This window comes from Lissotriton helveticus, chromosome 5_1 (genome assembly GCF_964261635.1).
Source record: "Lissotriton helveticus chromosome 5_1, aLisHel1.1, whole genome shotgun sequence".
Lineage (NCBI taxonomy): Eukaryota > Metazoa > Chordata > Amphibia > Caudata > Salamandridae > Lissotriton > Lissotriton helveticus.
In genome coordinates, this window is record NC_136065.1 from 1,061,757,758 (window position 1) to 1,062,046,115 (window position 288,358).

The following is a 288,358-nucleotide window of genomic DNA, read 5'->3' on the forward strand; positions in this document are numbered from 1 at the left end:
GGGAGGTCCTTCTGATGGAATTCCCAAGCCTTCACCGCATCCTGCCTGTAGAACACCAAATGGCTCTTCCAGGATTGGGAATTGGGGATAGGCAATAGCAGGTGAGTTAGCCGACAGACTTCAAACAGGAGAACAGCAGCAATCTTTGGGAAAAATGGAAGGCATAGATTATACAGTGAACAGTATTGCAGATCCAACACAGAGTTTAGGAACAGGGCTCACGTGCAAATGACATATGAAAGGACCAGAGCAACATATGTCTTCCGCATGATTGCCCCATGATTTGTCATATATCAGTAACATCCAACGAGTTTCCTTACCAGGAAAAGGTGAAGTCGAGCTACTAAACAATCATTATACTGTCCCAAAACATGAAAGGAGAAGAGAGAATATTATTGGAGAAAGAGCAGAGGAGCTTATGGTGAATGGAAAAGCAGCCTGAAGTACTCAGACTTAACTGAAACCCTAGGTAAGAAAACAAAAAAGTTGAGGGATGCCTAACCGGTACAAACTCGAACAAGCATCACCCAACCTACCTTTGCATATGTGATTCCCCAGGCTCCAAGTACTAACCGTCCAACTGCACCAGTGCACATACATAACAGTGTGACTATAAGCACAGTCACAATGTCCTTGTCCAACAGGAATAGTTTGGGTAAGAAAGGCAATACACCACATTGTTTGCCTCAGCAGGGGCAACAGCGACACACAAGAGCTGGACCCTTGGCTGTGACAAAAGCTGCCACAACAGAGGGGTCCACAACAGCAAACGTGGCTGCAAGAAGAGTAGGGATAGAAAAAGCAACTGCCTCAAAGGCTGATCCAACAGACACCACCACAGACATAACAATAACTGCAAGTGCAACAGGGAGAACTGTAGGGTGTTATAACACGACAAATAGTTCTAAATAGTGTCCTCCCAAAATATCAACTCACAGTTGAATGCCACTATATTGTTAAGCTCTGCTTAAACAAGTATAGGGGACATTATTTTTATTTGCTGAAGCGCATAGCTGGGTCGCGCTTACCCTTGGCTGGACACTGCGTGGACTGCGCGGACTTTCCTCACACCTCGCCGCACCCGCTCCACGGGTGCCGCTTCGTCAGGTCACCGAGAGGAGGAGCAGACTGGGAGACCTTCGAGAGACCGAATCAACCTCGGCGGAGGGCTGCAGGGCTGCGAGCGTGCCAGGGACTCCAATTCCCAGGAGTCCCTGATAGACCGTCGACAACTTCCGGTCCGCTCTCCCTGCCGGCCCGCCCCCCGCCCACCGGAGGGCTTTTTAAACCCCTTGCTGCTTAGCCCTCATTGGGACATTATTTTTATTTGCTGAAGCGCATAGCTGGGTCGCGCTTACCCTTGGCTGGACACTGCGTGGACTGCGCGGACTTTCCTCACACCTCGCCGCACCCGCTCCGCGGGTGCCGCTTCGTCAGGTCACCGAGAGGAGGAGCAGACTGGGAGACCTTCGAGAGACCGAATCAACCTCGGCGGAGGGCTGCAGGGCTGCGAGCGTGCCAGGGACTCCAATTCCCAGGAGTCCCTGATAGACCGTCGACAACTTCCGGTCCGCTCTCCCTGCCGGCCTGCCCACCGCCCTCTAACCTTCCTATAACTGGGGTTACTTCTCCCGCAGCGCGGGACGCAGCCCGGAGCAAAGACCGGGCTAAGAGCGGGCCGTTTGAGGCCGTTCGAGGACGGCCCCGGCCCATAACCCCTACACCAGTTGACGATACATCGAAGGTAGGCAGACTATTTAACCCCATCCTATCTATCTCGCAGCACAGAGTGCTTGGACACAAGAAACTTTTTATTGACTGCGAGGGCCACCACATCTTTGTAACATTCTGTGTGAATAACGTGCATAGTTGTCATAACCACTGCTGGTGCCATTTAGAAATCATGCCTTTAAGATCAGGCAAAACTCGCATAGTCCAAGTCCAAACACCTAAAGGTGTGGTATCAGGGCCATTGGATGCTTTTATCACACGCGCCACGGGAATACTGGAAAAAGAAATTGCTATGGTAGAAAAACGTCTTTCCATTGACTTAGTCAGTGGAAAACGCTCTTCACTGGGTAGACTGGCCACGATCCCTAGCCCCGTGGCACAAGTACATGCAGCTTTTAATTGTATTCACTCAGATACCACTGAGGCCATAGTCCATATGGATAGCGAGGGGGCTGATTTCCTTGCACATACACCAGCCCATATTGATCACCACTTAGATGACCTTGAGGCAAGCGGGGAAACCACATCACAGGCTAGCTTAGTGTCCGAATACACTTCAGAAACCTCCCACTCATCTCCTGACTCTCCCCAGAATGTGCCACATAGGTTGACCGACATAGACTCCATAGGCACCGATATAGTAACAAGGAAGAGAAAGCAAGATTTGAGCCATATGGGGGGGAGAGAACGCAAAATGCCTAAATTAAAATTAAAAGACACCATTGGCAACCCCATACCATCAGCAATGGGCCACCATAGTGAAAAACAACGTCCCAGTGCTTCCCCAAATGTCTTATGCCCCTCCCTCACCTCCTTAGGATCCTCGGACCCATGCCCAACTTGTCAAAACAGTGATGAATCGCTGTTGGTAAAAATTGAGGTTCTGATGAAAAATCTCTTACTACCTGTTTTGGAGCGGACGAGGTTAATGACCTTAAAATTAGATACCCTGGAGACAGTAGTAAACACGAATCAGCCCTGTTACTATCTCTAACCGGCACGAGTCATGGGGGGGTTAAATCCATACAACCAGCCCCAAAGACAACAAATATTTCCACCACTCTTAATCTCAAACCCCCAGGGATAGCAAATAATAGACCAGTGAGGGGTGGTGATTCTAAGACTACTTTAAGTAAAGCTTCCGAGGTCTCTTCTCAACATATGCATAAGACAAAGCCCACGGACAAACCGGACAGCTCAAACTCTGTTAGGCCCCTCCCAACCAAACCACTCTCTCTGGCCAAATCTAGTCTAAATCCCTCCCGGCATCCCCCCCATGGGCCTTTAGTTAACCATCGTAACACCACAAAACCCTTGGCAGAAAAACATCCCAGGTATACCACTCCGCGGGCTGACCTCCCAATCGAGGCTGCATCATACACAATAGTATTGACTGGCGTAGCCCCCCTTCAACCTGGCAAGAGGGAGACTTACGGCGACTTGCGCAATAAGGTGACCTATTGGTTGAATAAAAACCGTCCGTTACCTCCATCTTCGCCAACTGAAATTCTGTATGTAAGAAGAGTTGATTGGGTGGGCCATGGTACTAAAGACCTGGAGGGTGATTGCATTTTAATCTCGTTTAAGGACCCCTGGGTGGTGGATACGATTTGCAGAAAAGCCAGGTTTGCCAGACAGGGGGACGTTCAGACATTGGGCCTATCATACTTCTATCCACATAGGCAGAGTTCTACTCTAAAGGGCCCTAGACATGGTCAACCATCCATCAAGAGTTACCCAATAATAAGGACTCCCCAACCTCCGCATTTTTTGTCACTCTTCAATCATTTTGGCCCTCTATCTGATCTTGAGGCCAACGATTGACTCCAAACTTGGTCTTGCGTAGCCGAATCCTCAGAAAATTCTGGCCTTTTTGCAGCTAGGCCGAGCGAGGTGCTCCCGCAGCTTGCTACCACAGTGGAAGAGTGTATGGGGGCCTCAGCACCAACAGGAACTTCCATATCGCCACTGAGTGAAGTGGAAGTTCCCTTGAGGACTGGGGGAAACCAGAACACCCCTGGGCGTATTGAAAATGGGAGGGACGGTGAGATTGGACAGGGCACCCTTGCAGCTACAGATTTGCTGGTACCCTTTGTGGATCCCACCCCAGAAATACTTACCCTCGTGTCCTGGAATGTGGCCGGGGTTAAAGGTCGTATCCACTCTGACGACTGGCTGGAGTTTATGGATAAATACGATATTATCCTACTCCAGGAAACCTGGGCAACCGAACCAACATTCAGGCAGGGTTACATTAATTTCTTTAAACCAGCAATTAGAAGTGTTAAAGGGCGAGCCTCAGGGGGTTTATTGATCTGGGTGAAGCAATCCTTGGGATACTATCCCACAGAACTCAAAGTACTGGACCCTGATATCCTCATCATCAAGTTGAGCAAGACCGGCCATCGGGAATTGATCCTGATCAATATATATGCCCGAGGGTTGCCAGGAGGCCGCTCCCCTCCCCTGATGGAAGTATTGGACCCTATTTTGGCACGCTTAGATAGCGATCCTGTCACCCTTCTAGCAGGAGACCTAAACTGCACCTTCGAGCCATTACCTGACTCAGGGGACAGTTGGGGCTCCGCGGAGGATGCAGTATGGGGTATCCCCGATCTGTTGCCCTCTAAACCGGTAATCGCAACTGAGGCAGCGGTGAATTGGATGGCCCTTTGTCTAAATAGGGGTTTTCGGGCCTGTAATGGCCGTGCAAGATCAGACCAGGAAGCGAATTTCACTTTTGACAACGGGTTAAGAAAAAGCCGTATTGATTACATCCTGTTAAAACTCGGAGACTGGCCTCTGCTGGTGGATATGGCAGTATTATCCCGCCCAGAAAGTGACCACAACCCCCTGTCCTTGCAACTAAGGATACAAGGTCTTGTGAGATCCGAGAAACTCGGTACCTCACAGACTGGGGATGCTTTTTTAACCAACGACAGGAAGAGGTTAAAATGGTCTAAAATTGTGGAGGATGATACACTAAGGGATAATGTCAACACTATGGTTACCAATACATACAATGAGATGTTGGCATATGATCAGTCGGGCGACAACCCCGAAACGGCTAATAACATCATAAAACTCCATGACCGTTGCTTTGATGATCTTAAATCCCTGCTCTCACAACCATGTCACCAGGGAACCACTAAAATACCTACTTGCCCTAAGAAATGGTATAACAACAAATGTAGGGAAGCCCATACCCAACTTATTAAAGCAGTTAAGTCTCGGATTATGGGATCAGTGAAAGCGGCTAGATTAATCTATAGGAAAACGCAGTGGGAAGCTAAACGGGAGTGGGAGGATAAGTACTGGTCGGACCTATTGGAGGCCTCCATATCTAATAACCCCATCAAATTTTGGGAAATAGTCAAGTGGGGGAAGGACCCGGACGCATGCATCCCCGCAAACCATGTGCCCCCCTCTGATTGGGTGACATTTTACTCGGCCCAGTTCTGTGCTGAGAATCCCAATTTTCCAAGTTCTCTGGTGATGTCACCTCATTCACCCATGCAAATCGAGAACATTATCTTTTCAGAAAAAGAGGTTGAGCTGGCACTAAGCCTTACTACGCGAGGGAAAGCGCCGGGCATGGATCTTATACCAGCCGACCTGTTCAAAGCTAATCCCGCTCTGTGGATGCCCTATATCACTAAGGTGGCCAACTCTATTGCTGCTGGTGCAAGCATACCCAAATCCTGGAAGGGGGCGGAGATCTTACCCATCTACAAAAAGGGCAGTAGATCTAACCCAGGTAATTACCGCCCGATTAGTCTCATCGACTCAATACAAAAACTCATTGCACGTATGGTCCTGGGTAGGGTCCAAAGCTGGATCGAACTAGAGGACATAATATCTCCCATGCAGGCGGGCTTCAGATCAGGAACGAGCACCATCGACCAGGTGTTCAGATTTTGTCTGATCTACTGGAAGGTGGTTCAGCTTGGCGGTGGCACCATCTACGCAGCGTTTATTGATCTGAAGTCCGCGTTCGATCTAGTCCCGAGGGATAAACTGTGGGGAGTTTTGAGGAGTTTGGGAATGCCCGAGGAGTTACTTGTCCTAATAACCAAATTGCATGAGGACAATTTTGCAAGGGTGAGCTGGGGAGGTCAGGGCCAAGTGACGGAACATTTCCCAGTAACTCGAGGTGTCCGCCAGGGGTGTGTCCTGGCACCAACCCCTTTTTTGTTGTTTATTGACCAAGTGGTCAAATTTTTTAAGGATACTCCGACGGACGCCCCAATGCTTGCAGGCCAGCGATTCCCGATGCTCATCTTTGCCGATGACACCCTACTCCTCTCTCGAACACGTTGCGGTCTACAGCGGGCGTTGGACCGCTTTGAGGAGTTCTGTGTCATCGGCAACCTCAAGGTGAACGTTGGGAAAACCAAGTTTATGGTCCTAACAAAGAACCGCTTTGTCCGGAGCACAGTTAGTATGGGTGGTGTTAAACTGGACCAAGTGGAGAACATGTTATATCTGGGGGTCACTTTGGACAGCCGTCTGAGATGGAAAGCCCAAGTCGGTGCACAACATCTCAAGCTTGCCCGACTTACCGGCTGCCTACTAACTAAACAAAAAAAATCCATCACCAAGCGGGTTATCCCGGCGCTTAAAATCTATGATGCCAAAATTAACCCAGCTATTCTATATGGTGCAGAACTATGGGGCTACATGGACCTTACGGGACTGTTTAAAATACAATGCAAATTCTTAAGAAACTTGGTGGGCTTGCCACCGTCGTCCCCTTCCATCCCTCTCTGCTTGGACATGGGTTGTCCCGCGATCAACGAGATGGCCAGATTCAGATTGGTCGCCTTCTGGAGGCGCTTATGGACATCCCCCGACCTCACTTCATTTGCAAATGAGGTAGCAGAAGTCAGGTCAATTAGGGGCTCGGGGAAAATCCAGTGGTTCAAAATGGTAAAATCCACTTTGACGGATATGGGGCTAGAGCAGCTTTGGACATCTCCCACTACTAGTATCTTTCCATCTAAATTAGCACTTAAAGAACTGTACTGGGCTACGCTCCGCCAGTCCAGAGTTAACGCTTCAAGCTCCACCAACCTCACGGGTAGGTTCTTGTCTTTTAAGCTGGTCCCATCCCGTGAACAATATTGGGACACAGTCTCCAAATCTTTGGACAGGAAACTCTACCACCAGTTCCGGGTGGGAGCATTGCCACTGAACACATTTACGAAAAGTTGGTCAACCAGCACCACGGATCATTGTAGATGGTGCCCGGGCCATAAGGAAACAGTGGGTCATTTCTTGTTTGCCTGCCCTAGATACTCGGCACCGAGAGCCAAATGGTTAAAACCATTGTTCCAGCGTCTGCCCATTAGAAAATCCGATGAGGCCATTTGTTTATTAAAAACTAACACTTCAGAGGTTATTTCAGTGAGCCTGGCAAAATATCTGGGGTGGGCCTGGATAATAAGGTCAAAACACTAGTCTAATTACTGTGATTACTGTGATTTATTTCTGTTTGAATTTTTTTTGCTCTGCTTATTGACCATGTATATGTCCTCTTTTGACCCACTTAACATCACATAATTGGACTGTTCATTTCTGCTTCTGCCACTGAATATTGTTCGGAACTTATCTGTAAGCCTTCCCGCCCTAACCCTTTCTTTTTTTAATTTTAGTAATTTTCATTCGGGATTGTCTTTTATGTCATATAATACTAATTTTATGAATTTAATGAATATGTATTTATAATTAATCAATGTTTGTTATGATCTGTCTTTTATGATTTTTTTTAAAATCGAAATAAAGACTTTAAAACCTGAAACCTGAAGTATAGATTTATTTTTCTTAACTCTACTTCTACATCCTTTCACGCTGTATAATGTCAAGCTACTTTGATGTAGAATGAAAATTAGAAAACCTATACTTACATATGAACTTACATTCACAATATTTTGGTAGATGATGGAGTGGAGTTAATATTTTGGCAGTATGATATGTTGTCACTCAAACCTGTAATGGTGGTGACCACAGCTGTGATGACAGAAGACACCACAGCAAGAACCAAAGCTGCCACCATTGCTGGCAGCAGAGCTGTGAACGCAGATGCAAGTAGAGCGTTAATCAGAGCTTTTACCACAGCATCAACAGTAGCACTGACAATAGCTTGGTCAACAGCAGGGACCACAGCAGCAGCGATGCTGTGACCTAGCCACCAGCACAATAGCAACAGCAAATGCAGGAATACTTGCAAGCACAGAGCTGTAAAAACTGTGATGATAGTTTCACCACACCTGTAATTGTAGCAGTGTAGTACCACAACAACAATTACAAAGGCAAAAACCTGCCGTAATCACAGAAAAAACAGCAACTACCACCACAACAGGGACGACGGCAATAAAACAACTTTTAACACAGTAGGGACCACAGTGGGAACAACGAACCCCCAATAACATGCATCACTTTAGCACAAAGCTAGGGACCAAAGCAACCACCTCATTTGCCACCACAGCAGAGACAACAGCAGTAACAACAACTAACTTTCCACCACTGACTACAGCAGCCACAACTGCATTAGATTGGTGGTGGATTGGAGAGGGGTAAATTGTGATGGATTGGAGTAGAATAGATTGGGGTGGATTGGAGTGGGGTAGTTTGGAGTGGGGTAAAGTGGAATGGGGTAAATTGGAGTAGAGTGGAGTGTGGTAGATGGGGTAGGGTGGTGTGGGTATATTGAGGTGGAGTGGGGTTGAGTGAGATAGAGTGGACCAGATTGGGTTAGACTGGAGCAGAGCACATCGGGGTGTAATGGAGTAGATTGGAGTGGGGTAGATTTGAGTGGAGTGGGGTAGATTGGAGTTGAGTGAGATAGATTGTGGTAGTTTGGAGTGGGGTAGATTAGAGTTGAGTGGGGTAGATTGTGGTGGATTGGGGTGGAGTGCGGTACATCGGAGTGGGAGAGTGGGGTAGATTGGAGGATTGGGGTGTAGCTATATAGATTAGAGTTAAGTGGGATTGATTGTGTTAGATTGAAGTGGAAGGGGGTAGATTGAGGTACATTGGAGTCGTGTGGGATGAATTGGAGTAGATTGGAGTGCAGTGGAGTAGGATAGATTGCCGTAGATTGGAGTGGAGTGGGGAAGATTTGGGTAGTTTGGAGTGGAGTTGAGTGCAGTGAATTGGGGAGTACTGGAGTGGAGTAGGTTTGAGAAGAGTGGACTGCAGTGGGGTAGATTTGAATAGGGTGGAGTCGGTATATTGGAGTGGAGTGGAGTAGATTGGAGTACAGTGGAGTGGGGTAGATTGGAGTGGGGTAGATTGGGGTGGATTGGATTCAAGTGGGGTACATTGGAGAGGAGTAGAGTAGTATGGAGTGGAGTGGGGTAGATTGGGGTGGATTGGATCCAAGTGGGGTAGATTGGAGTGGGATAGATTGGAATAGAGAGGGTTAGGTTGGGGTAGATTAGAGTGGGGTAGAGTGAGGTGGGATAGATTGCGTGGGTTAGAGGTGGATTGGGTAGATTGGAGTAGGGTGGATTGGGGTGAAGTGGGGTTGTTTGATGTAGATTAGGGTAGCTTTGGGTGAAGTGGAGTGGGGTAGATTTGGATGCAGTGAGGTAGATTGGAGTGCAGTGGGGTAGATTGGAGTGGGGTAGATTGGGGTAGAGTGGAGTGGGTGGATTGGGGTAGATTGAGTGGAGTGGGGTAGATTGGGGAGAATTGGATTGGAGTAGAGTAAGGAAGATTGAAGTGAGTTAGATTTGAGTGGGGTGGGATAGATTGGGGAGGGGTTGGGCATACTGGAGTGGGGTGGGTTGGGTATATTGGAGTGGGGAAGATTGGAGCTAAGTGGGGTAGATTGGAGTACATTGAAGTGGAGTGTGGTAGATTGGGGTAGAGAGGAGTGGAGTAGGGTAGATTGGAGAGGGGTGGGGTTGAGTGGGGTAGGTTGGGACAGATTGGGGTGGATTGGAGTGGGCTAGATTAGGGTAGATTTGAGTGGGCTAGAGTAGGGCAGATTGGAGTGGAGTGGGGTAGATTGGAGTAGAGTGGAGTGGGGTATATTGGAGTAGGGTGGATTGGGGTGGAGTGGGGTTCTTTGATGTAGATTAGGGTAGATTGGGGTGAATTGGAGTGCAGTGGGGTAGATTTGAGTGAAGTGGGGTAGATTGGGGTAGAGTGGAGTGGGGTGGATTGGGGTAGATTGAATGGAGTGGGGTAGATAGCGGAAAAATGGATTGGAGTAGAGTCAGGAAGATTGGAGTGTTTTAGATTTGAGTGGGGTGGGATAGATTGGGGAGGGGTTGGGCATACTGGAGTGGGGTGGGTTGGGGTATATTGGAGTGGGGAAGATTGAAGCTAAATGGGGTAGATTGGAGTGGACTGGGGTAGATTGGAGAGGAGTGGGATAGATTGAAGTGGAGTGAGGTAGATTGGGATAGAGAGGAGTGGAGTATGGTAGATTGGAGTGGGGTGTGGTTGAGTGGGGTAGGTTGGGAAAATTGCGGTGGATTGGAGTGGGTTAGATTAGGGTAGATTGGAGTGGGCTAGAGGAGGGTAGATTGAGTGGAGTGGGGTAGATTGGAGTAGAGTGGGGTAGACTTCGGCGGAATGGATTGGGGTAGAATGGTGTAGATGGGGTAGAGTGGAGTGGCGTGGGATATATTGAAGTGGATGGGGTAGATTGGAGCAGAGTGGAGTGAGCTACATTGGGGTATATTGGAGTGGATGGGGTACATTTTGATACATTGAAGTGGACCCGAGTTAGCAGTTCGGAGTGGAGTGGAGTGAAGTGGAATGGAGCAGTGGCTGTTAGACTACATCTCTTGCACCTAAGTACATATTAGTATTGGGTGACTAAAACACTTTTGGTGGAATACATTTGAGAATGAGGACCAAGGCACAGGTTTTAAGGAGAAATTAAGTAGTTGCTGTCCTGCACAAAATTGAAGGGCTTTAAACAAACACATACTTTGGGGTCTATTCCGATGTCGGACGGACTCAGGTCCATCCGACATCGGTCAGGAGCAGTAACCCACCGACCTGCTGTCGTGGGTTACGGCCCTGCTAATGCGATGCGACCGAACAGGGTTCGGTCGCACTCGTATACTTCACAATGCAGGCATGCATTCCGTGCGCGATGCATGCCTGCATTGAGAAAAGCAGGGGTGCAGTTCATCCCTGCACCCTGTGGCCGGCACCCCAAGCTGCCTGCCACCATATGCAGGGATCCACAGAGGGGCACCATATGTGCCCCCAGGCTGCCATTCAGCACCCTTGCACCAATGGGGGCCCTGCTGGGGGCCACAAAAGACGTTTTCCGACTGCATTTTCGTGCCGGACAGACCGGCACGAAAAGGCAGTGATAAACTGCCATCGTACTCCCTCGGTCGTAGAGAGGCGACTGGGGGAGTACTTAAGGATTTCCGGATGGCAGACGGGCTCTCCGAGTCCATCGTAGGCCATCCGGAAATCCGAGTCGGATTCCATTCTGACCGAGCCCATCGGAATGGCTCGGTCAGAATGAAATCCGGCCGGCACTGACCGATTCGGTCGGAAGGGCTCCGAACATGGTTCAGAGCCCTTCCGACCCGAATCGGAATCGGCCCCTATGTATGCACAGAGAAGAGGTGGAATATATATGAGACTGAGGACACAGGTTTTAAGGAGAAATGGATTAACTGCAGGGCTGCCCAAAACTGAGGCTCTTTAAAAAGCCATATACTTTTTGTGTGAAAAGACACAGATGTGTCCCAAATGTTTATGTTGCTTAGTATCAGCCTGGCCTGAAGCATGTGAGTGGACTGGTCGTCTGGAAAGACTGTCAGAGTCCAGTTTCAGACTAGTGTAAGCTTTTTATTTCAACATGTTTTTATTAATTTTTATACGAGAACACATTAGCAATTCTGTTACAGGGTTTGCATCGATTAGTCCACTCGCTTTAGACCATATAACTCTTTGCAGGCCCTACATACCATAACGGCGAAGAAGAGAAAGAAAATCAGAAAGGAGCAGGAAAGCAAGGAGTGAGAGAAGAGATAGACTAGTGTAAGCTTCAAACAGAAACTTTGCATGCACTAGAAAAGAGCTGCAGCCTACAAACACATGCAGTCACATTACACATGCAGTCACATTGATTGCTTTAATATTCTGTGCTGCTTGGTGCTATAAAGGGAAACTCTGAACTGATGCTGTAAAAGGAAGTACTGAATTAAAAAAAACTATTTAAGGCAACAACAAACAACCCTGTAGGATTGTAGTTAACAGCAACCCAAAGGTGTAGCATGGAAGTGGAAAAGATGGACAATTTTCTTTTTTTTGTATGTATCCTGAATCACATTGTGAGCAGCGGAAGACAGCACAAGGGCACTAATCAAATTAAATCAATTAGCAGTTGGTCCATTCTCCAGAGAAATAAAAGGAAGTGATATGGGGCATATGGTGGCCAAGAAGGAGGTAGCTAACAATAATGACAATCAAGACAGCAAAAGGGAAGTAATAGGTAGGCTCCAAGCCCTTTACTGTATACAATACTTCTTGAAGCTAGAGCACATGCATGCCATTAGGCGAGACCTAAAAAGTGATGACTTAAATACTTGAATTGATCCTAACCCTTGATAATCACATTAGGTTGGATTGTGTTTTTTGACTGTGTCATTAAAGACACATATTAACATCTATAAATTAGCCTTGGTCCTTCTCCATAAAACAGGTTAGCTCAAACTCCTAAACTGTATCCCTTTGAACAGGAACACAACCAATCCCAGACTGTTTTTGGGTCATTGGGCTTCCGCATTCAAAAATTTGCAGCTCCGCAAACATTTTCTTAAATGCGTTGCCAAATACTAGCATTTGCTGAATACAAAGGCTATGTAGTCTTGATTCCACCTCATACTTCTTTCTTCCACGACCCTAAAATTCCTATTTCTTTATCTCACTTGTGTAAATTCTTTTTCATCCCTGCTTTCTCCTTTTGTCAGGGTTACCATTATCTTCTTCCTTCCTCTTTCTCTCTTTTTTGTCTTTTTGTTTCTTGCCCATGGCAGGGTCTGATTACGCAGAAGGTTACACTGTGGCCTAAAACATATAGAGTGGTTGTATTTCTACATATCTCTGCGTGCATGCATTAGAACAATAAAGCCACAACTTTTGGCTTTGTCACTACTTCTTTCATATTAAAGTGTTGGGATGCATATGTCCTTTGCATGGCAAACAGGTGTGCACCCTTGCCCTGAGTGTCTAACTGCTTATGAAACTGGTACCCTGGCATTTATTTTGGCGCTGATGACACAAGAATCTAGAGTGTGTGCAGGGGCCTAGGCCTAACCTTTGTAATGTGGAGGCCTGAACCTGTCCTGTGACCTGGAGGTGCTCACCAAGTGCTCTCTCATAGGGGGCATTGGACAACTGCCCATGCCTTGGGTGCATTACATAAAGTGGTGATGGCAGCGTACTATGTTTTGTGAATCTTTAATGTGACCAGGCCTTTTTCTCTGTGTCAACGAGAGGTGAGCCTACTGGGTCCTCTCACGTAGAGTTCCACTATCAAGTGAAATCCAGACTTTTGAGCTGACATTCAGTGTCCATGTCAAGTTGATGTATATACAGTGAGTATGTAGCACATGTATGGTAGTAGGACTGTTGTGAGAATATGAATACTATGACCAGTGGGATCCACTTTTGATGCCCCTGGTTCAGTATTACATAAGATGGAGGGGTATAGTCATAATATTGATGTTTAAATATCGATATGCCATAATATCGATGTTTAAATATCGATGTGACACAATATCAACCTGCAAGAATATTGTCGACCAGAATATCGACATGCAGGTAAGAAATATCATTTTTTGTTAATAGCGGAGTTAGTAATATCGTTAGTCAAAATATATTTGTTAATATTATCGAAATTTAATTTAGTGTTCTGTATTTTAGTATATGTGTTAAAAGTATAGTTTATTTCTCAAATGTATGTTAAGTAATATTTGTGTATTTTAGTTCTGTAGCAGATTGTGGGATTCTAGGGAATAGGGTGGGAAGTAATTTAATTATAATATATTTATTAACGTATAAACCCCCTGTACCACCCCCACACATATAAAGGTCCTGACAAAAGCCAGTTTAGTAAGAAGGCCTGGCTGAAACTAGTAGACCACACTGGAATTGGGAGACCATAAGTCCACCCCTACACGTCCTAAACCTTTGTTTTTAATTCTGCCTGGGGCCCACTAATAAAGTACACTTCTGGGACCTCTAGGACAGCATTTTAAAACCCCATCAACACACTAGCACTGCACACTCACGTTACAAAACCCGCTCCGCTGTAACCAGGCATCTCAGCACACCTGAGGCACACTCGGTGCCTCGGGTGGGGCCCGATGATGAAGCATGCCACCAACTAGGTTGGTGGGTGAGGGCTTTCATATTAAACCAATTGGTTTCCCCACGCAGACACATAGTACGCGTACACTGTCCCAGTAGCTAGTTCCTTTTGTTTTTTCCTTTTTTCACAATAGTAATTTTTACCCACTCGCTATTCAACAGTTTCCCTACTGTTGCACTCACTGGAGTGGAAATAGTAATTTTTACCCACCCGCTATCCAACACTTTCCCTACTGTTGCTTTTGCTGGAGTGGGAATAGTAATTTTTACCCACCCACTATCCAACACTTTCGCTAATGGTGCACTCACTGAAGTGGGAATAGTCATTTTTACCCTCCTGCTATCCAACACTTTCCCTACTGTTGCAATTACTGGAGTGGGAATAGTAATTTTAACCCCTATGCTATCCAACGCTTTCCCTACTGTTACCCTCTGTGGAGTCGGAATAGTAAATGATTCCCCTCTGCTATCCAGCCCTTTCCCTACTGTTGCACTTGCTGGAGTAGGAATAGTAAATTATTCCCCTCCGCTATCCAACACTTTCCCTACTGTTGCACTCACTGGAGTGGGAGTAGTAATTCTATCCCCCACACTATCCACTTTTTCCCTACTGTTATAGTGTAAAACAGTTTTTTACAATTAAACATTAATTTAAATATTTTAATTTTTTATATATATATATATATTTAATTTGAATATTTATAGTACAGGTATATATATATATATATATATATATATATATATATATATATAAACATCCACAAAGCGGGTCATTCCAGGAGCAAGCCCGTGGTCAGGTGGTGCGGTGAGCCGGTATTCCCAACTCGGCTATTCAATTCCACAACAGTTTCTTCAGATAAACGCAATAAAGAGTTTTCTTTGGAGCACCAGAAACTTTGAGAGTGCGTTTATCTGGAGAAATTGTTGTGAATATATATATATATATATATATATATATATATATATATATATATATATATATATATATATATATATTACCTACTGGCGGTCGCCAGTAGGTAGTTATAGTTAGGATCGTTTTCCATAGGAAATCCGCAACATTCTATTGGGAATAACTTTGGCGCCGAATGAGGGATCTGCCTGTAATTTTCCTTAACTTTGCCGCGCTGCGCTCCGCTCCTTCCCTGAAAGTTTCGGGGGGATCCGTCAAGCGGGGGCCGAGATAAAAGGGGGGTCCCAAAACGTGTTTTCCCCATGTTAATTTCCATAGGGCGGTTGGACTCACTTTTAGCCCGAACGGCTGAATGGATTTCCACCAAACTTGGCAAAATTGTAGGGACTGGTACCCCGATGTGCCTTTGCTATGTCTCAAGATATATGCTCCAGTGGTGTTTACGAAAATTAACTTTGAAAAAATATATATTGGGCTACATTGGGCTATATATATGTTAGAGCCCAAATGTAGCCCAATGTAGCCAATGTAGCCCAAAGATGGCCACCAGAGACAAAAAAAAACAAATGTAGCCCAAATATCAGCCAGATGTAGCCCAACTATAGCCCAATGACAGAATGTCCCAGAGTGTTCTAAAGAACAACTAGAGCGCTAACAGTCTTACTTATGACAAAAGTATGGCACACCTGAAGTCATCTTGATTGGAATAAAGTGTTAACACTTAAAACATTTAATTTGCAAAGGAACAAAATGAGGGGGTTCATTTTGCCATAGAAATTATGATTAGTGCTGAAGAAAGAAAAATTAGGGCACATTTTGAGTGACTTCTCAAATCCTCTTATATTTCATTAAAAAAATTCTGATATGCAGTCTCCCAAGATGGCCACCAGAGACAAAAGAGCCCAAATGTAGCCCAAATATCAGCCAGATGTAGCCCAACTATAGCCCAATGACAGAATGTCCCAGAGTGTTCTAAAGAACAACTAGAACGCTAACAGTCTTACTTATGACAAAAGTATGGCACACCTGAAGTCACTTGATTGGAATAAAGTGGTAACACTTAATACATTTAATTTGAAAAGGAACAAAATGAGGGGTTTCATTTTGCCATAGAAATGTTATATATATATATATATATATATATATATATTCACTGAAAAAACCATAGGTTTCACACCAGTTATAGTTAGGAATTAGCATTTAAAAAACCTATTAAATTCACTGAAAAAACGATAGGTTTCACACCAGTTATAGTTAGGTGGAAATTTTATTCGCATAAAACCATTGAAATTCCCACGTTAGTTAGTTGGACTCACTATAACTTGCGCGTGCAATGCACTGCTGATGACGTCACATATTACATCACTCAGGACATGGTCAGTGACATCACTCATTACATCACTGATGACATCTCAAATGACATCACTGATGACATCATCCAGTGAATGTGTATCTTTCTGAAAAATAAATATTTTTTATATATGTATATCTAAAGGTTGATGGAAGAATAAATGGGTAAATAAATGTCTAAATGGATTTTTTTGTGTAAAATTGATTGGTTAACTGACTTATTAAATGTATCTTAGTGAATACATATATTAGCGAGTAATGTTTAAATATTCAAATATCTGTATCTGTGTCTCACTTTGTGTATAAGTGGCTGCATGGGTTGGTGAGTAGCTACATCAGTGTGTATATGGGTTATTAGTTGTTTTTTTGAGTATCAGTATCAGTGTCTGTATGGTTCGGTGGGGGATATTACTTAGAGCACAGATGCATGAATGAGTGACTCACTATTTGTATGTATTTTGAAGACAGCATGTGTGCAAGACTGTATGGGTGGATGATTGTGTGTATGGGTGGGTTAGTGAGTATGTGTTTTTATAATTGATTGTTTAAGAGAGTACATATGTTTCCATTTCTGTAGAAGTATGTGTAGTGGTGTGTATATAGCAGTATAATCAAGTAAATGTTTTTTTGATAGTTTATTTGCATGTGTGAATTTGTGTGTGAGTAACTATATGGATGAGTATTAGTGTGTAACAGGATGTCTAGGTGTATGAGTACATATGATGAGTAAGTACATGCATGAGTGACTATATAGAACTGTTGGTGAATGAGTGGATGTGTATGTAGATCTTGGAATTACCTAATAAGTTGTTGTAATTGGTATTGTTTTCTTCTGTTTTAAGAAAATGTTAGTTTCTATTTTTGAATGTGTGTGTCAAAGGTTATTTTATGCTGATAGGAGGTCTGCCACTTTGTCACAAGGATGTTGTCATCAGTGATGTCATTTGAGACAGCAAGTGTAGTGGTGCCATTTAGCTCACCCAATTAATTTATTTAGTTTTTCTGCTCACCACGGTTCCTCATCATGGAGGAGTTTGGTGGTTTAGCATTTGATGAGGAGGATTTGAACACCATCCTCAACGACAACCCTAGCATATTAGATGATCTACCCTCTACCTCCAACCCCACGACCGAGGATGACTGGGTTAAACTGTTGAATCTCAAGAAAAATCACTCACGCATCTCTCTACACGGGGTGATTATGAATGAGTATCTACATGGCAAATGTGCACCGTCGGGTCTGATTGTCACCACGGCACCACGACTATTCCTCACTGACAAAGAGTTCCTGAAGAACTGGGCTTTGATTGCTTGGCGGTGTACCCGTGATTGGCTGATATTAATAATAAAAACAGCTAAAAAACAGCCGATGCACTATTGATAGAGATCCAAGTTCTGGAGGGGCAAATCAACGCAGCTATTCGACCTGTGATCTATAAAAAGAACTTGGATGAGGCCAACAAAACCAACAAGGAATATCGTGACAACATCCTACTTAATAAAGTAGAGAAGTTCAAAAAAGATCTGGCACGCTTTTCCATGGAACTGGCCTATCCCTATCTGAGCGACTCTTATGTAGCTCCATCCACTAACTCCAAAGGGAGAAGATACGGGTCAAACTACTCATCCTCGGGCTCAGATTCAGGTTCCAGCGATCAAGGAAATCCCAATGCAGGCCCCAACTCCGGCATGCGAGGCAGAGGTTTCCAGCGGAGAGCCAACAGAGGCCGAGGTGCTCAACAGTACCCTAATCCAGGACAATGGTGGCCTCCAGGTCCATGGAATTACCATCAAGGACCCATGGGTCCACCACCAATGGGCCATCCCATGCCCATGTATCCTCCTAATCCGTCATTTTACTATGACCAGTCTTTTTTATGGCAGGGCCGTGGCAGGAATCGCGGCAAAAGAAGAGGCCAACAAACCGTGAACTGGGCTCCGCAGACCAACAGCAAGACCGGCCCAACACCAGGAGCTGCGACTTAGTAGTGAACCTGAGTTCCAGGGCCATTACACCCACTGAGAATACTGTCTTGAACAAAGGGCTGAGTTTTGTCCCTACTAATGAAGGTGACCGTTTCAACATGAGGTGCGAACTGGAAAGCTTCTATAGGAAAATACGGCTGCACTTTTTCTTTAAAAGGTCTGACTTAACTACGGTAGCGGTCGACTCACTCGACCTAAGTGAACAGAACACTGGTCTTAAACCAAAGTCAACCTTCACACCTCTGAACCAACAAGTGCCAGCTAATGTCCTAGCCTTCGAGCAAGCAGTGACGCATGATGTCATGAATAACACCCAACAACGGAAGAACTTTGTCAACTTGTCTTCCTCGGAGAAACAAGCATTGTCCACTCTTGCCAGCGACAGTTCCCTTACCATCAAGCCCGCGGACAAGGGAGGTGCGATTGTGTTGCAAGACACTAACATCTACCATGGAGAATGTGAAAGACAACTGAACGACACCAGAGCTTATCGTCGTCTTCATGAAGATCCCACCCAGAGTGTCTCGAACGACATCAAGAGTCTTGTAGAAGAAGGATTATCAGAGGGTTGGATTACTCCCCAAGAAGCGAGATATCTAGTGACAACACATCCAGTAACTCCTTATTTCTACTGTCTCCCAAAGATACACAAGGCCCAGAGACCACCTCCTGGACGGCCCAATATTTCGGGGATAGGCTCGTTACTCGAGCCTTTATCTACCTTTGTAGACTTCTTTTTGAAACCGATAGTCAAGGAGACACCGACATACCTACAAGACACTGGGGATGTACTTAGACTACTTGCTGATGCAGAGTTCGACGTTGAGACAGACCTGTTGGTTAGTTTCGACGTCGAGTCTCTGTATACGTCAATCCCGCAACAGGAAACATTGGATTGTATCAGAACCATCCTAGAGGCCAGACATATAGATACGATAACACCAGTATCCTTCATTATGGAATGCGCAAGGCTCGCTATGATGGAAAACTTTTTCCAGTATCAGAATGAGCTCTACCTCCAGGTCTCAGGGACCTCAATGGGGAGTGTCTTTGCACCCAGCCTGGCCAATCTGTATATGCACCAATTCGAGCAAGATCATGTGTTGAACCACAGTAACCCCTTTTTCCACCAGGTGGTACTGTGGAAACGTTATATTGACGACATCCTTGTGATTTGGAGAGGGTCGTCCACTGAGGTGTCGTCGTTCCACGCATGGTTGAACTCAAAGAATCAGTTTCTCAAGTTCACCATGGAGAGCAGCAAAGACAGACTGGCGTACCTTGACCTCCATATTTTTCCAGCAGAGGGAGGCCTACAAAGTGAACTCTTCAAGAAACCCATGGCACGGAACTCGTTATTATCATTTCAGAGTTTCCATCCGCAATCATTGCGTGAGAATTTGCCTGTGGGCCAATTCCTCAGGGTCAGAAGGAATTGTTCTTCGAACAGTCTATACAATCACCATGCCGCAGAACTGTCATCCAATTTGAGAGATCGGCACTACCCAAACCATCTTGTACGCAGAGCTTATAAGAGAGCCTTCAATAATAACCGGGAGGCACTTCTACAACATAAGAGGCCTGACAGCACGAGAGACCGAATGACCATGGTACAAACCTTTACCACATCTTCCAATGTGGTGAAGAAAACCATACTCAAACATTGGAAGATCCTGAACACAGGGGCTGGCGCAATACCTCGACCCTTATTTGCATTTAAGAGAGGACCATCAATTCGGGACAGTTTGGTTCACACCAGACCACGGAGTGAACTGAAACAAATCCCCAACACCCTCTGGAACACCACCCCAGTACAAGGCCATTACCCATGTGGCAACTGTGCGGCCTGTCCTCAGACACGCAAGACCCTAACGGTTGACATCGGCACTACGAGACCTTGGAGGCTCACAAAGCACACGAACTGCAACTCAGATAAACTTATCTACTTGATCAATTGTCCGTGCAAGAAGCAATATGTGGGCCATACAACGAGAGCCATCAAGTCTCGCATCAGTGAACATAAAAGCACGATCCGCTGCAAGAAACAATCTACAGGCCTCACTAATCATTTCTTAGAGGCAAAACACAAAGCAGAGGATCTGGCATGGGTGGTACTTGAACAGCCTTACATTCCACCACACATCTCTGATGTCTCGCACTTTCTTTTTGTCAAGGAGCAGCGCTGGATTTTCAAATTAAAGTCTGACGTGATTGGGCTGAATGACAACATTCCGTGGCTCTCTATCTGAGTGCACCCTCCGTGCCATTCGACCTGGGTGCAACGTTTGCCATTGTGATACTCCTCTGATACTACAATGTTGGATGATCACGTACCTATAGCTACTTTGAACCTAGGGTTACTTAGATCTCCAATTTGGCAGCTGTAACATGCAGCCTTTATCACTGTTAGGGTGCTCCAACAGAGTAGGTAGTTCCACTCAATACTAAGGGGTACAAATTCTCACCTCCAAGGCATCATTATACTCTAATGTTATGCCGGGCACTACTTGAGGGCTGACCACCGTTTTTTTAGCAAAAGTACGTGTGCCGTGGAGTTGACAGAGGTAGTGTACCTGGCACCTTTTGTTCTACATAAGGCTCTTGTTCCTAAGGGCTGATCCGTCTTTTCAGACAGTCTGGTGGATCTCTGTACTGGGGCCCAGTTAGGCTCTACCACTATCTGATTTCTCTCTTTGATACTTAAACACTCGCCCAGGTAGGCTTCTGTAAAGCAATTTTTAGCCTCTGATAACTTACATCCTTGACTCTTTAGGGTGGTTTTAGCTGGCCCTTGTTGCCTTGATTCTACTCCTCAGAGCACGGATCCCTGGGGGACTTTATGGTTGTGAATGCCATACTTATCTTTAAAGGCACTGCGATGTTGTTATACGCGTGCATAACGATAGTGGCCAACAGAGCATGCGCATTCACATGAGTGTCATGTGTATGCTCATGCGCCCTACAACCACATTAGTTTTAGTCGGGCATGCGTGAGCTGTGCAATGGAGAGTGCCTGTAATTGCACCCATCGATCCCGTGTGGACCGAGTCTGCCGAATATCACAGGCTTTTGTAGGGTTGTTGTTTAGTCTTTCACACGCGCGATACATAAAACTGTTAAACTGAGGTTGCGCGTTATAGGCCGGCAAGTGCTCCCGGCACGCGCATGCGCCTTGTCAATACACACGCTTACAAGGCGAGCGTGATCATCCGAGTTGAGGACAACCCGCTTAGCGCATGCGCGCGAGCGTTTTGGTTACATTTGCGCATGCGCTGGACAGAGTCACAACAGCGCACATGCGCCGTTGCAGCGCTGCATTGACCAGCTGTAAACAATCACTCATTTAGCGCTAGTATAAAACTGGACCCAACCGGTCCGTCGGTGCCTCCCCTTCGGCTCGTGAACCCGCCGTGAGGTACCGACGGACAGGTTAGTTGGGATTGTAGAGGTTGGATTACCTTTAGCATGTAATTTTGGTCTGACCATAAAGAAACTGTCTTTATTTTGCCAGCTATGACCAGAGACATGCTTGCTAGGACGGGGTTATTACCCTCGTTTTTACATCAGGAATACTGCACAGTTGTTCAGTATAGACACAGAACTGAGCTACTTTACAGCAGGTAGCATTATTTTGTGATATGCATAGAGGTTGTACTATTTGTTAGTCGTCGAATGTTTACATCTAGCTCATCGTGGTGAGAGCCCAGGTGTGGGCAGTTTAGAAAATTATTGGGTTAGGTAGACAGTACATTGTACTAAATCCTTGACAGTGATCTAACCAAGGAACTGTCTTTATTCACATGTCTAGAGCGGGGCCTTATCCTTCCGAGCAGTTGCCGGGTGAGGTGAGGCTTACTTCCCACAGATTGATGGGTAAGTGCTATATTTAAGTTCTTGAAACAATGTACAGAATAACTTTTGGTGACGTCATATACGCACCTCTTGAATGATCATCATAATCTAGTGATGGATCTGTCTGAGTTCGCTTTAATGATCGCTGGTTTTGCACAGTAGTAACACGTGGTACTTTGGGTATACTTATGTTATAAAATGTTGTCCATGTCTTAACAAGTATCACGTGTTTACATTTTCTATATGGTTTTCCGCTTCTTTTGACTCCTACCACAGGGAAGACCAATCGCATCCACTGAGCAAATTAAGAAGATGCGGTAGGATGGTCGTGTTCGACCACTCTTATTCTACCTGTAATATGGTTTTTTGATTTAATTCTTTTTACTTTATTTCTACACATTTGTTAGTGTAATTGCAGTAGCATATGAGAGCTTGGCCCTGATGAATGCCAGTGAACTTACACAGTACGGCAGAAACATGTTGGCCTGATTTTTGTTTTCCACCAAGCAAGCTGGACAGTGATTATTTTACACTGTCATTACACTATTTTTAATCTGACGTCCAGGCAATCACTAATAAAGGTCTTTGTTTGCCTCGACAGCCATTTTAGTCACTTCACTTGATAAATTTTTTTGCACTGCACATATCAGTACCACCTCTTGTATTAACACTTGCGGTGTTCAGACCATGACCAAGTCATGCATTGCCAATATACACCTGGGCGTTTGCAGACTGACCATGGTTTGAGTGTCCTACATGATGAGGCTCCGCCAGTTGGGTGGTCTGATAGGACTCAAAACAGCAATTGTTGATAGTCAATGTAATTATTAGTCCTTGACCTATTTTGTTTTTTCTGTGCACTTTATCCAGCGTGAGTTTAAGCACCTCGGCGTCACTCGACTGACAGGTACTCTTGTTCTTTATGTCATCAGTGATGTCATGAGTGATGTCACTGACCATGTCATAAGTGATGTAATATGTGACATCAGCAGTGCATTGCACGCGCAAGTTATAGTGGGTCCAACTAACTATAACGTGGGAATTTCAATGGTTTTATGCGAGTAAAATTTCCACCTAACTATAACTGGTGATATGAAGTCGATATTCTGTTCTCGATATTCTTGTCCGTCGATATTCTGTCAGTGATCCATATGGAGGATGAGGACAGCCTCCTGTGGACAGTGGAAATGCATTGCTGTCATTCCTACGATTGAGGGTGTAGATCCACACACTGAATTGAGGGAAGATTGACACAGGTCTTCCCAAAATATTCTATGAGAATTTTGTAAGTAAAGGGTTGCTAAATAGTTCTTAATGAGCTCTGCTATTTGGAAGATGGTAAGGAAAAGAGATGGTACTCAATTTCAATTTCAATTTTATTGATTTAGCGCTCTTGCGAGAGCAACAACTAAACTAAATACATGATTCATACACTTTTTATTAAACTATTCTATGGAAATTTAAAACTGATTTAATGAATTTATAAAATTTATAACAAACATATTTATTTGGTGGGGATTTCAAAAAGGCGATCAGGTCGAAGGAGGACAAAAGGTTATATCTGAAAACAATGGGTTTTATAAAACGGTTTCTAACCTCAACTACCTCCTTATTGGAGCATATATATAAACATGTATTAGATCCTGGGCTCCGTTATGGCATTTGTTGCAAACCCTTCTATCTTTATCTTGGCCACTCCAACTTCCTGTATAAGCCTTTAAAGGTACTATATCTAATTGAAGCATGATGATACATCTATGGATACTATGTTCTAAAGTAAATCTCACGTACTGTTGGTGGGTCTTATACTCAAATGTAAGGCTGAGAGATTTATAATGGAATAGTTGAAGGTAGTGTGCCTTATCAAGCACATAGCTTAATCGGGGAGTCGTGTTTTTCAAAAAGTTTCAATTGTGCTAGAGACCAAGATTGGAGGATGCTTTGAGTGCATTGAAAGTCTTCTAAAGTGGTCCTAAGATTTATTTAAAAGTGTATTGTTTTTTTCCTGATTTGAAAGTTATGTGTTTCAATAAGGCCCTTAGAGAGCCTTCTTCAGCATGCAAGAGTTTAAAAGCACATCTGATTATGTTGGCTAGAGCAATTGAGAATGCAAGTTCTAAGCGAAGGATCTGTACCAGAAGGGCCTGCTCAACAGCATCATTTTACGGAATAATTTGCCTTCTCATATATTTAGTACATTCCATCTAGCTATGGTAATATACTCTATGTCATAGGTTATGATTGGAGGAATTTTTGCCCTATATATTTCTAAAGGAGCATGAAAGTGCTGCGTGCCAGAAGTGGAATAAAATTTCCTTAGGGCATTTAAAAGTGCTACTGCTTTTTTATTCATCTTTTGTAAGTGGGAATGTATATCAAGAGTTTGTGAAAAGACTCGCCCAAGATAGGTGTAGGTTTTTACCACCTCTATTTTTGTGCCACCTAATTTTTATTTATAATGGGTATGGTGTTGCCTTCCCCAAAATGGGACTTTCTTAGTCTTGGAGATTTTCACCTTTAGGTAGTTCTGAATATTTAGTAAGTGCATCTGTGTTTTGCTATAAAACCATTGGGGTAAGATCAATGGGGACCACATCATCTGCGCACATTAACACATATATATATATATATACTGATGCTACCTTGGGAGAGAAATTGTTTACATTTAGAAAAATTTCTGGTAAATCGCTTATATAAAGCTAAAATGGCACTGGAGCTAATAGGCAACCCTGCTTTGGGCCAGTCAGGGTGGAGATCTTTTGAGTCAGGCCTTTATCACTTCCCATCTGGACTTTGCACCATGTTAAAGTGTGAAGGACCACTATTAGCCTCGGAAGTGAATCCGGCATCCCCATTTTCTTTAGTTTCCTCCAAAGAGCTGGGCTGTCGACCCTGTCGTAGGCTGTGGAAAAATTGAACAAAAGACTGCTTGTGATTTGTCTAATACATACTTATCGATGATTGACTGTAGAATATCTATATTATCGATCACATTGTGATTGGGCCGAAATCATGCTCGATGCATCAGGACTATACCCCTGGAGGAAGCCCAGTACCTTAGATGGTACTCCAGTTTCTGTTGTTCTAGACAAGGACGTTTCTAGGGAGGGGCTGTTCTTAATTACTGTTTTGGAGAGACAGAGGACAGCCAGATGCAGTTATCTCACACTTCATTGTATATATTTTGGATTCTCCTGCTTGGAACCAGCCCTATCGCTACCGGTTGTGAGAGCCATCCCCATGCACAAAGGCTGAATCTGAGGAACAGTCAGAAAATGATACTTAAAAGAGAACCATCACAAACTAGTTCACAAATTGAAGACAGAAGACCCACATTCTCTGTCTGGAAAATGTGTATAAAAGTGAGGTTCAAACCACCCCATTGTGTTCCAATTCTGACTGCTTCATGGCCAAGGAAAGGACTGTTCTGCAGAGTACTCAAAGGGCTGGTCTCTGCATGACAGCTAGTTTCCCAGAAGAAAGTGGGCATTTCCTTAAGTCTGTACAACTTTACAACTGGCTGGATAAACTTAAAGTCTGTATAGTATGCAGTAGCCTGCCTGCCTGCTCAGAGTGGAAGGATAATGCCTAGTCCTGCAGGAGGAGAGACTATCCAAAAGGAGAAGCCGGCTGTTTTCTGGCATCAGGGGCACCCAGTTGTTGTTGACTTCCCTTGGAAACTAAGCCAGATCCAACCTCTGTCTTTTTGGATTACTCAGTCACCCATTGTGGTCCTCACAGTGCACTGCATATAAAAATCAAGCTAATATGTCATTGTGTGCTGCATGGTGCCCCTGTCGTGTCAGAATGCATGGTGCTTCTGCTACTCAACCCACAGTAAATTCTGTGAAGGGTTAGCTGATATACAACAAAGGGTTTTACGCTGTTCCTCTATCAAAAGTGCTGGTTGGAATCAGAAGTGAATTGGTCCCACTGAACTCTAGAGAGAGCATAGGTGGGGATCCATTTGTTGGATCATAATGCCCTCACGCACCCTTGCAGGTGTCATGCTTCATCATCTGGGCTGCTCCTCGTTGGTTCGGCAGTGCAATACCCAACGGGCTCCCTAAAAAGGGGCTCTTTGTCGGAGATCTTCTATCCAACTGCCGTTTGGTGAAGTGCGGGTGTAGGGCCTGGACTGTGTAGATGCTGTGTTGTGATCTAAAATAGGACTGGGAGTACCTAGAAGGACAAATTTAATTCTGGGGGTCTCCTGTCCTAATTAGAAAACAGTATACAAGGCACTAGCCCGAAGAGCTTCCGTGCGTGATCGTGTCCTTGTTTAAAATACGTGGGTCAACATGTTTCTCGCTACAGGTGTATTAACCCTGCAATTCTTCAGGACCTTACAAAAAGAAAGCTATCTACAGTTAATGGTAATTGGCATAAAGTATAACATATTCGGGTAAAGCTTTCACCCAACAGTTACCTTTAACCTGCCTGGATCTACCTGTTAAGGGAGAAAGAAAGCGTTAAGGGAAAAACCACGTGATATTGTATTTTGCACATATACCAACAGTATTTATAGTGACTCCAACGACTACTAATATTAAATGTGTGTGTGCGCCAAAGGCGTTTGAAGAACAGTTAAAAACAGGTACATAGTGAAAAACGATGTGGTGGTTGTAATCAGTGAGCTGTGGTGACTGTTGCCCCTGAAAAGTAACAAGAGAGTTTAAAAGAAAGGCAGAAAAACATTAGCAGGACAGACTCACCCACTAATTGTGGTCCCCAGGCTTCAACAGTGCCCTGTGGATCCACGTACAAGGCTTTGCTCCTGTATATGCTGGTATGTGGAAAGATAAAAACAAGGTATGTACAAACATAATCAAACGGCCCATTGTTTAGGCAATGGCCAGATATCACTAAACTCTCTCAAGATGTTAATGTTAGATTTCTAGTGCTCATTGGAATTAGTATTTAGGCAAACATAGAGGTTGTAGACGTTTGCTCATGGTCTATTTGAAGTTACAATGCACGACCTGTGCTGATTCAAAGTACACCTACAAGTATGGCACATGGTGTCCTTTAGAATGTTAACACTGTTGGTATGATGCAGTGGTGGGCTAATGCTGGGGGGTTAGTGTGTCAGATTTACTGTAGGCAGTGTTAAGTGTAGCTTTTGGGTTTAAGAAAGTCTTCAAAATATCGCTCTTAAAAGACGACTTCAATTGTGCAAAACATCCTGAAGGATGGTCTCACACGATTCGACTGAATGTAATTTTGTGGTTTCACTCAAATAGCATGTTTAGGGGAGGACGAGGTAGCTTGTTACGGAAGGCAGTGATGTGTAAGTGTTGCCTCTCTCCTTATATTCACTTAGGCCATCTGTGAACTGGAGGCCCAAGGTATTGTGTACGTCTAACTGGAAAATGGGGAATGCTACACTTTGAGGTTAAACCTCGGGTTGCGAGGTGGGTCGGGAGAACTAAGGTCCCAATCGTTTTCCAGTGTCTGTGACTTGTCAAATGTGCATATCCATGGTGGATAAAACCTGTGTCGGTAAGTTCTAGTTTGAGATGCCGTGTCTTCTCCTTTTCCCTAGATACGGTAACTCTCTGTTAGCGTGCAAGGTTGTAATTCAAATACAAGTTACCAGCATATCTGTTCAGTAACAGCTTTAGATGCTGTGTCATTACCCTTTACTTAGAGACGGTGAGACTCAGTGAGCATGTAAGGCGGTACTTCAACATAAAGTTATCTGCGCGTTTGTGAGCGAAGCAAGAGGGCGGCCACAACATGTAGTCTCAAAATAACATGTAGTCTAAAAATAAGCGGCGTAATGCCTCGCGCACTAAATTAAATAGGGGTGCCTAAATTAATCATACAGTTTAGGTGTTGTACTCATGGATGCCGCGTTGTTTGCTTGTTCTCTGACCTGTCCTCATCCACCGGGTCCGGGAGGTGCCAGAATAGCCGTCCACTGGAGTTTAAAACAGTGTTGAAGAGGTCACATGGTAGGTCACATAATGCAGTGAGGAGGTGAGAAGGGGTCGGTTTGCCGTGTCAAACTAGCGGCCATTTCTCAGTGGTAACTTACTGGGAACTAAGGCAGTCACCGGTGTAATATGGGATTGTGTGTTTAATAAACTGTTTCCCCCACTTCGTGGCTTTCTAGTCTAAATTAAGGTGAAAAAATAATGCGTTAATAACGCTGTTACCAGTTTCAGTTTGGTTAATCACGTAACCCGTACTGTCTCGTCCTAGTTTGCTCTCATGTCCTAACTGAACAATGGGATAGTATCTTGTGTGCGTTTAGGAGTGATGCGAGTGGCGGCTATTGCTTTGTATGGGCTGCTGTCTCCAAGGATATTTTTTTATATAAAAAGGGGACATCAGAATTTATATGTTTTGGCGGTGACCATTTTAACTTAGTTATATTGATGGTTATACGTGGCTCAATAGATATGGACAATGGGGATTTGGGGGGGTGGCCGACCAACGGGAGGCTCGCCCCCCCGGGGAAGTTTGGGGCACCGGGGGAGGGGGGGGGGAGAGGGGGAAGCTTGTCCCACGGGGATCGCCGTAGCGGCGTTTTTTGGGCTGGTTGGGCGGTTTGGGCTCCTTTTGGGCTGCGGCTGGGCTGGGGGGCTATATAGCCGGCCATTTTGTGTCACCGCGCACGTTTGTGGTGCGGTGACACAGCAGCCAGGTCACAGATTAATTTTGTGGCGTAGGCGTTGAGGCCCAGCGGACTGTGTGGCGGCGGTGCGCGGTTTTTCCGAGCCGTTTGTCACGCGTGGGCGTGTGGGGTGCTCGGTGGTGCGCGGAGCGGTGACCTGTGTCGGCGGTAGGGGGCGTGCAGGAAATCGATGGCGGCGACGGACCCGCGTGTGGTGGAGGCGCTGCGGCTCTTGGAGGAAGCGGGCCGCATGGACTTGATGCGGCCCGACTTCAAGGTGAGGCCGCCGCGGCGCGCTGCCATCGGCGCCGCGGCAGCTGTGGCGGCGTGCGACCCGCCGAGGTCGCGGGCTGTGCAGCGGGGGGGGAGGGGGGGCGGGGGGGCGAGAGGGGGCGGCCGGGCGGCGGGAAAGGCCCCTGCAAATGGAAAGGGGGGGGCGCGGAAGGTCCGGCAGGCGGGGCGGAAGAGGCCGCTAGTATTCGTGACAGGGGGGGAGGGGGTGGTGGGGGGAGGACGCGAGGAGGTGGGTGCGGTGATGGAGGCACGGCCGGGTGGCCTGGAGGGTGTGGGGAAGGGGAGTGGGGCCCGGATAGTTTTGGCTGGTGAGGGTGGGAGCACTGGCGGGGGGGGCGGGGGGATGAGAGTGCGGCGGGGGGGGAGGGTCCAAGTGGCAGTGGAGAGCGCGGGGAGCTGGTGGAGGTAGGGGGGGGGGCGGTTTCGCCGTTGCTCATTGAGGAGACAGATGTGGAGGAAGAAGGGGTGGGGGTGGGGAGGGGGGGAAGACACGGAGCTGGACTGGGGTGGGTCATCGGCGGAGGAGGGGGGGGTAGGGGCGAGGGGGCGGTCGTCGCCGAGGCAGGTGGGCCGGGGGGGGGAGAGGGGCCGGGGTGGAGGGCGGGGTGGGCCGGAGGCGCTGGGAGGCGTGAGGGGAGGCGGCGGCTCGAACAGCGAGGGGGGTGAGTCGGGGTGGGCCGGTGGGAGGGGCGGTTTTGAGGAGGGGGCCAGGAGCAGGGGTGGGGGTCCGGGCGGTCTGGTGGCGAGTTTTGGGGGGGGTGCGGGGGGCAGTGGCGGGGCCTGGGGGGAGGCGGGGGGAGGGGGGCGTGGAAGGGGGGTGGGGCCGAGTTGGGGTTTCGGGGGGTGGGGCGGGCCGGGGGGATGGGCGGGGGAAGGGGGTTGGGAGCTAGGAGGAGGGAGTGTCCAGTCGCGGCGCGGGGGTCATTCGGCGGGATGGGGGAGGGGTGCGGCGATGGGGTGGGGGTTTGGCGGAGGGGGCAGCGCGTGGGGGGGCGACGGGGGTTGTTTTTACCCTGGCATGCTGGACTCCACCTTTTTTCCTTGGCAGGAGCTGTTGGTAAGGCGCTCGGGGGAGCAGCATGCGGCTCCCACCCACCGAGTGGATGGGCCGGCTCTGTTTGGTGCGGACGGCCGAGCTCCAGCGAGGGACCTGGCTCAGGGACTTGGCGAATGGAGGCGAGACGCGTCTCCGCCGGCCCCTCCCCGATGGGTCTCTACGGCCGCCGGGGGTGGGGGAGTACGGATGGACACGACTATTTCTGAGTTGCCTGCGAGTGTGGTGCATAGGGGGGGGAGTGTGGACTTGATGGACTTAATGAGGGTGTGTCGTGAGAGAGCGGGTTTGAGCCGGGTGGAACTCCAGTTGGGGGGCCGGGGTGGTGTGGTGCCGGCGGATGGTGAGTCTGAGGAGGAGGGTGAGATTCGGGAGGATGGGGGGGCTGGTAATGGTGTTGGAAGTGTATTTCAGGTGCCGGCACGGCAGGAAGCACCCAGAGTAACGGCCCCCTCGGCTCCACTGGTTAGGCGGCGGGACCCAGCAAGGACGCCGACCTTGACGCCAGGTAAGACAGGTGACGGCGCGGGGAGCGCTAAGAGGCGTTGTGTGCAGGTGTCCGTGGGGTCTGGGGGCGATGGGGAGGATGGGTGGCGGCTGGTGCGGGGACGGTATGTACAGGACGCGGGAGTCGGTACGGACGGCGCGGTGTCGGGCGGGGCTGCGCCGGTCGCGGGAAGCGGGGTTGAGGCGGCAGGCGACAAGGTGTCGGGCGGATCGGAGGCGGCAGGGGGAAGTAAGGAGAGTTGTGTGATTCCGGTGCGGAAGCTGCCGTACATGGGGTTGACCAAGCCGCTAGGGGCACATCTTTCCGCGGCTACGAAGGAGAAGATTTGGAAGGGGGAGTACATCGATATTTTGAAGCTGCTGCATAGGGAGTTGACGTCGAAGGAAGGGTCGAAAGAGGAGGAGCAAGAGTTGGCTAGGCGCCCGAAGGTTCCCCTGGCGCTAGACAATTGGTCTGCGGCGTTCCTCATTTACGCGAGCGTGTATTGCGAGAAATTCCCGGACAGGAGCGTCGCGCTGTTTAAATACATGGACGTGGTCCGGAGGGCGCAGGTGACTTACGGCGGGTATGCTTGGTCGCACTACGATGAGGAGTTCCGGGCGCGCATGGCGGGGGACCCGGAGGCCCAGTGGGGGGAACTGGATTCCGACCTATACCAGCAGACGATGGGAGGGGCCAAGTTTGGCCGCACCATCTACACGGCCAGCGGTTTGCCGTTGGCGTCCCCCCCCTTTGCGGCGCGCCCCACCCGTGGGGGGGTGGGTCAGGGCGCCTCCGGCAGTCAGGCCGCAGTCGGGGCCTGTTGGGATTTCAATAGGGGTGCCTGCGGGCGGGCGGCGGGCCGTTTCCGGCATGAGTGCTCTTCGTGCGGACGGAACCATCCGGTGCTGCGGTGTTGGGGCACCGGGGGCCCCCCAGGCCAGCTGCCTCCGCAGGGAGGTGGATTTGCCAGAGGGGGTTCAGGCGGGGGGAGGGGTGGGGGTAGAGGGGGGGGAGCAGGGGCTCTGGGAAAAGGCTCGTACGCCGGTTAGAATCGAGCAGATGGAGCCCTGGTTGGCGGCGTATCCGCGGGCGGAGGATGCTGCAGTGCTGCGCCGGGGTTTTCGGGAGGGTTTTCGGTTGGGGTACGAGGGTCCCCGAATTGCTCGCTGGGCGGACAATTTGAAATCAGTGAACGCGCACAAGGGCATAGTGAGAGAGAAATTGTTCAAGGAGGTCAGAGAAGGGCGGATGGCGGGCCCCTTCACGGCGCCGCCTTTGCCGGGGTTGATCATTTCCCCCATCGGGGTGGTGCCTAAGAAGGAGGAAGGGCAGTTCCGTCTGATACAGCACTTGTCCTGGCCGGAGGGGGAGTCAGTCAATGCGTACATTTCGGCGGATTTGGCGTCTGTGACGTATTCGTCGGTGGACGTGGCGCGACGTCTGGTTGCGGCGGCGGGGCAGGGCGCGCTGTTGGCGAAATGCGACATCAAGTCGGCCTTCCGACTCCTTCCGGTGCACCCGGCGGATTACCAGTTGCTGGGGATCCAGTTTCAAGGTCACATCTTTGTGGATAAAGCGCTGCCGATGGGGTTTTCCATTTCATGCGCACTGTTTGAGCGGTTCAGCTCCTTCATTCAGTGGGTTTTTTCCAGGCGCACAGGCTCGGAGTCAGTGACGCACTATCTGGATGATTTCTTCCTGGTGGGGCAGCCCGGTGCGGCGGACTGTCAGCGGCTGCTGGATGGTTTGGCCGGGTTGATGGGGGACTTTGGGGTTCCCTTGGCGCCAGAGAAGACGTGCGGTCCCAGTACGGTGTTGTCCTTTCTCGGTATCGAGCTCGACTCGGTCGCCATGGAAGCACGCCTGCCGGAAGACAAACGGGTGGCGATGTTGGATTTGGTGGGTGGCATGTTGGCGAGGAGGAAGGTGACGGTGCGGGACGTGCAGGTGTTGTTGGGACATTTGAATTTTGCGTGCCGGGTGGTGCGGGCCGGACGGACGTTTTGCCGGCGTCTGGGGCTGGCGCTGTCGGGTTTGCCATTGCCACATCACCATGTGCGCCTCTCGGCAGGGATGAAGGAGGACCTGCGCATGTGGCGGGCTTTCTTGGAGCGTTTCAATGGGGTGCCGATGGCGCCGGCGGAGGACTGGGAGTGGGAGGTCACCATGTACTCGGATGCGGCGGGCGTCGGAGGTTTCGGGCTGTACTGGGAGGGTAAATGGTGTGCGGAGCAGTGGCCCGACCACTGGCAGGCGGGCGGGAGGAGCATTGCGTTCCTGGAGTTGTTCCCCTTGGTGGTGGCGGTCACGGTGTGGGCAGGGGCGTTGGCACACAAGAGGGTGCTTTTTCGTGTGGACAACATGGCCGTCGTGCAGGTGGTGAACAGGCAGTCGGCTCGGGATCCGCAGGTGCTGAAACTGATGCGGGTGTTTGTCTTGCGGTGCTTGGAAAATGACATTCTGTTTCAGGCGCGCCACGTTCCCGGTGTGGACAATGACATTGCTGATGCCTTGTCTCGTTCACAGTGGGAGAGGTTCCATGGGCTAGCCACGGCGGCGGAGGAAGTCAGGACGCCGGTGCCGGAAGAACTGTGGTCGGTAGGCGAGGCCGGGTCTTTCAGTTGGTGAAGACGTCGGTGGCTGTGTCTACGTGGAAGGCTTACGAGCTAGCATGGGAAGAATTCCTGCGGTCAGGTGCGGTGCGGTGTGGGGACAGGTGGCAGCGCGAGGAACAGGTGGTAAGATTCATGCTGGCGCTCATGGACAGGGGCTTGTCGCGGGTGTCGATTGCGGGAAAGTTGTCGGCGGTGGCTTTCATGGGGAAGATGTGGTGGGGTTACCCTCCGTCGGCAGGGGAGCTGGGAACCAGGCTGCTGGAGGGGTGGGCGAGGGAGAGTGGGGCGACGGTGCGGCTGCGCCGTCCCATCACGGCGGTTTTGCTGGCAGGAGTGATTGGCGCGCTACCAGAGGTGTGCAGGGATGTGGGCGAGACGGTGCGTTTCTCTACATTGATGTCATGGCTTTTCTTTGGGGCTTTTCGAGTGTCGGAGCTGCTGGGCGCGAGGGGGAGGCGGGGGGTGTTGTGGGGTGAGGTGGAGGTGCGGGCCCAGGAGGTGGCAGTGTGTTTGAGACGCTCGAAGACGGACCAGCGGGGGGCTGGTACTTGGGTGGTGCTGGGGCCGGGCGACAGGGAGGGGGTGTGCCCGGCGGGGTGGGGCAGGAGGTTGATGGCTGAAAGTGGCGTGACGGAGGGGGAGGTTTTTGGGCGGGGTGGGGGGGGGAGGAGTGACGGCGTCTCAAGCATTGTGGGTCTTGCGGCGGGCACTGCGGGTCCTGGGGGAGGATCCCTTGGCGTTCGGGACGCATTCTTTTCGGATCGGGGCGGCGACGGAGGCGGCACGGAGGGGTTGGGGTAAGGAAGAGATACAGAGGCTGGGTCGGTGGAAATCGGACTGTTACAGGACGTATGTGCGGTTGAGGGAGGCGGATGGTGAGGTGTCGCAATGAGTCCCGATTTTCATATATGTGTCTTTGCAGGTGCTGTGGCGGGGCCGGAGGTGGCTGTCCTGAATTTGTTTATTGTGGGACATTCGTTCGTCAAGCGGGCGGAACGAGCGGAGTGGGACAGGCATCAGGCGCTCAATTTGGGATTGGATCCGGGGTTGTATAGATGTCATTGGCGGGGGAAAGGGGGTAGGCGTTGGCATGAGTTATTGCCGTTGTTAAGCACGTTGGTGAAAGGGGGGGTGTGCCCGGATGTAGTGGTAATTCACCTGGGCGAGAACGACGTGGTGCAGTGCAAGGGTTTGGCGCTACTCAAGACAAATGAGACAGGACCTGCAGGAAATCAGGAGGCAATGGGCGGGCTGCCATGTTATATGGTCGGAGTTTATTCCCAGGCGGGTGTGGAGGGGAGCTGAGCGCCCAGGGGCCATAGACAGGGCTCGTAGGAAGATCAATCGTGAGATGCGCGCTTTCTGCGCCAGGGAGGGGGTGGGGAGGATGGAGCACCCGGAGTTGCGCTATGGTGCAAACTATTTCTTCTTGGAGGATGGGGTCCACCTGTCCAGGTACGGCATGGAGCTGTATATAGTGCAGCTAAAGGAGGCTTTAGATGGGGCCCTGGGGGTGGTCAGGTATCCCAGGAGACAGGAGTACTAAAGGGGGGGGTCGAAAGTCGTAAGCGATTTTCGAGTGGCGCTGTCCTAAGGAAATAGGGTGGTGTGGCTGGAGGCCTGGGACTGCATGGTAGCGGGGGTTGGGGTCATGGAGGTCATTAGGGGCATCTAGTAGAGGGGCAGGTTGATGAGCGTATGTTGTATTACTGTTGCAATGTTCGGGTTTACATTTAGGGGTGGGGGTGGGGGGCTGTTAGGCAGTTGTTAATTAGTGAGCAGTAGTTTTGTTCGGCACAGGCCAAGGGGGATGTTTTATATGTGCACCTGATTCCAATAAAAGCGGCCTTTTTCACACACTTCTGGTGTCAGTGTCTTTGCTTCCCCCCCCCCCCCCTCACCTACTGGTGTGCCCCAATGGGGATTTGGGGGGGTGGCCGACCAACGGGAGGCTCGCCCCCCCGGGGAAGTTTGGGCCACCGGGGGAGGGGGGGGGGGGGGAGGGGGAAGCTTGTCCCACGGGGATCGCCGTAGCGGCGTTTTTTGGGCTGGTTGGGCGGTTTGGGCTCCTTTTGGGCTGCGGCTGGGCTGGGGGGCTATATAGCCGGCCATTTTGTGTCACCGCGCACGTTTGTGGTGCGGTGACACAGCAGCCAGGTCACAGATTAATTTTGTCCCTCCCTCCCTCCCTGTTTCACGTTTTTTTCGGCATTTTTTAGCCCGAGGGTTGTTTCCCTTTGCGGGGGGGTCGGGGATATGGTCCTGAGGGGCTTTTCTGGTTGATGGTGCATTGTTTAGGTTTGAGGTTGTGTTTTTTGTCGCTGGAACAGGTGCGTTGTGGGGGCGCTGTCCTAAGGAAATAGGGTGGTGTGGCTGGAGGCCTGGGACTGCATGGTAGCGGGGGTTGGGGTCATGGAGGTCATTAGGGGCATCTAGTAGAGGGGCAGGTTGATGAGCGTATGTTGTATTACTGTTGCAATGTTCGGGTTTACATTTAGGGGTGGGGGTGGGGGGCTGTTAGGCAGTTGTTAATTAGTGAGCAGTAGTTTTGTTCGGCACAGGCCAAGGGGGATGTTTTATATGTGCACCTGATTCCAATAAAAGCGGCCTTTTTCACACACTTCTGGTGTCAGTGTCTTTGCTTCCCCCCCCCCCCCCTCACCTACTGGTGTGCCCCAAATATATATTAAGGGAAGATGTAGGTATTACAATCATGTGTGAGATCCATCTGATGTAAGCCTATATGTTTGAGCCCCTTATTGGACTCGAATTTCTGTGTAATTATTTGTGAAAGATTCACAAGCTGCCCCAGGGTATATCTTCGTTTAGACCTTGGTGGTGTGTTGATAGACGATGTATCCATCTCTGTTCTTTAAAGAAAAGGTTTTTCTTAGAGGTTTTGGGGAGGCTTCCAAAATGACCCATTTGAGGGAATCTGGTGTATGCTTTTTTTCCAAGTAGTGGGTACACATCTTGGTGTTTGTCTTGCGGCAGCGAAAATTGGTGCGATGCTCAGAGATACGTTGTTTGATGGGTCGTGTCGTCATCCTATATAGTAGAGGTCAAAGGGGCACGCAAGTAGATATATACAGTTTGCAGTGTTGCAATTTGTGAGGGTTCGCATTTCCCATTTAAAGTTGTTATTCAGTATGATTTATTGGGGACGGAGGGGAACACACATGCACTGCATGAGCCACAGGATAATGGCCCTGAACTGCGGGTAATTGCCATAATGTACCCTGTTTGTTAATGGCCTTAGTCTTAGGTCTGGTATTGATGAGTATGTCTTTTAGATTTTTTGAACGTTTAAATGCAAAACGTGGTTCCTCAGTTTGTAGTGACCCTGTATTTAGTATATTGCATTGCTTCCTCAACACTTTAGTCAGTTGATTCGACACCGGTGTGTAAGTCGTTACACATGTCAAGGTTTCTGTTTTGACTTTCTCTTTCTCTTCTGACAGACTTTCTCTATTATTGTTGCATGCTCTCTTTCTTGCAAGAGTGATGTTTCTCTGAGGATAGTTTCTATCAGAAAGATTGTATGCTAGGTTTGCTGAATCAGTCTTATAGTCAGCAACTGAACTACAATTCCTCCGTATACGGAGAATTTGCCCAAAAGGCAAGTTCTCCTTCAGCGCTTTTGGATGGTGGCTGCTGAAGAGCAAAAGGCTGTTGCAATCTGTGCTCTTTTTGTACATTGATGATGTTAGGAGCCCACCTTCTAATTTAATAGTCAAGTCCAAGAATGGTATTTCAGAAGGTGAGTCAGAGATAGTGAAGTTCAAGTAGGGATTCAGGTTGTTCGCCCATTTGAAGAAGTTGGTATAGCTTCCACTATCCCCATGCCAGAAAATCAGTATATCATCAATGAATCGTTTCCATAGCCGGATGTTGTCACGGTATGGAGTCAGATCATTGAGGATTTGGCGTGCCTCAAAGGAAGCCATACAAAGGCAGGCTACACTGGGCTCAAAGGTACTTCCCATGGAAGTACCCTGGGTCTGGTAGTACAGTTGGCCTTTGAACTCAAAGAAGTTTTCCGTTAATGCCAATGTGGCACACTCCATCATAAAGCTAGGAGGTGTAGGTGACTCCCGATTGGTCCTCATGAGGTCTTCCTCTATCACTTCTAGGGTGACTCTTTGTGGAATGTTGGTGTAAAGAGCTTCCACGTCTAGAGTGATGAGGAAGTCAATCTCTTCAGCTCGTGGGAACTGAGAGAGCAAGCTCAAGACATCGGTGGTGTCTTTGAGGTAAGAGGGTATTGATTTAACCAATGGTTGCAGGAAATTATCACAAAACTGTGATAATGGTTCCAGCACTGAGTCTATGCCGGAGACGATCGGTCTCCCTGGCACATGGTTTACTCCTTTGTGGATTTTGGGTAAGTTGTAGAAATAGGGGGTTCTTGGATCTTTTTTGATAAGGATAGAAGCCTCTCTCAATCTCAGCCACCCTTGGATTTCTGCCAAGTCCATTATGCCAGTGATGGTTTTTATCAGTCGTTCAGTGTTTTTTTTTTGATTGGGGTATAGTATTTACGGTCACCCAATTGTCTTAGGCACTCTGCTCGTAGTCTGAGGTTGCCATAATCACAGTTGCCCCGCCTTTATCGGCTTGTTTAATGGTGATAGTTGGGTCATTGGCTAGTGACTGCACTGCTAGTGTCTCTTGTTTGGAAAGGTTATTGAAGCCTCTAGAGGTGTGCCAAGATCGAACATCCTTGAGCACCGCCTGTTTGTAGGTTAGGACCTCATTAGGGATCATCCCATTGTGTGGGGTAAATGTGGAAGGATTGTGTAGTCCCGAATCGTCATTTTCCTAGTACTCTTTCCCATCGAAAAAGGCTTTCAATCTTATTTATCGAAAGAACTGGTGGAGTTCACACGTTTGTTTAAAATTGTCAAACTTGGGTGTGGGTACAAAACCCAACCCCTTCTGGAGGACCTCCTCTTCCAGATTGGTCAGGATTCTTGGCGAGAGGTTGACAACTAAGTTCTTTTTTTGGTGTTGGTTGTGTGGCTCCTGGTCTCGTACACTCGCTGTTGTGGTTGCTCCCATTGTACTCGCTTTTCTGGCTGATTCTCTCTTCTTCGCCCTCGCCCTCTGCCCCAACCTCTGCCTAAAAAAGGCTGGCTCATGCCTGGGGCTCCAAATTGTGGTGGGCCTGTGGGGAACATGGGGTATTGCCAGAAGGCGGGTCCCGGGTATTGGGGTGGCGGGTAGTTATTAAAGTTTTGTCTGCCTCCCCTTCCCCTCTATTGGTGGGGTTTCCAGTTTTCAGTACTGGAATCGCTGCTGCTAGCAGAGCCTCTCCTTGTTCGAACGAGAATATGATAGGTAACCCATCCTTGGCGGTACAAAATCCTCTTTGAGGTATGGGTATACCTTCTCCTTATCGAAGCGCTTGATGCCTTTTTGAAGTTTGACAATCTTTTGTTTCATTAGGAATTCTTGGTGTTCAGCGAGCTCATTGTTAATTTCAGTGAGTTTTGTTTTAAAGATTAGGCCTGGAGTTGCGTTTTTCAGGGCACTTTCGGCCATCTGAATGCGAGTCAACAGCTCGTCTGCCAATCTTTTGGATGTGTTGATTGATAATCAGGATCAACAGATCTCTGGTACACTTCTAGGAGATCTGTGACCATTCGATTTTAAACTGTCCATGTTCCCAGAAAATCCTCTGGAAGTTTTTTACTATTAGGCCACTCGGTGCAATTTTGGCTCTGAAGTACTCAGTCAGAAGGGCACTGTGTAAGGTGACCTTAATCCATTCTCTCTTTAAGGCCGTTAGTGACTGCCACTCCTCCGACTGGCTGCCTGTGGCACTGTCAATGTCGGCCAAGAGGATTGAGGGGGTCCTTAATATTTCTTCTGCCTGTTCTTCACCATAGCTTAATCCTAAGCCTTCCATGTTAATGTAGGTCAGGTATATGATGTAAATAAAAGGAAAGTCTCAGTGAGAGGTTACCACTCAGAAATAGTGGATGGATTTGTAGTAGGGGTATTGCAAAAGTATTACCTACCGAAGTAATCGTCCCTCGGGAGGACCCGTGCGAAATATCAAACAACAAAAAGAGAGACGGTTGGCCTGTTTCCCTCTCAGAGAAGAGTGGAGAGGTCCAGCGTAAATGAGGCCTCAAAGTACGTTATACAACAAAGGGTTTTACACTGTTCCTCTATCAAAAGTGCTGGTTGGAATCAATTTGTGTGGGTACCCATTTCCCATGTAAAGTTGTTATTCAGTATGATGTCTTTTTGAACGGAGGTGAACGCACATGCCGTGCATGAGCCACACGGATAATGGCCCTGTACTGCTGGTAATTGCCATAATGTACCCTGTTTGTTAATGGCCTTAGTCGTAGGTCTGGTATTGATGAGTATGTCTTTTGGATTTTTTGAATGTTTGAATGCAAAACATGGTTCCTCAATTTGTAGTGACCCTGTATTTAGTATATTCCAGTGCTTCCTCAACACTTTAGTCAGTTGATTCTATACCGGTGTGTAAGTCGTTACTGTTTTTTTAATTAGGACAGGAGACCCCCAGAATAAAATGTGTCCTTCTAGGTACTCCCAGTCCTATTTTAGATCACGACACAGTATCTACACAGTCCAGGGCCCACACCCGCACTTCACCAAACGGCAGTTGGTTAGAAGATCTCAGACAAAGAGACCCTTTTTAGGGAGCCCGTTGGGTATTGCACTGCCGACCCAACGAGGAGCAGCCCAGATGATGAAGCATGACACCTGCAAGGGTGCGTGAGGGCATTATGATCCAACAAATGGATCCCCACCTATGCTCTCTCTAGAGTACAGTGGCACCAATTCACTTGTGATTCCAACCAGCAGTTTTGATAGAGGAGCAGCGTAAAACCCTTTGTTGTATAAGGTACTTTGAGACCTCATTTATGCTGACCCTCCACACTCTTCTCTGAGTGGGAAACAGGCATACCGTCCCTCTTTTTGTTGTTTGAAGGGTGAGCTTATGTCACTGCCAATGCAGGAACCGATCCAGGCCTTGAGACCGCAATTGCACGAAGAAGCACAACTCCCATGTGAACCCAGTATAGAGGCCATAAATGCACTGCAAGCACCTGTTGGTTCTCAGCCAGAAGGTTACCTCTTCCAGTTCTTTTCTTCTTTCTCCCTCACCCTGGCTCCAGTTGTCCCAAGTTAAACCACCACTGCGGTCAAGTATCAGTGAAGAGCCCACTGAGATTGTCAGCCCAAGGAGCGCTCACCAGCGCCAGCTGATCACCACATCAGGAGCAGATAACAGGACCTTACATGAGAGACTAAAGCATATGCAAGGACCCAGTTCTTCAACTGGAAATGTGACTGTTGCCTAAATTATCCTTTTAATTTAGGTATGAACTCCAGGAACTGAACTGTGCTGGGTGAGGGGAGGCATAGTGAACTGCACCTGTGTCTGATCTGTTATTAGACTGGAGTCAAAGAACGATGTGCACTATACCAACTCCCCCAACAGGGAAAGGGTGCCATAGCAGGTGGGCATCTATACAAGACCTCGTTGTTGCAATTGGATTCTTGTACATGAGCCCTACATTGGATTGAGTGGTATTACATTTACCTGTGATAATAAAGCAGTTTCATTGTACTAAGATAATCACTGGTTTGGACAACAAACATATTGGGTCTATTGGTTGACTGTTGAATTTTGAGTCCATGCCCACCTCACTAACTCCCTGGGAAGCCTTTGACTGCTCAACCTTGCTACCCTGAGAGTCAAGCTCGGAAACTACCTAACCCATTTTACAGAGCCGTAGTAGGAAAGACCCCAGGGCACTGTGGCAAATGACATGAACCACCACAGTCGGAGACCAGTAGCATCTGTCTACCCTATTAGTACCCTGAATCGGGTTTGGTATAAAGGCATTGGAAATCTTATGGTAAGTGATCAACATGGATGGAGTGATGCTTAAAGAAACAGGAAAAGAAGGGAGGCAGGAAGGGGGAAAGGGCAGGAGAGGTGGTTGAGGAGGGAGAAGAGGAATGAATAGTTAGACTAAGAGCAGAGGAAGAAAGGAAGAAACAAGTAAAGAGGTTGAATGAATGAACAAACAAATGAAGGAAAGATGTAAGAGAAATGGGAAGGAAGGGGGTTAAAGAAAGAAGGGGAGACATATTGGAAGAAAAAGGTGAAGAAGGTGAAAGAAGTAGGGAAAACATGGCAAAGTGAAAGAAGGAAGAACGAGCTGAAATAAAATACTGGATGTGCAGGGAAGGAGGGAAGACAGAAAGAAGATAGGGATTTAAGGAAGAATTGAAGGACTCAAGGAAGGAGAAGTGCAAGGAAGGGGTGAGGCAATGGGGTAATGAAAGCAAGGAAAAAACGAGGGGAAGGAATCAAAATTAGGTAGAAAAGAAGGGGGCGCACATAAAGGATGAAAGGATCAGAATCAGTTAAAGGAGTAAAGTCAAAGATGATAGAAGAAGGGAAGGGAGAGAAAGAAGGACTGAAAAAATGATACAAAAAGAGAAAGAGGAAATTATACAAGGAAGAGTGAGGGAAGGAAAAAGGGAATGTAGAAAGAAAATGGGAATTGAAGAAATGAAAGAAGGAGAATGGAAAGAAGGACATAGGCATAGGAGGAGGGAATGAAGGGAGATGGAAGGAAAGAAAGTTGGAAACATTAAAAGAGAAAGAAACGAGTGGGCGGAAAGGAAGGAAAGTTTGTCTTCCGTAGTAGGCTCGGTGCGTTACATCCAGATATGCCTGCAATTAGTCAGTTTTATGAGTGGCTGGGGTGTCCTTCACAAACAACTCACGTAAAGCAAAAGAAGGAGTTTGTGGCGCGGTGACACACTCAGAGAAAGGACCTTGGCATGTTCCAGCATGAATGCATCTTTTCTATTACGTCTTTGATTGACAGCTTCGACAAGAGCTGTCCCCTTTCATCAGTTTTTCAATAAACGGGGTGTATGCATCTGCTCTTTTGTGCCTGCCCCGGAGGGCGCTTTTGCGGGAGGCTGCAGCGCCGAGCGCGAGCGCGCAGGGAGAGAGCTTATAAAAGCGCCTCCCTCCGCAGCAGATAACGAGCACTGGTAAGTTAGGGCCACCGGCTGCACTCCTGCCTCCACGTGCCTCAAAGCAGGACTACAACAGGAGCAGAGGGGAGACGGGCTCCTCGAGTCGAGTAAATCACAGCCTGCCGGCGCGGGAAGGCGAGCCTCTGCAGTGCTGACAGCCCGAGCTCGGAGGCATGGCGTTCATCCCACAAGCGGCCTGGGTTCGGATCAAGACCATGAAGGTGCTGCTGCCCCTGGGCGCCAGGCGGAAGGGCAAGCGTAAGTAGCGCCTACAAACCTCTCGCGTGGTTTCACAGCGGACCGAGACTGGGGTGTAAAGTTGGACTGCGTGTATGCTAACTGTTCATTCCCGGAACGCCGTTCCCGTGTGTCCACCACGCTTTCCAGCTTTGGCTGTACCTAATTCTATGCGAAAGTTCTATAGATAAAAAAAACTGGTCCATTCTGCCTTGTGCTTTGTTTCCACGTCTAGCAAGTAGAATATATTTTACGTTGCATTGAATATGTTTTTGGCCCTTATGGGCGTTTGTTCTGTCGTTGGGCAAAGCTGCAATGGTCAATTCATTCAGAAGATGCTTTTGTGTGAAAGCCCCAGTTCTGTAGTAAGTGTTTTCTGGGGTCAAATTGAGTTTTTTTTGTGTGTGGCCGCTTCGGCAACGTTTACACAACCACCTTTAAATGGCCAGAGGTATGCCTCCAAAGTTTGGAGCTCACCACCTTCGTTACACAGTGTTTGCCCACAGTGAGGGAGATTCTTCTCTCATATGCCAGTGAAGGGCAAGAGACACAGTGACGTGAACAAGCCACCACTCAAATATGAGTGGAGAAAGTGCACTTTGTGTTTGTGTTGTGTTTGATTACATTAGTCGCTCGTAGCGTCATTGCATGAGGTGCAAACCCAGAATGCTAGGGTGACTTCAGAAAAGAACATGTTCAAAACCTCGCACCACAGAATCGTGAAAGACCCACCAGCTAAACCTTTGTTCCCCTCCCCCAAACTGATCAATACTGTACCGAGACCCCACAAATTGCCTCCCTCATCAGGAATGCAATCTTTCCTTTCACCATCAATGCCACAGACCTTCAGCGTATTTTATCAATTTTAGATTTTTTTGTTGGTTTTTGTAAAACGCTAGTGCAAATTAGATTATTCAGACACCAGTTGTCCCGTGTCAGCAGATAATCCAGTGTTGTCTTTTTGTTACGTTCTGGTACCTAAACTTTTGGCTGAGACAAGTGAATACTTCTGTATTCAACTATCACTGCTAGAGCCGTGTCATCTCAAAGGTGGTGGCAAGCAGTGCTAACACATGCCCTGTTAACTAGCAGGTTACGGTGCTAGTCATAATGCTATGCGATTGTCAGTGTATTATTTGTTCACCAGTTCTTTCTTCAAATACATTTGTTTGAAAAATTGTCATGTAACCCTCTGGCTGATATTCTTTTAACTATATGGTGGAGAATCTTGTTTGCGTTTGAATCATGATCTAAAGACGTTTTGGCCAGATGAAGAAACATTTTACTAGGAAAAATCATCTAACACAGAGGGATGTATGACGTTACAACGCAGGCTATTACAACGCCTGCCTTTACAACGCGGTTTTTACATCGCATACCATGACAACGCATAGCGCTTTTGGGTGCTGGATAGTGAATAGTTTCATTTACTATTCCAACTCCAGTCCCCGTGGACACTAGGGAAGGTGTTGGATAGTAAATTAAACTTATTCCCTATCCTAGAGCGCCCCCCAGCGCAATGCGTTGTAATGGTTTGCGTTGTAATGACCACGTTGTAATGGTAGTGCATTGTAAAAGTTTCGTTGTAAGTGATGTTTACCAACACGGATGATTCTTTAAAGTCAAAAGTTTTGTACTAGGTCTGGGAACATAGAAATTTCCAGGGAGGGTCACATTGAGAGAGAGCTTGGGGGGGTGAGTGTCACTGGGAAGATAGTTAACACTCGCAAAATTGTTACTTTGTGAGTATTCATATGCTTTGTCAAGGCTTTTTTTTTTACCCCGTTTGAACATATTGGTTCCTCTAAATCTACAGAGGGTGTTAACATTAATCAATCATGCCCATTTTTTGTGGGAGTCCGGTGAAAGTGCAAGAAATTTGGTTTAATTTTGTAGTAAAAAAAAGAAATGGAAAAAATCCTTCGTGGTCAAGGCACATTTCCACCACAAACACTCCTGCGGACAGTCTGCACAATTAAATATAGCTAAGGAGAAGATTCCCAGCCCTATTCATGGAGAAGTTTGAGAATCCCCTTATAGTAGAATCTCTGCATACATTGTAGCATGACTCTACAGTAATGCTGCATATTTTTCTTTTTTCAGAAAACTTGTCATGGATCAGTCCTAGAGCAAATTGAACTCACCTATATAGCAACTAGGCTAAAAGCGGTGATAAAAAAGGACGGGTCCCAAATTCAGCTTTATTGAAACAACTCTGATCTTATCCATGGGAATTTATGGTTTTAAAAATACCCACTTAGAGCACTCCACAACAACTCGATCTAAATGCAGGTGGATCATCAAGAAGGTGCCTTCTCCACAGATTGACTTAGTTGGCATCTGGTGAGCTCCGCTTGAGTTATTTGGGCTCTGATTGTATCTTCCGGAATAATAGTCATTGAACAGGCTGAGAAATTGATTTACATATTGATTTCATCAGCATAAGCCAATATTCATCAATGTGACAGATGAGACAATTACTAAGTAGGGAGGGCTGTATTCCCTATGGCTTTGCTCAGACACTCATTCGCCCTGACTACTAAATGTATCTTTAATATATGCATTTCCCTGGTAATATTCGGTGTAAAACCCAGGCACCACTTCCAATGTCAGCAAACACTTTTTTGATGTTGTGCAGAGTAATAGTAAATTGTACGCCACTTGTCCTGTCTTCACTCTCACCGAGATCAGTGGCATAGATGGGCTCAGTTCCAAGGGAGAAGGTGCTGGCACTACCCTGGCATTTCTTGCTCTCTCCTTTATGCCACAAACACGTGTTCTCCTTCACTCTAAAATTGGTGGTGTTGTCTTTGTGGGTGGAGATCTACTACCTTTGTGCTGGGCACAGCGCACCCACTGGGTGTCTGGATGCATATGCCAACCTCGTTTCACCAGGTCAGTGCTCCAGGCTAGTGAAAAGAGGTTAACACTGTGCCAATTTTGATTTATGTGGGAACTATAGTCCACTAATTAACTAGTGCAGTTGCCGGATCACTGTGCACCAATGTGGTTCTGGGAAATAAGGGTATAGTAAAAGCTTCTGCCTGTATGTGAGCAAAATGTGTCTCTCTACATCTTGTTCTCGTTTTCCACTGAAGCTCCTGGTTCTTGTTAGTCCGCCAGGCCCCTGCCCCCACTTCATCCTTCACCCGCCCCCTTGTTACAACCTCTGGATTACATTCAGCAGTCCTCTCTTTCCATCAGCATTCATCTTAATTTACGAGTGAATGCCGCTGAGGGGTGTTGTGTCCACCAGTGTCTCGGGGGCGTGGAGAGTGTCAGTGCATTAGCGCTGTCTAGCGCCGAGAGGCGGGTTCATCCAGACACATAGATTGAGATTAACTGGTGTGGGCTACTGGAGAGCAGAGGAGCAGTAACAAGAATGCTAAAGGAGTCCATTTTGCACCAGTTGTATATCAGAATATTGTTAGCAAACATATCCTCTGACAGAAATATTAGGTTTAAATACAATTAGTATAATATTATCACTTTGAGTAAAGATTTCTGTCGCTGCTTCCAAAGGCGCGATATTTTTGTAACCTATATTTTTGGGATTTCCAGTGAATGTGCTTTTTTTATGCTGCTGATTAGCCCACCAGTTGCATTGGAAAATGTAGGGCAGGTTGCAAACCAGTCAGCCTGCAATATATAGATTGGTTTATGACCCGCTTATAATGTTTACAGCCTGCCCCAACCCAACAATACCTGGTCTACTAACCCTATGACAACTTATGCAGTCGACTCTCCCCTAATATATACTATTTGACCGAATGGCCATCTAGTAAATTCATATATACTTGGTGTCCTGGCCACACCAATCAGGTACGTTGAGCGTCCCCGCCCCCACACCCACCCGCCTTGCTTTAGCAGCTACAGCTGGGGTGGGGTTCTTTATGGGCCTGTTTTATCTGCAAGTTCACAGATAAAAGCTCATAATTAATGCCAAAAGGAAGAAAGAAAGATGGGTTGATAGAATAGGGAAAGAAGAATGGGCGAGTGGATGCATGAGTGGGTGAAAGGATGGATGGATGAAAGGATAGATGGTGTGTAGGTGAAAGAAAGTTGGATGAAAGGATGGATGGATGAATGAATGAAAGTGTGGGTAAAAAGATGGGTGAATGAGAGAGTTAACAGATTGATGGGCGAAAGGATGGGTGGGCGGGTAAAATGATGGCTGGGAAAAAGGATGCATTGGCAGGTGAAAGGATGGATGAGTGTGCGAAAGGATGGGTGGAAGAGTGGGTAAGAGGATTAATGGGTAACAGAATGGGTAAATGGGTGAATGAAAGGATAGTAGAGTAAATGGAAATTTAAGAGGAAGGAAGGAAGAAAATCTGAGAGAAATGATGGACGGGTGGAGAAAGGATGCACAGTAAATGAAAACCTGAGAGCAGGGGTGTTGTGAACACCCTGTTTTAGAAGCTGCAGCGGGGATTCTTTATGGGCCTCTTTTATCTGCAACATGGGGATGAGCTGCTAGAAAAGGGAATGAAGAATGGATATGCATGGGCGAGTGAATGGATGGATAGATGAATGGGTGAAGGGTTGGGTAGATGAAAGAATGAACGGATGAGAGGATGGATGGCAGAGTTAATGGAAATCTGAGCAGATAGATAACATAGTAAATGGAAATCGAGAGGATGGATGGCAAACTGGAAATCTGAGAGTATGGCTAGAGGAATCGATGAGCAAAAGGATGGATGGAGGCTTTATTGGCGGATGAGTAAGTCAAGTTATGGATGTATGGATATACAGATGTATAGAGGATGGATGTGTGAATAGATGACAGGATGGTTGAAATAACCAATGGATAGATGGAATGGTGAAAGGCTGAATGATGGATGGAAGAATGAATGGATAACAGAGTGTAAAAGTAAAATGGGCAGTATCAGGGGTGGATGGATGAGTAAAAGGATGAATATGTAGTTGAGTGACGATACCAGGGTGCTCACCTGCTTTGATTGTTTGGTGCCATAGGAGCTTCATTTCAAAGTTGGGGATTTTTTAATTTTATGGCTCCTCGGTTGTCTCAGAGGATGAATGGATGATAGGTAAATGGAAATCTGGGAAGATTGGTGAATGATAGGAGGGTGAAAGGGTATCAAAGTCAATGGAAATCTGAGAGGATGGATGGTGGACAAAAGGATCAGCTGATGAATGAGAGGCTTAATAAATGAATAGGTAAGTCAAATCATGGATGTATGGGTAGATGGTTGGATGGATGGATGCATGCATAGACAATGGCCGTGTGAATGGATGGATTGATAAAAGGGGCAGATGGATGGAATGGTGACAAATTCAATGGATGGAATGGTGAATGATTGAATGATAGATGAAAGAATAAAGGGATGGTAGAATGTAAATGTGAAGTAGTGGATATCAGAGGGTGAATTGAAGTGTGAAAGGATGAATGGAAAGATGTTTGGATGGAATGGACAAGGAGGCTCTTCTAAGAAGTTTTGGGCTCACGTGCTTCACTTGCTTGGTGCCATCAGACCTTTGGCTCAAATTGGGAGGTATTTACATTTACTGGCTACTCACTTGCCATCAATTCAACAAGAGATTGTTCCCTGTCAACGCTCTTCAAAGTAACCTGATCACATGTCCATTCCAAACATAGCCTGTGTCTTACGAGCTTGCAATCTGTGTATAGTTTGTGTCCTGAACCTACCACTACAAACCATAACTAATACACTTCTACATGAGAGAATGTGCGTAGGAAACTGCAAATCCTAATCTTATGAAGAAGAACCACTAATAAGTGCTTGCACAGGTTGCACTTGTGCCTGTGGTAAAGCTGTTTGGACTGTATATTTACCACAGATCCAAGTGTGGAGAGGATGTGGCCTAGCGACTAGAGCGGTCGACATCGAAGCTGGGGAACCAGGTTCGTGTCTCGGCAGGAACGCTCAACATCCTGTGAATCTGGGAGAATCACTAAATCTCCCCGCCTACCAAAAATGTATATGTCCAACTGTAACGTAACTGGGGGTCATGTAAAGCACTTTGATACCTTTGGTTCGAGTTCATGCTATATAAAACCCTAAATACAAAGTGTACAATGTGGCACTACAATAAATGTTCTCATTTGAGTACCACAGATGTAGTGAACAGCCACACACGTCTTATGCCTGTGGATAATCACAAACATTTGCCATTCCTATTCCAACACTCATTGTACAAGGAGGCATAAGTGGTGCAGTGACTGTGAGAAAGTGGACTAGTCAGCTCCATCTGTCCGGAGTGGGGGTGCAGTGGGGATGCAGTGGCAATGCAGTAGAAGGATTTCATCCCAAGTAGAAATATTGCCAATGTGAAGAAAATAAGGATGAACATTCAGCTGTGCAATTGTTGGCTTACCTAACCGTAAATCAAACACACAAAAGGTTATGGGAGCAATGCTTGCAATTTGTCTAATTACTGTCAATGACTCACCTTTAGGGTGCTTTGTCCACCCCATCCTCTTGGTTTCAAAATTGGGAATTTTACAGGGTTTTAACGAGACTTCTATATAAAAGACATATGAATATTTTTGTTTGGCCTCCAAAACGTTCATATTTTACTAGATTAACATCGATGGTTAGTGTGAGAACACAGTTCTGGAAAAGGAGGGTTTGTACAGATGTGGAACAAAAAAATGAATAAATATGCTGCTGCGCTGATATATCTGTCATTCTTCTGTGGGCAAAGGTGGTATGTAGGCATTTACGAAGCACAGGATGTAATGGCCATGTTTTGCCATACTTTAGCTTAGTAGGTAAGCTATTTATAAAGGTTCCTTATTTGTGCTCAACAGACTAGGACTAGGCACTCGCGACCCCCCTCCCACTCTCACTTTCCTATTTCATCATACTGAAAAAACTTGCCCGATACGCATGTCTGTGTGGCTTTTTAGGTCTCGCTATAGCCATTGCGTTAGCAATGCTTTGTGAGAGTATAGTAAGGGGCTCTCAAAAATGCTCCCAAAGTCTGCAGTCGGATCGGGCACAGTGCATGTGCGCCTGGCGTGCACACCATTTGTCCGCCTGCAGCCTTTGGGAGAACTTTTGCGGCCGCTTTGATGTTCTCAGTCACTTATTTATTTTATTTATTTATAAAGTTTTATATAGCGCGAACTTGATCCTGAAGGATATCAGAGCGCTTTACAATTATAGGGAAACGTAACAAATCAAAACATGAGTCTAACATGGGGAGTATAATAGGCATTGAATCAAATAATGCACACATAACAGCTCATTTCTAAAACCTAGTGATATAAGGGGGGTAAACGAAATGCTGTGGATTGACTATTTAGCATTATATTTTACCTTCTGGAATACAGCCCAAAGATGGAGAATAGCTAAGTAAATGTTTAAGCAGTGTTTGGCCTACAAATGTTCCTTTTCTTGTTTCTATACCTATACACTAGTGTTTAGGGAAAGTGTGTCATGTGCGCGCTCCGCCTCTGCTGCCGTATGGACATGCATTCAGATTACCATGCTTCAGCACACCCTCTCACCCCCATCCCCCTTATGCTCTGCCTCCCAGACACACACACAGCCGCACCCATGTTCTTCACAGCTTTTTACAACAGAATTGACTTTGTAACTTTTTTTTTACTCATTGTTAAAGCACCTACATCTCCACTCGACATATGCTCCCTCGCCAATGTCCCTCCCACCCTTCCTTTGATCTCCGCTTTTCTTTTAACTTTTGGCGCGAGTTCTCACAGGCTTCTCTCTGTCCCCTTCCTTTAATGGCCCTCCCCCACCCCCAGCACAGAGCGCGCATCGCTTGCTGTTTGTGTCACCAGCATCCTTTTCCCGTTCTTGTGGACTGCACTCATTTTAGGAGGCGTGTGGCGTGTACCTCTTTACTGAAGAATGCCTCCTGTTCCTCCGCCTGCAGCATGTTGTTTGCACCTCACTATCCTGTAGGTAATGTTCCCCCCTTTTCTCTTACATGTGTCCTAGCCCACTCTCCATACTATAGCCCAAGCCATCGTTGCTGCTTATTTATCTTATGCAACTAACAACCATTGACAAAGCCAATAGACCCAACTTATTGTCAGTATGCTGCTACTCGTTGTATCATATATCTGGATGCAATGACAGAAACAGCCAAAATACAAGTGGGGCAGCACACTAAGCTAAGCACGATTTTTTTTTTTTTGCACGTTATTTAAGCCACTCCCTTTATTACATTACCCACGCTGCTGGCGTTATACTTTCAATCCACTTTTTGCTGCTGTACTGTCGCTCACATTTTAGCAAATGAAGGCGTTATGTGGGGCTGTTGGGGCAGGACGATGGTAGGTGGTATTGCAAGTTATTTCACCCTTCACCCCCTCTCAACCCATTGTAACCTCCTTCAGTGCTGTGCACCCCTTCACACACTTGCACATAGCTGACCATCGCTGCGTGCTCTCTTCAGAGAGGTCAGGTATTGGATGGGCGTACATCAGCGGTGTGATGTGACTACAGGTCAGGTAATGTCCCCCAAGTGACTTGTGTTCCCACTATCTTTCCGCAGCTTGCACCTGTTTAGTCCTCCAATGCACCCAAATGTGCTGCATTATACCGCATAATTTGGCTTTTTTTTTTATACCCAACCCTGCAGCATACTATAGCCCAAGCCATCGTTGCTGCTTATTTATCTTATGCAACTAACAACCATTGACAAAGCCAATAGACCGGACTTATTGTCAGTATGCTGTTACTCGTTGTATCATATATCTGGATGCAATGAAAGAAACAAACAGCCAAAATACAAGTGGGGCAGCACACTAAGCTAAGCACGATTTTTTTTTTTTTGCACGTTATTTAAGCCACTCCCTTTATTACATTACCCACGCTGCTGGCGTTATCCTTTCAATCCACTTTTTTGCTGCTGTACTGTTCCTCACATTTTGGCAAATGAAGGCGTTATGTGGGGCTATTAGGGCAGGACTATTTTCTCACATTTCGGTCGTTTTTGTAAATACAGTTGGGTAATTTAGGTGGCTCCTGGACATGTCACAGCAGCTTCTTTTGGCGTCTCAGGTATGATCACCCCTGGATCTCAAGAGGCTAACTCTCAGGTCTCACCGGAGGGTCACTTAAATATCTCACGTGAAGGTAATTTGAGGATATAATGTGAGGGTCACTTTAAGAGCTAACATGAGGGATATTTTATTAAATGCTTTAGATTTCACAGGAGTGTCTCCATCAGCCGGCCGATTAATCAATGTACTGGTACACTGCTTCTTCCCAGTGGTGATAGATGCAAAGCGGAAGTGTGCCTGGGATTTACTGAGGCTTAACAGCAGTGCAAGGTATAACTCGGACCGACCGTCAAGGGGGAGCAGGGAGTCTGGAAACACATGCTTCAGAATATGAGCATAAACTGTGTGCTACTCAGAGCTGACAACATTACGCTTATCTGCCCCCTCACCCGCCCCACACACACACAGCCACACACACACACAATCACACACACACACACACAACCACACACACCCACACACAACCACACACACAACCACACACACACACACACAACCACACACAAACACACACACACACAACCACACACACACACACAACCACACACAACCACACACACCACCACACACATAACCACAAACACAACACACACAACCACAAACACAACACACACAACCACACACACAAACACAATACACACAACAACACACACACAGCCACACACACACACAACCACACACATAACCACACACACAACCACACATACAAACACACATACAACCACACATACAACCACACACACACAACCACACACAGAACCAACCGTCAGGGCACACTTTCACCAAGCACAGACACCATCAGTCATCAGTGCACGCTTTCACTGGGCACAAACACCACCAGCCATCAGTGCACGCTTTCACCGGACACAAACACCACCAGCCATTAGTGCACGCTCCCACCAGGCACACACCACCAGACGTCAGTGCACGTTTTCACCAGGCACACACACACCACCAGCCATCAGTGCACGCTTTCACCAGGCACACACACACACCACCAGCCGTCAGTGCATGCTTTCACCAGGCACACACCACCAGCCATCAGTGCACGCTTTCACCAGGCACACACACACCACCAGCCGTCAGTGCACGCTTTCACCAGGCACACACACACCACCAGCCGTCAGTGCACGCTTTCACCAAGCACACACACACACCACCAGTCGTCAGTGCATGCATTCATCAGACACACACCACCATCCGTCAGTGTACGCTTTCACCAGGCACACACACCATCAGTCGTCAGTGTACGCTTCCACCAAGCACACACACCACCAGCCGGCAGTGCACACTTCCACCAGGCACACAAACTACCAGCCATCAGTGCACAATTGCTACAGACACACACACCACCAGCCATCAGTGCACACATCAATTGTTAAAGCATCCACAATTAACTATTGTAACAATAGCAGTATGGCGCACTTTACTTTTAAACATATTCATTCAAAGCGCAGCATGCCGCCATTGCTACAAAATAAGTAAAACATTTTTTGGCCTCCAATTTATAGACTTTTGTTGCAATTGGTGTTGCAATTGGTGTTGCAATATTTAGCAATGCCAACAGCTCAAACTTAATTAATGCGAGACCTATTGCATTGTAAATGCTTATTTATTTGTTAACTGGGCATTACATGCCATCCTGTGCCTCCTCTCTCCTGCTTCTTCGACCTTCCCCCACATGTCTGCTCCTCGCTCTTTGTGTCTCATTTACAAGACAGACAGGCATTTATTGCGTGGTAAAAGCTCTTAAGAAATCAGATATTTGCCTCTAATTGTACAACAGGGAATGAATGCAATTTGCTAACGCTCATTAAAACTACCAGCAAATAACACAACATAAAATTTATTTTATTATGATTGGTATGCTCTATAATTTACACCTTATTTCTTCCTGAGTTCTATCAAACCAATGGGCCAGATGTTTCATTATACTGGTCGCAAAAACTGGTTGCAACTTGCAACTTGTATTTTTGCTATCAGCATTGAATTTTACGAACCAACCTATTAATAGGTCAGTTTGTAAAATTCGGAAATGGGGTCAGCTGTAATCTAACCTACCTAAATAATATTCATTAGGTAGGTTTTAAATTGGGACTCCCTCTGCATGGATATAATCACAGGAATAATGGCTTTCAAAGGACAGCATACCACCATGCATGTGGCTGCATTTAAATAAAGAAATATTAATTAAGCATCCTGATTTATTGAAGGAAATGGGGCTACTTTTTTATTGAAAAAAAAGTTTTCTTTTTTAAAAAGTTTCTCTGAGAGTTGGCAGTGATCCAGTGGACTGTACTGCTGAATATCGACATCAAAATATTGTGGTACAAGAATATCAAGGACAGAATATAGAGAGACAACATTTCCACAGGTGAGTGCATATAGGAGAGTATAGATGTATTATTCCTACCTCAACTCCCCATCTACATACCTTGAAATATATGTACCATAAATGTAAATATATGTAACGTTAGATATTGAAAATTTAGACTTACCTCCCTGACGATATTTTATTTTCAATGTTCTGCCCTCGATATTGTGTTCCATCAATATTGTGGTTTTGATATTCCGGGGCACACTATCCTGGGGACTACTGCCAATTCTCCCAGAAACTTTCCCCACAATTTACACACAGGAACAGGTCCCCTCTCTTTTTCGAATGAGTTACCACCCAAATTGAGGGTTGGTAACGTTTTAGTGGGTCTGTGACTGGAATTATGGTCACAAACCACTGACACATAGAGTACAGATTTGTTATTTGGAAGTCAAGTCCAAAACACACGCCTTCCAAATACCGAATTGGTATCCAGTCACAAAAAAATGGAGTAAAAAAAGTTGCCAAATCCTAAAATGGGACTGATATATAGGAAAACTCTTTTTGTTGCCGCAAACTCCGATTCTGATCTGTTTACGACTGTAAAAAATGTTAGGACACCTGGTACTGTATTTTGCTATTTTGCAAATGTAAATCATATTGACTCCCTTACCGGTTCATTGTTTTGTCTTTACAAAGAGGTAAAGATGGCACAGTGTGGTATGTCTCGACTCTCGCTACCGCCATGTGGCTTGAGCTGTGAGTTACATATCCAAACCCCGGGAATGGCCATCTCGGCCTTTTATAATTCCTGGTGTAATATGTTGACTACACTAAAATTGGTTCACAATAACAAAAATGCTTCAAAATAGCAAATCTGTGATCGAATATGCTGTAAAAAAAGTAAGTAGCATAATTGTGAAATAATACGAAAGTGGTAAAATATTGCTGAAAACTCTGTAATTAGCAGAAAGCTAGTCTTGCAAACATTTTGTCAATGAGAGGTTAGTTGTCTCTTTCAAGGAAGTATGGACAAATTTGAAGATTGCATTGGATCTGCAGGGTGCGAAAAGGCAGAAGCATATGGGCTGAGGGGGCTATTTCTGCCTGCCTGATTACCTCCTGTTTTTACTCATTGGTTTTAGATTGTTTTCCATTTTTCTGATAGGGGAGAGTTTGGGTTTGAGTTTGTTGGTTCTGTCGCTTTGCACTGTTTTGCTTGCATGTCAGGTGGTCGGCAACTTCTTATGAAAGCCACTGAGGCGGGTCCTGAGGAGACTGGCCGATCATTCTCCGTGTCAGGCGGCCTTCTTTGGATGGCGCCTTTGCGTTTACCGTTGTACAAACTAGGGACATTGACATTGGTATCATAGGTGCTTCCTCACTCAGAAAGCCAGGACAGCAAATGCCAGTTTTTGCAGTTATATCTTGCATGTCTTTCCTGAAAAGTTTATGATTCTATTCTAAAGTTCTCTGCATGGGTAATGCATTGTTTCTGCATGCACGATGAAATGTTCCAGACATTCGACTAGAAGTCAATGCAGTGTGCATCCCTCTGATGTCTGTGCTTAACCAAAACCCGCTCTTCCATTGTTCTTTCTATTGTTGCCTGTGGACAGATTCATATTCCACCATGTTGATTTTTCAGTCATTCCTCTCACTCTACCTCCCTCATTTCACTATCACGTGCTTCGTATTTTCTTCCTTAAAATTTTAATTTTTATTCTCATATTCCTTTTTTTAAATTTCTTTGAAGGTGAAAATGTATACATTTATTGGCCCGCTGCTTACCCTTCTTTCCACTTCAGGGACACGGGGTGACTTTCCTACAGAGCTGTATCTTTGAAAGGCCAGCAGTCAGTCAAGCAAAGTACTTTTCCGTCCAAGTTCTTTTGTGCCTAGGTGGTTAGAAAAATCTGGTTACCACACAAAGGGCTTAAAAGGGTGTCCTCAATTCCACGCCATAACTGCCAAGGCAGAAAGTGGTGCAAAGGCTGTAGCAGGACGCCAAGGTCATCGCCTCCGTGGCTACTAGCCACACACACATCAGCATGTTGGGGCCCGTGGTCCCCTGCAGACTCAATCCCACACTGACTTTAGTTAGTGAAACTGCAGGCAGCTGGGACCTGGCAAGCACAGACGAGCCTATGGGGAAAGTGCGAGATTGACAGATAGGAGGGTACCTCTTTATGGACAGTAGGGTGGGACAGAGTCAGAAGGTTCTACCTGAGTTTGCCCAGCCCCCAGGTTTTTCAGAGATGCTGCCCTGCCTGGAAATCTCCCAGGTTCCTTTCAGGACATCTCGCCTCTGGTGCTGGGTCTGACCAACATGGATGAGTCCAGGCTTCTGTCTTTGTGATTCTGGAGGCTGCATCAGATGTACTGTTCTACATCCACGTTTCACTGGCAGGCCCGCCCACGTTTTTTATTTACAGCTGATTAAAGAGTACATGTATATTTCATAGACAGAATTGTGACATTTGGAGCAACAGTCCACAAACACTGATCATCATAGGCCTATCAAAATGACAGCCCTTTCACTTCCGGTCCTCGTCCCACCCCAAGCCCGCCCTTCCACAAACTGTTTTCAGTACCTTCATGCACACTGGCAGTGTGATTGGTTTGCCAGGCTTCACGGGGAAGGCCGCTGATGGTTTGAGACAGAGGGATAAATTGGTAGCTTGGCTCGTGCCGCCCATCTCTAAATTGAAAATATTTCCTCCTACCCAAGTAATTCTGTTTTCAGGGAGACAATTGAATGAGGAGCAGGCGCGTGCGGCGGGCTGTCAGGGATGAGTGGACGGCGAAGGGCAGTCTGAAGGAGACTCCGCTGAGGCCCCGCCTTGGAACGACTCCGGGCACGCGCACTGCAAGGAGGCGGCAGAGAAGATGCTCGTAGTGAGGAAGACAATCCCTAAAAGTGATTAAACATGCAACACGTCGGCAAAAATTGCACTGTCGTGAGAAAATATGAGCAAACACATGAACTAGCTAATGCACAAACCTCTCGAGACGGCTGAGACCTTCAGATAATGAGCTAAACGTGCTGGGACTTGAACTTGAATTTTCCAAATATGTGTGAGTGCTAAATAATGCACGGAGCTTTTGGGGGAGATAAACAGCTTTGTGGGCAGTCACCCTCATGACATTGGGTACGTTGACAGTTTGGGCACAGAAGCGGTGTCACTCGCCATGCTACACAGCAAAAGTTAATTTCCCAGCTTTGTCCCTTTGAAGATAATAATTATTGCCAAATGATATCAGTTTTGTATTTGTAACATTCAGACAAGAACACTTCCTGAAGTTACCGTGTATTCACCCTTGGTACTGCACGTGGCCTTTTATCACCTGTGCAAGTATGTGAGAACGACATAGACATAGCTGTTTGCGCCCAATAGGTGCAAAGGTGCTCAACACTTCCACACAAGGAAAGTTCAGCAGGAGGGCGCCGATGCATCTAATGACGCCAGCAGGAAATGACATCTGTTTCCAGCTATATCCGATTCAAGCCTTGTGCTGGTCATTGATGCCAGGTCCTTAATGTTAGTTCCTGCTCCATCCAGTACGCTGGAGGCGCACATGAGTCAACTGATGCTATTCCATGGGGAGGCAGAATGCATCGTAATGCTATTTCTATTTGACTAAAAAGCATCACTTTGAAAAGAGAAATTCAAAGAAATAATAGAAATCAGTTGAGACAGCCGTTTATACAGAAAACGCAAAATAGGTACTTGTATGCCAGCATAAACCTTGCAAAAGATAGAGAAACTCTCGAAGGCTCCTTCAGAGAGGGAGCCCAGAGTGCTTCTTGCATCAAAGCCTTCTAGTCTATACAAGGGCCTTATTCTTATTCCGAATGAAGGCCTCACAAGTAGACTCCTGCCACTTGCGAACATTTCCCACTTTTATCTCCTTCGGAAAACTCAAGGGAAACTAGTTTTGTTTAGTTTTTGTGGTGTGCACCTGTCTTCCTTAATCCTCACAGATATACAGACCTCAGAGATGATCCTCATTGCGCAAATGCTCAGGCGTATGGTTTGGATTATTGTGAATATTAGATTGTCTCCTTTTTCCCCCTGCAACTCATGTGGAAAATAATTTAGCATTTATAGACCTACCTTCCTTTCTTGCACTTCCTCTCAAGATGAGGGCGGTGCATGCACTTTTCCTTCCTTACTGCACCACGTACACCTGGTGCATGGTGGAAAGTGCTGAACAGTGGGCGACAATATTTGTGAACATCCACAAAGGTACTCCTTTACTGTCTTCCACACTCTTTAAATAGCCAATTTCACGGTGCACACCTACCCCCCTACTCCAGGATACACAAGGCCATCAGAAAAACGTGCACACCTGGGGAATAGTCTTACAGCTGTGGAAGAACCTGCACATCTGGAGAAAGCCCGGTAGTCAGATGTGACAGGTCCCTACTTTATGAATTAGGAAAATTACTTTAGAAGCAGAGATGCAACTTCTTGTTTTAAATTGAGTGTTCAATCACTGTATATCCTAGTGTAGAGCAGCATCCTCTCCTACCTTCCAGGTATTACTCTAAGCGTGCACCTTTCCTCCTATATTCACATTGAACTCTATGTTTTGGACAAGATCTGGATAATGGTTTATTTCGGAGGCAGGGTATTGGCTTATGTAGTCATGTGGAAAGGCAGGAAACAGTCAGACATTAATAAGTGTGTCCTTGTGTAACGAAACTGGTGCTCGTGTAAAGCGCTCTGATACCTGATATCTGCGGGTCTAGTTCACGCTATATAAAACTCTAAAAGAAAAAAAAACCTCCATGCGGAGCAGTTGGAAAATTGGAATTGGATAAGAGAAGGGTAGAAGAAGAATTTGCTTCAAGAAAGAGAAGATTCCTTTGAATGGGGAAGATCATGTGGCAATACGGAGAGATTAGCTATTGTGTATATGCTAACTTGTTCGCATGTCCCAAATATGTTGACAGTCCTCTGCCATGGCAGAACACCGTTTCAGAACGTTTTGCTACACTGTGGGCATAGTAATATCCTCAGACCAGATCTGAGAGGGATAAGTGACTGGAAGACCAGCAATTGCAATAACTGGCCATTATGATCTACAGAACAAATCGAACATCAACCTTGTTCTGATGCCAGTTCCCTTGTGGCAGATCAGACCGGAAGCGAACTGCAATCGAGGTTTGCCGGGAAGTTCGTATTAGGAGCTTGCACTGTGACCATCCTAAGCACTGTTTTAAGACTAAGACTACCTTGAACAGCTATGGCCAGGGAATCAATGCATATTGAAGAAAAGAGAGACCACTAACCACAGGAAAAAAAAACAGTTTTTTCCATTGAAGCAGGTCAATCTAAAGCACAGTTCTTTCTTCTTACCTGCCTCTGAATGCCGAGGGTTTCCTATATGTGACCAATGGTGTTGTTCAATGCAGAGTGACCCGCTCACATTGATTGGATTTTAAGGTATAGCTGAGCAGCTGCAACCACAAACATTGAGAGGCTGGTGACAATGTCTCTTGAGCTGGGAAGAGGCACAGTGTTAGTGACATAAAATATTTCCTGGTCTTTTAAATTCACTCCAAAAGCACATGCCAATGATACAGAGCTGATCTATGAGGAGAAAGGATTGGGATAAAATGGTATAAAGTAAATAATTTTCTTAGTCTGGCTGACATTGTGAACTGATCTGGGCTGCTTGTTAGTCTTGCAGCAAGTTCATGCCAGATGCCACACATCTCCCAGACCTCCCTGGTACCGAGCACCTCATCCATCGGTTTCTCATCAGTGGTGATGGGGTGTCCAGACAGTGCCTTTAAACATGGTCCCCATCGCAATCAGTAGATACCTTGCTGTGTTTAACCTATCATATTGGATTTTATGTGCCTAGCTGGATGCAGGCAACAACTCCTGAAACCACAGACAGATAATCAGTCCTTATCAGATACTAAACATTCAGCAGTTCAGAACTCCAGCACCCCACGGACCTCCATTACCCTGTTCCCATGTATCTATATCCTAGCCTAAAAACGGGTACCAGTGACTTATTTTCCAGGATTACTCCTGCTTCGGTTCACAGTAGCATCTGCCCCTCCGCATCCATATCTGACTGTCCCAAGTATGAGCATACTTGTTTCTTCTCAGAACACTGGAACGGACCTCTCATCCAGGATTCACCACAAGAATGAAACTTCTGCAGGTGGACATGTGCCCCTTCCCAGGTGTCCGGAAAAGCCTCTCCGGAGACAGCTTGCTGCCAACTAATATTAGATGTCTTGTCTTCATTGCTGATTTTCCTTTCTTGTAAAACTGGATAGTGCCTTTTTGGGGTGAATCCTACAACTTCACTTAAAAATGACCGTTGGTGCAACCATCAGTTCTTATTGGGACTGTGGAGCCCTGTCCTCTGAAGTGTGGATAAAAACAATTCTCCTTGTGGTGTGCCTGGTGTCTGGGAGTCTGATAATGTCTGAAGTCTACTTTCCTACCACTTGCCCAACAGCACCATGCTGTCAGCTCTCCTAACACTGCTAATGACCAATCATTAAACAGTTTAGGCTGCGCATTCACTGGACACACAAAAAGTCTGGAAGGAACACAAGATTTTCAGGCAGTGATTCCTTTTCTCAAAGCAGCATGAGTCCAGAATGTAGGTTTGCACCTACATAACTATTATTCTGTACACCTAGAGAGAAAACATACATTTTATCAGAGCATTGTACAATTTGATATAGTCAGTTATTATATTCATGAGGAGGTTGGATTCATTTTTCACTTCATTTCTCTGTAAGAATATGCCTGCAAATAAGGTTTGTCAGCTCTCTACTGATTCCCTTACTTACCTTCACTACACAAAGCTGGCATGGTCTCAAGCTCAGTCTTTATGTTTTTCAGTACTTTCTCCATTGTCTGTTGACAGACACAAAGAGCAATACCACTGAGTCAAGGGAGCATGTGAACAACGGCTTTATGGAACATAAAGCAGAGTTTATTGCATTCCAAGGTGGGAATCCCTTTCTGGTACAAAGGGTTTCATACATATACAGAAAGGTAGCTCCTCTGAGAATTGCTTCCTTTAAGTGGTTGAGGGGTTTGTGTGTCTCAGTGACCTGGAGAGCAATGCTGGCAGAAATATAGTCTCCTGGTAGGGTCACCTAAGCCGGACAGGTCAAAGGGAGGAGGCCAGACAAAGCGTGATCTGCTGTTCCACCACTTGGGGTAGGGCACAATGCTATCAACCTTGTCCCATAAAAACATCTGTTATGGAAACAACAGCAAGAACCACTACATCCTCTGGGCACGAGGGACATCCAGAGCCTCTGCACGAGACACGCATGATTGACTATAGTCAAAGCCACAAGGAAACTACTGACAGGATGACAGAAGTTCTGAGTGGAAAGTGCAAGACGAGAAATTGGTTCTGGAATGAATGATACATGAAAGCCGACTCAAGTATCATTGGAATGAGGTGCTACAACTTACATATCCTGGGGATCCGTGAAAGAAGGTGGACAGGATCTGGCAGAATAAAAACCAACACAAGAAATACAGTACTGTAGTTGGGAAGGGACAATGACCAACATCACAAAGAAGTAGCCATCATCATGAGCAAGGGGAGAGAGATATGCCTAATTAAGTTGAAGTCAGTCAACAGCAGAGTCTTGATTGCCAGGTTAAAAGAAAGACACATCAACACTACCATTATCCAGTGCCATGTTCCAACAGATGAGTCAGAGCAAACAGTCAAGGAAATATTATTCCAACCAACAGATTCAAACTGAGCTTGAAGCCATGCCAAACCATGACCTGAAGATAGTGATTGGAGACTTAAATGCTAAAGTGGAAAATGACAACTCGAACCACGACAGAGCCGTGTGAAATGACGGTTGTGAAACAATGAACGACAATGGAGAAATACTGTTGAAATTGTGCACAATAAATGACCTAGTCATAGAAGGAACTCACTTTCCTCACTGTGATATTCTTAAACTAACTTGGTGCTCAGTCAGTGACTGACACAGAAACCAGATTGACCACCTAATGATAAGCAGCACCTGGATATGCTCACCTCAAGAGTGAGGAGGGGTGCTGATGTTGGCAGGGATCACGAACTGGTGACCACTCTTGTGGAGCTGTAGCTCAGAAAAGGAGAGCGCAAATGTGGCAAAATTACAGGACCCAAGGACTGATAAGACACTTGCCTTACAAATCAAAAACAAGTCCCAACTCCTGGCAGACCCAGAATATTAGAGTGAACTGGCTGCAGATGCAGTCATCAATAAATGGGAATAGGTCACTTCAATATATATAAAGAGCTGTCAGACATGTCTTGGGGCCAAGGGAGAGGAAAACAATATGACAAGAAGCATGGCAAGCTATTGAAGACAGGAGGGCAGCAAAAAAGAAACTCATGAATGCCAAATCTGAGAGGCTGCAGGAGAAGTACAAGCAACAGTACATAAAAACAAGCACAGCAGTCAAACAAATGAAAAGAGCATACAAGAGGGTGTATATGGATAACTTTGTTACCCAAGCGGAGGAGACACCCAGTGGAGGAGGATGGAGGAATGTCTTCAAGAACATGAAGATAGCTGGTGGTAATTCTCGTGCAACATACAACACCCCTATCATGGACAAGCAAGGCAGATTATTCACAACAGAGAGAGCAGGAATCACGCTGGGCCGAGCTCTTCAAAGAAGTCTTGAAGATAGTGCCAACAAGCAAAGCAGACACCCAAGAAGCTGAGACGGGCTTGAATGTGAAAACTACCCCACCCCAGAAATAGAAATTGGCACTACCATCTGATCTCTCAAGTACCAAAAAGCTCCTGGCCAAGATAAGCTGAATGCAGAAATGTTCAAGGCAGACCATAAAACATAAGCCAAGAGCCTTCAACCACTTGGGAGGGAAAGAAAGTACCAGGTGACTGGAACTAAGGCACCATCATCAAGAGTCCAAAGAAGGGAGCATTACCTGAATGTAAAAACTGACGTAGAATCACACATTTGTCAATCCAGAGTAAAATTGTATAATTCATTATACAGCACATTTCTGATGCTGTGGACAAACAGTTAAGAAAAGAGAGGCTGGATCCACAAGGGCAGAGAGCATGTTGATCAGATCCTTACTCCATGCAACATCATGGAGTAGTGCACAGTGTGGCAGTGACAACTATACATCAATTTAATTGATTTTGAGAAAGTATTAGATGGTATCCACCATGACAGCCACTGGCGTATACTGAGAGCCTTTGGCATATCTCGGCAGATAGTTCTCGTCATCAAGAGTTTAGATGAACATTTTACCTGCAAGGTGGAAGACAGTGAGAGTAACTTCGGAGTCAAGACCAGAATGAGATAGGGATACGTGATGTCTGCATTGCTCTTCCATCAACTGAGTGACACAAGACACAACTGAATACCAAGCCAGAGGCATCAGATGGACTTTATTCTCTACTACATTACACTGGAGGGCCTTGACTATGTTGATGACCTAGCCTTGCTCTCTCACACACACCAGCATATGCAGAAAATGATTTCTTGCATCAACATCTATGCACAGCAAGTGGGCCTGAAGATCAACATGAAGAAATTAGAAGTCATGCCACTCAACATCCCAAACCCTTCACCAATCAAGGTGGGTGCAGAAGATCTAGATATGACTGAAGAGTTTGCCTACCTAGGCAGTACTATCAGACATGATGGAGGGGCAGGCAGTGGTATTTAAGAAAGACTGAAGAAGGCCAGGAATGCCTTAGGGATGCTGAATAATGTGTGGAGGTCATCTGATTACAGCACCAACACCAAGCTGAGGCTTGACCAGAGTTGCGTTCTGTTCACACTCTTATATGGATTAGAATGCTGGCAGATAACGAAAAGCAACATCATCAAACTGTCAGCCTTCCACGTCAGAAACCTGAGAAGAATCTTGCACATTTTCTGTCCGCGAAACATCTGTGGCCAGGAACTGCTCACTAGATGCAAGCAAGAGAACCCAAACACTATCTTTATGAGAAAAAGATGAAGATGCATAGGACATACCATCAGAAGAGAACAAGACTCCATCAAAAGACGAGCTCTCCACTAGATCCCAGATGGCAAACGGAAGTGAGGCAGGCCTAAGAACACCTGTAGGTGAACTGTGGAAACAGAAATAAAGACCTTGAACTACAGCTGGATCATTCCAAAGAAACTTCTCCAAGACAGACAGAAGTGGAGGTGCTTCATTACTGTCCTAGGTGATAGTCAGCATAAGGGGCAGTAAGTAGGTAAGCAGGAAAGTAGCTCTCCCTGTAACACTGGGCCTCAGCAAAGTGTCAAAACTAACCAACGGCACCACTCAAACTTGAGATCTGCTCTGCTCCTGGTCATTTTTTTTTCCTGGTCACCACAGTTGAAACTCAATCTTCTCTGACTTCCTTCCAGCCTCAGCGCCAGTTCCTTCTGCTAGAGCTAATATTTTCAGACTCCTGCTCTTGGACTGCAAATCAGATCTTCTGCTCTCAAGATATTTTGTTGTAGGACCCTGCTTTTTCTTTTAAAATTATAAAAGACCTGAAGAATTTCCTTGATTGTGTCATCAGGGACAAAAAGCAGCTTGAGATATCAGCTGTGAAGCTGCTGCTTACACTATATGCATGGAGATAGCTGGACAGATCACTGTGCACTATAGAGGATGAAAACGCATTAATTATGACCCCCTCGCTCAGGCTATATACCTATAAACCTCTATTAGCATAGAGAGCCCTTTGGGGTCATTTTATCAAAGCACAGGGCATTGCAGCCTTTCATGCTCTAGGCAGCCAACCTCCTCAGCTTATTCCTACCTGTCGTCCCATGGTTGTGCCACTGATGGCTCACATGGCTTTTGCTGCTCATAGGATGCAAAAATCTCTGTGAGATGCTTGATTGATGGGGCGCCTATTTTGTGGCTTGGAGTTGCCCCCACTGCTGCTATTTCCTAAAATAACATCTCCCTGTTTCTGCACAATCCATACTGGATAAATCCTGCTTTCGAACTCAGCCTTGGGCCTCCCTCTGTCTTTGTACCACTGCTGACATTATAATCTGCAAGCAACTGCCTCGTCTCCCACATTCCTCGAAGCCACAGGCACCTTGTCCTAGTAACAAAAGATCTAATTTCTGATTGCATACTTGTAACTGGACCAGGCATCTCACCACCAGTCTACATCTCTTTACATTGCCTGATGGAGTTGTAACGTTATATGTTCCATGGCAAGAAGAACCTTTATCTTTTCATCCTGGAGAAGTTGGTGGTGCCTGTTCATGGCTGGCTGAAATGAGCTACATTCTGCATGTCCTATCACTATTTGGCATGTCCAGGCATATGTGCATGGTCCTCTAACAAAGGGAGTATCAACTTGAAATTCATCCCTGGAGTTTAGTGATTCTTCCAGATTGTGAGTTATCTGCAGTTATATCTTGGGAGGACGTGGGGTACAAAGGACATACTTGTAATGGGCTCATTACTTCCTCTAGTGTTAGGCATTTTACGCTCAATCTACCAATACCGAACCCCCTTTCGAGAGGACCCCAACCTCCCACATTCTGAAGAAGTGGCATTTTTTCGTTATAGTTGCCCAATTATGCATCATACAAATGCCTTCTTCGGCCCTCCATTGTCAGAGCATTTTATTAGAAATCTCTCTAACGTGCTTCCTGGTATTCAGTCTTTTGGAGCGTGCTATGATACTGGGCAACAGGAGGCTGGTACATGAACAGCACACCCAATGGCATTTCAGCCTACTTGACCATCATAGCCAATAAGGGCAGATAACCAGATAAAGTAGAATGTGTGGCTGCTATCTGGCTGTCCACTAAAAAAAATAAAAGCTTATAGCCGTGTGTGTGTAATGCCATTAGTCTGCATCTGCGCTCACTGAGCACTACAGCAAACAGGCAAAAAGAATTAGAACTAACAGCGGGTGAGGAATTAGCTACATCCATAATTATATGGATGATTGTGCTTCATTTGCAAAGTCAGGCTTTCCTTCCAGGCCCTTGTTTGTTTTCCATCATTTGCCTTCAAACATCATCAGTGTTACAGAGCAGCGGGAGCTAATGATATACACAAAATGGTGGTCGTTCGCCAATTTGTTGTGATTGAATTGGAGGAATCACATGGTGCAATTTGTTTCCTTAAACAAAGAAATTGGCAGATTGAGCATAATGGCCGATTTGCGCTGAGTGCAGCTTTGCCCAGAGCACCGGGCTGATGGTGTGAGTACTTTTCAAGGGATAGTGCGTCAAGCGTTAATGATCACTATAAACCCAGCAGAGAGCAGGCCGCGACTCAGCGGATTTCTCTGATGGGTACTATGGTGATACATCACCAACCGTATGCCACTGCAGATGTGCAAAAATCTGCCTGCTGAGCAGCTGAGCAGGAGGGGACCACAAGGGAGTCTCCTCATTTCCCAACAGGCAAGCCCTTCTCAGGAAAGCTTTATATAGAGCCACAGTCGATGGCAATAAAGGATTCATGGTCATCAGTGGGAAGCAGCGCTAGGCTTCATAGAGTGCTTGGGGTTCCCTGCTTCTATTCAGGAAGCTCCTGCACCACCGGCCCTATAAAGAGGCGTTAGTCGCACGTTGGTGCAATACAAAACGAATAAATAAATATGTCACCACTAAACGTAAAGCAGCTACATATGAAATTGTTCATTACAATGTGACTTCCGCAAATCACTGGCCCCTAGCTCAGGTAAGGCAAGCAGTTCTCAAACCATACACCAGTCAGAGCCTCCTTCCCTCTTCTTGAATTCCGCCCGAAACTGAAGACCTGGCTTTACATTTAACCAACCTACCCTAGGCAGGGCTTTGCACACACGCCTGCTCAGCGCCGATACCCTCACAGGTGATAGTGTGCTTTACAAACACACATAACATGGCATAACATAACAACACAAAGTGGTTATGCCGACACTTTTTAAGTTAGAGTGATCCTGCAGGAATGTATCTATACTCAACCCTCTTGATTTGGCTCAATATTATTTACTAAGTGGCAAAAGAAGCAAAGGGACTGGGGCAACAGAGTGTGGTACAGATGGTCATTCCAGAAGCACTTACACCCCATACACTTTAACACACTCTGGCAACTCTTATTGAACACAGAATCACTTATGAAACTGATTCAAGTGTCAGCTTCCACCAACTCATATGGCTCGTAATTATCTCACCAAAGCATTAGTCAAAAAGTGACTCTGGCTGACCTCATTTACCTCCATACGTCACTTAAAAAATGACGACATGCTTAGTGAGTAACAGGGGCAACTGGGCTTCTCGTAACACGTCTACACACAAATAAGGAACATGCACATGTGAATTTAGTGTCTTTGTAGAGATATACAACCCTTGTGCTAATAACACAGGATCATTACATCACTTCTGAACTAAGGAGTATGATTATGTAGAAAAGTTTCATGTGTATACTGACTCTGCACTTCATCAAAGGCCCCCAGATCATGTCCCCTCCTCCATACTGCACAGTGACTGGCATGAAAAATTTGCCTGACAAGAATGTCTTCTGCTCCTGGTCGCCTTCTGATACTAAGGCGATACTGTACCCCAGCATTGTATTGTGTGGGTCTCCACAGCAAGCTTTCAGCCAAATTACCATTACTATTCCTAAAGCACATTGGCCTCACCCAACTCAATTTATCATGACCTTGCAACATACTGATATATTGTGCCTGCCTAAATCTACCCGGTGTGCCAAGGGCAGTCTTCTAAGAGTGATCAATTGTCCAGCCATTACTGTTCACAACACGTGAGTTGAATGACATTGGACAAGATGGAAATATTTTTATTAAAATAACCATAGGATAGCCTGGTTTGCCAAATTGAAAACTTTAATAATAGTTTCAGCTTCCAAATTTAATGAAGTACCTCTTCAGCTGCAGTTTACTGTGAACCTTGACAATCCAGTCATATAACTCTGAGTCACAAAAAGTTAGATTCCAATTCTATGATAACTGAATATTCAGGAGATAAACGCATATGTCACGTTGTATTTGGATAATATTGAAACTTCTTCATGACATCCTGGAAATTTGACTGCAAGAGGCCCACAAGATGCAAGGAAGTACACAACTGGCACAGTGTACCCTGAAAACTGTTTCTTCTATCGATAGATTAGTCCGGATGGCCCTAACACAACCTCCTGTGTGATGAGTTGTATGCCACTCTTAATTAGTCCCAAAATGCACTGCAGCTTTGAGGAAATTGAAATGTTAACCATTGTTGTAGAGCACCAGCTAGTACTGATCATGTTTATAAGGGACCCATAAGTGGTACTCTACAGTTTTCACCAAAATACAACGTGAATGTGATATCAGTCGTGAAGAGAGACTTCAAATCCATCAGTTATTCTGACACAAATTAACCAATGGTCCATCTATTCCTCAAATATGGTTGTACAGAGATTTGCACATGCAAATTAGGTTTCTCGTTTTCAAAGAATGGCACTAAAGGTGGGTCTAAATTAGCCTGGCCAGTTGAGCATTAATTGAACCTCATCATCTGATTGAAGTAATCTTAGTAGGCTCTCATCCACTACCTAACTACAGTTACAAACAAAAGTTCAGATGTAGTAATATTTACATCTTCATCGAGTCCAACTATATAAAATTAGTTTTAGTGGATAACTGTTTGAGTGAAAAGTGCTCAACTCTGTTTTCCCAGCTAGTAGCAAAAATGTGGTAGAGGTTTAATGCCAAAAAGTAAATGAACAAACTATTTTTGACCTGCCTTTTTGGAATCTCCATACATTTGGTAGGAAGTATAAGTCCTGTCCTATTCCATGGAAGCTTCTGGGGGATGAGGCTCTTGTTAACAAAAAAAGATGCGATTATTGGTGGGGGACGCTTTTAAATTGGAACATTTCACCAGGCTGATTTTGCTTTTCCCCCAATCATAAAACGTTGTTGCTCGCCAGAATCCAAACACACAATCTGAAAACTATTTTTCAAGACCTTCTGAATGACATCATCCAGCCTTACATGTCTGTTAGTTTTTACATGTCAACTCCTATACATTGCATGAAGTTTGTCATCTGCTTGTCTTTTGCTGTTGTTATTTGCGGGGCAGTTGCTTTGGGTTCTTATTTTAACATCATGTGCATGTCAGATAAGCAATGTGCAACTTGCCACGGGCACCTATGAGCCTTTTGATGTCTAGTAACCCAAAGCACGCATTGATGCAAGATTGAGTAACCAACTGACATTAATTGGGCAGAATGGACTGGTATGATTTATCATGTTGCTGTGTGCCTATGTATCACTGAAGAAAAGTGGGTTGATGGTACTTCTCCGTGCATCCTTTACTAGAGATTGGAGGTGGTTGGCTGTAAGAGTGCTAGACGAACTGTCTCTTTTTTAGTTTGATTGACTTTTTTTTTATCACCGTGGACCTTTAGTGCCAATCATCATCAAATGTGTTTTACGTGTAAAGGATTTCAGAATCCGAAGTTCCGGTGGAGAAACAAACGGAAGGTATATGTGGGACATGAGCACCCAAGTCAATGTATCATGAGCAGGAGTGCGGACATGTTATCTCAAGGCAGAGTGTCGCACAAGTCACCCTTGTCGCATGTCATTCAGGCTGAGAGAGCACAGCTAAAGGTCGCCCACGTGCCTAGAGCAAGGGCAGCACGCGTTTTAAACGCAGAGGCCGCAGGCGGCATCCCTTGCGTGGTTGGTACTATTCTAAGTGCCCTGCCTCCAGCCTTGTGCATATGACAGCCATGGTGACAGTGACAGTCACCTCTCCCTGCTGGCTCTGTCTTGCCTCTTCTGCAGTAGGGACGCCTGATAGGCCTGCTTTTTAGCGTGAGATGCAGATCCCACTCAAGCACCGCAAATAACATCAGTTATAGGTTTTTTAGGGCCTGGACCCATCATTACCGTGTGTCTAAGGAACCCAGAATCCCTATTTAAAAAAAAATGTGTTCTGCTCACCTTGTTTCCAGCAGATGGGTTCCAAGCATTAGGTACCCTGAAAGGCATTTCAGTCACAGCACCGCAAATTAGCCTTAAGTAGGCAAGTTTGCACTTTATAAAGCAAATCTATTTATAGCGCCAACTGCATCACTGATGGAGTAGAACTGCGTCCCAAACAGTGCATAATGTCTGTTCAGTGCACAACGAGAATAGCTCATACATTTTAAAGCTCTGCTCTGTACAGATATATATGGGGTATGTATTACTGGTTCTGCGACCAAATTCTGGTTGCAAAACAGTAATACTGGGTCCCAAGGGCTCCATTCCCCTTTGAGAAGGTAAATAAAAATGTTTTTAACAACAGGCAGTGGTCCCACGGACCACTGCCTACTCTTATAAAATGAAACTTCAATGTTTCATTTTTTTTTTTTTAAATGGCGTTTTCTTTTAAGGTAAATTGGCTTTTTTTTAGAAAAAAAAAGATTGCTTTATTTAAAAGCAATCACAGACACGGTGGTCTTCTGACCTCCTGAGGCACTATCTCTTTGAAGGCAGTAATTGTTAATGGGTCGCAAACTGTGACCTACCTCATTAATATTTATGAGGTCGTTTAAATTGGAAAGCCACAAGGAATCCCTACATAAAACTTAATGAGTTTCATACATTAGGAATACTGATTTCCTAATTGTGGTTCAGAGAGAATCACAACTAGGAAATCAGTATTCCTAATGATTGTACATCTGGTCTTTAATAGTGCTATACAATGAAGAGCTCTGTTCTGCACAGAATACTGGCATGTGCAGCACAAAACTGTCTCATAGTATTGAACCATCTCCCATACGGTGCAGAAGTAGGGCCTCTGGTGTGCATATAGTTTTGGAATAGTGTTTGAGTAAGTAGAGTACAGTGCAGAAGAATGTCAAGTACTGTAGAGAGCTATATCTTGTACAACGCAGAAGTATATCTTGTACCGCACAGAACAATATGAAGTACAGTACAGAACTATATCTTGTACCGTTCAGAAGTATGTATTGTACCGCACACATGAACATGACGTACAGGACAGATCTATATCTTGTACAGTGCAGAAGTATGTCTTGTACCACACAGAACAATGTCATGCACAGTACAGAACTATACCTTGTATAACACTGATGTCTTGTACCTCACAGCACAATAAGACGTACAGTACAGAACTATATCTTGTACCGCACAGAAGTATGTCTTGTACCATACAGAACAATGTGACGTACAGTACAGAAACATATCTTGTACAGCACAGAAATATGTCATGTACCGCACAGAACAATGTCACATGCAGTACAGAACTATATCTTGTACAATGCAGAAGTATATCTTGTACCACACAGAACATTATGATGTACAGTACAGAACTGTATTTTCTACAGCGCAGAAGTATGTCTTGTACCGCACAGAACAATGTCACGTGCAGTACAGATTTATATCTTGTACAGTGCAGAAGTGTGTCTTGTACCGCACAGAACAATGTCACATGCAGTACAGAACTATATCTTGTACGGCGCAGAAGTGTGTCTTGTACCCCACAGAACAATGTGACATACAGTACAGAACTATAGCTTGTACAGCTCAGAAGTATGTCTTGTACTGCACAGAACTATGTGACGTAAAGTACAGAACTATATCTTGTGCAGCTCAGTAATATATCTTGTACCGCACAGAACCTTTTGAGGTACAGTACAGAACTATATCTTGTACAGTGCAGAAGTATGTCTTGTACCATACAGAACAATGTCACGTACAGTACAGAACTATATCTTGTACAGCTCAGAAGTGTGTCTTGTATTGCACAGGACACTGTGATGTACAGTACAGAACTATATCTTGTACAGCGCAGAATTGTGTCTTGTTCCGCACAGAACAACGTCACGTACAGTACAGAACTATATCTTGTACAGCACAAAAGTATGTCTTGTACCGCACAGGACAATGTCACGTGCAGTACAGAACTATATCTTGTACAGTGCAGAAGTATGTCTTGTACCGCACAGAACAATGTGACATACAGTACAGAACCATAGCTTGTACAGCCCAGAAGTATATCTTGTACTGCACAGAACTATTTGACATACAGTACAGAACTATATCTTGTGCAGCTCAGAAATATATCTTGTACCGCACAGAACATTTTGAGGTACAGTACAGAACTATATCTTGTACAGTGCAGAAGTGTGTCTTGTACAGCACAGAACAATGTCACATGGAGTACAGAACTATATCATGTACAGCGCTGAAGTGTGTCTTGTACCTCACAGAACAATGTGACTTACAGTACAGAACTATATCTTGTACATCTCAGATGTAGGTCTTGTACTGCACAGGACAATGTGGCATACAGTACAGAACTATACCTTGTAAAGCACAGATGTCTTGTACCTCACAGCACAATATGACGTACAGTACAGAACTATATCTTGTACAGCGCAGAAGTATATCTTGTACCGCACAGAACATTGTGAGGTATAATACAGAACTATATCTTGTACAACGGAGAAGTATGTCTTGTACTGCACTGAACAATGTCCCGTGCAGTACAGAACTATATCTTGTACAGCTCAGAACTGACTTGTACCGCACAGAACATTGTGAGGTACAGTACAGAACTATATCTTGTACAGCACAGATTTATGTCTTGTACCATACAGAACAATGTCACATACAGTACAGAACTATATCTTGAGCAGCTCAGAAGTGTGTCCTGTATTGCACAGCACAATGTGATGTACAGTAAAGAACTATATCTTTTACAGCTCAGAAGGTTGTCTTGTACCGCACAGAACAATGTCACATACAGTACAGAACTATATCTTGTACAGCGCAGAAGTATGTCTTGTATCGAACAGGACAATGTCACGTGCAGTACAGAACTATATCTTGTACAGCGCAGAAGTATGTCTTGTATCGAACAGGACAATGTCACGTGCAGTACAGAACTATATCTTGTACAGCGCACAAGTATGTCTTGTACAATGTAGAACTATGCTCCCTACAGTGCCAAACTACACCTCTCTTCTCCCAAACTATGCACAATACAGTTCCCAGCTATGTCCGATACCGTGCTCCTGTGCTGATGGCACAATGCAGCACGAATCACAGTGCACAACATGCACGAATCGACAATGATCTCAGTTAGGGCTGAGGAGAGATGTGTAAACAGGTGCGTAGATTGTAAATCTGATGCGAAAAGTTTTTTGGCGCGAATCATCTGATGTAGCTTGAGTCTAGCATTCTGTGATGTCTGCACACCCAATTCACACAATTTATGTTTATTTATGTTGATGCAACTATGAATCCTATATCCTAGGCATATATAGGCCTGTGGCTAACACACTAATGTGGCTCTAGGTCGCTTCATGGCAAGTTGCTTGTGGTGCGCAATTTTAAGTGCTGGGTGTGAAACGGAAGAAGCTCTCAGGTTTTATTCGGCCCAACCGCAGAGCACGCTGTGTTTTCAGAGGCAGGCAGCCCGCTGGCTGCACTTTTAAGAAATGTAAAGTTCATGGTTTTTTTATCAGCCTCACATTATGCACACAGCACAGTGCATATTTGGTATTAATCACTGATAGACAAGAAACAATTGAGCCTTTTCTTGCCATCTTTGCAGAGACTTCCCAAGGGTCCCACCCAGTACTTGAAAGAGCAGACACCACTGTTTACGCTGTTGTTGAAACTGTTGTTTTATTTCACATGTCTGAGCTTTCTGCTTCATTAATTTTCCTTCTGATTGGTGACTTTCCAGGCAATCCTACCAGCCAAAACAAAAAAGCTCTTAAGCAACGCCTCCTCAAACTCTTGCCTTGCTGTGGACCCAAGTCCACCCCCTCAGTCAGTGAAAGCAAGTGAAGTTTATTTTTATTTTACTCTGCACTGTTGTGTTATTGCTCTGCCTGCTTTGCCTGTAGACTGATGGAATTCAATAGTATAAAAGAGCGATGTACAATGCTGGTCCATGGAGGCCGAACCAAGGCAAATTTCAGCATAACTCCAGACTGTATAAGTGTTTCCCACCTAGATGTAACGTGTGTAAATGTACCTAACAAGGGCATCCTAACATCTGCACAGATCCGGCCTCGATCAGAAGTCTGATATTTTCCAAAGCTCATGTGTCTCCTAACAAAGTTTAGAGATTCGAGGTTTAAGACTGTGGGAGAGTGAGGAGTGGTGAAGAGAACCAGCAACACACACAGAAATACCTGTCTGCATAGGGACAGCTGTCTCCAATTATTACTTAAAATGCAAATAAAACCGAGTTTAAAGTGCCCGGTCGCACGTGTGGGACAGTGTATGACTTTTCTTAGCAGATACCCAACGTTTTTGAAGAATTCATATGAATAAATATATAGAAACAGCTGACAATGTTTTTATGAATTGTGATGCTTCACGTGATTCATATGATATAGGTTCAAAAAATTAAGGTAACGTATGAATGCCATCATTTTCCGTATTTGTACGTCTAGTTTGTGTTTGAGGCCTTTTAAAGCATAAGTTGTTGACATTTTTGTGTCTTAGGTAGTGGGGCATTAGCTTACCCAGGGAAATCTATTTTATCAGTATTACAAATAAGTTTAGTTACCACAGGATAACATATTGACATCGCTTAGCTGTAACATTTATAAAATGTAGCAAGCTTCATCATTCGACACCTTCATCTAGCAATAGGAAACACCAAAGTATTTACATTATTCTTCGCTGCAATCTTTACCTATGTATATTGTGTCTCTTACCCCTCCAGTGCCTCTAAAAACCTACAACTAATCACTCCAAATGGCCATACCTAGAGGATACAAAAATGCAGAATCAACCACTTCCATATATTAACCCTCTTCTACAGTTGCGGAAAAGAGCAAAGGGAAGTCTGTGCAACTCTAGGAATCCTATCTTGCAACAGAAATTGGTCAACATGTTTCAAAACAACTATCTTGGCCATGAACATTCATCAGGACCTATTCATTTGCAACACGTTCTCAACGGTGTTACTTATGTACCTGACTACATTTTTCCATCAACTGTGTGTTTTAAAGGATGTACAGAGGGTAAAGTACCCCCTTGTCCTGGCACAGGAGTCTGGATCTTTCTGTACTCATTATATATTTTCTTACATGACAATAGTACGGTACCGTGGAACAAACCACATCCATTCAAATGGAAATGAATTGATATGCTGTTGTTGTTTTGGTGATTCGCGATCCCTCTCAATCCATCTCACAGTATTAGTTTGCTTTCTCGGACACCACCAAGAGTGGTATGACATAGCCTGTTATAAACTATTAACATATAAATAAATTGAAGGAAATAAGTTTATTCCAGTAATGACATATTTCCAGAACAAATACTCATAAAGTAAAATTTGTAATGGGGAGACTTAATAGTAACAAAAGGAAGAGTTTTGTCATAAAAAAATTGATAAATAAATGGAGCTACTATCCTGCATGATCAACAACATTAAAATCAGTAACATAATTCAAAGAAACATGGATGAGAACCAGAGAACTGAAGCTAGTGTGTCATCAAAGATAGCTGGAAACTAAAAAGGTTCTCCACTGCTGCACAAATCAGAGGATCATGCACACTAGCTGGGCTTTTATGTTTTTTCACGCATTTCAAGTCTGTTTTAAAGTCTTAGAGGATTTAAGAAACAGCATAAGAATGAAATCCAGAGCAACTTTGGAAGTACTGGCATATGTTTCCCTAGGACAATTGATTTCTTCACAATCACACGTTGGTACACTTTTTTTAAATTTGATACCAAAATGCTAAGATGCCAGGAACTACGTCATACCACAAGTCGTTCTGATGAAAATGTAACTCTGTAAGCTGAATTTTTTTTCAAAGACTTGTTGAGTATTCTACATCAGGGGACATTGAAGGAGGATAAGCACTATATTACTACCTGACATTCGTACCTATCTGTACCACCATGAATGGCCATAGCAGCATGTCACATTGCAATAAATGGACTTAAAAAATGACAAATTAATAAGGAAAAAGGTATTGTCAGAATGGCAATTGTAATTTTGCTTGTGGCTCTGAAAACCTGGGCCCAGAGCGCTCTCAATGAACTTCAGAAAACTAGATGGAAAGAAAGGCAAAGAATAAGATATGTTTAGAATTAATACTACATACTAAGGAGAGGCGAGAAGGACAGCAGAAGGCAGAAAGCAAACATGGATAACATAAGTCCAACATAATGCAAATTTAACAAAAATTGCATGAAACTTCACCTCAGCTAACTAGAATACCACTCTGACATCTATATCACCAATCAAGTCATTCAACCACACCTTGTCATGTTGTGGCATCTAGAGAAAGGAGTGATGTCACTGAACATGCCATGAATGAAGTAATATGTGAATTCATAAGCAGTGGGTTGTGGGAACATAAGTTATAGTTAGCTTAGGTAACTATAACTGCTGAATTTCTCTGGTTTTGTATGATTTAAATCTGAGCCTTACTATAATGTCCCAGTAACCTTTGATTTTTTTCTGTGAATTTCAATGTCTTTAAAACGTAATTTCCTAACTATAACATCTCTGTAACCTTTGTATTTTTAAGTGAACTTCTAAGGTTTTTTAAATTTTATTTTCTAACTGAAACTTCTAACTTTTTTAAAGTGAATGTATGTGAGTACATGAGTGTCTCAGTGGTTGTGTGAGTGCATGAGTGTCTCAATGGGTGTGTGAGTATCTGAGTGGGTCTGTGAGGACCTGCATAAGCACCCAGTGTGTAATGGGACCATGGGACCTATTAGATCTTGGACACTTCCCTGAGGCGCAGCCGGGAAAGATAGGCATTGTACTTGTATTTTTAACATTGTGCTTTTAAATAACTGTGTTTTGCACCTTCTTCTGTGCCTACTCACCGCATCTTCACCCTGAGCCCTTGCAGCTGATAGGTGCTGTCGCGGGACTGATTCAGGGGTAAGCCGCCATTTTGGGAAGATTTCAGGGTTGCGGACTAGTTGTTGCGACACTCCCGCCCCCTTCCCGCCCCTATAAGTGGCCACTATCAATCGTTCGCGCAGCGGGCGCGACGATGGCACGCCAAAGGAAAGCCGTCTGTGCCCGTCCGCGCCTGGACGTCGCCTCTCGCCAAAACCGCTGGCCAAATACTGAGTGATCCTCTCTATTATGGACGAGAGACTCTCTTATCACTGAATCCAGGTGTCGGGGTATACGGTAAGCTAACCTCTTTCATGGGGGAATCAGGATTAAAATGCCCTAATTGTAATTTTTGCACACCCGCCCCTGGACTCGCTCAAGTGGCAGCGAAACGAACCCATTCTGTCCAGCTTAAAATATTCCAACTAAACGTGAGATCACTTGTCAAGCACCATATGGAAATTCACGATTTTATCACTGAGGAGTCCTCTGATATTCTTTTTGTATGCGAAACTTGGCTAAAGGACGATATGACAGTTATATCCAACTTCACCCTCCCCTCGGGCTATTCGATCAGTGTCTCTAGGGGCGGGGGCATTGCGATAATTCATAAATCTCAGTACCCCTGTTCTTTTACTAAGGAGAGCATCAGGGAATGCGAATGCGCCCGTTTTAGGGTAGCTATAAGTGCACACTTCACCTTCTCTGGATTGTTTATCTACCGCCCCCCATGGCCGGCCACTGAGTTCATAGAGGCATTGCTCGACACGGTGAGTGACTTGTTTGTAGGATCTGCCAACTTCACGATCTTGGGTGATCTCAATCTCCACTTTGACCTGCTTCAGGAGAGTGCCATATGTAATTTGATGGCGGACCTGGGTGCGCTGCAGCTGGAGCAATTAGTGTCTGATGCCACGCATATAGCCGGACATATACTAGACCCGGTCTTCTCCAACATCCCAGCCATGAACATAGTGAAGCCTAGGCCCATGGGATGGACCGACCATTTCTTGATTGAAATAAGGTTACCTATTACAGACCCTTATAGACTAGACACTGATAACCCGGTCCTTAAACGCCCATGGCATAAACTCATACCTGAAGACTTTCATGCCTTCCTTATGGCCAATCCCCTAGGAGACATGACAAACCCTGAGGTGGCTTATACCGCATTTTGTGACTGGATATTAAAGGGCTGGATACCTTTATTCCTGCAAAATGGACCATGGGGCGCATTTCCAACTCAAATCCTTGGTACAATGAGTCTCTGAGAACCCTTAGGAAAGATTGCAAGAAAGCGGAACGTGCCTGGAGAAGGGACTACATTGACAGAAACAAAACAATTTATATGTCTAAAGTCAAGCTTTATCACAAAGCGATCTGTGCTGCTCGTGCGGCTTTCTATGCGAAGGAAATAAAGCTTAGTGCTAATCCGATGAAATGCATATTTAAAATCGTAAAAGAGCTTAGGAGTACTAAAGCGGCTCTACCTAGCATTGTATCCACACAACATTGTGAGGAGCTTGCGACCTTTTTCATGGAAAAAGTTCAAAAGATCTATCAATCTTTTCCACACGTGGCTCCTGTTGTTACCTTGTCATCGGCTAGAGCTGAGTCTTCCCCCACACTATCACATATTCCGGAGATTTCTGAGGAGGAATTTACCAGATTGGGTGGTAGAATTAAATCTGGCTCCCCCTCTGATCCTATGAGGCCGCCCCAATTTATTGAATCACTTCTGCTTTTTCGGCAGCCGCTATGCCAAATACTAAACCTGTCCTTCTCCACGGCTACCGTTCCAGGGGCCTGGAAACAGGCCTGGGTATCTCCTATTATCATGAAGCCTTCGCTGGACCTCTCCAAACCCGAGAATTTTAGGCCAATTTCACTTCTTTCTTGGGTGGCCAAGATTGCAGAAACCCATGTTAACAACACTTTATCCCAATTCCTGAGCTCCCATAACATTCTGGACCTGTCACAGAACGGCTTTTGATCTGGCCATAGCACGGAAACGGCACTGCTAGCTACCACAGAACATCTTCGGGCCGTCCTGGATGCCGGTCAAACTGCAGCGCTGATTCTGCTGGATCTCAGCGCTGCCTTTGATATGGTGTCACATGGCATCCTTCTCCATCGTTTGGAGGCATCAGGGGTCACCGGTACTGCCCTAGAGTGGTTCAGGTCATTCCTGACAGAAAGATCTTTCCGTGTGTCGGCCCCTCCGTTTCTCTCTCAATCCCACTCCATCGGACAGGGGGTCCCACAGGGCTCACCATTGAGCCCGTCTCTGTTTAACATCTATGTACAGCCTCTGGCTGCTGTCCCTAAGAAATGGGACCTTACAATAGTGTCCTATGCAGACGACACCCACCTTATTATCACCTTAGCTGAGGGACCATCATTAGCGGCTACCAGATTCAGAGACGGGATGACAGCAGTAGCTCAATGGATGGCAGAAAATTATTTACAACTAAACGCGAGCAAAACTGAGGTTATGCTGGTAGGTAAGAATGCTGGCCTTTGGAATGAACATTGGTGGCCAGCACCTCTTGGTCCTATGCCCAGGCCTAAGTCAGGGGTGAAAAACCTGGGGGTCTGGATGGATTCCACACTTAGCTTCCAGCCCCATACTAAGATAACTGCTTCTACTTGTACAGGACTGTTAAGGGGTCTTAAACCTCTCTTAAAATTCTTTGATCCTGTAGTACGACAGCTTATTGTGCAGTCTACTATACTCTCCCGTCTAGACTATGCTAGCTCCCTGCTTCTAGGGGCTAACAAAGCAGAGATACGGCGATTACAACGAGTTCAAAACTCTGCAGCCAGAACTCTGATAGGTCTCCCCCGCCACTGCTCGGTCGGGGCAAAAATTCAAGGGCTGCATTGGCTTCCGATTGACAAGCGGATCCAGTTTAAAGCTCTTTGCCTATCCTTTAAGATTTTAAAAGCTGGCAGCCCGGCGCTTCTGCGCGATTTCTTGAGCCCGTATGTTCCTCACCGACAGCTGCGTTCCCCGGGACAGCATATGGCGACTGTACCGCGGTTCAAACGCTGCCAGGCAGGAGGACACTCGTTTGGTCATCTGGCTGCCAAGCTATGGAATTCATTGCCGGTACAGATCCAGGGCATGGTTGACCTGCTCGCTTTCCGGAAAGCTATCGAAACTTTCCTTTTTTCCTCAGTGTAGGATATAGGTCTGACTGTTCTGTGCTTTAACCTCTCTGGACTGTTGTACCCGTAGATCTGATAGCGCCGGGACGCCCCTTTGCTGGGGCAGCTGTGCGCTTTAGAAAACTTTTAACATAACATAACATAACATGGGGGGAGCTTGAAGGCCCCCCGCGGTTCCTGCTAGCTCCCCACCCACTTACCTTATGCATGAGTTATAGTTACTTGAGATAACTATAACTATAACTGCTGAACTTCTCTGGTTTTGTACGTGTAAAATTTTAACCTAACTATAACGTTGCTGTAACATTTGTTTTTTTCAGTGAAAACACACACACACACACACACACCAGACACACACACAAACACATACATATAAAACTACATTTTGTTACTCTCAAAGATTGCCACATGTATGCTTTCAAAGTTTTGGCATTCACAAATTTCTAACCCTTATTTTAAGTAAGCAATTAAATTCCAATCCCTGTTCGGTGATTGATCAGACGTATGTGTTGTTTGGAAATCACCACACACCCCGCAATTTTCCTCAGCTAAATTTTACACATGAAACCTGCTGGCATGTTCTAGGGGAACAAAACACCTTTAAATCCAGGTCATTCAGAATTTCATGTAGAGGAGCCAATTCCACATTTGTTTTGATATTTTTAAGAGGAAAACTAGGAACATGAGGCATTTACAGCATCCAGTAAACATTGTACCACAAGGTGTCAGTATTTACTGGCCACATTAAAAACCTCACCCTTTTTGAGTAAATTTGTAATCTGAGCTTTAATATGTTGCTGGCAATATCGAGTGACATCTTTATGAGTTTCTATTTCTCAAAAAAGTTATTTTTATTTCTGTTATTTATCCATTTATATAGAACATCTGTACCAGTCAAATTAAGGCACTTTACATTGCAATAAAGTTAGCATAGACTTAAAGAAATACATGCTAGAAATTGGAGCCCATAGAAACAGTATGGAATATACTATATAGAGCAATTGTCTGAGTAGCTATGGCTTGAGTTCCATATGAAAGATTGAGAGTGGGGCTAGAATCCTAAAGCTGGGAGGCAAAGAGTTTAGCTGCTGCGGCTGACCCAGAAAAGGATTGGTTCTGTACTGTAGGTGTTTTAAATTTAGGAGGTTTGAGAAGATGGGTTTTCTGGTATCTTGAATCACCAGAGATATTGAATACATCTGCAAGGTATGGAGGGGTGTTTTAATGTAAGAGTCAATGCACAAGACAGCAAATTATAAAAGTGACGGGTAGCCAGTTGAGATTTCAAAGTATGATGGTGAAATGATCTTGCCTATCTGGAGAAAGAACTAGTCTCACAGATAAATTTAGAAAAGCTCTGAGTGGGCAATGGATGTTTGTGACACTCCTGCTTCAATGCCATTTCCAAAGCCTATCCTTGAGGCACTTAGAAAATTACCTGCAGATTTGAGATGATTTTGGAGATCTGCAGGTGAAAGTTGGGGAATTTGTCCACATTCTTGATAAGAAGTATTAACATGAGTTTGGAGTCAAGGACGAAACCTACCGATTTGTGCATGTAGTACAATTAGTGAAGTAAATGTATGCATTGGTGAAATACAGCTCATAATCCATGCAGTTTTTTCATGCGATTGCTGAGACTAGTGCAACCTTATTAGTTATACAAATTCTTGTATGGTGTCCATTAAGCTCCACATTATTGTTAGTTGTCAATCAGAATTACTCCAGAGCAAGCTACTGTGAATGCACTATACTGTGTATTTTATACTTCAGGAGTCCAAAGTCAATGTTAGGTAAAAAGTCAAGTAAAGATGATTGAGATAGGTTATAAATATAACATGAGGCTGTTTCAATAGTATTTGTCATATAATATGCATGAATATTTGTTGTTTATTTAACTTTTCAGAGAACAATCGCAGGATGAAAGGGTACTGTATTCTCCTGGGGGCAATTTTCTCTCAAAATGTATTGAGGATGTTTAGTGGTGTATAGCTGTCACTCAGAAAAAATAATTTGGGAAGCATATCACTAAAACTGAAATAGGTAGTTGAAAAAAATAGGATGGTATTTCCCATCTTCAAGAGCAGATGTGTTAAATTATTTGTAACGAGAGTTTGGAGAACAGAGGCGGAAAGTACTTGAGAGATAGAGTGTGGCTTGTGGATTTTGAGCCCAGTTCACAACGTATTTGCTGCGACTTACTATCAGAGTACTCCTGGCTTAATGGTAAATTCAGGGAGTAGAGCAGGAGCACTTAAAAAGTAGCGTCACACCTACCCAAAGCAAAATCTTTGTGAATTGCGTCTTTTGTATCTTATCTTCATGGTGATTCTTCTTTGGCTTGCTATCAAGCAGTTAATTATGAGGATGGATAAAAACGTTGTGCTCTACTATATTATAAGTGACTGTAGTAAACGATGACGAGAGTAATACCATGACTCCTGTTCATTATGCCTATACATGGTGGAGCTCTTCTGTGGGGAGTCAGGTTCTGTGCTATTTCTCTGGTGTAGCTGGACTGGGCCAGGAAGTTGGTTCACAGAGGGAGGCTTTGTTGATGGGCATTTTTCTCCCTTTAAAATCTGGTACATTTGACCTGCTGGAATTTAATTTGGGCATGTGTGCCGGCAATTACCTGGCAGGCACATTTTAAGGATTTTGGGGGCCCCGGCTAAACTTATTTTGGGGGCCCCATTCGATACAGCTTCGGATTTATGATACAACGTCTTTCATGCCCTCTTTGGCCTGGTCATGAACAGCACACAGGCACACTCGTCCAAATTCTAAATGTGTTTACATCTAATATTCAGGGATAGTGACATGTTTTAAATATTGTAACACAGCAGCAGCTCCCTTATATTACTGCAAATAATCTCTGTAACACCCTCCCTTTTCTCATATGTGAGGTTCTGTTTTGATCTATAGCCGCGGGCCATGCAGGTAACAGCGGAGGGGCGGTGGGGCTGGGTGGGGGTGTGGGGGGGCATTAGGGACGATACTGAGAGAAAATTAAATAAATAATGAATTTTCCCTCAGCATCGTCTGTCAGAATCCCCACCACCCAGCCCCACCTCCCCACCCTTGTTACCGGCACGGACCGCGGCTGTCTAAAAGAATTTTTGTTTTTGGATGTTGCATCAAACATAAGCATAACATTTCTCTGCAAAAAGTCTGTAAAAGACTCTCACACATCACACCCATCAAAATAAATTAAAGGAAAATTTTATTTAAGACAATCTGTTTAAAACTTATTAAAGGTCTCCAGGGCTAGACTCTCTGTAGAGCAGACCTGTCTCTGCAAGGAGGCACCATGAAAGGCTGGATCCCTGGGCCAGTGCCCACTTTGGCCATGCCTTAAAACATCTTTGTTACCTAGTACTATACATTTTGCACCGCTTGTAGTAGCAAACCCTGTGCAAATAGGGGATTTCATAGGGATTGTCAAAAATAACAGGACAATGGTAATCAGCACCTATGAAGAACAACAGTAATATACAAGTCCGGAAGGGCATGTGCTTGGTAAAATAAAAAAGAGTTGATCAGACTGAGACTATAGTAGTTGTCCCTGATTGTGGTCACCTTCCAGGCTCGTCTATCTGGCATTGGAGGGCAGTATACGACAGGTCAAGAGAGAATTAGTAGCGGCCAGTACAGGAAGGAGAAGGTGCGTAGTGGAGCGGGAAGGGGGCGAGGTGAGCGGCGTGAAACTCAACAGGCGACGTGGTAAGTAAAATCAAATAAATAAATAAAGCCACTTACCTTGCGCTTGCTGCATCACCGAGTCAGCTATGCAGCGAGTGCAAGTGTAAGTGGTTTTATTTTTTTATTTATTTAATTTTACCTCCCCCATCTTCTATCAACCTCCCCCACCCCTACCTCCCCCACCCCTGCCTCACCCCTCTTACCTATGCCGGCCGCCACTGCAGAGAATACAATATCTGAGGTGCTTCTAAATGAATCCCGCCGTCTTATCTGAAAGGAATCTCTTTTGGTTTTAGTATGCTGGCCATATTAGGATCATGTGAAAAAGTAAAGACTATTTTTTTGATAAGTAGATTCATTATGGGATTTTTACAATGGAGCTTTGGGTTATCACGAGTTAGCAAAATAAATTGGCAGTGTGATGTCACATTAGGTGAAAACATGTTAAGCAGTATGAACTCATATTTGATTGAAAGCATATTGAGTTGCAAAATCACCCTTGATGCTATGCCAGCATGAATGTGGAAATCGTTAAGGAACATAAAATCACAATTTTGTGCAAAATCACATTTTGGTGCTAAAATCACTTTTAGATGCAAAATGAACTGGGATACAAAGTAAGCAGGATTGGTATATCCCATTTGTGGGTAAAAGTACATTCAGGTGCAAAAAGCACTTTAAATTGCAAAATCACTATTGGTGCAACATCAACAGCGCTATGCGAAAACACATTTTAAGGGGACATTTTCATGTGAAAATACATTTAGGAACAAAAATCACAGATAGGTGAACAAACACAGTTCTGTGCAACATGGCCTACGATGCAAGGTCAGCAATAGTGTGGTATCTCATATAGGTGCAAAATCAATCAGTTTAGAGACAAAATGCAGTCATAAGATGTCACATCACATTTAAAAGATTAAAGGTATGCATCAGTATGATAACACATTTGGTTAGCAGCACAATGAAGTGCAAAATCACCCATTATTACCTCATCAGGTTGAGTGTGGAATAGCAGTAGGAGTACACCTACCATTTAGGAGAAAAATCAACGTTTGGTGCAAAATCACTTATAAGGTAAAATCGATCTTGGTTGGAAGCAAGCAGCATTTTATTATTACTTTTAAGAGCAAAATCACTTTTAGATGCAAAATCACATTTATGTTCAAAAGTGCTGTTAGTGCAGCACCAACAGTAGAAAGAATGCAGTTCCATTGCTCCGCAGGTGTTCAGGGATGCTTTGCTTCATTGTCCATCCACTGCAAAGCGAAGCACTCTTTAGTGGGTGGAGTAGCACAACTATTCAATTCAATTCTTCTTTATGCGATCTGGTAGAAAAACAGATCATAAAAGATGCATGGCACAGTTACAGCAAATTCATTTAGGCATTAAGAATAGATAAAATAATGGTAAAATATAGGTTTAAAATATACAATGAAATCCTGATATTGTCCAGCGATGTCTTCACTTGCTCCCAAAAGAGACGAATGGGGGTCAATCTTTAAACATGTGCACATCAGATGCTTCTGACAGACCCCATTTATTACATGTTTTCCCTGGCTGGAATTTTGATAATTTTAAGGGAGAAAGATACGCACGATGAGCTGTGAAGAGGTGATTGCGCTTCAGCCATGCAGGTTTAACTAGTTTGTGCAGAAGAGTGAATGAGTCCGTCCACACCTGCTCACACTGAATATCCAACTCACCTCCCCCCAAATCATCGGCAAGTTTAAAATCCCCATCAACCTCCTCCAAAGTGAAACCTCTTTACTCCCCCCTGGCCTTGCCACCAGCAGTTCTTCCAAGTTGCTGTCTTTCCCCAGGGGAACACCCTTTCTGAGCTGTGCCTGAGCCCAACTATTCAGCTGCATGTCTTTGAACCTGGATAAGCCGGGGCTTACTCTCCCCCGTAGCTCTTCCCAAGAAAGCATTGAACCCCCTACCAACAAGTCTCCCCACTTCAGAATACCAGAATCCTTCAATAGCCAAACTATCCTGTAGGCAAGATGGGGTACCTGGCGAATCCCACAGTGGTGCAAAATTTGAAAAGTAGCTGAGTACTATTTTCTTTCTGATTGTTGCCCAACTTCTAGCCAAAGATTGGAGAATTTTGAATTTGACTTTTTTGAAAAATGTTTGGTCCCCAAACTTGAACAAGAAGCCATCGGCTGGTAGATCAGTACCTCTCTGAGTATCAGTCTCCCACTAATCATTTTTGGTATTGATGGCAATATCTCCCGCCATGCAAGATCTTTTCTCTTTTACGCAATTCTTCTGGCAAGAAGACAAATTTGTAAGTTCTGGGTAGACGCCGCCGCACCAACACATTCGGGTTGGCTGACGTCCCTGTATGAAACATCGAGAGTGGACTTGGCTAGATCCTGCAGCAGGAAAAAGCTTGCATTTTGGGACTTATTGCTACAGTGGAAATAGGACTTCCAGGTTTTTTTCCTTGTTTTTTTTATTCCCGGGTCCTATGATTATGCCTTCTCTGCTCCATGGATCAATATTACGGGTCCCCCAGGAAAACAATGTGGTCAACAGGTTGAAAGATACCTGGGTGGAGTAAACCAGTCAGCCCTCCAACTCTGGATGCTTCTTCGCCAATAAGCTAACTCGTGTCCTGGTGTGAGTTACAAAATAGATCTCTGAGCTCGCCCAGATAAGACACGGAAGGTGGTTGGTGTTTCCTATAAGAGGGTCAAGGCAAATGAGGAAAAAAAAAATAAAATAAAAAATAAAATCCTGATATTATATAAAACAGGCATACAAGTACATACAGAATACAGTCAGTGCATAAAAGTGAGGGTATAAAGGAAGCCAAAATACAGTAAGAGATGGCTGGCAGGGCATAACTAAAACAGCACAGATTTACGTAGATAAAGTGCGTTTTTAAAAAAAGAGCCAGCGAATTTACAAATAAGTGGGCCATCCAAATATTGGAGGAAAATTAGCATCACTCTAAGTTTGTGTTTACACAATAACGGAATTAAAATGCATTTGGTGAGGTCTTTGTGAAAGTCACAAAAGAAGACAGAGTGCAAAAGGGTCTGAGTATCACAACTAATAGCCAATGGCTATAGTTAAAAGAGAAATGCGCTTCTGTGCTGATCCAAAATATGAATGACCCTTTCTTCAAGCAATGACTGAAGGAGTCTGACACAAGTGACTCGATGGTTGAAGAGGGCTGATCCAAATACCCTCTCTGATTAGGCAGACTTAAGACGAATGTATTTTTTATGTGGCACATGATAATGCAGTGCTGCCATTTCAAAGTGCTGTAAATGAAAGTGTCTATTACTGCTCAATTTAATGCACTCAATTTACTCACCTTGGAAGAATGGATGATGACTTGGCCTTGCCAAGTTTCAAACCAGTGACCTGCAGATCACAGCAGATGACAACAGTGAGTGTTCACTTACTGAACCTGCTAGCTAGGGGTCTTTGTTCTGGCGTTTTGCCTTTGATGGTGCTAAAAGTGATCAGGACAAGGGATATTTACAAATAACCTATAGCAGGGCAGGTCCTTAGCTACTTGGATTAGGCGTTTTCATTCTAATTTCAAATAATTGCTTGATGATGAGGAACCAGGAAAAAAACTGAAAAAATATTGAAAATGCTTGAGCAAGTACCTCTTAATCACACTGAATACTTTAGGATATCACTTTCCATTTCTCTGCAGCTCATCATTGTTATCATAAGCACAGTCTGGACCAGACTGCTAAATCGTGTCAGCTTTACACAAGACAATAAGCAGCCCTACCTAGGTGAGGTCTTACATTATTTGGCTTCATCAAGTGCTATTTTCTAAAGAATTATCTTGATCATTCCAACTTTCTATTCATAACATGTTCATACACATTTTCGAGGAACTCTGCAAGACACCCAGCTATTCTAACAAGGATTGGAAAACAGGAAAATTAATGTATGCCTTTTTTACTATCGTGGTTATGGAGTGTACCTGAAAGAACATCATTTCCACAGTGTGTAAGGCCCGTATGTTACCGGTTAAGTAACATTGTGGATTAAGCAGTCATGTCATATTTTGGATGTGGAGTTCAATTAAGTACTTTCTGTAGACAGGTAATTGGTAAACGTATTCTGTTGGAAATTTGCTGTCTCTGCTGGGTCTGAATATTTTGGTCTTTTGCTGAACCCTATTTTTTCAGGCTATAAAACTCTGTGCATGTTACCCTGCTTACAACTGTTTGTGCTCTGCCTCTAACTTACCTATAAGTCCCTAGCATAGGGTACCCACAGTGTTCATAGTACCTATAAGTTGAATGCCACTAGTGGGGTGCAGCACTCGTTGTGCCACTGTTAGACCTGGCCCTTTTTTGCAGGGTCTCTCCCAGATTTTCTCCTACGGTTGCTGAACTCGTTCTTGTTGGCATTAGGGATTTGGGCAAGTTTTCCTTGCTAACTTGTTGTAATGTACTTGTGTTCTCTTCAAAAACATGGAATAATTGGCTTTCACCTGATTGTTACATTTAATTTACTATTAGGTCCCTAGTACATGGTAGTGCACATACGCAGGGCTTGTAAATTAAAAGCTATTAGTAAGCTTGCAGCACTCATTGAGCCACCCACTAAAGTAGCCTTTCAAAACACATCTTACACCTGCCATTGCAGCCTGTAGTTTTAAACTGCAATTTTTATCTGGCAAAATAAACCTTTTGCCAGGCCTAAACCCTCCTTTTTAATTCTTCTAAGTCACCCCTAAGGTAGGCTCTAAAGTCTCATAGGGCAGGGTGCATTGTATTTAAAACGTAGGACATGTGGTTTAGGTTTTAAATGTCCTAGCAGTGAAAAACTCCTAAAGTCGTTTTCACAGTTGTAAATCCTCTCTCCTATTGACTAACATTGGGTTACATTATCACATTTAATACGTGCTGCCTTTGGACTGGTAGCAGGTATACTGTTTAGACTTAAATGGATTGTAATATAACATCTACTTTAATGGTAAAGTCAGATTTTAAGTCCGAATCTTGAAAATGCCATTTTTAGAAAGTTGGTATTTTCTTGTCCTAGTCATTTGTGCCATCTGCCAGTGTCCTGGGTCACATAACTGTGAATGGCTCTGCTTCTGGGGTTTGTGTATTCCTTCCAGATAGTGACACAAAAGAGATTAAGTGTGGGCAGGATGGGCCATTCTGCATGGATTGCTGAGGGTGAAGCTATACCAAGCCCCGCTTACGTTTCAAAGGGCTTTGCTTCAGAAATCACAAAGGAACCTTACACTAGTCTTTTTTCACCCCACACTTCTTGGCACCTTGATAGTGGAAGTTAAGAGCTTTCCAGAGCCAGATGTAGGGCTAGCATCGGAAATCCCTACACTCTAGGGTGGGCACTATATAGAAATATTGGACCTCCAGAGACACTCATTTTGACCTGTTGACATTCCAGAAGGAAGACTGCCTTGCTCCCCAGAGGAATGCCCGACTGCTACCAGAGGGCTGTGCCTTGCTGCTTGAAGACTGGCTGGGCCGCCACGGGGCTTCCCTGTGGCTTGAGAACTGCCCTGCTCTCTGAGAAGAAAGACGGGACTAGCTACCCCATCCCAGGGTCACCTGAGTGACTCCAAGGATCAGTTGGCTAAATTGTATGAGCTAAAGGGAGACAACATGCTCGAGAGGCCTCCCTGCAACTGCCCAGCTGACCTACTACACTGGACCTGTAAATGGACCTGCCTGAGCCCTTCTGGTCTCTGCTGGAGTGAGTTCCTGGTCCCCAAGAGGTGCCTCTCCTGGTCCTGGATCCGTGGCTCACATCAGTTGAACAGCTCCTGTGACAAAAGTTGAAATCCTCAAGTTTTAGCTCTTCGCAACTGCAAATAGGCCCATTTACACCAAGCCTCAACACATCGAAAGCCAACACGAATCTCCGGTGAACTCGACTCTTTGTACTACCGAGGCCACCAGGGAAGACCACAGCCCAAGAACTGCACTTCTCAATGACATCCCGCAGTAACCACCATCACGAAGCACCCACACCAACCACCTGGGACATCTGCCTGTGAGTCTCGGATACCACTTCACCGATGTCTGTGATGCACCATCCTGACTCTGACACATCCCTGGACTAGTGTGACTTCTCATCAATGCATCGCCTTCAGCCCAACATTGTGACGTTGATGCCTCAGAGCAGATGCACAGAACTCTTGACATTAATGCATCAACGACTTTGCCCTCCTTCTGAACCAATTCATAACCTTCAATAGAGACGCATCACCTCCAGATTTCAGCGCATCGTCCCGAGCGTTGACACATCCAAGGTACTGGCAGCAGGGCTCCATGACTCCTGTATCTGGCCAGTGCTCCATTGCAGTCGGACTGAACTTTTGGATTCTTCGGTCAAGCGCGACCAGATAGCCACAGTTGGAGCTATTGACTGCATTTTGATTTAATCTTGCAAAATTCATATTTTGAATTGTGTATGTTGGATTTTTGTTGTTTTGTCCTTTTTTACTCATATAAATATTGGCTATTTTCTAAACTGGTGTGGAGTACTTTTGTGGTGTTTTCATTGTGTTACTGTGTTTGTGTGTGTGTGCACAAACACTTCACACGTTTTCTCTTTAGTTTACCCTGACTGCTCTTTGCGAAGCTACAAGAGGGTGAACACAGGTGAACTTTTAGTGTGTACTACTCTTACCCTGACTAGAGTGGTGGTCCTTACTTGGACAGGGTGCATGCCAGTGCCAACAAGAAACCCTGTTTCCCTACTTGGACAGGGTGCATACCTCTGACAACTAGAGACCCTGTTTCTAACAAGATGTTAAGCAATGTTTACACAAAACCCACACACAAGATGTTATGAGCAACAGTTTTGGCTGCGACTTTAATCCTTGGTTATGCAGGCTGGGTTATAGATATGTCTTGCCTCAGTGTAAAAAAAGTGAATCAATGAATGTGTGTGGAAATCGCACTCAGTGTTTCTCAAGTTACTACAACTATTGTGGTATGTGTGCTATGCTAGATTAATGCCTGCTAGCATTTGCGTATAAACTTGAAAGTGGCCTAGCCCCCTGGTGGCTGCTAGGACTCTAGCATGCAACAACAATAAAGCGGTGTTCCTATTACAACATTTAATTCATGTTTTTTCAGGAATATATGCAGTCTAACATGTGAATCATATACATGCGTTACATTTCACAATACATTACATTAGCATTGTTAATATTATTATGCATTTAATCAATTCAAATTCAACTATGATCAAATAACCCAATGCATTTCGGGGCTGATTGCCCCTTCGTCAGGGGTTCTGTTGAACAAATAAAATAAAGGAAACATATTAGAACGATGCCATTGTCTTTTAGTCATTTATACATTTTTTATAACGAATTTATGAATCCATTATTGGTTATTACTTATTGTAATAATATTATTGAACTACAGCAATCAACTAGATGGTATTGTAAAGCGAACTTATTAAATTTCGAGATACCTGGCTGCAATTAAGGCTCTTGTATTAATAACCTGATGTATATAATTGTCTTACCTATTTAAAAGGATTAAGTTCTCAAAGGTACTTGATGTACCAAACAGTATATCCAGCGAAGGTGATTGTATCTATATATAAGTAAACATATGTGAGAGTTTTAAAATCGGAATCAGGGTGGTTTCACTTGATGTCATCTTAATAAGATCAAGCTTACCTGTCCTGGGTAGTTATTAGGACTGAAGATTTGCAAGGATGACCTAGGGATTAAGAAATTGAAGTATTCAAGAATACCGATATTCACAATGCGCAGATGCCCGAATGAGCAGCAAAGGAATCATATGCTTGTCTCACCTGCGAGCGGTGTGTGAAAAATCGTAGCGTTAGTTTACGTCTTTCTGGGCAGTATGAAAAGCTGGAAGTAAGAAACTGCGATTTTAGTTTCTACAAACATCGTAGCAGGGCGAATATCTATGTGAAAAATGAAGCTTGCAAGCTTACCGATGGGTCTGTCGGTCTTTGCTGGAGGGCGATTCTCCTTCGTGACTATTACACGATAACGCAGTCCTGTTTCCTTGTCGGTTTTTACTCTGGAGTGTCGAAAGACACTGAAGAGAGACTGACTTATTTTAATGAAAATAGTCATAGAAACAAGACTACAAGCGCCGTGATTAAAAATGGAATTTTAAAAGAATGTCATTTGTAGTAGTCACTAACAAAGGACTACAAGATGGAATTTTGTATAGCTGCGAATAGTGACTTTGAAACTTTATTGTTCACGCTTTTGTTGTTGTGAAAAAAGGGGAGTTTTTATGGGAAAGTTTATTTTGAAAAAACGCTGTGGATTTAATTAAATAAATGATGGTTTTTTTCAGGTAAACACACATTACAACGCATTTTTTACAACGCACTACCATTACAACGGAACTTTTACAACGCAAATACCATTACCACGCATTTATTTACAACGCATGTTTTTACAACGCAGGTACTTTTACAACGCATACCATTACAACGTAAGTATTGGTAAGTATATAATTATATTTAAAATGTTATATGTTAGGTTTTTTTTAAAGGGTATTTTTAGGGTTTAGGGTCAGTTTTGGGTTTTTGGGTAAAGGGGTATTTTTAGGGTTTAGGGTCAGTTTTGGGTTTTTGGGTAAAGGGGTATTTTTAGGGTTCAGGGTCAGTTTTAGGTTTTTGGGTAAAGGGGTATTTTTAGGGTTCAGGGTCAGTTATGGGTTTTTGGGTAATGGGGTATTTTTAGGGTTCAGGGTCAGTTTTGGGTTTTTGGGTAAAGGGGTATTTTTAGGGTTCAGGGTCAGTTTTCAGTTTTTGGGTAAAGGGGTATTTTTAGGGTTCAGGGTCAGTTTTCAGTTTTTGGGTAAAGGGGTATTTTTAGGGTTCAGGGTCAGTTTTCAGTTTTTTGGTAAAGGGGTATTTTTAGGGTTCAGGGTCAGTTTTCAGTTTTTGGGTAAAGGGGTATTTTTAGGGTTCAGGGTCAGTTTTCAGTTTTTGGGTAAAGGGGTATTTTTAGGGTTCAGGGTCAGTTTTCAGTTTTTGGGTAAAGGGGTATTTTTAGGGTTTAGGGTCAGTTTTCAGTTTTTGGGTAAAGGGGTATTTTTAGGGTTTAGGGTCAGTTTGGGGTTTTTGGGTAAAGGGGTATTTTTAGGGTTTAGGGTCAGTTTTGGGTTTTTGGGTAAAGGGGTATTTTTAGGGTTCAGGGTCAGTTTTGGGTTTTTGGGTAAAGGGGTATTTTTAGGGTTCAGGGTCAGTTTTGGGTTTTTGGATAAAGGGGTACAGGGTAAAAATAAAATAAAATTAAATTTAAATTAAATTAATTAAATGAAATTAAATTAAATTAAATTAAATTAAATACAATTACATTACATTATATTAATTTTAAATAATATACAATTAAAAAAAAAATATATACTTACCAATACTTACGTTGTAATGGTATGCGTTGTAAAAGTACCTGCGTTGTAAAAAAATGCGTTGTAAATACATGCGTGGTAATAGTATTGGCGTTGTAAAAGTCCCGTTGTAACGGTATGCGTTGTAAAAACATGCGTTTTAACGTCATATATCCTTTTTTTCACAATGTTTAACATTTCAGAACTACATTACAATCAAATTCAAAAGTGATCAATAACAGTCTTAGCCATTTATACATTGAAATACATATGAGTTAATACATAATATTCTATTGTGTGTTGTGCCCAATGTATCAGTACAGGGTGTCTAGTGAATACTCAGGTTATTAATGCCTAAAATGAGGTCTCGTTTTTAGTGCAGGTACTTATGTGGTGGTGAGGTGAAGTTGTGTGTTGGATCTTCAGTGCTTCTCAGGCTTCAACTATTAACAAGGTTCAGAGAAAGCAAATCATTTCTAATTTGTCATTTAATCCAAATGGTGTGAGAGTTTGCAATTTCTTTATCCAAAAAACTTCTCTTGGATGTCATGGTTGAACTTAAAGGAAAACAAATACACACTAGTGTGTTAAAAAAAAACGACAGACAAGAATACTGCACTGTTTCATGAAAGTTTTCACCCTACAACTCCAACAATTTGCCTATTTCTCAATTCATGCTAATTAAACGCATTTCCTCTGAGCAAACAATGTGTACCAAAACGCTTGAAGACCAGAAGCTAAGACTGTTATTGATCACTTTTAAATTTGATTGTAATGTAGTTCTGAAATGTTAAACATTGTGAAAAAAACCCATCATTTATTTAATTAAATCCACAGCATTTTTTCAAAATAAACTTTCCCATAAAACCCCCCCTTTTTTCACAACAACAAAAGCGTGAACAATAAAGTTTCAAAGTCACTATTCGCAGCTATACGAAATTCCATCTTGTAGTCCTTTGTTAGTGACTACTGCAAATGACATTCTTTTAAAATTCTAAAACTAGTCCGTTTTCAATCACGGCGCTTGTAGTCTCGTTTCTATGACTATTTTCATTAAAATAAGTCAGTCTCTCTTCAGTGTCTTTCGACACTCCAGAGTAAAAACCGACAGGGAAACAGGACTGCGTCATCGTGTAATCGTCACGATGGAGAACCGCCTTCCAGCGAAGACCGACACACCGGTAAGCTTGCAAGCTTCATTTTTCACATAGATATTCGCCCTGCTACGATGTTTATAGAAACTAAAATCGCCGTTTCTTACTTCCAGCTTTTCATACTGCCCAGAAAGACGTAAACTAACGCTACGATTTTTCACACACCGCTCGCAGGTGAGACAAACATATGATTCCTTTGCTGCTCATTCGGGCATCTGCGCATTGTGAATATCTGGTATTCTTCAATACTTCAATTTCTTAATCCCTAGGTAGTCCTTGCAAATCTTCAGTCCTAATAACTACCCAGGACAGGTAAGCTTGATCTTATTAAGATGACATCAAGTGAAACCACCCTGATTCCGATTTTAAAACTCTCACATATGTTTACTTATTGTACCAAACTATGAAAAGCACCGCCAACAGAATTTTTAAATCTCCACCATGTGTGGTTAGTAAAGTCTAGAAGCAAAATTGTTTCAAAATGAAGGACGCTGTATTCGTGAATGCCAAAAAAGTTCAAGATTCCTTTAATAATCCATATGAATTATTAAAGGAATCTTGAACTTTTTTGGCATTCACGAATACAGCGTCCTTCATTTTGAAACAATTTTGCTTCTAGACTTTACTAACCACACATGGTGGAGTTTTAAAAATTCTGTTGGCGGTGCTTTTCATAGTTTGGTACAATATTGATTTTGCCCAAGGATTTGGGATATACTCTCAGGGCGGGGAGTATTTGAAAATTGCACGCTATTCGAAAGATCCAGCATATATAAATAATGGTGATATTTGAGTTGGTGCTCTGAAGGTGTAAAAGTGGTCCACTGCCCACATTGTTGTGTAAAAAATATGTTTACTTATATATAGATACAATCACCTTCGCTGGATATACTGTTTGGTACATCAAGTACCTTTGAGAACTTAATCCTTTTAAATAGGTAAGACAATTATATACATCAGGTTATTAATACAAGAGCCTTAATTGCAGCCAGGTATCTCAAAATGTAATACGTTTGCTTTACAATACCATCTAGTTGATTGCTGTAGTTCAATAATATTATTACAATAAGTAATAACCAATAATGGATTCATAAATTCGTTATAAAAAATGTATAAATGACTAAAAGACAATGGCATCGTTATAATATGTTTCCTTTATTATATTTTTTCAACAGAACCCCTGACGAAGGGGAAATCAGCCCCGAAATGCATTGGGTTATCTGATCATAATTGAATTTGAATTGATTAAATGCATAAAATTAACAATGCTAATGTAATGTATTGTGAAATTTAACGCATGCATATGATTCACATGTTAGACTGCATATATTCCTGAAAAAATATGAATTAAATGTTGTAATAGGAACACCGCTTTATTGTTGTTGCATGCTAGAGTCCTAGCAGCCACCAGGGGGCTAGGCCACTTTCAAGTTGCCTCAGTGTTAAGCAATTCAGTGCAGTAGGCGTTAGAGAGATACTGTATAAGGACCAAATTCACAGAACTAACTTAAGACAAAATCCTAAACGTACTACTTTTGGAATTCACAGAAGGCATTTAGTAGTAGTAAAGTTAGGATTTTGTCTTAAGTCTGTCTTAAGTCTGTCTCAAGTCTGTCCTAAGTTTGTCTTAAGTTTGTCTTAAGTCTGTCTTAAGTCTGTCTTAAGTTTGTCTTAAGTCTGTCTTAAGTCTGACCTAAGTTTGTCTTAAGTCTGTCTTAAGTCTGTCCTACTACTTTTTGTATTCACAGAATCCATTTATTAGTAGTAAAGTTAGGATTTTGTCTTAAGTTTGACTTGAGACAGACTTAAGACAGATTTAAGACAGTCTTAAGAAAAACTTAAGCCAAACTTAGGGCAGACTTAAGACAGACTTAAGACAAAATCCTAGCTTTACTACTACTAAATGCCTTCTGTGAATACCAAAAGTAGTAAGTTTAGGATTTTGTCTTAAGTTAGTTCTGTGAATCAGGCCCGAAGTTTCTCAAGCAAGTTTCAGACTTAGCTGCTCAGTGCAGAGCCATTTTGAGAGGGGGTAGATCCAGCATGGGGATTCTGGTGAGAAGGGATGTTCCTTAGTAAAGCTTTCATAACACCTGAAATTGAAAGGCTTGTTTGAAGTCAGGTACTGAGAAGAAGGATCTAATACCTCGCAGGAGAATGAGCTCCTACTTAGCACAATCAGTCGATGCGCATTCCATAAAGCAGCGATTGAGCAGTTTCAAAGGGACATCAAGAGGAGTTCTGTTGCAAGCAGGTTGAGTTTGAGGTGATCTAGCATTGTCCAAAATAAGATGCCAGACTGAAACCCAGGCTCAGTGTCTTTAGCTGAGGACGTTTTCAAATCTAGCAGAGTATCGTCAACGTAATAGTGGTAGGCGATGTTGGAGTGTTTGAGGGCCCAGACACAGCTTATACATAAAGCTTGAAATGAGTGGAGTTGGAATTGGTGAAGAACAGAGGGCTTAGAGGGACAGATTTTGCCAACTTCGATTTTAAAGTTATTATGATAACCTGCTGAGGGCTAATCCATTTAGTACAATACATAATAGGGGGCTAGAGGAGATTTAATGGACCAGCGAGGGTATTCTCTCCAATAAATGTAATCTACAAATCAAAGAGCTCTCGAGTCCGGGAAAAATTGACTGCACCTTGTCTCAATGAGAAAGAATGGAAACAAACAGTGCTCTGAAAGAGGGGTCCCTTTTAAGGATTGTTTCCCTCACACACCAAAGGTGTCATGGTTCATCATGGGGATACCTCCTCGTGTCACAAGCCTAGTCGTAATGTGGGCTACAACCCCCTTGCTGCAAGGGAGGAGCTCAGGGATGTTTTAGTGAAGAATAGGGGTATAACTAAAACCCAATGTGAGCGAATGTGTGAGTGAGGTAGTGCAATGCTGACTAAACAGTGGTGAGAAAGAGTAGATAAAACTAGCTACGAGGTAAGCCTAACGTAGTTTATTGATGCTTCCTGGTGCCAGGATCAAAAACAGAAATGGAGTAGTGTGGCTGCCGTAATTAGAGGCAGCTGCACTGAAAAGTGATCAATGCCAGGGCGACTGACGCTGGAATCTGGGGACCACGGTTCGATCCCCGGCTCTGGCGGCAGGTTAGCCCAGCACCATGTGACTCTGGGCAATAGCTCGCCTAATCTTCCCGACGGCCCCCAGCGCCTAGAGACCCTTACGGGTGATTGTGCGCTTTACAAATGTGGACTTTTACTTTTACTTTATGTTTCAACCGTAATGACCTGTAACAGTGTAGTGGCCTTCTTCAGGATCTCTTTTTTAAATAGCTACTGCAAAGTGTATGTGAAAACAATAAAGTTAAAGGTGCGTTTGCAAAACGACGCAGTGTAATATAAAACCAGTGATCCGGCTGTTCAGCAGATTCACTGGTATACATGTGGTAATATAAATACAACATATCGTGCCGTTAGGACAGGTGGGTGCAGTGTGGTTGGACCACATTCTCACATATCTAAAGAGACAACAGAGTGCACTTTAAGTGAGTATCGTAAGTGCCATACAACAAAGTGAGTTCGTAGTCGAGCATTTACTTAGTTCATTAACACTCACCTGCAAATATCAGGTACCTTACATCATCTGTCCCTGGCAAGTGGCCCTAGGCACAAACGCCCATCCAACCTACTGAGTAGAGGTGGAGGCTTTACAAATTTGTAAACAGTATTAATGCCTACTAGCATCCAGTGACTGAAAGAGGTAAGTGAAAGATATGAACAGACTTATGCTGTTTGTAAGGTTGCACACATGGTTTCAGGTTTGCCGCATGATGTGCTGAATGCAAGCTAGATCTGTAATTCAAGCTGTGCGTGGTGTCACAGGGTTTGTCATAGAAGCTTGAGGAGACCTTCACACAGTGTATTAGGGGTTAAAGGTATTCAGGGCCCCAAGAAACTGGAGTACTTACCCCTAGCTTGTAGAGCTCTGGTGTGGTGCAGTTGTCCCTGGATTTGGGAGATTATGCTAAAGATACGTAAAGCCTTTGGTGCGGCCTCTGGCCTGCGTATGAATGTTAACAAGTCTCTGGTGTTCCCCCTGACGGATGCTGTCCCGGTCCCAGATGCGGATCCCCGATATTTAGGCCTCAGGTGTGAACGGGTGGCGTTTCGGTACTTGGGTATTCAGGTGGCAGCTTCTGACGACGCCCTCCTGGCGTACAATATAGACAAAATCCTCGCAGGCCTCGGTAAATCTATTGCCTTCTGGAAAACACTTCCCCTCTCCCTCATGGGGCGACTGGCAGTTGCCAAGATGGTGATGCTCCCGAGAGTCCTTTATGTGTTGCAGAATACTCTGTGTCCGTTGCCGCCCCGGGTGTTCCGTACCCTGAACTCGCTTCTCACCTCCCTACTTCGGGCGGGTGGGCATAGCAGGGTCGCGCTAAGCACGGTAACGAGATGCTGGGACGAAGGTGGCCTCGAAGCCCCGAGGTTTGACCTGTACTACTATGCAGCACAGCTTCTCCCGGCCGCCAGGTGGTTTGCTGAACACGAAAACTGGGAGTTGGCACTGTTGGCAGGCATGACGACTGTTAAGGGCCTACAGGAGGCCTTGATGCAGGGTCGAGGTGCTGACGATACTCTGCCCTATGTGGTGAGGCATATGGCCAACGTTTGGCAGCGCTTTGTAGAGAAGGTTCTACGGCGCGCGCCGTTCCATAGGGAACTCCCACTTTGGATATTGGCCCCGATACTCACACTGGAGGCGAATATGTCCTTTAGGGAGTGGCGTTTGGGCGGCTGCGAGACCCTGGCGGATCTCTACCCGGACGACTCCTTTGTGTCCTTTGAGAGGGCCATGGACTCCTTTGACCTCGAGGAGGGCCAATACCTACACTATGGAAGTCTTAGGGAGGTGGCCAGGACGACATGGCCCCAATTCCCAGAGGCACCCCAGCTCACTTATACTCTGGACATTATTTTATCCTGTGGGAGAGGTAGGCGCCTGATTTCCCTTCTTTACTCCGCCATGCGCCGAGACTCGACTCCTCCGTTGGCGCCGGCCTGGGTGGCATGGGAGGCAGATCTGGGGATAGAGCTGGACCCGGCCCAGAGGAGGCGGATTGGACTGTTGACTCGTAGAGTATCCTGCAATGCACGCTTTAAGCTTATACACTTTAATTTTGTTCACCGTACTTACATGACACCTGTCTCCCTCCACCGTATATCGTCAGATAGACGCCACAATTGCCCTAGATGTGGGATGGCAAGGTTCCTGCACCTAGCGTGGGAATGTCCATTGGTCCAGGATTTTTGGCGCAGGGTGGTGATATTCATTACCCGTGCCACACATCTTCGGTTGCAACTGGACCCACTTCCCTGCCTGCTAGCGTTAGTGCCTAAACCGAAGAAGAAAGGTCTGTCTTATAAATTGCTGCAACTTCTGTTGGTACTGGTGAGGAGACGGGTGGCCATTACCTGGATGGGTCAAAGGGCGCCTGAACTTTCTCATTGGTTACGAGATGTCAAGGAATGGACCTTAGCGGAGGAGACACACATGCAGCGCTCTCGCAGAGACGAGAAGCTCCAGGATGACGTACTCGCCTGGAGAACTATGTGTATGGATGGGATGCGGGAGGATGACTCAGACGCTACCAGCGCTGAGTTGTTTTCCTCTGCGTCCTCGGAGTCTGGGGATGGGGAGGAGGGGGGTCTGGAACGGAGTGTTTGAGGTGGTGAGGCGGCCCCTGTTGGTCACGCTACTGTTCCTTGGCAGCCATGTTTGTATTAGCTGGGATCCCCAATAGGCCACACTACATTGTGATGACTGCGCCCTAGCTGGCCATTGCATGTTTCTCCTCCTATATTCGGATCAGCACTAGAATGTCATTCATGGGGTAGTTCGTTATTGTTCAAACTGTTATGTAGTGTAGGAATGCAACATAAGAAAACATAAGAAAACTGGCGTGGACATTGATAATGTTTTACTGTTATTTGGAGCACGGTTGCACTTTTCCCTATTCGAATGTATGTTTACTCCTGCGCCGCCCTGCCTCCGGGATGTGGGCCATACACGGCTGTGTATTGATTCTGGGACTATTGTTCCTACTGTTTCCATACTGACTGGGTTGATGATTGTATACCTTGTGCCTTCTTCTTATCTTCGCCACAATAAAAAATACTTTAAAAAAAAAAAGATACGTAAAGCCTGATGGTGTGACTACCTTAGCCACGGAGAAATTGAACACTTTTGCTGGCAGTGCCCAGAATGTATAGGAGATATCACATAGATCACTTAAAACACCCAGCGCAAGTCCCGGTGGAGACGCCCTTCTAAACAAGATACTCGCCAAGCGTGGCACAAGAATGAAGGCAAACAGCCCGGTGGAGGATTAATTAATGCAGCCCAGGTGGGGCAAAGCTTCAGGGCATGTCCAAATGATCCCGCTTAGTAGGGAAGTTAAAATAATCCAGGGCGGAGCGTCACTTAAGGCAAGAGCAAGACCCAGTAGAGGATTGATAGATGCGACCCCGGGTTAGGCAGCGCTTCAGGGCATGTCCAAATAATCGTGCCTGGTAGGGAAACTGGAATATCCCCAGGCGGAGCGGCGCTTAAGGCACGTGCATGAAGGGGACCGGGCCGGTAAAGGATTGATTAATGCGTCCCGGGTGAGGCAGTGCTTCAGGGCACGTCCAAATAATCACGCCGAGTAGGGAAACTGGAATAACCCCAGGCGGAGCGGCGCTTGAAGGCAAACGCATAACGGTGCCTGGATGGACTTACGGCTCAGCTTGAGTGTAGCATCAGGAGTGTCTGTCTGTGGAAACAAGAAGACACTGTCCAAGAGCAGAGATCCGGGTCAAAACTGCGTTTCAACACCATTCTATAAACCAGAAGTGTTCCTGAGGATGATGGGAACTGTAGTTTTCAAGCCGGTATAGCGATGTTTAGGGCACACAGTCCTATTCAACATAAATACCCGCATGTGCTGTGTGAAGTTTAGAGAGGCCAATGGAAATTCTCACAAATTTGTCAGCATATGTGATATATGTGAAAGCTGACGCCACCGGAAAAGTACCCAGGGGGAAGACATTTTAGGTACCTTAACTGTTCATTGTTTAATGTGGCCAACACTCACACCTCACTAGTAGTGTGTCATGAGAAGGGGCGGAATGAAAACTCCTATTATGTAAGCGTTATGATATATGTAACGATCAGCAGAAAGAGACAGGAAAACCTATGAAAATTTAATAAAAATATAGAGAAAATATACCAAACGGCAAATAACATGATGTAAGGTCTAAGATCCAGGAATGACCTTATAGTGCTTTTATGCTCCAGAACGAGGGTCTTCACTTTGTGTGTCGTCATTCCAACATACCTCAAGCCACAGGGGCAGGTAATCAGATATACAACCCGCTCGCTGTTACAATTGGTATGTTGCCTGAGATCCCGTGGCCTGTCAGTGCCCATATCGATGGTGTGGGTAGCTGATGTCTGGGAGTACACCATGCACATGCCGCATGGGAAATGTCCTTGGACAGGTGGAAGGTCCCACAAAGTGTTCTGTCTGGCAGAGTTTGTCATGACTGGAGGTCTGGTGTGTACTAGGCTGTCTCTCCAATTGTGGCTCCTTTTAAATGCAAACAGAGGTTCTCCAGGTTTAGGGAGCCTTTATTAAGGATGTGCCAGTTCTTGTTCATAGTCTTCTTGACCTCATTGGAAAAGGAGCTGAAAGTGTTCACACAGACCAGTCGTGTTTGTATCTGTCTGTTAGGGGTGGTGTCCAGCTGTACATCTCTATTGTTATTGAGAGCTCGTTTAGCCGACCTTTTTGCCAGTGTGATAGGATATTGTCTGTCCAGGAGGTTGCTCCGTAGTTTAGCAGCATGTTCCCTGTACTTTCTGTACTGAAGAAATTGTGTCTTAATCTCAGGAACTGGCCAAAGGGTAGGTTGTCCCACAGAGCCTTCGGTGATGGCATTCTGAAATAGAGCATTGCGAGCCATGGGTTTTTGACATAGTTCAGATTCCATGTGGCCCACTAGTGGGACTGTGAGGAGGTCTAGACAGGGAATCCTCTCTTTGCTGAAGTCACAAGTAAACGGGAGATGTGCATTCTGTGTATTCAACCATTGATGAAAGGCCATGATGGATGGTGGATCACCCCACCATACGACGAAAATATTGTCTATGTACCTCTTCCACAGCCTAAGCTGCGAGAGGTATGGTGCTAGACAGGACCACATCACCCTCAAAGGCGTGCATATAGAGGTTAGCCAGACTAGAGGTGAAGGTACTGCACATCGAAGTACCTGATGTTTGTAGATAGAGGTGGTCTTCATATTGGGAAAAGTTTTCTTTCATGGCTAAAGTGGCACACTCCATGATGAAGGGGACTCCGTGATGCTTTCTGGTGGATTGTGGCTCAGAAGGCTCTCAATAGTGGCAAGTGTCTGATCTGGTGGGATGCAGGTGTACAGTGACCCTACACCATACAGACCATGAAACTAACCAAATATTTATATGAAATGAAACATCCAGAAGACACTATGATCTGGACAGTACTTGACAAACCCAATCTTCACCCCAATAGCCCTAATCTCACAAAAAGATTACTATGCATTGAACAACGATGGGTCTTCAGACTTGATACATCCACCAATGGGCTGAATGATGAGATCCCAAGGCTATCTCTTACCTGACTATGAGTTTTCACCCCACCACTAGCATCATGAATCTCCAGTCGGTGCGCAACATATCCATCTATCATACGGTTGATATAGAACTGCCCCTCTTGACCTGCTACCCTTGACATACACCATAACCTTAGCCTGCGTATAATGTCCTTAGTCACATTCTGTGATCTTTATTATTGCTCCCTCACTAGCACAAGATGTGTATTTCATTCCTGGATCTTAAACCTTATTTGCCGTTTGGTATATTTTCTCCAAATTATCATAGATTTTCCTGTCCCTTTCTGCTGATCGTTACACTCATCATAACGCTGACACAATAGGAGTTTTCATTCCGCCCCTTCTGAACATCGCTATACTGGCTTGAAAACTATGATTCCCATCATCCTCAGGAACACTTCCGGTTTAGTGAATGGTGTTTCCGGGTCAAAACCGCGTTTTAACACGTATCTCTGCTCTTGGACAGCGTCTTCCTGTTTCCACGGACAGACGCTCCTGATGCTATGCTCAAGCTGAGCGGTAAGTCCCTCCACGCAACGTTATGCTTTTTCCTTCAAGCGCCGCTCTGCCTGAGGTTATTCCAGTTTCCCTACTAGGATTATTTGGACGTGCCCTGAAGCGCTGCCTCACCCGGGCTAGCATTAAGCAATCCTCTACCTCACCAGTCCCCTTAATGCCCTTGCCTTAAACACCGATCTGCCTGGGGATATTCCAGTTTCCCTACCAGACACAATTATTTGGACATGCCCTGAAGCGCTGCCTCACCCAGGGTTGCATTTATCAATCTTCTACTGGGTCATGCTCTTGCCTTAAGCGCTGCTCCGCCATGGGTTATTTTAACATCCTTACTAAGCGGGATCATTTGGATGTTCCCTGAAGCACTGACTCACCTGGGGTCGTATTAATTAGTCCTCTACCGGGCTGGTCGCCTTCATTCTTGTGCCATGCTTGGCTAGTATCTTGTTCAGAAGGGCGTCTCCACTGGGACTTGCGCTGGATGTTTTAAGTGTTCTATGTGATATCCCCTATACATTCTGGGCACTGCCAGCAAAAGGGTTCAATTTCTCCATGTCCAAGGTAGTCACACTACCAGGCTTTAAGTATCTTTAGCATAATCCCCCAACTCCAGGGACAACCACACCAGGGCTCTACAAGCTAGGGGTATGTACTCTGTTTTCTCGGGCCCTGAATACCTTTAACCCCTAATACACCATGTGAAGCTCTCCTCAGGCTTCTATTGAAAACCCTGTGACACCACACACAGCCTGAATTACACATCTAGCTTGCATTCAGCACCTCATGCGGCAAACCTGAAACCATGTGTGCATCCTTACAAACAGCAGAAGTCTGTTCATATCTCTCACTTACCTCTTTCAGTCACTGGATACTTTGTTCTCGTTCATGCTAGTAGGCATTAATAGTATTTACAAATGTGTAACGCCTCCACCTCTACTCATTAGGTTGGATGGGCATTTGTACCTAGGGCCACTTGCCAGGGACAGGTGATGTATGGTACCTGATATTTGCAGGTGAGTGTTACTGAACTAAGTAACTACTCGACTACACACTCACTTTGTCGTATGGCACTTACGATACTCACTTAAAGTGCGCTGCGTTGTCTCTTCAGTAATGTGAGAATGTGGTCCAAACACACTGCACCCAACTGTTCTAACGGCGCGTTATGTTGTTTTTATATTATCACAGGTATACCGCTGAAACTGCTGAACAGACGGATCACTGGTTTCGTATTACACTGCGTCATTTTACAAACGCACCTTTATCTTTATTGTTTTCACATACACTTTGCAGTAGCTATTTATAAAAGAGTTCCAGAAGAAGCCCACAACACTGTTACAGGTCATTACGGCGGAAACATGTTGATCACTTTTCAGTACAGCTGCCTCTAATTACGGCAGCCACACCACTCAATTTCTGTTTTTAATCCTGGCACCAGAAAGCTTTAATAAACTACGGTAGGCTTACCTCGTAGCTAGTTTTACCTACTCTTTCTCACCACGGTTTAGTCAGCACTGCACAACCTCATTCACACATTTGCTAGCCTTGGGTTTTAGTTATACCACTTTTCTTCACTAAAACATCCCTGAGCTCCTCCCTCGCAGCGAGGGGGTTGTAGCCCGTGTCATGACAAGGCTTGTGGCGTGAGGAGGTATCCCTATGATGAAGCATGACACCTTTGGTGTGTGAGGGAAACCGTCCTTAAAAGGGACCCCTCTTCCACAGCTATATTTGTTTCCATTCTTTCTCATTGAGACAACGTGCAGTCAATTTTTCCCGTACCCGAGGGCTCTTTGTGTTGTAGACTACACCATTTAGTGCAATTTTTTGAATCTGCTGAACAGCCGGATCACTGGTTTCGTATTCCACTGCATCTTTTTGCAAACGCACCTTTATCTTTATTGTTTTCACATACACTTTGCAGTAGCTATTTAAAAAAGAGATCATGAAGAAGCCCACAACATTGTTACAGGTCATTACGGCGGAAACATGTTGATCACTTTTCAGTACAGCTGCCTCTAATTACGGCAGCCACACCACTCAATTTCTGTTTTTAATCCTGGCACCAGGAAGCATCAATAAACTACGGTAGGCTTACCTCATAGTTAGTTTTATCTACTCTTTCTCACCACGGTTTAGTCAGCACTGCACAACCTCACTCACACATTTGCTAGCCTTGGGTTTTAGTTATACCACTTTTCTTCACTAAAACATCCCTGAGCTCCTCCATCACAGCGAGGGGGTTGTAGCCCGTGTCATGACAAGGCTCGTGGCGCGAGGAGGTAGCCCTATGATAAAGCATGACACCTTTGGTGTGTGAGGAAAACCGTCCTTAAAAGGGACCCCTCTTCCACAGCACTATTTGTTTCCATTCTTTCTCATTGAGACAACGTGCAGTCAATCTTTCCCAGACCCGAGGACTCTTTGTGTTGTAGACTACATCATTTAGTGCAATTTTTTCCTTGACAGTTGTCAGGAGAATTAAGTGATTTATTGTGTCAAATGCAACTGACAAGCCCAGGAACACGATGAGGTACCTAGTATGTGAAGTGCATCAAAGATTATTTTTAGTTTTGCTATTTTCATGTTGCAGCCCCGCATGAAGCCTGATTTAATCTCATCTGGTAGATTACTATCACCTATCAAGAGTTTGAGATTAGTCTCTTCACATCTTTGGATTTATGCACTTAAATAAAGGATAAGTCGGGAACAAAGCATAAATTATAGCAATCCTTAAGAATCGCTCCTGTCTTTTTAAATACAGGAGTTAAGGGTCATATTTTACACAGTCCAGAACTGTACCTTGTGCCAGGGAGATTTTAATTAGGTGTGTCAAGCAGGGTAAAAGGAACTATATATTCAACAATTATAGAGGAAGACTATTCTAGAAAAGGAGAGCATGGTCTCATCTTGACAATGATATTGAGCATTTTAGTGGGTGTGACGTTTCAAAAGAATGTTTTAGGTTTTTGCATGTCAAATTTATTCTTGTCTTGAGAGAGTTTCACCTTTTTCAGGCTTTCTGCAAAAATGTGGGGAATGTCTCACATTTTTCTTTGTAATTGTCGTATCACCCTGTAGATTGGGGTTTATAGCTATTTTCACTGTTTCAAAAGGCTTTTTGATAGGTTAGTCTCTGATCTGAAAAATTCAGTTTGCTTCAAAGATAAGCTTATTTCTTTTTATTTATTTCTTAACTTAGTTTTGTAAGAATTTGAGTGGAAGGAACTTTGTGCCACATGCACTCCACAGCTCTAAGCATCCTCCGTTACTCATTCAGATCTTTTGAGTACCGTTGTTTTGATTTTTCAGAGTTTTTGTTGCTACAGTATCCACAATCTCGATCTTAGTCTCCTTTAGCCACTGCCCAAGCCTGTGACTCCTTGAGCTGATAGCATGGATTTCCAGGAGGCGACTACTTTAGTTACAAGAGTGGTCACATCCATGACTTTAAGGTCTCAAACCTAGCTGAGGGCTTTTATATTAGCATGGGTTACACCCTCGAAGGAATGTAGAGAAAACGGGATACGGAAGTGATCTGATCTATCTGTAGGAATTGATGTCTCAATCTTACACATTCCTTCTTTTGCAGTGAGATTTGAGCCTAATTGTGAAACCATATTGAATGAGACTAATATTATGCAGTAATAAATAAATCTGCATCAAAGCGGACTCTGTTTTGATCTCCGTGGTGTAAATTGAAGTGCTCAATGGAAAATATTGGTGCCTCCTGGGACTGCTTTTTCAGTACAGACCCATCTTTCAGTAAGGACGAATACTTCAAGGTTATCTGACACAATCTTATGTCCAATCTCAGGGATATGTTGCACAGTCAACCTGCAGTTATGCTAAAGGTGATTGTTGGAGAATTGCTATGTAGTGATTGTCATTATGATTTCAGTTGTGTTATCTCTCTGTACACATTCACTAGAACAGATTGGTAGTTTTTTCATATAGGTTCACTGTGATGGGAATCATAGACAATCCTTGTGGTTTAGAGGTGGGATTTTCTGTGACCTAATCCTGTAGTAGTTTCTGACAGTGAAGACTTATCGAAGTGGTCAAAACGCACGTTGAACACTCGTCTGTCTACACAGTGGTACTAGTGTCAACAGCTCCAAACTAGTGGCTTTATGTCCATCCGCCTGTATATGGTCTTCTACCAGTTGCCACAATCCCAATCACCAAATCAGGAAGCAACGTTTCACTCTTGCTCCCCCAATGCAATGCATTCACGCATCCAAAAATAATAAACACTTACACCGTTAAGTCACCTACATCCCCCAGCATGCACCTCCATGACTTCACTCACATAAAAATGGAATGTACTTCCACTGACTTACAGATGTAATGATTTGCCAGAGTATATGAAGTAGTGACCCCACCGTCGACACAAGCACCTGCAAGCACCCCTACAGGGACCCTTATACTGGCTTCAGACATGGGCTACCAGAGATACCGCCTCTCCTGAGAAGCCATAGGCACTTGACGTCATAAAGGATTCCAACCACTGCAACCAGCGTGGAAACACCACTTGCCCTATATTAGCTGACAGCATCAAAGCTATAAGGTAAATCTGCTGTACAGTCTTCCGTGCTGCAATACAACAACTTGATTTCCACTGTTTTTATTAGCTGCTTACGCGCATTTCTCTATTCTGAATTTCTTTAGCTGCGCCCTAGAATTTTAAATAGAGAATGGGTAGAACTATTGCACTCTGCATTCTTTTTAAATAGATATGTCCTGTGCTCTCCCAGCTTCTGTGACTCAGATTTTATCTCTCTCACCACAGCTCTGATCTCCTAACTCACTAGTATCCCCTCAACTCTCGATCGTTAAATCTCAATCGAACAGAAATCTGGATCGCAGTTCTGGGGGAGACCCGAGAACGAAGTACCCTGGGTGAAAATACGCCATGTAGTCTACCCTACCCAGAAGGATCTCTACCACAGCACAAGGAAACATATATAGCAATAAAGAACTTTTTTAAGTAACAGATCCCCTTTCTCACAAAGGTCTCCTGATTGGATTATACTAACTCTAGTCACATATACAGGGCAGGCTCTAACTTCGACTCAGTTAATTCTGAGGAAACCACTACACCGCTTTTAATACATTTGCTTTACTTCTTCATTTAATGATTATCTCAAACTGTATAGTACTAAATGTCTTGCTCATTTTATATACTTTCACTTGTGTACTTCACTTCTGTAGTCTCTATTTAAAGGGAAAGAGGGTAGATATTGCACTCATTCAAATCATGTTTTTAATAGATTTTTTTTACTTATTCAGATTAATAATATTGAATCATTTAAAGTCTGAAACACAGTCATGTTAATGTTCTACACATTTAACTGTTCACAATCTATCTGCTTATTTCAATCAATTACCAATAGATAACCTATGCCGTTAAGTGAAATAACTTTTCACAATCCATGGCGAGGGTGGGGTATTTCTCTTCCATTTCTTCTTAGTTTTAGTCTGCCAGGGTCTTGCAATCACACAAAATAATTATAATAAAGAATTATGTACAATGTTCTTGAGTGATGACACAGTTGAGCAAGTATGATCAAGGTCAGTGCAGACAGATCTAACTTCCGCTAAAAGTTGTCTCTAGAGGCATTGATAACAATGACCAAGTCATAGTGTTCAACATAATAACAACATGAATTAAAAAAATACAAAATAGCTCCTTATTGTTTTTAAGGCGGGTAAGCATCTCAATCTTTTCTCAGGTAGATAGGTTTGTCGTCATTGGGGAACATAGCCAAGACAGAGGTGCTGGTTTTTCAGACATAGAAACAATGCTGGGTTTATCGGTGTAAGGGTCTTAAGATCAAGGGAGAGTTACAATATTTTTTTTGCTGGGTTAGAGTAGCATAGGAAGAAGTGACATTATCCTTTTGACTCTTGTCACGAAGGGCGCAAGACCTCTGTCTCTAGGTTTATACTATTGGGTAGATGTGATGTTGACTTAGAGGACCTCATTTCGCTGAGAGTTTGTTGGGAGCCCATCTTATTTTCTGAGCAGGTTAGTGTGTGGGCATCATTAAGTCAAATGGTAAAGACCTTGAGGTCTGGTTCTGATGTCTAGGTTCAAAGATTAGTAGAGTGGTGTTACAGCTTGTGGTTTTCTATATACTTTTTATTCCGGAAGTTGAGAGAAAGCTATGGTTCTTGTAACTTATATCGGCATTATGTTTGGGGATAGGTTGAGTATGTGAAGATTTCTGTTTGAGTGATGCTTTTTAAGTTGAGGCCACGGAACACAGAAAGAATCATGTCCTCTATTTACAAATTTCAAACAAAGTTTGGAAGTAAGAGTCAACAGATTTCAGGGTGATGTACAACACTTGGATCATAACGTTACTATTACTCTAGATTGAGATAGACATTTCAGCCTTGCAAGCAGATGGGGTGCATATGATGAGGGTGTCCAATAAGCTGCACACATACCCATCTGATAATACAAATGGAGTAAACAATATACAACAATATGCAACTAACAAGTAATCATAGTCCGAAAATGCACAGAGCTTTGGTAAGACTGCTTTAAGAATACACCCTAAAGTAATGAACAAAGTTTTTTTTTAAAATACAAAGTATTCATGTAATCCAGGACAGTTAGAAATGTAGTTTTGTCCCTCACACTTGTATGCAATTCTCCATTCACGTATACCATGATCTTTTCTCTTGAATCACCTTCTACCAACACAAATATTTAGTCACAGCAGAGTCTACACAACTGTCTACCTTATCTGTTGCTTCAACATGCATTTTGCTCGGATCCCAACAGACTATTTTCTTTAGAATGATGAAAGACCGTAACAACTGAATCTGTGCCAGCCACCATTTCCTTTTTTCCCCTGTTCCCATTTTAATTTTTTGGCAACATGTTATGAGGACCCTCATTCCTAGCTACCTTTCTAACTGTGAATTTGTGGTACCCCGGTTACCCTTATGGTGGACCAAGAGGATGGAAACACCAATCACTGTCCCCACTTGTAGTCCAAATGGGTTAACGCACATGCTGTATTCAAAGACGAGGGACGGTGCGGCTTTTACCACTCTCAGGGGAGTGGGAGGTCCAGCATAAACTGGAGCCCCTGTTAAAGTATCAAATAATTGGTGTTATGCTGTTCCTCTAGTGGTAGAGCCACAGAGTCAACAAAAGACTAAGTCCAGCTATGCCCACATAGGGTCTACAGTTTCAGAATTCATTCGTAGGATTGCAATGCCCTCACACACCCTCTCAGGTGTCATGCTTCATCATCTGGGCTGCTCCTCGTTTGGTCGGCGGTGCAATACCCAACGGGCTCCCTAAAAAGGGGCACTTTCTCGGATATCTTTTATCCAACAGCCGTATGGTGAAGGGCGGGTGTGGGGCCAGAATCGTGTAGATGTGTAAAAGTGAGCTAAAATAGGACTGGGAGTACCTGGCATAGATTATTTTATTCTGGGGGTCTCCTATCCTAGTTAAAAGCAGTGAATGAGGCACTCATCAGAGGGTAATGTCTCGTGTCTGAGTGTCTGTTGTTAAGAGATATAGGTCAACATGTTTCTCACGTAACGTGAATTTACTCGCGATTCTTCAGGACCAGAAAAAAGAAAAAGAAGAAAACTATCTACACTTAAAATCTATTGGTAACACAGTTTAACCATAGCAGAAGAGGTGTCTACTTGCAAATGTACATGTTGTACACTCCACCGGGTCCGGGAGGTCCCGGACCCAGTGGAGTGGGCAGGTCACAGCGAGCAGCACAAGGCAGCAAATCTCCTACACACGCCTGGGTACTAGACTGAATTAGGTAGATCCAGGTTACTGTTACTATTACAACACTAACCTTATCAGTAGCTCCTGATGATGTTTATTGAACATAAGTACCTCATATTACAGAAAAGGTTGGAACTCCTGGTCTAAAACAACTTTTCCGACTTGTTCATAGTCTATCCACTCCCAAATTCAGTGTATCTAACTCTGCCTCCATCTTTTCCTTCCGTGTCTGTGTCTGTATTTATGTTGCTCTGCAGTTCCCTCTGGTCACTTGAGCATGCCATAAAAATAACAAAATAAAAATCTTAGTTGTCAATATCTAACCTGTTAGATTTACAAAATGGATCAACAACTCTCCTTGGTTCTGAGTGCATTGCATCCTCCCAGGCTACCTTTGTACTGTGAGTATGCACCCTTTGCATACCCCCCACCTAGCTCCATTTCTCCTAGGTCCAGAGGCTGGTGATCTTTTTAAAAGGTAGAGGTGAACTATCCTTTAGAGTTATCAGAGTCAAGCATGAGGATATAGCTATCTGTGTATCCCTCACTTTGGCTGCAACATACCAGCACCTTAAAAGGACAATCAGTTTTAACTTGTTTCCTTTGGTAAAATCAAGTAAATTCCACATGACTTTCATGTCTGACCATAGGTACGAATGTGACTTGCAAAAGTATAATTGTTTTACTTTCAGACACAACCGTTTGCAAATGTTAACTTATTTTAACATTAGTTGGGAATGTGTTTAATGGTGTACAGTCTTAATATCGAGTCATTTATTTCGACTGGACATAATATCGACTAGAGAATATCGAGATGGCATTAATATCGAGGTAAGTAATATCGATTTATTTTTTATCGATTGTTATGTATGTAAAAAATATCGACATAAAAAATATCGAGTAAGTAATATCGTTAGTAAAAAATATCGATATGTTTATTAGTTTAAAAATATCGAAAGTTGTGTTATCGACTGTCACAATATCGACTCTCATGATATCGAATTTTAATATGTATATATATAATATGTAATAGTTCAATGTACACTGTTTTAATGTTTTATAATAGCATTTTGTGTTAAAAAGTATTAATTTTATTTATTTATTTATATAGAATTAATGTTAAAAATAATTAATAAATAAAAAAAAAATTATATTACTATAATAATTTCTAGGAGCGGGTAGTGGGTTTTTAGGGGAATAGGGTGGGAAGTATTTTAAATATAATTAATTAATTATGTAAATATATTAATTGGTATTAATTAATTAAATATGTAAATATATTAATTGGTATTAATTAATTAAATATGTAAATATATTAATTGGTATTAATTAATTAAATATGTAAATATAATTATTGGTATTAATATGTAATTAATTGTTAAATTACTATTTAATTAAATATATAATATGTAAATGGTAAATATGTAATTTTAATTGCTTATTTGATAATTATGCTTATTTAAATCATTTTTGTCATGTAGCGGGTTGTGGGATTATAGGGGATTAGGGTGGGAAGTAATTTAATAGTAAGTAATTAAATCTGTTAATTAATTAATTGGTAAGAATAAGTAAATAATTGTTAATTATATTAAATATGTTAATTATATATAATTTAATTGTTAATTTATTTAAAAAAATTGAATTATTGTTGAATATGTAAAATCTAACTTTTTTAGGATATGTAGTGGGTTGTGGGATTATAGGGGAATAGGGTGGGAAGTAATTTAATTGTAAGTAATTAATTATGTTAATTAAGTAATTGGTATGAATAATTAAATATTAGTAAATTAAATTAAATATGTTAATTATATATTATGTAATTGTAAATTTCTTTAAATTAATGCAATTATAGTTAATTATGTTACATCTCACTTTTTTATGTTATGTAGTGGGTTGTGTGGTAATAGGGATATAGGGTGGGAAGTAAATTAATTATAAGTAATGAGATATGTTAATTAATTAATTGGTATTAATAATGAAATAATTGTTAAATAAATAAAATATGTTAATTATATAGATATAAATAGATATAACTAATATTATAATAATTAAATATAAAAAATATATATATGAAATATAATTGTATAATTACATTTAATTACATATATATAATATATTTATAATTAGATATATAAAGATATATATAACATATATATATATATAATTATAGATATTCTCATATATATATTATTTTGTATTTGGGGAAAGAGGTCGGTTTAGTGTTCTGGGTTAGTTTTCTGTTTGGGTATTAAGGGGTATATGTTGTGTGCAGAGTCAGTTGTCAGTTTTTTGGTAAAGGGGTATTTGTAGGGGTCAGGGTCAGTTTTCAGTTAGTGGGTAAAGGGGTATTTTTAGGGGTCAGGGTCAGTTTTCAGTTAGTGGGTAAAGGGGTATTTGTAGGATTCAGGGTCAGTTTTCAGTATTTGGGTAAAGGGTAATTTTTTTCTTTCAGAGTCAGTTTTCAGTTTGTGGATAAAGGTGTTTTTTAGGGGTCAGGGTCAGTTTTCAGTTTTTGGGTAAAGGGGTATTTTTAGGGGTCAGGGTCAGTTTTCAGTTAGTGGGTAAAGGGGTATTTGTAGGGGTCAGGGTCAGTTTTCAGTTAGTGGGTAAAGGGGTATTTTTAGGGGTCAGGGTCAGTTTTCAGTTAGTGGGTAAAGGTGTATTTTTAGGGTTAAGGGTCAGTTTTCAGTATTTGGGTAAAGGGTATTTTTTTGGTTGCAGGGTCAGTTTTCAGTTTGTGGGTAAAGGGGTATTTTTAGAGGTCAGGTTCAGTTTTCAGTTTTTGGGTAAAGGGGTATTTTTAGGGTTAAGGGTCAGTTTTCGGTATTAGGGTAAAGGGTATTTTTTTGGTTGCAGGGTCAGTTTTCAGTTTGTGGGTAAAGGGGTATTTTTAGAGGTCAGGGTCAGTTTTCAGTTTTGGGGTAAAGGGGTATTTTTAGGGGTCAGGGTCAGTTTTTAGTTTGTGGGTAAAGGGGTATTTTTAGAGGTCAGGGTCAGTTTTCAGTTTTTGGGTAAAGGGGTATTTTTAGGGCTCAGGGTCAGTTTTCAGTTAGTGGGTAAAGGGGTATTTTTAGGGGTCAGGGTCAGTTGTCAGTTAGTGGGTAAAGGGGTATTTTTAGGGGTCAGGGTCAGTTTTCAGTATTTGGGTAAAGGGGTATTGTTAGGGGTCAGGGTCAGTTTTCAGTTTGTGGCTAAAGGGGTATTTTGTGGGTTCTGGGTCAGTTTTTAGTTTGTGGGTAAAGGGGTGTTTTTAGGGCTCTGGGTCAGTTTGGGGTTTTAGGTTAGAGGGATACAGGGTAAAAATATGGTAAATTTAAATGTCTATTAAATTAGTTACTTTTTAATATATTTTATATAAAATATTTCTATTAATATACATTAAACACAATTATTGGTATTGTAGGACTTTAAATATTAATACATTTTTAAAAATATTTAAATTTATAAGGCATTTTTAAATAGATTATTTAATATGCAAATAATATTTATATACAATAATAAAGAAGGAAACATAGACAGGGTTAAATGCAATAAATGAAAAATTGTTTATTCACATATAAAAATTTATTTGTAAGTAGAGATTAATTTTTTATTTATATTCAAAATTTTTCATTCAATGTTTTTATTAACATAACAAAAATATGAAGTACATATATATGTTTTTAACATAAATTATATTAACATAATTTTATTATATTTTACATATATTAACATTTAAATAGTTTCTGAAACAAATTGGTAATATGTACTTTTTATTTAATAACAAAATATTTATTCAGATACACATTGAATATATTGTCATTGAAAAATATGTACATTTTTTTGTAATAGTAACATTTTTGTTTTTTACCAAGTCATGTTATATTTTTGGAAATAATTATTATGAATATTGAACATATTTATAATATTCATTTTTAAATAAATAAACACCAAAAACATTTATTATATACATACATAATGTTTTACATAATATTTGCAAATTTAAAAAAAACATTTCTTGTAACAAACTTATATATGCAATTTATTTTTACATATACATTATTTACTAAATGTATTTATAAATCATAAAATAATTTTTTAACTATAACATAACAGTTGAATAATTATTTCAAACTTATGAATATTTATGAAATAATTTTATACACTTTAAATAAATATTTACACTTAATATAATACTCTGTGTATTTTTTTAAGTGTTGGAATATAGAAATTAAATAGCATTTAGCTGTATACAGGGACTACTTTTTAACCGCGTAATGTTACTTAGGCGTATTTGGTGCTTCAACAGATCGCGGTTGGGTGCTGCTTCGCGTTAGAGAGGGTAAGTTTGTTTTAATTGTGTTTTATAAGTTTCTGAACTTATTGCTAGTGTATGTGTGCTGTGTTTATGTTTATGTAGGTAGAGTTAATTAGAGAAGATTGTGTGTTCGGTGTTAGGTAGAGTGTACGATATTGGATTTTTACCGCGTTTTTGTTGTAGGTGTGTGAGGTGAGGTAATATGTTTAAATGTTACTAAGATAATATGTTTGATGTATAAATATGTGTTTTTATATATGTATGGGTGTTTTTATGTGGGTGGGTATGTTATTTATTTTTTCTAGGTTATCGTCGCGTTTCGCTGTTTTGGAGGACTCCCTTCTTTTTTGATCAGAGCTGTGTAACGAGTATTATATACTCTTATTTTTGCACACTATTTTTTGGGTTTTTACATTTTCTTGGAGCGTTTATTTTTCGCCATTACGGATTTTCGGGTTTTCTATGGTATCTGGTGTCTACTGAAGTGGAAAGGAGTCGCTATGGATTTGCTTGTATTTTTGCATTTTTTTTTGGGCTTCCATGGATTGTATGGGTTTTTGGAATGGTGTCCTATGGATTGCTTGGAATTGGATTACGTTTGAAGCTGCATCAGAAATGTAAGTATTTTCTGGAATTTTAATGGGTGGGAAAACTGTTTTAAATTTTGCTTTACTTACATTGTATGTAACATTTTGTAAATACATTATCTAAATACATTTTATATATGTTAATATTATGTATTTGATAATTTAATTGCAATTTGTTACATATTATAATGAAGGATTTTAGGAAAAATATGTTTAGTTTTACGTGTATAGTTATGTAATGTTTTAAAGAATAGTTTTGGCAATCATTGATAGATATTCTAGTCCTTTGCTAGTTGGATAGAGGGTAACTTGACTTTGGAGTGTGTTATACATTTTTTTAGTTTCTTTGGTGAGTTTAGGTCCGATCAAAGTTACTGATTGCTCCATTCGGAGCTCCAGGTAACTTTGTTCTTTTTGTAAGGATTGTATTAATTTGTGAAGGGTAGGCGTTCCTCGGCCTGTAGTTGCTTGGAAGGCATTGTGCCATCCTTCAACTGCATTGTTTGTTTTTGCTTCCTTATTTAGTGTGCTAAGGTAGACATTCCACCAAGCTATTTGGTATTTGGGTTGTCTTCTATGGCCTGATCTGTGTAGCCTTCCTACCCATGTGTCTTCGAAGTAGTCAAGCATAGGGCTTAGTTTATCTTCGTTTCTTTTATAGTAGGGGCTGTCTATTAATAAGTTATAGTGCTCAGTTACATCTGTTAGTGGAACATAGGCTAGGGCGATGAGTTTTTTTATTTGATAAGCAAATGTGCTATCAGTGGCGTATTGGATACTCAAGGTTGATTTTTGTAGATGTCGCCAGATACATTGATTAAAGTGGTAATAGCAACCTTGTATTGCTGTGTGTGGGTATGTTTTAAGGATGCTGTTTATCATAGCTTTTTCAAAGTCAATGATAATTTTTTGTGGAAAATAGTTGTTAGTATGTTGCTTGACTTCAGTTAGTATTTCTTGATAGGTAGTTTGCTGTTTGTTTGGTAGAAGGGCATAAAGGAATGGAATATTTGCATTTTGGAAATGACCATGGATGGTGTATAATTGATAAAAAGGTTTGGGGCATACAGAAAAAGTACCGTCCATCATCCAAGTTTGGCATTGGGTAAGTTTTGTCATGTTGTTTGCTGTGGCAAACACTATAATTCTTTTATCTTTAGATTTGTTGTCATAGAGTATAAAATTTTCTTTATTGTGAGTTACAGAGAGTTCAGGGGGAATTTGGACTTCTTCTAAAGTTTTTGGTGTGGGAGGAGTAGTGCATGTTGCTCTTTTTTGTCTAGCTACTGTTCTTTTAAGGGATTCTATAGATGGTAATTGGCTAGAAGCATGTTGGGGAAGTACACTTAAATGGTGTTTCAGAATAGCAGTTGTTGGTTGATCAGTGCTAGTACTAGCTTCTTTAAGGGAATCTAGCATTTGTCTAATCTCTATTTCTGTTACATTGGGTGGGTGATTATGTTCTTTAGTATAAGTAACAGTAGTTTCCTGAGTTATAGCTCTACCATAACATTTGTTGGCATAATATTTCGTACACTTCCAAAACACTTTCAAATCTTTTTGTTTCTCTTGAGTGTAGACATATCCCATGTAACAAAGAAGCATTTTCCCTTTTTGTGAATAAATGAATTTAGCTCCTTCAGTCATGATAGTATTGTAGTGCTAGGAGGTAATTAAAAGAGAATGTAAATATTTTTTAAGAAAAAATAATGTTCTAATCACATTATACAGTTTCATACATTTTTATTTTACCTGTAAATGTTTTGATGCTTTCAAGTCGTTATTTTCAGCTGTTGATGTTCTTGAAACTGTTATTTTCTGTGTATATCTTTTTGTACCTGTGGAAGTTGAGAAAATGTGTAGAAATATTGTATTACTATTTATGATAATTTGTTCGACGTTTTTTGCTAGTTTAGATTTAGTTACCTATCTATTAATTCTCGAATTTACATTTCTAATATATACTTACTTTTTTATATGTAACTTTTGATGTCCAGGTGTTGTGTAGGCCTTCTGGTTTTTTTTTCGTCTGTAGGATGAGTGCTAAAAAAAAAAGATATATTTGATGTATTTTGCTTTAAAATATAGGTGTGAGCTTTGAGAGTTACATTTTCGCTGACTAATAATGTAGTAGTACTTACTTTAGATATGTGTAGGTCTCTTTCTGTTGAAGTCCATCAGTTTTCTTCCAGAAATCCAGCAGAGTTTCGTCTTCCTTTACTTAGGAGATGTATACTGCGTTTTTAGTTACTTATTATTTCATTTATATAGTATTAGGTTAATTGTTTCAGAAATAGGATTGGTTGTTTAAATGGATAGTCTGTTTTTATTTGTGGATTTGAATTTTTTTCTCTGTTATGCTAATTGCTTTCCTTATATGGGTGACGCCAATTAACGTTTATTGAATGTGTAAGGATTTATTTTGTATAGGTAATGTTCTAGGTAATGTTATTTTGATATTTGTAAAGTGGAGGAATATATATAATTAGTTGTAAGAAATGTGTAGAAGGTCGAAACATTGTTTATGTATTATAAAATGTATGTTAGTATTTATTGTGTGTTGTAAATGTTATGAAAATATATAATATATGTCATCTATTTATATTAACTAAATCTGATTTTTTATGATCAGTATGACTTAATTATTAAATAATAAAGTCATTTATTCTAGGATGTATTAATGGCGATGTTTTTACAATCGATAAATTTGCTATCTATGTTTTGTAATCGATATTTTGACTGTTGTTATATAAATATTTAATAATCGGTGTTTTAGAAATCGATAATGTTGTGAGTCGATATTGTTGTAGTCGTTGTTTTTAGTAGTCGATATTGTGTAGTCGATATTTTTGATGTTTGTTGTGTAAGTATAGTAAATCGATAATTTTGTTGTCGATAATTAGTCATCGATATTTTGTCCAGTCGATATTCGGTCTGTCGAGGTTATGTCAGTGATCCGTGTTTAATATGTGCATGAACAGAGAGGTTGGAGGTGTATTTCATTGTATACTTTGTGTACTCTGAGTTACTTAGAGCCATGATTTAGGGTTGATTAACCACTCTCTACAAATTCACATACCATCACATACCATAACATAACAGCGTTAGACAGATGTGATATGTTGTTCAAAAAGTGGCAGTTGTTCTGTCTACAACAGGGAGAGTGTGTTGATGTCAGTGGCACTATAAATGCAGTGAGCAAGGCATACGCCACTTTTGGCAGATGTTCTACTCCAACAAACTTAAATAAGTTTACAAGACATGTAAACAGTGATTGTAACAAACCTATTGCTGACTTATAAATAAAGATGAAAAAAATTAAAAATAAGTCCTTACGACATGATTTGTCTTGTTCTCTTGTCGTGTCTATGAAAATAAATCAACTCAGCGTTACTTTTTATTGGCCAAAATGGGAACGTCAGTGCATGGGCATCAATTGTGATTGCCAAGGGTAGCACGCCTCTAGCAACCCCTGCCTTCAGGGGTCGAGAAGGCAGAGGCAAGAATAGAAGATAAGCAGGCTGTAAGGGTCCTTGTGGCTTTCTGTAGCTCTCCTAGTTGCAACATCCCTAGCCCTCCTCCACAGGAAATAGGGGACTGATGAAGCGCTAGGGCAGGTTGCAATGACTTCTGGGTAAAAGTATCCCTTTCGCTGCACTCTTGTGAATCGGCGTCCATGCATTGGTGCTAGACGTAATCAGAAATGTCAATGTAAGGTCGTCCTCTTTCATGTGCTGACATTAATGTGCTGTTTTTGGTTTGGTTCTTGCAGATAGCGTGGAGGATGAGTTTGAGCTTTCCACGGTATGCCATCGTCCCGAGGGGTTGGAGCAACTACAAGAACAAAGCAAATTCACCAAAAAGGAACTGCAGGTTCTTTACCGAGGTTTTAAGAATGTGAGTATAGAGCTTTAGCAGAATGAAAAGAATGCCATTATCACAGGATGGTTTGTCATGCTTGTGGCATCATGCAAAGACTAGAAATAAACATTTCCAAGACTTTCCAAGATATTGTGTGTATAAAAGCCCTTTGCAACTGTTCTGGAGAGCAGCTTACACTCTACTAAAAGAGTTTATGGTTAATATGCTGAGAAATTGCACAAGTACAGATCTTGTTTGCACTTGCTTGCCGTGGATAATTGCAGTTTGCGGAAAATGCTCACATTCTCCTACACAATCACAGATGTACAGGCAGAAATGTACATTTATGCCAATGTTCACAGTAGGAAATGTGACACAGGTGATTCATAAGTGTGAAGAAACACAATCTGATACAACATAAGTTGTCCTACAAATCAGCCCCCTAATCAACATGACATTGGCCCATGACTGAGATGTGGATAAAACAATTCACTAAGAACACAGGGGTATTAAATTGAGCCAAGATGTGGCTCCTTTCACATAATCTTAGAAGGTGAATTAATTTGACAATGTGCACATATAGCCATAAATGATAATTTTTACCAGATATAATTTTCTGTTGTATGACCAGCAGTGGTGTATGAAATAATGCAATAAAAAACCGCATAGAAAACTTAAAGATTCAGCGGGAAATTATTTAAAATCATGAACCATGGGTTACAAAGACTGAAAAAATTAATATTTCAATAAGGTTTGAGAAATGTTGTACTCAAACAAATAATTTGCAAATAACAGAATATGACTTTTGCAAAGCCAATAGGTGAATGTTTGTTTACAAAGCACTGATTTTCCGTAGTTAGAAGTGTCTGAATAAAAAAAAAACTTGCATACGGAAAGACTTCACGATTTAAACATATGTGCATAGAAATCTTTGCAAATTTTATGTTTGAAAACACATAACTTTCAAATTCATTTAGCAAACTCCACATCTTTAGGCTGCTGTTTGAAAAGTATTCCCCTTCTAACAAATCAGTATACATCAAGGAAGACACCTTTGAAAAAAACATATTAGCACAGGATTCACCTCTCAATGCAAATCGGTTAAAATATTGTTTGCAATAAAGAGTTTGTAAAAATGTGTTCTTGCAAATGTTTATCTGCATATCTTTTATGAGATAGGCCACGTGCTTAGCAGAAAATGTGTTGCAAACTCATTCAAAAAGGCTCAACCTGTCTTTTCTAAGCACCACAACAGCGTGCACACTAGTGAGCAGTCCATCATACTAAGTCACAATCTAGACTGCTTACTCCTCCAGCGTCATAAATATTCATTGTAAAATGTCTCAAAATTGAATTATTAGACTATCTCTCACTGTATGTCGTTTGCAAAATAAAAATGGCCACCGTCATTCTGCAAATTGGGATAATGACCCTTTTTTTCAAGCATGGTGTGAGAACGTTGTCTTAAGAGGTGCATATGGTACAACCTTTTGTAATGTATTGGACTCATTTTGACTCACCACTATAATGTTATATATTACATGATATTGCATGAACCCACAAAAAAAAACCCTGTCTCCCATGGCGTAAATTTGGGCAGGTTCATACTCCATACTCCATGTCTGAAACTCCCTAGAGTAGTGATTCTTAACCGTTGGGCTGGGGACCTTGTGTTCACAAAGCCTACTCATGGGGTCAATGACTGCTTAGAAAATTAAATAAGATTAACAGATTAATAGTGTGTATATATATATATATATATGTATATATATCCAGTTACCACTCAAGGTGCTTCCGGCACCGGGAAGAGAAACGAACAACTGCAAATAGCTGGTTTGTAATGCTGTGATGGCGTTTTATTGTTCAAATAGCAGTGCAATTCACTATATATATAAAAAGGCAACATGAAAATTGAAAATTTTATATTCTTCTGTAAATGTGAAAGAATTTGAAATTGGAGGATAACAATGAAGTGAGTTTCAGCAGATTCATTTGTGGACAGTGCAAATGTTACCTGGCCTTTTAACCTAACCAGTGTTATTCTACAGTTCTTTGCTTCCACGCAAATGCACATCCATTCCCATGCTCTCTACTTGTAGTGCTTGGCATTACCATTCACATTTCTTTAAAGCAAGGCCTATTGGCATTGCCAATGCTTGTTATCTCTTTGAAGGATGTAATCTGTTTTCCATTTGTTTCGACAGGAGTGTCCAAGTGGCATTGTTAATGAAGACAACTTTAAACAGATTTACTCCCAGTTCTTTCCCCAAGGAGGTGAGTATTTGTTTAAGATAGGGAGACATGCATTGCAGATTATTGGATACTTTTTTCCAAACATTAAACCCAGACACATTGTAACATTCTTTGAACCATTCCAACAAAATAAACGCTCCTAAAAAAAAAATATTATTTGATATGTAATAATGAATTGCTACTTTGACAGCATAGGCCATGAGGTCATATTGCATATCGTCTTCTTGAGTATGCACTTTTACTCATGGACTAGAAACAGCTTTAGTTAGTTTAGCCAGCCTCATGTAATACAAAATCATGCATGAAAAATACATATATGCATACCAAAAGGGGGTTTGTATCAGCTTTCTCGCTACATTGGTCCCTTTAACTGTCATTTACAGGTTCTTTCCACCCACCATGCCAAACAACATAGTGCGGGCAGTGGGCCAGCCATCGTCAGCGATTGGGTGTTGCGCACTGTGACTGACTTAATTTTGCCTACTTGTTTGTGCACATCCACCTAAAAAGAATTTAACTTCAGTGTGAGAACAAGTGGACCAGTACTTTACTTTGCCATTGCATTCATTCTTTATTTTCTTTTGCCATCCTTTTGTGTTTAAAATATATTACAGCAATTCAATGGCAAGAGTACATGTTCTTTGCACCTATAAGAATCATAGCTTCCTGTGATGTAAATTAAAACTACATAAGGGGCTCTGTACCTGATCTAAGTACACCTGACTCCTAAAAATCACCCATAATATTCTATTAAAATTATATGCAATTCTTCATTTTTTGATATGTACATTTTGAATTACAAGCATATGGTAGCTTCATTTAGGGTGCAATTTTTCTTTTTTTCTTTTCTTCAGATAGCCTTATAATTGAAACTAAAATATAAAGTAACCATTGCATTAGTTTACCAAAGCCAGACCAAATGGCTTTGCTAATGCGTGTTAACATTGGAGCGAATGGAACCTCATTGTCATTCAGTGTACATGTTTAGTAATATTGAATGGGACCAATGTAAAGTAACCAGCCGGTCCAGTCGTATGCAAGGTAAAACTGAGTACTATTGTTACGGGTGACATTTGGCTCTGCCAGCATTGACGCGTGTTGTTCTTCGCTGCTTTCCTCTGTTCTGACCTACTTTCCTTATCCTGCACTGGCCAGGCTGTTTCCAGGGAATGGGACCAGGATCTACCAAGAGAGGATCAGGGTATCCAGTGGGTTGGCCCCTCTGGAGTAAATATATCTTGTACTGGAAAACACTCACAGTGTGATTGACAGTGCAGGCCTACAACAAGCAACTATCCTGCATGAACAACCACATAGGGATTGGTTTAGTTGCAGACCCCACACTTCCAATTAAACTGTTGAATGAGTGCAGTGCCTGCTGGGTGGGAGCCGGAGGGGGGGGGTGTGAGGAGACTGGGGCCAGGTTTGATAAGTCAGTCAGACGGGACCCCTGGGACCTGAGGAGGCAAGCAAGCCTAAATAAACACCCTTTATTTCTTTTGGAGATAGGATGTGTGAGCGAGAGAGTAGGAAAAGGGATGTGAGGTTGCATGTAGGGGTCCAAAAGAGAGTGAGATTAGAGTGTGCGTGTGAGAGACAGTGTATGTGAGAGGAGGACAGAAAAGGAGCGGGAGAGAGAGAGAAGGGGGTAGATGTGTGCAGGAGATATGGAAGTGAAGTGGGAGAAAGGGATCACCTACTACTGCTTTGTTTCACTTAAGTGTGAAACACTGGCCTGCATTTCTTCTCAGGTTTTTGCTTGTACCTTTAAGGAAACAAGCAAACGGTGTCCTTAATAATATTTTATATAAAATGTCGTAGGTTATCTGAAGTTACCTCCTACGAAACTGACCTTCGGGTGCTTGCCATGCGATTGCAGCTGTTATCCCTGTACCGCTTCTTGCGGTCCCTGTGTCCTGCTTAGCACCTTAGCTTTGTGATGCAACACGGTTCACAACTTATCTGTTGAAAGGCAGTATACTTGTAGCTTTGCTAGTTTAAGCATTCTTGTACCAGTTGCAGTAGCTTTTTATTAACGCTCGTTTCTACCTGTGACGTTTTGAAGTTAGTTTCTGAATAAGATACTTGATTTAGGTTTGATTTTCCTCTTCCACAATATCTCTTGAGAAAAGGTCACGTGATGGCTTTCTCCTGTGTGACATTTGGGGTTCAAAGGGTGCGTGAAGTCCCTTAATGTGCCCAGTTCATTTTTTTGTAAATTGAAGCCAGTGTTTTAGATCCATTAACTTTGTGGTCGTTGCAGTACATTGCTTACTTACATTGCTATTCTAACATAACAAGCAACTCAAGACACACAACTCAAGTCAATATCAATATTTGGAAAACAGAATTAGGTACCCTAGCTACCTATATATGGACTCTCGTATATGAAGCTGTAAAATGTAAGCTAACCATGACTCTTTTGCTTTGTGTTCAGATTCCAGTATGTATGCACATTTTCTCTTCAATGCCTTCGACACCGATCACAACGGGTCAGTCAGTTTTGAGGTGAGAATTTCCATTCTTGAGGCACGGTTTGGAGAGGAGTGGGATTTGAGTATGATTTTTTTTTATATTAATGAACCTTATTTATTTTATTTTAGCAGTTTTTTTAAAGAGTGAACACGCCCACAAAAGTAGCATTTTTCCATTTGTAGGAGTAGCATACATAAAATATTTTAAATTCTGATAGAGCCGGATTGCAAATCTGAAGCAGTGGAAGTTGGTGTGCAATTTTGAGGAGGCCTGCCAGTCCATATGTGAGCTCCACAATTAATAATTGATTAATAAGTGCCGGTGCTAAGCACCGGAAAGCACGGGCACAAATTAAGCACTGGCGAGCTCCACAGTATAACTGCCGAATAATGGTACAATGTATCAGCAAAATAAAGCTGGTTATCTTAAGAATTCAGGAACCTGACTGAGGACCTAGATTTTCTAGCTTTCCTTGATGTAACTGGTTATGTTGAGTTTTCAAGTCTATTGGAAGTTTTTTTTAATTTGACTTCGATCTTTCCTGACTTATTGTCATGGGGATTGCTAATGCTAATAATACAAGTAGTGGAGTTTTGTAACAGTACTTAGACCACTACATCCATGTGCCAATGCATGACTATAACGAGTAAAAAACCTGACCCTAATTAGATCTATACTACGAATCTAGAAAATGCATTACCTTAAGTCTAGATTAAAAAGTATATATATTTTGGAAATATATATATGAAAAGGTATATTATGATTAACACATTTGCTAAATGAATGACATTTGCTAGTTAGAATGGTGGCAATTGTACTCTTCTGTGCTAACATTTCTAACAGGAATTTCACAATTCAAAAGGAAGTTTACAGGTGAACTTGTTATGTGTAAGTTGGAGACTGAAGGAGAACATATGTTAGAGAAGTTTGGATTCCTAAATGAAGTAAAGAAACTAGTGAGAGTGCCTTCTCATGGTCTGTAGATAGACGCCAAGGAATATCCCAGAGGCAAAATATAAGAGTGTGGTTGTTGCTTATTCTCACACAATCCTGAGATTTAAATTACATAGCACCAAAATACAGAATAAGAATACTTTGTGTCATGTGAACATCCACCGAGTGAACAGTGTGGGCCCCAATCATTGTCATGGGTCTTACTGACTTCGTACATGAGGTTGAGGGAGGATCCAAGGGATGTTCCCACACTGAGACAGGTCTCAAGATCATCCAAATCAGTTTCTTGCATACATCACCCACAAGAAGATCAACACGAAATAAGTCTAGTTATTAGTGATGTGTGCCTTGATACACTGGTTCCACAACACCAATTTGGTACTCACAACAAGTATATGGAAGGAGTGAGATCTATTTTGACTGGAAAAAGCCTTGTAACAACCTACAAATCTGCAAGCAATGATTGTAAGGGTTTCTGTGGAGATTTAGCACCAGTGGGAGCTGTCATCAATGGATCTTCTGTGAAAGAGTCTGCCCACCTAATACAAGAAGGAGTGCTCCATAATGATTTTTCAATAGTGTTATTATACAATAGACCCGTGTCTCTTTAAAGGAAGAGATCTTTTATTTTTCAATTCTAAACAATATTTTGTTTATTTTAAAAGTGAATGGAAGATAAAGTAGGGTAAGGAAAGATAAGCTAAGCTAAAGGAAGGAGAGGGACGGTAGGGAACGGAAACAAAAGCTTGAAGACATCTGAATCACTATTAAGGTTGTGCTGTGACACAAGTAGTCAGACTTAAAGTGTAGGGACCATTTATTTAGAAGAAAACTATGAGCACCCTTGCATAAATGCATGGGATTTCCTAGAGTTGCCCCGGAGCCTGATAATGTTTGCTTGTCTGGAAAAATGACTGTTAGAAGGGAAGATGCTGAGAGTTTAAAGATGTGGAGATGGATGCTTGCATTACAAATTATTTTTTTCTACTAACACAATGTGCAGTAATAGGTTTGGGAGGTGGATTCAAACAGTGTTCTACTTAAAAAAAAAATATCTTAAATATTTACTTTAGTACTACAACTGTGCTCGAGATTTATAAATGGATGCTAAGGTGACCGTGAAGCTTAAAATATTTGTCCCTTTCTTCATGGTTCACAGTTATGATTTGCATCATAAAAATAACATCGTTTCTCAATCAGTGTCAAAAAAGTTTCCTGTTCAACATACAAATCTATAATATGATAAGATATAGTAGAAGAGGAAAGAAAATTACATCTACCACGTGTAACCATACTCCGAAATGCATCACTTTGTCACCCAGTAAACATGGATAAATCTCGTCTGGGATTTTCATCAAGACTATATGATGGTCTATCTTTAAATTGAGAAATCACTTTTGAATCTGCTAATAACTGTTTATTAATACCAAGGCATCGCATTGCTGTAATGCGTACTATACCACCTTTTCAACTGAACATTTATGTATACCTAGTTATACCTAGGTTAATGTTTTAATGAGAAATCTATATGTAATGATTTTAACTGTTCCCAGACCATATTCTACTTACATGACATTGATTCAAATATTTGTTCCACTTTGAATAAAAATGATGTTGTTGCCGTATAATTCATTAGTCACATTGATCTCTGTATAAAGCAGTTTTCAATGCGAGGAAGTCTATGTTTCTTCAAGCGCACATCTCAAATGAGTCAGGTTTTGCCGAACCCACACCCAGGCATAAATCCATTTGCTGGATTACGGCGCTAACTGTGACATCACTCGGCCCGCAATGGAAAATGTCACAAAAGGGCTGATATCACAACTCATCTTAAGGTAAAAAAGTTATATAATGAAATGGGGAGTTGATTGAAAGCACAATAGAAAAAATGGTCTTCGATTTGTGCCGCAGATGTGATGGTGTTTATAAAGGAAAATGGACAAAGGAGCTCAAATACAAGCTCAGAAGTGTGGACTGTCTGTGTTAAAATAACATGTAAAATGGCCGCTTGATGACCACACTGCAGTTTAATACAATCCGTGACAGGCAGCATTCTATGTGAAGTAAACAGCAAGGTTGCTGTAAACGCTTAAACTACTCAAAATATACTCTAAAATATATCTTTTAGGACACAAGTTCTGCGGGATTGTTTAAGAATTACATGCAGAAGGTATATATTGGGTTTGCAGTAACTTGGCTGGGAATAAGAGCTCCCAAATTTAGAATGTGCATGGTAACATCACGGCGGCAGATCATTCTCCCGCCTCGCCGCCAAGACATGGAACACCCTCCCCATCCGCCTGCGGCACACCAAAGACCTCTTGACCTTCAGAAGACTTCTCAAGACGTGGCTGTTCAAACAGTAGCAGCTTCCCCGCTCCCCCCCAGTGCCTTGAGACCCTCGCGGGTGTGTAGTGTGCTTTACAAATGCCATAATTGATTGATTGATTGATTGATATATGGATAAATAAAAATTTGCAGACGCTTCTTCATTCCACTCTTTGTTTGATGTCCATAACGTTTGAAAATCCTAACTGTTTCTTTCAATTCCTGTGGCAGGATTTTGTGGCCGGATTATCTGTAATTCTTAGAGGAAGCATAGATGACAAACTCAACTGGGCCTTCAACCTGTATGATTTAAACAAAGATGGCTGCATTACTAAAGAGGTATGTGTTAAACTAAGCCATGTCAACAGCGAATCAAGATGCAGAATTTGCACATGTACACTTTCTCAAGAACTCTAACCATTAAAAATCGAACACTTGCCTGTACCCTTTGATTGCCAAATGTCCTGTAGTTTTCAATAAAAACATTATTAAAAAAAAAAAAGAACACTTGACGGATACGTAATATTGTTAACCACCTTGAGAAGTTAGCTTGTTTCAGTTTCTCCTATGTTCCTACATAATATTTACCTGCCACACAATGAAACAATATATTTTCTAGATCAGACACTGAATGAAAAGAGGCCTGTGTCACTGAAATGATTGACTTATAAATCCAGGCCAAAAATGAATAACCACATGTGACACCTTCATCTGATCCTGGCTTTTATCCATAAGCCCTTTGCAATGTGGGCTTTGTAGTTTCCATATTGACATTATGAGTGTCTTATGTATCAACCGGCATACACAAGGCAGTTGGACAAAAATGACAATATTTGGAGGTGATAATCAAGAAACACTTTGTTGTCAGTACTTGATCAAAGCTGTCCAAAGATTGATATCATTCAGAAGCAGAAGTTTCTATGCAAATAATCAGCTAACATTAACATAGTATGTTTGCTTTTTCTGACGCCAGATGTACTTTAAGAGAAGCTCTACTTTGAAGACACTGCATGTGCTAATATGGCCACATTAGTTTGTTCCTGGATCTTTTCCTCACCCCCATCCTCTTTCTCAAATGACTCACTGCCACATTTGAGTGCATCCCTAACAACTGGGGTATATCTTCTATACCATTATAATGCTTGTGCTGTTGGTCCAGATGTGAGCAAAGCAAAGCAGGAGTGAATATCCATCAGAAGTGACTAAAATGAAGTTGTTAGGCGTACAATCGCCAGGAAAAAACGTACTATTCACTTTTGCATTGGAGATTGCAAAGTTGGATTCCTTTCTAAATGGCACATTAAACGTGTTCATGCCCCTAATTTTCCACATTTCAGAGCTGGTAGGGTACACAAGAAAAATAAATGTAATATGGCCGTAAAATATTTAAATACTTTCGAATCCATTCATGGTTAGCCTAATATTGAAAGGAACCTCATTCCCCTGACTCCTCGCAACCAATCCTCCTTGTGGAAAGGATCCTGTACTATAGTCTCCTCACAGCCCACTCTCATTAAAAGCAATTCCTGTGCCTCAGTCTACTTAAACTCTGTTCCCAATATACATACTTATCCATCGATACACTATAGGATGCCACTCCTATGCAGATGGCATCCAGCTGTACAATGGATGGGCACAATGACGATTTTATCTTATTACATGCATGTTTCCTTGATCTCAAGGTTTGGATGTGATTTGTAAAGGAATGAATGCCAGTGCTCCATTGACGAACAACCCCTGCCCCTTTATCTCACCCATGCAGGGTCCTGTATTATACCTTTTAGATGTTTGGTCCATCTTTCCATTCTTCTGTCTTTCCCCGTTGTTTGTTTTTCTCTCTTTTGCACTTGAGAAATGTCCAATGAGGAAACATGAGTGCTGGTCCCCAAAAATGAGTGCCGGTGGGGCCCACGGGTAACCACCAGCTCAAATGAATGTCTAATGCAACTTCCTCCTTTACTAGACTAATGGTTGCAACCGGTCCCGAGAGAGAAGTTAGGTTGCATATTAGCCACTACCAAGATTTTGTAAGCCAAAATAAGCACTGTAGTATGGAATGGTTTTCTGCAGGTTTTCATCTTGAACAATATAATACTATGACTCACTTTTGTTCGTAGGGCCACTGTAGCAGGTGTTTCTATTAACTTCAGCCTTGGCTTGGACAGTCACTCAAATGCAAGTCTTCTTAACACAATCCTGCATACACTCCAGGATAGTCCAGGGCACCGTCATTCAACTAATTTTCTGAATTCACAGATCGGACCATGTAACAGAGGCTAGAAGAACCTTTCACCTGCTCTCAGTCCACTTAAAAATTACTTTTCATGGTGCAGGGACATGGATGCGGCCATGATGGCCGAAAGAACGATGTTCATTAATCGTGGGTGTCCCCGAAAATGGAGTAAAGTTTGGGGGGCTTGGAACAAATTTAGGGGAGACATATGTGATCCACCACGAGACTGTATGGTTACTAAGTGGGGTTTTGACAACGGATGTGATGCAGTCAAATTGATGAACTGAAAATGCTGACTGTGTTTGACTATATACTGCGGATGCACCATGTAATACTAGCTCATGATGGACTTCTGTACTGTGTTATCTATGAAAATAATTAAAAAAATTAAAAAACGATTACTTTTAAATGTATCTGCCCTACTTTCAGATATCATTAATGTCTTACTCTGCAACACTTAACAATTAAGACCAAGCAGCATCTCCCCTTGAGGACTGCCAACAGAAATCTAACCTGAACCCAGGGCTTTAAGTGGGATGGAAAAACCAGGGGAGGGGGGGGGTTGTAAAAGGGGAGTGGCAAACCTGGTCAGGGGCGAGGCCAATATAACTAGAGGCATGACCTAAATGTCGATAACTAGAATTGTGTGCTTAACAAATTCCTAACATCGCACGCAGCAAAGAGTAAGACAATAGCAAAAAGGTGTACTTATTTACCATAAACAATAAAAACAACAAAGCATATCCAAATCTAGGAATATTAATGATGCTTTAAGATACCTTTATCGTTAACTGGCAGCCATGCTGGGGTGCCTGTTCTCTTTGATCAGATCTAAACGATTACTGGATTTCGAGGACCATGGCTTTTCGCAACCCTTGTATTGTATTGTAAATGTATTTTTAAATCATTTGTTTTTAGGCAACATTTGTATCAAATGTAACACTCCTTTATGAGTGTTTACATTTTAAATGACCTCCTTATATTTTCCCTTCCTTTTCTCTTACCTCCTCACCATTTGCTGTTACACCAATATTTCACCTTTTTCCAGCCGTGAAATCTGTACTCATTTATACCATCCTACCACACCTGAAAATTACCATTCCTGTATGTACACTTCCTAATCTATCTATTATCCTAAATCTTTCTTTCTGCTTTTTTATTTGCTTTCCCATTTTACTTGTACTTTCTTGGTAATTGTTTTTACAATTTTTGTCATTCAAAAAAAGGTATTTATAGTTGTAATTAAAATTGTACCTCATTAGTTATCACATACCGAGCAGAGGCATCCCCCGGCAGCTATGATGAATTATTATTTGCACCAAATATTAAATGAAACACAGTATTTCTTGTTTCCAATGTATTGTAATTGCTTAATTTTATTTTAAAAAGTTATGTTTCCCTTCCCCACCATACCTACTTTCTGTCATAGGAAATGATGGATATAATGAAATCCATTTATGACATGATGGGCAAGTACACTTATCCAAGTATGCAAGACGAAGCCCCCCGGGAACATGTTGAAAACTTCTTTCAGGTGAGTTGTACCAGACTGTAGCTTCATACACGGTTGTTAATATTTGCTCTCCATTTATTACTGTCTACATTTGCAGTCCAGACATTACTTTCTATCTTTGCCCCAGTTTATGGCTAGAATGTAAGAGATTATAGTATCACACCATGGAGTGACAATGTAAGCAATTGCTATTCTTGCAAGAAATATATACAGACGACTGCCGAAAATATACCAATATAAAGTATGCAAGCAAGAGTGAGTGTACTAGAGTTAATGGGTGAGTAATGTATTAGAACATTTTGGCAATTTACATAAGTGGGTTATCTACAAATGATACATTGCACAATGTATGATAGCTGTGTTAAACCTGACAGCCTTAGGGTGGTCTTCCCCCAACTTTTGCCTGCCCCCCTCCATTTCTAACCTCGTTTTTGCTGGTTTTAGGATTCTGCGCACCGTTCTCTCCGTTAAACATAATGCCATTGGTTCAATAAAGAGCAGCAACACTTGATTAAGTGTCGGCCCCCTGGGCACAGCTATGAACCAAGTGTGTATTAAATCATAATTCAAAAAAATGTATGACCAATATTTTCTGAAAAAGCATCAATCAGTGAACTTTCAGATTCTTTATTGATGATGTTCATTTAATTAATTCTGGTGTAATAATAACCCACTTATGTAAATTGCCAATCTGAAAGTTCACTGATTGATGCTTTTTCAGAAAATATTGGTCATACATTTTTTTGAATTATGATTTAAAACACACTTGGTGTGTTCATAGCTGTGCCCAGGGGGCCAACACTTAATCAAGTGTCGCTGCTCTTTTGACATTTCTCTTTGGACACCCCAGTCAGGGGGTGATACCCCAGGAGCACGCTTCAAACTTACAAGTTGAATCTTATCAACAGGGTGTGCACCCTACTACTTTTTGATTTCACCATTGGTTTAATCCCCATTGGCATATTTAATTTACTTTTAACTCTCTAGTTAAGTGCATTTCATGTGTGCAGGGCCTGTAAATTAAATGCTAATAGCGGGTGCGTAGTTACAGGTTTTTCTGCTTTTGAGGCCCTCATTTCTAAACGTTTATCATAATTAATTATTGTTTGGCACCTTAAGGACCTGGATTAGCTCAAAATGTATACTACATTTAAAGTTGTTTCCAATATGGGGCCCCAAAGAATGTTTTGCCCGGGGACCCCAAAACCATCTCATGACACTGCCTCAGGGCCGGCATTAGTGCTGGTGGACCCCAGTGTGGCAATGTTTGTTGGCATCTCCCTATCGATGGCAGAGGTGGTGACCACCTTCAACATGAATTCCCTAACCACCCACCTTTAGACTGTTCTCCTCATGTCTCCATAACCACTGTCTTTCAGATGCATTTAAATAGTTATTACACCACTCATACCAGTGTAGGGTGTCAGACGACTTTGCATCACACACATTACACAGAGACAATCAATCATACATGTGAAAATCAGCTTATAGGAAATGTTACATAAACCAGAGGACTACAAGGTGCAGGAGTGACATGTTATCCATAATGGTAGGTAGTATAGTTTAAGAGTGCTTGGTCTGGAAAAGCACAAACTCAGAATTGAAAACGGCATACCATAGTTGGAGGATCTATTTAATAATAAAAATCAACTTCTATCCAAATGAAACCATTGTGCAACATTAAGAACAATAGTTACTTACCTGTAATCTGTGGTTCTCCAGTATTGGTGTCTTTCATAGATTCACATGCCTGAATCATTCCCCGTGGTCGGAGTGGGAGTCCCACGGTATATAAAAAGCAGTAATATGCAATAATATCCTTAGAAAAACTTGGTAATAACCAACCAGGAAGTAAAGTAGCCCAAGCTACAAGAGTAAAAACTTCCACACTCATGACTATACTAGTCATTTTGTATAGACCAAACTGCAGCCAATCAGGCGACAGCACCCACTAGAATGTTCTCCCCAGAGGCTCAGGCTCTCAGATTTTCTCGCACAGGAGTGAAGCTAAAAACATCCTAGCCTAAAGAGCCTCAGAGGGGAGGTGGGCGGGTTGCATGTGAATCTATGAAAGACACCAATACTGGAGAACCACAGATTACAGGTAAGTAACTATTGTTCTTCTCCAGTATTAGGGTGTCTTTCATAGATTCACATGCCTGAATCAGAGTAGATAGCAGTACCGAAATAATGCTTGGAAGACGCTATTTGTAACATAAGTTCGTATATAGCAAGTATATACATTCACATAATAAAATGCCAATATTCATATATGCATGAAAAAAACTTGCAATCACATGAGAATGCACCCAACTTAGGCATGGAATAAGCGTCTGGAAAGCAGTACAGAGGAGGAGGGAAAACAGAGGCTCATCTTATCTGAAAAGATTGCGTAGAACCGTTTGACCCACTGACGTATCAGCCTCGCTGGCAGCATCCAAACAATAATGCCTGGTGAAAGTATGTCTGCTGGACCAAGTCGCTGCTCTGCAGATTTGCTGACGAGGAACTCCAGCTAAAAGAGCAGTCAAGGAAGAAACAGCTCTTGCAGAGTGAGCTCTTGGAATTGTCTGTAAATGTCTTCCAGCTTGAAGATGGCAAAAGTCAATAGCTGCAGAAATCCATCTAGCTATGGTTTGTTTAGACACTGCTTGTCCTTGCCGTATCTTTCCATAGGCAATAAACAGTTGATCAGATTTGCGAATGGCAGAGGTCCTTTGCAAATAGAATTTTAAACATCTTCTGATGTCAAGGGTATGTAATGCCCTCTCCTGCAGGGGATTGCGGACTAGGAAAAAACGTCTTTAAGATGACTGGTTCGTTCAGGTGAAAAACCGAAGGCACCTTAGGCATAAACCTTGGGTTTGTACGTAGCACCACAGAATTGGACGTGAATTGTCAGAAAGGTGAATTGACGGTGACAGCTTGAACATCACTGACTCTTCTAGATAAAGTTAATGCTACCAAAAGAGAAATGTTTCATGTTAGGAATTTGAAATACACCCTGTGAATTGGCTCAAATGGGTGGCGCATGAGCTGCGCTAATACTACATTAAAATGCCATGATGGAGGCGGACGACGTACAGGAGGAAAGATTCTGAATAGTCCCTAAAGAACTGTTGTATTCTTGAAGAATAAAGAGAGGTGGACCCATCCTGACGTTACCTTGAAATGGCTGCCAAAAAGACCTTCAACGTTGCATGAGATAAGCCTGATCTTGCCAAGTGCAAGAAACAAGGTAATATCTGGTCCGGCGTTGCAGGAAATGGGCGAACCCCAGCAGATTAACACCAAATGCAGATTGTTTTACATTAAAGTCTGTATGTCTTTATTTTAGCAGGTGCTCTCGCGTAAGCCAGTACCTCCTTACAATCCGCCAAGATATTCAGATGAGCTAATTCAAGGTGCTCAGAAATGCCAAGCTGCTAATTTTAGAGAGGCCGGATCCGGATGGCAAATCTGACCATTCTGAATGGAGAGGAGATTCGGTATTGGTCGAAACTGTATTGGATCGCACTCAGAGAGGAGAAGAAGTTTGGTGAACCAGTAATGGCGAGGCCACCTGGGGGCGATGAGAATCAAGCGACATGGCTCTTTCTTCATCTTCCGGAGAACTCCCGGAACCAACGATATCGGAGGAAAGGCGTAAGCATATATTTGAGACCAGTTTATTGAAAATGCCTTCGCTTGCGAGTCCCTGTGGGGAAGCCAGCTTGCAAAGAAAACAGGCATTTGCTGTTCTTTTTTGTCGCAAAGCAGTCCAGATCGGGATGACCCCACTGCTGGAATATTCGATCCGCTGTTGGCTGATGCAGTTCCTATTCGTTGTTGGACACCGTTGACCTGCTGAGGGTGTCCGCACACATTTGCAATTCACAGCACATGAACAGCCAAGAGATTGATCCTGTGTCGCATCGCCAAGCCCATATCTCTTGGGCTTCATGAGATAGAAGAACCAACCTCGTTCTTCTCTGTTTGTTTAAGTAATGCATACTTGAAGTATAGTCTGAGCGAACCAATACTGTGGCCCCTTGAATGATTGCACGAAAGGATTTGAGGGCTAAGAAGATGGCACCTAGCTCTAGCAGATTGATGTGCCAAGCCTTTTGTTGAGGGTTCCATTTCCCGCTGACCTTCAGCCCTTGAAGACATGCTCCCCAACCCTTGAGGGATGCGTCTGTGGTGATTGTGTAATTTTGGCGCTTCTTGAAGGAAACGCACACACCTTCTACAAATTTCTTTCTTGGACCCATCAAACAAAAAGGCCTCTTGCATCCGAGGAGTGATTAGAATGAGATCATCGATTGAACTGGAGACCTGCAACCACTTCTTGTCTAGCCCCTCTAGCAATTTCCCATGTGTAATCTACAGTTGGGAACCAACGGGATGCAGGTGGAGGCTGTGGCCAGGAATGACTGAGGATCTACTGAAACAGACTTTTTGTACGTAGAAGAACCACCAAGTGGGAGCTGCAGGCCCGTCGTTCGTGTGAGACAAACACCTTTGCTAGGTTTGTATGGATTGATGCTCCGAGAAACGTTCATATCGGAGCTAGTACTAGTTGGGACTTGTCATGATTTATTGAAAACCAGGTTTTGAAACAGTGACTGACAAGTCTGGGTGTGCTGGACTGCTTGTAAATAAGAGCGAGCCCTTGTTATAAAGTTGTCTCAGTAATGAAGAATTTGTATGCCTTGCAGACGTAGATAGGTTGCCACTGGTGCCAGGATCTACGTAAAGACATGTGAAGCCGACCTAAGTCCAAAAGGTAGGACTTTAATTGAAAATGTTTTGTACCTATTGTAAAGCGTAGCCACTTCCTGTGCTTAGGAAGAATTGGCAGATCAAAATAGACATCTTGGAGGTTGAAAGTAGGTATAAAGTCGTTCTGGCATAAGAACTTTAGGACTTTCTTGAGGTACAACATTAGTAAAGTTTGCGCAAAGATCTAAAATCATGCGCTACTTTCCTGATTTGCTTGATGAGGAGGAACTGAGAGTAAACCCTAACGCTGTTGGAGATTCGGAACCACTCCGACGGTCTCTGTTTGTATCCATATAGACACTTGCGCAAACGACTCCCGTAGATGAGAAAGGTGGAGATCCCTTTGGAGGTGTAGAAAAAGGGAAATTTGACAAATTCTAGAGTGTGCCCTTGGGCATGCCGTTTAAAAACCCAACGGTCCTGTGTCACCCTTGACCAATTGGAATAAAAGTGAGATATTAGACCTCCGATGTTTTTGGAGTGAATAAAGGTGGGTTCAATGTAATCCATTGTTTCTTAGAAGAGTTGCCTCGACTGTACGATGATTTTCTATGTAGGAACTGTTGGTACTTTGCCCATGTGACTGCGTTTGATTTGAGTAACGCAGTTGGTTCCGATTGTAGGAGCCAATACTGGATGGAACTGCCTTGAAAAAAGGACGTGGCTCTATGTCCTCGGCACCACGAAAAGGCTGCGATTCTGTATCCAGACGGTGCGGGCAGTATCTGTGTGCTGGCCAGAAGGGATCCTCAATCAAAAGGCAAGTGAAGTATTGAAGTCTGAACTTCCTTGCGAAAGACGTAGCATTGAAGCAAAAATGTCTTCGCCAGACTGCCCCTCTTGCGAGCTGTCGAAAACCTGTACACGCAATGTCCGCTGCACAGTGTATTATTTCTGATACACTTCTCTCTCTCGCTCTCCCTCCTGCAGGATCTTCAATGTATGAGGCTTGGAGGATTCTGGAATAAGTTCTACTAGCGACAACATGTCAGAGCACATCTGGCGGCATACCTGCCCTCTGGCTTGCAAGATAATCGCTATGCCGCCTGAGTAATGACTGAGTCAGGGTAGGCTGAGAGACTAGAAAAGCAGCTGAATAGTGGGGAGCTTCACATGTCTTGTCAAGGCGTGGAAAAAACGCCGGCACAGAGTGTGGCCCCTGCATGAGTTTAACACCTTCTTTCTAACTAAAGTCTATGATAGGAAGTGAACAAACTTGTTTCTGTTGTTTCCCCATGACGAGGGTAAAGGGGGAAAACGATTCCCCGCTCTCTTCATAAGGAGGAGAAAACCTCCAATATTCACCGAAGGTGAATGCAAAAGAACTCCAGTTGTAAGAGAAGACGTAATCCCGCCATGGTACAGGCCGTGGCAGTCTTGCTGTCAGAAATACATAATTCTGATCTGAAGAAAAAACATGCTCATACGGCTACGTGCTGTACAAGAAGAATAATGGCGAAAGTAAAAAGCCATCACGTGGATGTAGCGGAAAACTGCCGTCGACGAAATAAATCGTCTACAAAAGCACTGTCCGTTAACGAAGTCAACTGGCGTCGAAGCTGAATGTTGACGAAGCTCACCGTCTACGGAGCTCACAGTCTACCGAGCTCACCGTCGACAGAGCTCATCGTCTTCAGAGCTCACCGTCTACAGAGCTCACCGTCTATAGAGCTCACCGTCTACAGAGCTCAGCGTCGACAGAGCTCAACGTCTACAGAGCTCACCGTCTACAGAGCTCACCGTCTACAGAGCTCACCGTCTACAGAGCTCACCGTCTACGGAGCTCACCGTCTACGGAGCTCACAGTCTACGGAGCCCACACTCTACGGAGCACACAGTCTACGGAGCTCACCATCTACGGAGCTCACCGTCTCCGGAGCTTACCGTCTCCGGAGCTCACCATCTCCGGAGCTCACCGTCTCCGGAGCCCACCGTCTACGGAGCCCACCGTCTACGAAGCCCACCGTCTATGGAGCCCAACGTCTACGGAGCCCACCGTCTACGGAGCTCACCATCCATGGAGGTCACCCTCTATGGACGAGCCTACCGTCTACAGAGCTCACCGTCGACGAGTCTACCGTCGGCCAGCCTACCGTCAACAAGGCCACCGTCGACGAGGCCACCGTCGACGAGGCCACCGTCGACGAGCCTACCGTCGACGAGCCTACCGTCGACGAGGCTACCGTCGACTAGCCTATCGTCGGCGAGCCTACCGTCGACGAGGACAACTGTCAACGAAACTCCCAGTGGTCGACGAGCCTGCAGTCGACAAGAGGGCACTGTCCTCACTGTCGTCGACGAATGCCTGAAGGCGCTGTCATTGCAGAGCACCAGTGATGGCAGAGATTGTCCTCAGAGAGTACATCTACCGTATCGTCGACAAGCTGGCACATTTTCACGTAGAAATGTTCGCAGAGTGAGTCTAGACGCCTGAAAGTAAATCTTGTGGGCGTAGATGTGGGAGGCACAGACTCAAAGAAGGCCAGAGACCCCTTAAATGTGGTGAAGTAGAAGAGAAGCATCACTTCAAACCTTAATGTGCAGGACAAACAAAAAAATCCTCCCACATCAGAAGGGGGGTATAGTCTAAGCACAAGAACAACCCCTTCTCCTCCTACCATGTCAGTGACAGGCAGAGTGCTGGTCCATATACTCTTCATGAGGGTTCACAGGGAAGGGTCTCAGCTTCCCACAAGGGAAGCGGGGTCTGAAGGTAGACTTCATGTAGAACATTACAAAACTGTGATATTATGATGAAAAAATTGAAGAAAAATGAAGAAAATTGAAGAAAACTGAGCAGAGCTCAGGGAGACTCCCTTCACTCGACGTGCGGTAGTAAATCTGAGAGCCTGAGCCTCTGGGGAGAACATTCTAGTGCGTGCTGTCGCCTGATTGGCTGCAGTTTGGTCTATACAAAATGACTAGGATAGTCATGAGTGTGGAAGTTTTTACTCTTGTAGCTTGGGCTACTTTACTTCCTGGTTGGTTATTACCAAGTTTTTCTAAGGATATTATTGCATATTACTGCTTTTTATATACCGTGGGACTCCCACTCCGACGACGGGGAATGATTCAGGCATGTGAATCTATGAAAGACACCCTAATACTGGAGAATCTATGTTCTAATCTATCCTTTGCATTGTACATGCCGTTCTTTGATGACAGGTAATAATTCACTGTCCTATATTAGGGTTTTATCTTATAAACTGCAAGTAACAAAAGGATGTCTCTTAAAAAAGCAGTAACCCACTGACCTATTTACATTATATGCACTTTGCGATCTGCATGGTACACAGTCTTTGCAGCAGGCATATTAATCCTCTGCTATTTTATGATCAGTCAAAACCTCAACTAGACAAAACTCTAATCTCTCACCAGGAAGGACATTAATCACCAGCGTTATCTTGACATTTGTATTGTTGCCTGGAAATTGCTGGAGGCAAGGAACACATGCAGGTGCTTTTAAAGCCAAAATAAACTTGCAAACATGGGGTCGCACCACCCTAGAGCCGGCTCTGCACTGCCTGATTACTCAGCAGACTTACTCACAGTGACAGTGCAATTACTGATTTAACCCCTTCTCTGCCAAGCCTTTTTTTTTAGCTATTTGGGGTAGTTCGGGCTTAGGCCTCCGTAACTTTATGTCCACATAAGATACCTACACTAAATTTGCGTCCTTTTCATCCAATATCCTAAGGATTCTAAAAGTACCCAGGGTATGTGGATTGCCATAGAGGGGACCAAGACATTAGCCAAAATACAGCAAAAGTTTGGTTTTTGGGAGGAAAATGGGAAAAGGTGCTGCAGACGAAAGCATTTGTTTTTTTCCATGCAAATGGTCTCAACAAAGAGTTTGCGTTGCTAAAATCACCCTCTTCTCAACTTTCAGAAATAGGCAGACTTTTGTCAGAAAATCAACATTTTCTAAACAGTTTGGCATTTTACTTGGACGTAGCCCATTTTTCCTATTTTTTATGCTTCAACCTCCTTCTAGTTAGTGGTAAAAAATAGTGAAAAACCAATAATGGATCCTATACAGCTATTCATTTGTGAAAACTAGACAAAACTCTGAATTCAGCAAGGGATCATTTGTGTAGATCCTTTAAGGTTTTCCTATAGAAATTAACAGTTAAAATAAAACAATATTGACATTGAGTTGAAAAAAAAAGCTATTTGTGGCTACGTTTTCACTTGTTATTTCTTCTAAGTATGGCAGATTTGTTAAAGCAATATACTGTTACATCTGCAGGACCCTCTGGTTGCGGGGAAATATAGGACTTGTAGGTTCACCAAGAACTATAGTTACCCAGCGCTAATAACTTAGCTGCGTCTTGCAATGGTTTTTCATTGTCTACCGGGTACACAACAATTCATTTGGTAAAATATAAAGAGGAAAAAATAGGTATCAAGGAAACCTATGCATTTCCGAAATGGGAAAAAAATATGGAGTTTATTTGGACATCTACAAATTTGTGGGTACACATGCTAGCATGTGAATTAGACAGCATTTTTCAAAATGACCTCCTTTTTACACACTGTCTTATATTTGGAAGGTAGAAATGCATAGAAAGTCAATTGGTAATAACTCTTGTTCTATTATTCTGTGTTTCCCAAAGTCTCCTGATAAAAATGGTACCTCACTTGTGTAGGTAGGTAGAGCGCCCGGAGCAGAAAACGTCCCAAAACGCAACATGGACACATCACGTTTCCAGTGAAAACTGCCCCTTTTTTGGCAATGTGCCTAGCTGTGGATTTTGGACCATAGCTCAGCAGGCACCTAGGGAAACTTAGTAACCTGTAAATTTGTCTAAACTAGACACCCAGGATAATCCAGGATGGGGTGACTTGTGTGGCTCTCATCAGGTTCTGTTACTCAGACTCCCTTGCAAACTTCAAACTTTGTAAAAAAAAAAGAAAACACATTTTCCTCATATTTCTGTGATGGAAAGTTCTGGAATCTGCAGAGAGCTACAAACTTCCACCTACCCAGCATTCCCTAAAGTCTTCAGATACAAATGGTACCTCACTTGTTTGGGTAGGACTAGTGCCCGCTGCAGGAAATGCCTCAAAGCGCAACTTGGGCACATCACATTTTTCCAGTGAAAACAGACCTTTTTTTTTGCAATGTGCCAAGCTGTGGATATTGGACCCTAGCTCAGCCGGCACCTAAAGACACCTAGTAACCCTGTCCATGTTTTAAAACTAGATATTCAGGGGAATTCAGGATGGGGTGACTTGTGTGGCTTTCACCAGGTTCTGTTACCCAGAATCCCTTTCAAACCTCAAACTTTATCAAACAAAAACACATTTTCCTCACAGTTCTGTGATGGAAAGTTCTGGAATCTGTTGGGAGCCACAAACTTCCACCCACCCAGCATTCCCCCAAGTGATCCCCTTGCAAAACCAGGTTGTTCTGTGATGCCTCCACAATAGGTTTTGGGCCCTTCCCTGTTGCGGGCACTTGGCCCACCCACACAAGCGAGGTAGCATTTATATCGAGATGTCTTAGGGAAAACTGGGTGATAGGAAATTTGTGCCAGCCCATTGGTCCCACAACTTTCCCACACAGAAATGTGAAGAACATATCATTTTCTTAGCTAAATTTGAGATTTGCAGGGGATTCTGGGTAAGAAAACATTGAGGGATCCACACAATCCATACCACCCTGGACTCCCCTGGATGTCTAGTTTTTAGCAATGTCTGGGTTGAGTAGGTTTCCCTAAATGGCCGCCAAGCCCGGAACTAAAACACTTCTGCGTGGGATCTGCATGCCGGCACACATTTTCTACCACTCAGTGCCACTCAGCCCCTTCCCAAAAGGCCACTCACCCCTCCCTGGTGTCTAGTAGTGGATGACCGCTTGGGGATCACCCTCCTACAGCAATCACCAAGCAGGGATCCACTAGTGATACCTTTCCCATCTGCCTAGGTGCTTGGGGGGCCGAGATAGCCCAGCGAGCAGGTAGACAGTGAAAGTGAAATGAGCTGATTGACGCATTTCACTTTCACTTTCAGTGTAATGAAGTTGGCACATCATGCGTGCCAATCTTCATACACAGAAAAAAATGCCTTTGGAGGTTTGGGAAGCTCTTCTCCACCTCCTGAGGCTCAAAAACATAAAATAAAATCACTCTGCTGTAAACAGCAGAGGGATTTGGTGGTTGTGTGCAGAGGACAGAATGGTTCCGTCCTCGGCACACCAGCACTGTGGCGTGGGACAGAGCCATTCCGTCCTGCGCACTCAACGGGTTATGAGGAGCTGATCTGTAAAAAATGCCATGACAGAGCTAAGAGATGAGGGTGGAGAGCTTGCAACGGAGCTACCGAGGATCGGCCGGCAAAGAAAAATTATGAAAATTGGGCTATTGTAGCTGGAGAGATCGAAGAAGAGAAATGGAGAGACAGAGAGGCAAACAAAGAGTGAGGGAGCTAGCTCTCTATATAGTGTCCTAAAACAAAGTACACTGTGCAGAGTCCAGTGGGTCCCCAATTGGTTTATAGAGGCTGAAGTAGATAATACTAATGCCCTCTTTTGTGGTAGTGTGGGCAAGCAGTTAGGCTTATCAGAGGGTAGTGCTAAGCGTTTGTTGTACTCACAGAGACAATTAATGATACACACACTCAAAGAATGAATTCGAGACCAATTTAGAAAAAGAGTAACACTCCTTTGTATATATATATATATATATATATATTCAAACTTAAGAACTTATTTCCAGGCAAGCACAGTTTTTGATAAAAATATGCACAGGTAAGTAAAGCATTTAAACTTGTGCACTTTTACACACATTGCACTTCTATGGGAGGAATAGTCAAAGATGCATATAAGGTAGGTACAATCAGTTTCAGAGGTTCATCTTTTGGAATCAGAATAGTAGTGGGCCAAGGTTCAAAGTTCTACCAGCAGTTCTTCGATAACTGTCCGGGTTCTAGCGGGAGCAGGGTACAGGTGAGGCTGGTAGCTGTAGTGCTATGGAAAAGGGTGGCCATCTGAAAGCGGCTGCACGGGGGCTTGTGGGCAAGCTCGAGGGCTCAGGTCGCATGGGGTCTTGAAGCACGAGGGCACTGCCGGTTTATTGGAACCTAGGCTTGAGAGCTCAGGAGCTGATTGGCTTGATGCGCCTCACAGTCAGGGACAAACAGCTGGATGAGGAGAATTCAAGGCAGCTGGGCCACTCTCCTAGTGGGTCTCAGTGATGCTGAAGTCCCTCGACAACTGCTTTGTCCTGGTGCAGTGAGAGTCCAGACTGGACCCTCGAAGTTGGTATTTGATGCAGGGTGTCCGGTACCCCGGTGGCTGGTAGTGCATGGCTCTGGTTGATCCTGGTTTCTTCACACTCAGGCTACCCACGGCCTTGGTCGTGCTCCAGCATGCAGGACGAGTCACTCTGTCTCGATTGTTGACAGAGGGCTGAGGACGGCAGGGTTTAGCATCAAAGTCCAATGTTCTGCTGCAATTCTCGCCAGGCATTGACTCTTCTTTTGTTGCTCCATCAAATCTGAGTTCCTGGGCTCAGGGGTGCCCCTAAACACTCAATTTAGGGGTGTTTTCTGGTGATGTAGCCAATGGGCTACCTACCTTAGGGTGTCTACACCCAGTAGCAGCTGCTGTACGGGCAGAGTGGCGGGGTGGGGGCTAAGACAGATGACAAGGAGGATTGGGGAGGGAGGGAAACGGACAACAAGGAAACAGTTAAACAAAATAGGGAAAAAGAACTTACCAGCCATCCATCACTCTTTTCCGTGTCCTCGCTGCAGCACCAGGATAGGCCTGAGCACTGAGAATTTGATCAAAACCCAGCAGATTACTTTTCACAAGCACCACTACATCATCACAGTTCGACATCCAAGACAGATGAAGCATATCTCAACTTTATAGTGAGTTTCATCACACCAGCAGCTCTGTCGGTGTGACAAATCATTCCTGCCACTAATGCAGATAAAGACATGACCATAATCAAAGAACTTATTACCACGCAATTATGGAGAAGAAGTTTTCAGACCCTTGCCAATGATGTTGAAATCCAAAAGTTTAAAAATGTGCAGGATGAGTTGACTTGATGAAATCATTGCAACGTGGGTCAATTCCAAAATCTTCAATTATGACAATGGTCCGCCTTATAATATCAAAGAGTTCAAAGAATTTGTTGTCCGGCTCAAAGTCAAACATCAAAAGAATACACCCCTCTGGCCCCAAATCATTGATGTAGCTGAATGATTCCTGGGCACCCCCAAGAGTGTGAATGATTCAATGAGCGTCAATGGAAGGAGTCAGTCCTCACTCCACAACTGGTGAGAGTCCAGCCATCTTGCTATTTGGGAGACCCATCAGAACAAAACCACAGCAATGGACCCCGGATCGATCAGTGAATGCTGACAAGTTTCAAGACACCATCTCAACTTGGAAAAGGAAAACGTTTGCTGATCAGCATCGCCCTGCCCAGGAGACAGTCTTTGACAAAGGAGACTGGGTACTGGTTAAACAGAGATGAAAATGGAAAATGGATGCTGCTTGTGTCGTTGACCCTTTACAGGCTGTGGGGTACAAGGGATACATGGTGACAGCGCATCGTCCCGGACAATCCATCATTCGGGACATATCACATTTCAAAAACCTACTACAACAATTGTCGAGTCCTGAAACCACACGTAAAGTGACCCCGCCAGCAGGTCTGGTTCAAGTGCTGGTTAATCCAGAAAATGTGATTGTAGTGATGTCTGCACCATTTAATTTAACAAAGGGGGATATGTTGCATATTGATGTTATACACACTTGGACCCTCGTGGTTATGGGTGGACTTTGAACAGGAACTACGTAATATTTGGGGAGGTGTTCGGGTGTGGTTAATGGGATGTATGAAATAATGTGTGTGAGTGTATGCTGAGGAATAAACTAACGCTTAACCGCGGATCCTGCGTGGCATAATTCATCTGCATGCTCCAGAGCTGGGGAAGACACTAAACACTTCATTTCCAGGGACTATTTTGCTGCATCATGCTTCGCATAGTTGCAGAACTAGGACTACTAGGTGTGTTGTTCTCAGAAAAGAGAAGCAGCTCTGCATACAAATTGTTATTTGTTTCCCGAATTATGACTATTTTAACAGCAACAAAAAGTTCATTCACAGTGTAACCCAAGCAACACCACAATGTAAGAGCAACAAAGTAAGTGCTTTCCAATTTAAATAAACATGTTTAAAATACGATAAGATTATGCTTGGCAAATATGCATGTGGGTATGATGCTTAGCCCAGAGGGAACTTTTTTAGGATTGCTAACAATATTGACCATGGACGACAAATCTGTAAGAAAGTTGGAAGCAACAGCCCGTCCCCTGTAACATTGTGTAGAGATTTGTTCAATATGGGAGCAAAAGGAATAGGAAGAGTCCAAAAACTTAAAAACCTTATTCTACGCCCCTTAAGATAATTTCCTCTTCACCCCAGCATAACGTTCTGAACAGATTTAGGCCACACTTTCTATTAAGACAGAGCTTGATTCAGAATATTTCCATTTTTAGGAAGAGTGTTGTTTTGGAGGAATTCAAAAGAAAATGGGAATGTATGCTGAAGTTGTAAATTGATATGGTAACCACAATTTCAGACTATGAAGACATATCTGATTGGTTGAAAATCTGGACCCGTCACAGTTGATGCACTACTAAATTTTAGTTGAGTACCAAAACTCTTAAACTTTTGCTCTGCCCAACACTACATTTCCCAGCAATTTGCAGATACTAAATCACATTTTGCGAAATCATTTCCTGGTAACAAATTATGGTGAAGAGCATGTCGGTCCAAAGGGAATGCATGCCAACTCTTGGGGTGCAAATGGGTACCTCAGAGGTGTAGCAAACATGCTTTAAACAAAAATAAGTATAATGAAAGCTCTGTGTCTTTCTAAAATCCTGTTTATTAACCTAAATACATTAAACCAACCTGTGAAGTTCCTTAACTATCACCGGCAAACCGACTTGTGAACCTTTCTAAAGTAATACAATAATAATAATGCAGTCCCCTGTAGTCTTTTGTTGAGGTCAGAAAGGCATCTAGTTCCTAAAGGGCATAATGAAAAGCTAAGTCCTGCTTATTCTAGGGCCCAGAGTTTTGAAAACAATGTACAGCCAAAGCTCACACAGTGTATCCAGAGCCCGCTGGACATTGTCAAAAGAAAAGGCCACTTCAGACATGGAACATGGGTGTAGGGTGTGGGCTCTGGTTGCAGGCCAAGTTCTGTGAGCACTGGAGAATAAGGGACTCGGAGTTGAGTATGATAAAAATGCTGCATCCAGTCCTTAGCCATCTGGGCATAAATGAAGCCCATTCCCTGTTGTGTCTGTGCCTATGGTGACAGTGGGACCAGGAGGACAGTTCAGTCTATAAACAGCTGTGTGTGCTCTAAGCTCAGTGAACTGGGTGCTCAATAAAGGCAAAGGCCCTTCCATGAACCCATATCTTGCATTGGCGTAACAGAAGCTATGCCCTAAATGCCTTGGGTACCAAGAGCTTGGGTGCAGAGCATGGTCAAAGTTCACTGTTTGCACTCTGTACCATGTGATAATATGACCAGGGGTCAAGGTATATTAAAACAAATCACTGGAAGTCCTTTGTACAGGGGGTAATGGTTGTATACTCACACCACAAAACAATGTCTCTCATATAGAAGCAGATGTCCATAAAAAGGCAGTTATAAGGGTGTTATTGTTGTGATAATATTCCTAAACACCACTGACGTTCCTCAATTAGGATGAGCTGTGCATCCCAACTCCCCTAATGCACTAACCATCAACTGCAACATAACTTTGGAGAAAGAGCATCATTAATAACATTACTGGTGATATTGCATTAACCTAGACATCATGAAAGCTATCCATAATAGTTTTTTCCATATTTGTTCACTGAAAGTGGCTGGACTGTTCCCATGAGGCCCAGGGTCAGACTGATTTGCATATGGCCATGTCTGAAGTGGGGTGGCAGAGTGGGCTAAAGAACGGTGATGGATTAAACCCAGATCTGTTGACTGGGTGTGAGTGTTTGATTGGTTCAGATGCTCCGACCATCACCACCCCCTTTTGTACCGCTTGTTTCAATAAGTAACACATTTGAGGTCTTCCGTAGTCTGAAGCTGCATCTTGAACGGTTGGATAATCCAAGTCCTAAACCAGCTATTAAAAGTTTCATCCGGGTCTGAATTTATTATTAATCTGCTGTACACTTTTTTATAAGACACATGGGCCCCTATTTAGCCATAAATACCAGCTCCTTCGAGGCTGCAGTGTACAAAAGGGACAGCCTAGTCTAGATGTTATGCCTGATCTCAATTCCCCTGAGAGTACTCTACTCAACCTTAAAAATGTCTGTGTCCTCCTTTACATAAAACCTCTATAGTAAGGTAAATTAGAGTAAATTTCACAGTAAGTGGAAGTGGAAAAACAGGTCTTGTTTCAATAAGTAACAAATGTGAGGTCTTCCATGGTCTTAAGCTGCATCCTGAACGGTTGGAGACTCCAAGTCCAAAACCAGCTATTAAAAGTTTCATCCGCGTCTGAATTTATTATTAATCTGCTGTACACTTTTTTATAAGACACATGGGCCCCTATTTAGCCATAAATACCAGGTCCTTCGAGGCTGCATTGTACAAAAGGGACAACCTAGTCTAGATTTTATGTCTGATCTCAAGTCCCCTGAGAGTACTCTACTAAACCTTAAAAATGTCTGTGTCCTCCTTTACATAAAACCTCTATACTAAGGTAAATTAGCGTAAATTTCACAGTAAGCAATATCGATGGCACTCCCACCCTATCTTTGCATGGTCTACTCTCTAAGACATAACCCTTCTGATCAGTCAGATGGCACTGATGTCTAGTTCAACTCCTTGAGCAATACCCTAATCTTCAGAAATGCCTACTTAAACCAACATATATGTATAATAGACCCTCTCACAATTAACATTGGCTGTTTGGAAAAATGTACGATGAAAGGGTGGATTTTCAAAATGCTAGAGAAACTAAATGGACTCTAGACTTCCATTGCATTGAGATGATGTATCAATATTGTAGTCGTTTATTTACTCTTGAAGGACCTGATTAACAAAGCTAACGTACATGAATTCTCAAAAACTCTTAGGCTTGAAGGGAATCACATAGCACCTGCCAGTGGCTTCCTACCATGGGAAGTCATTGTTAATGTCCTTGGTAATGTGATTTGTATGTCATTATTGATGTCATTTGTGGCATCAAGTCATAATGAGGGCACCGGGTGTGGATGTTACTGCTGGCTGGTGCACTAGCTATGTCTGTTTTGTTGTATGTGAGTTTAGATCAAACTTTCAAAAGCATGTTTTCCCTTTTCCAGAAAATGGACAGAAATAAAGATGGTGTAGTAACAATTGAAGAATTCATTGAATCTTGTCAGAAGGTAAGGAGAGGAGGCCACTTACACTATTTAACTATTACTTCACGTTTTGATCCATTTGATGACTGGTAGTTGCATTTATTAAAATGGCACTCAATATCCAGCACAATCACTACTTGTATGCTTTTATGTAGGAAGCTTTGTCAATGGCATCATGTTTAGACCTAGATTCAGTTCAGTTCATATGGCTAGACCAGAAGCTACCTTAAAAAAATTTCATCTTAAGAACTTGGGTGATAATATAGCCTTACAGCCTTACTCAGTGGGCTCTACCAGCCATTAAAGGCCTGCTCCAGCGTTCGGCTCGGGCCTTTAAGAAGGGAGCAGGCCTTTAATGGCCAGTAGAGCCTGCTAGGTGGGCTCTAAGTCTATTAGAACATTCCGCCCCTAGAGGGCAGAATGTTCTAATTACTGAAAACAAAGGCATCTCGCAGCCGAGGAGGTTTAAATCCCCTCGGGCTCCGAGAGGACTTTGTTCACAGTAGCAGCTGTGAACAAAAACATTGGAATGTTGTTCTGTGGGCTTCTACCAGCCCATAGAAGGCTGGAGCACTCCATTGTATTCAATGCAGTGCTCCACATGGCAATGTTCTAATATCTGTTAATTTCAACACAGCAGCCAGGAAGCACAATCTGTATTGCAAACTATTATATAAAAACCCAGTAAGCACTTAGGTTAGTAATAGTTAGACGTGGCTATTAAGTTACTGAACACTCAAAATATCTAAGATTCACCTACTCATATTGCAAATCTATTAAAAATGTTTACTTCCGCAGTAATGAGATTCACTTACTCTGGTAGATCAAAACGTATGTTTATTCATATTTCTGTAGCAAATTCATTTAATTCGGCTTCCTGGTACTTCCTATTAAGGTACAAATATCTCAGCAGGCTTTTTTGGTCTAGTGTAACCTAAGAATAATGTAGAAGAATGTAAGAGAGAAAGTATAAAGGGAGATAAAGTCCTAAGTCCCCTTTTCCAAACATCAAGGAAAAGTTTGAACACGTCCAAAATGAACGTGAATTAATACAGGTACATTTGAGAGCAAATGTGACATATTATGATGTTAATACATTTAGTTACAGTCTTGCAAATGTATTGCTCTTTACTCAACAAGAGATCTTACATTGCACGAATGTTCAATGTTTTAGTTTTCCTGGCTTTTACTCTAAAATGACATAGGCATGTGGCTGACATTCCCTTTTCACTGATTAATTACATGATTAAAAAAATCACAGTAATATAACTTGGAGAGCAAAAACATGTATGTCACAAGTAAGTTCTATGTGTAAAGAGAAATTATTACAAGGTAATGGAAAAGTTAAAAGAAAAGGGAAAAAGGTTAATTTATTAGATGGTGCTCCTCTCTAAATAAAAAGAAAAAGAAAACGGAAGGCCACAGGAAACTATTTAGGAATAAGTAAAAGGTAAACATTGAACATGGTAAATGTAGGCAATGGGATAAGATTACAGGGAGCTCACCCATGTGATCATTTGAGATTTCGTTCAGGCATCTCAATTTATAGATACTGTGATTTTTTTTTAATCATAAAAAAGCTTGGAGGTAAAGAATAATCATTCCAAGTTTAATCTTCTAAGTGATTAATCATTATGAGTAAAACACATATTTATAAATGTAACAACATACTTGAAAACTTATCTGGTGTATATATTGTGTAGCACAGCAAAAATATTCAGCCTGTAGGTGTAGCTTTGAAGCAGAACACCCACTTAAATCAGGCATGTGCAATGAGTAGCAGAGGGATATAGAGACAGAGAGACAAAGGTTCACACTAGTAGGACTCAACATTGGCTGGAATCTACAAGGTTGTCTGTTTCAAAAAGGGGAAAGAGGTGGGTGGTGACCAATGTTTCTTACTTGGTGGAGATCCACTGAAAGTCTTCAATATTGAGGAAGTAATCAGGGTGTCCTGGGTATATTAAGGCTGTCTTTGAGGTGGAGCAGACAACAGATTGTTTCAGCGATGGGCATTGTATGAAAACTTCCAGAAAAGTAAGTACGCGATTTAGAGATACCTGGGTTTATTATGTAAAATATTCACGGGGCAGACCTTTCAGGCTGATCTGGGGCAAATAGTACATCATTTAATTACTTCACTTTCTTTAAAAGCACAAACGGTGACCCAGCAGAGCAGACTTCAAATAAAGGGCCCCATTTGGATGGCGGGCGGATTGCTCCCACCGGGCCGGCGGTAGCCACTGCTGTCCAACGTGGGCGCTCCGCCCGTCATCCATACCTAAAAGACCCCCGCCATATTAGGATGGCCGGGGGGTCTGAGGCGGACGGAAAGACTGTGCGCCTCTTTTCCGTCGGTCGACTCGTCGACCAGGCGGAGAACATGTTTAATATGGCGGCGGTGTCTGCAAGACATATTAGGATGATGACGCAGATCAGCCTTTCCATGGCAGCATTGCCGCCTTGGAAAGGCATGCAGTCTTTGCTTTTGAGGTCCCGTTGCGGGCCCTCAGGGTGTTGGGGGTGGGGGTGCAAATGGGGGGTACCTATGGTACTCCCATGCATTTGCTTGCACAAGGTGGCAGGCACCACGCGGTGCCTGTCACGCTGTCCATGCAAATGCACGACATGCATTTCTTACATTGCGGCGGGTACTGCTGCCAGCAATGAGAATGGCCGGACCGCCGCACCTATGGCGGGCGGTCCCTTTAGCAGTAGTGGTGGTGGGAGAACTTTGTCCACCCGCCATCGTAATGGAGCCCCAAGTCTTGTTCTTAATACTTTGGAGTCAGAAGCTGTTTTATTTTATGAATGTTTCAGAAATTTTGTAATGATTTTAATTAATGGTAGAAATAAACTGTTATTGCTGCTACGGAAGGAAGTTCTCAGGACATTTAGTACTCTCACTCAAGAAATGTGTGGCTGGTGTTTACCTATTTCAGACTTTTCATACCACTTCCCTGCAGGAAGTTGGTTATTCTCAGTTAATCTTCAATCATTTAGAATTAGACTTCTCCAGTGGATTTTCTTCTGCACAGAAGCGAACTAGCCAAACTGCTGAAGGATAATGGTTTAGGTGCAATCTGATGAGATACTGCTTGTGCTACGACTCACAAGGGACATGGCCTAGCAATTCATGCTGGACTACTTTTTTTATTTGTTAAAACGCAAAACATTGTGGTAAATCCAGGTTTTCGGCACTGGCCCTTTAACAAAACGAGAGTATAAGAAAAAGGAGAAATACAGTTCAAAGAGCCAGTTCAGAAACAAAAGGGGATGAACTCACGTATAATCCTCCGAAATCCAGGTTGCATCCAGGCGTTTGTTCCAAGTGAACAGAGGGTCTGTGCATAATTGGTCATTTTTGTTGAGTAGAGTGAAAATACTTATCACACATCAGACAGTGACCATAACTAAGATGACATGCACCAGACAATGTGTTGTTAATTTATGTTTAACTTTAGGGCTGTTTGTTCCACACATCAATTGAGGATAATATTTTTGGCAGTATTTGGTATGTGCATCTGAATGACAGGTACTGTCCAATTAAACTTATATTTCCTATTCAGTAGTATCTGCAGTGAATTACCTGCTTAGTGTTCTTAGCAATCCCTTTTGAAAGCAGATTTGAACTATTTCATGATCTAGTGACGCAAATGTTTTACATTATAATAAAGCAATGTCCATAGTAGTTCAAGGCGGAATGGAACAAGGCGAGATTTTCTGGACAACTACTATCCTGAAATGTAAATGAGTTCCATTACGATTCACATGCAAATGTGTCCTCTGTGTAATATATTGAGCATATGTGGCATGGATGCCCACTCTTGAACTTTCTTAGGTAAATTTCCCCTTAATGGTAGGTCGCGCTCCAAATTTTACACGTCATCCTTTAGGAAGTTGTATGCCAAACACAATGGTCCTCATGGTGAAAGTGGAAAATGAGGAAGCCATATGGATGGAGAAGAAGGTGCCCGTAGGCTTCCAAAGTGCTGCAGGTGCAAGGGCAAGACCATCTGACAGGAAGTAAGCAGACCCTAGTAGAGCCACAAAAGCTCTCCAAGCTAGAGAAAGGAAAAAGGAAAGGCACTGTCTAGCCCTAACTTGAAGAACAGCCTCTGTGCAGTACTCCTTACTTTAGCTTTTCAAAAAGCATTGCATATCCTAAGAAATGTAACTTGCTTAACCATTGGTGAATGAGTAACCAAGCGCTGGTGATTCAACACACTAAATTCCACAGGATCAACCTAGACAATCAAGGGCAATCAGACACATTTGAACAAAATAGTTATTGCGGCTGCTGAACAGCAAGACATGAGGAAGATTTGTTATTAGATAGTGACCTTATAGACATTAAGACACCTGAATGAACAATCGATTTTAATGTCATATTGTAATTTTTTCTGGGTGCTCAGGGGATGCGTAGTCCTTTGTTGTTAGATCTGTTGTCATATATTTATTAATGAATGGTGTTATGAATTTTGCTGCTGAGTTGTTAATTAAAAAGCAAGAAACTGTAATCCTCCGATCTGTTTCCTTAATAAAAGTGAGAATGTTCAGACTCAAAAGCTATGAACATTTCTATTTTGCTGCAAAAGACAGAAAGTGTTTTGAATTTGTTACTGGTGGTGTAACGACAAAGGCGGCGAGACAGAAAATACTGTGAGGGAGACTTCATTAGTTACTGCTAAAATGAGTGAAAATATTCTGACTATATTGTAAAACTTCAAGCCAAAAAAATAAGCAATTATTGGTCCAAAATGCATTAAGAATAATATTTATTGTATTAAATCTCCATCACACTCACCCATACATTATATTGCTTATTATATTATACTTGCTCGTTTGACTTCTATTGGAGATCTGTTCTCATTATTTATTTATTTTTTTTATATTTCCTTAGGATGAAAATATCATGAGGTCCATGCAGCTGTTTGACAACGTAATTTAGTTCTCAAGCGCCTCTCTTTTCTCTTTATGGCTACACCTCAACCTACATACTGGACGAACGTTCTCCTTACTGCACAAACCACATAACAGAATCTCTGAAAAAGACATAATGCAGTTTACAAAGTCAATCTTTTTTAAGATTTTTGGTTACTGGGAAAACTTGAGACATAACAAGAGGGACCTGCCCGTGGAAGGACCTTGTGCCCTGATCCAATGCACCCAACACAATAAGAACTCCGATCCTCTATGCCATAGGTTGACTTGCCAAGGCTTCAGCTTGCTCACGGGTATGGCAGGGGGATTATTACCAATACTGGACAGCTAAATGCACTAGAGGTAGACTGTCGGACAACTCACGATGGGTCACATTCTCCAGCATGAATTTCATACCTCCTGTCACTTACATACAAATAGGTCTTTTATTAACTCTCTGTGGAGTGTGGTGATCTTAACTCTGAGGTCTGCTAATGGCATACTCCTGCGGAAGCATACCCAGCACTGCTGCTGATACTCTACAGCCTTACATCTGTAACCATCAGCTGTTCTTCAGTGAAACATAATGTGTGACTAAGAGACCTGTTAAAAAAGTACACTAAGAAGAAGCATGGCCAGTAATGAATGATGAAAATCTGGAGATTATTGCATGCACCATACTGAAAGGCATGCCGGAAAGGCAACTGAACATACTATGGACCGATGGACATAGTTAATATTACAAAGGACTACTCATGAACTGCAGCTTATAAAATCATCAAATTGCAAATCCAATAAGATCAACCCGAAGGATGCATCACTAGTACATTTTTTGCACCAATATCTGCTTGCTGTATCTTTTCTAAGTTAGTTTATTTATTAGAAATTGTCCTTTGAAATCCAAAACTTGAATCAAGTTTGATAAAGAGGGAAGGGGAATCCTGCACTGTTGTAAGGTTCCTATAGAGACTACACATCCTGCTTGCTTTGTTGTTATCTTTTTTTCCTGTTTGCATATTTAAGTAGACCTCAGTTACAAGACATGCTTGCGTTATCAATGCTGAGTTGCATGAACCAATTTTAGTTGGGGGTGGGGAAGGAACAAGTTGAATATGGGTACAAAGAAGATGAAGCCAGTGGCCAAACAACATAATTGAACAAGTGTTTGGAAAGACCATCTCTTCTGATGCAAATACACAAAGATGTGGTTGAGGCTCTGAGTTTGGTTCTGCAAAGTTCCTGCTCATTCTCTTGGCATTAGAAAGTTTATTATGGTCCGCTTGTGATAGAACACTGGATAATGTATTTGCAAGTTTGCTTTCTCTGAAAGAACAAACTGTTTGGAACTGTCCAAAGTCGCATAGCTTTAGAATCCAATAAAAAACTATCACCAATAATGTCCGTAGAATTATGTGCTTTCAATAGTCATTAGTAATAAAAATGTTCCTGAGTTCCACATTTCAAATGTAGGACAGCCAGTACACAGCTACATTTGCTAACAATGCCCATTTTTGACTAGACCATGGTTTAAAATGATCAATGTGTTTCTCCTGCCTAATAGATCAGTGTGATTTTTTTTAATGATCTGTCAGTCATGTAGTGAGGCTTCCTGTCATTTGTTTGGAGAAATGGGAGGAGAGTATTGGTCTAGAGATAAGCATGTTATCACCTGAGCACAGGCAGTTTTCGTAGTGCCCTAGGGTGGTTAGTGGTCAGCTTTGCTTTGTTGATTGTTAAGTCATAGTCACGTAGTTGGGACTTAGATTCCATCGCCTCGATCGTAAAGTTAACATTTTGGACATGTTAGGTTCAATGGATGGGTTTGTACCTATGTTTGTTTGACATGCAATGGAGCATTAGAGTGTTGTGAGGGGTAAAACATTGAAGTACTATAAAAGACCATTTCATCTGACATAAAGGAGGTGTTATCCTAATACTTTTCCAATAATTGTCCACACTACTTAAAGGAGGAGGAGAAGGGGCATGTTCAGTGCTAAATTACCTTTGGTCGTGCTTCTGATGTTGTGTCACAATTTTGTATTTACACAGACATGAACTAAAGATAATTTACAACTGAGCAACCAAAGCCAGGAGTAATCTTTCCAGAACCCCCTGAGGCAAGCTCAAATGAAATTGACATGGCAGTGAAAAAGAAAACCTTATTACAATGTCAATTTTCATTAATCTTGGAAAGTGGCAGGAGATTGTGCTTTCCATCTCCAGTCATACACTAACAAATCAAACACGTTCTCTCTAATTGGATGCCAAGGCAGAACTTTTTCAGAAACCTTGCCTAGGGCCACGGGAGCTGTGCAAAGTTGTGCAGTGATTCATTGTGCCAGTTGTCTTCAACTCCCTCTTCCACTTGTATTTTCTATAGTTAGCCTTTTCTCAATACTTGTTTTTATCATACACGATCTCAGTTATTAGTTGTTGACAATATTCTTGTGTGTAGTGATCCTGAGCTCCCTTCATGAAAGGTCCCCCAGGTGGGAAATGTTCTAAACTGGTAGAAATGTGTTGCACTGAATATGACTAGCAACTTATTGTGCCAAGAATGACATCATCATGTTCAGCATCGCCTGCTAACACCCCATTCCTTCCAGTTGGGAGTCACTCAAATAATGAGGTACACATCATTTTGAAATGATCAAGTTTCTAATGTGGCCCTTTAATGATTTAGCCTATCTTATTAAAACTTTCAAAGGGAATTAATAGATGACTTTAATTTGATGATGAAGAGTTTTCCTTCTAGGTTCATTATTCACACGTGCCCCCAGTCACTGTTTCTGTGCCCATTACAAAATGAGTTTTTTGATCTCAGCCTTGACACCAAGTAGTTGCTGATACACATGGCCTTTACACACAGCAGTAATTGACACACAGGCTGGTAGTTTTGAAGTGAGATCAGCGACTTAACCTGTGCAGATGCTGACCTTTCTAAAACCCTCTAGAGATATGTGATGGTACGGCTCGAGGGTGCTTTCTGTTACATCCAGGAGTGGATGGGGACTCCAGAGTTTCTAGAAACCTTTCACATGCCCCATCATAATTGATCATCCTAGATTCTGAAACATTGTGCAACATCTACAAGGTAGGACTTGCCTAAATAAATGCATATGGCCTGTACCAAAGAAAGAACAGCTCAATGTCTTGTAGGGTAATTTTTCAGAAGCTTGGCGAGCATAGTCCGATAGTAAATTAGGCTGCACTTTGACCCTCAACAACAGGATAGGATAATAGTGAGTGTTAAGCATTAAAACCATACTATATTCCTTTACTTAGGAACTGACATATCACACATGATTACGGTATGCACAACCCTCAGAGTTAATCACCTCTATGTCAGCAAGTCTTAGGCAAACATTAAAGCAACGTGAATATTATGATAAGGTGTAGACTTGTTGAGACTTCAAATGTAAATATCACAGACTTGATCAAAGATATACTTTATTCTGACTCGTGGCCCTATGATAAATTACACCAATGGACAATAACAACCAGGGTGAAGTGACATGAGTAAAAAGTATGCCGTCACTTGTTTAAGGACTAACATCAACACCTCTTAAACATCCCATACCAAATACAGCTCCTCAGAACTATACATGGTTCAGAACTCCGCAGAGAATTAAACATGATTCAAGACGAGATTAGTGTGAGGCACGAACCAGTATTGTTACTTGTTATTCATTACGTCTGTTCATTTCTCCCACTTGATTAAATGGAGTATTGCACCTAACGTTGACTGTTGCAGGGAACCTTCTTCCAATAACCCGAAGGTGAGACAGGGGAAGGAGAGGAGGCGGCGAGAAGGGCCATCACACTATGGGCACTTCACACCACTAGCTATGCCAGGATCGCAGGCTAATGTGCTATTTTTCTACCATTGCTTGGACGAAGATCTAATCCAGAGTGAAAACGGTACTGTGGATGATTTTTGCCAAAAGCAGTTGTAAGGGTGACCAGCAGACCTTAAATTCCATCTCCCTTCTGATCACCCTTTCTCCAGCCGTGCCAGCTCCTTCAAATGTGGCTCCTCCAAGCCTGACCCAGCATGGAAACCCTCCTGTGGGGATTGCCAGGTTGCATCAGCTGCTGGTGAGAGGAGCTAAAAGGATCTATGAGTAAAGATTAGATAGAGAGTCAGAGCTCAGTCAGATGGCTAAGGGAGGTGGGGGGGAGGTTCCTGTGTCATCTTCCTGTCAACCCATTGGCCTTACGAATCATGTCCTAAGCGCACCACCTTGTGGCACACGTTGGATGATAACGTTCTTGAGACGTTTATTCAAGGGCTGAGTCTGCCTATTGTGTAAAAAGATCGCAATTATTAGGGCCTGGTGATGGTATAGAGGAGTGGGGCTTATTCAAGAAGAACTGAAAGTGGTGGATTAATATGGCTGCATTTTGTTCTATCACAGTCATTAACTATGATCACCCTGGCAACCAGAGACCCCAAGAAGCAACACTTCTATTGCCCCAACATAGGTTCAGGCGAAAGCATGGTTCTACCCACAGTACTCTTTTTCCTTACACAGGGTCAGATATGTTACCCTTTGTAGCTGCTAGAGGGGTTTGTTCACAGACAACAAGAAGATTTGATAAAAGTGGAGTCCTGCAAGAAATTTGGTAACTTTTACATTAGGTTCAGAAGAGTGTAACTTTCTTTTTCCTTGTAATTGTCCCACGGCTATGTTCAGCATAAATAAAGCTGTAAAATCCCTGTCAAAAGTTTAGTGTTTCTCAACTTGCACCCTATTTCCTCCTGCATTACTGATGGGATTACGGTTTCTGCAAACTAATCTATTCCCCTCGATAAAGACTTGCCGGAGATTTAACTAACCTGCTGAACATTTATAAAAGTGTGTGTTGTGCAACTCACATTGTCATTGTGACGTGCATTTATATTTAGCTTAAATGTACATATATTTCTCTCCACTCCCACTCCTAGCAGTGCACCACAAAGTGCCCAGTTACTTAATAAGGACTAAAACTGTAAGTTTCTGAGCCAATTTAATTGTAAAAATACGTTTTCACTGCAACCAAGCAAAGACAAGCCTACGGATTTGTACCATGTTTGCTATTTCCTGGAGAATTAACTGAGAAAATTGTATAAGTCTAAGAATTCCATACTACATACTTCGTAAAATTTGTATCCTCAACGGCACAGGTGATGCAAAGTCATTGTGAGCCATATCTGACCACTTCTAATTTGGGTCTTGTCTGGTTTGGTTTATTTGCCTTGCACATCTACTACCAGTGCAGTTCTGCACAAATATTTGGATGAAAAAAGGCCCGACAGGAAAAGAAAACAAGCATTTGCAATGCAATGCGATAGGTCTCAAATTTTTTTAGAGTTAGAGCTATTGTCGTTGTGATGTAAATGTTTTTAACTTATGTTTTTTGGAGTGAAGTGGATGTATATGATGGCAATTGTGTGCTTTACAATGCATCTAAAGGAAGCACATTTAAACGAAACCTGTGTATTTGTAAAAAAAATATATATATATCACCCCGATGGAACCTCTTGGCACACTATACCTGCTGTTCATTGTTATCCAATTCAAGGGTAACCATTTTACTGAAAGGTGAGAGGACAACCAGGGTTCAAACCCATGCCCTCTGGGTAAAGCACTAATGATGGATGCGGGTGCATTCAGTCCATTCAGCAGCCAGGCCAAGCGAAAGTGCAATCCTGTGAAGAAAAAAAAAGGTACACGGATAACAAAATGCTAACTTCTAAGAAGTACAGCTAATTAGACCAGAGCATTTGCTGGTTACAGGGAGGGTCAGAGAGCTGATCAATTTTACCAGTAACGGAGGACTCTTTGCCTGGAAATGTAATCGGTCCAGTCCTTTAGCAGAGATTGTGTTGCCCATGCACAAGATGGTTACAGAACATGTCCTGCCCCATATTTAAGAACTGGCAGCAGGCAATACTGGACAGCAGTAAATATTTTATTTATTTACAAGCATTCCTTAGGTTCCTCTTTCCAGACCCAGGAGTTGACATGCCTACAAGAAGTGAAGGATTGAGCCGAACCTCCTATCACACCCTCTCACCTACATAGCAGCCTGGAAGCTGTGCATCCAGTTCTCTACCCCAAAACTGCAACTCGATAAATCTCACGCGCTGACAACACAGAAAAGCACGCATTAAGGAGGACATGCAGTATGCTTCTGGCTTCACAAATGGCCCACAATGTGCCCATATTGCTGAGAGGCTGATTTTACAAAGCACAAAGCGTGTTCCTGCTGTGCATGCCTCACAGGCTCGAGAGAAGAAACAGCGAGAAACTTAAAAAAAACAAGTGGGCAGGGGAGCTGGGATCCAGGGAGAGATGCAGTTAGGAGAGTGAAGAGCACAAACCCACTACTGTACTGGCAAGATGTGCTGATAACAAAAAACGCAGCCGCCATCTTAAACAATTAAATGCGGCTGGTGCCCTGTTGATAAAAGGAAATACGCTGCACGCCTCCTGGAGTGGAATGTCGAAGTGCGGTTGGAGAAATGTGTAGCTGTTGTGTCTCCAAAAATCAGCTATGAAAAAGTGGAAGTGCGGTTACAGTCACAAAAGCTGGAGAACGTGTCTTGGTGCACTTTGGCCGTGTTGGCAATTAACCCCTTTCCTGCTGCCGTCAGCCGTTGGACGTCGCGCGAGCTACCTCCCTGGTGCTGCGCACGTCCAACGGCCGACGCGGCCCCGCCCACCCTTTAGAACGCCCGCACCGCGGCGGAAAAAACGCTGCGGTTAATACGGTAAAGTTATCGCAAGCCGATAAAAATACATTACGGTTGGAGAACTTGTGAACTGAAGCGATTCTAACACATTTTATGTTCGAGAAAGTGCGGTTGTGGAAATGCATAGCTGTTGTACCTGCAACAACAGCCACGAAAAAGTAATTAACAAAACAGTGCTAACAAACTGTAAATAAAACATACAACGTAAGGTCACATGTAACAGGGGCAGTCCTCAGTGGAGATTACAACAGTAGAAAAGGAGGGACTAAGGAGAGACTACTGAACACATTGGTCAAAGAAAAAGAAGTATTTCTAAACAACAGTCAAAGGAGCCAATTAAAAACATGGGTGGAAGATGGGCGGAGCTTAAAGCCCTTATTCTGGATCCAACATGTCTCGAAAAGACAGCGCATGTGCTGCCTAGACGAGACCTAAAAACAAAATGGTTCTGCTCACTAATAAATAAACAGAATGACAGAATAGGACACAAAAAGTGTCTTAGCATGGCACTTTCCAGTCTCAGGGACAATACTTGTCTATTAATTTCGTACTGCAGGGTTGTTACCGATAACGAGGTACCCTGAGCCGCAAATATAACTGAGATCTATACCATAGTCACCCTGCATGGAATATAATCTGTGTAGCTAGCTTTCCAGGAAAAAAACATGGCTGATATATGTATGTCTTTGGAATGTATCAAACAGGTAAACAATTTGAGCATAAAAGCCTATCTATTGTATGAGCATTGGTAATATGGGGTCAGCTGTCCCGCAGCGGTGGTATAAATCATACCAAACTACACATCCCCTCTGCTTAATTGAAATCTGTCCATCGTTTAGACCTGCATTGAATATAGTGCCACATATGTACTCTCGTACATCTCTCCTCGCCCCTAATTAGAGAAATTTCAAAATCTTCTCCATGGCTCTAGTGAGGACTCCTCTCTGTGTGGGCCAGTCAGGTGAGTCCATGTCAAAGAAAGGCCTTCCCCACAATTGTGTGGACCTGCAATTTTCCCCTGCCACAGCATATCTCTAACATGCCAATTGTTAATTGAGTTCACCATGTGGCACTATCAGGACTTGGTGATATAGAATAACAAATCTTAATCCAACAGCAGATGACCCACATGCTGTGACTGGTATTCTCTGCAGATGTTTACCTGAGCTGACAATCATCTGAAGTGTTATCTCCTTCAATGTTCCCAGCAAATGGCTCTAACTCAACATACTCTCCACTTCTCTCAGATGTTCCATGGAGCTGCAGAAACCATGGTCCCACATGATAAACAAGCCATTCATTTGGCAGCAGAGCATTGGCTCAAGCAGCCATTCCCCTTACTCGGGAGAGACCTCCAATTGCTGCTGTTAAGTATCAAGCGGGAGCAGCAGACAGTTTACCAGTATAAGTTGGTGTTTTGTTCCCGATTTGGGGGCTCAAAGGCTTAAGTGTAGGAGTTATTGAAAGGGCTGAAAAGAATGTATTAGCTTCCTGAAGAAATGTACCACCACATACCCTGGCAAGGCCAAAATTATTGCGAAGCTCGCCCTGTAGGTTTACCCTAGTTTACCAATAAAGTAGGACAATCACCTTGAACTTAGCAAGTGAGGCCTGAATGCAGCTCCCTCACTCCGAAGCTAGTAAGATACCATAGTATCTAAAGCAACGCAATCACTGCAACAAGGAATGGTGCTCCTGACTCTGTTCAAAGTTGTTATATCCTAATATGCCTGTTGGGCTGTAGTATGGTAACTGCCAGCCATAAGAGGAGCTCTAATGCCGTTGGGCTTGATGAGTGGGATTGTGCGAGTATGAGCTACTTTGAACACTTGTGACACCAGAGTCAAAATGTTGTGACTAATCCATTACTGAGATTGCTTCTTCTTTGCGGGTTAAAGAAAGACACGTACTGATGCAGCGGTACCTGGTGAGAAGTGGTACCCTCATAGCAGCGTCAATACCAGAATATATGTGCTCATTACAGAAGCTGGAAGAGTAGCCACGGCTGTGACCTTGACACTCACATTTATACAATGAGAAATTCAGATGCTCAGCTTGTGATTTAGCACAATATTTTGCCTGTGACAGTCCTCAAACCAACAAGATCTGTTTAAATTTGGTGTATGACGTCTCGAAGGGTATAAACAGCTATCGCTCAGGGAGGAGTAAAAGCTGTTGCAGCAAAGATTGAAAAAAAACATGAGTGGAACAATAGCGGGCATTTAAATATCGCCGCGCTCTGACTATTTTTATCGCTTAGGAGCCTTGATATTATCAAGGTTTATCTGCTAAGCGATCAAAATCGGCTGAAATGCATGAAGATCGCTGAAAAGTCAGCGATATTCATGCATTAGCGAGCAAATGCTCTTAGCCATGTTATCCACCTACCATGCCATGTTATCCACCTACCATTGGATAACATGGCTAAGAACTGCTCTGGGCAGGCGTTAGCTTTTGGAGATAATCGCGCCTAGCGCGATTATTTCCAAAAGTTGGTAATAGGGGATAGCGATGTTAGCGACTGTTTCCAGTCGCTAACATCTTGGCACGCCCACTCTGCAGGTCATTAGCGATAAGCATCGCTGACATGCAGAGTGGGCCCCTAAATGCCCGCTATCACCTATTAGCTGTCGCTAACTGCTGTTAGCGACAGCTAGGGAATAGGGCGATAAAATTATCGCCGCTTTAGCAGGAATTTTTCCCGCTAAAGCGGCGCTATTGCCCTTGGTAATATGCCCCACTATTTCCTACCAAATATCCAAAATACGAATTATTTAACGCAATAAAAAATTTACATGTGGATTAGCTGCTCAAAATGTCATTAAATAGTGATGTATGAGCCAAAAGTTGACTACGAAAAAATCTGTAAAAGAAATGCATAGGGGTGTTCAGAAGTAAAAGTAAGGAGGTGAAGAGTGCAAAAAAAAAGTGGAAATTGGATGGACTCTTTTTCCATTATAGTGTGAGCAGAATAAAAAAGATTGGCAAGGATGGAAACGTTGATTAAAACTCAGGAGTAGTAGCAATATTGTTAGGGTGAAGCAGGAGCTTGAAAGAAAGTACAAAGTGAGAATTGCTGGTCTTAAAAAAAGGCTAGAAGAAGGGTGCAGTAGACGGGCATCGCAACTATTGTCTAACTATCATACCTGCATCTTTGAAGATGCAGAAAGCATGGTGCTCTTTGTCATTCTAGAATTACCGGCCAACCAGCACTGACAGGGGTGTCATTAAATAGTAAAAGAAGTAGTCTAAAATTTGCCTTTAATTAATCTTCATGTAAAAAGAAAGAATATGTTTATGTGGGTTGGCTAAGTTCTTTTGCTCAAAACAGCAAGTTGCAAGGTACAAATAATTTCATCTTAATTCGGCTTTTGGTAGTACAAGAAAGCAGAGTAAAGTGGCGGATACAAACATGTGGAAATCACAAACAATGGATGGTTGCATTTAATAAATAAGCTATTTGTTTAAAGAAAATTAATTGCTTTAAGTCAGGTAGAAAAATGAAGCAATAGAGAGTAAAAACCTAGTAACCAGAAAATTAGACTAGAACGGAGAGGATTTTGGGCTCATTAACACCACCCTCATGTCTGCAGTTATTTGCCAACAGAAGTGGTTACTAATCCTCATAATGACATGTATAAAGACTCCTGTGGTTACTGGGATTATTAATCATTCCTGTTCTGCCCCCTCCAACATGAAAGCAACTTTAAACATGTCAAGGTAGATTAAATGAAATCCCTACAACCATCAATAAACCCATTGACTCCTGTTTGGATGTAGAGGCCAGCGGGTTTAACTTCTTTTATGGAATATCTTGCATCATGTAACATTATCAAAATCTCTGTAAGAGATGAGTTGGTTCTTGCCCCCCAATGTTAATCTCTCATGCTCAGTGACAGTTGCCTGGTGTGCGTCTCTATGCTTTGGAGGACTTTAAAATACTCCTATTGTTCGCCATAATGTAATTTGTTAAGTTCACTGGTCCCAATTTGTCTCACTAAGCTGCCTTTTCTCTGTCCTGATGATTGCCTATTAATTCACTCATCTGGGCCGAAACGTCGACTGCCTGCCTAAAAGTGGCTTATATAATTACCATTGTGGACCATTAATGCACTGTGGTCCTCATTTCCTCGCAGTTTGGCCAGTCACTTATTTATGTGTTCCATGGCAAAAAGTATATGCTTTTTTAAATAATCTTTTGTAGTACAATTATTTAGCTTTGCACATATAACACTGGGCACTTTGTCGTTCGGCGTCTTTGATATACATGTTAGCCCATGTGGCATGGGTTTTTATTTAGAGCACTCATATTATTTGCCACATTACTCTGGAAGGGGGTTCAAGCCATATGTCTCAACTTATTTGTCTTGAACCAGTCCCTCTAACCTTCAGAGTGCTATGATCATTTAACATCTCCTAAAAAATTAGCTTGAATTGGCTAAAAGCACTTCTGGGTTCAAACAGAATGCTATGGAAAAATCAAGCAAAAATTCCCCACATAATTCCTGGAAAAATCCTATTATGCATGCTATTGGGTCAGCTTTTGTTCTTCAATACTGGTTTGAGAAATGCTATGTGGAATTGCATGGTAATTAATCCTCTTTCTCAAACAGTTGTGGATGTAAAAAACAGGAATTGAATGCAATTTGCATGACATCTGTGATTTAAAATCTTGCCTAAACACAATTTGTGCCAAACTCAGAATGAAGCCTGTAGTCCATTTCCACTCTTACCCATGGGACACTCATATCAGTATTAAAGTAGCTGGCAAAGAAAACCAGCATGGAAACTGGAGAGGAGCACTCCATGAAGATCTTCTAGCTTGCCTCTACAGCACTGAGGTCTACTGAAGTATCACTGGTTCTAATTAAATGGGAGAAAACTAGGGGCAATATTCTTCAGCACCAAAATAACACCAGGCAAGGCTCTGGTTGATGTTATGATATATCAGTACTATTTTGAAACAGATTTAAACTTGATTCTATGTAATCGTCTCCGTCCACAATGTACCACAAAAATCCCAATAAAATGTGTTATTAAAATAAAACACTAGGTAAAAACTTGTAGAGCATCCGTGCCACCAATCTTGAACCAGGGCATCACATTATCTAAGAAAGTAATACATCTCACAGTTACATGTAATTAGGAGTTCTTTATTGGCTCCCAAGTTATCGCCATTGGTCAAAACATTTTTTTTAATCAGGCAAGGTTTAAAAGGGCTGCTGCTAAAGTACATTTTATGCTATGATTATTGGTGGAGTAGAGAATTGAAAAATATGCTCAAAAATAGGACACAGTGTCTACTATAGGAGGCTGGAGGTTAACATCGACTTCAGTGCAGTTATTCAATGCCTTCCCCAGTGACTGTGTAACACTACATAAAATGCTGTCTTCAAAACTACTTTAAAAGCATACTATCATGGGACTTGAAATGCAGAGCAGCGTTGAGGATGATTCATTGTATAGTGCGCAATACTAACTCATTCACTAATGCAGAACCAGGAAAAGTCGAGGAAACATGTCTAAAGGGAATTTTTGATGCACAATTCTTTCAAAGTCCCTCTCAGTTCCTGAACTCAGGAGTTAGGCTTTGATATGAATCCATTAGAAGACAGGACCACATAATAGAGTCAATAGAACTGGGAGTGTGGGAAATTTGTGTCATTTCCTTTTGCATAATTGCATGAAACTTCAGAAAAATTGCACAAAATGACATTAAATGTAATTCTGACATTTGGTTCTATATTTTAGTGCGAAATGCATCCTTCCATTCATTTTAGATGCGTAATGTGGGGAATTTGGCACAACAATAAATGCTGGAAATTAGGCAAGATTATGCCAATCTAACAAAAATGCAGAACCCTACCTTTATGGAGGCAAGTGGCGATTCCCTCATAGACTGCCACAGATGTAATAGCATGTACGTCTTAACCACACAGTGCATCATGGAGTGAACCACTGGTATTTGCTGGTGGTCCTCAAGGTCTGTACCAAGCACACCTTTAACTAGAATCACAAAATGTGCACATTAAATTCAGATCCATTGTATATGCAGATTTCTCTTTACTGCAATTTATCAATAAATAAGGGTATTTGTTAAATGGAGACCTGACCCTAGGTCACTGCCCCACCTTGTAAATTGCAACAGGGATAAAGAGAATGGTTAGGAAAGGTATATTCATCAAGGCTTTGTCTTTATCTTAGTATTGCATTTATATTTCAGTTACCCATTGTGATATTTTAGTCCATAGGCTCATGGACTACAGGGTTAAGCATTGAGATCCAATGTGTTTACATACAGTTGAGGTGTTCAGACAGGAGCTGACACAGATCAGTTGGCGAGAGAGAACTGAATATGAAGAATGTCAACGCTGAATAACAACAGAGATCAGACACTCTGAAGGGTGCAGCAAGATGAACTATAGCAGCAACGTTTTTAGATCTTTAGGGAACAAGAGGAGGGAGGTAGTTTAACGCCATGTAAGAGTTTAGATGCTTAACATGAAATGTCTTACAGAGGAATGTGATGAAAATCCAAAAAAAACGAGCTGATCCAGCTCACACTGATAAAATCTAAAGGGTTGATAGCCAACATTGTCATCCAGACTTAATTCTCAACATACAGCATCCCTGTGTGCAGCAAGGTGTCTGAAACATTTCTTCTATAGAATGGTGAAAGAGAAGTTATAATGCTTCAAAACAAATTCCGTCAAGGTTTTCCCAAAGAGAACGCCCGGGCACCAGAATGCAAACAAAAAGATCGCATGTAAATGACAGACAAGGACATCTAACTGGAGAGCAGGAATAGTGATATTTAGGAGTTGAGGCGCACCACCTGATTTCATTGGCCATATTTATTTCTTCTCCAATTTCATGCTATTGACCTAGTACTTGCCTTCCACTGTACATTTCAATCTTGTGGCATGAATTAGTCATTGCTGAAATGTCAATCTGTGTGCCGTTGCCATCCTGTTAAACTAAGGTTGCAGACAACTCAAAGTTCAGTATTGACTAATCTAAAGGAAGAACTTCTAGTTACTCTTTCGAGCGACCATGGTGAATTCCTCTGAAATTTTTTTTTTTTAGAATTATAGCACAGGCACATGTTTAGCCCAGCAGATTCTTGCCTGGCCTCCGGGAATGAGTATTCACACATGGCAGAAATTGATTCAGTAAAATAGTGAGCCAGCATGGGTGGGCAGCAGCCCAAAATTGTTTTCAGCACAGATAAACATGTCTACTTTATTATTTGGCCATTCATTGTTCAAAAAGCCTGGGAGAATGGACTTGCCACATTAAAAGCCTAGACGTCCACAAAGATGATTGCATAGCACAAATATAGGTTTCAATTATTTAGTTTTTGTACTTCTATGCAACTAACTCTCACATAACCAGTAAAGTCTAAATCAATCACCAGTACAGAAATAGAATGTTAATTTAACTTTTTCATCAAATCAAGCCAAAGTAGCTGTGTGTTGATCAGAGTGTAGGTGATAATAAGAATGCAGAGTTTGATTTTTTCTGGGATTCAAAGGACATTGGAATCTGGAGTCAGACGTTCACTATTGTCAGTTAGGAAACATGCAATACACCCTAGTGAGATTTTTTGTGATCACATGCTTTTCTAGTTCTATGCATTTGCTTTGCCTTTACTACCATAATTCTTGTGTTCTGGCTTACGGGCACATTTGTCAATGGCAATTAAATTAACAAAATGGTTCGACTGGGAATGGATTGAGACCATCAAAATAATTTCATTTCCCTTTGTACTTTTAGAATTAAATAACAGAAAAATATTGAATTCCATTTAGAGGCACCAATGCTATTATTGATACCTTATAAAAAGTTAGCGCAAGATGAGTTCTTAAACACCGGTGAAGTATGACAGGCGACTTGTAATAAAAATGTAGAATTTGGAGTACTGCTAATTACTTCATTGAACAGTAAAACAAATGTTGTTTGCTAGTTTAGCATTAAGGTTGTTAACGGGACCAGATACTTTATCAAGCCTAAAACAATTGAATGCTTTGATGCATCTTGCAGAAATGCTCCAATGGGAAATCATTTTGTGTGTGTGTCCCATGTTTTCATTTGGAGATCCATCTTGTCTCTTCTTCACAGTGTTCCTTCCTTTCATTTATTTTCCTTTCTTGGTAGCCTTAACCACTCTAGGTCAAATCTCTGTTTTCGAATACCACATAATGAAATTGTATTTGACAGGATGATTTTATTTCTTACATTATTACTTATTGTTTTGAAGAGAAGAAAAGGCACTTCCTCTAAACGTTCAGAAGCTGTAAAGAAATGTTTATCAGAAAATTAGTTTATTTATTACTGCTACATAAGTGCACCAAAATAAAGCACTAAAGGTCTGAGGACACCCAACAAACATTTATCTCCGTTCAAAATATTGTTTTTTAAATCAGCAACATAGCACAGTCCCACACCACCATCCAACTATCAATACTATCACCGTTTTGTGTTTCTAGTGAAACATGATAAGTTTAATAGTGAAATGCAACCATCGTTATAACTTTCCCCACAAACAGTTTGATTCTGTTTCAGACGGATTAACTGCAAGGCTCGGTTAAGATAATTGATACGGTGCATTTCAGTGCTTAATTTGAGCCGGTGCTTTCCGGCACTTAATTGGCTTCCAGTGCTCGGCCCCGGCACCTACTTGTCAACACCATACTTAGAACAGTCTACCACATGGTGGTGCTGCTCATCTAATTTAGAGATGAGCAGAACAAGGGTTGTTTAGGAATACAATATACATTAAAATTGCTGATAACTACCTCCACAGCCATGCCTTTATCTTTGGGGATCTGGAATAATCTCAACTCTCACATTTACATGTGAGAGAGATGGTTAGTAGTTGTTTTGGCAGCGATGGCAAGGGCAATGGGTGGTGCAAGCTGCAGTGGTCTGATGGTCAGGGCCCTGGCACTTAATATTTTACAAATTAAGCACTGGTGCATTTATATGTATTTGAAAATGAGCACAGTTATTGTTCTATGGCAAAAGAAGATTATCCTTCGAGTATTTTTCCTGTGTGGGGGCTACAGTACTTATATAAGGTTCTGTCAGGCTATTCTCATGACTCTGAGGACTTGACTTCCTTTATGTTTGATTCAGGAATTTTAAGGGTAAGAGCAACATGCGTGTTTATTGCAGTCTGTCTGGCCTGGCATTATTGCTAGCTCATAGGTGTCTCATCTTACCTTTATTGTTTTTTAGACTTTTGAAAATGTGATGAAACAAATGGCCAACTAAGAGTGAATAGATCTTTTTTATAAAAAAATCCTAAAACAAACTTTAGGGAATTGACGATACTTTCTAGTTATTAATATGCTGTAATAAATCCCTGGAACTCAAACTACATCCATCACACACCAAACAAGGGACGAATAACATCCTAAATACCTTAAATGAAAGACAAACTATATGTAATTTCACATATAGCTTTGCAGTTCATTAATTTTCTGAGGGAAAACACCCAAAACAAATATTTCATTTAGGCATCTTCTTCTTCTGTAGTGCTCTTCCTGTATTATTTCATATCCTGAATAACTACTGACAATGTATACGACTGAAACACTGTCAATTTGTTTGCATTTCATTTCCATAAGCATGTTGTCTGCCACTGTTAAACTAGAAATGTTATACAAGAATAAGATCAGTGAGTGTACATGAACGCACTCTTTAACTTATGTATTGTTGGAAATATTGATAACGGTGTCATTTTAAAATACATTTTTATAGTGTTCAAGAATCAGACAGTTACTTCCTTGCTCTATAAACAACATCAACAATAAAAAAGCATTGTCCTAGACCTTTGTTTACAAGCTTTTAAATGTTTGACTAGCACACTCCCCATTTCACCACGAAAAATACATTTAGCAATTAATTATAAGCGAACCTCCTCACAAACTAACAGATGGCAGGACACCCATGAGTGTACGAGGACTTAATAAACTAACATTTTAAGTAAACAAGATGTATTCTAAAGAATATGCAGAGGTTTGCAAAATAGAAAACAGGACAGCCACATAAAAGTTACATTGGAGTATGTCTCTTATATGTAACTCACCTACTTGATTTGGGGGTAGTACACATAGGGGTAGTACACAGTAGTTCTACTGTTACTAGATACAAAATTGTAATACATTATATAAACATTTACAACATTTGCTCTTGTTCATAAGTACTCATATGCTTTTAAATGCAGGACAGGAACAGAGTCCCTCTTGAAACAACAGCTGGGATCAGTGATAAAGATATCCACAGTGTAAAATTCAAAGGTATATTGCCTGAAAATGACTAATCTATTCAAAATGTCGTCGAAATGTTTAACAATAATGTTGCTGATAAATAACAAGAAAACAGATTAACTAATGGTAGAAAAAAAATATCTCCTCACTCCTAAACTACTTCTGTTATTTGCATAATTTCACTGCGTGTCAGTGGCCACTGTGCGTGTTTTGGCCCCTCTGTGGCTTTGCATACATGTTCTACAATTGTTTCTCATAGCTCCCTTGCATTTTCACAACAGCAACCGTGTACTCGATTGGTTTGAGAAACATTATTGCTCGTCCACAAATATGTCAGGCCCTCTTCATTTGTTTGTGTCCCACCTTGCATGGTAGTTTGGCATGTGTAGTCATCATTAATTATCTGCCTGAGCCTACAAAACATCTCTAATTAGATATAATCAAAACTTGTAAAGATTTAAATCCAAGGGCTTCCTGGAGCACGCACCTAAATGTGTGAGCCATTAAAACATAGCATTTTTCATACTTTTAAATACTTCTTATGAAATATATGTATGAATCAAAAAGTCAGTCTTTTGACTCCTCTAAAATGATCATCTCTCTGCACAGTGCCAGTCTTTCTATACTATCATATAGACTGGAGCAGGAACCTGTGAGAACAACTCTGACAAACCTCTCAAATCTTACTCATTTAGTGTGAGCCTCACACCATGAAGCACATTCTCACTCTTAGACGAATTCAATGGCGGCATTGACTGAGCCTCATAAGGTATACTTCTGTATTTCAAAACATTATATGGTACTACAAATCTTTGGATATCAACAAACTGGTCTCCTCGGCCTTGAGATACATACTCAGGCATGCTGGTGGATGAAAGCATCGCTCAACAGTAAACCCAAGCACAACCCCTAAACTGACATAAATGCACCCACAGACAGACACACTCTGTTGGTCTCCTTCATTATCCTACACACCCACATACAAGAACTGAGGGGAATCTGTATTTTGTTACAACACTGGTGAAATAAGATGTGAGAATCCTTTGATATGAGTAGGAAAGTTACTGCGGCACACGTGTAGTGTCAACCTCTTCCAACAAACGTTAGGGCAATAAAAAAAAGCAATATGTGTGAGCTGGGACGGGCCAGCTCCTGACTTGTGCACACCTTGCCTGGCTGGCAGTAACATAGGGTCAGGATGGATGGGTTGTGGTCGGTAAAAGCTGAAGTCCTGAGGCATGAATGTTACTAGTTGAAAATGAGTTTCTTTTCCTGAAATGAGCATGGATCAGTTACTATTAAAATATGTTTCCTTTTGTTGCTTTGATTTTGATTAATGCAATGTAACTTCTTTTACTTTTGTTTTTGTCGTCATTGAATGCCAGCCTGAGCTTTAATGTGTAGTTCTCAGCGCACCGGCCTACAACCCCCCTTAGAGTCGCATGAACTGTGTACATATCATTACATACCTGTATTTAAAGGTGTCTAGTTTGCTGGTCTCCATTACCTGCTTTGCATTTCAAATTATGTATATTTTGTACAAAAATGAAAATAAAATGACAAATACTATGCATACGTTGTGTGATTGAGTTGTAGCTTTTCTGGGTTGGCATGCAGTCAATGAAGTTCCTTGTTTTTTGTAACACGTTTTCCTATAATGATTCCTTACATTTCTTACCCTCAAATATTCTGTTTAGATGTAAGATAAATTAATTTTTTACAGTTTTTTCTCATTAGGTGCCATGTTTTTCTGGGGTTGTTCTGTTAACTTTTTAGCATCTTGGATTCCACCGACCTAATCACAACCATTATATTTACGGACCTCAGTGTCCTCCTTTCCAACAAAACACATCACTGCAACAGAAACAACAAACCCGAGCTTGAGTTGGTCATCAGAGTGGTTTAATATTCACTGGCACCATTTCTCACCTCGGAATGAAATCTATCACCCTTCTTTGATCCAGCAATAACACTGAAAGCGGTGCATTTGTCGGCGTTTCACTGCTGCCCTGCAATTCACCAACCTATTCATATAATCAAGAAGGGTCAAATTGAAGAACACGATTTAAGTGTAACAAGGTGGTTTGTAACTAACTGTTGTTCTTTATTTCTAGCTTAAGCCCTAGGCGTATTATCTAAATTAGCATGCTTTCTATGCATGTTTCAGCCTCACTAAAATAACATATTGGTTTTTGTGAGGATTAAAGGTTAGTCACAACCTCTCTTTTATTTAATCACACAGTGGACTACAGCACACACACACACACATATATATATGTGTTCCACAAATGCACACACAATGGTATGATACCAGCATATCATAACTAAAATATAATATGACATAAATATTGTATCCTAAAACAATATTTATCGCACAATATTTATGTCAGACAATATTTTTGCTATTAATATTCTGACATACAACTAACAGGCTCTCACTTACACTCAAATATCATTGCCATTAACTTTTTAGAGTGCTATCTCAGGTAATATCAAGCAACTGTCAGTCAGTAGCTAGAAACGTGACTTTCATTACCTTAAGAGTTCTGATACTAGGGGCATATTCACAATTAAGTGACGGAGCACATGTTAGCCTTGTTGGCTTAACGTCGCGCTCCACGATCCAACACTTCAGAAACGCAGGGCTGCACCATATTTAGAAGAATAGACTGCAGCCTTGCGTTTCACCCTGCGCTGGTGCTAATTGCAGCTGCCTAGGGCCAACCCAGGCACTCTTGCTCACTAGGGGAAGATGTACTGCAACACATTCATTCTCAGATTTTTTGTCACATTCTTCACCGGGTGCTACTATTTTTGTACATGATTTTAGTGTTCATCTTCAATCAAGAGCCGCAAGATTGTCATGGGGGTATTTTACCCTTTGGGTACCTATACATCCTATCTGAGACCTCCTTAAGAAACTTATGACACCTTTTATGTATATTATTCTGTGCAAGGGCCACCATTGCGACTTGGAGGAATCACTCAACTTGCTCTGTTTAACTATTATGCTTGGTAAATAAAAGCATTGTGTATATATATGTGTGTGTGTGTGTACACACTTGCCTAATACCTTGGTCTTTGCCAAGGCATTTTTGTGAGCATGCCCATATCACACATTCTGAATCCCTGCAGCAACCCTTCCAGACTGAGGTGGTAGAAAACAACTGGAGGGCTGAATTATACTTAGGGTGTACTGCCACAGTGTGCATCGTGGCACCCTTAACGTAACAAGGTGCAAAGAGAAACCTATGGTAAAACACCTTATTACAATCAATGGGCTACCCCCAGGGCAGATGCGAACTCGTGCCTGCCCTCGGGACAGCGTATTGGTGAAGGCAGAGCAGATGTTTGAAGCAGCCACTTTGCAGGCTGCACCCAGACGACACTTCTAAGGGGTGGGGTGCAGAGATTCCCTTGCAGGTGGGCACAGTGAGTGACTGACTGTAGCTGCCTGCAGGGGGATGTCTGTGGGTGTCCAAGTCGATGTCTTCTCCCACTTGCAGTGGTTGCCATCAGTGACAGCACTGCACTGACTGTGACCATATCTTTGTAGAGCACAGTCAGTGCACTTCCTAAGGGCCTCTTTGTCGTGGCACCTGTGTCTATAATATGGAATAGAAGCCATTCTAAGAAAATGTTCATAGAACATCCTCATCAGAAATCTCTGGCATGTACGTGAATTTCAGTGGAAGGTATTTTCGCCACAATCTTTGCCTCCCTAAAACCATGAACCAGCATTCTACCATTTTCAGGTCATCTTTTGGCTTTATAGAAGTGTCCTACCGTGTTGGAGCACTCTTCATAGGTCGAAAGGGTCGTCGGGGTCAGAGTGAGCTCAGTTATCATTACACTTGCACGGCTCTTACACATCAGTTGCTCTAGGTGCACAAGGTACATGGTGAAAGTATATGCAGAGCAGGAAACAGATATTGAAGATACTGTGACGACTTCACCTGCATTCATCTTCAAAACCATTTCATTCTATCCTCTTTCACCGCAACCCTCTCAACTTGGACCATATAGAGATTCCAGGAGAAATAGGGAAGAATATGCCACCCATTTTCAGTTAAAAATAGTTAAAAAGAAAAGATGAAGAAAGTGAAAATCAGAAACATTTTGCAAAAGGACATTTAGAAGAAACTTAAGAACTGCAGAACCATAGGAGGCTCAACATAAACATAGATTTCAATTATTTCAAAGTTCCTCATTTTGCCTCATGTCCCCCAATAACTGCACCAGCTAATGTTATTTCAACCAGTTCATCTGCCCTTCAAACCTGCACATTCTGACTGTTAACTCTTGTTTCTCCTACCATTCAACTAAGCTTTACCTGAAGACTTTTCCACGTAACATATGTTTTAGTCCTGCACCCTCCACATTGCACTTAGACCAATCTTCCTATGGGAATTACCTTTTCCATCCTATCATGCACACCTTCATGTTTACCACAGCCGACAGATCCCCAGATTCTTCTCACCGTAAAGCATATAAGCTTTTCTGCGTACTCACATTACAACCTATCATTTTAAGCCTGGTTTGAAAACAAGATTCAACATACTAATCAAAGACCAGATATCAACCTACTGACAAACACAGTCCCCTCTTTACCTTGGCACTCCTAAACTGAATGATGGTCCCTCAATAACCATTCAGCTAAACCCCAAAAATATGCTCATGGTTCTGCTAGAACAGTTTGCTATATACTTTTATTCTGGTATAAATGCTCATTGCTGATATTATGAATGTATTTTTAACAAAGTGCCGGGCACACGTGAGCAAGGTATCAATCAAGTGAAAATGCATCAACCTCCAAAAGCACAAAAGTCTCAAAGTTCAATCTTCAGTGTATTCATTGTGGTTTATTCAAAGCAACACACGAAAAACCCGGAAATTGCCTGATTGAAACTGGCAGATTTACTCCGCAGGGCACACGCTTGCCGAGCCACGGATTACTCTCTGTGTTGATCTCTGCTGCAAACACTCTTCCGATAAATAGCCAACCTACTGGGTTTTACGACACTGAGCCTCAGCGTATCTGGTGATAGCTAATGAGGGATCTTCACTTTATCAAGAATCAAATTCTAATTACTCAACATATTTGCTCATATAGGAGTCTCAATTACCCGAGACTCGAACGCTTGGATAATCGGTTGTTTATGACGATAGTAATTTGATGTCAGAGAGACTCCACTTACTTTACACGTCTTCTCAGTAATTGTGCATAATTTGGTTATACTGTACCTGTGGACACCTTAGGATTCTCTCATTAATTATTTTAACAACTTTACCGGTAGACCCGAATACAGACAGGGAGTACTAACAAGGACGGAAATACTTGGTTGAAGTTTTTTTTCCCAAGAACACAGTTGCTGATCTTTTATGAGTTGGATTTTTACTGACCAGTCGGGTTGGAATATCACCGGCAGAGCATTTTCACAATACCATCACTCTATATTTAAGCTCTGAGGAAGTCGCGGGAATACTCCCTTTGGCGACGAAACACGTGTCGGCTGGTTTTCGAGTGTTGCTTTGAATAACCACAATGAATACACTGAAGATTGAACTTTGTGACTTAGGTGCTTTTGGACGTTGATGAATTTTCACTTGATTGATACCTTGCTCACCTGTGCCCGGGACTTTCTTAAAAATTTACTTTGTGTAGGTTTTTGTCCTACACATATCTAGGGGTTTAAGGGAATTATCCCCTTTCCTGTTGGCACCATACACACATTATTTTCTAACACTACCATAGATAGAGCAGAGCGCCCTTTCTTCCTGAGTCATGAAAAACCCTCCACATTTATCTAACTATTATGAATGTATTGTTGAAAGTTGGGCTGAGACCGTCAACATTATCGGCGCCCTCTTGCTCTCCTTAACCTTTTTTGTGCGCGTAAGACAGCCGCCATTTTGCACACCATGGCTTCCCTGCTCTCGCCGAGAGCCAGCGCGCCTCTCTCCCCCTCCTAGCTTCGCCGGCATCCCCCACATACTGACAACCCCCCTGCCTGCACCTGCCGCGAATCATAAAACCCCTCTTCAGCGCTGCTCTGCCCCGGGCCCTCGTCCTGTTCTCAGCGCAACACCTCCCCTCTTCCCATTTATGATCCCCGGCCCTTTGATGCAAACCCCCTTTCTTCCCGTGTGCCCGTTCGTCCTCCTCGTTCCCAAGCCGACACCCAGCTCTGCCGATACTGTTCCTTGCCCCTCCCCGTACAATAGAAAGTTTCCCCCCAGCAAGGGATCCCCGGGTTGATCAAAGCCCCCCCCGCCCTACGAGATCCGATCGAACCCCACACACTCCATGAATCGGCGGAATATCCAGCTGCGCGATGATCACCACCTGTTGTGAACGGGGCAGGGACTTCCACTGTAACCTTGCGTGGGAACGGGTTGGGAAGGGGGGATTCTGAGGATGTCTTTCCATACATCAAAGCTTTAACATGAATATGTAATCTGCAATAAAGTCATAAAACAGTGTATAAGAGGCCAGGCCTCAAAAATGTAGCTAGAGCACCTCAGAACGATACCTTCTGTCCGTTTCGTTGTGTTCTCCTCCGGAGAAAATAAAAACCTTGTTTCCTGCCTTCCAGTCTCCAGCGCCTGCCTCTTCGATAGTTTAACTTCTTGGTGGGTTCAAGAGGCGACACCGCCGGGCAATACTTAAGGATCTTATATTCTGGTTGGTAGTGCCACCCTTATTTCAACAATTGGCGTCCCAAGCGTGGGGCCCATCAGCGACCCATGGATCCAGTGGGAGAGGTCCTGACGACAAAGTGAACGACTGCAACGATCGGGAACGCGTCTGTCCGATAGACCCTCGTCTGACAGCCGATCATCCGAACTTCACTGGTTCCGAACAGACCTCTCTCGAGTGATCTACGGTCCTGACTGGGAACCATAAGGAGTGCCGCGAGGATAACGGAGAAGAGAGGACGATCGGGCGCTGGATTCGGAAGACAAGAAACTGTCCATGCGGTCCGGGTAAGGTCGTGTAATCACGACAAGTTGCGAAATGATTGCTTGATTGCTTGATTGTTTAAAAATACTAGTATTGCTCTTTTTATTTATTTGGAGATTCACTGTCTGCAAACGGAGAAACAACGGGCTCTCTCTCTTTGCAAGCAGTGGAGGATAGGTAGGGCAGCAGCCGTGCTTATTTTTTCTCCCCCACTCAATAATTACTTGAAACTGAACTGTTGTTCGCAAAACTATTGTCTCCTGGAGATTCCCTGTCTGCAAACAGGGAAGAGACCACCCTTTTTGCAGATAGTGAAAAGGGTAGGTAACGCAGATCTTTGCGGACCTACTCATTCTCCCCATTGTTATTTATTGGTCTTTTGTTATTTTGATCCATGAGGTATTCACTGCCTGCAAACAACGTAGAATAGAAATATTCTGTCCAGTCTTTGCACCTAGTGATAAGATAGGCAGTGCTGACTTTTTAGTCCCTCGTTACGAGCCGTCATGTCTGTCTTCTCCCCACTGATTAGTAGCCTGTTTAGCCCGGACCGCTTATTAGAGATGGATCATCCAGCCCCACTGGAAGGCACCCCTAATAAGGACATGTTCATGAAGCATGGATTGACCGCTATAGCCTATAGTAAACTATGGCATAAATATACGAAAAAGGGTCAAGAAATTCAGTGGCCCCTGATAGGATCCTTCGATGATGATAAAATAAAAACGCTAGAAACTGCCCTGGGTAAAAACAAGACAACACCCACTATGCTTGACAGTTTCGGCATGTGGCGAAAAGAAACTGAACAACGTAAAAAGAAAATTGAGAGTAGGCTGGAAAAAGAGCTGCGAAAAGCAGCCCACCTAGCTGCCCAGAACTTAGAAAAAGAGATAAAGGAAAGAGAGAAAGCTAAACAGAAACTAGAAATGGAAACGCCAAGCCAGTGTCCGGTTAGAACTCCCTCCATGCTCTACCCTGATTTACCCTCGAAACAACGAGCCAATGAGGACCTGCTGTTAGGTCCTCCTATCATCTACATGCCCCCTCCATATGCCCCTTCTCAACCCTTGGCGCAGCACGCGCCACCCCCAGGTACAAACGAAGGTACCGCTACAGCGTCGGCCCCAATGGCCTCTGTGCCAGCCGAACCCCTTGTATTAAAACCCGCATCAACAACAACGTTAGGCGACCATGAGACTCGAGGGGCTGGCCCTGCAAGAACAAACAGACTAGACAAAGATGAGCGAGCGGGGATCGACAAAATAGCAAGGACACTGGTAGAAAGGAAGGAAGATGAAGGGTACATCACGGATATGTTTAACTCGTATGCAGGGAGTCACAGACGACATTTTACCGTACGACTGTGTTATCATGTCTTGAATGCATACGAGGACCGATATCGAGACAAAGGTCCCGAGAGCCTAAGGACTCTGTACCGGAAGGTCGATATCGGGGATGAGGGCGAGTGTGATGTGTCGGACCTCCTTACGCGTACGCTTGAGGTTTTCCGCCACCTCACTGAACGAAAGCCGGGAGCTAAATCCGCAGCCTCTGTAGTGACCGAACCACCAACCGAGCAATCTAACACCATGATGCCGATACGAGAGGCTGCCCCTTACTGGGTTCCTCCTCGGGGTACAGGGACTCACGATGACGCAAACAACCAAGATGCGAAGGGAAGGGTAGTGTACAACTGGGTCTACCAGCCATGGGACCGGCAAGAGATACTGACATTCCGGAAATCTCTACCCGACCTACGTAAAAACCCCACTGCCTTCTATAGCGAATTGGGTACAGCCCTGGGCTCAACGATTATGACCCTGGCTGACATCGACTTGTTCTTCGGGTTATGTCTACCAGCTGATGTGTGGAAGCAAATCCGGAAAGTCGACCACCTTGAGCTGTTTGGACATACCTGGTCACAACTCGATGACCTGGATAAACAACGGGGACCCGGACAAAAGCCTTTGAAATCCATTCTAGACCTCCCAGATAAAATCGTAGAGAAATTAAAAACCCTAATCCCAGAAAAGAAAGTGGACTGGTCGATAGTAACAGCCTGTCGCCAAAAACCCCAGGAGGATGTATCGGAATACTTCTCCCGGTTTGAAACGGTGTTCTCCGATTACAGCGGCCAGGACATGACCACTGCAACCGGACACCATCTGTTTGTCCAGAATTATGTTAAGGGCCTATCATCGGAAATCTCCCAGAAACTACAGGCCAGCGAGAGTAGTTGGGCAGCCTCCAAACCTACAGCGATTCTCCAAATGGCCCAATATTATGAGCATCAGAAAAATAAAAACGATAGGGCGACAGAGAAAAAGAAGAAGGACCTAAAAGAGAGGGTGATGATTGCCAAACTGCAAGGGGTGACTATAGGACGAGACCAATACCGGGGAAACTACCAGACAAACGTCCCTAAGACTACATTTCCCCAGGACCGCACTCTGACTTCCTACAGTGGACGCACAGACCTTAGAGAAAACCAGTGCGCTTTCTGCAAAGGGACTGGCCATTGGAAATCCCAGTGCCCAGTTCTTCTGAAAATGATCAGAAACAAAGACCCCAGGGATGTAGCAAACGGACCGAGACCTAAGGGACAACAACGAGGGCCCCCAAATGACGCGACTAACGACAGATCAAGCAGACCAAATACGTTCGATCGACCCAGGCAGAACCAATATCAACAATCTGACTATGACGACACTCACACCTTCGCATAGGACAGCCAAGGGCGAGGGAGGGATCCAGTCGAGCTCTATGTTGACCAGCAGGGCCCTTATGTCACTGCTAAGGTCCTGGGTACCAAGTCTCCATTTCTGGTAGACACTGGCGCAACACGTAGTGCGTTATCTAAACGACTGATTCCAAGGGCACCCTTGTCTGGCTCACTCATAACATCGACAGGTTTCGATGGAACGCCCTCCACCAACCCTTTGTCTGCCCGATTCTCTTTGACGTAGAAAACAACACCACCGACACCACGTTCTTGCTTTCCTCCAATAGCCCTGACGCCATTATGGGACTTGACTTACTGAAACACTTCCGAGCGACGATCAGGTGTTCTCAAGATGGAGTTCGAGTGTTTCTTTACGACAACCCCGTTCTGCTTAGACATTGCTCTCCCCGACACATGTTTTCCATCACCGACGTTGACGCGTCCCTGCTTGACACTCTACCTCCGTATCTGTGGGCCAAAGCGGATTCGGACGTAGGGCGTATGTTAATTGACCCAGTGCACATTACTGTCCGACCAGACGCAACACTCCCAAAACTCCCACAATATCGGATATCGCCAGAGGGCGAGAAGGCATTGGTAATGATTATCCAGTCACTGATAGACGCAGGAGTGGTAGAGGAAGTGGTTAGCAACGTTTGCAACAGCCCTATCTTGCCCATTATCAAGAAGCAGGGAGAGGGAGATGAGAAAGCATACCGTTTTATCATCGACCTCCGAGAGATCAACAAAGTGGTGGTACCCCAGTACCCTGTGGTCTCAAACATCACCACCATCCTGACTTTGATTCCATCCACTGCCACCACCTTTTCCGTCATCGACCTCAAGAACGCATTCTTCTCCATCCCCATCCACCCAGACAGCCGATATCTCTTCGGCTTTACCCTAAAAGCCCGCTCATATAGGTTTTGCCGAGCGCCTCAAGGCTACACGGAAAGCCCTAGCATTTACAGCCAGGCCCTCAAAAGACAACTAGACCAAGTCCAGTTACCCGACGGAGTGGTGTTGGTACAATATGTCGATGACATCCTTTTGGCAGCCGACACCACCCCTCTAGCGGTTACCGCCACCATTCAACTCTTGCACTTCCTTGCGGAAAATGGCCACAAGGTCTCCAAGAAGAAGTTGCAATTCTGCCTACCCCAGGTCACTTACCTAGGCCACCTTTTGTCCAAAGATGGAAGAAAACTCACCCCTGATCGAATCCAAACCATTCTAGATACCCCTGTCCCTAAGACCCAGAAGCAGGTTCGCTCCCTATTAGGCCTCACCTCCTTCTGCCGACAATGGTTACCAAACTTCAGCCTCGTTGTAAAACCACTGCTTTCTCTGCTAAGCAAAGACGTCCCTTTCCCACTCCCTTGGACCCCTGAGTGTCAAACTTCCTTCACGGAACTGCGAGATGCCCTTTGATCAGCCCCTGTCCTAGGTACCCCTGATTACAAAAAGCCCTTCTCCCTTTACACTCACGAAAGGGAGGGGTGCGCTTTATCTGTCCTGACCCAGGCCATCGGCCCTAAGCAATGACCGTGCGCTTACTTCTCTGCCACTCTTGACCCTGTCGCCAGAGCCCTGCCTGCCTGCCTTCGAGCTGTAGCTGCTGCTGCAATCTCTATCCGACAGAGTGAGGGGATTTTACTCTCGAATTCCCTCACGGTACTGGTACCCCATGCAGTCGACACCCTCCTGAACCAAACCAAGACGCAACATCTGACGAGTGCACGACTGACTGGATACGAACTGACCTTGCTTGCCCCCCATATCACCCTGAAAAGATGCACCACACTGAACCCAGCAACTCTGTTACCCTTGCCAGAGAACGATCCCAATGTGCACCCCGTACATGACTGCGTGACTCTTACGGACGAACAGACCAGGAGTAGGGTCGATCTCAGAGACACGGCTTTCCCTGACCCCGACGGGGAGCTGTGGGTGGACGGTTCTTGCATCAAACTCTCCGATGGTACCACTTCCGCTGCCTATGCAGTCACCACGGCTCGAACTGTAGTAGAAACAGCCCGCATCCCCCAGCGATCTGCCCAGGCAGCGGAACTGATTGCTTTGACGCGAGCCTGCATCCTGGCAACAGGAACCACAGCGAACATTTACACCGACAGCCAGTATGCCTTCGGGGTGGTTCACCATTTTGGGCTCCTCTGGAGGGAGAGAGGATTCTTGACCTCACACGGCACACCCATTTTGCACGGGGATTTAGTCTCCGCCTTAATCGAAGCTGTCCTCCTCCCCAACAAACTTGCCGTTATCAAATGCCAGGCACACAAGAAAGTGACAGACATTATTGGACAGGGAAATGCACTAGCCGACATCACCGCCCGAACGACAGCTGAAAATAGAACGACAACACGTATGTACGTGACCAGGTCACAAGCAGAAAACTGGACTGACGCCAAGGACACAATTAGAGACATACAAACGGCTAGCACACAACACGAATTGACTGAATGGACACGGGTGGGATTGAAAGACGATGAAGGCTGCTGGCGGACAAAAGACACGAACAGATGGTTGCTACCCGATTCATACTTGATTCCCATATTAACCATGGCACACTCCCCTGCCCACATAGGATCAGCCCCCATGATCGAACTTGTCTCCAGGGTTTGGCACAATGACAAGATCCCAGATTCCGCCAAACGCCTGGTCCAACAATGCTTAATATGCCTGCAACACAACCCCGGGAAAGGGACTGTAGTACCCCGGGGGGGATTTGGGGTCCCAAACCACCCATTCGAAGTCCTGCAGATGGACTACATCCAGCTAGACAGATGCCAAGGCTTGAAATATGTGCTCGTCGTGGTGTGCGCATTTAGCAAGTGGGTGGAAGCATATCCAACCCGTGACAACACCGCTATGGCCACTGCAAAGGTTCTGTTAAAGGAGTTTTTCCCCCGTTATGGCCTCTGTCGTGTTTTATGGAGTGATAATGGCCCCCACTTCGTAGCCAAAGTTATCCAGCTCATCCTAAATGGGCTGGGTATTAAACAGAAATTCCACGCAGTCTTCCACCCTCAATCTGCTGGACTTGTCGAACGACACAATGCCACACTAAAGCTTAAACTGGCCAAAATAGTGGCTACCACGGGCCTGAAATGGCCAGACGCCCTCCCATTGGCATTGCTATCGATGCGCTCTACCCCCACCCGACATCACTTAACCCCTTATGAAGTTGTCTTCGGTCGACCCATGAGCGTCTGGTCTGCCCCGAAACCAACTTCCATTCATGACGTTCCGGACGTCCTAATGTCTGATTATCTGTACAAATTGACTGAAACTTTGTCTGTCCTTCATCAGCAGGTGCAGCAGGCCATCCCCGATGCTTCCAGGGGTCCGGGTCACGCCATCCAGCCGGAGGACTTCGTGCTGATCCGAAATTTTCAGCGATCAAAGAGTTTGGAACCCCGGTGGACGGGCCCCTGGCAAGTGCTGATCACCACTCGGACTGCACTTCGAGTGGAGGGGAAGAAACACTGGCTGCACGCTCATCACTGCAAAAAGGTCTCTCCAGCCCTGGCCACGACAGACACCGTCAACACCCAAGAAGAGCTCCTGAACCAGGACCGACCATCGTTGAACTGCTATCCTGATACTGAGACACTTGAACTTTCAAAACATCCTGACCCCACTGTGCCATCTCGAGAAGGGTATTTCCTGCGTCGAAAGGAGGGAGCTTCGGCTAAGTAGGCCACGGACTAGGTTAAAGGATCTCAGAACGGTGACCCAAACTACCAAGGGTTACCTGGAGAGAAGCTAAAACTAAGTCTGTGGTCCTGCCCACTACCGAGCACCTTGAAAACGAAGATGATGGAAGCGCCAGATAAGAAGATGATGGAAGCGCCAAACAAGAAGCCGACGGGGACAGCAGGAAATACCCACTACAGAAATCCGAGAACAGACAGACTCCATAGCTCAAAGACAATTGCACTCTTCATCACAATCCTATTCTGTTTTCTCCTCATGACCACGCTCTGGATTTTGGAAGAACATGCACCTGCTCACGAAACATTCCTAACCACTGCTCAGCCTACCACCATGAAGGACCATTATCTAATTTCGCTCTCTCCTCAACTAAGAGAGAGGCGAAAGGAGTTTTGGAACAACTCTTTCGTGCAGCTACTTCACCAGCACAATCTTGCCACCAACACCACCAACTGCTGGATCTGTGGGTTGCTACCCCATGCCACTGGACATTCAATACCATTCATCCCTTCACCCTTCTCTGTCCACGGCTCCTGCCTTGCTTGGCTGATCCTCCTGCAAGAAAGCTATACGGACAATGCCACCTCCAGCAGAACTGCAGCACATTCTTCTCACAGGGCCGGGCGAAACAAGACAAAGACACACTTTTGCCCGCTGACCCCCAGCGACTCGACCCAAATGGACATCCCGGCTAAAGAACGAATCGAAATGCAGGTGTTCAACAATCCAACCAGACCCACCTTCTCCTATCTGCGGAAACGAACGGCTGCCACTCTGACTGTGGCCCTGACGGTCATCAACGTCACAGGCCACATGTGTGTAGAAGGACTTGGGACACAGCTGGTGGGTCGCAGCGCTTGCCGCTTTACCAGAACTTTGGACTCCACGGATCCACCTTCCTTTGTGTCATCCCCAAACATGTATTTCATCTGCGGCACGAAGGCCTACACCTGGCTCCCCAAAGGCTGGGGGGGCACTTGCTACATCTCCTTCGTCCTTCCTCCGACTTATGTAGCCCCAGCGAATCACCACCGGCAAAAACGAGCCAAAGACATTGAACAAGCCGACTCAACAGGGGCGCAGTTCCTCGATGCTATGAAAGGACTCGTCCCCCTCTGGGGCCCGATGGCAAACAGCCGTGCCATCCGACATTTGACTCAGGCAGTCGAGACGACCATGAACATCACAGCGGGCATCTTTGCCAACAACACTGCCGAGCTCCAAGCGGTCCGTTTGGTGGCTCTTCAGAACCGCCTCGTTCTAGATGTGGTTCTGGCGGACCGTGGGGGAGCATGCCGCATAATTGGGTCCAGCTGTTGCACATACATACCGGACAACTCACCCTCAGTGTACAAAGCCATCGAACATCTTCACAGACTCTCCTCGGAAGTTCACCAAGAGCGAGAAGAATGGTCGCTTGGTGGTTGGTTCTGGGACACCGTCAAAAGCTGGGGCTGGAGACTGCTCACCATTATCATGATTCCCGTAGTTGTAATATGTGGCCTGTGCTTGGGAATTCAATGTCTGCCACCTATGTGTTCTTTATGTGCGAGTTGTATTTTTCCCAAAACTGTGGACTTTGGAAGCGAACACATGAGAGCATTGTATGATACCGAAGTTAGGAATTTGATGAAAATTGACATTGAGTAAAGCAAGTTGGCTAGATATGTTGAAAAGGGGGGACTGTTGAAAGTTGGGCTGAGACCGTCAACATTATCGGCGCCCTCTTGCTCTCCTTAACCTTTTTTGTGCGCGTAAGACAGCCGCCATTTTGCACACCATGGCTTCCCTGCTCTCGCCGAGAGCCAGCGCGCCTCTCTCCCCCTCCTAGCTTCGCCGGCATCCCCCACATACTGACAACCCCCCTGCCTGCACCTGCCGCGAATCATAAAACCCCTCTTCAGCGCTGCTCTGCCCCGGGCCCTCGTCCTGTTCTCAGCGCAACACCTCCCCTCTTCCCATTTATGATCCCCGGCCCTTTGATGCAAACCCCCTTTCTTCCCGTGTGCCCGTTCGTCCTCCTCGTTCCCAAGCCGACACCCAGCTCTGCCGATACTGTTCCTTGCCCCTCCCCGTACAATAGAAAGTTTCCCCCCAGCAAGGGATCCCCGGGTTGATCAAAGCCCCCCCCGCCCTACGAGATCCGATCGAACCCCACACACTCCATGAATCGGCGGAATATCCAGCTGCGCGATGATCACCACCTGTTGTGAACGGGGCAGGGACTTCCACTGTAACCTTGCGTGGGAACGGGTTGGGAAGGGGGGATTCTGAGGATGTCTTTCCATACATCAAAGCTTTAACATGAATATGTAATCTGCAATAAAGTCATAAAACAGTGTATAAGAGGCCAGGCCTCAAAAATGTAGCTAGAGCACCTCAGAACGATACCTTCTGTCCGTTTCGTTGTGTTCTCCTCCGGAGAAAATAAAAACCTTGTTTCCTGCCTTCCAGTCTCCAGCGCCTGCCTCTTCGATAGTTTAACTTCTTGGTGGGTTCAAGAGGCGACACCGCCGGGCAATACTTAAGGATCTTATATTCTGGTTGGTAGTGCCACCCTTATTTCAACAGTATGTGTGTATGTATGTACATGGTGCAAACCTAGCCAAAAGACAATGAAGTACTGTATAGGGTCAAAGACAAACATTAAAGCATAATAGTGCAAGCAGCCCCAGAATGCACAAGCCTTCACAAACCCTAGCACCTCACAATTATACTACATCCTTGGGAGAGGTTATATCTCGGGGAATTGTGGCCAGAAATACCGACTGATGTGGCTTTTGTGCTTAAGTATCATTTATAAAAATATCGTCCCATTGGGTTGAGCTCTTCTAGTATTAACTCCAGTGGGGCAATATTTTTATAAATGGGATTTAACCCCTCCCATGCTCGTGATGGAACCGTTCCGTCACGAGCCTCGGGTGGGCTGTGCTGGTGACGGAACGGTTCTGTCACGGCCCGCTCGCCGTGCCTGCGCGGCGCGAATTCCGCGCCTGCGCTGAAGGTTCTATTAGGCGGGCGGGGCCGTGACGGAACCGTTCCGTCATAAGCACAGCTCACCCGCGGGCCGTGACGGAGCGGTTCCGTCGAGAGCACGGGACCGCCGCGCGGCCCTGCCTCCCCCTTAGCGCTGCGGCGGAATAGCCACCGCAGCGAAGGGGTAAACACATGTTGTTAAAGTCAGACAATATTCTGACATGATATTCTGATACCATAACTTTTGTGTTTTTACATTTCTCAGTGTCCAGACCCAAAATAATCACCCCATAGAACGTAGCTATCTGATCCCTTCTGATCAATATGTCTAGATCTACATGTCTGGGAGACATACTTTCTACACGTGCCAGACAAATATGGGTCACCCCTGACACTAACCCAAGTAAACCATGCATCCACAATGACAACATTTCCCCCACCACATCCTTATTTGCTACATTTATAAATGTCCCTACTTTGATCATTACTGCACATGTACCCTCAACCTCCATGTCTGTGGATTTCTAGTTCCATGATATACTCTTATCGAAAGGGCCTACCTCTGCCTTCGCACCATCTCTTTCTCATACCCTGTCATATCTTCTAACTTTGCTCTTTCACAGGAGATCAAGCATAAAATAGTGCCTAAAAGGGATTCATCATAAGCAAATAGCATCCTTCATATCTAGGATTATCAGAGACAACTTCTACTTCACCTTAACAAAGTAATCAAGGAATGCCCCAACGTCGCATGTGACAGATTGACGACTTAACACAGCAACATTTTCACCCACAGCGTTCTGTTGTCTTTTATAGTGGGTATAGAACGTGTGCCTCCCAAGTCCCTTTCAATCCCACATTTATTTTTAGAAGACAAAATAGTCCACATTTCCAACATCAAGGGGGAATAGTTCTACAAAGCTCTCCTCACATGGGCCATGGCACTGTAATAGAACGGTTTTTTCTCTGGCTGGAAACCAAACTACGTCCTCCTAAAATCGTCCAAATTATAATTTCCACAGACTTAAAGGTTCCCCAGCCCTCTATTACAAGCAAAGTGGTGGTTGTATGTGCTGCATGTTATAAATGGAGCTAAGAAATACATTCCAACAAAAAGAACACAGAACCCAATTCTCTAAAACCCACTGGTATTCAAGCTCGTCTCTAAGACTTCATTGACAGCACCAAAAGTGCCTTATGTCATTCACAGCTGACAAAGATCTACGAATGCCCAGAAAAACCAAACAGTTAAAGTTTCAACAACTTAGATCACAGCCTGTACTATATTAAATCTTCTATCATCCTCAAGAGTACAATTTCAAACCTGCCAGACAACTCCTACTCAGTTCCATTAAAGCCTCATTGAATGCCCACTTAACTAAATCCACTAGCTCAAAGTCATCAGGAGTTGCCTTGCAAACATCAAGCCAGTGACAGCTCAGTGATTATATTGCACCCTGTTGATGCACATCAGTAAACCCAAGCTTAAAAACGTGCCGGTGCCCTTTATTCATGAGGACATAGGGGCATATTACCAACAACTAGCGATAATTATCGCTATGTTGGCTTAGCGGCAATATTTTTATCGCCGAGCTGCGGCAATTTTTATCGCTTAGGAACCTTGCTATTATCAAGGTTTATCTCCTAAGCGATAAAAATCGACCGGAATGCATGAATATCGCTGAAAAGTCAGCGATATTCCTGCATTACCGAGCTAATGCTCTTAGCCATGTTTTCCACCTACCATTGGATAACATGGCTAAGAACTGCTCAGGGGCAGGTGTTAAGTTTTGGAGATATTCGCGCTTAGCGCGAATATCTCCAAAAGTTGGTAATAGGAGATAGCGATGTTAGCGACTGTTTCCAGTCGCTAACATCTTGGCACGCCCACTTTGCATGTCATTAGTGATAAATTTCACTGACATGCAAAGCGGGGCCCAAGCTGGTCACTATCTCCTACTAGCTGTCGCTAACTGGTGTTAGCGACAGCTAGGTAATAGGGAGATAATTTTATCTCTGCTTTCTTGGCTTTTAAAGCCAAAAAAGCGGAGATAAACCCCCTTGATAATATGCCCCATAGTTCACTCTGACTGTACTACACAATAAGGTAAATTTACTATGTGTTCAAGCAGTGCAGCAACCAAACTTGTTGCACTGCATTGCATGGGATGGAGAGAGTGGAAGAGCTTCATATCTACAAAGATAAAGGAGCTCTTGCTCTCTTCTCAAGTGCTGGTGCACTTTTGCCTGCCTTGCGCCGCGCAGACACCTTTTCAACATGATGCATAATGCGAAGGTTTGTGTGTGAGTTTAGATACCCTTCCAGCACGAAACACTATGCTCAGACTAACTTTAACCCCTTCCATGCTGATGACAGACCCCGTCCATCATGCATCACGGTGGGCGTGTGCTGATGACGGCTGGGGGCCGTCATGAACCCGCACACTCAATAAATCGGCCGCACAGGAGCAGAATCGCGGCCGCGCCCAAGGGGTTAAAATGTGTCCCACTTTGTATGTGTGCTGTACAGTACGGCAAATTGGGAAATATTTGGAAAAATTGAAACTTTCCTCCCACTTTGTGCCTACCTCAAGGAGGCATATCTGTTTAGGCAGAGCATGGTCTACAATGTTAGGAGATAGGGCTTTGCATCGAAAACCAAGGGTGGTAGCAAGGGAACACAAGTTTGGCACCCATGGGGCGACCACTTGATGCAAAATAGAGCATAGCGATACTTAATGCTATTTTTAGTCTGGAAAGTCAATCACCAACTCATCACTTTGAGCCAGTTTTGTAGATTTTGGTAACTTTGCACCAGTGCAAAGCATTGATAAGCCTGACCCAATGTGTCTAGAATTGTCCATCCTTTCACAACAAAACTACTTTACAGCCTCTGGTGCGAAGGGAAGGAAGCCATTATGCTTCGCAGGTGTATACCTTCAAGGTACTTCTCATAGTCAGCTAAACGCTTATGCACAAGCATTTGCCTCCACTAATGATTGCCGCCAATGGTAGTGTGAGTAGATGCAAACACAGATAGGGTTTCAGGTGTCCCCCTCCTTTCAAATAGCAAGGTGAATGCAGACCACACCAATGGGCATACCTCTAGATACAATCCATCCTCCCTGATTCAGCGTGTCCATGTTGCTGCACGAGTACACCTTCACTCAGCTTCACTCACCTTCACTTACCTTCACTCGCATTCAGGCACTCACACTTCTATCTTGTAAAACTCACACACTTCCACTGCCTGTTTCTCTTCACAGATAACTCTTTAATTTGACGGCTGTCCAAAGGAACATCCTTGTTCACACTGCATGCAGAAGCAATCAATTTCTGTGCTCATATATTATCCACTCGTTTACATCAGCACCCCACCCTTTTATCTTCTGAATAGTACAATAAGGCCATTGTCAGTGAGACAGGAAAGTCCCTTCTTTTTGTAATAGCACACAACTATCCTCATTCCTTGTATGTGGTGCCTTCCCTTCTCCTATTACTCATTACCTAAGATTTAAAGAATATGCTCTCTCTCTCCGATGCTTTCTCGCCAGATTCATTCATGTGAGCACAAGCTTGGGAGTCAGAAATTCTTAGGCACTTACACCAATTAAGTCCTGGTACTGAAGCATGTGCTAAATTATAAAGATGAATACATTAAAATTATACATTAAAATCATTATAACATTACAATGCAAAACGGTACTCCATTCTTGACTATCAGCAGAATATAATAAAAATCTGTGCAAAAAGCTTCATTGTGATTTGTCGCATATACAAATCAGTCAACATTGTCTACGGCTTAATATGATCACAACAGAATACACCTGGGGGTCACAAGAAAGAGTCAAAACAGAGTAGATCAAAATACCAATGCTAAACAAAAGACACCAATGTAAATAAAATGCAGGCCACGTTAAGGCTCAAGAGCACCTGGAGAAATAATTTCCATCAGAAGCCACACTGTACCGCCCTCTTTCTCATCATTTGGATTCTCCTCACCCAGGAGACAGAACGGCCGGTCAGAAGTTACCGTAACCGATATGTGTGAGGTGAGGGGTGTTGTATGTAGTACAGAAAATTAGACGTGGCTACTGAAAAAAGGCAGTGTTAAAGTGATCAGTGTTGAGTGAAAAAGGTATAAAATTAGGTGATCAGGTGGACAAACAACATTTATTAGTGTCTCCCAATCCCTAAAATTTAAAAAGCAAGTGTAAGTGCGGGTTTTGAATAATCACCGCACTCAATAGTGGTCAACATGTTTCTGCATTATTATGAACATAGTTTCAGAATGCATTCTTCAGGACCGAAAAATAAAAACACTGCTGGTTAGATTAGAAAATTTAAGAACAATATCACCTGACCTTCAGGTATATACTCAACCGTATACCAAATATGTTGGTTGAGAGGCTTCACCCCACCTGGCTACAGCGCAGGTATGAGGAGCACCGCTCTGTCCGTCGGTGTCTCCTGGCAGTCAACTGTACTGTATGGCCTTTCTGCTCATATTTCAAATTCGCACCAGGAATGTGGTGACAGTACATCCATGCAATGTGTAGCGCTCTAGTGTTTCCACGGGGTCTCGGCTGAGCCCCGGAAACACCTGCAAACTTTGTATCACCTTCTGGCCAGGCGTGGCCAGAAAGCTATAAATAAAAGGAACGGAGTCGCTCGGGACTTCCGGTCCATCAGAGTATCACTGAGTGCGTGTCTTTATTCCACAGTGTCCCCTAATACAGTGTAAGGCCTGTGCCTGGGTCACACCCTGACCGTCAGCCCCCAATCGGCGAGCGACCCACCCACACTGGCGACAAAGGTGGGATCGCGATAAATGTGCCCCAAGACGAAGGAGCTGTACCTGCCTGCAGGAGCCGTGAGCAGCGACACCGTGGTGAAGCGCCTGACGGAGAAAGCCCGGCACCGGTAAGCAGCAGATGCCAGAAGCTGCCTGAGAGACCGGTAGCCAGATCGCCTGGGAGACGCGGGAGCCAAGAGCAAGCCGAGCGTCTGAAATAGCTGATCGCCAGTAATGAGGTGCGCGCATGCGCTGTAGCTGGAGGGCCCGCTTCCAGCACACGATCCACGTGCAAAGGCCCGGGAAAAAGACGCTACAGCCACAGATAGCAGCAAACAGAGGCAGAGGAAGGAAAAGGACAGCGCACACGTGCAGGGAGCAGGGACATCACCCACAACAAGCAGAAAACAAACATTGGCAACATCAAGGGAACTATAAAACAAGCACTGGCAAAAACAAAGGGTCAAATACAACACCCTGAGAAGGCAACACAGCCCCTGAGAAGGCAACACAGCAGGCACAGGACCATCAGGACCACCAGACACACAAACAAAGCGCCTGAAGCAAGCGTACGGACGCATGCGAACAGAGGAAGTCTCAACAAGCAGTGATACCAGCAAATAAACCCAAGAGCACAGCATGTCGAACCCACCAGGCTCCGCAGCTGCTGGAGCACAGCAACCAGGAAACCCACCAGCCATCGCAGCAGATGGACAACAGCAAGCACCACCCCCAGTGCAGGAGCACCGACACAACAGTCAGCACACTCCCAGATTCAAGCGCTACCGCCGTTTAGTGAGCTCATTGACCCATCCACAGCAGCTACCAGGTGGGCACACTGGATTGGATGCCTGAACAACTATTTCATAGCCACCCGAGAAAAAGACAATGAAGTCAAAAGATCGCTACTGTTGCACTTCGGTGGCGATGAGATTTACAAGCTCTTTACACATCTCCCAAACACAGGTGCAGCCACCGACTACGACGCCGCTGTTAGAGCACTGAATGCCCATTTTGACCCGCAACTCAACCCACACTACGAACGCTTCAAATTTCGACAGTCAAGGCAGAGAGAGGGAGAAACAATGGATGCATTCCACGCCCGCCTAAGGGAACTCATCAGCACCTGCCCAGAAGATAACCAAACAAAAGAAGTACCTGCCCAGCTGATTCAGGGATGCCGTAGCAAACAGCTGAGAACGCTGATACTGCGCCAGCCTCGCATCACACTAGAAGAAATACTACTCTTAGCTCGGTCGCATGAGCTATCTGACGTCAGATCCACAGCGATGGAAGCAGCCCTCAACCCTAATGCAGACACAGGAACAGCAGTGAAAACTGAAAGAGTAGATGCCATCTGCAGCTCTAGCCGAAGTGGGCGAGGACGATGGCCAACTAGAACGCCACGACGGTCAACGTGCGGATACTGCGGACGAGAAGAACACGGCCCCGATAGCTGTCCGGACCGAGGGAAGACGTGCTCGAAGTGCGGAGTGCCCAACCACTTCGCAAGTGTGTGCAGAGGTGGTTTCCGCGGAAGAAGCCAGTCAGGAAGGAAAACGGTATCAGGAGCAGTCAGACACCTGACCATGGACGACACACAGCCCTCGCGCTCGACAAAGTCCCAACATCGCCACTACGAGCGCTTAGACGACTCTTCCACCGAAGAGGATGATGAATGCTACTTCGTATCGTTCACAAGCGACTTGAAAAAACGGCGGAGGCCACAACCCAAATGCCAAATCCAAATCGATGGGTCACAAGTGAAAGGAGTAATAGACACAGGTGCCACCGTCAACGTGATGGGGATACAACATTACAAAGCCCTTAATCCAAAACCACGCCTGGTCCCGTCCACAGTCCGTATCTTCACATATGGAAGCCATAAACCGCTTCCCCTGTGAGGCAAAATGCTGGTGCAAGTCAAATCTGAAGATCAAGAAGTGACGACTACATTCCACGAAGCGGACCTCCTGGTTGGAAGTCACACAGCGGAGGATCTCCAGCTCATTGCATTCGCCAACGCTGTAAAGACCCTACAGACCAAAGATATCCTACAGCTCTTCCCATCCCTGTTTGAGGGCCTAGGAACAATCAAGAGGGCACCCGTGAAGCTTCACATAGACAAAGCCATCCAACCCATCGCGCTAAGATGCCGTAGGATCCCATTCCACCTGCGGGCCGCAGTGGAACAAGAGCTGGCCCAATTAGAGAAACAAGGGGTCATCGAGAAAGTGACTGGACCAACGCCATGGGTGTCTCCCATGGTGATAGCAGAAAAACCTTGACAGCCAGGTAAAATAAGGATCTGCATTGACATGCGCATGCCTAATAAAGCAATAAAGAGAGAGAGGCACATAACTCTCACTGTGGACGACATCTTAGCTGACCTAAACGGATCCCAATGGTTTTCGAAACTGGACCTGAACGCTGGCTATCACTAGTTGAGGTTAGCAGAGGAGAGTAGGTATATTACCACCTTCTCAACACATCTGGGCCTCACAAGATATAAAAGACTGAACTTCGGGATATCCTCAGCTGCCGAAATATTCCAAAACACCATCAAGGAAATACTATCAGGTCTGCAAGGCGTGCTAAATGTCAGTGATGACATACTGATACATTCAAGACAAGCGAAGAACATCATCGCAGGCTGAGAGTCATCCTCAAAAGACTAGCAGAACACAGGGTGACTCTACACAAAGACAAATGCAAGTTTTTCCAAAAGTCCATAGAATTCTTTGGGTACGTGTTCGATGCCGAAGGAGTTAGGGTTGATCCCCGCAAATCGCAGGCCATTCGACACGCACCTGCACCTACAACAGCATTTGAAGTAAGAAGTTTCCTTGGAATGGCACAGTACTGCGCGAGGTTTATCCCAAACCTAGCAACCATCGCTGAACCCCTGCGCAACTTAACAAAGAAAGAGAGTCCTTGGAAATGGGCCCAAGAAGAAGAAGAAGCTTTCAATAAAGTAAAAGAAGCCCTGCTAGATGGAACTACTATGGCCTACTTCGATACCGCCAAGCATACTGAAATCTTAGTAGATGCCAGCCCGGTCGGCCTGGGTGCCCTACTAACTCAAGAGACTGAGCCAGGAATATGGGCCCCCTTAGCGTTTGCCAGCAAAGCGCTCACGTCAACAGAAGCAAGATACTCCCAAATAGAAAGGGAAGCACTAGCCGTTAAATGGGCGTGTAACCACTTTCACTTGAACATCACAGGATATCCCTTTTGGATGGTAACAGACCACCAACCACTAATACCACTATTCAAGGGCACCGCTACTCATCCACCGCCACGGATTGAGCGCTGTGCAATCCAAATACAGCAATACCAGATGGATCTCGTGTATAGGCCAGGATCGAAGAATCCCGCTGACTTTTTATCTCGCCATCCCACAACGGAGGAGGCGACTGAGAATGAACAAGACATGCTAATGAAAGAGTTTGTGAACATGATGTCCCAGCGGGCCTGCCCGCAGGCACTGTCTGCCACCACCATCATAAACCAGTATGCAAATGATGCAATCATCCAACGCATCACCAAAGCAATACAAGCAGGATGCTGGGAAGGATTTCTCAGCAACACCCAAGACTGGGATGAAGCAGAACGACTACGACTGGGAAAGTTCTGGAAAGTGCACAATGAACTCAGCATTGCTGAGAATGGGCTCATACTGAGGGGACCTCGAGTAGTAATACCCCTCACCTTACAGGAACAGGCGACAGCGCTCGCACACACCGGGCATCAGGGCACCCGAAGAATGAAAGCCAGAATGAGGGAGAAAGTATGGTTCCCTGACCTCGAAAAGGAGGTGGACACAGTTGTACAAAACTGCAGGGCATGCCAGCTAACGAGCGTGCCCGAAGCCCCTGCACCTTTCGTCACAGAAGTTCCAGCGCCTGCACCTTGGTCGTGGGTCAGCCTAGACTTCGGCAGCTTCCCTGATGGGCAGATCACAGTAGTCCTCATCGATAGCTATACTAAGTACCCACTTGTGGAGGTAGCCCCATCCACGAGCTTCGTGAACGTCCAACCAGTGCTAAACAAAATTTTCGCCATGTTTGGAATTCCACAGGTGCTCAAGACAGACAACGGACCCCCATTCCAGGGCAGCGACTTCAAGGAATTTTTGAAAGGACTGGGGGTAAAGCACCATCGCATCACACCACAATGGCCCCAAGCCAATGGTGAAGCTGAAAGGTTCATGAGAACCATCAACAAGACTCTGCTGATAGCCCCTGCAGAAGGAACTGATCCCGAAGAGGCACTCCAACATTACCTTAGAGAGTATCGGAGCACCCCCACAGCCCGACCCAAAGATCACCATGGTCACTTATGCTGTCTGGACCACAGAGGGATCTCCTTCCCATGGCAGAAGACTGGAGGCCGGAACCATACTCCCCCGAAGCCACTCAAGAGCGAAGACGGAGGAACAATGACAAAGCGAGTCAGAAGAGGAGAGCCCATGACCGAGAACTGGCACCTGGAGACTCAGTACTGATCCGAACCCGAGGAAGACCAGGAGGAAAATTCCGTACCCCATATGAGGCCGGGCCCTGGGTAAGCACAGCAACCAAACGTACTGCAATAATTGCACAACGGAATGGAGAAGAAGTAACCCGGAACATCTCGTGGTTCAAGCGAATACCGTCTGATCCTAGTGGTGAGGAGCGAGCGGATGAGCCGCCGGCTAGTGAGGCCACTGAAAGCGGGTCAGAACAAGTCTGTCCTGATTTGGCAACCGACCTACCTGAAGCACCCGAACAATCACCCCGAGGATCTCATAATGAACACTTACCTACCAGAGGAAGGCAACGGTATGATCTCCCACCAAATCCAAGACCCAACCAAAGACTTGCTGATTTTGCCTACTGAGTAGCCGTCCAAGTGGACAATGTCAAAAGACCAACTTGGGAAGGGATGTAGCGGTCTAGTGTTTCCACGGGGTCTCGGCTAAGCCCCGGAAACACCTGCAAACTTTGTATCACCTTCTGGCCAGGCGTGGCAAGAAGGCTATAAATAAAAGGAACGGAGTCGGTCGGGACTTCCGGTCCATCAGAGTATCACTGAGTGCATGTCTTTATTCCACAGTGTCCCCTAATACAGTGTAAGGCCTGTGCCTGGGTCACGCCGTGACCGTCAGCCCCCAATCGACGAGCGACCCCCCCCACACAATGGATGGGTGCCAGATGTTAAGATTCTACGAGCAACACGATAATTGTGTATGTCAGGTTGTTTACACTGTGGTTTGATCCATGCCTGACGAGGTCCTGCATATGTCGGGCAGTCAAAACCATCAGCATGGTTACAGGCTGGGCACAGAGTAGAGGCATTAGGTGCTCATTAGCAGGTAAGTGATCTCAAGGGGAGCATACCCACTCTGAATTGGCAATATAATTTCCTGTCCATTGGGACCGATATAATGACCCAATAGGATTCACAAACACCAGTGCATTTGAATTCGAGGAACCCCCCTTCAGCCTAGATCTTGCAGCTGTGTGGGCACCAATCCGCAACAAACAACCCAGTATTGCGTTTTCAACTGCGCTTTTGATGGCACTGTATGACAAGATGGAGACTCCCAAAGTTCCCGCAAACCCAGTGAAGACAACAGCTTCTTAATGGGTGTCAGTCAATTCATTTTATTAAACCTCTCTACCTGCATACCTTCCTGCAGGGCAATGGAATAGTGATTAAGTTCCAGAATGGACCATATCCTCCACCAGAATAAAAAAAGAGGGCACAATATTGCCTTGTTGGCTGTAGCCCTCCTCCTATGTCAAACAGCAAAGGATATAAAGGGGTGCGGGCGGAAGGTGGGCCAGATTTTTTATGAACTTATTCTCTGAGAATGTTAGGCCAGAGCAGTTGGTAAACCCCCAAAGTGCAGAGCCATAAAGGGCAGATCCCACAGCTTTCATTGCATATATCTTAAGAGCTGGGGCTAGTGGTTTATTGAAAGATGTTCCAATAGGATTCACAAACACCATATGCACAATGCTCTTTTCAAATTACACCAGTGATCTGCCTATGTTTTAAATTCCTGTTATCCACATGTTTTTTCCAGGACATATTTGCAGCTAGATTAACTATCAAGTAGTTAAACGACTCCACACACTCTAATATTATGCCCCCTAAAGCTAAGTTCTCTTTAAAAGACTTATCCCATGCTGCAATTATATACGATCATGTGCTCACTTGAGCTTAATAGTGAAATTCTTGGGTTATTTAAAGAGAGTCCCTAAGATTGACCTTTTTGTTCATTTATCGTCAGCCCGTGAACAAGGATTGGAGTATTTGAAACGCGTTGGGCAAAGGAATAAAACTGAAGTGATGCGCAGATTCTGGTGGATTGCACAATTATTGTATCTGATGTGAGTGAGCCTCGTCTTTGGACAAATGTGAAAAGTTATATAATCACGGCAGTCCAGCCGTGGAGGCGCACCTCCGCCGGGACTGTTATGGCGGACCTGGGGTCCTTTGAATACGGAGCCCGGCAGGACATCAGATTGCGGATTTGATTCACCAGGTATTCTGTGTACCTTCACAACTTATCAGGGTTGATATGGAGAAAAATAATGACTGTAAATAATGACGATACACTATAAATTGGTGATGGACTACTTATCCCATGCTGCAATATAAACGATCATGTGCTCACTTGAGCTTAATAGTGAAATTCTTGGGTCATTTAAAGAGAGTCCTTAAGATTGACCTTTTTGTTCATTTATCGTCAGCCCGTGAACAAGGATTGGAGTATTTGAAACGCGTTGGGCAAAGGAATAAAACTGAAGTGATGCGCAGATTCTGGTGGATTGCACAGTTATTGTATCTGATGTGAGGGAGCCTCGTCTTTGGACAAATGTGAAAAGTTATATATATATATATATATATATATATATATATATATATATATATATATATATATATATATATATATATATATATATATATATATATATATATATATATATACATATATACATATATACATATATATATATATATATATATATATATATATATATATATATATATATATATATATAAATCTCTTTGAAAACCTAGTATCATGCAGCACTTTCCTGTGAAACAATGACCGCAATGCCTTGGTTGATGAACCTTAAAAGAAAAAGAACAGTAAAGAGAAGAGATTACCTCCTACACTTTTGTAATCATACACACATGGACTGTCATACATACCGCAAAAAAGAAACGGCAGAATAAATAAAATTCTCCAAGGACCTAGCTGAGTATCCGAAAGCTCTCAGACCTCAATGAGAGTTTCATTTCATCTGTCTTTAAATGTATACAGTGCAACACATGCCCATAGGCGTCAAGGCACTGTAGTCACAGTACAGCAGCCCACCCAATCCATCAGTCAATGCAGATGCATTGCAATTGAATGCAATTCAGATCAATACAGAGTTCCTGTTAAATGCACGTTCATAACTGCGGAGAAAGGACCTTGAACTTCAGTAATAAAGTAAAGGCTGTGTGTGCACCATAATAGCCAAGGACTGAATTCCATGTACTATTCCCTTGAATAATCCACGATAGAAGCAAACCAAACAGCCAGGCTCTAACAGAGAGCTTAAGCTCCAGGAAATTTCTCCCCCACAAGCAGCTTGAATATGGTACTCACAGAGAAAACAAAGTACTGTAAGAGACAATATTGGAATATGCAGAGCGCCTTCCACCCTTCTGATATAAACTTAAGAGTTAAATGGGAAAAACACACTTGGTAATGTTTTAGCCCCTACATCCAGACTGCAGCCCTTCGTTCATCGGGTACAGCAAATGAGGGAATACCAGCAACAAGCATGCTTATCAGGTGGCCAACAGGAGAGGCAACAAGGAAACCACAAGACGGTGCATATGCCTTCCCTACCTGGGAGACGATCATCAAGGCAGCTAAACTCACGAAAGGAAACACCCCAAGGAATACCTTCAACTGGGCGCGTCATCCAAATACGAAGCAGGAAGAGCGCAACACCGCCGCCTTAACAGCTCCTCGTTCACCCGATCCTCCTCCACCATGATAACTTCTAAATCAGGAAGTACGCCTGTCGGCTGACATGCAGCATCGCCTTTTATCCCTGGCTACTGCCATCAGCTGGGAATCGTTAGCCCCCTGCTGACTCATAGGATTTGCAGATCATTGCTTAAAATAGGAGAAATAGCATGATAAAGTACACATATTGCAACCTCAATAAGGCCACATACTGTAAGACCTACAGGATATGTCCTGTTCTCATCATGATCCTGAAGGTGCTTAGTGAGTCTAAGCCCACACAGTACTGGTGTCAGGATAATATTGGGGGAGGGTGTGGATAATATTGTTGATTTATAAAGATAATAACATGAAAGCCAGGATACAACCCAGACAGACCCCTTTGTGTATAGGAATCCTATCACTAAGCTGGCCCTGGCTCCCTCATTGAATTAGGGCGAGTATTTGAGGAGGCATACCCATGTCGCAGAGAACCTGTCAAAGCTTGCAATGAGGGATTAGGTCAAGCACTGATTAGAGATCGACAAAGGCAACATATAAACTGTTTCTACCAGTAACTACCATCTTCCGATATATAAGCCAAAATCAGAAGACCTGATCAATCATGCTTGTTTTCTACCAAAAACCAGCTGGGAAGGGTATGTTATTGTCAGTGATCCAATCTTGAATTTGTTCAGCAAAAGGCGGCTTAATATATTTTTGACACAATAAATCAAACTGATTGGTCGATAATTAGCTAGTACACCTCTGTCTCCTTTTTTAAAAATAGGTATAACTTCCGCAACCCTTTCTACGAGTCCGGGATGGGAGTACCCTTCATGATGAAATATATATATACTTGGTCCAACTGCCCTTATCATGATTGAATACATCTGCTGGGATGCCATCAGGCCCCAGGGCTCTGTCGCTGGTAATAGCATCCAGGGCAATAGTAATATCGCCTGATTCTAAAATCATACTTGAGGACCCCAGACATTCAATTTCAAAAGTCCCCCTCAGTTGAATTTGATGTGCCTACAGAGTAAAATTTTGTGAAGTCCTCAACCCAGTCTGTGGGGGATATATAGTTTGTATGTGGATCAGCAGTTCCATTTCCTCTCCAAGTTACAAGGGCTCAGAATTTTCAAGAAGGCTGCACAAGACATGCCTCCTTTCGCTCTTGCCACCTCAGATCATCCCTTTCCATTTTTGCCTTCAACTGATCCTTCTTGTACGCCTTTCTTAGGAGGGAAATACAAGTCAGATCCTTTTGTTTTATAGCCATCACAAAAGAATTTTGCGCCTGTCTACATTCTGTGTTAAACCATGTGGTATTTTTATGCATGTACTTACGGGTAAGAGAATTGGTAGCAATTAAATAGGACAAAATATACCAGTCAGTCAAAACCTTTATTTCGATTTTAAAAAATCACAAAAGTTAATACATAATACATAGAGGTGAGGATATATAAAATATGTCCAATTTACAACATAACATTGATCAGGTGAGATTAAATCACACGGCAATACTGCCACCTAAGGTACCAACTTTCATTGATTCAACTTACAAATCAGTTTGTTGTTCATTCAGTATTGGTGCAGTACGGTACATAGTGCAACAATGATCATCTAAAACTAGGGAGCATAAAACATTTACCTAGGGCTCCTCTCTTTCCAACGGATCACCCACACCCAGCCCAAGAATGCGATCACAGTGGACTCTTCCGTAGATGATTTTAGAATCCTGAATGCCTCGCTGCTTGACCTGGTCCCCAGATTTAAACATATGGATTTCAGCCATCTGGACCTAGGTTTACTATAGGCTGGGCAAGCAAAGAGAATATGTACCAGTGATTCGTTCAAATCAGAACAAAATGGGCAATTGCTACTATTCGAGCTACACCATTTGTTGGTAAATACAAAAGTAGGGAGCGAAGCCACCTTAAACTGATGGTACAGTTTCCTGTCTTTGTGGGTGGTAATTAGATCCTAATAGCCTTCATATTTTACTTCATGCTTGATCTCAAGGAAGTCTCTGGATAATGAGGGGCCAGTTAGGGCTGCAAACCGCCTCATAATAAGCGAATTCCAATATTCTGCCTTAAACTCAGTTTTGGCTGGAAATACACTGTCAGCAGGGGATGTCCATAAACTGCTCATCCCCATCTCACAGAGAGTGATTTCTACACACATTAACCATAGAATTTTGCTCATGCTGTCGGCCTCTCTAACTTCTAATAAAGCTTGTACAAATTGTGAAAGCTCCGGGGTCACCCATAGCCTTCTCCAGTATGCCACTGGTCTAAAGTGTGCCACATCCTCAATCGAATAGCAGCCCAGATCTAATAATAGAGGTAGCAACGGGGTGGACTGTGGGAGGCCAATTAATGACCTCAAAAATTTATTTTGAGCTGTCATCAAAGGATCTAAATTGGCATAACCCCACAGTTCGGCCCCGTACAAAATCGAGGCGCTAATTTTGGTGAAATAAATTTGTAGTGCGGGAGCGATAGGTCTATTATATGATAATCTCTGCTCCTTCAACAAGGCACCTGAGAGTTGGGCATGCTTGACAGAGAGCAAATCTATTTGGGGCTTTCAGCTTAGTTTTTTACCAATTGTTACACCTAGATAAGTAAAAATCTCAGTTTGTTCCAGAGTACCTCCCTTCATTTCGACTCTACCCATAATATTCTTGTGTTTGTGTAGGACCATATATTTTGTTTTGTCTACGTTAATAATAAGATCATGGTCCTGACAAAACTCCTCAAATCTCGAGAGGGCACATTGAAGGCCCTTTAGTGTCTTGGAGAGTATAAGGGTGTTGTCTGCAAACATAAGTAACGGGATCTTAGTCCCTGCTAATGACGGTGCATCCATAGGAAAGTTCTGAAAATACTGCACTACCCCATTGATATATAATGAGAAGAGGGTAGGTGCTAAAACGCACCCCTTTCTAACCCCCTTCTCTACAGGGAACTTTCTGGTGGTACTCCCCTGCGCATCCCATCTCACCTGTGCGTAATTAGCAGCATGTAACTTGACCAGAAGTGCCAGAATGTCTAACGGCATACCTAACTCCAAAAAGATGCGCCACATCTTAGTACGGGAAACAAGGTCAAAAGCTGACTTAAGGTCGGCGAAAGCTGCATAAATAGTACCTCCCCCTAGTACTACAGTACGCCAGTATATGAGAATAAACCTGAACACCTGATCAATGCTACTAGTACATGACCGAAACCCTGCCTGGAGGGGGGACAGAATATCACATTCCTCCATCCAGGCCTGAATTCTACTCAATACCAACCTAGCCAATACTTTGTGTGTGCAGTCAATGAGACTTATCGGCCTATAGTTCCCTGGTTGAGAGAGATCCCCTTTTTTTTATAAATAGGGAGTATTTCTGCTCCTGCCCAAGTACCGGGCAAAGATGCTCCTCCAGCAATAGCATTCACAAGGAGCTGAATGTAAGATGCCCAGTTATGTATGTCATAAAGGAACAGATCGGCAGGGAATGCAGTCAGGCCCGGGTGCCCTGCCTCTTGGGACTGAAAGTAGAGCATTTTCCACCTCTTTCTTGGTAAAGTATAGAGTGGGAATGGGGGGTGGCATATCAAAACAATCATGCACATCCCCAGCATATTGGCCTTATAATGTGATACCCACTGGTCTGGATCCACGTGGTTCGTAGGCACCTTGCTAGGGGCCCCACTACCCGACTTCACCAAGTGCCAGAAGGTGGTCATGTTTCTCCCCGAACATACTTTAAGCAGTTCCGCCCAATGTTGTTCATCCCAGTCCCTTTTGGCACGGTATTGGGCTACCTTCTATTCGGCCCTAGCCCTGCATATTTCTTCCCTGTTTTTAGACCTGATTACCCTAGCTAGAATTCTCTATGCTATGCGACACGAAGTGTCATACCAGCCGGCAGCCTTGAAGCCCGAGTGAATCAAGGGTTTTTTAATTTTAGAAATAAAAAAGCTTTTAAGCTGGGTAAAAAGTTCCTCATGGACCTGCACGACTATAAGGTTAAGCTCTTCCTGTGTAGCACATGTCTGTAAAGTACCTAGTGCATTGACTACCAAACTACTCATTTGCTTCATGTGCTCATCCTTTTTAATCACATTTCCCATTTGACTCGCCTAGTATCATTTGTTAATTGGGCCTCCACATAGTCTATTCGTGGGGCCATACCAACGCCACGAAGAGTACATACGGGATGTAAAGAGAGCAGTAGCAGGTTATGGTCACTCGTGGTGCATTCACAGACCACCATATCTATTAAATTGGACCAGAAGTCCTTGTTAAGTAGAAAAAAGTCAATACGACTGCTACGCAGCCCAGTGCTAAAGGTATGCAAACCCTGCTTGTCTGAAGCGGATCTTCCATTAACAGCCCTAACTCCTTGTTCCAAACAGAAAACTTTTAATTGGAGTGCTGCACTCGTCCATCTTTTAATTACGGGAAGATCCAACAAGGGAATGAACCACTGAGCATCCTCCTCTGCACTAAGATTTATGTCATAAAGGTCCAGTGGTTCAAACGTACAGTTAAAATCGCCAGCTATTATCACATTTTTATCACCTCTATGTTCTGATAAAAAAGTATCAGAAAAACAACAGTGGGAGAAGCTTTCCCACCTTGCACACCCCTTGAGTAGACATTAATAAGCAGCAGCTCAGGAACATTTACCTGCTGTAACCTAATTATAAGGATATCCCTACAATTGATATGAAGCTCCTCCACCTTATAATGATCGGATTGTCTAACCCAAGTAGTGAGACCCCCTTTAGGTCTACCACGCTGTACGCCTTCCGCAGACTTAGAAAAGTTTAGGTAGCCTTGGCGAAATACATGGTCCAAAGCCCAGGTCTCTTGGAAAAACAGTATATCTAGCCCCTCATGAATATGGATCAATCTACAGAAACTGTTTTTTGTAAAAGCCCAGCAATGTTCCATGAGGCTAATTTATAAAATTGTTTTGAACATCGTTTTGCATCTCAGTAAAGGTGCTTATATGTGCTTCCAAATGAGAGTACCCATTTATTTTATCTATGATAGTTTCTAAATCCTGACTGATGGCAGATAATGTATCGGGACGGTCAACTAATTGGCACTATTTTAATCTGTGAGTGTCATTGGTAGGCACTATAGCCTTTCTGGAAAACAGATGGCTCGAAGTTAGTTATATGTAAGCCTACCACATGGGTCTACCATTGTGAGAAAAAAAGGATTATGGCCACTTTTCAATTATGGCCACTTTCCATCCTCTAAAACAGTCCAGACCTTATATCAAGGAAGATATAATCAATTTGACTTGTGTGGGCTGGTTTATTGTATGTACAAGACCTCTTCACATCAGATTTTGTCCGTCCATTGGTGCCCGAAGCCCACATTCTCAAGATAGGGCCTTAAGCAGAAAGGCAGCTTCAGTCCACCTTTTTATGGGCAGTAGGTTGAGAGAAGGAGCAGCCCATTTATCATCCTCGACCTTGGAGCGATTAATGTTTTCAGTATCCAGGGGCTCAAAGGTGGTGTTGAGACCCCTGCAAGGATGAGGAGAGAGTGGGCCTGGTTCTTGCTCAAATGATCCTCTAGGTGGATCAATCTCGAATGCATGATTACCCTTTATCCCTCTTAAATATATATTGTAAACTTCAATACAAGGGAGAACAGCAGACACCAAGTGAATAGTGAGAATGACAATCTATGTCAATTCATGTGATTTTCCAGTCTACAGTTGGTCTAAACCAGTTTGTGAGCCATCCGAATATCTGCCGAACAAGTTGGATTTAGTTGGAATTGAAAAATGTTAAAAGGCTGGTTTATAGATTGGATCACTGGACTAGGGGGCATATTACCAAGGGTGGCGATAGGCAATTATCGCCGGTTTAGCGGCTGTTTTCGGCCGCTAAGCGGCAATAATCCTATCGCTCTATTAGCAAGCTGACGCTAACTGATGTTAGCGACAGCTTTTAGGCGATAGCGAGCGGTTTGGGGCCCGCTTTGCATGTCAGCGATATTTTCGCTAATGACATGCAAAGTGGGCGTACCCAACCTGTTAGCGACTGAAAGCAGTTGCTAACGTCGCTATCGCCTATTAGCAAGGCAGGCGTAGCGATGGAAATATTCCTGCTATCGCCAAAAACTAATGCCTGTTCAGACCAGTTCTTAGCCATGTTATCCAATACGAGGCGGATAACATGGCTAAGAGCATTTCGTCGCTAATGCGTGAATATCGCTGTATTCTCAGCGATATTCACGAATTTCGCTGCTATCGCTGGATATTTTAGCACAATGGAGAAAAACGTTGCTAATAGCATGTTTTCTCCGCTAACATATTCAGCGATAGGCAGCCATAAAAAAATCGTCGCTAAGCCTATTTAGCGATAATTATCGCTACTTGTTGGTAATATGCCCCAAGGTTCCCTGAAATAAACAAAAATCGTATAAGTCAATACAATTGTTCCAGTCAGGTAGGGTGACCTTTGTCCTAAGACATGCAACATTCCACGAAACTAAGGTACCCATAGCTCTGGTAGATGTTGTTATACCAGTGGAAGGTAGATTTACACAAATCCGAGAGTCAGGATTAGGAGGGCTGAGGATGGGATCATCAACAAATAATAACTCAGCCGCAATAGGCTCAATTAATGGTGCGGCCATATCCCCTGTGTCAAATTCACTAGAATAGACATAGGTTAAGTTAGAACTAAAGGGATCCACATACAGGTAAACCTGTTGCGTAGTTAATGGTGAAGAAATACTCACTAAATTAATACTGGCAGATGGAAGTCAATCTGCTTCACGTATTGGAGATGGTCCACGAACATGCACTGAAGGAACGCCCAAAATGCTAGGAGAGCTAGCATCGGTCTATTGATATTTGAGGCAAATGTATTAGAAAGAGAGGATATTCTGATGTCCAAAGCGACCAAATTATCCGCCAGATCCCCCTCCTTAAGAAGTAGTTCAATAATATCAAGGTTCGTGTGTATGGGGGACACCCCCGCGCCGCACGGCCACCAGCTGCTGCGTGTGCCCCTCTGCTCTGCTGTGCCTTACTGCCTCGCCGCCGGCCTCGCGGCCGCCTTGCGTCTCCCCTTGTGTTTTGCTCCAGCTGTTTTCGCCGTAATTTGTGCTTGTATTTTGTGGTATTTTATTTTGCTGTGCTAACGTTTTTTCCTCCTGTTCTCGATCTGTTTCCCCCCCCATCTGTGCCTATTGTATTGTAATTGTTTGTTTACTCGGCTCCTTCCCCTTTTCCCGCCTACCTCGCTGCTCTCCCTCCCCGCTTCCCGCCACCGCCATTTGCCCCGCCCCTTTCTCTTCTGTTCCCTCCCCGCTCCCGCCTCCCAGCTGCTCCGCCCACCCGCGCACTTGGCCTTATATGGCGACCGTGCGACGCAGGTGAGTGTGACCCACTTGTGGGACACCCCCGCGCCGCACGGCCACCAACTGCTGCGTGTGCCCCTCTGCTCTGCTGTGCCTTACTGCCTCGCCGCCGGCCTCGCGGCCGCCTTGCGTCTCCCCTTGTGTTTTGCTCCAGCTGTTTTCGCCGTAATTTGTGCTTGTATTTTGTGGTATTTTATTTTGCTGTGCTAACGTTTTTTCCTCCTGTTCTCGATCTGTTTCCCCCCCCATCTGTGCCTATTGTATTGTAATTGTTTGTTTACTCCGCTCCTTCCCCTTTTCCCGCCTACCTCGCCGCTCTCCCTCCCCGCTTCCCGCCACCGCCATTTGCCCCGCCCCTTTCTCTTCTGTTCCCTCCCCGCTCCCGCCTCCCAGCTGCTCCGCCCACCCGCGCACTTGGCCTTATATGGCGACCGTGCGACGCAGGTGAGTGTGACCCACTTGTGGGACACCCCCGCGCCGCACGGCCACCAGCTGCTGCGTGTGCCCCTCTGCTCTGCTGTGCCTTACTGCCTCGCCGCCGGCCTCGCGGCCGCCTTGCGTCTCCCCTTGTGTTTTGCTCCAGCTGTTTTCGCCGTAATTTGTGCTTGTATTTTGTGGTATTTTATTTTGCTGTGCTAACGTTTTTTCCTCCTGTTCTCGATCTGTTTCCCCCCCCATCTGTGCCTATTGTATTGTAATTGTTTGTTTACTCGGCTCCTTCCCCTTTTCCCGCCTACCTCGCCGCTCTCCCTCCCCGCTTCCCGCCACCGCCATTTGCCCCGCCCCTTTCTCTTCTGTTCCCTCCCCGCTCCCGCCTCCCAGCTGCTCCGCCCACCCGCGCACTTGGCCTTATATGGCGACCGTGCGACGCAGGTGAGTGTGACCCACTTGTGGGACACCCCCGCGCCGCACGGCCACCAGCTGCTGCGTGTGCCCCTCTGCTCTGCTGTGCCTTACTGCCTCGCCGCCGGCCTCGCGGCCGCCTTGCGTCTCCCCTTGTGTTTTGCTCCAGCTGTTTTCGCCGTAATTTGTGCTTGTATTTTGTGGTATTTTATTTTGTTGTGCTAACGTTTTTTCCTCCTGTTCTCGATCTGTTTCCCCCCCCATCTGTGCCTATTGTATTGTAATTGTTTGTTTACTCGGCTCCTTCCCCTTTTCCCGCCTACCTCGCCGCTCTCCCTCCCCGCTTCCCGCCACCGCCATTTGCCCCGCCCCTTTCTCTTCTGTTCCCTCCCCGCTCCCGCCTCCCAGCTGCTCCGCCTACCCGCGCACTTGGCCTTATATGGCGACCGTGCGACGCAGGTGAGTGTGACCCACTTGTGGGACACCCCCGCGCCGCACGGCCACCAGCTGCTGCGTGTGCCCCTCTGCTCTGCTGTGCCTTACTGCCTCGCCGCCGGCCTCGCGGCCGCCTTGCGTCTCCCCTTGTGTTTTGCTCCAGCTGTTTTCGCCGTAATTTGTGCTTGTATTTTGTGGTATTTTATTTTGCTGTGCTAACGTTTTTTCCTCCTGTTCTCGATCTGTTTCCCCCCCCATCTGTGCCTATTGTATTGTAATTGTTTGTTTACTCGGCTCCTTCCCCTTTTCCCGCCTACCTCGCCGCTCTCCCTCCCCGCTTCCCGCCACCGCCATTTGCCCCGCCCCTTTCTCTTCTGTTCCCTCCCCGCTCCCGCCTCCCAGCTGCTCCGCCCACCCGCGCACTTGGCCTTATATGGCGACCGTGCGACGTAGGTGAGTGTGACCCACTTGTGGGACACCCCCGCGCCGCACGGCCACCAGCTGCTGCGTGTGCCCCTCTGCTCTGCTGTGCCTTACTGCCTCGCCGCCGGCCTCGCGGCCGCCTTGCGTCTCCCCTTGTGTTTTGCTCCAGCTGTTTTCGCCGTAATTTGTGCTTGTATTTTGTGGTATTTTATTTTGCTGTGCTAACGTTTTTTCCTCCTGTTCTCGATCTGTTTCCCCCCCATCTGTGCCTATTGTATTGTAATTGTTTGTTTACTCGGCTCCTTCCCCTTTTCCCGCCTACCTCGCCGCTCTCCCTCCCCGCTTCCCGCCACCGCCATTTGCCCGCCCCTTTCTCTTCTGTTCCCTCCCCGCTCCCGCCTCCCAGCTGCTCCGCCCACCCGCGCACTTGGCCTTATATGGCGACCGTGCGACGCAGGTGAGTGTGACCCACTTGTGGGACACCCCCGCGCCGCACGGCCACCAGCTGCTGCGTGTGCCCCTCTGCTCTGCTGTGCCTTACTGCCTCGCCGCCGGCCTCGCGGCCGCCTTGCGTCTCCCCTTGTGTTTTGCTCCAGCTGTTTTCGCCGTAATTTGTGCTTGTATTTTGTGGTATTTTATTTTGCTGTGCTAACGTTTTTTCCTCCTGTTCTCGATCTGTTTCCCCCCCCATCTGTGCCTATTGTATTGTAATTGTTTGTTTACTCGGCTCCTTCCCCTTTTCCCGCCTACCTCGCCGCTCTCCCTCCCCGCTTCCCGCCACCGCCATTTGCCCCGCCCCTTTCTCTTCTGTTCCCTCCCCGCTCCCGCCTCCCAGCTGCTCCGCCCACCCGCGCACTTGGCCTTATATGGCGACCGTGCGACGCAGGTGAGTGTGACCCACTTATGGGACACCCCCGCGCCGCACGGCCACCAGCTGCTGCATGTGCCCCTCTGCTCTGCTGTGCCTTACTGCCTCGCCGCCGGCCTCGCGGCCGCCTTGCGTCACCCCTTGTGTTTTGCTCCAGCTGTTTTCGCCGTAATTTGTGCTTGTATTTTGTGGCATTTTATTTTGCTGTGCTAACGTTTTTTCCTCCTGTTCTCGATCTGTTTCCCCCCCCATCTGTGCCTATTGTATTGTAATTGTTTGTTTACTCGGCTCCTTCCCCTTTTCCCGCCTACCTCGCCGCTCTCCCTCCCCGCTTCCCGCCACCGCCATTTGCCCCGCCCCTTTCTCTTCTGTTCCCTCCCCGCTCCCGCCTCCCAGCTGCTCCGCCCACCCGCGCACTTCGCCTTATATGGCGACCGTGCGAACGCGCAGCGTTGACGCGCAGCGGGCGCGCCGATTGTGCGCCAAAGGCGCGCCAAAGGTAAGCCCGTCTGCGCCTGTCCGCGACCGGACCGCGCCCAGCGCCAGGACCCCTGGCCCCCACCGACGGAAGCCGACCCGACAAACCTACAACGCCGCCGATCTCATCGCACTCAACACCGGCCGCATCCCAGGATGTCATCGAGCCGCCCCGAAGCACACCCACGGACCCTTCAGCTGCCACGCCTGCAAGTTCACCTGCATCCGGACCCACCCTGCACCAGCACTCGCCAAGCCAAACATCAGCAGCAACCACCTCAAGTGCATCCTGCTCAACACCCGCTCCGTCCACAGACACGCCGTAGAACTCTGGAACCTCCTCGACACCACCGCCCCTGACGTTGCCTTCCTCACCGAGACCTGGATGAACGCCTCCTCAGCCCCAGACATCGCCATCGCCATCCCGGAGGGCTACAAGATCATCCGGAGGGACCGCACCGCCAACCAGACGGGAGGAGGCATCGCCATCATCCACAGAGACACCATCCGCATCACGACCAACACCGACGACACCCTAACCACCACTGAACACCTGCACTTCCAGATCCACACCAACCCGAAGACCACCCTCAGAGGCACCCTGATCTACCGACCCCCGGGACCACGCACACGATTCAGCGAGGACATCGCCGACTTCGTCAGCCCGCATGCCCTCCCCTCCGCCGACTACATCCTCCTGGGGGACCTCAACTTCCACCTGGAGAACAACAGCGACCGCAACACCATCAGCCTGCTCGACAACCTCGCCAACCTCGGACTCAAGCAACTGGTGACCACCCCCACCCACCTCGCCGGACACACACTCGACGCCGTCTTCTCATCCAGCAAAGACGTCACCTTCAGCCACGCAACAGGACTCCACTGGACGGACCACAGCTGCGTCCACTTCACCTTCAAAAGAACGACGATCCACCACCACCAGCAACAGGTTGCCCGAAGAAGCTGGAACAAGATCACAGCCAACCAGCTCACCGCTTCCCTGAGCCAGCACCCTCCCGCCAGCTCAGCGAACCCCAGCCAGGCCGCCGACAACCTCACGAAGTGGATCAACAACTGCGCAGACGAACTCGCCCCTCTGAGAACCCCACCCAGCGGACCCTGCAGCAGAAAAACACCATGGTTCACCGACGAACTCAAGAGCTCCAAGAAGAACTGTCGAGCCCTCGAGAAAGTCTGGAGAAGGGAACCAACTACGGACAACATGACCACCCTCAAGCTCGCCACCCGGAAACACCACCAACTGATCCGCGCCACCAAGAAAAATACATACAAGGACTGGCTGGACAACAACGCACACAACTGCAAGGAACTCTTCAACATCGTGAAAGAGCTCTCCAACCCCAACGCCGGAAACAATGACATCACCCCGTCGCAAGACCTCTGCAACTCCCTCGCGTCCTACTTCCACAACAAGATCGCGGACATACACAACAGCTTCAGCAACCAACCAACGCAAGCCACAACCGCAACAACGCCACCCACCACCACCCTCCGCACCTGGACTCCGATCAGCACCGAAGACACCATCCGCACAATGAACTCCATCCATTCCGCATCTCCGTCTGACCCCTGCCCTCACCACGTCTTCAACAAGGCCGACGCTGTCATCGCACCCCACCTGCGGGACATCATCAACACCTCCTTCGACACCGCCACCTTCCCTGAGAGCTGGAAGCACGCCGAACTCAGCGCTCTTCTCAAGAAACCCACAGCAGACCCCACCGACCTCAAGAACTACCGTCCCATCTCGCTCCTCCCGTTCCCGGCCAAAGTCATCGAGAAGACCGTCAACAAACAGCTGTCCGCCTTCCTCGAGACGAATGGATCCCTCGACCCCTCACAGTCTGGCTTCCGAGCGAACCACAGCACCGAGACCGCCCTCATCGCTGCCACCGATGACATACGAACTCTGATGGACAACGGAGAAACAGCGGCCCTCATCCTCCTGGACCTCTCCGCGGCTTTCGACACTGTCTGCCACCGCACCCTAGTACAGCGCCTCGGCAACATCGGAATCCAGGACAAGGCACTGGAATGGATCACCTCCTTCCTCGACGGAAGAACACAGAGAGTCTGCCTACCACCGTACAAGTCAGAGGCCACCAAAGTCATCTGCGGCGTCCCTCAAGGATCCTCACTGAGCCCCACCCTCTTCAACGTCTACATGAGCCCCCTCGCGGCCATCGCACGCCAACACAACCTCAACATAATCTCCTACGCCGACGACACCCAGCTGATCCTCTCCCTGACCAACGACCCCACCACCGCCAGAGCCAACCTGCACGAAGGGATGAGAGATGTAGCCGAATGGATGACGACCAGCCGCCTGAAACTGAACTCGGACAAGACGGAGGTCCTCATCCTGGGCTCCTCGCCCTCCGCCTGGGACGACTCCTGGTGGCCCCCCGCCTTGGGCACCGCACCCAAACCGACGGACCACGCACGCAACCTGGGCTTCATCCTGGACTCCTCCCTCTCCATGACCAGACAAGTAAACGCCGTCTCCTCGTCTTGCTTCAACATCCTGCGCATGCTACGTAAGATCTTCCGGTGGATCCCCACCGAGACGAGGAAGACGGTCACCCAGGCCCTCGTCACCAGCCAACTGGACTACGGCAACGCCCTCTACGCCGGTACCACCGCCAAGCTCCAGAAGAGACTCCAGCGGATCCAGAACGCCTCGGCCAGACTCATCCTCGACATCCCCCGACGCAGCCACATCTCCGGACACCTGAGAGATCTGCATTGGCTCCCGGTCAACAAGAGAATCACCTTCCGTCTCCTCACCCACGCGCACAAAGCCCTACACGACCAAGGCCCGAGCTACCTCAACAACCGGATCAACTTCTACACTCCCAAGCGCCTCCTCAGATCAACCAGCCACGCCCTCGCCGCCGTCCCCCGCATCCGAAGAGCGACAACAGGAGGAAGGTCCTTCTCCTACCTGGCCGCCAAGACCTGGAACTCACTCCCGACCGACCTGCGCCTGACCCAAGACCACCTCTCCTTCAGGAAGAAGCTCAAGACCTGGCTGTTCGAGCAGTAACGGCACCCCCCCCCCATCCCAGCGCCTTGAGACCTACGGGTGAGTAGTGCGCTCTATAAATGACTTGATTGATTGATTGATTGTGTATTGATGAATTTCTTCTAGAACCAATAATATCCTCGTGGATTACTAAACAACAGCCCCTCACTTGACAAAACCAGTGAATAGCCTTGTTTTTTTGCACCACAAAGATGATGGATCTTTAGGGACATTTACCATAAAAAAAGTTTTTTAGACATTGGAGGGGACTAATGAAATGAAATGAAGTGAAATGATTACACACTTGTATAGCGCACAACTACCCGTAGGTATCTCAGCACTTGTACGAATACCACCGAGGAACCCTTCCTGACCTTTCCCTGTGAGGACCCCACTCCTGGGCACCCCCAAGGTGAAGTCAGGCATCCTCAGCATTGTTGGGGCCGTTGTAGAGATTAAGCAAGCTTTTGCCCAGAGGTGCAGAGTGGGACTCATGATTAGAATAGGCACTGAGGCGAGAATTATCAGGTCCGAGGAAATTGAGCCCAAGACCCTCCAAGGCAGGAATTGAACCCTGGTACTACTGCATCAGAGTCTGCCGCTCTAACCATTAAGCCACACTTCTCTACTCTACTGCACGAGCTAGAGATTGACCTTTAATTAACACTCAGCAGGTGTCTGTTAGCAACTCCCACAAGTGGGTGACTCATCGGTTTAAGGCTAAAGGAAATGTTCATTTTTTCTCCTCGTGGAAAACCTTCACAAACCGTAGCAGGAAATATAGGAGGTGGGAGTGATGGGAACCTGCTTATCAAACATTTACTCCGACTTGTTTTATTAGTAATGTTGCATATATCCATAGCAAGAAAAAAGTAATTAAGAATTTTTATGAATAGCCATAAAGCTTCTATTTTTTTTTTTTTTATTAAATGTCCCAAAGGTCATCTGGGCCCTCTCCTAAAACCACCTATCCTTTCCTACATTTGGCAATGCAAACAATGCCGTAGCCTGGCGTATCTTCTTCAGTTATAAGTTCTAATCACGACCTTAAATGTGCAGAGAGGCAGAAGCTGTCATTTTGGTCTTACCTTATACATAATTTGCTCATCTAATTGAAACTTAAGTACACAAAACGTTTTAAGAATTGGGCCTCTCAGAGTTCCACGCACTCAGTTTTTCTCATGTCTTTGCCCGCTAGGCAAAAGAAAAATACAATTCCTCCATCTGGTGGTCAAAATAAAAAATGCAGCCACGCTGAAAAGTTTTCATACAAAAGGCAGTTTGGCTTTGTAATCAATCACCCACGCAACTATACTCGAATTAATAAACTCTGAAGGAAAAAAGCACGAGTGACGAAACTGGAGTTCATGATCACACACATAAGCCAGTTGCGTATTTGAATTGCCAGGCGTGGTTCTGTAAATAGTCTGTATTTAAGCTAAAACGGCATAGAACGACCTCCTTGCTAGTGGCTCCTTCCTGGACCACCAGCAACGTTTCTTCCCACGGCTTTAAGTGGGATGAAAAAACTGGGGGGTCTCTCAAAGGGGCGTGGTCAATGTAATTAAGGGCGTGGCTTAAAAACACATAAGCCAAAAATCTGTGTTTAGCACAGTGTGCGCTAGACTTGTATTTTGCTGTTCCTATCATTGCGTTCAGATATATGCTCCAACAAGTAACGTCATACTTACAAATCAGGACTATTGGCTTTGTCAATGGTTGCTAGTTGCATACGATAAATAAGCAGCAAATATGGCTTGTATATAATATTGAAAACAATCCCACTTAAAGCTCTGGTGGTGACACCACCACAATGTTGCTGCTCCTGATATTCAAAAAGCAGGCCCGGACTGGCCGTTGTGGGCACCGGGCAATCCCCCGGTCAGCCGCAAGGGTGGGGGCCGGTTTTGGGCCCTTGGGGCCGTTTTTGTTCTAGAGCCGGTTTTGCAGCATAGCTGCAAAATCGGCCCTGTAACAAAATCGGCTGAAAAGCGGCCCTGGCAAAGCGCTCGCCCCCCTCCCGCCCGGGGGGGAGGGTGGGGGGCCGGCCAAGCACTTTGCCAGGGCCGGTTTTGGTTCCCAGTCCGGCCCTGTCAAAAAGAGAAGGGAAATCCAGAGAGAAATGACTCTCTTTAAAGGATTTCTCTTCCCGTACACCGCTCACCACACGCACATCGATGTGCCTGCTGTCACTGCAGTCTGGGGAAAAAACGGACCGCCTGTGCCAGGGCACAAAACAGAGCCCGATAGAGACCTGTTTTGAGGCCCCCTTAAAAAAACTGCCGGTGCTCAGACCCGGTGAGACTCGGCCCACTTAAAGCCCTGGGGGCATATTAACAAGCCCCTTATCACCGTGTTATCGGCACTTTTCTGCCGATAACGCGTAGATATCTGCATCGCCCTATTATCAAGGCAGCGTTAAGTCAATTAACGGGGCTTAAAGCCACGTTAATTGACTTAACTCCGTCTTGGTAATAGGGCCCCTTTCACGATAAACTCATCGTGAAAGGGGGCGTGCAGTGGGTGTTGCGGTGGGCGTTCCACCGCAACACCCATTCACTTCCACGCTTCCACCTATTATCAAGCTTGGCGATAATAGGTGGCTGCGCCGAATTTAAGAACAGGTCAGACCTATTCTTATGGTGGCGAAACGAGGAGAAATGCTTCATTTCTCCTCGTTTTTGCTTTTTCCATGTGTGCTGCCTTGTGCTGCACACATGGAAAAAGTAAAATGCCAAGGTTTTTTATGTGCAGGATGGTGTCCCTTTCTGGCAGAAACAAACCTCTTTTTAAAAATGCCAATTTGTAACTTACATGTGTGCTGCATAAAGCAGCACACATGTAAGTTACAAAATGGCATTTAAGCTTTGTTTATGTGCAGGAAGGAACTCCTTCCTGTACATAAACAAACTTTCCCTGCCTGCGCTGGCGTTAAGTTGTAAAACTTATCGCCATCGCAGGGGGAAACGCTAGGCTGCACCATATCCTTGGTAATATGGTGCAGTCTAGCGTTTCCGAAGTGGCGAAGAGAGGCGTTAAGCCAAGGCGGCTAACACCTCTCTTCACCACTTAGTTGCTAATATGCCCCCTGGTTCTTCCTCAGTTCGTAATCTGTAAAAGAATGAGCACCGGTCCCCAAATCTCTGCTCAGAAACCCGCAGCCGCTTCTATTACAAGTCGGCACGCTGTATTTTTGTAGTCCTGAATCCACCTTCAGCTTTTTTAATTAAACTTCCTTACACACCCTGCTCCTTTTGTCTTCTCTCTTGCAGGTTCCTGATCGTTTCCTTTGAGATGATCTGTCTTTCTCTTCCACCTTCTTTCCCCTGTGTTTGTTTTTCCCCCTCTTGCTCTCGATCAATGTATGATGAAGACAAATAAGTGCCCGTCCCCGAGAGAGAGTGCCAGTGGCCTCCATCGGCAACCACCTGCTCAAATGAAGCACCGTTCTTCCTGGAATCTCGCTCTTTTACCAATTCTAGATTGTAAGAAATGGTGGCTGGGGTGTGGGGGGTGGGGTTAAACAAAATGAACCAGAAAACTTACCTGCTGGTCGCCGGTCGCCAGCTGCCTCCTCTACTCCGATGCAGGAACCAGGAAGCACACAGGCTCCCAGACTCTCCTAGCCAATCACAATGCTGCGTTACAGCAGCATTGTGATTGGTCTGAGTGCTGTGGTTCAGCGCCCAGAGAGGGACTGGAAGGCTGTTCATGTTCTCCACCCAGGCTGTGCAATACAGCCGGTGAAGAACATGCAAAGTACGCATGATGTTTTGGGGGCCGAAGACGGCCGGCCAAAGTGTCATGCGCACTTAAGGTGTAGCATCCACTCCTCCCTCTGGGTCATGGGATCCCAGCCCCACCCTAACCAAATCTGGCTGCAGTGCAACTGTAAGCACAATACTAAAAATAAAATGAAAATAATGTTCATTATTATCATTTTATCGTTTCTTTGCACTGCTATTAAAGCAGTGGGGTGACGCTCCTCTGCCTTAGTGAAGGAGCTGCCGCTGTGAAGAGGGTCGATCTCGGGCAGAAAATAGGCCCACGCACCATTTTAAAAGTGGCCCTCATTTGTGAATCAGATAACCAAACAAGCATTATCAAAGCAAAGAGGTCTCGCCTATGCAAAACATTTTAGTTTTATCAATGTCTTTTAGCCATGTTTTACAGCAGCGTGGCTATGCATCATGGCTCAAAGAAAAGTCAGAAAGAAAGCTGCATCATAGCTCTTTTTATTCTTCGGGTGGGTTAGCGTGGGCAAGACCGAATACAGGAGAATAGGTGAGAGTAAGAAAACAGGCAAGATAGGCAACATTGGAGGGAACAGGGCAGTAAGAAAAAAAGTGTTATGACACAGCCAGCCCTGGCAGCATCATATCGCTTTTTTAGGTTTCGCCTGCAAATCCATTGCGCTGTGTATGCGAAATCTCTTGTTCATATTGGATAAAAAAATCTTAATAGGGGCTTAGAGCCCACCTATTACTTACCTTTACCTACCATTGGTTGGCTCCCACGTGGCTCCCATGTCACTTTACTTGGCGAGGAGACCACGTCACTTTCGTTTACTTGCTTCCTATTGGTCAGCACCTCCTCCTCGCCTCTGTCTTCCTCCTGGGCTTCGAGTCTTCTTCATGCCAAGGAGCGTGGACCAAGCACTGGTTCCGGTGGCCAGTGTCCTTCCACTGCAGGCTCCTGCAGATACTCTTTTTTGCTCTTTTTGCTCTATCACCAGTACCCATTATAACAATTCATTTTGGCATTGTGTGTGGCATTTTCATCTTGTCCTTTTCTCCTTCATGGTGTTGTATTTCTATCTAGGACCCTAATTCGATATTCCTGATTTATGCCCTTATATGGCTATAATAAATAATATCCTTATAAAGGCATACGAATCATATCCATATTTAGTAATAGCCCATGCAGTCCAAATACGGCAAGACTACTCCCCTAGACTCCTAGAAAGTACAACGCATTCTTTAAACAAACCAAACCTCCAGCAACCTGGGAATTCCCCTTGCTTTTGTTTTGATTTGTCCTAGAACTCCTGTGAGCACTGAAATAACGGGCAGTTCTTAGTGACATCTTTATTGACGTCTTATGTTCAACCTTACGTCAAACCGGGCACCTTTCAGGTATAAATATACCAACGTTGCCTTAAGCAAACACACGGTGGTTTGGAGCAGAGCGGCTATCTACTTGCCCGAGAGCCCAGCTGATGCGAGAGCCCACGGACGCCGCCCCTCCCTTTTGACGCACTGAGAGAGATGCTGTCTTTTTTTCCAGCCGAGAAAATCCAGCTCCGGTGTTTTCAGCCGCCCTTGTGGGTTGCTGGGATATCGAGTCCTGAGAAAGAGACACCAGACCTCCTGCTTTCTATTACCCAGGTACGGAGCTGACTAAACCCTTAAAGAGAATTCTTGACTCAGATTTTTGGCAAAACCAGCTTAACTTAAACTGCTACTTATTTACTCCTTCCCACGTATTAGGCTTAGGTCAGGTACACTGGGGTAGGCGTATTTAGAAGCGCCAGTTGAGTACGTTAGTCAATGTATTTATGTATGTATATATTTTATCTATTTTAAAGTATCATATGGCTAAGAAACCATATCAATGCTTTTACAGTATTATTTTATAATACTCCTTTTACTGTACACACTTTACTTTATTTTAAGTATTGCAATTGTGGCAATTCATTTCTCTTGCATGAGAAAGAAGACTGCTCAATAAATAACACCTTTTATTGAAAATGCCCGTCTCTCTATTTCTCTGCACTCTGGTGAAACTAAGTACGCACGATTGACTGAGTAAAATAGCTGTCTATTGTTTTCACACGACTCTAGAGATACACTCTTATTCTGAGGGAGCAAAGTTGTCATGTTTTATGGTTGTCAGAAGCTAATCCCTTCTTGTCTATCCAGGGAAGTTAAACTCCTCCTTGTTTATTCGAGAAAGTTTCTAGTGATCTCTGAGCTAGCTGGCAAAACTAATTAAGTCTAATATAGTCAGTAGAGACCTAGTCGACCTCAGTCCTACGTCTACACTGCTGTTTATATTATTCCAATGCGCAGAGCCTATTGGGAATATAGGAACTACACTACAATGGCACGTCCAGAGTCCTGTAACTGCAAATGCTGTGTCATAGAGCGATGTGTTTACTATGGCCTTTTTATGTGCAAAAAAACTACATATACTAAGACTGGGTGATTTATTGCCATTGCAAGCCAGAAGGACATTGCCAAAGCAACTGCAAAGTAAACAAGCTGAGTGCATCACGTAATACACATATTATTGTAGCGTTCATGCACTCAAGTCCCTTCCAATATGAAGCACAGACTCCTACACCTCCCAGATACACGTCATGGTGGAAAACGCATCTGACTACAGTAGGCCTGACTTTAATAGTCTGCCCCTACATCTGGGGCCACTTTACCGGTGTAACGTGAACCCATGCCTCACCCCTTCCCCATTCGTGGTAACTTCGGATGAAGCTAGATGTGGTTCATTTAAATTTCCCACATGCTTCGAAAGTGCGGCATACCTGTCACTGGGGGTAAAACGATTTTAGAAATGCCCGGGACACAAACTGCGTTCTAAACAAGCATTTACAATGCAATGGTCTCGGCATTGTTAAAGTTAGAGCTATTGGCATTGCTCATGACATTATTTTTATTTATGTTTTGGTTTTTAAACCATATAAATAAATGGCATTGTCATTTACAATGCCAATAGCTTAATCGCTCGCAAATGTGAGACCTATTGCATTTGCACCCACATAGAGGCACACACACAAAGTCACCCACACACACATACAGAGCCACCCACACAGAGCCACCTACACAGAGTCATTCATATAGAGCCACCCACACACACGGAGCCACCCACATAGAGCCACCTACACACACACAGAGCCACCCTCACACAGACAGAGCCACCCACACATAGAGCCACCTACAAAAAAAGCTACCCACACAGAGCCACACACACAGAGCCACACACAGACACACACACACACACACACAGAGCCACACACACACAGACAGAGCCACACACACAGAGACAGAGCCACACACACACAGACAGAGCCACACACACACACAGAGCCACACACACACACACACAGAGCCACACACACACAGAGCCACACACACACAGAGCCACACACAGAGCCACACACACACAGAGCCACACACACACAGAGCCACACACACACACACTAAGCCACACACACACACACAGAGCCACACACAGAGCCCCACACACACACACAGAGCCACACACACACAGAGCCACCCACACAGACAGACAGAGCCACACACACAGACAGAGCCACACACACAGACAGACAGAGCCACACACACACACACACACACACAGAGCCACACACACAGACACACAGAGCCCAACACACACAGAGCCCAACACACACACAGTCACACACACACAGAGCCACACAGACACAGAGCCACATAGACACAAAGCCACACACACACACAGAGAGCCACACACACACACAGAGAGCCACACACACACAGAGCCACACACACACACACACACAGAGCCAAACACACACACAGAGACACACACACAGAGACACACACACACAGAGAGCCACACACAGGGAACAGAGGCCAGAAAAAACGATCACAACGAGGGAACAAAGGCTAGAAAAAAACGATCACAACGAGGGAACAGAGCATTGGTCCAGATATAGAGGATATTTATTAATAACCTGGCCAAGGAGCCCCAAGGAATTAATGCCAATCAAATCGTATTAAAAACTTCACTACTCCCTTCACGCTTCACCCCAGAAGACAACGGTACAGATGCCCTCCTTCAAAAAACGCCCAATCTTGAGGGATTCCGGGCTGACGTCTTGAGGAGGGATGGTAAAATGCCATGCCTGGTCATAAATAATAACGTCCGCCTCAAATCCTTCCCCTTTTTTCTTTCCTCTCTCCATCAAGACCTCTGACCAATTGTTATGGGAACTCACTACCCGGGTCTTATAAGACACAACTTACCCACATCCCAGGCCCCTCACTCATTGTTTGCCTGGAACCGCCATTGTTCCACTCCAGTACCATAAACACAGAGGAAGGACAAACGCAACAACTGTCATAGAAAGCCTGTACAGAGCGCGGCGGCCATCGTAGATCGGGCGAAGTTTCTTACTAATGAAGTTTGTGTATTACCAAAGGTTTTAGATGAGGTAAAGCAGAACCAACATTTTTGAACTGGAGTAACGATTGTTCAGAAAAATCGATGTTAGCGAGTGAAGCGTGATAATATTGCCTTCGTCAAAGCGACGTGTACCGCAAGTAAGCGACAGGGCGGGCATTTTTGAGTAGTCTTTAAGTCTTAACTACTATGTAGAAGCACGCCCGATAACAACACTATCCCAACTACGTTAATATTAACGACAAAGTACTATCAACACTTTGATTTCCAGTCTCTCCCAGTCCCTGTCTCTCGCCCCCCTCACCATCACAGCAGCCTCCTAAGTGACCCCCTCCAAATTATTCAGCACGAAGCCCGAAGAAGCTGCACCCCATGCCAGAGGAGCTGGAAGAAGTGTCACCAAGTCCCGCAGGCTCAAAGTATTTGACGACTGTGATTACAGGTGCACTTTTTTTCGATGATTTATCACTTCAGCGTCCTACTGAGCAAATGGTTCCAAGCGAGCTCCGCCATGACACCACCACGATTCTCCGAGGCGAGGCAGAAATGCCTCGGAGAAAGCCGAGTCATTTTCGGATTCGGGGGCGTGGTTTTCTTTCTCTCCTCTTCCCATTGGCTGGAATGTAAAATTCCAGCCAATTGGACGAGGAGAGAAAGAAAAGAGAAAGAAAGTAAAAAACACCCCCGAATCCCGGCTTAAACGGAGTGGCGCCCCTCTCCTCCAATGGCTGGCCTCCATTTAGGAAGCCAGCCAATGCAGAAGGGGGCGGGTTCAAGCCCCACACTCTAAGACATAAGATCTCCCCTGTGAGACTGCGCAAGGCAGCCTACGCAGGCCGAGACCTAAAAAGCATTGAACACCATGTTTTATTTTTTATTTCTCCGTGCACTGTGTGGCAGGTAGGGTGTATGTTGTGAATAACATTTGCTTCTCACCTCCCGTCACAGTTTGCATCCTTTCACTTGCACACATGCAGGACATATAGCGCCTTCATCAATTTAATTATGTTGTAGTCTCATGGCTTCAGGCATGGTGAACCCGGAGAAAATGCAGCACCGTCTGATGATGATGTTGGGTGAAAGTTTTCAAAACCCTTTAACGGATGCCATGTTTTTTTCTTTGTGCGCCAGAATTATTTACACACAAACTGACTATACACACATTTTGTTGTTCCCTGTAAAGCATGTGCAGATCACCTATTGAAGAGAGTCTGACCCAGCTTCAGCCAGTGCTTCTGCTTCCCATGCTGACTCAAGCTCCCAGGATTGTCAATGGAGCATCCATTTATAAGATGGCGATTTTGAATTCTCTTCAGCACTTTTAGCGGGTGATCGCCATGTGCTGGCACATGGCTTTAAGTGGTCCGGGTCTCACCAGGTCTGAGCACCGGCAGTTTTTTAAAAGGGGCTTTGAAACGGGTCTCTATCGGGCTCTGTTTTGTGCCCTGGCACAAGCAGTCCGTTTTCTTTCAGCCTGCAGCGACAGCAGGCACATCTATGTGTGCAGTGCTCGCACTGCTCACTTTTCACTTGACCTCATGCCAGGTGAGCCTTGTAGGGGAAGAGAAATCCTTTAAAAAGAGTCATTTTCTCTCCAGATTTCCCATCTCATTTTGAAACTCAGGAGCAGCAACATCGTCGTGGTGTCACCAGGGCTTTTAGTGGATGCGTTTTCAACATTATATACAAGCCATAGTTGTTGCGTATTTATCTAATGCAACTAACAACCATTGACAAAACCAATAGTCCTGACTTGTTGTAGGTATGATTTTACGTGTTGTATCATATTTAAATGCAATGACAGAAACAGCAAAATGCAAGTCGGGCGGCACACTATGCTCAGCACATATTTTTAGGTTAAAGTGTTTTTAAGCCATGCCCTAAATTACATTGGCCATGCCCCTTTGAGAGACCCACCAGTTTTTTCCTCCCACGTAAAGCCCTGTAGCTGGCATTCACCTTGGCAAAACCCCTCCCATTCTTTCAGGTTATACTTGCCAGGCCTTTTCAGTGTCTGTCTGTGAGAAGTTGGCCTGATGTGCAGTGTTCACTATTCTAGTGATCACTATATATCAGTCCAAACAACCCTTATTGATGATTGGTTGTAAGTCAACCTTATAGACCAGCTATCCTAGTAGCATGGATACGAGCAGTCTAAGGCTAAGACTCTAGAGGGCGTGTTAAGCCAGCTGTTTTACCATCACATTACCCCTTGAACACCCAGTGAAAGGACACCACACAAGTGTTATGAAAATAAACAGTGTATTTATTAGAATCACAACAACCCTGTACTCTTTATGAGGACAGGGTGCTAGGCACACAACAAAACTCTTACGAAAATACTTAAGTTAGCACGTTATACACAAATGCCCGAGGGGCACGAAAAACCATATACTTAAAAAGTGGAATGCGAAATTACTAGCAGGTAAGTACAGTACTAATAGGCTTTGGAATCGCTAGGACTTGACTATAGAATCGTTAGATTACTTCTAGGAGACCTAGGGGACTCGGGTGCAGAGTGTGCACTCTCACGCGGGATGCGGGACAAAGTCTATGGAGGCTAGTAAAGGCAAAGTTAGTGTTCACGGGCGAACCCGACCTGGTAGGAAGAAAACGACAGTGGATCCTGACCCTAGGATAGTGAGGCTATGCTGGGACACCGAAGTGCCGAAGTTACCTAGCCCAGGGGCTGCAGCTGCATAGGTCTGAAAAGACGTCGGGGATCTCGTTGCCGGACCAGGAGCCTGGAAGAAGGAAGTTGCTGGCAGGCGACCAGTGAAGGAAAGTTCGTTGGATCCAAGCCTGGATCGAGGAAGAAGAAACCTGAAAGCAGAGGGGACCAAGTTCTTGAATCACTAGCCAGTGATTAAGTGGGCACCAGGATGGCACCGGGCGAAGTCACCTCGACTAGGTGAGTGGGCGACGCTGGCTCTGCAGATCTCACGGACCAGGAGGCGTTGTCGGCGACCAGGATGGAGAGGCGAGCTGTCCCACGATGGATGAAGCTGTCGGCGTCGAAGTTACCCAGGATTGGGCAACAAGCCTTGGCTAATTCAAGCCCACGCGGTGGACTCAAAATGGCGTCTTGAGTGGACCAGGAGGGTCCGGGGTGCTCCTCTTTTGGAAGGGAGCAAGGGCCAGCCTGGAGCAACCAGACCAGCAGCAGAAATGTCGTCGGGCGTCGTTCAGAAGGCCACAAGCCAGCGGGCTAGTAGCCAAACAACGCGGTGAGCAGCAAAAAGCAGAAGGGCCCCACGCAGATCGTGGAGATGCTGGGAGGCTGCACTTCGGTGCTGGAGCTGCTCAGGGTCGGGGCTTCTCGGACCCCAAAGCACTCACCAGGAAATTACTCGGCGGGCTTGCTGGAAAGAAGTCGTGCAGTCTTGAAGATGGCCGGTCCCTCGAGGTCTCGTCACACCCACGAATCTCAGCGTGACTGATGATGCAGGTAGAGGTCAGAGGTGCCAGGGAAGCCGGTTCTCGTCGAGCTGGGCAGTCTTGATCCGGAGGAGAGACTTGCAGCAGACCGCAGTGTTCTTAAGATGGTGCCTGCGGATGCAGGGTGACTACTCCTTAGTCACAAGGGAGAAATCTTAGGAAGAAGTCTTGAGTTCCTTTCGTGGAAAGTAGTTTCAGGATTCAAAGATGATCTGATTTGGAAGGGGGCCAGTTCCTACCTTTATCCTGTAAAAAGGGGCTGGCACGCGACTAAGTCCTGCCCTAGGGGTGGGACTAGGAGGGGGGTGGTTACACCCACTTCCTTGGCGGGCTTTTCCCCAGCACAGGGTCTGGAGTGACCCTGGAACTGGTTCCAGCCAGCCTATGCACAGTGAGCACCGGGGTGCCACGTGCAGTCACCTTCCTCTAAAGCCCTGCCTACCTACAATACACAAAACCCTGTCTGGGACGGTGCTGGCACCGCCCCTGGCAGGAAACCCTTTGTCCTTATCTCCTGCTCTGGGAGGACTCCCAGCAGCAGGAGGGCAGACTTGTGTCTCGGTGGCAGCATCCATTTTGTGGATGCTAAGGCTCTGTCTGACTTTAACCGGGGTTAGGGGTTACATACATGTCGTGTCCCTCTAGAAGGGTGGAATGCTAACCCCGTCGCCAGAATTGGCGAGGGGTTAGTATTCCAATTCGTATGACACCTTACTCGACATGTTTTGATAAAGCGATACCAGAGTTGGCATATAACCGCGAGGATTATAATGCACTTAAGAGTATATGGTATGCGATATCATGGAAACGGCTAAGGGATGGATCCTGAAAGCCGCAGACAGGCTCAGCTCATGCCAGAGCACCATCTCACACGATTCCAAGCACTCTGCCTTCAGGATTGTTAAGGCCTGCCATAGGAGTGACTGATAGGAGATCTGTGTGTCCATTTTAGGGTTAGATATAGGTATACTATATCTAAAGCAAAGGGTGATTACACCACCTTGCCCCAGCTGTCAAGCAGCCAGTTGTGTCAGATTTGGATGGCCAGCCAGGGGTGGCATAATACATGCTGCAGCCCCTGGTAGGCCCTGGGTACACCTATGCCCTGGGTACCTAAGGTACACTGTACAGGGACTGATAAGGTGACTCAGTATCCAATTTAGATATGTACCTAAAGTACATGGAATCCATTTTACAGAGAGAGCAGTAGGCCTGGGGTCCTGAATAGCAGGGCCCCAGGTCAACTAAGTCAGAAAACCAGCAAAACACCAGGCAAAAAGTTGGGGGCAACCATAGTCAGGGATCTACCTTCCTACATAACCCCCCCCAAACGAAAGGAGATAAGGCTAGCCTTGCCAGGTAAGCCTATATTGCCTGAGTGGCCATATAAGGAAGTACCAGCACTGGCATGGTTACCCCCTATCTCATGGTCCACTAAGCAATCCCTCACCCTAAGGGTGTCTGAGGGTCTCCACCATAGGGAATCTCTACCTGTGGTGTGTTTTGGCAAAGTAAAAGGCTGGTGCTGAAATGGAGTACTGAAGTGAGGCTCCACTAATTTTGGGCTCAGCTTCCTCCAATCATTTTCCACCATAGAGGCCTTTCTTTCCAAGACTGAGTTGTTTTGGGCTCTCAGGGTCAACCTCTGGCTACCTACAGCTGGAGGTTGGGTCCCTCTGTTTGGCTTACTGGAGGGACAGGTCAGGTCTGGGGCCCTCAGGTCCCAAGTTTGGCTGTGCCCAACAGTGTCCATCTGTGGGAGGTCCCTACCTAATTTTAATGGGGATCCCTCAGGAGTATGTTTTATTTTAACTTGGCTAGGACTACTAGCTTCAGTGCCCTTAATCTGTTGATTGGGAAATTCTTTTGGGCAGGGGGCCCCTTGGGGTCCAACACTGGCCTCCCTGACCTCTACAGCCCTGGGCTGACTGAGGCAGGGTAGAGAGGGGCAGGTTACCTGCTCCAGACTGGGTCCCACCTTGGAAGGGTCCACTGACATCAGGGGCTCTGCCAGGCTAGGCCTGACTACCTCTGTGGCAGTTTCTTCACAAGGGGTCAGATCAGTTCCCTGAGGAGGCTGATCCTTTCCTAAAGTCTGGTGGGAGGGAGATTTCTCTTCCTCCTCAATACTCTCTGTCTGAGTGGAGTGATCCATAGTTTCAGGCTTCACAACACTATCATCTGTCTGAGTTTGAACTGTGGCCATCACAACTCTCCCAACCTTTTCAGGAGGGGGCTCAGTTTGGGTGTGGGCTGTTACCATGACAGCCCTGACAACCTGTTCTGGGAAGGAAGTTGTCTGAGATTGGGTTGTGACTGGCACAACCCTCCTGACCTGTTCAGGGAGGATATCTTGGACTGGGGCTGTGGCTATCACTGCCCCACTAACCTTACCATGGATGTTTACCATTTTAGAATGGGTTTCTTGCTCTACTTCAGCCCAGGCTGAGAGCTCTAAATCATTCCCCAGTAGGCAATCTACAGGCAAGTTTGGTGACACTGCCACTCTCTTGTGGCCAGTGACACCTCCCCAGCTGAGATTGACCACTGCCATGGGATGATCTCTCTGTACTCTGTGGTAAATAAATAAATAATACCCTATTTTTGACTAGGCATATAGCATAACAGATAGCTCAATAAATAAGAGTCAAGATTCGAGGTAGTAGGAGTTTCTGCAGGTTTATTACAGCATAAGGACAGGATCAGGACAACCTGCATAGGATGACCCAGCAGCTGCTGGGGCTAGGTCTGGGATGAGCGCGCTAACTTTTAATAACAATACATGAACTTATATACATAGCGCAAACACATAGCATTACATTGCAGTAGGCGTAGCAGTGGGTGGAGCAGAAGGCGTGACGCGTAGCAGTCGCGAAAGATAACAGTAAAAGTAGGTGTAACTGGGCGTATACATAGACATGTGGTGCAAACGTAACAGAATATGTCATGAATGGGGCGGAAACATAGGAGGGGGCTACCTAAGGAGCCGGGACCTCTAACCTGGTGGTGCACGCAAACTGGCAATGACGTATTACTAGGAGAAGCTGGGGGCTATGAACTCTGTGCTAGGAGCAGAGACTAAAGTCTGGAGGGTCGGAGCGACTTGTACCTAAACCCTATCTAGTATCTGATGTTTAGGGAACATGTTGATATAAACTAGAAGTCATGAGGGGAAAGGCTAACTTGATTCTAAGACTGGACCATGCATTATTCTACATGTAGTGTGTGATGAAGAATACTAAATGACCATTAAATACAGTATTTCTCTAACGTGGAGCCGCATAGGCTAGACAATGACGGGAACTATTGATGCAGTTCAGTAGCTTAGGAATGCAGAGAAGGAGGACTGAACTGATAACTGGAACTATAACATACTTTTGGCAGACTCAGAGGCAGAGTCAGGCTGCACCGGGCACTGCGAGGCAGGAAGTAAGTGAAGGGTCGAGGATACAGGTGGGGGCTGTATCGCTCCTCAGCGAGACTTCAGGAGACAGGAGCTGAATCTGTGGTCCGGGCCCTTTTGAGGCCTGGAAACGGGGACTTTATAATGGAATAACGTGCACACTGAGAAACGTGGCAACGTAACTTTACATAGGCCTGATATTCGTAGTATTCACGAGGACTGGAAACTAGCATACTAAAGGTGGACACAACTGTAATTGCGTCATTAATCGGACATGGGGAATAACATATGCATATTGGTCATGCACACATAACATATGATGGATGAGGCGTAGGGACACAGAACATGGCAAAATTTACTTTTCCACATTCCCTCCTTGTCACTACGTTTCCATCAGGAAACATCAATTTTCATGATACCATCTATCATTTCATACAGTACCATTTGCTCGTCTCGAATTATCTTGGAACGGGACTTAGAACGGGGCTTAGGACTAGGAATACAAGAGGTAGCACACATGCTGCAAATCGCAGGGCCACATTGTATACAGAGGCAGCAGCTAAATATGATCGCTACTGCAATACTTAGAAAGGACAGGAATTTCCATCCCCATGCGGAAATTATATTCCAGAACCAACCGGACCATGTCCAGGTGCCTGGATCTTGATGTAACAGATGGGCAATTTTATGGAGTCTGGTTATAGCTGAATAAACAGACGGCGCGTTATTTGGAATGAAAATGCAACAACTAGATCCGAGGACTCTACAGGCCCCGCCCCTATCGGCCAGTATGACGTCAAGGACGAGACGATTCTGTAAAACGACAATTCTCATAAAGGATTGCTCTTCAGTTAAGTTACCTAGAGCGGAGGCAGTCTCATCTACTACTGCTTCAAGGGTTCTTGTTAACCTACGGATTAGCTTACTATTTACAACTGTGCCTAAATAAGGGAAAACACCTTTATCTATATCAATGAATTGCTCTGCGGCAGTTTCAGTATAATCGACAATCGGGAGATTTCTCTTGTGTCTAGTATGTACTAGGAAGGAATTCCTATGGTAGTCAGGTGGGGCTAGAAAAACAGGCGGCAGTAGGAAGGCAATGTAACAGGTTCCCTCCCAATCGAGGGGCAGATGAACATATGCAGTTTGACCACAAACAAAATAAGAATGACGTGAGGCTTTAAAAATAGATTTCCCACTGTCACTATACTGAATAACAGTAGTACATTCACTATGGCCTATGTGTACAGAACCATAATTACGGACACATAATTCGCCTTTGACTGGTAGTACTGAAATAGCAGGTGAGTCTGGAGTATGTGTCTGATTAACTGGAATGTCTAGAGTCTGTGCTGTAAGCTTGGCTGTGCGGTCTGCTAGATCGTTACCTTGGGAAATAATGTCAGTAACTTTCGTATGTGCTTTGCATTTCATGATAGCAATGGATGTCGGTAAATGTATGGCATCTAACAGAGCTTGAATAAGGAGACCATGCTGAATCTTGGTTCCATGAGAAGTCATGAAACCTCTCTCCTGCCAGAGCACTCCGAAGTCGTGTACAACTCCGAATGCGTAACGTGAATCTGTATAAACATTAACTTTCAGGTTCTTGGCGTGTATACAGGCTTGTGTCAGAGCAACTAGCTCTGCTGCTTGAGCGGACAGGGTATCAATACGGTGTGTTTCAATAACTTCGGTGTCAGTAGTCACTGCATACGCGGCGACTAGTTCTCCTGTACTAGTTCTCATACATGAACCATCCACATAAAGTGTCAGGTCAGGATCTGGTAACGGAATGTCTGTCAGGTCTTGTCTTGGCTTTGTCGTAATGTTAACTACTTCCACACAGTCATGTGGGTCAGGGTTCAAACTGACTGATGGTAACAGTGTAGCAGGATTCAGGACGTTGCAGCGTCTAATTTCTATGTGTGGCTGGAACAGTGTCAATTCATAACCTGTTAAACGTGCAATTGTCAAGTGCTGAGTTTGTGTTCGGTTTAAAAGAACTTCCACGGAATGTGGAACTTGTACTGTCAGGGAATGTCCTAAAACTATGGAATCACTTTGTCTGATAGCTAGTGCGGTGGCTGCAACTGACTTAAGGCACGCAGGCAACGCCTGGGCGACTGGATCTAAAGTGCTAGAAAAGTAAGCACAGGGCTTGGATTGTCCTGCTTGATCTTGTGTGAGAACAGATAATGCTGTACCTTCACGTTCAGTAACGAAAAGTGTAAAAGGCTTACTGTAGTTCGGTGTAGCTAGAACTGGAGCTTGACATAGGGCTTTCTTTAACTCGTTGAAACTAAGTGTATGTTCAGATGTCCAAGGGAGGACAGTCGATACGGCTGCCTCCTGTGTCGTTAACTGTATCAGTGGCTTGGCTAGAAATGCATACTGGGGAATCCATTGTCTACAATAAGAAGTAAGGCCGATAAAAGCACGTACCTCCTTCTGGGTTCTGGGCTGGGGAAGACTCGCTATTAACTGGATACGGTCGGGTGTCAACTGCCTACCCCTCTTGGACAGTAAGTGTCCTAAGTAGACCACTTGCTGGACACAGAATTGAAGCTTCGAAGGGGACACCTTGTGCCCCATCTCGGCTAGAAAATACAAGACTGTAAGTGATGCTCGCTCGCAAGCACGTTCAGAACGGGCTGTGATCAGTAGATCATCGACATACTGGAGCAGGGCAGTGTCCATTGGCATGTGAATGTTGTCTAGTTGTCTCTTAAGTGCCTGACTGTAAATACTAGGACTTTCTGTGAAACCTTGAGGAGCGCGTGTGAACATATAGCTCCTTCCATTTAAACAAAATCCGAAAAGAAACTGGCTGTCTGGATGAATAGGAACACTAAAAAATGCATTCTTGAGGTCTATGACAGTGAAGAACGTGGCTTCAGAATCAATGGCTGTTAATAGGGAAGAGATATCTGGGACTACTGGGTACTGAGGAATAATACATTTATTAAGCTCTCGTAAATCAATCACTAATCGATATACTGGGGGTGCATTTGGATCAGTACGTTTCATGACTGGAATGATCGGAGAATTACATACATTGGAGTCAGTTTCTACAACTACTCCTTGAGCCATGAGCTCGTCAATAATTTTGGATAAGGCTGCTACAGCCTCAGGTGGCAATCTGTACTGTCTGATTCGTGGTAACACTACACCTGGTTTGAGAGTCACACGATAGGGTGTGATTTGCATATAACCTACATCTGTTGGACCTTGTGCCCATAGATGCTGCGGAACATTAGACAGTCTGGAATCAAAATCTCGTAATACATAGTGACCCTTAAAGTCACGTAGGAACAGACATATTCCCTCTGGGGAACAGCAAATAACGGCACCTAACTCTTTCAGTGTTTTAATGCCTAATAGATTTTCTGGACATGACTTAGTAAGTAACAGATCAGTAGTGCGGGACAATGGACCTACTTCTAGAGTAACTGGCTTTGAGATCTCATTTATAATGGGTTTTCCTGAAAATCCAAGGGAAACATTTCTTGAGCCTGAGAGCGGAGCCCCTGGAACTTCGGCATGACTAATTGTGGTCCTACTTGCCCCTGTATCGATCAAAAACTTTCTGTCTTTCCCTAATACTTGACTGTGAACATAGGGACCTTCTTGATCTACAGGTATCTCGATGAGAGGCAAGCCTACCTCCCTCTCTAGGCTGTTTCATGAATATGGCTGATACTCTGGATACTCGGACTGTGCATACTGGTACATCTGTGATGTGACATGCTGTGTTGCAGCAATAGGCTGCGGTACTGTAACTGTCTGTTGTGCATTCTGTGACTGAGGAGTCTGTGAAACTTGTTCTTGTCTAGGCGGACGTGGTCTTTCTTTAGTCTTACCAGTAGCTATGTTATGTTTCAGAACTGCACACTCGTTTATGAAATGACCTGGCTGTTTACAATAATTGCAGTTCCCTTTAACGGGAGCTGCAGGATGACTGGCTTGATTCGGACCCCTCTTCTGACTGTCTTGAGGAACAGATTGTGCAACTAGCACTTTCATTTTCGTGTCTTTCATACGTTTTCTTTCGTGTTCTTGCTCTTCTCTGATTCTATTCTGGTGGTATTGGAGCATCTGGAGCATCTGGGACGGAGTATTTGCTTGCCAGGTGCTTTCGACTTTCAAAACTCGATTTTTAATTTGAGGACTTGAATTCTCGACTAATTTAGTAACGAAAAGGTGAGGGTATGACTCACTACTTGTCTTGAGACCACTGTTAATACTAAAACATTTTTCAAATCTAGAATAAAAATCACTAATATCTTCGTCTTGTTTCTGTTTACAGGCTGAGATTGCATCCCAGTCTTCTTTTCTAGTTGTCAATAATCTGGGTAAAACTTGAATCAATAATTCTGGTAATTCTTTACATTTATCTCCAAGACCGGTACCTGGTACTCGAGCCTTGTCTTCAGCTTCTAGAGCTGTCCAATCGATCTTTTTCTCTCCCACCTCCCATTCTTTTTCCTTTAACTTTTCATACACCCCTGCGGGTAACAGGACCTTTAACATTTTAATGATATCTGGGTAAGTATATTCTCCCATACGGAGCATGTCTTTTAATTCTCTATGGAACCCCGCTGGATCTTTGTCATGACAGGGAATTAATTTCTTCATTTCAAGAAGTTCCATCTTTGATATTGGAGTGTATACAAACACTCGTTGCATTTCGCCACCCGTCCCTCTGACTGGGTGGACTTCTTGTAACGGATTCTGTCGGTCTATGTAGAATGATTTACTTTCTGGGGGTGAGACATGAACAAAATGTGGGTTCAAGAACGTTCTATATTTGTGGCGTTGTTCTAGAATGACACTAATTAAATCGGTACCTAGACCTCTCCATCTGTACTGGAGTAACTCGTTCAGGATATCATGTAACGGACCTGGATCAGAGTGTTGACCCTCATACAGAGTAATGAGGTGCTGAATCATATACATACCCACCAGTCGTTGCTCGGCTGGGGGCATTTTCAGAAACATTTGTGCCACTATTTCGTCTGGAAAAGTGGTAGAATCAGTAATCCATCGGACTGCTGATCGGGCTAGTTCTTGTTCATGCATGGTACTTAACTCACTATAACCGATTCGTGATTTCAGAATGTGATCGGTAGCTTGAAATACTTGTTCTAGAGAACCTTGTTCTGGTGCTGAATGATGAAAAATAGACTTGGGTTCTAGGCGTAAATGGCGATCTGGAAATCTAGATTTTCCTACATACGCTATTCTGGCGGGATTCTCGTCTTCTTCTTCAGGATCAGAGATACTTTCTTTCTCGCTTACTTGTGCTGCTTTACGTTGTTCGTGTATCTTTATTATCTCTTTACGGATTTTCTTGTACATACTCTCCATAGCACTGACGGTCTTGTGCTTACCCTCGGCTATATTATCACTCCACCTTGTCAGGATTCTCATTTCGGCGGAATCTTTAGACGGGTAATCTTGTTCTCTTATTAGACAATTGATCAGGAACTTTAATATCATGAGCTGGATCTCGGCTTTCCTTTGAGACATAGTCTCGCTAATACTTTCTGGATCATCCCCTGTACGGATGAAACGATATATTCTGTCTAGATCTTCTTTCATATTCGGTAAGGTGACTAGATACTCGGCCACCTTTCTTACGCGAAATGAATATAAAACCATATTATCCTCGCCTGGGACTGGATCATAGCAACATTCGGCAAGGGATTTTCTTATTTCTGCAACAGACTGATACCTAGGCGTACGCTGTGATGCTTGTGCATGTAATTCGGCTAACGTTAAACGCTTGTGTGGCGGCGGGGTTTGAGGAGGACCTCCTCCTGCAGCCCCTAAACTGGAGTCGTCTACTGAGGCTCTACGTCCTGGCAGAGTGGGAAATGGAAATGTAGGCTGGACTTGTATGGCGGGTTGGACCGGGGGTACCGTAACAGGTACTCCGGTGTCTGGAGGAGCGGGAAGTGCCTGATTTACAGGGACTGGCGGAGCGCGAACAGGATTTGCATATTCTGGGACTGTGTCGTCCAAATAGGACGAAATGAAAATATCAGCTGCGGTCTGTTTGTGACGTAGCTTGGTCGGAAGTAATGGTGGCGGGAAATTACTGGATGCCTCTGGGGTCGCTTTTGGCAAGCCCTCGGCAAGAAGAGGATACATACCCTTAATGAGGGCATGCCTCTGTCTGTCTGACTGTTCGGCTTTGACTCGTTCACCTATCTCGATTAATTCTCTTTCTTGGGCTCGTTCTTGGGATTCTCTACTTAACTCTGACTTTCTGACTTCCTTTTCGGTTCTTCTATGCGCTTCTTTACGCCATAACTCGATGGCATCTTTCTGTGACTGTCTGGCTTTCTTTTTCCATAATGCTTCTTCTACTCGCATGATACATTCGGCATCCCATGTACCCGATACGGGCCATCTATACTTTTCTTCTAACTGTTTGGTATACTCTACCCATAAATCTAGATACAATATGGCGCTTATGCCATGTTTCTGATACATAAAGTGACCTGGACTGTCCCTAGGCGGGACAGGAACTGCTTCTTCTAATAAACCCTTTCTAGTTTTTAGCTGACGTAATCTTGAAAAGAGCGGCATTGTAAACTTGAATCGGAACACAATACAATACACGAAGAACAATAACAATTGGGAAAACAATTCAGGCATACCACGACATTGGAATTACATTAAACAATATCATAACATAACAGTTCGAACAGAATATTACCTGGAATACTTGAGAACAGAAACAGAACAGAATTTCTCGAGAACGGAACAGACTAGAATTACTGGATGCACTGCTGAAACAGTACGGAACATACCGGTCCCATAAAGGAACGCATCAAGACCCGTATCCACCTAGGTGAACACTTCGTTTGTGAGTCTGGGTACCACCAACCCACGGACCAGGAGTCAATTTAGATTGGTCCTGTCTAGATACTACCCCAGCAATGGTACTCACCGGGCAGCAAGAACGGAAGGCCTCGGACGGGACTGGGCTGACGACGACGGACTTCGGACTTCAGTTACGGGTGGGCCTCCGGATACCTCGGACCTTGGACTCTCGGCTTGGGCTCTGGTCGGGACTCGCCGCGTTCCTCCACCGTCTCGTTCGGATGCTGGACCGCCTCCTCCGTCTCCTCCGTGGGCCTGAGGGATACTTGAGCAGAAATATCTGCCACTGCGCAGAAGAGTTCCGTCACGACTGTAGAGGGTCAGGGGGTCGGCGTGGCTTCACCGACGCGTGGGGAAAGGGCAAGTCCCTATTCGGGCACCATTATGTGGTAAATAAATAAATAATACCCTATTTTTGACTAGGCATATAGCATAACAGATAGCTCAATAAATAAGAGTCAAGATTCGAGGTAGTAGGAGTTTCTGCAGGTTTATTACAGCATAAGGACAGGATCAGGACAACCTGCATAGGATGACCCAGCAGCTGCTGGGGCTAGGTCTGGGATGAGCGCGCTAACTTTTAATAACAATACATGAACTTATATACATAGCGCAAACACATAGCATTACATTGCAGTAGGCGTAGCAGTGGGTGGAGCAGAAGGCGTGACGCGTAGCAGTCGCGAAAGATAACAGTAAAAGTAGGTGTAACTGGGCGTATACATAGACATGTGGTGCAAACGTAACAGAATATGTCATGAATGGGGCGGAAACATAGGAGGGGGCTACCTAAGGAGCCGGGACCTCTAACCTGGTGGTGCACGCAAACTGGCAATGACGTATTACTAGGAGAAGCTGGGGGCTATGAACTCTGTGCTAGGAGCAGAGACTAAAGTCTGGAGGGTCGGAGCGACTTGTACCTAAACCCTATCTAGTATCTGATGTTTAGGGAACATGTTGATATAAACTAGAAGTCATGAGGGGAAAGGCTAACTTGATTCTAAGACTGGACCATGCATTATTCTACATGTAGTGTGTGATGAAGAATACTAAATGACCATTAAATACAGTATTTCTCTAACGTGGAGCCGCATAGGCTAGACAATGACGGGAACTATTGATGCAGTTCAGTAGCTTAGGAATGCAGAGAAGGAGGACTGAACTGATAACTGGAACTATAACATACTTTTGGCAGACTCAGAGGCAGAGTCAGGCTGCACCGGGCACTGCGAGGCAGGAAGTAAGTGAAGGGTCGAGGATACAGGTGGGGGCTGTATCGCTCCTCAGCGAGACTTCAGGAGACAGGAGCTGAATCTGTGGTCCGGGCCCTTTTGAGGCCTGGAAACGGGGACTTTATAATGGAATAACGTGCACACTGAGAAACGTGGCAACGTAACTTTACATAGGCCTGATATTCGTAGTATTCACGAGGACTGGAAACTAGCATACTAAAGGTGGACACAACTGTAATTGCGTCATTAATCGGACATGGGGAATAACATATGCATATTGGTCATGCACACATAACATATGATGGATGAGGCGTAGGGACACAGAACATGGCAAAATTTACTTTTCCACAACTCCATCAATATTGGTCACCTGGTATGTGGCACCAGGTAAAAGTTGCCTTGAGGGGACTACACTCTCAGTCACCATAGTGATGCTAGCCCCTGTATCTCTATAGGCCTCAACTTTTATACCATTGATGAGGGGCTCTTGTCTGTACTTGCCCAAAGTGTTGGGACAAGTTGTGAAGTTGGCAAACCCCATGCCAGTCTCACAGACAAGAGTATCTAAGTTTGGGGACCTGGTTAGGCCAGAGTCCCCAGGAACTCCCAAAGTAAATGCACCCAAGTTCTTGGGGGCACTCCCACCACCTGGGGGATTACTACTAGTAGTAACAGGAGGTTTGGGAATGTTACTTGGGGGTATGTTCTCCTTATTGTTATTCTTTGGGCAACTGCTGTCAGTTTTCAAATGACCCACCTGTTTACAGGGATAACAATAAGGTTTCTTCTGGTTATTAGAAGGATTCTGGGACCCACCCCCCTCAGAGGATTTTTGGGGCCCTGATGTGGTTTGATCTGGAGATTTATTCCCACCCTTCTCTTGAGGCTTGGTTGATTCCTTTTTCTGGTCACCACCTTGGTTCTTGGGCCTAATCCTGGTTCTGACCCATTTGTCTGCCCTCTTACCCAATTCTTGTGGAGAGGTCAGATCAGAGTCTACCAGGTGCTGGTGTAATAACTGGTTCTGACAATTATTTAAGACTTGCTCTCTCATAATTAGATTATACAATCCCTTGAAATCAGTAACCATACTACCCAGTAGCCAGCCTTCCAAAGCCTTAGTGGCACAATCAACAAAGTCAGACCAGTCCTGAGACTGAGTTTTCTGGGTGTCTCTGAACAGCAACCTGTACTGCTCAGTGGTTAAGCCAAACCCATCAACCAGTGCATTTTTCAGGACCTGGTAATTGTTAGCATCCTCAACTCTAGTAGTGAGGAGCTTATCTCTACCTTTGCCATCAAAGGAGAGCCACAGTATAGCTGCCCACTGACTCTGGGGAATGCACTGCACAGTGCAGGCCCTCTCCAGAGCAGCCATCCATTTCTGGATGTCATCCCCTTGCTTAAAGGGGGGCACTATTTTAGTCAGGTGTTTAGTATCTAAACCCTTCTCTCTATCTCTTGGGAGATTGCTGCCACCAGTGGGAGCTAGCCCACTCATCTGCTGCTCTCTAGCAAAGGCAAGCTTCTCTTTGGCCAGGGCAAGTTCTTCCCTTTCAATCCTCAGTTCAGCTTGTCTCATTCTAGCTTCATGCTCTTTTCTCTGAGGGGAAGTAAATCTCCTCTGTGGAGGATTCCTTCTCCCCTGAGAAGAGGCATTAGAGTGCAGAGATCTATTGGAGTCCCTAGAAAGAGATCTATCTCTCCTAACTCCAAGGTTAGGCCCACTTCGGGTTAGTACTGGGGGTCCCCCAGACCCTAGCCCAAGTAAGTCTAAGTTGGTCCTGGTTAGCCTTCTGACTACCTCAAGACCTTTGTCTACCTCATCCCCAGAGAGTTCCTCCTGATCCTCCTCCTCCTCAACTGCAGTAGCAGTGTTGGGGAGGTCTGGATCCCCAGAGGTCCCCTCTAAGGCTGGCATGTTCTCATGTAACTGAGAAAGCTTTCTGGCATCATATGTCTCTAAGAGACCTATCAGAAAGGGAATGGTGGGGTTAGACCCCTGCTTCAGTTTTCTGGAGACACAGATCTGTCTCATCTCCTGGAAACTGAGAGCTGCATATCTTGAAGTGACCTGTGGAGGGTCAACACTGACCAGGGGAGTCTCAGTAGAATCTCCCTGGGTAGACATGCTTTTCTAGTGAGGTGTAAGTGGTGCACTTACCTACACTATATGTTTGCCTACTGATCCCTTGCTAGAGTTGTAGTTTAGGGTGTGCTAGGCCCTAGGAGCTACAACAGCTGGTTCAGTAGAACTCAGAGTATTCTAAGCTAAGTTATATGTACCTTTAGTACTTATGTGATCTTTCACAAGATATTCTTAGGGCATGTGTGGTAAAACAACAGCAAGCTCAAATCCCAACCGCTGCTCACCAATGTGAGAAGTTGGCCTGATGTGCAGTGTTCACTATTCTAGTGATCACTATATATCAGTCCAAACAACCCTTATTGATGATTGGTTGTAAGTCAACCTTATAGACCAGCTATCCTAGTAGCATGGATACGAGCAGTCTAAGGCTAAGACTCTAGAGGGCGTGTTAAGCCAGCTGTTTTACCATCACATTACCCCTTGAACACCCAGTGAAAGGACACCACACAAGTGTTATGAAAATAAACAGTGTATTTATTAGAATCACAACAACCCTGTACTCTTTATGAGGACAGGGTGCTAGGCACACAACAAAACTCTTACGAAAATACTTAAGTTAGCACGTTATACACAAATGCCCGAGGGGCACGAAAAACCATATACTTAAAAAGTGGAATGCGAAATTACTAGCAGGTAAGTACAGTACTAATAGGCTTTGGAATCGCTAGGACTTGACTATAGAATCGTTAGATTACTTCTAGGAGACCTAGGGGACTCGGGTGCAGAGTGTGCACTCTCACGCGGGATGCGGGACAAAGTCTATGGAGGCTAGTAAAGGCAAAGTTAGTGTTCACGGGCGAACCCGACCTGGTAGGAAGAAAACGACAGTGGATCCTGACCCTAGGATAGTGAGGCTATGCTGGGACACCGAAGTGCCGAAGTTACCTAGCCCAGGGGCTGCAGCTGCATAGGTCTGAAAAGACGTCGGGGATCTCGTTGCCGGACCAGGAGCCTGGAAGAAGGAAGTTGCTGGCAGGCGACCAGTGAAGGAAAGTTCGTTGGATCCAAGCCTGGATCGAGGAAGAAGAAACCTGAAAGCAGAGGGGACCAAGTTCTTGAATCACTAGCCAGTGATTAAGTGGGCACCAGGATGGCACCGGGCGAAGTCACCTCGACTAGGTGAGTGGGCGACGCTGGCTCTGCAGATCTCACGGACCAGGAGGCGTTGTCGGCGACCAGGATGGAGAGGCGAGCTGTCCCACGATGGATGAAGCTGTCGGCGTCGAAGTTACCCAGGATTGGGCAACAAGCCTTGGCTAATTCAAGCCCACGCGGTGGACTCAAAATGGCGTCTTGAGTGGACCAGGAGGGTCCGGGGTGCTCCTCTTTTGGAAGGGAGCAAGGGCCAGCCTGGAGCAACCAGACCAGCAGCAGAAATGTCGTCGGGCGTCGTTCAGAAGGCCACAAGCCAGCGGGCTAGTAGCCAAACAACGCGGTGAGCAGCAAAAAGCAGAAGGGCCCCACGCAGATCGTGGAGATGCTGGGAGGCTGCACTTCGGTGCTGGAGCTGCTCAGGGTCGGGGCTTCTCGGACCCCAAAGCACTCACCAGGAAATTACTCGGCGGGCTTGCTGGAAAGAAGTCGTGCAGTCTTGAAGATGGCCGGTCCCTCGAGGTCTCGTCACACCCACGAATCTCAGCGTGACTGATGATGCAGGTAGAGGTCAGAGGTGCCAGGGAAGCCGGTTCTCGTCGAGCTGGGCAGTCTTGATCCGGAGGAGAGACTTGCAGCAGACCGCAGTGTTCTTAAGATGGTGCCTGCGGATGCAGGGTGACTACTCCTTAGTCACAAGGGAGAAATCTTAGGAAGAAGTCTTGAGTTCCTTTCGTGGAAAGTAGTTTCAGGATTCAAAGATGATCTGATTTGGAAGGGGGCCAGTTCCTACCTTTATCCTGTAAAAAGGGGCTGGCACGCGACTAAGTCCTGCCCTAGGGGTGGGACTAGGAGGGGGGTGGTTACACCCACTTCCTTGGCGGGCTTTTCCCCAGCACAGGGTCTGGAGTGACCCTGGAACTGGTTCCAGCCAGCCTATGCACAGTGAGCACCGGGGTGCCACGTGCAGTCACCTTCCTCTAAAGCCCTGCCTACCTACAATACACAAAACCCTGTCTGGGACGGTGCTGGCACCGCCCCTGGCAGGAAACCCTTTGTCCTTATCTCCTGCTCTGGGAGGACTCCCAGCAGCAGGAGGGCAGACTTGTGTCTCGGTGGCAGCATCCATTTTGTGGATGCTAAGGCTCTGTCTGACTTTAACCGGGGTTAGGGGTTACATACATGTCGTGTCCCTCTAGAAGGGTGGAATGCTAACCCCGTTGCCAGAATTGGCGAGGGGTTAGTATTCCAATTCGTATGACACCTTACTCGACATGTTTTGATAAAGCGATACCAGAGTTGGCATATAACCGCGAGGATTATAATGCACTTAAGAGTATATGGTATGCGATATCATGGAAACGGCTAAGGGATGGATCCCGAAAGCCGCAGACAGGCTCAGCTCATGCCAGAGCACCATCTCACACGATTCCAAGCACTCTGCCTTCAGGATTGTTAAGGCCTGCCATAGGAGTGACTGATAGGAGATCTGTGTGTCCATTTTAGGGTTAGATATAGGTATACTATATCTAAAGCAAAGGGTGATTACACCACCTTGCCCCAGCTGTCAAGCAGCCAGTTGTGTCAGATTTGGATGGCCAGCCAGGGGTGGCATAATACATGCTGCAGCCCCTGGTAGGCCCTGGGTACACCTATGCCCTGGGTACCTAAGGTACACTGTACAGGGACTGATAAGGTGACTCAGTATCCAATTTAGATATGTACCTAAAGTACATGGAATCCATTTTACAGAGAGAGCAGTAGGCCTGGGGTCCTGAATAGCAGGGCCCCAGGTCAACTAAGTCAGAAAACCAGCAAAACACCAGGCAAAAAGTTGGGGGCAACCATAGTCAGGGATCTACCTTCCTACACTGTCTTTCCCTAGTAATTGCCTTTTACATCACCCAGCTCAACCAATCGGGGTCAGTTAGAAGCAAATCTGTAGGTATCATATTAAGGCCTGGGCAGCCGCGCCCGTGGAGGGAATTCCGTAGGGCAGAAAGGCGGGACGGGGGAGGGGCAGGGTGGGGGGTGCTAATAAGCGGAATATGGATAATTGGAGGTAAGTAAACAATTCAATAAATAAAACGAATTTCGTAGCGTGCCCTGCATCGCAAAATGCGATGCAGCGCGCGCTACGAAATTCGTACATGTTTACACCAGAACATGGACTTCTATTGGAATTCTCAAGAGCATATTATCAAGCCCATTATCGTCGATTTAGCAGCAGTTTTCTGCCGCTAAACCGGCGATAATTTTTAACGCCGTTCTTGATAATATGCCCCTAAGTGTAGAATTCATGGCTCTTTCAGCATTTTAAGCTTCCTGCTCCTTCATATCAAAATAATCTTTGAAAGAAGGAATATTTGTGGATTGAAAGATGAGTCTATTTATGGTAAGCCAGGATGGGCATTGTGGCACTTGGTGAGGTTACCAATGCAAGTTGTTTTCACTGTTCATTTCTAACAGACTGGTTCTTCCATCATTATTTTTGATAACCAATTTGCTCTGTGTGGTAAGCACATTCCAGCATGACCTGGCTACTGCATGGTTTGTGTTGCTCCTCTGCACACTATACAATATATGTAATAATACAGCCTTATAGCCCGCCGTAGAGGGCTATACCGGCTATTAAAGGCCCTCTCCAGTGTTAAAGGCCCCGAGTCGAAGGCGAGGGCCTTTAACAAGGGAGAGGGACTTTAATAGCGGTATAGCCCATCTACGAAGGGCTATAAGGCTATTGGAACATTATGTCACTAGAGGACAGAATGTTCTAACAAAAAAAACAAAGCCTTTTGGGAGCGTGAGGGGATTGGAATCCCCTCAGGTTCCCTGAAGCCTTTGTTCACAGCCAGAGCTGTGAACAAAGAAACATTGGAATGTCGGTGCTCCAGGCTTATACCAGCCATTATAAGCCCAGAGCACTCCATTGTTTTCAATGGAGCTCCCAACATTCCAATGTCCTAATTCTATACTACAGCACTTAGTTGTGACTTGGTCCTATGGTTATGCATTCATTAATGATAATATTACCACATGACACCCGGTGGCATTGTTTTGGTCCTGCATGCATCCTCGGATGATGGATTTTGTGCATTACAAGGAATATCTTGATGCCTGGTCACAGAGTTGTCGGTATCTCCTATGGTTATGCGTGCATGCATAGTAATAGCACCACAAGCACAAATTACACTATATCTCCATTCGTAATGCCCCATGTCCCTTCAGAATGTCCCTTTTTCCAAAAAGAGGATAAAGCTTGTGATTAATTGGTAGACGTGGATTGTTCCACAGCAGTTTCAGTCTCTCTCTCTCTCTTTCTCTCTCTCTCTCGCCAGCGGGCTCACAGCAAGGTAGCAAACATCCAACATAAACTCCTTAGTTTCTTTATGAAAAAAACAATGCCCAGCCCATATATATGCGTGTGTGTGTGTATGTGTTTGTAAATATTTGATATATGAATCATATTATGGAGCGTTTAAACTTCTTTTTCTGGACCCTGCCTGCCTGCTGCTGCTTGCTGCACCTCGGGACTCCACGGCCCAGGGGGAACCGTGGCTGGAGCCGCGTCAGAATCGCGCCAGCCGGTCCATAAAGCCTGCCTTCAGCTCCAGCTGCGCGGGACACGCGCGGGCGCGCCCAGGCAAAGCCCGGGCAAAGGGCGGGTCCATCTGTGCCCATCTGTGCCGTTCAGAGGCCGAAGGAGGCAGGGCTGGGTCACGTTATTTGGCTATGGCAGAAGCCACTCATGCTGTTCCGACCCCTGTTCAGGGAACATCCAGCCATAAGGTTATGTGAAGTTGTTTGTTAGTTACTGCCCCCATTGTATTGTCCTGTGGGTCTGCAATTGGACCATCTGGCAACTACTTATACAAAATGAGCAAATCCAGAGGAGTAGCCGGGACCCTAGATGCATTTATTTTGAGGGCTGAGTCGCTCCTAACGCATGAAATTGAACTGACCGAGAGACGGCTGTCTCTGGACCCTGCCACCCTACAGTCCCGTTTATCGCTAGAGGATCCAGTCTCAGCTAACGTAACATGCTCAAACTCAGAAAATACATCACCAATGAGGACCGATTCTGTTTCCCCTAATTCACCCTTGTTACTCTTGGACTCACCGAACACGTCTGCCCCAGGTGCGTCCTGTATTAACACCAGGGGACGGGTAGCAAAGTCCCACAGGAACGTTAAATCAAGTGTCCAACCCATTAAAGGGAAGAGAAAAGCCGACTCTGCTGATATCACACCTAAAAATGCAAAAGGTTTCAATCAGCCAGCAGCTCAAATGATCAAGTGACTGTCACTTCAAACTCAGTGGCTACCCAGACAGATATCTTTCCAGAATTTTTGTGTAATAAGGCAAACACATGTGCTGTCCGGGAAGCCACACTTGCAGGGCCTGCAATGAAAGTACTTGAAACTGCGCTGGCTAACATTAAGGATGTAATCAACAAAAATGTGGATCTGCTTTGGGGAAAATAAAAGCATTTGCACTCTGTTATGGACAATCTAAGCGGTGGAAAATCAAACCATGTTGCCAATGATGTGGGGGGAACCCTATACCATCTGTGGTTAATAAATATGGGTCTGATTTGCAACCGATGGGTACTGTCCCTCCTTTGGACACTCCCCTTGTTAACCCTTGTGTATCCTGTCATAATCCAAGTGAATTTCCTGTACTGAACCCCACACCCACGCTGAGGGAAAGTCAAGCTATGCTACGAGTGCACAATGCATATAACTTAAATTTGGCCCTAGGGAGCATTAGTTATAACCAGTCCCAGCATGGTGTTACTGCGGCTGACCCAAGTAGAGATGTTATGGATTGCCCTAGGGGCATAAGCTTGAGCCAGAATACAGATGTCCTGAGTCTACCCCCGGCCTCCAGTCCTTATGTGCTAGTTCTGGCTGGCGTCCCCAATCTTGCTGGGGGCCAGAGGGAGTCTTGGTCAGATCTCTGCAATAAATCTGTAGATTGGTTATGTAAACACAAAGGTTTTCACCCTTCCTCTATGGATGAAATCATCATGGCCAGGAGAGTAGAATGGGTTGGCTAATCGGACAAGAATATTAACGGTGATTGTATTTGTTGTAAACGTATCTAGGACCCTATTTAAATATTCCCGATTTATGCCCTTGTGCGGTTATATCAAATCATATCCTTATAAAGGCATAAGAATCATACCCATATTAAGTCATAGCCAATGCAGTCCAAATACGGCAAGGCTACTCCCATAAACTCCTAGAAAGCACAACGCGTTCTTAAACAAACCAAGCCTCCAGCAGCCCGGGAATTCCCCCTGCTTCTGTATTGATTTGTCCTAGAACTCCTGGAATCCTGAAAGAACTGCGAGTTCTTAGTGACGTCTTATGTACAACCTTACGTCAAACTCGGCACCTTCCAGGTATAAATATACCAGCATCTGCCCTACCAAGACACACAATGGTTTGGAGCAGATCGGCTATCTACTTGCCCGACTCCCTGCTGTAGCGAGTGCCAAAAGAAGCCGACCCTCCCATAGATGCACTGAGAGAGACGCTGTCTTTTTTCCTGCCGAGAAATCCAGCTCCAGTGTTTCCCCATCACTCTTGCGGGTTGCTGGGAGATCGAGTCCTGAGAGAGAGATACAAGACCTCCTTCATTCTATAACCAAGGTACAGAGCTGATTAGACCCTTAGAGAATTCTTGATTCAGATTCTAGGCAGAAACTATCTTAACTTAAACTACAGCTCACTTACTCCTTCCCACGTACTAGGCTTAGGTTAGGTACACCCGGGTAGGCGTATCTTAGAAGCACCAGTTGAGTACGTTTAGTTATGATTTTATCAATGTATATATTTTATCTATTTTAAACACCGTATGGCTTAGAAACCATACCATGCTTTTACAGTATTATTTCATAATACTCCTTTTACTGTACGCACTTTACTTTGTGACAAGTATTGCAATTGTAGCAACTCACTTCTCTTGCATGAGAAAGAAGACTGTTCAATAAATAACCTCTATTATTGAAAACGCCCATCTCTCTGTTTCTCTGCACTTCTGGTGAAACTAGGCATGCACGATTGACTGAGTAAAATAGCTATCTATTGTTTCCGCGACTCTGGAGATATACTCCTTATTCTGGAGGGAGCAAAGTTGTCATGTTTATGCGGTTGTCAGAAACTAATCCCTTCTTGTCTATTCAGGAAAGTTAACACCTTCTTGTTTACTCGAGAAAGCTTCTAGTGACCTCTGAGCTAGCTGGCATTCATAATTAAGTCTAACATATTCAATAGAGACCTAGTCGACCTAAGTCCTACGTCTAAACTATCGTTTATGTTATTCCAGTGCGCAGAGCCTATTGGGAATATAGGAACTACACTACATATTGTCCTCAATTTCTGTAGACCACAAATAGTTTGTCGTTCATTAAGTGTTCGAGAGCAATCTTTCACACAAAGCACTGACATTTGTGCACTCCATTTAGGATATTTTTACAGACCATTATCTATACCGTCTAGGGATGCTCAAGCATTACCTCTGGCAGCCAATAGGTTCCATGCACTTTCTAGTTTAGATGCCCAGGACTGACAACCACTGTTGATGACCAACACACAGGATTATGAGGAAGATCAACCAGGTATCATACTCCCATCTCATAATGACAAGCCAGTTCTAATTAGGGCTAATAGGGGAACTGATCTGAGCATCTTAAACTGGAATGTAGCGGGGTTACAATCTAGGCTTGGTGACCAGGACTGGCTGCGCGTAATAAAGGAACAAGATGTAGTCATGTTCCAGGAGACCTGGGCTACTGATGATTTATATATCGAAGGGTTCCACTGCTTTAGTGTAGTAGCCTCAAGTTCCAAATTGGGCAGACCATTGGGTGGCCTATTTATTGGGATCAATGTGGCTGCTGAAGGCAGCTTCAAGGCCTTACCAACTAATAGTAAAAACTATCAAGTTATGTTTTTTAAAAGGAGAGTTTGTTTTTATTTGGTAAATTTCTATAACAATGATTTCCATTCTGTTCTTAATAGGAACTTCATTGGGCTCTTTGATTTTATTTCTAATTTAGATAGTCAGCAAAGCATGGAGGGGTCTATTGGGATTCTCTTGGGGGAGATTTAAATGCCAAACTCACTGATATGGAGCATGACGCAGGGATAAGCAACTCTGGGCCCCCTTTTCGTAGGGGCGCAGAGCTAGTAATGTCCTTAAGATCACATAATTTGGCCAATGTTATGGATTTGGTGGGTGGCACTAGCATCACCAACCACAAAATACCAACATTTAGGGGAAGGGAGCGTTGTTCAACTATTGATTTTATTTTTATTTCCCCTTCTCTTGAAGATTATTGCCATGGATCATGGGGATCACAACCCTATTAAAATAGTATTGAGATCGACATCTCGGCCCGTGTTTTCTTCTGAATGTGGGACCAAAAGTCTCACACCCTCAACTGACAACTTAAGGTTAATATGGAAGGGTGTTATAGTAGTGAATTGTTTAAAACACTAGTCAAGGGCAACATGCACCTTATTAACTCTTGCTTGTCATTACAAACCGCACATAGAGGTAGTCCAGGACTTTTCTAAACTTTGCCTGGCCACCAAAACTCTCCTGTCGAAACCTGCCCCCTCGGCAGGAAACAACCTTTGATGGTTCGACCGTGAGTGCTCATTTGTGAATAGGAACCTTCGCAGGGCATTGTCATCTAACCCAAGGTGTACCATAGATGTGCAATTAGCAAGGCGGAAATACAACACAGCGATTTCAAACAGGAAGGGAGCTCTCCTAAACGAACGCTGGGAAGCCCTATCACAGGCCGCCACCATAAAAAAGGGTAATATTTATTGGTCCGCAGTAAGGGACCTCCGATCGATGGGTCAGCTACTAACCCCCATCAGTTGCAATATCTCTAGTGAGTCTTGGAAAAATAATTTCTCAAAAATGTATGCTACTCCCACCAGAGACAGATCAATATGACTTCGGCCCACTGACCACCATAGAGCTAAGTATCTCTGAAGTAGAAGAGGCCATCCATCAGAGCATTGGAAAAAAGCATCTGGCCCTGATGAGCTGCCAATTAACTTAATAAAATGAAAACCAGACTTTTGGGACCGTTACTTCTGAATGTTTTAATAGTTTAACCCACGCTATGCTACCTGATACAGGAGCCAAGATCATCGTTCCAATTTTTAAAAAAGGGGGATCGGTCTCTGCCTAGTAATTATAGGCCGATCTCACTAATTGACAATACTCTAAAAATACTGGTAAGAGTTTTATATAATAAGATCTTAGGCTGGTCAGAGGAAAATGGGATTTTAGAGCCATGCCAGTTAGGCTTCCGCAGCAAGGTGGGCAAAAATGAACAATGTCTCTACCTTAATTTGGTCATTGGGAAATATACCATTGCGTGGAAGTCCCCGGTCTATTTGGACTTCATGGATATGTCCTCGGCTTTCGACCTTATCAATAGGTCAAATCTCTGGACAATCCTTCTGGCATATGGGCTGGACGAGCCGTTGGTACATTTTCTAGCGTACCTTCATAAAGACCTCCAGGCGCAGGTGAGGATTGGCATGGGGCAGAGGTTTCGGGAGCCATTAAGGTAGGAAGGGGGGTCAGCAGACAGGGCTGTGTCCTGGCCTCCCTCCTTTTTATTTTATTATTTACATTAATGGGCTGAACAATTCACTAAAAACCTCGACTTATGACATTCCCGTAATTAATGGGAAAACTCTTCCTGTGCTACTATACGCAGACGATGCGGCCCTCATAGTCCGCACGCCGAACTCTTTGCGCATTTTAGCACAGACTTTTGTCAAGTATATGGATAGCTTGGATCTATGTGTTAATTTAAAAAAATCATTTTTAATGTCCTGTGGTCCTGGGAAGCGCAGCTAAGTTCTATTGTTGTGGGTAGTCAGAAACTGACAAGCACCCGCACATTTCCTTATCTTGGGGTGGTCTTTGCTGCGAACAGCTCCTGGACTGAGCATCTTGCTCACTCCAGGAGCAAGTTCTCAAAGGCCATCAATTCAATTCTTAGCCTTCCCCACCCAAGGGCCACTGGCGCTATTTTAGCTCTTCGTAAAAATTTGAAATTACAGTGCATTCCTGTGGCTACGTACGGGGTGGAGATTTGGCGTATTGTAAATAGTTCCTGTATTCAGCAGGAAGAAAATAGGTTTTGCAGGAAACTGCTGGGCATCCCAATTTCCACTCCACAATATATTTGTCACAGAGAACTTAATCTTAACTTTATATCAGATTTCATACATGCCCGACCTGCTCTTTTTAGTTATCAGTTTGGAAGAATCAGGCAGCCTCCCTCACAAGGGAGATTATCAACGACTGTGTTAAGTGTGAGAAAGGGATGGAAATTCCTTGGTTGAGTGGAGTGCACCAAAGCTTGCGCAGTGTCAACAAAGGATGTATCTTTTTAAACCCAAGTACAGTTGAAACTGTGCCTAAAAAGGAGCTAAGAGGTGCCCTCTGTTCTTTATAGAACACAGAAAGGATTGGTCTGGAATCTAAGAAATCTTCTGTTCTTAGTTACATGTCCATTGAACAGTATCACAATCCCCTACCCACATATCTCACCCTACCCATGAGTCATTGGGAAAGGAGCCTATTATTCCGCCTAAGAGAAGGAACTGTCAGATGTGCACTGTCTTTCCCTCTTGGTTACCACCCCAACCTTGATCACGTACCATGCCCTTATGATGGGGTGGGTGGCCAATCAATTTTACACTTTTTATATTTTTGTAAATATTATATAAAATATATAAAGTGGCTTTTATATCCTTTTTTTAAAAAGAGAAGGCCCATCATTCTGGATAATGCTTACTCGTGTTTAGTTTCTCTGGCTGACGAAGAATTGATTTTTCGCATAAGTACATCCTTGAGAATCGCCACTAGAGTATGTAAGACGACTCCTGATCCTTGAGATTTTATTATGACTGATTATCTCTGTATAATTGCAGGATGATACAATGTTTTATATAACAGTAACGTATTTATTTTTTACCAATGAAGTTCTTTTTAGTTTGTTATTTAATTTACTAATATGTCATTGTTATATGATTGTATTTTTTTTTGTGATACCATATATTTCTAACTCTCCGCTTGTCATTTAACTTGTTATGATGCTGTGCTTTTATGGCTACCAAGCTACCCGAATAAAGTTTATGAACTGAACTGAACTGAATCATTTTATCTTTGCTTCATAGGTTTGTGTTTTCTTCAACTTTGTTTGTCCTGGGGAGGCGGTGATTTAATAAGGCTGAAACACATCGACTTTTAAAAGTGTAGAAGTTTATTTGTAAAACATGAACTATGAATTAACTGAGTTTCTTTGCAAGGCGCAAACAGTAAGTGGAGGATTCTCAGTGTGAATTGTTGCAATTGTGACTACCTCTACGTGGATTATGAACTGAAAATATTGGATAAACACGACATCCGCATCCTCCTCGACCAAGGCCACACCGCAGCTCTGATTCTGCTCGACTTGTCAGCAGCATTCGACACAGTCTCCCACCACACTCTAGCAACCAGACTACACGGAGCCGGCATATGAAGAACCGCCCTCGACTGGATTTGATCGTTCCTCAGCGCCAGGAGCCAAATGATCACACTGTAACCATTCCTCTCTGAACCCACGGAAATCAACTGCGGATTCCCACAGGGATCATTGCTCAGCCCAACCCTCTTCAACACCTACATGGCCCCCCTCGCCATCATCGTCCGACAGCACGGCCTCAGCATAGTAGCCTATGCCGACGACTCCCAGCTCATCCTCTCCCTCAGGCAAGACCCTACCACCCCCAGACTCAACTTCCAGGAAGGAATGCAACACGTTGCAGCCTGGACGAGCAACAGCTGCCTAAAGCTCAAGTGGAAAAACACTGAAGTCCTCATCCTCCAAACCCCCCCATCGGCATGGAACAACACTTGGTAGCCCACCACCCTTGGCAGCCCCCTGACCCCCACAGACCACGGCAGAAACCTCATCATCGTACTCGACTCCTCCCTCTCTATGAACCGACAGGTCAACGCCTTTGCCTCCAGCTGTTTCAACACCCTCTGCATCCTCTGTAGTACCTTCAAATGGATCCCCCCCTGAGTCAAGAAAAACAGTCACCCATGCACTGGGCTTACTGACCCTTGGTGTGCTCATCCCACGTGGAGTGGTAGGCACAATCCTTAATCCAGATTGGACAGTGCCTGCCATCTGCAAGATGGTGGGCACTGAAGAGTGGGCTTCACCTCGCTTCCCCCACCTGAGGGGAAGGGTTGGCAGAGCTGGGCACACCTTCTGGGCTGCTCTAATTTTTCCCGCCTGCCTTCCAGCCAAAAAAGGGGTGAGGCAAGAAGGAGGCCTGCTCCTGATAGCAGGAGAGGCTGGTATCGCGTTACAAAGGCAGCAAGGCCTTTGAAGCTCCCCTGCCACAGATGGCTCTTCCTGACCTGGGGGAGGTGTGAACACCTCCTCCCAGGAAAGGCATTATTTCTGGGCTCAGGGAGCGAAGGCTCCCACCCAAGGGGTCTAGAAACATTTCTCATGGTGGTAGGCTGGTGTTTTCCAGTCAAGGATCCCACCTGAGGCTGGTCGTTTTTCGGGGGCCATCTCTAAGATGGCCTCTGAGTGCATTGTATAATAAGTCCCACACTGGCATCAGTGTGGGTTTATTATGCTGAGAGGTTTGATACAAAACTTCCCAAAATTCATTTAAGCCATTATGGTGCTGTGGAGTTCGTAATTAACAAACTCCCAGGCCATATACTCTTTTATGCTTTACTGCACTTACAATGTCTTTAGAATGGACTTCGACACTGTAGGGGTATAGTGCTCATGCAACTGTACCCTCACCAGTGGTATAGTGCACCCAGCTAGAGTGGTGTCACCATAGGCAGTGGGTTGCAGGCATGGCACACAGGTATGCGTGCCATGTCGCCTCTTCACTTTTATCTGCACCAAAACAGCAGCCTGTAATGGCAGTGTGTGTGTGTTAAGGTACAGGACCTCTAAGGGTGGCACAATATGTGCTGCAGCCCTTAGAGGCCTTCTCTGATCACAGTGCCCTTAGTACCCATGGTACCTTTTACAAGGGACTGACATGTCGCCAGAGAGGTGCCAATTGGGGTTACAAGGTACAGTTTTGGGAAAGAACACAGGCACTGGGAACCTGATTGGCAGGGACCCAGGGCACATCAAGTCAAAGTGCAGCACACATCTGGCAAAAAGTGGGGGGTTACTGCAATAGAAACCCAAGCTTCCTGTACCTGTGTTACAAGCAGGATAGTTTTGTGCAAAAAGGGACACCTTCCTGCACAAAAACAATCCTATGAGGTTTTGTCCTCTTTCTACTTGTGAGGCAAAACATGTGAGACAAAAAGCAAGGTGGCTCTGCGTGCCACAGTAAATCTCACTTAAGAGCTTGCTTTGCCTTGCGTGATGCGATGGCAACATTGATTTTTCCTAATCTTCTCCCTTCTGGTTATGTCGAGGATGGATTTTCAGTTCATGTTGACATTTTTCTGTTTTTATTTTTCATCCTGCCTGCTGGGGTTATAGTCCATGTTTTCTTAAACATATGAATAAAAACTGGAGCTAACAGGCTCTTTCCCTCAAGGAGTGTGGCGCTGCTTACAAATTGTTTATTTTTACTTTCTTGATCCTTGCTTGATTTAAGGTGAACAGGAACCGTCGCAGCAAGTTATGGCTCTGAGTAAATGAGAGTTTCAGTTAACTGGGTTTCTTTTGTGGGTTTAGAATTAACACAATTCTATTTGCCGAAAACAGTCTGGCATGGCGTGCGGGTTTAATCATGCAGTCTATTAAATATGAGGTACATGTGCCAATTCGGATACAGACATTTTTGCCACTAGAGTTGTTGTCATGTTACATCACTCTCCGTAAGTCATTCATTTTCACAACACTATCCCTTAATGTGTCTGTTAGCTATTTGTACACCTTCTTTTTAAAGTGATTCTTTCTAAGTTTGTGGTCAATTTCTTTAGTTACTTTCATTTACTCTCTTCTGTGGCCTTGTTTTTGGGATATTGTCTCCCAGCGAGACCCATCAGGGCTCTCCTGTTATTAAACACGACTCTAGTCAGTGAGTCATTTTGTGCATGTGGTGTTGTTTGCTTTACATTTGCTATTGGGAGCCTGGGAGGGTTTGCCTTGCTTGCATTCTGTTTAACTCGTGAAGATCCTTTCTGGGATCTGGGTGTACTTTGTCAGGGGTAGCAGCTGCTCTTACATGTGGTAGGCACGTCGCTTTGGAAGCTCTTAGTTCATGGGCTTCTTGGTGATGGCACCACAGGTGTGTGGATAACACCACAGGTGATTGCTTTCTGGTCTAGTATCTTAACAGCTTTGTCTGTGTTTATGTGTTGGTGGTGTTGAACCCATTTGCAATCAGTGTAGGTCGTGCAGGTGTCATCAACTGACATCTTGAGAGCCTTTGTATTCTCCAATAGCTCCTTTAGCAGAACCTGAGACAAGAAATCCAGTGGTACATGGGGTATTCAGGAGAATAGTGGGAACTAGTTATAGCGGCAATGCAGTATGTAGCGCTATGTTGACAACAAGCAGTAAGAGGCTGTCCTGGGAGTTAAGTCAGACTCCTGTGGACTCCTGTGAGGCCTGAGTGGGTTTGTAGCTGACTCAAACAATGACTACTAAAAACGTACGGTCGCTAGGATGCCTTGCCTCATCCTACTGCTGAGCACGGCTGTTCTCTTATCCCACTGTGACTTTCTCTGCCAACTTTGAGCCCACTGTCACTGCTTTTACTGCTGTCTGTGGTGGTCCTTCTGCACTTTTGATCAGTATAACATTGGGACGCAAAGACTGGCCTGCAGTATATTTTCACTTGGCCTCCTTCATTAAATGGTGACATACAAGGGGATGACAAAGCAACACAGATTGTTTTGAGTTGACTGCAGAACTAAAGGAAGTCCAGAGACCACGTGTGCACCTGCTTGACAGGTGTTTATCGCGAGCAGCCCTGTGGGTACCCTTCTTTGTGCCAGTACGTGCTCCAGTGGTCAGCAAATGGATGGACCAAGAATGGTCCCAAGACCCAGAGCTCCATGGTGGAGGCTAGAATTGTGAGTGTGTGGATGTGCAACTCTGGTATACATGACGATGTATCATGTTGGGCTACACAGGGTTCTGGGCACAATGTGAACTAGTGTGTACTAAAACTGCTCTAGTGCAAGCACAAGCTTGTGCAACCTTCTAGTGCAGCGGATCTGATTGTTTATCTCAACATTTACCCCTGTACCGAGACAGGCTCGGAGGGCCAGGAAACTGATCATCGTCAGGAGCCTCAGGACCCTATGAAGTGGTGGTCCAAGGGGGGTGTACCGGCTGTACAGTATGCTGCAGTGGTGATAGCAAGATCCTTCCATGGTCCCTGAAAATCCCCCACTGCTCAGCATCATGGAACAAAGGATCAAAGTAGCAGCAGAATAGACTCCAAATATCGCTGTGTCTGGATCAGCAGCCAGAGATCCCATTTTTGAATCTATGTCACTGCAGCTTAGCATAATTACCAGTGGTCTGCAGGAACACACAGTGTGTGTGAACTGGATCAGCTACTATGCTGTCTGTTTTCCCCTGTATATGCACACTTCACTCATCAGATGGCTAGCATGCTGACAGGCACCCTGAATCCTATGCGGATGAAAGTAGTGGCTCCTTTGTCATCATCTCCAACTTTTAAAAAAAGCAGGATACAAGTCAGCTTTTTAAAGCATAATGGGATCGATTCACAGAGGTAAATATAGGTCAAAAGTCTAAGTTTACAACTTTCTTTATTCACAAAGGTAAGTTACATCCGCAGACAGGCTGGAATCTCCGCCCGTGTGCTGAGATTCCACTCTGTACCTAGAGTGTACTCTCTGCACTTGGAGAGCACACTGGGTGCAGAGTGGAATCTCAGGACTGGGAGAGGAGATTCCAGCCTGCCTGCAGACGTGAAGATACTACTCGTAACTTACCTTTGTGAATACCGCAAGTCGTAAACGTCGAATTTTGGTCTAAGTTTACCTTTGTGAATGCCGAAAGTCGTAAACATAGATTTTTGGTCTAAGTTTACCTTTGTGAATCGGGCCCAAAGTCGCCAATCCATAAATGTAATATTTTATGGTATTCACCTTTTCTAGGAAGAATTTTTTCTATCTAAATGGCTCTTGATGCTGTTAAAGCAAAACAAACAGCCAGTGAAAGGCCAACTCGAAGTCTTAATGACCTAAGAATCAGATTGTAACCATGTATTTTAGTATGTGGCAGCTATCTTATATGACAAATCTAATACAGGCCCATCAAAAAAGTATGTGTCCAACCGAAACTCTAGATGTGCAAAAAATGTTTAATCAATGCTCTTGATACCCAGATTCACTGTTTTGAATATCAAGATCCATTTAGTATTGTGCTACTTAAGGACCCCAGCTTGGCTAAACACATTGCGCCCAATGTACAGTGATTTTGTGGTCATAAAGTCTGTATTTAAAAAAATAATAGGCTTTGGGGCCACAGAATCATGAGTTACAATGTAATAAAGATACTTATTGAGTAGGAAAAGTCTTTCTAATACACAAAGTGTATTTTTGCAACCCAATCGGGATGACAAAGAGAAGGAATTGAGAGCAGGAAAGGAACATCCCCCTACTCTTTGCGATATGCAATGCACATAATAATAGTTTCTGACTACAGTTGCAGTCACAAACCCTTACGTAGATATGTAATGTAATGTAATGTAATGTAGGTGTACTTATATAGCGCAAACCTGTCACCCAAAGGGCATCCTGGCGCTTGCTTAGGGAACCCGTCCTGGTATTCCCCTGTGAGAAACCCCGGCAGGGTGTCCACAAGGTGAAAGCCAGGCATCCCGCCGCGAGGGGCCATAGTGGAGATTAAGCAAGCTATTGCCCAGAGTTGCAGAGTGTGACCCTGTGATTCGAGTAGGCACTGGAGCAAGAATTGTCGAGTCCGTGGAATTTTTGAGCCCGAGACCCGCCGAGGCAGGGAATCAAACCCTGGTCCACGGTCGATCTCAGCTCCGGGTCTGCCGCCTCTAACCACTGAGCCACACTTCTCCCCTGTCCTGAGGCAGTAAGGGATTTGTAAAGCTTCCACTTTGTGAATGGTGACAGGTAGCATCAGATACAGCAGTCAGTAGTACAGGGCACCACCGTATCTACCACACAGGAATTTGGTTAGAAACGAAGAGTTAGTCATAAATACAATATGCTGAAACGAAAAACCTTTTAAAAGGGAACGCTCTAGAAAAACCCATTTAGGCACAGGGTTATCCATGTAATTATAAGCTAGGGAGAAGGATTGTTTAATCAAGAAGGCAGAATGATACGATTTAAAATTGGGGAAACGAACGCCACCCTCATTTTTAGGGCGGGTTAGTTTATGTAAGGCAATACGAGGGTGTTTGTCATTCCATAAAAATTTTGTACAGATCAAGTTAATGCGGGAAAAATATGAATTAGGGATTTTGAAAGGGGGCATAGAGATAGTATATGGATGGCACTACACAAAACCGCAAGCACCAATATTACTAGCTAGGTTTACTTCCTCACTGATGATAAAACGATAGCAAATGTAGAGCAGGCAAACCCGCAAAGTATAATAAGGTAGCAAATATGCCCTCAAAAATCCAGAATAATTTTCGAATCACTGAGACTGAGTGGATGGCGAAACATCAAATACAGAGAGAACAGAGACTTTCAAAAAAGGCCCCTTCATGAATTCGTGCAGAAAAATGGAATTAGTGTTAAGCCAAACTTCATATTCAGAGTCATTGCAGAAAAGAAGGCAGAGAGAAAACACGATGTCTCATCAAAATAAGCATTCCCAAAATGGCGGCCGTTATTTCTCTCAGAGGAATGAAGAAAAGGGTTGTAATATTGAAGAGCGGCATGCAGGCAGCAAGTACCAGCGCAAATTATGCCATATATTCAGTCACAAGGCATACAAGCAGGCTGGGAAGAATCGAGGGCATTTTACATGAAGCGGTGAAGCGCAAAAACACCGACACGGGCTCAGCGGCCAAAATGGCAGCCGCCCGCGTCGCAGAAGATAAAGAAATTACTGGAGCTTTTAAATGACACAGCGTAGCCCGGAATCAACCCCTAGTGGCCTCTTCATGTCCACTACACCTTCCGCCAGCACTGCAGCATTCAAAGTCGACAGGAAAGACGACGAGAGAGGCTCTCACGGCATTCGCAGGGCCGGTCCTCAGCGGAGCTCACAGAGAAGGCGTCCTCGCTCCTCGGCGTGCAAGCCACGACCCCCACTACTAACCAATTTCTAATCACTGATTTTAACAACTTATACTACTATGATTTTGCTGTTCCTAATCTTTGTAAGTCATATGTGTTGTTAGCAAATGTAATGGTATTTAAAGTCTTGATTTCGAAAGGATAAAAGGCTGAGTTGATCTTGACAAAATTTAGATTCGTGTTCTGCAGTGTCCCAATTGTCTGTTATGACTGCTTAATTTGCAGAACCAAGTTACCAGGTTCATGTGACTGTGCTTATTAGTGTAGTGAGCCATCCGGTCACTGCAGGACAATGTATCCACTTCAACCTTCCGGCCCGGGCGCGGACCGGAGGCTATAAATAAAAGAGGTGACAACCGCACGTGGTTGTCGTCACCCACCACAGTTACCAAGTGTGTGTACCGTTAAGGGGCGTAACACAGGCCCCCGCAACGCCTGCGGTGCTGGGGGGCCTCAAGCTCCAGGGGGCCCCATCAGCACAGCACTCTGGCTGCAGGGATCCTGATTGAGCCCGGAGAGGGCCCCCCCGAGCTGCCTTGCAGGGAGGCCCCCTCAAGGTTGACAGTGTGCAGCGTGAGAAGGCGGGAGAAAGTGGAGGTGTGCCTTTCTGTCAATGGCGGAGGCGGACCAAGGCATCTGAGGTGCGGCGCTTTGGGGCAGAGGCCATCAACAGCGCGATCACGGAACGAGGTGAGAAGCAGGCCCGGACTGGCCGTAGCGGGCCCCGGGCAATCCCCCGGTGCGCCGCAAGGGTGGGGGCTGGTTTTGAGCCCCTGGGGGCCGATTTTATTACAGGGGCCGTTTTTGCAGCATAGCTGCAAAATCGGCCCTGCAAAAAAATTGTCTGAAAACCGGCCCTAGCAAAGCGCTCGGCGGCACCTCCACCTTCCCCCCCCCCACAAGGGGGAGGGGGGGGGGCGGCCGAGTACTTTGCCAGGGCCGGTTTTGGTTCCCAGTCCGGCCCTGGTGAGAAGGCCGCGAGTGCTGGGGCTGCGTGTCGCTCCACGCGTTGGCGGAGGCAGTTAGGGAGGTGGTAGCCTGCAGGAAGAGCTGTGTGTGTGGTGCACAGATGCGCAACATGAGAGTGAGCAGGACCCAGCGAGCTCACGGAGGCCTCTCAGGTACTCCTGGAGTGCATGGGAAGCATGCGCATGACCACATGGAGGAGAGACGAAGAAGGGGCAGAAGCCAGAGACCGGCAGCAGCTCGAGGCGTGCCGGAGAGGAAGGTCACAGCAGGGCACAGAGACACGGAGCGGAAGGGAGCTAGACAGGTGTCCCAGATCCAGCAGTCCCTGTGGAAGCAGGCACACCTGCCCAGGAGAAAGGAAGACACACAGAAGAAAACAACAAAAGAGAAGGAAAATTCGAATTGACAAACAAGAGCCAGGTAGAAAAAAACAACAACAAACAAACGACAAAGACAGAACAGAAAGCAAACAGGAGAGGTGTGGAACAACAACCACCGGCAAAGGCAGGGTCCCGTGAACACATCAAGAGGGTGGCAGGCCAGGCCATCACTGTGCATCCCAAGCAAGGGGCACAACACAGAAGAGAATGTCGGTGCAGGTGGGAGATGGAACAGGTGGTGAAGTTAGGGGAGTGGTAGAGCATCATTCACACCCCACGTTGGCAGCATTGCCCCTGTTCAGTCAGCTGGCAACCTAGCTATGGCTGCACCCCGGTGGAGGAAGCGGATAGGTCGCTTGCAAAACTACCATCAGGCGGCGGGGGAAACAGACGGTGCGGTCAAGCGGTCGACGATGCTCCATATGGGAGGTGATGAACTTTACGAGCTGTTTGAAGACCTGCCCAACACTGGAGATCGAAATGACTATGAGGTGGCCGTGGCCGCGCTCAACCGACACTTCAAGTCGCAACTGAACCCCAATTTCGAGCACTTCAAGCTGCGTCAGGTGAAGCAGCAGGAGGGGGAAATGGTGGACATGTTCTTTGCCCTGCTCCAAAGACTGGCAAGTTCCTGCACAGGAATGGACAAGCAATTGGAAATAAGAGCCCAGCTCATACAGGGGTACAGATCATCAGACCTGAGAAAACATATTTTACACCAACCTGGCATCTCGCTGTACGAGATACTTATTCTGGGACTCTCGCATGAGCTAGCAAATCTCAGGGCAGGGGAGATGGAGTCAGCACTAGCACGATGCTCGGCTGAGCCATATCAGTCACATCCTGTGGCGGTCAAGGAGGAACGGGTGGACACCGTCCAGAAAGGGGAAGGATGAGTCAGTGGTTACTCCAGTGCCCGCCAGGGGATACATGGTTGCAACAACTGTGGGATGGAGACTCACCCACTGAGAGGTTGTCCGGCATATAGGAAGTCATGCCTGAAGTATGGCAAGAATGGCCACATAGGAAAAACATGCGTGAGCACGAAATCAGCGGCTGGAGCAGGGAATCATGGAAAGAGGCCAGAGAAGGTCAAACAGGTGGCTGGGGCATCAGGAGGTGCAGAAGAATTGGACCCACTGTGCCAAAGATTCCAGGTCATGGACAATGACGACAATCAGGACGCATTCGTAATATCCTTCACCGGCAAGAGCAACAAGAAGAAAAGGCCCCCACCGATGTGCCAGATAACAATTGGCGACAACCAAGTAACTATGCTCATTGACACAGGGACATCGGTAAACGTCCTAGATGCGACGCACTACAGCCAACTCAGCCCTCAACTACAGTTGATGCCCACAAGGGTGAGAATCTTCACATACGGCAGGGACACCCCCATTCCTCTGCAAGGGGTGATTGAGGTAGAGGTCCGGCATGGCGCGATCACAGCGAAGACCAAGTTCCATGTGACCAAGGATAGTGCAGGGACATTACTGAGTTGCCATTCGGTGGAGGACTTAGGGTTGGTCATGTTTGTGCGCCAGTTCCACAAGTCTCACGCAGCAGACATCATGGCGGAGTTCCCTACACTGTTTAAAGATTGGGGTGCCTCAAATGAGTGAAGGTAAAGTTGCACATCGACAAGGCAGTCAAGCCTGTAGCACTGCGCCACAGAAGGGTGCCATTCCACCTGCGACTGTTGGTGGAAGCGGAATTGGACAAGCTTGAGAAGGCCGGCATCATCGAAAAGGTGTCAGGACCGACACCATAGGTTTTCCGTTTGGTCATCGCCCCCAAGCCGAAACAGCCTGGAGCAATCAGGTTGTGTGGACATGCGCCTCCCCAACAAGGCCATCAAGTGGGAGAGACACATCATGCCAACCATCAATGAAATCGTAGCGGACATCAACAGGGCGAGATGATTCTCGAAGGTAAACCTTAACTGGATGAGGCCTTCCGCTACATTACAATGTTTTCTACCCACATGGCGCTGCGCAGATTCAAACGTCTGAGCTTCGGAATGTCATCAGCTGCCGAAGTCTTCCAAGATGCCATTTGCGAGGCCCTCTCAGGGTTGATTGGAGTGACCAATGTCAGTGATGATGTTTTGATATAATTCCAAACGTTGGAAGAGCATCATGAAAGGCTGCGGGTGACACTAAAGAGGATGGTGGAACAAGGTTTGACCCTGCATAAAGATAACTGCAAGTTTTACTCGACGGAAGTGACATTTTTTGGATATAGATTTTCAAAAGATGGCCTCCAAGGAGACCCCGCCAAAGTAGAAGCAATCTGGGTGGCGTCCATTCCTCAAAATCCAACAGAAATGAGGAGTTTTCTGGGGATGGCAAACTATTGCTGTAGATTCATCCCACACCTGGCGACCATCGCAGAGCCATTGAGGGCCCTCACAAAGAAGGACACAAAATCGGCAAGGACAAGTGCGGCAGCCCAATGTTTTCAAGAGGTAAAAGGAGCGCTCCTGAAAGGAGCAACTGTGACGTATTTAAAACCAGGGAGCCCCACAGAGCTCATTGTGGATGCCATTCCAGTGGGACTGGAATACAACAAACGGATTGGCAGGAATGGGTACCCATTGCCTATGCCAGAAAGGCACTGACAGCTGTCGAGACTTGATACGCTCAAGTACAGAGAGAGGCACTGGCAATCAGGTGGGCTTGCCAACATTTTGATATCTATCTATGTGGAAACAAGATCAGAGTGGTCATGGACAACAAGCGGTTGGTGCCACTGTTCAGAGGAACAGCGAGAAATGGGCCCCCAAGGATTGAACGATGGGCTGTCCAGCTCCAGCAATATGACTTTGAGGTGACGTACCAGCGGGAGTCAACAATCTGGCTGACTATCTGTTATATCCCTTGTTTTAGTTCTCTTTAGTTTATCTGCCCATATGTTATCCTGTATTATGTTTTTCATGTTAAAATGTATAACCTTTAGCTTCTTCTTCCAGCCTCTTCCTTATGTCATTGTTGCTTAGCAATATTGGAATGTTTAGGCTCTAGTTGCTCAGTAGAGACTGGAGCTTAACAGAGTGTGACACTCTGGCAGTTTGAGAGCTGTACTTGTTATTGAGAATAAATCTCCTTTTAACCTACAAACTTGGATCTGTCTTCTCTGAATACAACATAAATCTGGCGACGAGGTGGTCAAGTCAGCCCTCTTTGGACCCATAGCAACTATTTTGAAGACTTTCAAGACTTTTCTTACCATTACAACTTGGAAGATAATCTAAACCTTCAACAACTGCCAGACTACAGTGTCCTCTCTTCAAATACTTCATTTGAAAACAACTTCGCTGATTGGAGATACAACTACGATGAACCATTTAAGATAAGTCTTTTATTACAATTTCTATTGGGAGCTTCGCTACATTTCATAACTTTCTTCAAGCCTCCATTTGAAAATTACACTGATTCGATGCAGGCTCATAGAAATATTTGACTTTAAACCTTTATTCTAATCTCCACGAGTTACTCATCGTTTTCTTCGATTCTCCAACCGTTTTAACCCGTTTTTCATTCAATTCATATGTCTCTGCCTTAATTTTAACTTCAATTTGTATGTCTCTGCTTTAATTTCTACATCACATCTCCATACACTCATTGGTTCTACTCGATTTTGCATAAAATTGTGGTTATCCGACCTCACTTTGATGAATGCGCGTTCAAAAGCCAAAGCGATATTTAAAACTTTAATAGATTCGCTTACCGGCTCCTTTTTGGAACTTCCTGACGTCTTTCCCCGCATTTCTCAGAAGCCTCCAATATCGTCACAACCTTCTTCACGTTTCCACGTTCCTCACGCTACGACGTTGGACGTCGAACGTCCTTACGCAACGTCACCGCCATCTTAACTATATCCTAGCAACCATAAACAACCCTCTTTGCTCGACATACAGTTTTGACACAGAAACATTTTACTCACGATTAAAGCCTATCCACCGTTGCACATATACTTTTACACACCATACCGGCTTGCTTCTTATACGATTATTATGCCTTCACGCTGACAGGCACAGTAACTCCTTTTGGATCCAGCATGCACTGATGTGCACAGTTGTCACAGTGGAATACCTCTCACGCTAATCATCATTACAACTCCTTAGAGCATTCGCTGATGTGCACAGCTGTTTCCCTTGGACATTTCTTCATTGCCTTCACGCTGATAGGCACAGCTAAGTTTAATTTCATTTATTTTGTTCTGTAAATTAACTACTATTCAAGTTTGCTTTTCTCAATTTACTGTATTTGCTGATAACTCCTTAGTGCATTCGCTGATGTGCACAGCTGTCTCCTTGGACATTTCTTCATTGCCTTCACGCTGATAGGCACAGCTAAGTTTAATTTCGTTTATTTTATTCTGTAAATTGACAACTATTCAAGTTTGATTTTCTCATTTACTGTATTTGCTTATAATTGTCATGACTATGCAAACTGCCATTCTTCCTCCCCCTTTCCTTCCTGAACCAGGTTGTCCAAAAATAAAATGGACCCAGTGGTATAAATCCTTCAACAGTTATATCAAAGCTATAGACGGCATCAAATTTCCTCCAGTGCGGAAAAATGCTATGTTATATAATGCTTTAGGCGCAGAGGGTCAGAGAATTTTTGATCATCAACCAAAAATTGTTCGCCCACCCTCTGACGACTGGAATGAATACACAGAAGCAGTTCTCAGGTTAGAAAAACACTTTATTGATGAACCTAGCATAATTGTTGAAAGACACAAATTCTACACTCGGAAACAATGGGAACACGAGAATATTGATACATTTTTGGCAGAATTAAGAGTTTTAGCAGCCTCTTGTGAATTTGAAGGTCCCATTGACCAATATTTAAGAGATCAATTAGTTGTCAATTGTCATTCTAATGAAGTCCAAAAGAGAATTCTCTGTGGTAGAAATCCATCACTTGCTGAGACTCTAGAAATTGCAAGAGGTATAGAAAGATCAGTATCAGCGACTAAAGAACTTAACGATAACAAACCTTCTTCTTCAGAAACAGTTAATAAAATTTCGCAACAAACTACACAACCTTCTTCACAACGAGAAAAAGATAAAGTTCCTAATAAGACTGATTGGAAAAAATCTGATAAATCTCTTCAATGTTATAGATGTGGTTCAAAATCTCATCTTGCCAATTCCCCAACTTGCCCTGCTGTTAAAAAACAATGCACCAACTGTAAAAAGATTGGTCACTTCAGTTCTGTTTGCAAGTTTAAAGCTAAAACTATGTGTGTTATAACAGAGAATGCCACAGAAGTGAATTTGATATCTGGGGAGAATTCTGTAAACAAAATTTTGCTATCTGTGGATATAATTAGTTCACAACTAGATTCAGATAGTGGTGATCCTGTTTGTGATATTATAATAGGAAGAGTTTCTCTCAAAGTTACAGTTGATTCTGGTTCTCCAGTTACCATTATTCCTGATGTATTCTTCTTTAAGGAATGGGTTGGGATTGATTTATTACCACATGATATACATACTGTAGCGTTCAATGAGATTGAAATTGAAATGATGGGATATTTTCTTGATAGTATTACATTTGAAGACAGAACCATTGATACTAAAATTTATGTCTCTAAAAAAGGATATAAAATCCTGGGTTGGAAGGACCAAGGAAAATTCAAAATGGTGTTGAGACCAGGCACTAATAATCCTATTTCTTTGGATCGTTTTGAAAATGTCAGTTCTGTTACCTTTGACCACTCTTCTTTAGACACTGTTATTAGTAAACACCAGGCTGTCTTTTCTGATAAATTGGGGTCGGTCAAAGGTTACGAACACAAAATAATACTTAAACCTGATGCGATTCCTGTAATTCACAAGGTCAGACATGTTCCTTTGAGTATTAGAGATAGACTTAAGACTCATCTTGATCAATTATGCAGTGAGGGTGTGATTGAGCAGATTGATTCGTCATTATGGATTTCCCCGATTGTCGTCGCTCTTAAAAAGAATTGTAATGAGATTAGGCTCTGCATTGACCTTAGGTCTTTAAATAAGAACATTCAGATTGATTGTTTTCCTTTGCCTCGCATCCAAGATATGCTTGCACAACTTAAGGGTACAAAAGTATTCTCTACGATAGATTTGAGAGCGGCATACCATCAAATCGGACTGAATGATGAGTCCAAGGACCTCACCGCTTTCAACACTCCATTTGGTCCATTTAGATTCTTAAGACTACCATTTGGCCTAGCATCCGCGGCCTCAGTCTTTCAAAAATTGATGTCACAACTTTTTGGCAATGTAAAGGATGTATTAGCTTACCAAGACGATATATTGATTTCCACTAATACTGTTCAAGAACATCTGATCAAGTTAGATGAAGTTTTAAGTATTTTGAACAAACATGGTATGACTGTAAAAAAACAGAAGTGCAAGTTTTTACTCAATGAAGTGGAATATTTAGGTCATGTCATTTCTCATGAAGGCATTAGTCCTAAACAAGACTTGCTTAAAGCTATTAGAGAATGTGCTCAACCATCCAATAAGGACCAATTGAGGTCGTTCTTAGGGTTGAGTGAATTTTATTCAAGATTTGTGCAAAACTTTGCTTTGGTCAGTGAACCTTTAAGACTACTGACTAGAAATAAAGTCAAATATGTATGGGGCAATGATCAAAAGTCAGCTTTTGAAAAATTAAAAGATTTGATCATTTCGGCTCCTGCACTCAAGCCTTTCAATGAAGGTTTGTTCTCTTACATTACTGTTGATGCTAGTAACACTGGTCTAGGTGCCATACTTAGTCAGTTGGACAATGGGAATGAAAATATAATTGCGTTTGCTTCTAGACAGCTTTCATCTTCAGAAAGAAACTATAGCACCATAGAGAAGGAAGCTCTTGCGTGTGTCTGGGGTGTCAAGCACTTTTCCACTTATGTGTGGGGCAAATAATTTGTACTTGTCTCTGATCACAAACCACTCATTTTCATTTGGAATGATAAAGGTTTAAGAAATGCAAGTCCTAGATTAGTTCGCCTGTTTTCTAAGTTATATGATTTCAATTTTTCAATGAGACATATTCCTGGAGGTAAAAATTTTAAGGCGGATTTTTTGTCAAGATGCCCTGTGAATACCTCAGTGGATGAATCCATACTTGATGATAAAGAGGTGGTAGTAAGTCTGGTTGATGGCCTTAAGTTTACTGAAGGGGTCATTTCTAATTCTGACTGGTTACGAACCTCCGAATGTGATAATTCTCAAATTCTTTTGGAAAAATTAATATCTAATGGTTGGCCGAGAGACAGTCAAATTGACAATAATATGATTCCTTTCTCTAAAATCAAGGACGAATTGAGCCTTGAAGGAAATCTAGTTATGAGAGGGTCTTTACTTGTTCCTCCTATGTCTATTAGAAACAAAGTGATTGCTTTGGCTCACAAGGGACATGGAGGAATTACCAGTACAAAGAAGAGACTAAGATTACATTACTGGTGGCAGGGCATGGATGTTTCTGTCGAAACATTATTGAACAACTGTGTTGAATGTTCTCATGCAGAGAAATCTTTACGCACAGTCAATTCTCCTTTGTCTCCAGTAAAATTTCCTGAAAACCCTTGGGTGAAACTTGGTATAGATTTTTTGGGACCAATTGGCGGCTTAAACCAAGGTTTTAGGTTTATCTTAACAGTTGTGGATTATCACTCTAAATGGGTGTCTTTCAAATTTATGAAGGATCCCAATACTGAAAATGTGATCAGTTTTTTGACCAAGTTATTTAGATCAGAGGGAATCCCTGGCTTTATTGTTTCAGACAATGGTGTGCAGTTTGTTTCGCACAACATGAAAGATTTTTTAAATAATCATGGAATAAAACATTTAACCACTGCTTTATACAGTCCACAAGGTAATGGTTTAGTGGAAAGGGTGAACCGCATTTTAAAAGATTCTGTTCAACTTGCCATTTCCTCTGGACAAAATGTACAAGATGTTGTGAGTGATAGGGTGTGGTCATATAACAACACTCCTCACTCTACTACAGGTATCACTCCGTTTGCCATGTTACGTGGAAGGGAATCCTTTAATGAACTGTCTCCTGAATGGGTGGTCAGTAAAACTAGGTCAGGAGGTAGTTCTTTTGACTTGGATGCTGTTAGGGCTAGGGTTGAGAATTCTCAATTCAGGTCTAAGATCAGATATGATGACAGTAAACATGTCAAGAATGAATGTTTTTCTGTTGGAGACAAAGTCAGAATAAGGAGACCAGGTAAAATTAAAGGATCAAGATTTTATCCTGAAACTACCATTGTCAAACTTGGTAAGCATTCTGTCATGGTTATAGGTGGGAGATGGTGGAGTAACAGACGTGTTGCTAAAAGTTCTGGTGGTAGGTCCGTTCCTCCTTCTGATGATAGGTCCGTTCCTCCTTCTGATTCTGGTCTGCCCTTACACTCTGTTCAGGATTCTCATAATACAGTCTCGAATGTTCCTTTCTGGTCTTCAGGTACTACACTTCCTGTAAGTAAGGATTTAACTGTTTCTGATGATATTTTGGATGGTCCTGAGCTTGTATCAAGTAACTCTTCTAGTAGGATCAGTTCCAGGCTGAGAACTACTCCAAAATATCTGGATGATTATGTGACTTAACCTTTTTGTTTTCACAGGTGAGGAGGTGTGTTATATCCCTTGTTTTAGTTCTCTTTAGTTTATCTGCCCATATGTTATCCTGTATTATGTTTTTCATGTTAAAATGTATAACCTTTAGCTTCTTCCTCCAGCCTCTTCCTTATGTCATTGTTGCTTAGCAATATTGGAATGTTTAGGCTCTAGCTGCTCAGTAGAGACTGGAGCTTAACAGAGTGTGACACTCTGGCAGTTTGAGAGCTGTACCTGTTATTGAGAATAAATCTCCTTTTAACCTACAAACTTGGATCTGTCTTCTCTGAATACAACACTATCTCTCACAGCATCCAATGGAGGCAGACCCTGAAGGTGTGCGGAAAGAAGACGGAGGAGCTGAGAGCTTTGTAAAACGGAACTGGCGTGTCCCCGGGCACTGTCACTGGAAGAACTGGCGGACGCTCCCAGGGAAGACAGCTGTTTGACAGATGTCAAGGAGGCTCTGCGAGGACACTGGAGGAACGGCCTGGATGAGTAAGAAGACTGACAGATAAAGAAAGAGAGACAAGAACGTGTCTATGGAGATGTCGGGATGAGCTCAGTGAGAACGAAGAAGGTCTGATCTCAAGAGGAACACGAATTGTGGTGCCCCAGAAACTGTGGCGAAGGACAGCGGTGTAAGCACACCAAGGTCACCTGAGAATAGCCAAGATCAAGGCCAGACTGAGAACCAAGTTGTGGTTCCGGGGGGTCGACAGAATGATTGAGGAAATAGTGAGAGGGTGCCACTTGTGTTTGATAACGGGAGGTGAACCTCTTAAGCATCCGATTATAACCAAAGAAGCCAGCAACCCAGCCATGGATGGCAATCAGCATGGATTTTGGCAAGTTTCTGGATTGGCGCGCCACACTGGTGATGATGGACAACTACTCAAAGTTCCCGATACTGGAAGTGGTGTCGTCCGACTCGTCCACAGCTTTTGAGCACATCAAACCAGTCATGGAAAATACTTTTATCTTGTTAGGGTTGCCGGAAGAAGTCCGGACAGACAATGGGCCGCCATTCCAGGGAGAGGAGTTCAGAGAATTCTTGCACCATCGCATCATTAGGCATAGAAAAGTGACCCCGCAATGGCCTCAAGATAATCGGGAGGTCGAACAGTTTATGTGGACCCTCAATAAGACACTGAGAATTGGGGTAGACAAACAGGTCGAGATGGAAGGATGTCTACACCAATTCCGGCAGATGCCTCATAGCAGGACTGGGTGTTCCCCAAGCGAGCTCATGATTAGACGAGCCATGAGAGATGTGGTACCGGTGAGTTACCGGTGGACTCCAGGAACAATGAACACGACGTGGCCCAATCCAAAGGGAGGATGAACAATGAGAGAGCCAGCCGTCGACAGAGAACACAAAAGGGGAGCCTGGAAGTGGGGGAGTGTGTGGTCGTACAGAACTGTTATCTGGGCTGAAAATTCAAAACACCATTTGAACGATACATTTGGACTGTCATTGGCGTGGGAGGGACCATAGTCACAGCCAGGCGAGGAAGTCGACACCTGTTGACAAATGTGTCATGGTTCAAGAAACGTGGAGAGAAACTCCATGTCAAGAGAAGAGATGGAGATGGGATCTCCTGAAGCTGAAAAAGAGAAGGAGAAGGACGGTGAAGAAAGAGATACAGGAAGAGGAAGTGAGGGTGTATCGCAGCGGGGACCCCCTTATCGGCTAAGAGAAAACCCCCAACCAATCCAGAGGCTCAGAGACTATGAGGCCCAGTAGCATGTCGGGCGAATCACCACCACCCGCATGGTGGTGGTGATCTGCCTGACATTTTCACCCGCCCGCATGCCAATTGGTGGCGGTGTCTGTTAGACACCGCCATCCATATCAGGATGCATGCGGGGTTTTGTCTTTCCGTGGCGGCGACGCCACCACGGAAAGGCATGCAGACTTTCACATTGGGGGCCCGTAGCGGGCCCCCAGGTATTTTGGGGGGTGGGAGGGGGTACCTATGCTACCCCCCCTGCATTTGAATGTACAACGTGGAAGGCACCCCACGGTGCCTGTCACGTTGTACATTTAAATGCACAACTTACATTTGTGGCATTGCGGCGGGCAGTGCTGTCAGCAACGTCTGCCACAATATTAGAAATGCAGGATGCGTCCGCGAGTGTGGTGGGCACATTCTAATGGTATCTGCGGGACCGCCGCATGCATTGCGGCAGTCTTCTCAAGAGTATCATGTTAATGACCCCCTTAGTCTGCTAAGATATGCAAACGCCCCCAACGCGATCCATGGGGCAGGAATAATTAATGTTCCTTATTTTCACCTTTCAGAAATTGCTGACAGCTGAACCGTAAGTTTGCATTTTTTTGATTGACACGGGGAAGGGGGCACCTTAGCGAGTGCATATCTTGAGTATTATGTTTAAAATAAAGGCAGGTACCGCACCAAAGTATCTGCAAAAACTGGTTAGGCCTTATCTCCCCACACGCAATCTCCGCTCCTTAAATGCAGCGAATTTTGCAGTGCCCAGATTTAGACTGGCTAGAGTCGGAGGGAGGTCCTTTTCCTTTTTGGGACCGACCCTTTGGAACTCCCTTCCTCTTGTTATACGAAAGGAGGAAAACTTTGCCAACTTCAGGAAAAGCATTAAGACCTGGCTTTTCAATAAATAATCTGGTCTCTAGTCGTTTTTGCTTTTGTACAGCTCTGGTTCCATAGGCCTGGCGCCGGGAAACCCTTTGTGGGTATCTGTGCGCCTTACAAATGCAAAAAATAAATAAATAATAAATATCTCTCGTGTCAGTACTGGTACTGAAGAAAGCCTGGCAACTTTGCAGGCTGAGGCTGAAACATGTGGACCTGACCTTGTCACTTAAACACACCAATGGATGTCAAAGGCCAATTGAACCTAACATGACATACCCTTCTGCTTTTAATCTTGCCTTCATTGTCCCAGTATAAAGGTTCAGGGAACAACAAAGGCAATCTTAATGCACTACCTCACTATTTCACTCACTTTATAATCAGGCGTCGTAGCACACCCGAGAGGCATTCGGCCGCTCGGGTGGGTACCCTATGATGAAGCATGTCAACAACTAGGTTGATAAGTGAGGGTTCTTTTATATAAAATAAAGTATTTTGACTTTTTTGCTTTCATTCACTACTTAGTTGATATTGAAATTGCTCCTTCCATTATTGTTATTATTGATTCCTCAAGGGGACCGGGAGTGGCTCCCCTCTACCCTTTCTCTCTTTTTGTTTGATTGTATACATTAATGTATACATGTTTAGAAATCTCTACAATGAACCTATTTCAGTAATAAAATACTTCACTCCTCATTAATAAAGTTAAGGCACACAGAGTACATGTTGCTAAGTGCAGGTACATATCACATTTCTATGATGTGTAAGGGTGGAGCTAAGATGAAACTGCTCCGCCGGCTGGGGCCCTCAATACCATGGCCACATCAGCTTTAAAGGCATGCCTTGAGGGCAATAATTCAGGGGAAGATAAGAGGCACCAGAGGAAGGTCTTGAATGCCTATTAACATTAGTTTGTTGCACTGTTTAGCATCTTGTCACCCAGTTCACATCCCTCATTTTATTTGTTTTCGCCCTGGAGTTCAGTTTGTTAGGGAACAGCTAGGGCTTTGATTCTGTGCTCAAATATTGTTTTCTTGTTGTTGCCTCTTCCCTTTTCCTAATTATTTTGCAGTGCGCTCCGATTTGCTCCCCATGTAAAAAAGTGGTTCCACGTGATCCTAACATTAGACAATGCCATCAACATTGGAATGATCTGTAAGCGTTTGTTCTTATTAATGTTAGTTATTAGGTTGCATTTCTTTTCTTTATCTATAGTGAAGCTTTCTTATGCTCTATGTGGTTCCCATGTCATTGGTGAAATTACTGGAGAACTCTTGAACTTTGGATGTGATCAAAACCTACTTCTCCAGCCCTCACTTCCCCACTTTACATTCTATGCTCAGTTCTATGTGCTGTCAGAGCATTATAGTTGTAATATTTGAGGATTGGCTACTGGAGTCCATTAATATGTCCTTTGTTCATTCCTCACATGTAGAGAATGAACCAAAAGATATAATTTGTACAAACTACACTCAGTGATAAATGTTGTAAAATGCCTCAATCCTGGAGATAACTCAGTTTGATTATAGACAAAGCCTTAGTGCCCACTCAACATAATTCTCATTTCTCTGTCTTGGCTGAAGGGTTAGAATCCTCAAAAATGTTTTAGTAAGTAGCCTTAGGTAAACTCACATCCTGAAATTCCAATTATTAGGCTAAACCATAGACAAGACCCATTTTATGACTCCATCCCTTCGAAACCACATTTATGCACACGTCTGTAAAAATCCTGTCCAAATCATCTCATGCAAAGACAAGCACACTATGCATTGTGTGTGAGATAAAATCCTTTTTGAGACACATTTGGTGTATGTAACCTTAATTGTTCTTAAATCTCTAGCAAACACCTGTTTCTCAGAACACCGGTCTACCCATTACTTAGCTCATATACCTCAGCAACAACAGCCCTTTCATTTAACCTTGTCACTGCATCAAAATATCCAGAAAGACAAAGAGGGTAATTTATTGCTTAGCCAAGAAGGAGCACCATTGTAAATCAGTGATGCTTCCAGTCCACCAAGTTCTTGGCTTTCTTGCTCCTTTTAGGTTGGGCCACCACTGACTAGCCACTGGTGGAGCCTTTGTCAGTGGTCAGTCATTGGCAGCAGGTAATCTCCACTGGGCAGCTGTTGATACATTGGTAGGCACACTCTATTTAGGGTCAGCTTTCTGACAACGATTTTCCATTCGCGTAGACACAATTCAAGACAAGGAGGAACCAGGAAGGAAAAAAATGACCACCATGCACTGGGATAAATCTCCTTGTAAGTCGGGTCCCTTTTTTCTTTTAGTTTCTTAGAAACAAAGACCTGTGATCAGAATTTGCTTTGGAGAAACAAAATAAAATGCACACCAAGCATTCATTTCTGATGAATGCACTCATTTTCATTGGAATTGATTCACCAATGCCTACTCTATATATATGGTGGGCGTGGGAGAGGCAACGTCTGTGCTATCTAGAAGCCTAAGCAGACCACCCACTGACATCCATATGACCCTCTAGTTTTGTTATAAAATCACACTTATTTTAGGTTTAATATGTGTTTCTAAAGCATATAATTCTCTACACAAATGCATATGGTTCATCCACTGTGGCATTGACTCCGTAATTTATAGACATCTAAAAAAGAATGTCTGGCTCACTATTTATGTAACTTCTACAAATTTCTAGCATTCTTAATCGCAATAATGTTTCATGGTACATCTGCTTGACAACAAAGATGATTTTAAATCCTAGTACAGGTGCATAACCTAAATTAAGGTAAGAAATATCATGTGATGAAGATTTCATCAAAAAATATTGAGGCCACAAGAATATAATGGTGCAAAATACCACAGTCGTTATATAAATATTACAGATTTTGTATTATTTTGTAATGTTTTATGATTTTGTGTGTTTTAAGTTGATATGTCAATTTTACTCAATTGTAATTGTTTTAGTAGTTGTTTTATTGTTTTGGTACTTTATTTATTTATTATTTATTTAAGAGCTTTAAAAAGTGATAGCTAGAGACGAAGGTATCAGAGCGCTTTACAATAGTAACTGTTCGCATCAAAGGTAACAAATCTATACAGAGCAGCTGACTAAGGACGCTTTACAACACTAAGGGCCTGATTACGATAGGGTTAGGTAAGCATTCCCACCTAGTGCCCGATTACGATGCCGTCAGGAAGGCCTCCTAACGGCATTTGCTCCTTCCGAATCAGATCGGGAATGTGTCTTCCTGACCAAGGGCCAGATTACGATGCGGTTAGGAACATGGGCTCCCACAGAAGTCAATTGGAGTCCAACCAAAACTTATCCGGAAGCATCCGGATGCGTCAGACTCGGTCGGTCGGACTCTCCTAATCCGAGTTGGTTGGAAACCATTTCTAAACCGATTCGATCGGGAAGATTTCCTAACCGCATCGTAATCAGGCCCTAAATGTTTACATCAAAGTAAGCAAGTATATACAGAGCAGCTCAGTCATATCAGATCAAATCAGTGGTTGAGTATGAGAGAGGAAATATAACAAGGAAGAGGTAAAGGGAGGACTGAGGTTAGAGAGTCTGTTCAATTGGATGATAGATGAGCCGGTGCACAGATAGAATATTGAGTTTTAAATATCGACATACACAAATATCGAGTTGGAAATATCGTGATACAGAAATATCGACAGCAAGAATATCATGGTCAACAATATCGACTTTAAGGTAAGAAATATAATTTTTGCAAATATCGAAGTTAGAAATATCGTTTGCAAAAATATAGTTGTCTGAAATATCAATTTTTAAATTAGTTATGAATTTTAGTATGTATTTTAAAAGTATGTGATCTATTTTTTGTATAAGTTTTGCTTTTGTTTTTAATATGTTACATTTTTTGTAGTTATTAATTTTATGTTAATTAAATGTGTTTTTTAGTTTTGTAGTGGTTTGTAGGATTATAGGGGAATATGGTGGGAAGTAATTTAAATATAAGTTAATTCATATTTTTTATATATTAGTATTTATTTCATTTTGATTTTATAGTGTTAATTGTAGGAATTAATTTCTTATTAATTATCTATTAATTGGTTGTTAATTTGTATTGTGTTAATTTGCTTTAGAAGCTGGTTGTGGGTTTATAGTAGAATAGGGTGGGAAGTAATTTAATTATAATCAAATTATTAATAGTTTTAATTTATTCATATTTATTTAATTTATATTTTATAATGTTAATTGTGGGAATTAATGTATTATTACATCTTCATTAATTGGTTGTTAATCATTATTAATTAATTGGTAATTATGTTAAGTGTGTCAGTTTTGTAGGAGTGGGTAGTGGGTTTATAGGGGAATAGGGTGGGAAATAATTAAATTTGAATACATGTAATAATAATTTTAATATATTAATATTAATTTAATTTATAATTCATAGTGTTAATTGTGGGAAGTAATTAATTAATAATTATTCATCAATTTTGTGTGTTAATTATTATTAATTAAATAATTGGTAATTAATTAAATTAATGGGTCATTTTTTAGGAAGGGGTGGTGGGTTTATAGGGAAATAGGTTCGGAAGTAATTCATTTATAATTAATTAATAATTAATTGTTAATTGATGGTGATTCATTAATTACAAATTAAATATGGCAATTGTGTAATTAATTTGAGATGTGAGTTGTGGGTGGGGTTTATAGTGGTAAAGGGTGGGAAGTCGATTTTTTAAAATTAATTAATAAGTTGTTAATTGATATTAATTTAATAATGTAAGATTAGTTATGGAAATTGTGTAATGATTTTTAGGTGTGTGTTGTGGTGTTTATTGGGGTAGAGGGTGGAAAGCATTTTAGGTTTTATTAATTAATAATTAGTTGCTCATTATTATTCATTCATTCATTGAGAAAAATTTATGAAAATTGATTATTGTTATTTTGTGTGTGGATTTTGGTTTTATATGGCTAACCTTTGGTGAGCTAATTAATTTGTATCTGTTTTAATTTGCTTCTTAATTAATAATATCTGTTTATTTGATAATTAATTATGTTAATTATGGAGGTATACTTTTTAAGAAATGTACATGTGTGTTGTGAATTGTGTAGTGTTATAGGGTAGGAAATAAAAAATATAAAATGTATGTAACAATTCATGTTTTTGATTATAATTAATTACTATTAAATATAGTTGTTTGTAAATTAATTTCAAATTGTTTATAAATTAATCTTTGTAGGTTATGTTTAGATTTTTTTAAATTAAAATATGTTTCTATCTTTTGTAATTTTTAAAATGTTTATATATATTTTCTTTTTTTGTTTTTAACATCTTTTATATTGTAGTTCATGTTTTGTTTGTTTTTGTGGGATTAGTAATTTTTACCTCTCCGCTATCCAACACTTACCCCACTGTTGCACTCACTGGTGTGGGAATAGCAATTTGTACCCCTTCGCTATCCAACACTTTCTCTACTGTTGCAGTAATTGGAGTGGGAATAGAAATTGTTACCCCTCCGCTATGCAACACTTTCCCTACTGTTTTACTCACTGGAGTGGGGATAGTAATTTTTACCCCTCCGCTAGCCAACACTTTTACTACTGATGAACTCACCGGAATGGGAATAGTCAATTTTACCTCTCCGCTATCTAACATTTTCTCTACTGTGCACTCACTGGAGTGGATATAGCAATTTTTACCCTTCCGCTATGCAACAATTTCCCTACTGTTGCAGTAATTGGAGTGGGAATAGTAATTTTTACCCTTCCGCAATCCAACACTTTCCCTACTGTTCCACTAACTGGAGTGGGAATAGTAATTTGTACCGATCCGCTACCCAGCCTTTTCCCTACTGCTGCATTCACTGGAATGGGAATAGTAATTTTTTCCCCTGCGCTATCCAACACTTACCCTACTGTTGCACTCACTGGAGTGGGAATAGTAATTTTTACCCTTACACTATCCAATACTCTCCCTACTGTTGCACTCAAAGGAGTGCAAAATGTAAGTTTACAAATTATTAAATATTTTAATGTTTTAATTTATAATGTAATGTTTTTTATTAGATTTTATGTTATAGGTGTATGTATATATATATATTGATACTACCCGTGATCAGGGTTCGAGTGAAGAACCGAAACGCGTTGGGCATAGCAATGTTGATTCACAAGCAATAAAAGCAACTTGAAAGAGAAGCAGATTCCATCTGAGTGTGTTTCCAAACAATCCCTGGGCTCAGGGATCACTTATGTGTATGGTTACCGGCGGCCCTGCTGGAAGAAACTTGCACCGCGCTGCAAGAGGAGCACCGACGTTCAAACTAAGGATGCCACAGGATTCATATATATATATATATATCAAGCTCCTGGGTTGCCACACTGATGGGAATCACTCGAACAGCTGCGCGAGGCTAACCCTGGCCTCTCATCACTGGTACGAGCGGCATTCAGCTGTTCGAGTGATTCCCATCAGTGTGGCAACCCAGGAGCTTGATGTTTTAGACTGCCCCACAGCCGTCAGGAATGCACCACCCCACCTACATTGGGGGCCACGAGGACTGGTATATACCTACTCTCATGTGGTTCAACTGCACTGGATAAGAGCGGACACATGTGTGGGGGCTCATACAGAGCTCTGATATGGATGAACAGTAAAGAAATGTGCAGCGATACACGCATAATCACGAACACTCCCAATCCCAGAATGCAATATTCACAGTCCCATCTGGGCAGCCCATCAGGGCGTGGCATTTGGTATAAATAGGGGGAGTGCTCAGCACGCCCTTTTCGGCAGAAGCCTCTGAGGAAGTCAGGAATGAAACGCGTCAGGCAAGACGAATGGACTGTTTATTTTAATCCTTGCCTGCATATTGTATGCTGCTCGTACCAGTGATGAGAGGCCAGGGTTAGCCTCGCGCAGTTGTTTGAGTGATTCCCAACAGTGTGGCAACCCAGGAGCTTGATATACATATATATATATATATATATATATATATATATATATATATATATATATATATATATATATATATATATATATATATATATATATATATATAGATAGATAGATAGATAGATATATATAGATATATATATATATATATATATATATTATATATATATATATATATATATATAGATAGATAGATAGATAGATAGATAGATATAGATATAGATATAAATATTGGTCAAAAAATCCGCAACGGGTCATGTGATCAAGGCCCAGGTGGGGCTGAAATGCGTAGTGGCGGCGATGCAGGGTAAATAAATACTTTTTGCACGAAGAACTTTTGGGTCCGCGTTCATCTGTCCTTAAAAGTGGATGTTTTTCGGATGAAGACTGTGATATATATATATATAAACGGGAACACCGGGCATTGTTTGAGAAACATGTGGTAAAAATGTGGAGATACATTGACAATGTTTTTATTATATGGAAGGGATCTGTGGATGAGGCGAGTAATTTCGTTGAGATACTTAATACTAATGATCTGAATCTCAGATTTACCTCCCATATTAATTCCCTAATACCTAGCTTTCTTGACATTGAAGTTTATATCGAACAAGGGAAGATAGAAACACGGCTGTTTCAAAAACCAACAGCTGGCAATACATTGCTGCATGCCTGCAGTTTCCACCCACACCACACAATTGCCAGTTTGCCCTATGGTGAATTTCTGCGGGCCCGTGCAGTACAGAGACGGCACTGAAGGAAGCCCAGGCATCCACTAAATGTAGATTGATGGAGCGTGGATATAATGAAAAAAATACAAGAAGATTATCAATGCACAATGGCCCATAGTGCTAACTGACACTGTTCTTAATAGTGTTTTAGGTCCTAAACCGAACTTCACTTTTCGAAAAGCTTATTCCATGAGCAGCGATTTGGTAAAAACTAGCCCAGAGATGTTCCACAAAGACAATTGACTAACAACTAAAAATGGCTTTTCCAGGTGCAGCACCTGTAGGGCATGCAAATTCGGCATTAACACTAAATTTTACACCAATGCATTTTCAGACACTCCCAATAAAATCAAGGGACATTACACGTGCCGAACAGACTATGCCGTGTATGTACTAAAATGCGTGTGCGGGCTTCAATATGTAGGCAGCACAAAGTTACAAGTGCATGCTAGAATTTTGACACATCTAAGGGCCACCGTGAACTCTGATCCAACGTATCCGGTGGCCAGACATGTTAAATCACAACACGAAAACAATCTCAACGTGCTACAATACTTTGTGATAGACAGTGTGCTACCAAATAAGAGAGGTGGTAATAGAGAAAAGCTTTTACGCCAATTAGAGACCAAATACATCCTCGAACTAGATACAAAGAGCCCCAAAGGGATGAACATTTGTGAAGACCTACACCATTATCTCTAGATATCGCTGACCCAGAATTACGATTTCAGATAAAAAAATATGATTAGAATAATATAAAATCTGTAATCAGAAATGAAGTTCACGTATTTTTAACTACAGATATTTATAGTTGCATATTAATTTGTTAGTTTTAGGAGTTTTTTTAGCTCTTTGACTCGGCGTTATATTAATTGTATTTTATCATTAATTTTTTATTTGTGGTTTTATTCAGTTTTTTTTACACCATAGCATGGAATGTCTTAACCACTAAAATTGATTAGCATTATGGATACAGTCTGCTCAGAAATAAGAATCACATTACGAGCATTTCATTTAAATAATGCCCAGATGCAGTATTAGAACTGTGAGTATTAAGTCAATAATCGAGGGGAAAAAACTTTTCTGGGCTACCTCTGCCCTGAACCCTGCCCCAACATTGAAATTTAACAATTATGAAAAACCCGGTTGGGGGTTCTTTTTTTGCACTTTTAAATTAAGCACTTTTAGCACAGGCACTTTAATGGTCATCGACGGGGACTATGGTTTTTCAAAAAAGAGAGATACGTCAAAGCTGCCCGAGAGCTAACAAACATAGTAGGCTTAATAAAGGGAAAAGTATTGTGAGAATTTAGAAGGTACGTTATTATTACCTTTTGGTTTATGAAAATGCATTGGAAGGGATTAGGTTAAACACAGCATTAGTGCTGAAATATAAAAGAAAATGTATTTTGAATTGCCTTTTTCCACAATGCATTTCATGTTAAATGTACAAAAAGGAGGGCCTTTACTAAATGGAGTCTGTTTTCTCGAATTTAAAAATGTTGTACAACTTTAGGTCCTGTCTTCCATGTTTATGAATCAAAGGTGATGACCAACTCGAGCGGTGATTGGTAGATGTGCATTTTTAAATGTAAAGGGGGAATTGTGTGTTTAATACCGGTGAGCAAGGCGGCGGAGCCCGCCAAAACGCGTATGGTGTGTTTTTGGAGGCACAGCACATTGCACTTTAAACTGAAATGAAAAAATAAAATATTTCCTGCAACTGAAGATACTTGAAGAGTTTGTTTCTCTGTTTGTGCGGAGAGTGTGCACTGGGGAGTTTGGATATATATATATATATATATATATATATATATATATTACCTACTGGCGGTCGCCAGTAGGTATATATAGTTAGGATTTTTTCTCTATGGGATTTTTGAAAATTCTATGTCTAATAACTTTGGCGTTTGTGGACGGAATTGGCTGAAATTTTCAGGAAAATGGAACATTTTGTTTCTGAGCAGCCAGTGAAAATTTGGGGGGGGTTTGTCAAGGGGGGGCTGAGAAAAAAGGGGGGTCCCAAAACGTGTTTTTCCCATGTTAATTTCCATAGGGCGGTTGGCCTCACTTTTAGCCCGAACGGCTGAATGGATTTGCACGAAACTTGGCAAAATTGTAGGGACTGGTAGCCCGATGTGCCTTTGCTAGGTCTCAATATATGTGCTCCAGTGGATTTTGAGAAATTAACGTTCAAAAAAAGATATATATCTGTAAGCGCGCTCCGGGCAGCGCTCCGGTTCGCGTACCTGACGCGTAACGGAACTTCGCGTAGCGAAGCTGATTGGCTCTCCGGTGTCTGTCAACATTCTAAACAGTCCAGAGCGGCCGCCATCTTGTCTCTCGGTAGGATCGAGAGACAAGAGGAGGCAAAAACAAAGGGGGAAATGACCATAAGGGGGCATAGTAGATCCTCCCTGACCCCCTAGGTTTGATGTGGAGGCTTTAAAAGGGCCCCGCGGGGCAAAAAAATAATAAATTTTTTTTGGGTTTTTTGCGTGGGGAGCGCCCGGTACGCGCACCGGGAAGGGCTCTGGGGAGCGTACTATAAGGAAAAAAGAATGATAGACTTTTCAAATATTGTATGTTAATTGATTGTTTGTTTTGTTGATTTTTTTATTTCTTTATTTTTTAAGCAATTATTTATTATTGTCATTGTGTTTCAAAATTTAATAAAATGTCTAACATTTCACTGTCTGAAATGTCGTTATTTTCATTGAACATAGTTTGTAATGTTTGAGTGTGTAAAATGTCCTCATTTTCAAGGAGGACATCTACTGATTGCACACATTGCAGTAGTTCTTCGTCCCAAGGTTCATCCATAAAATCAATGTAATTTGGATCAATGATTTCTTCGTTGGTCTCTGGAAGGACAATTTCAAATGAAATTTTCTGTTCGCCTTCCATTTTGCCTGAAATTTGCATTAAAAAAAATATATTAGTAGAGATAGGGCACTGTTGGGATTAATTTTAGATAGGCAGTTTTTAACAGTGAATTTATCTTTGGGCAGTGTATAGTATCAGAGTGGAAGTAGGAATATAAAAAAGTGTGTGATTTAAAGTAAATAAATTCATAATTATACAAGACAAGCCTTACTCCATCCATAACTATAACAGAGAAGTCTATCTAAATGTATAACTACTACAGAGGGATAGTATATAACTATCAGAAAAAATTTACCATATTATCTTAAAGTGCACAATATACTTCAGTTTTTAAAATAACAACTTACCTTTATAAAGAAGTTGAAGTAATTACTGAAAATCCTATTGAAATGTACACCAGGAAGTAGTAGTCAAAATGGCTGTGTTTCTCTCTCTTTTTTTATATATATTCAGGTACATAACCAATCAAATGTCAGGTAAAAAAAGTAGAAAATGAAAGTAACATTTTAATTGGTTGTCAATTCCAACACTTCAGATGTGTTTTGTGAAGTAATTTACCTCAGGGTATTTAGAGAGGTGTACAGGCTAAATAACTAAATGGAATTCCAACCGAATTAGTGAAAATGGTAGGGATTGGTATGTAGTATGAGCAATTCTATATTTGGTGAAAGTGTCTCCAGGGTTTCTTTTGTAAATTACTTTCCCACCTTTTTTAAGGGAGCGCTTCCCGGTGAGCGCCCCGGTACGCGAACCTGCAGCGTAACGGGAGTCCACCATTTTGTGTTTCGGTCGAATTAAAATACAAGATGGAGGGCAAATAATGTTCAGAATGGGTAGAAGGGGGCACGGTAGACGTATCTTGACCCCCTAGGTTTTCTGAGAGTGGCTGAGGAGGCCCATATGTGCGGAAAAAAAACATTTTTTTTTTTAATTTCGCGCGGTTAGCTTCCGGTTCGCGTACCGGGTAGCGCTCCGGGGAGCGTACTTTGTTGAAAATTTGTGAAAAAAGTTAGAGTAAAATAATAATTGTGAGTGATCAGATGTAGGGTAGCTCTGAGAAGAGCTTTTGGGTTTATGGTACATTTAGGTACTTATAAGTAGGTACCAATGCACAGTCTTAAATTCAAAATGAAAACTCTGTTGCCCTCATCTGAGAAGTGAACTCCATCACCTCTGTAGATATCTTGCATGTAGTAACGCAAGTTATTGTTGTACATGGAGCCCATTCCATGGTCTCTCATGTAAGCTGAAACACATTTGTTTACATGCTTCCTCGACTTCTCAATTTGTGGACAAAATTGGTTCGACCACCTCCATTTCTGTCTTTGGCATATATTTGAATATACCAAGGCAGTTTGAGGAAAAAGTGCCATCAATTGCTCAAAGGTGTCTTTTAAAAGCATTTCCAGACCTACACCAGTCAAAGTGCCCAAGTCATTACCTCCACAGTGCACAATTAACAGGTCAGGTTTAGGCAAATGCATAACGGTTATCACCAATGGTATCAATTGGTGACATTTTAATCCTCTGTGGCCAAACCACTTAATTTCCACATCTTGTAAATTGAGGTTAGGTAAATTTCTGTTATCAGCATACCTCTGAGTCCAGTAGATGTAACTATGTCCAACAATCCAGACAGAAAACATGGTGAGAGAAGGTTCTGCTGCAGTCCGATGAAGTGTGGCAATGAAATGGCAGTTGGAAAAAAAAGAGTTTAAAATGAAAAAAACTGTGGAGTTTCTGTGTTAAGGAAGCAGTAGCAGTGATTGGTGGATTTTGATTGCTGAAAACAGAAAGTTAGGGTGCATGGATGTGTTCTTTGAAAGATGTAATTTGAATGGTCAAGAAAAAATCATTTAATGAAAGATTGCACTGGTTACGCAGGTGCACTGAGAGTTCAGAGTTCAATTGAAACATTGTTGTGTGAACTTGCAAACATCAGAGGTCTTTCAGGAGGTGGTTGCTATGCAAAAAAGGCAGAAAGGCCAGAGGGGGGAAGGGTGTTGATTTGAAAAAAGTGAGGGAAGAGTTTTGATTGGGTGACATGAGAGATATGTGTGATGAGTTACAGCATTTCTGTGCTTTTCATAGCTGCAGACTCTGGAGTGCATACCTTTTGCTCTGCTAAAGACAATTTGGTGTGTTTCTGAGACTGTTTTGAAACTCATAAAGTATTTGCTAAGGTGAGAAAAGATTCATTTAATTTAGATAGAGAATAGTATGGTTTTGTGAGAAAATAATGAAGAAAGTTGTGTATTTAAAATGTTGGTTGGTGTCAAGTGTTTTACAAATAGATTTTGTTTCTTTGTGTTACATAGCCATGTTAAAAGTGATGCAAAAAAAGTGCAAGGGTCATACAAAAATGCTTTCATGTGTCTTAGGGTATTTTAACTCACTTCCTCATGAATGTATGAATATAATTGCTTTAAAAGATGTGCTTAAAAACGATTTTTTAAAACAATTAGGTTTCTTGATATGTACTGCTAGAGCTTCATAGGTTGCTTGGGGCATATTTATAAGGCCTTTGAGTCTCTCTGATGTTATTTTTTCCATTTTAATTTAAGACCTTTCCCTTTGGTGCAAGGTCCTTGTAAATATGCCCACATCTGTGCTTGGCAAATTTAGATTTTAATTCTTTGACTAACATAGCCATGTTAAAAGTGACCCAAAAATGTTGCAAGGGCCTTAAAAAAAACGATTTCATGTGTCTTATGCCATTTTATGTCATTTCTCCTTGAATGTAGATATATAATTCATTTAGATGATGTGTTTAAAAACGATTTTTTAAAACAATTAGGTTTCTTGATATGTACTGCTAGAGCTTCATAGGTTGCTTGGGGCATATTTATAAGGCCTTTGAGTTTCTCTGATGTTATTTTTCCCATTTTAATTTAAGACCTTTCCCTGTGGTGCAAGGTCCTTGCAAATACGCCCCCATGTGTGCTTGGCAAATTTAGATTTTGATTATTTGACTTACATAGCCATGTTCCATACAGTTCTAACCTTCTGCGTAGTCTTTGATATGCTAGACTCCATCTGCACTATGAGATACCTAAGCAAAGGAAACATAGGTGATGTAATTGTGAAATGAGGAAAAGAAACTCCACATTTTTCAATTACATCACCTGTGTTTCCTAAGTTTCCGAATGAGATTGTGCAGATGAGGTTTAGGTCTGTCCACGGACATAGAAAAGGTCTGGCCTTTGTTCAAGAGTGAAGTGGATATGACTTACTTCATTGGTAGGCCTGCACATGTATTATCTGCTCTATACTCTTCAACAAGTGTAAATCTCATCTGCAACCCTGATTAGGCCTCACCTCAAACAAACCTCTGGATAGGTCACACCTTATCGTCATCCTGAATCAATCATTTAAAATGTTAGGGACAGATTTATGATAGGTGTGTGACTCTTTTGCGCCACTGTGCGTCACTTTTATGACGCAGCGGTGGTGCAAAAGATTTCCTATGTGGTGACATATTTACAACTTGATGCATCTAGGCAGATGTGTCATGCTGTAAAGTCCCGTGCCACATGAAACCGATGCAGCAGTGATGCAAAAGATGCACCACGTTGCAAGACAGGCCTCATTTCATTTCCAACAAGATAAGATGCTGAATCTTCTGTAAATGTCAAAATTGTTGTATACAGTGCTCAACTTATGTGTACTCTTTGATATGCTAGAGTCCATCTGCACTATGAGATACCTAAGCAAAGGAAACACAGGTAATGTGATTGTGAAATAAGGAAAAGAAACTCCATATTTTTCAATTACATCACCTGTGTTTCCAAAATTTACAAATGACATTGTGCAGATGAGGTTTAGGTCTGTCCACGGACACAGAAGAGGTATGGCCTTTGTTCAAGAGTGAAGTGGATATGACTTACTTCATTGGTGGGTCTTCACATGTATTATCTCCTCTATACTCTTCAACAAGCGTAAATTTCATCTGCAACCCTGAGTAGGCCTCACCTCAAACAAACCTCTGGATAGGCCACACCTTATCGTCATCCTGAATCAATCATTTACAATGTTAGGGACAGATTTATGATAGGTGTGTGACTCTTTTGCGCCGCTGTGCGTCACTTTTGTGACGCAGCGGTGGTGCAAAAGATTTCCTATGTGGTGACATATTTACAACTTGATGCATCTAGGCAGATGTGTCATGCTGTAAAGTCCCGTGCCACATGAAACCGATGCAGCAGTGATGCAAAACATGCACCATGTTGCAAGACAGGCCTCATTTCATCTCCAACAAGATAAGAAGCTGAATCTTTTGTAAATGTCAAAATTGTTGTATACACTGCTCAACTTCTGTGTACTCTTTGATATGCTAGAGTCCATCTGCACTATGAGATACCTAAGCAAAGGAAACACAGGTAATGTGATTGTGAAATAAGGAAAAGAAACTCCATATTTTTCAATTACATCACCTGTGTTTCCAAAATGTACAAATGACATTGTGCAGATGAGGTTTAGGTCTGTCCACGGACACAGAAGAGGTATGGCCTTTGTTCAAGAGTGAAGTGGATATGACTTACTTCATTGGTAGGTCTTCACATGTATTATCTCCTCTGTGCTCTTCAACAACTGTAAATCTCATCTGCAACCCTGAGTAGGCCTCACCTCAAACAAACCTCTGGATAGGCCACACCTTTTCGTCATCCTGAATCAATCATTTAAAATGTTAGGGACAGATTTATGATAGGTGTGTGACTCTTTTGCGCCGCTGTGCGTCACTTTTGTGACGCAGCGGTGGTGCAAAAGATTTCCTATGTGGTGACATATTTACAACTTGATGCATCTAGGCAGATGTGTCATGCTGTAAAGTCCCGTGCCACATGAAATTGATGCAGCAGTGATCCAAACATGCACCATGTTGGTAGACAGGCCTCATTTCATCTCCAACAAGATAAGAAGCTGAATCTTCTGTAAATGTGAAAATTGTTGTATACACTGCTCAACTTATGTGTAGTCTTTGATATGCTAGAGTCCATCTGCACTATGAGATACCTAAGCAAAGGAAACACAGGTGATGTGATTGTGAAATGAGGAAAATAAACTACATATTTTTCAATTACATCACATGTGTTTCCTAAGTTTACAAATGACATTGTGTAGATGAGGTTTAGGTCTGTCCACAGACACAGAAGAGGTCTGGCCTTTCTTGAAGAGTGAAGTGGACATAACTTACTTCATTGGTAGGCCTTCACATGTATTATCTCCTCTGTACTCTTCAACAAGCGTAAATTTCATCTGCAACCCTGAGTAGGCCTCACCTTAAACAAACCTCTGGATAGGCCACACCTTATCGTCATCCTGAATCAATCATTTAAAATGTTAGGGACAGATTTATGATAGGTGTATGCCTCTTTTGCGTCACTGTGCGTCACTGTTGTGACGCAGCGGCGGTGCAAAAGATTTGCTATGTGGTGACATATTTACAAGTTGAAGCATCTAGGCAGATGTGTTATGCTGTAAAGTCCTGTGCCACAGGAAAGTTGCGTCAGGTTTCATATAGGTGTTTTGTTGCAGGGTGGGCATTCATTTGCATGAAAGCCCTGTAAAACTAACACAGTGAAATTTAGAAGATTTCACTGAGTCAGATTTATAGCATTGCTGAATCAAATCCTTACGCCTGTTTGAAACAGGCATAAGGAGTGAAGCACCATGCAATGTGTGGCTTCCTCCTGTGCATTGCAGTAGACATGTCGTGTTTACGACGTGATTCGTGCAATGTGCTGCTTTTGCGGCACAGATGCATGACGCATCTGTGCTGTTTTTACTCAATGGTGCTCCACATTGTAAATGCGGCACACCATGGGTGGCAGAGCAGCGGTGCACGTTAACTGGTGCATCCCCGGGGATGCGCCAGTTAACATAAATCTGCCCCTTTACATTTAAGTATGAGCAGGGTAAAAAGAGTCGGTGGACATGGCTAAATAATAGCTGCAAAATGTTACTCTTGTTAAACAATTTTACTATTATAGTCTCTGACATTTGTGCCTTACTCTGCAACATCTCATTGTTGTTCTCTTTTTTTAAAGATAACAACAACATCAAGCATGAGTGATAATGAGGAATCAGTTGATCTTGATCTTATCGTTGAACTTGTAATTGAAACGTCAGTGGAAGTGGATCCCTTAGATGATTTAAATCCTGAGGATGAAGAAGACTATGATGAGGATGCTGATTTGTCAGAATTGTATGACATAGGTTGGGAAGCTGACCTGCTTGAGCCTATGGAACTATAAACATTTATTTTTAAAAGTTAGAAGAAATTTAAAGTAAAAATGTAAACTGTTTAATTTTAAATTAAACACACCTTCAAAAACAGGTTATGTGTAGTGTCTTCAATAAAATATTAAAATATGCTCATTAAATTAGATCAGATTCACATATAAAACAGGACAGGTAAAAAGAAGAAGAATTCCATTTCTTTTCTGCTATTTCTGTATTCTAAATTTGCCAAAGCACTAAAAAACATTCTATGTAAAAATGTCAAGTAGTGTGTTAAGTTTTTGATGACTGTTATTGATTTACTGTTTGGTAATAGTGGTTAATAACATTTATTATTATATTTTACCACAGATTCAACTGCAGATCATTTCAAAATTTGAGAATGCCAACCAAAGATAGAATTAAAAAGGCTGCAAAACGTGAAAGACAGCAGGTCCATGAAATAATGCAGCAGTCCTCTACCATAAAAAATCGTCAAGTCACCAAGAAAGCACCGGGTAAGACCACGAAAACATTCATAAGAAACATTTCTAGAAAAAAAAGTAGTACTACAGAAAATGTTTTTGTCCAGAAAAAGAGAAGCAATTTAAATGGAAAGGAAAGGCCAATCAAAAATGTTACTGCTAGAGCAAGAGATAACTCTGTGCATGATAGTAGAAGGAAACAACAGTTTAGGGACATTCGTAAACGAATGTTCCGCAACAGGATAATTGGCAATTTGCTAAAAAATATTAAGAAAGGTCAACAGAAAGTGGTTTTTTATAAAAGAAAAAAAAAGTTGAGAAAGTTATTGATCAGGCGTTTGAAATTAAACGAAAGTTATTTATTTTGATAATCAATAGAATTAGGAAGCTAAACAAGGCAATTTATGATTTCATAAGAAATAGTAGATGGAAGAGAACAGTTAATCGTAGTAATTTTTGTGAATTTTTTTCCGGAGAATGGATGCATAGTTCAAGTTGTGAGGCATTTTTCAATGAGGAGAGTTATTTCCAGGATAATGATTTGGTGCATGCAGTTGACACCAGCGGTCGAGCTTATGAGGTGAAAGATGGTTGTCCAGTTGAAAAAGAAAAACTTGTGACAACAGAGGCAGAGGATGTGTTAGGTAATGAGGTTTTAGGAAGACGTCCTAAGGGACCTGTGTACACCTGGAAGTGTAGTAGTATTTGCAGTGTGCGACAGGATTCTATCAATTTGCTTTGTGATTTTGTACGGACATTTAATAAGAAAAGTTTGAAGCAGAAAATGAAGTTGTTGCAAGAATTAGACCCTTGCAGAGTGAGAGAAGTGACAGGTTTGCATGGTCATTCACTGGCTTGTCTTTCCAGGAGAGTATGCCAGAGTGTTTTTCATCATTTCAGGATGCTAGCAGTGCATCATAATAAAGTGAGGAAATTAGTTAGAATGTTGTATTATGCTAAGAGTCCAGCAGTTATGCTTAAACAATTATGTGCTGCTCTTTTGCATGGTTCTGAAATAGATGTGAAGAATATGTGTGAAGAAATTGAGTTTTGTTACTTTGGAAGTAAAGAGGAGAATGTTGAAATTGACCCAGAAGAAGAGGGTAATGTGGAAGATAGTGTACAGGTTTCCAGTACAGATAATTTTCAGAAGGAAATTGCCACGTTTCAGGTGAAATCAAGTGAGAGGCCTAGTTTCACTTGTGTGTGTTGTCGACGCACTTATTATAAGAATCAGACTAATTTAGTGGATTTATATGCAAAAAGTGAAAGGGAAAATAATAGTGAATGGAAGGATTTCGCTACATACTTGATGGTAGAAAATTGTTTTGATTTGGGATTGAATCAACGTGTGTGTACTTATTGTTGTAATAAATTAAATCTAAACCAGATGCCTGCTAGAGCGGTTCATAATAATCTGGAATTGGTTGAGATTCCTTCTGAATTGAAGGATTTAAATACTTATGAATCTATTTTGATTCAAAGTATCC

General features: G+C 43.9%; 1 protein-coding gene across 1 annotated transcript; it reads left to right on the plus strand.

Annotated features, from left to right (window-relative positions):
- The first annotated feature begins 42,375 nt into the window (after window positions 1-42,375).
- On the plus strand, window positions 42,376-156,027 carry KCNIP2 (potassium voltage-gated channel interacting protein 2). The gene is made up of 8 exons (XM_078641157.1): window positions 42,376-42,570; window positions 119,742-119,866; window positions 122,035-122,104; window positions 124,521-124,591; window positions 128,072-128,179; window positions 131,503-131,607; window positions 148,704-148,766; window positions 153,646-156,027. The coding sequence occupies exons 1-8, from the start codon at window positions 42,486-42,488 to the stop codon at window positions 153,691-153,693; spliced, it is 675 nt and encodes a 224-aa protein (XP_078497283.1). The 5' UTR covers window positions 42,376-42,485; the 3' UTR covers window positions 153,694-156,027.
- Window positions 156,028-288,358: the final 132,331 nt, after the last annotated feature.

Excerpts from the sequence above, each read along its gene's own strand:
- KCNIP2 (XM_078641157.1), top strand. The coding sequence starts at position 42,486 with ATGGCGTTCATCCCACAAGCGGCCTGGGTTCGGATCAAGACCATGAAG. Across the intron at positions 131,608-148,703 it reads ATGTTGAAAACTTCTTTCAG|AAAATGGACAGAAATAAAGA; the intron begins GTGAGTTGTACC and ends TCCCTTTTCCAG. Across the intron at positions 148,767-153,645 it reads TCATTGAATCTTGTCAGAAG|GATGAAAATATCATGAGGTC; the intron begins GTAAGGAGAGGA and ends ATATTTCCTTAG.